At 41.8% G+C, this 217,472-nt stretch overlaps 7 protein-coding genes across 13 annotated transcripts; 4 read left to right on the top strand and 3 right to left on the bottom strand.

Annotated features, from left to right (window-relative positions):
- The first annotated feature begins 2,705 nt into the window (after window positions 1–2,705).
- eef1a1l3 (eukaryotic translation elongation factor 1 alpha 1, like 3) lies at window positions 2,706–4,647 on the top strand. Its single transcript, XM_085418974.1, has 7 exons — window positions 2,706–2,864; window positions 2,940–3,119; window positions 3,193–3,489; window positions 3,571–3,721; window positions 3,884–4,140; window positions 4,212–4,446; window positions 4,532–4,647. Exons 1-7 carry the CDS (start codon window positions 2,721–2,723, stop codon window positions 4,636–4,638), a joined length of 1,371 nt encoding a protein of 456 aa, XP_085275100.1. The 5' UTR covers window positions 2,706–2,720; the 3' UTR covers window positions 4,639–4,647.
- Window positions 4,648–5,658: 1,011 nt separating this feature from the next.
- asap1b (ArfGAP with SH3 domain, ankyrin repeat and PH domain 1b) lies at window positions 5,659–91,739 on the bottom strand. Its single transcript, XM_085418975.1, has 28 exons — window positions 91,000–91,739; window positions 61,652–61,724; window positions 55,427–55,572; window positions 50,981–51,055; window positions 50,482–50,531; window positions 50,148–50,277; window positions 40,243–40,328; window positions 38,896–38,971; window positions 37,630–37,716; window positions 35,954–36,054; window positions 35,763–35,832; window positions 30,197–30,284; window positions 29,867–29,915; window positions 26,687–26,853; window positions 24,256–24,389; window positions 23,968–24,059; window positions 23,701–23,887; window positions 21,455–21,540; window positions 20,643–20,758; window positions 20,488–20,555; window positions 18,049–18,156; window positions 15,033–15,261; window positions 11,797–11,958; window positions 9,959–10,037; window positions 9,795–9,859; window positions 9,154–9,707; window positions 7,693–7,815; window positions 5,659–7,591 (listed from the first exon to the last, which is right to left on the bottom strand). Exons 1-28 carry the CDS (start codon window positions 91,123–91,125, stop codon window positions 7,517–7,519), a joined length of 3,402 nt encoding a protein of 1,133 aa, XP_085275101.1. The 5' UTR covers window positions 91,126–91,739; the 3' UTR covers window positions 5,659–7,516.
- A 1,802-nt stretch (window positions 91,740–93,541) lies between these two features.
- Window positions 93,542–109,490, top strand: nfx1 (nuclear transcription factor, X-box binding 1). The gene is made up of 23 exons (XM_085418976.1): window positions 93,542–93,789; window positions 94,624–95,469; window positions 96,074–96,235; window positions 96,700–96,777; window positions 96,964–97,069; window positions 97,787–97,858; window positions 97,954–98,093; window positions 98,184–98,283; window positions 98,374–98,591; window positions 99,070–99,167; window positions 99,267–99,297; window positions 99,376–99,458; window positions 100,905–101,013; window positions 101,148–101,267; window positions 101,509–101,588; window positions 101,677–101,907; window positions 102,369–102,442; window positions 102,831–102,932; window positions 103,222–103,359; window positions 103,476–103,542; window positions 108,653–108,798; window positions 108,910–109,014; window positions 109,185–109,490. Exons 1-23 carry the CDS (start codon window positions 93,771–93,773, stop codon window positions 109,258–109,260), a joined length of 3,201 nt encoding a protein of 1,066 aa, XP_085275102.1. The 5' UTR covers window positions 93,542–93,770; the 3' UTR covers window positions 109,261–109,490.
- Window positions 109,491–112,288: 2,798 nt separating this feature from the next.
- smarcd3b (SWI/SNF related BAF chromatin remodeling complex subunit D3b) lies at window positions 112,289–178,151 on the top strand. Of its 5 annotated transcripts, none has more exons than XM_085418979.1 (14): window positions 112,289–112,578; window positions 147,720–147,940; window positions 153,654–153,743; window positions 155,848–155,890; window positions 159,936–160,058; window positions 160,184–160,309; window positions 161,000–161,095; window positions 168,348–168,449; window positions 168,741–168,902; window positions 170,416–170,513; window positions 170,994–171,129; window positions 174,815–174,937; window positions 175,363–175,464; window positions 175,558–178,151. In XM_085418979.1, exons 1-14 carry the CDS (start codon window positions 112,567–112,569, stop codon window positions 175,609–175,611), a joined length of 1,488 nt encoding a protein of 495 aa, XP_085275105.1. In that variant the 5' UTR covers window positions 112,289–112,566; the 3' UTR covers window positions 175,612–178,151. The 5 variants fall into 5 exon arrangements, with proteins under 5 accessions (XP_085275105.1, XP_085275107.1, XP_085275104.1 ...); XM_085418978.1 differs by lacking the exon at window positions 112,289–112,578 and adding an exon at window positions 135,755–136,173 and having other exon boundaries at window positions 160,187–160,309; XM_085418977.1 differs by lacking the exon at window positions 112,289–112,578 and adding an exon at window positions 135,756–136,173.
- A 2,299-nt stretch (window positions 178,152–180,450) lies between these two features.
- On the bottom strand, window positions 180,451–187,333 carry chpf2 (chondroitin polymerizing factor 2). Its single transcript, XM_085418984.1, has 4 exons — window positions 185,870–187,333; window positions 183,818–184,382; window positions 183,548–183,730; window positions 180,451–182,047 (listed from the first exon to the last, which is right to left on the bottom strand). Exons 1-4 carry the CDS (start codon window positions 186,139–186,141, stop codon window positions 180,773–180,775), a joined length of 2,295 nt encoding a protein of 764 aa, XP_085275110.1. The 5' UTR covers window positions 186,142–187,333; the 3' UTR covers window positions 180,451–180,772.
- A 112-nt stretch (window positions 187,334–187,445) lies between these two features.
- Window positions 187,446–193,608, top strand: abcf2b (ATP-binding cassette, sub-family F (GCN20), member 2b). 2 transcript variants are annotated; one of them, XM_085418985.1, is made up of 15 exons: window positions 187,446–187,585; window positions 188,383–188,533; window positions 188,639–188,851; window positions 189,407–189,589; window positions 189,697–189,868; window positions 190,787–190,882; window positions 190,964–191,066; window positions 191,261–191,356; window positions 191,500–191,619; window positions 192,030–192,119; window positions 192,202–192,312; window positions 192,392–192,454; window positions 192,572–192,700; window positions 192,780–192,983; window positions 193,062–193,608. In XM_085418985.1, the coding sequence occupies exons 2-15, from the start codon at window positions 188,395–188,397 to the stop codon at window positions 193,179–193,181; spliced, it is 1,839 nt and encodes a 612-aa protein (XP_085275111.1). In that variant the 5' UTR covers window positions 187,446–187,585; window positions 188,383–188,394; the 3' UTR covers window positions 193,182–193,608. The 2 variants fall into 2 exon arrangements, with proteins under 2 accessions (XP_085275111.1, XP_085275112.1); XM_085418986.1 differs by having other exon boundaries at window positions 187,532–187,634.
- An 811-nt stretch (window positions 193,609–194,419) lies between these two features.
- Window positions 194,420–208,868, bottom strand: LOC146662389 (uncharacterized). Of its 2 annotated transcripts, none has more exons than XM_085418982.1 (17): window positions 208,719–208,868; window positions 206,351–206,457; window positions 206,079–206,218; window positions 205,722–205,879; window positions 204,333–204,491; window positions 201,048–201,477; window positions 199,756–199,854; window positions 199,136–199,226; window positions 197,943–198,166; window positions 197,613–197,855; window positions 197,389–197,487; window positions 197,075–197,268; window positions 196,806–196,980; window positions 196,541–196,697; window positions 196,300–196,453; window positions 195,504–195,615; window positions 194,420–195,414 (listed from the first exon to the last, which is right to left on the bottom strand). In XM_085418982.1, the coding sequence occupies exons 1-17, from the start codon at window positions 208,737–208,739 to the stop codon at window positions 195,239–195,241; spliced, it is 2,739 nt and encodes a 912-aa protein (XP_085275108.1). In that variant the 5' UTR covers window positions 208,740–208,868; the 3' UTR covers window positions 194,420–195,238. The 2 variants fall into 2 exon arrangements, with proteins under 2 accessions (XP_085275108.1, XP_085275109.1); XM_085418983.1 differs by having other exon boundaries at window positions 197,943–198,162; window positions 199,132–199,226.
- Between the last annotated feature and the right edge of the window lie 8,604 nt (window positions 208,869–217,472).

Raw genomic sequence — 217,472 nt, forward strand, 5'->3', positions numbered from 1 at the left:
GGTGACGCTGTTCTGTTATTTCGCCCCAGAATCTATCAGCGAGTTTTAATCCTCGATTTCCATGCATGTCATTGAAATTATTCGTGCTAATAATGACGCTGACTACTTTAATTCACAAAATATGGTGAATATTGTCTGTGGTCTTTTCCTTCTGTCTGGCAGTTTCGTCTTCAACATCCTTTTCCCGGTATATCCACCGTCCCTCCTCTGCACGTCTCTCTAACTTTGTCTCCAAGCTCAGCCTGAGCTGTCCCTCTGACAGGGGCGCGTCCAGATTTTGTTTTATAGGGGTGGCCATATGCTGGCCACTAAGAATATTGGGGTGGCACACCAAAAACAGATTTTCCAGTTTTATTATGCTGTTGCCAAATATAGGTTACTTAAAAAAAGTTTATATCACTGAAAATGGGTACATATGAAAACCAAATAAGATTTTCAAATCTATAATAATCTGTTTTAAGTAGGAATAAACAAGTTAATGTTTTAACTCATTGTAGGGTGTCTTCTTCTCTCTTATGGTCCCGTTTATTAGTATTATTACCAACACAGGACAGTCCTGAAGATGCTAAGTGAAAATCATCTTCAGTTCTTCCTTCTGCCACCCTCTCCAAACCATACAGCACAGGAGGTCTGCTATCCTTCTCTCCTAAACCACTCTGATAACTCATCTCCACCCACTGAAGATGCAAATCTTTTAAAAGGCTATACATACACAGATCAGGCGTAACAGTACGACCACAAAAAAACAGCCCTGACCCATCAAGGCGTGAACTCCACTAGACCCTTTAAGGTGTGCTGTGGTATCTGGTGCCAAGATCTTAGCAACAGATCCTTCACGTCTTGTAAATTGTCTTGTAAGCATCCCACAAATGCTTGATTGGATTGAGATATGGGGAAAGTCAAAATCTCAAACCATTCCTGAACCATTTCTTTGCTTTGTGCGTTATCCTGGTGAAAGACCCGACTGGTCTGCAGTAGGTCATCTGTTGGATTGAACCACTTCACTCCCCACATGGATCAGAGAAGGCTCTCTGATCCATGTGGGGAGTGAAGTGGTTGCCCATAAACCTGTTGTTGGTTCACCACTGTTCCTTCCTTGGACCGCTTTTGATCGATACTAACCACTGCAGACCAGTAACACCCCACAAGAGCTGCAGTACAGCTGCAGTAATTTGGTATATACTATTGGTATAGTTTTTTCCATAATCACAGTAATATATATTATTTTGATTTTTATTCTCTGTCATCATTCACCTGCTGAATTCTCACTGGGTTGTGTTGACATTTAAATGGTCCGTTGACCCACTTTCAGGCATTTTTTTTTTCTCATTGTGGAAGGAAAATGGCCTGAAAGTGGGTTGACACGCCTTTATGCAAAAATAGATATCTGAAAGGTATTTAGTATGTGAAGTTAAAATGAACTGAAATCGTTCAATTCTGTACCCTCAAACTTTGGACCATAAAATGTTTTTTATGGAAACTGAATCTGGTTGATTGATGATGAACTCGGGTCTTGAAAATTAAAACAAAATGCACATATTAACAAAAATATTTTCTGATTTATAATTAGAGTACCATCTGTAAATTGACTTTCTGCTGATATTTTTGTTTCTGTGGTACAAATTGTCATATTTGCTCAACCCAGAATGAAAGTTGAATTTTTCTGACTAAGAAATTCTTATTAAAAAGGCTTCCACGTGCTTTATTTTGTAGTGTTGTGAAATTCATCTATATATCATTTAGAAATTGTCACTAATTATCTTTTGTAATTTGAAGGTTTTATTAGTGTGTGTTCAAATATGGGACTTTGCTGGAGTGCTGGAACTTCTTTTTCATATTTTAACTAACCAATACTCAGATAAATCTTAATGTATTTGTCCCAAATTACAGATGCTGATTCATTTGGATGATAATAAAGTCCAGTGAAAAGTTCATGTTTTTATTTCTAGTAGTTTTTAAGATATTCACGTTCAAACACTGGAGCAGATTTCACTGAGCAACAAAACATTAGTTTGATTTGAAATTAAGTGAGCCTCCTGCTAAAATGTTTAATGATTTATAGTTATTAAAACAGCTACAAACATGGCTTATGAATGGTTGGATCAGCATTATCCCTCATTGTGATTAAGCTCAATACATTCAAAACATCAGCTGTGCTTTTCCCACTACACTTCAAACCAGCAGACTCTCAGTATGATGGATTTGATCTGTTTTGTCATTATATTTTTGACACAGATACTAAACGTGCCCGTTATCTGTTCAGTTCACTCTTCAGCAATCAGTAAGTGAGACAAGTGTTGAGCGCGCTCCAGCTCCAGAGAAAGACTCACCTGGCTGTAATTTGAGCTCATCAGAGGAGCCATGATGAGGCCCTAAGAGAGAAGCGAGTGTAACGGTCTGTTTCTGCACACTGATCAAAAGATTGCGCTGAAACATTGGGACTTTAAACAAAAATACAGATTACAGTCACAAAGCAGATCAATATATTCTTTAAACTTCAAGCTTTAAAGCCACTTTGCCTTTAAGCAGCATTTATTTGTCATCAAAGTGTGACTGATCCCAATTAAGCTTGATTAAGCAGCACACCTGTCTTCAGTTATGCATCCTCTGGGGGCTATAAAGGCTCTCCAAAGAGGATGGCCAGATCCATTTGCTAGAAAACAACAGTTTCTGAAGCTCTGCAGCGCTCTTGATTACGTTTTGCAACGCCATCTCCAACCATGGGAAAAGAGAAGACTCATGTTAACGTGGTGATTATCGGCCACGTTGACAGTGGGAAATCCACCACCACCGGACACCTGGTCTACAAGTGTGGAGGAATTGATCAAAGGAGGCTGGAGAAATTTGAGAAGGCTGCGAATGAAGTGAGTAAAAACAAAAACAATTTCTGCAAAACTTCCAACTTTTCAAGTGTTAAACTCATTCTGCTTGACTTCCAGATGGGGAAGAGCTCCTTTAAATTTGCCTGGGTGCTGGACAAGCTGAAAGCTGAGCGGGAGCGAGGAATCACCATCGACATCACGCTGCTGAAGTTCAACACCCAGAAATACATCATGACTGTAATTGATGCTCCGGGCCACCGTGACTTCATCAAAAACATGATAACTGGGACGTCACAGGTAGGAAGTACACGCGTGCTTGAATATCTGTTGCTATGAATGCTGCCTTTTCCTAAAGCTCATATCATTTCAGGCTGACGTTGCCCTCCTGGTGGTCTCTGCAGCCAAAGGAGAGTATGAGGCCGGCGTGTCTCGGAGTGGTCAGACCAGAGAACATGCCTTGCTGGCTTATACTCTAGGTGTGAAGCAAATCATAGTCTGTGTGAACAAGATGGACCTGACCGAGCCACCTTACAGCCAGAGCCGCTTCGAGGAAGTGATGCGAGGGGTGAGCGGCTTCCTCAGGAAGATTGGCTACGACACCACGGCTGTGCCCTTCGTTCCAGTTTCAGGCTGGACTGGGGAGAACATGATCACCGCATCTCAAAGGGTAATGATGTTTTCAGGCTTTTTTTCCCCCTTTAAACCCCAGAAGTTGGCTTGCAATGCTGTAAAAGTGACGTCTGCACAGATGCCGTGGTTTCAAGGCTGGAAGGTGAGACGAAGGGAAGGGAATAAAAGTGGGAAGACGCTGCTTGAAGTCCTGGACTCTATTCAGCCACCTGTGCGCACAGTCAACAAGCCACTACGATTACCTCTGCAGGATGTCTACAAAATTGGAGGTGATGTCAATCGCTGCTTTTGATCCCATTTTCTCGATTTCTTGGTCTGAGCTCAATTACGGCTTCATTTATGAAAAATGCAGTAGAGGAAGTACAGTATTGTTTTTGGAGTAGAAAATGTCTGTAAACATGCTGAAATTGAAGTGTTTCTTACTCCTCCAGGAGTTGGGACGGTGCCAGTGGGTAAAATTGAAACTGGTGTCCTGAAGCCTGGCATGATGCTGACGTTCTCCCCTGCCAAGCTCACTGCAGAGGTCAAGTCTATTGAGATGCACCACCAGGGGCTGGAGACGGCTCTGCCCGGCCACAATGTTGGCTTTAACATCAAGAACGTGTCCGTGAAGAACCTGCGGCGTGGGGACGTGGCTGGGAACGCTCAGCAGGATCCTCCTTCAGATGTTAAAAGCTTTGACGCTCAGGTTGGTTCACTGCAGGAAGAAATTGCCTCACTTTTTTGGTTTGTTTCCACTAAACCTTGCTTTTGTCTTAGGTGATAATCCTGAACCATCCAGGGAAGATCAAAGCAGGCTACTCCCCAGTTCTGGACTGCCACACAGCCCACGTCACCTGCCGTTTCGCTGAGCTGAAGGAGAAGCTCGACCGCCGCACTGGCAAGAAGCTGGAGGACCACCCGCAGATCCTCATGTCTGGAGATGCAGCCACAGTCAAACTGGTCCCCATCAAGCCCATGTGTGTGGAGAGCTTCTTCACATACCCTCCTTTAGGTAAGCACAGATCTCTTCATGCACACAACTCTGCGTGTATGAATCCTCCTGGTTGTGCCCTCGTTTGACTGGCTCTTCTTCACAGGTCGCTTCGCGGCGAGAGACCTGAAGCAGACGGTCGCTGTAGGAGTCATCAAGTCAGTGGAAAAGAACCATGGCTCAAAACTTCACAAAGCTCAAGTTTGTAAATAAGTTTTTGGTTTACCAGAGGTCTGGTAATGCTGCTTCATGGGAAGAGTTTTATTTGATGAAATGTATTTGTGTTGTCTTTAAAGTGTATAGTATTCCTGTGTTGATAAACCCAGAAGTAGAGTTTGGTTGGTTTTTTGGTTTAAAATTGAATGTCTCAAAATAAAATGGTGTGGAGAAGAACTGGTTTAAGTGTCTTTACTGTTGAACCGTCAACTGCATCTTAATGTACATCTGAAAGAACTTAAACTAAACTCTCCTCAGGGATAGTCTTAAATATTAAAGCTGAATAAGACTCCTCAGCATCTCATGGTGCACAACATCTCCAGTTTGTAATAAAGTCATGCTTTAAATTGTAAAGCACCAAATGCAGAGTTTATTGGTTCTAATGAGTATGGTCTGGATTTTCAAGTTCGTTTACAACAGCCGGCATCTGAAATCTAAACTTTTAATGTTTTGAGTGGCACATGGAGTCACTTTAGCGTCCTGTAGTGGTAGTTTGTGCCTTGCTTTGGCAAAAGAATGCTAGTGTGAAACTTCAATGTGCTAAATGGGGGTGTAAAGTTTTCAGTTTCTCTCCCTACAACTTGAGCCTCTACTCTAGATTTAAGGCTACTTGTAATGTTTTTGGTTTGGTGTGCATTTTGAACAGAAAACCTCGTAAGTAGTTTAAGCCTGAATCGAATATACACCACTGTATTGCAATTGTGCTTTATACTGCATGCTGAAATACACTTTGAGAACTCAAATCAGTTCAATGCTAAGCTAGTAAAACACCAGCTTCTAAGCAACAGCATATTTATGTACATTTAACATTAGCAGTGAAAGTTTAATATAGAAACGATAGATGGCGTTTACACAAGTTGCCAATTTTTATCTGAGTAACCCCAAAACTAAAATTCCAGAGAAATCCCAAATTTCTCCAGCTTAACATCAACAGCAACTTTAAAAATAAATGCTTGGCTTAAAGCCGTAAAGACCTCAAAACTACATGGCGACCAAATAAAAAGACCAGGCTTAAGGTTTAAATACAGCACTTTTAATGATACAATGGGTTGATGGGTTTGTTCCTTAACATGGGAAGAACTGCAGGTTGGTGTGGACCAGGTGAAAATACATCGGCTCTCTAAAGTCCACCTCGTCTAAAAAGACATCTCTGGTTCACAGGTAAACCTGGAAATGTACTAAATCCAAGGGGCAACTGCTGGAGCTGAAACTAAGCCAGCAGGGAAACTGCAGTTCCTCTGGTGGCCACTTGAGGCTGGCTCCAGAAGGGAGTAGACTCCCATGTTAAAATAACTTGACAGCATTAAGAAGCATGTTTACAGCCTGGTAGAAAAACAAAAACATTTTTGGTCTCGGGGGTAGTTTCTTTCAAAAACTCATCCATCTAGGTATATAAGTAAGGGGTGTGACCACATAGATTGAAAGGCATCCCAATTGTTGTCTGCTAGGCCTCATCCACTTTGTGCCGTTGGTGCCTTTCAGAGCATTTTTAATAGATCTCAATATCAGTTTGCTGTGTGGTAGAGACCATCCAAGAAGCTTCTCCTTCAATTTTGCCGAGTTAAATTCTAGTATTATTATCGTTAGTGTGTTACTCAGCACACCCATACTGTTTATGAACGCAGTGTGCCATATAAGGTAACTTCTGGCTTTGAGAAGCCAACATGGCACTGACTAAAACAGCACCGAAGCTTGAAAAATACAGTCCAAAACCGGCGGCCATCTTCGTCCGTCTTTTATACTGCCTACGACTGAATCCAGTAACAGAATGATATCACATGACTCAAACTAAAAAGAAAAAAAATTCAAGCTCATGAGGTTTTACAAGACACTGAACTGTGAACACAGGTTGTTGTGAGACTTCTAGCCTGTCAGAAAAATCAAGTTATTGCTAAGATGTCCTCTGGAGTTTCCCGTACTTGTCATTAATAGTGGCTTTTAACAACAGGATACATTTTGCGCAGTCCTGCTTTATATTAATAGTGGCTCTTCAAACCCTGAGGTGAGCGTCGTCGAACGCAGCACTCCACTCATTTCCAGTCATTGTTACACCATGCACAGAAAAAAGGTCAAAGGACTGTGGAGATGGTGTTGAGTTCACACACAGAGCATACATACAGTGAACAGTGTAACAAGGAGTAAATTAGTGACCTACAGTGAACCACAGGCGTTGATATTCCACCACACAGTAGCAGCAGGTAAACTGTAAAACAACCATAATACGAGTACACACAAAGCAAGCAAGAACAAAGAGTACATTAAATGACTTTTTTTTTTCTCTTTCTTCCATCTCGGGAAGAGTCAGTGGGAGACTTCCTGCCTCTTCAGTCAATTGTGGTGGTAAACAGGGATGCAAGACAAACAATGACATGACCTATTTCACATTCCATTTCATATTTGTCCTTTTCCCAGAAATATGAGCAGATAGTTATTTGAGGGCCGGTAAAATCAATACAGATAAAATTCAAACTCTACCACCCTGATGCTTAATCTGACAGGCAGAGAGCAATGGTACATGTTTTGTACAATAAAACATGTATGTACACTCACACACAAATATATATATTTACATACATATATACACAGTAACAGCATAAACATAGACTTTAAGGTAAGTGCTAGGGTTTTGAGAGTGGCTTCGTCACAGCCGTGCTATAGGGTTAAGATAATACTGGTAGAGGAAGAATACACACATTCTTTGTACAGCATGGATGAGGCATCCATGGCTAGATGAGCCTTCGTGGGGTTTCTTCTTGGTGTGTTGTTGTTTTTTTTCTTCTTTAGGACACTTGTCTTGTGACAAGAGGTGTTATGAGAGCTATTTACAGGACCTCCCAATTTAGGGACAGAGGTGTAGTGCAAGTCTTTCTGGCTGTCAGTCACTCAGGATGTGCACAAAAGACATGGGGAATACTCCTTTTCTTTCCGGATCTCCTTCAATGTGCCCGATCTGGAGGCAAAGCAAAGGAATATTGTGTGATTTTGTTTTTTTCTATTAGTTTAAACTGCGAGATGTTCAAAAGGTACAAGATACGCTTAGGCCACACTCACCCACCACTCCTGGTCCTCTTCCCCTGTTACTATAATCACCTCTCCTTCAACAAATGTCAGTTCGTCATCATTGTCAGCCTGGCAGTCGTAGATCGTCTTCACCCGCCGGGCTTTGTTCTTCCCCTGGACAGAAACAAACAGCAAAACCAGTTCAGTCCGACCACTCTGGCTTTGTGCGATTCATAACAGCACCATTACGCATTTAGAGTTTGCCATCTAGGCTTCGACATCATCACTCCCCACAAATATGTTACACCGAAAAAATGGGGAGTGATGATGAAATAAAAAGTCTGTCTGCAAAGTTCGTATCTGGGATGCTATATTTAAATTTACTTTAACTTTAATGGTGTCGGGGACAGCGCTGACCCAAGGTGACCGCTCTCCACATATTGGGATGGCGTCTCTGGAATATGACGAGTAGTAGTGAGGCGTGTTAATTAACTAGCCTGCAGGGTTTACTCCATTTATTAATAATAACGGAGATGTATTTAAATTTAGTATAACACAATGTGTCCAGACACATTTAACACAATAAAACAGATATTTTTTAAGAGTAACCATGTTTTTGTTGTAAGACTGAAATGTCCCCCGAGCATCTGGTGAGATCTGAACAAACCTTTGAAGACAGGAACAGTTTACAAAGACATGTCGCATCGGTGTCAAGTGGTGCTTCTTTTATATCCGATAGTCATGTACTGGCATAGAGCAATCCAGCTGATTTAGTGGAAAACACACCACAGCTGTACATTTTATCTCATGTTCATGCAAACTCTAATAGTTATCTTTGCATATGTAAATGCAGGCGTTGTAAATTAAGTCCATGCCATATCTGGCACATTGTATCAAACGCCTACACGCCTAACCTCAAATATGCTGTTTATCAACAAGTTTCGCACCAAACAAGAGGAAGTGACAGAGCAAATGTATATTCTGGGGTTTTACCAACAGATAAAAAGATGTGTAGGAGTGTTTTCACTGAGTTTATTAAATAAAAGCAGCTTCACTCAGAGGCAGAGTCAATGACAGTCTCCACTGGGAACGAATTCAACCCATTTATACTCTAAAACTACAAATTATCTCAGACACAGAGGACAAAACATCCAGGATCTTAAGGTAGGTTTGTAACTTTTGTACTTTTCAATCTGAAAAAAAGACACAAGGTCCAGTCTGGATTATACGGTGACAAAAACAATGGCAAGTTTACTTGATATACTGTGAAGTGGCAGGCATTTAGGAATGCAGGAGTTTGTAGTGTGTTGATGTTAACAAATTTTGCATTGCGTTAACATTATTTGCATTAAGAAAGTCTATGCTGGAGGGACTTTTGCAATGATTAACATCTATATACGTGATAGCTGAAATATTATATATGAGTAAATATACAAAGACGTAAAAATGTGTATGTTTACACTTATTTCTTTTTTAAAAAGGAACCCTTAGAAATAATATGCGAGTCCATACCGTTGTGATCTTCCTTGGGAGGGGCACAGGTGTCTCTTGGGTGCCTGCAGGGGTCCCGTTGGTGTCTTCAGCAGACTGTTGAAATGGGGTCCCTATATTTGCCTGCTGATTAGGTGACGGCGAGTCTTGAGGCTGTGGGTGCGGTTGAGGATGAGGATGAGTTTGAGGCGGAGGTGGAGGCTGTATTTGGGGCCTTGGCGTTGGCTCTCCGTGGAGCGGCCTGGGAGCAGACTCGACTGACCCAGGTTTTGGGGGGATGTCTGCAAGATGAGGCTTGGGAGGGAGGTCTTTGAGCTGGGGTTTAGGTGGTAGGTCACCCAGCTGAGGTTTGGGAGGGAGGTCGGAGAGCTGCGGCTTCGGAGGAAGGTCTCCAGGTTTAGGGGGGAGTTCCGACACCTGCGGTTTTGGGGGAAGGTCTCCCGGCTGAGGCCTCTCCACCAGAGGAACCTTCTGCGGGGTTTCAGCTGGCGGCGGAGACTTCTGGAAGACCTCTGGAGGAAGGCTAGGCTTATCCACAGACGGATGGTGTATGGTGTCAATCTTACGCAATGCCACTGGAGAGGTAACCGCATAGTGGCTCATTAATACCTTTTTAATTCAACTCCTTGCACTAAAAACACAAAATATCCAAACGTCTGTACCTTTCTGAGGTAGTTTGGGAAGAACCCTTGGACCAAGTGTAGACTTTGTGTTGCTTGAAGTAGAGCTAGAAAAAAAAAGTGAAATAACTATATTTGAAAAAAACAAAAACAAAACTATTTCACAAAGAAGAGGCTTCAACATCCACACAGTTTCTGTCTGATACCTTTGCTGTTGAGGAATGCCTTCAAACTTGTTGGAAACAGGAGACATCTTAGTCACCGGAGGAGGGGTGGAGTCGCTTCCTAAAAATTAACATCGATGATGGCAATACGAGATTATTTAACACCATATTGGAGCGCTGGCCAAGAGATTAATTTAATATAAATATGGAAATAAATCAACATGCTGTGATGGTTAAAAACAACAAAAAAAACAATGAGGGAGGCGTCATCTGGCTGAGCTTTCCATGAGCCCCTCGTTATTTGGAAACAGGGGTTGTTGTGCAACTAAATACCATCTTTTTATTAGTGGTTGGGTTTAGAGTGTGCGTGTGTGAGAGACATGGGAACGTAGCCCCAATAACAGTAAAAATTTCCCTAAAGATATGACCACATGTAAAATGTGATTGTTTTTTAAATCAAATCCACAGTTGTATAAGCATATTTGTCTCAATATGCACTTTAAAGCTATTCTGAATGGTGATTTGAGGATGTTCACAAAGTTGTGAATTAGATGGTTTATAATGCAACCATATGGAAGTTCTCTGTATATATTTAAACATACAGACTGTAGATAAAGGAACAGATTTTTGGTACCATTTGTAGTCAATTTGTAGTCCAAATGCTGTTGGCCAATCAGGATCTAGCGATCTTTGGTTGAACATATTTGCTGGAATACAATTTCAGAATCATCGATTAAACTCCACCAAAATCTGTCTTTTGTTAGCTTTTTAAAATTTAGCTGCTACTGTAAACAACAGCTCGGCCCGGGTAACATCTGGCTAAACCAGAAAACTGAAAAACTTCCCGCCAGAGGCTAACGACACGATTATACTTTGATGTGGACTCGAACAGCTGGAGACATCGAGTCTAAATAGTCTAAGTGGTTGAAGCATCGTTGCTACACTGTAATGCTAAGTTTTTGTGGATTAATGCTTTCAGCGACAAAACATTTGGTTCTCCCATCTCCCCCAGTCTGTTGGGGCAGATGGCCTCTCTGAGGCTGTTTCTGCTGGAGGTTTCTTCCTGTTAAAAGGGAGTTTTTCCTCCCCACTATCGCCAAGTGTTTGCTTAAAGGGGGTCATCGGATTATGGAGTTGTTGGGGTCTTTGCTATAATATTTATACTATAAAGAGCCTTGACGTCACTGCTGTTGTGATTTAGAGCTATAAAATAAAACTTACTTGAATTATTTTATTTCTGTTATTTTCATGTTTTACTGGTTTTTACTTTCCTTTAAAAAACAACAAACAACAAACAAACAAGTGTTTTATATTCTATTGGTGTCTTTTAAATTGAAAGCACTATGTTGTTTTTTTAAAAGTGCTTACTAAATAAAGTTGGATTGGACTGGACATCCAGTAGATATTAACTACAAATTACTCGACAAATGCAGCTGTACAGAAATGTATAGGATGTGTAGAGGGACTGTTTATGGCTCTTCAGACTGCATAAGAGACAAAAATGGAAGAAACAGTTTGTGGAACTTAATAAACAAAAGTCAAAATACTAAAAAAAATCAGCTAAAATAAAAAAAATCTAAACTATGTCCACTTATTAGCTTTAAAAACACATTTTAAGGTGGTAATTATTCAATGGAGTCTACCTCCGGTGGGATACATGACCTATGAATCTCTGGGTAAGAGCGTATGAACTCAAAACGCTCTGGAAAAACCTAGAAGTGGACGCAGAGTTAACATTCGGTTTTTCCTCTCCTAAGTGAAATTAACTTAAAAAATGAACAAAACTTCTCTGGAGAATCGTGATCTTCTATCTTCAGACTGGAACCACACGCCTGAGTGAAACCAGCCCTACTGTTACAGAACGTGTGCTTGCATCTCACCCCCGGTTACGCCCCCTTTACTGTGTGGACTGTGAGAGAGTGGGCTGGGTGGGTCGGACAGGGTGCGTTTGTGTCCAGGAGGGGGGGGCGGCGGTCTCTTCTTGGACAGGGTGGAGCTGCCTCCTGGTGTGAGTGAAGAGGGAGGGCCGGATGGGGGAGGAGCTGGAGGAGCGATACATAAGACACATGAGGTGATGAAGCCCACCAAAAAGATAAACAAATAAAAAAAATGACAGGTAAAGGAGATAAAGGAGAGGATAATGAGGAGGAGACAAGTTAATGCAAGTAAAACAATATTGTTTGAACATATAAATACACACAGGAGTGTCTGGACGGGGACTTTTATTTTTTAAATACGCCTGCCTTTATCTACTGGGACTCCAAAGCAGTCACTGGTCACCAGTACAGAGAAGAGTAGGGTGAAAGCAGCTAATAGAGAGCTCAGCCAGAGAGGAATCAGCTGTGGTTAGGAGTTTACAGCCCATGGATGGTGGGAAAATAGAATTTAAAAAAATCACATAGGCAATAAATAATTAAAAGCTTGCCTATGTGGTGCCGTTATTCACTTAAATAAATGCCACCACCCCGTAAAAGTGAGCTGTAAAAGGAAGAAACAACTGAGGGACAACTGTATGTGGGGCACACAGCCGAGTAAGGAGGGAGAACATAAAACCAGGATATTCACTGATGTATGGTCGAGTGCCAGCCAGTGTGGCGTAGTGCGAATGAGAGCCAAGGAATGCCAAGTGTGGAGCTGAAAGAATAGAGAAACAAAAAAGAGAAAGAAAACAGAGCGAGATGAGGAGTGTGGGAGAGAATCTACAGTATGTCAGTCTTATAAAAGAGCTGCTCCCACACGCTGTAAAATAACAAGATGAAATCTTATCAGTGGCAAGCAAAGCAAAAAAAAGAAGAAAAAAAAAAAAAGAGGAGAAACGGTGTGAAGCCGCCCCCCGGGGAGCCAGCTCTTCAGCACCCACTGAGAGAGAGGGAGAAAGAGAGAGCGCCGCCAATGAAGGGTTAGCGTGATATTCTCAATGCATCTATGATGTTTTCCCTCTTAATCTTATTTTTGTATAAAATGACTTGTTTCCAGTGCCGTTTTGGTTATTTACGGGTAGCTGAACCTGTGAGAAATATTAATGCTCATTCTTCAGGGACATTTAGGAGGACAGGAACTAAAAAGATCAAAGCACAGTTCACATGAGAAGACGTCTCTGACACAGCCGCAGGCGTTGTCCCTTAAGCATCATAAACACTGGACCGACTGACCAATCATATTGTGACGATCAAGGATAAAAACACTACAACGTGGCTGAAGCGATAAAGGCTAATTATAGATAAGGTTATGGTGGACTTTCACCCGTGACACTGGGATTTGTGACCAACAGGAAACCAAAAGTAAATGTGGAATTATTAATCTTCTGTTTGTTAGACATAATGGGCAAAGTTCAGCCGGGTTTAAGCAAAGATTATGGTTTCAAAAACAACATTTCCCCGTGCGCAGGAATTTTTTCTCAGGCGTAAAGCTCTGACATTACAAAAGCACGACCGGTCAGTTCTGATTATGATGTTTTGGGGACAACACTGACAGAAATATCAGATCGCAGAGGGGAAGAGGAAGAGAGGAAGATACTTGGTACCTACGAGCATTTGTCATCGCTTTTCCAAAGATAAAAATGTGAGAAAAAAAATGCTAAAATTAATATGAATGGAAAAATTGTGTTTGTATAGCTTAGTACGCTCATCTGTACTCTTAAGCAAAGGGAGCAAACATACCTAATATAAAGCTGCATTAGCTATTAGCTACTATCCCCAGCTACTAAACCAATAACAAGCACTGCTTGAACTTCTGTGATATGCTCATAGTTATGTATAACAGCCAAAGACTGTGGCTGCTGTACGGGAGAGAGGCGTTACATCACATCCTCTAACTGAGCTGTGTGGGTGAATGACTTTTGAGGACTTCAAAAAGTCATATTGTGAAAATGAGAGAGAACTCTAGTTTCCATCTCTGCTGTCAGAGATCAGACGTCCAAACATTTTAGGGAATTCATCCATCACTCTGTGTTAACGTGAGCTTTTTTTTTTGAGCCACCGTAGAGATATCTAAAAAAAAAATAAAAAAAATAAAATTAAGGTCTTAGTTCAAGTAGTTTTCCAGATGACGGGGTTTTTAAATTGCCCTTTAAAACTGATGCTAGAAGATAAAACTCCCTTTTCCTTTAATTCATTTCATTTTTAAGGAAACTAATGAGTTCAGGGGCCTGAAAATTTGCATAATTCCTGTTAAGATGTGTTGGCTGGAGAAGCAAACACATCTTTGCTGGAGAAGCAAACACAGAAGTAGATTAATACTGTAATCTACTTCTGTGTGAAATTTAGTATCCATAGTATTAAAAAAAATTCATATTTTGATTCAACGTCTCACATTTTTATGTAATAATTTCTCTCCTTTTTACACACTGGGTGCTTGTTGTGCTACTGTGGAAAGCAGGCTTAGCCAAGGGTCACCAGAAAGAGGTTAATTTGAACTGGAAACAAGTGAAATTTCACACCCCTTTGCTTTAGGAAAAATAAGATTTGAATGCTATGCGATGGATTAAATGACTGTTAAGATGGATGCTGGCAGAGTTAAGCTTATGCAGTGTTTTCAGAGAAAGCTAGTACAGGTCCACAGGGGGAGGAGTGTTATTTTTAATTCCAATATTGCAGAGACAGCACGCCCACAGTACACTCTGTGGATACTTTGCCCAGGCTAACGATTAAGTAAGTGTGTATCCTCCTTTGCCACCTTGCCCTCTGCTACAGCCGTGTTTTCCTGAACGTTTACAGTGTAAGCAATCTTAATGACACCCGCTTCCCGCCCTCTGATCTGTGTGCTGACAAATTGCATACCACTGCAGGGTGTGGAAACTGACTGACAGCACAAAGAAGGAACTTTCCATTAAAGTCATTTACAAAGCATTCCCACAAACCTTATCCTGACTGCAAATAATCAAACATTAACAGACATAATAAAGTCATTTCCACAGGCCATCTTTCCTCCACAGTTATCAGCCACAGCAGAGCATGCATACAACCTTTAGACCATTTGCATCACAGGCTGACATTTGCAAAAGGAGATATTAGCAGAATGTGACCTCCTGAATTTATTCGAGCTAGAGCCTGATAAAACTGAATGCGGTCGGAAAACCGATGCAGGCTCAAAGCCGCTCGGAGCAGCTAGGTCTGACCTTTGCCCTGGTTCCTGGGTGGCAGCGGCGGCCCGTCGGCCACTGGGGAGGAGCTGAGGTCGGTGGAGGCGCTGTACATCTGGTTAGTAAAGGCGCTGTAGGAGAGACGCTGCTGCTTGTCCCTCTGGCTGATGAAGCCCGGCAGGGAGAGCTTGTCGTGGGGTGAGAGGCTGGAGGAGTGGCAGAAGCTCTGAGGCCTCGGGGAGCGGTCCTTCTTGATGGGACTGGGCTGCAGAAGGACACATGACAGATGAGACCAAGCTGACATCAGTCACTGTAACCTGAGCATAGACGCGATAAAAGATCGATGCAGCTTTCACCCAATGCAGAAATGCCCCAAACCTGCATTCTTTACAGTGGCCAGCAGGTGGAGACTCCTCTGTTTACAAGCAGACGTCTAGATTTTTGGTAAAAAGCCTCTCAGCTCGTTTCCAAACATTTCCATGATGATTTTATGAGCTCACCTGCTAGTTTCAGGTCATAATTATTAAAATATGTTTTTTGTCAACTGTAAATAATTCTAAGAGTCATAAAGGAGGATTATACAGAATATACTCACTGGCTAACCACTTACCAATCACAAAATTCCTCTGTAATACTACAGAACTGATGCTGCGACAAAAAAATTACACATTTGTGCTTTAAGATGACTAAAATATACATGCCATCAGTAATGCTGAACCTCTAGTATTATTTTTGGTGATGTTCAAGGGAGCTTTTACACTTTATTTTGAAATGCTTTTAAGACAGAGATGACAAATAACTGTTGCTTTGAGAAGGTTTTTAGTCACTATGAACTACTTCAGTCACTTTTCTATGCAGGCTTGCAAACTGAAGTGTTAAAATAATGCCTCAAGTCTACAACATTTGGTATCCTTTGCAGAGCCTGACAGATGATGTTGCTCAGCCAGAACTATGAGCTGATATCAGCTTACCACCGACACAAACGTAGCTTTTATGTAGAGCATAGGGCTGTGCGATATGACCAAAATCTCATATCCCGATATAAGAATTCTATCGTCCCATAACGATATAGATCACAAAAATGTAACATTTTCTGTAAATTATGTGAATCTCGGGCAGCTCGACTTGCGGGAAGTGTTTCCAGCTGCGCGTCATGTAGCTGGAGTCGAGTGTTTTAACCGATGCATGAAACTATACATTTTCAGACATAAGTTGTAACAGCCACCGTTTTCTTTTTGGGTATTTATTACACAGCGTGCTGCGGGGAAAAGCCTGTTCTAACGTTTGAGTCTAAGGTTTATTTTTTAGCACCTGGCGGCTCTTTTTTACTTCTCATCCGTAAATAATCTGCTTTTTCACGTGATTCAGTTTATTTTTAAAAGTCTCAACAGGATCTTGAGCTTTATTGTGAAAGGTTTATGTGGAACATAAACAAGCGGACACGCGATGCTGTTACCGTCGTTGTTGCTAACCACAACGCATAAAAACAGGCGCTTGTCCGTCCGTAGTGTGGTTATATTAAATATAAGAGAAAGAGAGAACTTTAAGAAATGAATATAGCCACTACAGTGACCATCAAAACGATGAAAAAATATTACCGTAAACAGTTTATTTTGCAACACCACGAAACAAACGATAGCGTAAAATGAAACGATAGATGTTTTTATATCGTCATCCGATATATATCGAACAGCCCTAGTAGAGCAGTTTGATGAGTATGGTTCTGGAGTAGTTTGCAGCTTACATCTAACCTGCTGTTGCTTAAAGCGTAAAAGCCTGTCGAAGAAAGCCCGACATCTGCTTGTTCTGACCTACAAATGACACAGCATCACTACACTCCGTCTCATTTCCTTAAGCTCGCCTTATTTCTCCATTTTTATAGTCTTACAAATCTTCAGTTATCTTTTTTTTTTCTACAACATTAAACCGTTTTCCTGACTCATGCCGCATTACGCCACGGTGCATTTAACCTACTCTAAAGGGAAGACGCATCTGCATCCACCGTTAACTTCAGCCTCTACATTAGAGTGTCAAACCAGATTTATTCTAATAGTGTATTTTCTAAGTAGTTTTTATTGCGTGGAAATGATTAGTTTTAGTTTTGTTTGAATGAGTTTCTGTGTTCAGCACAACAAAAACGCAGAACCTTTTCAAATCTTGTTGACATCCAGAGTCTCAAACACGTCTATCAAACCTCGTAAATTATATTACAGTTTTTTAACAAAAATAACAAATAATAAAAATTTTATTTTCCCGGTTTCACAAAGCCATTTCGTTTAGCTTTTATTTTTTTCTAAAATTCTGCTTTTTATTTTTATTAAGTTAGCTAAACTGTTTTTCACATCTATTTGTAGTTTTTTGTTTAGTTTTAGCTAATTATATTAACCTTGTGTCAAACATAGGGCCCGGGGACCAGAACCAGGTCATTAAAGAGTCTGATCTGAACCGGTGAATGCTTTTTTAAACTACACAAAGATAAATACTAGAAACCATCAAAAACACACAAATTTAGGTGGGTTTTCAACATAAATTAATCAGTGGACAATTTCATATTTTATTCAACAGGAAAAATGGAACATTTTCTTCGAATTAACAGAAAATTGCAGTTTTTTTATATTAGGAAAGTTTACAGATTAATTTCTTAGGCTGAACGGTACCCAGCCATGCTGATTTACTAGAATGACATGTCTGTGTAATGACCTTAGGTTGGCCAAATACTGAAATCCAGAAATGTGGACATTTTCAGAACGTACTTAGACTTCTTAACCCCAAAAAAATGTTTTCTTTATAGATTATCATCAGTCTGGCTCATTTAAGGTCAAATTTATCTGCATGTGACCCACGTATGTACTAAAATGAGCTTCACAGCCGTGCTCTACATATATGAATCTATGGGGAAGTTCTTTTTTTGGTGATGTGGAGGCGACAACAACAACAATAAAGCACAAAGCCAGACAGCCAGTGGGCTGCAGAGGAAATCTGAACAGTCATATCTGACCTTCAGCCTCACTCATAACCAGATTCCTTGTTAAATTCGGCATCGTGCTCAGACCTTATCGTCGAGGTCGTCGTCGCTCTCGTCCATCTCCTCCAGTCGGAGGCTCCACTCGTACTCCACGTGGATGTGCGGGTTGAACTTCCCCTCTGCGGCCTGCACGAGCTGACACACACAAACAAATCCGTTAACTCAAACTGCAGCTCTACACAAACAGATCATTACGGCTACGAGACAGAGAAGGTGGATCAAAACTGGCTGCTAATTAAAGCCCCCAAAAAACTATGAATGGGAAGAAGAAGCAGCGCAATAAGAAATAATGAGGCAGCGTAAAGAGACTAATGTCACAGGTTAGACTGAGTCAGAGCCACAGTGAGTGCTGAGCATCAGTCATCATTCTTTTCTAGACGGCAGTAATTATCCAGTTTGTGAACACAAAAAACAACAGCAGTTTTTAAAAAATGTATTATTATTATTATTATTTCTTTTTCTTCTCAAACAGTAAGATTTTAAAGATGTTATTTACTTTTCCCCACACGTGTACCTTCAATAATAATAATAATCCACAGCTTTGCCCACCCAGTCAATAACACCCATTATCCTAACAGTCACTGATTTGGCTTTATTATTTACTTCTTTTCTCTTGTCTGGCACATCGTTAAACTAAAAAAACCCTGAGACTTGGAGATTTAACTGCTCTCTGCAGCCACTGATGATGCACAGGACACAAACATGAACATCTGGAGGTTGTATAGAGATGGAGATTTTACAGATATATGGTATTAACTCAGGGGGAGAAGGTATGTTAAAAAAGGAGGGGGCAGGAAAAATATTGAATTAAATTTATTTGTAAAAGGGGCAAATGTGAGGAATAGATATGAGGGATTTTGAAAATTGTTTAAATATAAAATAAGGCACAGAAATATGAAACTGCAACACAACTGCTAAACAAATTTATCAAACAGAGGAAAAAAACGTAGCTAAAGTAACAGTTCAACATGATTTTTTTTAGATAATAGTTTCTATTTATTTAATTTTTATTTATGTTTCAGTCTTTCATTTATTTTTACAAATAACTGGAATTAAAATTATCTTCTTTATTGAGGCACCAGACCTGAAATTCTACCATAACACAGAAAATTTGTTTGCTTGTAAATTCCTGCTACATGATTGCAACTAAAACTGGCACACAGATATATTTTAGGCCCCTGCAGGTTCTCATGATGTCATCATTTTGCCTAGCAACCACCTAGCAACAGGCAAAAATGACCCATTTGTAATGTTTAAGCACCTGCAACACCTCATAAAAGCATCGCATCAGATTAATTTCACAACAAAACATTTTATTTAGAGAAAAATATTATTTTTCATTACTGCAAACTGTGACATTTACACTATCAATACTCAGCCTATGAAGTGAAGTTCACTGTATTTACAAGTTTAATGTCAAATCAACAGCTGACTATAAATGCGCTGTGAAGGTGTGGAGATGAGATTTCAAATCAGCTTTTTTCCAGGATGTTACAGACTTTTAAAAATGTGCAAGCACATTTGTAAAGAAAGCTAACGTACGAAATCCCTTTCTACTGCATGGGTGCATATTCAGACAAAGTGTTGCATGCCAGTTTGTCATTATATACTTCATATGGCGGTGGGCAGTGTCTGGATGATAAGTGGTCGTGGTCCCTTAATCATACGAAGAGGTAAATACACTTTGTTGTGTATGATCACACAGCGAGTCCAATATTTATCTTTATTCATATAAACAAGATAACTCCATACTTTTTTTTTACTTTTCTCAGTGTGATTAAAAATATCAGCTTACCAAATCCACAAATAGACCAAATAACACTGCAGCATGGGCACGCACTAGTAAAATACACACATGCTGCACACTATCTGGCTCTAAATTAATGATTTGATGTCAGTACAGAGGATGATTTCACCTTTTATACTGTCTACCTGTCGGGAAAGGTGCGGGTGAAATAGACTGAAGTCCCCTCGGCTTACCACTAATTACATCTGAGGACATAAGGACTTATGTGTGACACAAAGATCAATAACTTAGATCGTCTATATGTGCTCGAGCTAATAGCCAATAATCTTAATCACAGATATAATTCAAGTACAAATCTAGTTAATATGTAAATAAAATGTTGTTATAGGCACATTTTCCTGTAACAATAAAAGATTTGTCCAACTGTGTTTATTTTTCAGAGATTCCAAACAGCATTTAAAGTGTTTTTCTGTCTTCTTTGCTCATATGACTGTTAATAACAAACATATATCAACCATTACTTCCACTCTGCTGCTGCTACCGCCCGCAGCTGGAGAGACCTCTGACTGCCATCTAGTGTTCTCACTAAACTGCCCGGTAACTGATGAACACCCTTTATGTGGCTGTGTGTATGTTTGGGGGAGGACGGGGGGTTTGTGTAATGTTTCTGGGCCTTTAATGATCTACTAAGATGTCCAGCTGGTCGGTCCTATACTTACTGCCTCCTCACACTGAGTGTTCCTCAGTCGCCTGGCAACGTCCAGCGCCGTCTCTCCATTCTGATTGGCTGAAAGGGCGAGGACGGACAATCAACAGTTAGGAGTCTGATAGGTGATGGCATTAACTGGAGGACGAAGCTCGGCGTGTGACTCACTGATGTCGGTGGCAGGCTTGCCCCTCAGGAGTAACTTGAGGCACTCTGGCTTTTCGTACATGCAGCAGTAATGCAGGGCGGTGTTCCCCCACTCCGTCTGCTTATCCAGGTTACCGCTGAGTTAGGAAAAAAACAAGACTCGCGCAGTGAGGTCACATGCCTGAGGGTGTTTTCCACAGTCGTGCAGCTTTAGGTTAATATGTTATTGCTCAGGATTTTGAGGTTTAGCATGAAAGAAGAGGATTGGAAACAGCACATTAGACGTCTTGAGTAGAGGTGAGACATTAAATCATTCAAGAAAAACTACAAACTACAGCTAATGGCACAGTAGCAATCTTTAGATCTTCTGCAATTCCCATGAAGGCAACAAAAAAAAATATTAAAAGACAAGTCCTAGACATGGGTTTAATTAATGAGGGGGTCTCAGTTCAGCAGTGGAGACTGTGTGCAGTTGGAGCAGTGGTGGGTAAACAATTGAAAGGAGAGGAATAAATTAAGGCAGAGAACAAGTGCTTGACCCATTTCTGTTTGCCTTGTGGGAATCTGAGCTGAGCTGAGCCGCGTGAAGCTTTTCCTCTGCACTGCTTTATTAGACTAGAGCACAGAAAGTGACTCGCAGCAGACAGACGGATCAAATTTAATACAGAGTGTTTACACCAAGCTGTGCTGTTTTATACACAATTTTACTCCAAAGTACTCGCGCGTGTTTTTATGAAAGTTGAACAGCTCTTTGCACTCCTCCTGAGCCAAGCTGAATGCACGCAGCTGCATTTTCTAAAAGGTTTAGCAGCTCTTTAAAAAACAAAATGTACCTGTTCTGCACGAGGAAGTCCACCAAGTGCAGGGAGGTCTGGTCAGCAGTCCGTACAGAGTAATGCAGTGCAGTCTCTCCAGCTTCCTGCAGGGGGCCATCAAACACAGCAAAGACTCAGTGGGGCGATCTTGGGGAGCATCCATTCTGTATTCTCTCTCTGTCTGCGACTCTTTCAGCATTTAAATAAGCTGCAGTAAACAAAATGGCTCCTAAAAATAATACTTCTGCAGGCCTGATGCCGGCTTTTGTCCATTCCTGGGAGTCTCTTGCTTTTATTTCATCTGCCTTGCAGCACCAAAGCTGGATCTAGGTGGTGGTGTTTTAGATTCAGCATTAAAGATGGAGGTAAAGGCGAAACATATGGAGCTAACGCTTAAATTTAGTGGATCTGTTGGCATCTGAGAGGGGGTCGGATTTAATCACGCACTGCTGTCACGCTGTCTGTGTTTTGAGTTGGGGGTGGGAAGTCACGGTGCAGCCCTTTGGATGCACTGACAGCAGCAGATCAGATATCGGTGAGTCAGACTTCACAGCGCGTTCAGCAGCACCACCCCCCCACTCTCCGTCACCAGACGATATCCTCTTTTATTCCTCTGCAGCATTGTGCACTTAATTTTTCATTAGGGAACGACCGTGTTCGGGTTATAAAACCTTGACCCATTTACGTCAGATTAAGTCTTATCACGCATGTTGTTCACGGTACTGTATCCTCACCAGACACTGCTTGTTATTCAACTTTCATTTTTGCCTAAAAACAGCAAAAAGGCAAGAGAACAAAAGCGAGAGGGGGAAAAAAACCCAAAACAAGCTGAACCACAAAATAAAAAACAGACGCATGAACTGAGCCGCTACAGATGTCGCCATCTAAATATATGTGGACCCAAAACACATGATGCCCTGCAATGTGGTGGAGGTTTGCTGGCTATCACCACCTGCTGGAGAAGTTAACCCGGATGACTCAGAATTTTCCAACTGTTACACCCATTTCTAACTGCCAAATAATTCACCAGCTGGCAAGAACGTGTCAGCAGCGGTGGTGTTGCTGGGAAGAAACCACACATGAGGATGAAACCACTGCAGGAACACGCACAGAGCACTGACCAGGCGGCTTCTGAGCGTCGCAGTCTGCACGTGTTATGATTCCAGGCATGTTTTTGCATAGTCCTGTCAGGAGAAGCGGACAGCTCTGGCTTCAAGTGTTCATGTTTGAATTCATTTGAGCTCCTCAAGCCATTTAATGGTTTAATTACTGCCCATTTCCATACAGGGTTCATTCATGTGCTTTTTTTCTTGATTATTTGTGATTTCTGCTCGCTGTATGACCCTCTACTGGCCTTTTAAACTTTTAACCCTGTGGCTGATTTTGGCTTAGAGTTACCTGACAGTGTGATCTGTAGCTGGCTACAGAGAAGCGAGGTGTCGTCAGAGTTGGATATAATGTTTTGCTTTACTGGCATAAATGGTCCCCATCTGTAAAGATGCACTTTTTAAGGCACAATTTTATGATCTTCAGCAAATTGTTTTAGGCGTGCAATTTTATGTGTAGTGCTATTACAAAGCAGATGTGGTGTTTTACTCTCTTATAATCACAAGATTACGCTTCTCCATTTTCTTTCCGCATTGCATCACTTTGGGGAGATGTCCTAGGCAGCAAGTTGAAGGGAAATATGACTGAAAATTATTCTATTTTGCCTCCAAGAGTATTTCTTTTTTTTTCTTCCATAACATATAGTTAATAAAGCCTGGACTTCATTGTTGATCCATTTTCTGGGCTATGTTCCACTTTTAGAGCCTTTTCTTTAACAGTACGTTGTGTACACCAGAGCTTTTGTTGCCAATAAAAAGTTTCTCTTCTGCCCTGTAGGACCTATAAAAAGTCCTATAATTTAGGTTTCTGCAAACTTTGATAGTCTACAGTTCCTAAACTGTGGACACACAATAAAAGAGAGATTTCCTTCAAGTTAAACAAATAACTAAAAAGTTTCAAAAAACATGACTTATTATAGAATTTCCCAGAGGTACCTACCCAAGGGATTAATAAAGTTCTATCTATCTATAAGACTAAGAAAACTGTTGGACAAATCTAACACCGTCAGTCTTTAAAAGCACTAATGTTTATTTTTCGATTCACCTCTACTGACATTGATTTCGACACCATAAAAAAAAAAAATGTTTGAAACAAAATTATCTTATCGTGTTTTTAACTTTGGATAAATCAGACCTTTAGATGTCTCTTTGACTCACCGGTCCTGCCTCTGGAAGCGGCTCCATAAGCTCCACCCCCTCCGCATAGACCTGAATAAGTGCCAGCAGGTCCCTGGACTGAACCGCCTCAAACAACTCGATCATTTTAGCTGCCGCAGACGTGCACGTCTTCCTCGCGTACTTGTGGTCCACATACTTGGCGTTGATGAACTCCTTCCTCACTGTCCTGTGGACAAAATGTCAAAAAAAAAAAAAAGTTAGAGAGTTGAGTTGAGAGATAAAGATTTGTTTATATATAAAACTTACATGTCACTGGAGGGAGTGGGCTTTGGTGATGGGGAGGGGAGGTTTCCCTCCATGATCTCATTGAAGCTACTGTTCCCTACATTCTTGGCCAGCTGTGGGAGAAAGAAGGGAAACATCAGCAACCAAAGAAAGACACATGATGTATCCCTGCAGCTTTACAGATTAAAATTGGCTCCATCCTGTCTTCACAATACTCTTTCATGATTCCTCATATTTCAGGTGAAAACAGTGAAGGGTGTGCCTCGAAAATAAGATCAGTTCCCTCGACAGGCCTTTTGTCTGACTCACCAAGAGTTCTGAGGTTCCTAACTTGTCGAGCTCCATGGACTGGATGCGGGAAATGTGGACTCCCATCTCTCGGTGGATGCCAGAGCACTCGATGCAGGTGAGGATCCCCAGGTTGGTGGACAGCCACTTTGGGTCTATAGACAACAGTGTAATACAAGTTATTACGGCTACAGGAGGCTGATATATAAACAGGTGGTGATTTGACCTCCTACAGTGGGGATGTCAAACTCATTTTACATTGTGGGCCACATATACAGCCCGCTTTGATCTTAAGTTGACCAAATCAAAGACACTCTCCTTTCTTCCAGTCTAAATTTTAAGTATGTATTTATTTCCTGAGACATTTTAATACAAAAAGTGCAATTTTAACAATAAATCTCAGTTTTTCTAAATGATAAAGAAATGCTGCTTTAAAAACAATGTTTTCACTGTGCACATACTGTGTAAAAAAAAACAAAAAAACAACAACCCCCAAACAAACAGAAACCTTTAGATGACTTTTATTTATTACTTAATTACTTCTGTATAGTATGAATAGCAATGAGGTAGGTCTTCAGCCATCAGTAAAAATTTTGTAAAATGTATGAAAATACAGTTTGAAGTCCAAACTTTATGCGCTCATTCACATTTTCCAGTACCATCTAGTGGTTTGGATTAGAGTCTTTGCCGGGACAATTCTGGGCGCCGGGCCTTATGTTTGACAACCCTATCCGACAGCATCGAGGGCTCAGCTGATAAACCTCCCCACATGTAGCAAATCTTACATGCAGCATGCAGTTTTATTTCCTTTTTAAATTGCTGCTGCCCTGCAATCTGCTTTGCAACCCACCTCCGCTACAGATGCCTCTTTTCAAGCTCTTCCTGACTTCTTATATAACTGATGCCTGTTCTGTATTGCGTTATGCTTGCCGCACTAGTCACTGGCCGCAAGCACTGTGACTTTAAAACCGCCACAAAAGCATTTATAGTGATGCTTGAGGCGTGCTTGACTCTGATGACACAAAAGAAGAAGTTGAAACAGGAAACAAAGCGATTGCTTAGGTTTTTTTCTTCCTCCACAGAATGTCTCATCTTTTCTAACTGATGCAACACTCTCTCCCTCAGTTTTCTGGAAATATCTGTGGTCCTGCATTAACACTGAAATGCATGTAAAGCCAGACCATTCGTAAGGGTAACAGCACTAAGCATAAACTGCCAGTTAGGCTTTGCATGTCCACATGTACCATATCCTCAAATCACTGCAACAGAAAACAACCATCTTGTGAATAAACTAGCCCTGATTGAGCTGCTAAACCACAGCTTATTTTTCCACTATATTCATTGACTTTATTTATTAATGCATCACCACTGCAAAGCACAAAGGCGCACGCGCACAGAGATGTGGCAGATCCTCGAAACCTCCAGAGACTGAGCGACTTTGCTGACTGATGTTCTGATGCAATCCGGGGGAATTAAGGAAGCTTTAAACTGTGACCTCAGTGATGCTGATGCTGTGAGGCGAGGGGTGCTGCTCTGTCTGAAGCTGACAAGTTAACACCAGAGGAGGCTGGTGGAAATGATAGAGACAGCCCAATAACCCGGTGAGTCATGCACACAAACACAGACTGCAGGAAGGCACGTGCACACATTTACACAACACAATTAACAGATGCATTGTGAATTTATGGGTCCTCTATAGCTGATTAATGCTATCTTACAGATGAATTTCCAGTCAGAGCATCGAATGAGCAGCAGAGGGAACAACGAGGTGACCTTTGAAAGTCATAAAAAGGTCCTTCAACCACCAAATTAATTTTATGTGTTGAGGAAAGGGAAGCATGGGCGTCACCTTCTCGGTCAGATAAAGGAAAACAACAGGAATCAGATGCTTAAATCCACATCTGGAACATGTGTTATGCCAAAGCCATGTATATGAACGGATGCAGCAACAAGAGAGCAGACATGACAAATTACCTCCGCTCTCTGAGGACCGCAGGGGTCGACGAAGCGTGTGTGACTTATGTAACATCGTGATGTAATGATGTTGTTTCTCAAAGCCCAGAAATGTTTTTTTTTTCTCCCCCAAGAGATAAAGTCCACCGCCCCAGTACTCTGCAAGCTGCTGTGTGTGTTTATATAGACAGAGTGGAGTGTGTGGATGCAAGCCTGTGTGTGCTGAGAGTCAGAGGGTCTGAGTGTCCACGGCACTCCTGAGTGCTGACTCTTTGCTTTCTAATGTGAGGGGGAGTATCGGGATAGAGCTGCGCCCTGAATGCTAACAACACCAGCATGCGCGCACACACACTGCAGTGTAGCTCGCTCAGCAAACATCTAACTGAAGGACACGGAGTTCAAGGCAGCGGTGACATTGTAAAGCTACCGAGACAGGAGAGCGGCTTTAAATAAAACATGGTCCACATTTAAATGGACTCACGCAGCTCCACAAACACACCTGCAGCTCCACAGTCGCAGCAGACTTCATTGCCCGGCATGCGCAGCACGTCTTCTATGATGGCTTTGGTGAGGTCCTCTAATCCGTCCTCCCCTCCGCTGCTCTGCTCGCCACGAAACGCCATGTTTAATGCCTCCTCCTTGCTGTTGGTCAGCACCGAGATCCAACTGCAAGAGGGAACATTGTTAGAGACATTACAAACAATAAAATAAAGTTTTACTTTATTGAGATAAAAACAGCTAGGGGTAAAGTTAAGGAGAGCAATTCAGCATAGCATCATTTTGTGATAAAATGTCAGGAAAGCGCCCATCACAGGTTCTTAAAGCCTTCGGTGACCTTTTATCTTGTCTAAATGCATCAAAATCACAAAAATACACAGAAAAGCAGCAACAGGGACGCTAAAAGGAGGGATTATGTTGCATTTTTGCTTTACAAAGATGCTAAAATACTTGAATAGACTCAATACTTGAAATGTGCAATTCACTTGTATTTTTATTTTTATTCCTATTTATTCTATTTATCCCCTTCGTATATTTTATTTATATTGTCTCTGTATTTATATATATGTGTGTGTGTATAACTCTGTAACTTCTGTCGGTGCTGTGCTTTTTTGGAAATCGAATTTCCCAGAGGAACCCACCCGGGGGATTAATAAAGTTCTATCTTATCTTATCTTATCTTATCTTATCTTATCTTAAAACACACAAATATTTGCCCATTCTTTGGTTTCTTCGAAAAGGTTAAAGAGGAACCAGTGCACCCACGCAGGCCTGTGGCCGTTACAACGAGGCGGGCGTACAAACACGACCTCCTGCATTTCACTACACAAAGCACAATCTGCACACACGCAGCCGATCACAGCCCTTCCTCTGTCACTGCCACTCAATCCCCTCTCAGAGCAGACAGACAGTGGGCACACAAACCGATGCATTCGATTGTCTGTTTATCTCCATGTGTGGAAAAACAAGATATTTTAATCCACTAATGCGTAGGTGTGCAGATGCCAGGCCAAAAGTGTTTGCGTGTTTGCTTACAATATGCATTATAATATGCTGCCGGCCTAATTGCGGAAGAGCGTGATTACGTGAAGCGAGCGCCCTATGAAACACTAAATATTTGAAGGGAACTACAAAGAAGACGACGCCATCGCCGACACCACTGCAGTTGGAATTGCGTGACGGAAGGAGCAGAGCAGAGCCGCGAGTGGCATCCCAAAGGACTACAAGCAACATGAAGTGTTCAAGCAGGACTGAGCGAAGAGGCAAAGCCACAGCGAGGCTGGAAGAAAGTTTCCACCATCAGAGGAAGAACAGCCACAGCATCACAGAGTGGCAGATCGACAGTATTCAGACTCGGGTTTGTTTTCACTCCTCTGTGTTTATGAGTGATTCGGCTCCGGGGGAATCACATCTTATGTCCAACAACGCCATCACAACACTGCATTCAACTGTTTTTGTTTATCTGTACGCAACTGCTGATCTCATCCCAGCTCCTGTTTGTTGGGCAAGCTATTAAAAAGCCTGTAAAGCATGAAAACAAAAATCACCAAAATATAATTTTTTTTAAATGGAGTTTTAATTGAACCTTGTGACAATTTTTTTTAAAAAAAATAATTAAATATTAAACAAATATCTGGCTTTTAAAAGAATACTTTATTGCTTAAACGTGTATTATATTAACAGGGTTAATAGTTTCATTAAAAATCACATACGTACGTTGACAATCGATTAATCCCAGTTTCTCAGTTCTATTCTTTCATTGTTATTTGTGTTTTATTTTATTATTTTAGTGTTGTGGCCTTTGTTTTAAGTTAAAGTAGGGTTGCTTTGAGCTTCGAGAAGTGAAGGCCTTTAAACACTGGTCGTGTAAAATCTGGGTGAATTTTTCATGCTTTAAAAATATTTTTCTGACTCATTCTTAAGTCCGCCGCTCACACTGACCGCGTACTTTCACTGAATGAATCTGTGATATTTATTCTTTCAGTAGACACTCGGTCTTTCAGATTTTCACATGAGTATAAACAGATCTGACCAATCAGACCAGCGCATTTGGCAACAAGTGCGCTTGTAGTTCAAAACACATACCAGTACTTTTCTAAACATATTTATTTACTTAAATCAAAATCTGATCCATAATCCGTCAAGCAAACAGTAAAACTCGTGCATTCATCATCCTGTGACTTATTCTCACAAACTGACAAAGCTAGTTTCACTTGAAATTTCTGGAAAATTGAGGCGGCCGGTTTCCACAACACGATGACAAATTAGCGACGTTACATGGTTACCGCAGACACCAAAAAACGACTGTTGCACAGTTTAACGTGCCTGCAGCTGCTTTACTCTGACCAACCAGCCTTAATTTACAAATTTAACTTTCTGTTCGTCCTCCCACATGGTAAAAGCAAAGCCGTGTCTTTGTGACATATTAATTATTCAAATTTCACATGAATGCAGACGGCATACTCTGCACTGCAGAACTGCTCCTGTAACTCAAAAAACACAACGTACAGGCTTTTATATAGTTCCCAAAAATTATCTAACGCTTGTTTTTTTAGCCACAATGACGACTAAATTTGTCCTCATGGAGTCTGACTACACAGACAACTCGCCAATTAACAATATGACTTCTTGTGTCATAAATACGATTCGACTTCAACAGAAACGGCAAAAGTGAACAACGCTAAGGCACTTTTTTATATCACACCTCCTTATTTTTCATGTGCAGTCACTATAACACTGCTGTAAAACGAATTTAAACCCGTTAAGTGTGTGAAAGGATCTCTTAAATAGGTAGCACAACCGTGGTTATTCCTGTGTATGTGTGTCTGCTCGTGCGTGAGGGTATGGGGAAGCAACAGTATGAAGTTACAGCGACCTGAATTACTCCAGACCACCAATCCCACTGCCATCCTCGCTGCCACAGAGTCGCAGCCTCACTGCTCTCTACAAAGTGAAAAACACTTCCTGTGCTCAAGAGTGACAATGAAGCGACACACCAGCGACTAACCGGCGTCCAATTAATGAAAAACCTTTAGCTGACAGCTAAAGACACCTTTAGCGAGATCACACATAGAAGAATAAATGGGTGTGTAGACTGAGGCGAAGTGGTGTCAGACTGATTCAAACAGCGATAACAAGCAGAACGAGGATCATGTGTCTGTCGTTACCCTGAAGTACTCACATGACAAACTCCTGCTCATCCTCGGCCTGGAAATGATACGTCCGGTTATCTGCAAACAATAAACGGTGGAGTTAAAAAATGCAAATGTCTACTTTTGCATTTATGATAGCCAGCATGCAGCAAACGATTCTAACGCTTATCTGTGTTCCTAATACACTATTATACAAAGAAAACTGCATGTGGAGTTTCCACAGGTCCTTTTACAAGAGGCAACTCTCATCATATTACAAGTGTTTGTCACAGAGCCATTCAGGCATGCGTTAAAGTGCGTGACCGTGTGTGTGTGTGTGTGTGTGTGTGTGTGTGTGTGTGTGTGTGTGTGTAACTTACGAGAAATGAGATCAAAGCATTTCCGGTCCTCAGTACTTGGTTTCACCTGGCAGGTGAGCAGGTTGAGTTTGACTGGCTGCCTGTTGGACTGTAAGAACAAACACAAAGATCACACACTGGACCACAGTGGAAATATTACACACAAGCACAACACCGTCCTCACATCAGGGACATAAATATTTCGTTGCTTTGGGGATTTAAGTTCAGTCAAACATCTCAAAATGAGAAGCAGTCGACATGTGTATGCATGTAAGCTGGTGTTCCTTGGATGAACTGCAGTGACTGTGTGGATCACTTTTCATCGTTCAGTGACATCATCGTCGTATTACCCACAGAAACAGTAATATCTGTGGGTAATATCATCACCTGGATGAGCTGGCGACCCGTCAGCCTCTCCTACCTCATTGAATAATTCACTGCCATTAATAACTGGATGTCTTCAAATTCCCTTCATCTTAATCCCGGCAAAACTGAGGCTCTAATTTTCAGTTCTTACGATCCCCACCAGGAATTTTGCTATCAATATTATTCCCCTGCATTTGAATTTTGAATCTAAGAATCCTTGCAAAACTCAAACCTCTACTGCCACCCAATAATTTAGAACTTTTAGCAGTCGCCTTAATTTTCTCCCGTCTGATTCCCTCTTTCTCTTCAGCCAGTCTTTAACTGGTCCAGAACGCAGCAGCTAGGCTAAGCCTCCTGGCAGTAGCGTCTTAAGGTGGCACAAATTGCCTGGAAGTGCAAGTTCAAGAACACCCACCTGGCCAGGTCACCACTGAAACGCCTACATCACCAAATTCAGCCTTAATGTATGCATGCTCCCTTAATCACAACGTATTAGTACCGGCATTGTCATGACACGAGCGATTATACATCATAGCCTGTTATTTTTGTCAAAGGTCTATTTGAACACTTGGGTTCACAAGAACTCGTGCAGGATGTTTCATAGATGCATCTATGGTTTCATTCAAACAGTTGGGTGTCCACGCCGCCCACCCGCTCGGCCCTTAAGCCTTCAGTCTGAGTGGTAACTAGCCACAGCTCACATATCACCCCTGTTCTTGCTTCCCTTCACTGGCATCCAGTGAAACTCAGAATCCATTTAAAAAGAAAATTATTGAGAACACATGAAGCCCTACATGGCCAAGCTTCAGCACATGCAGCAGCCCTTAAACTGTTCCACACTTTTTAGGGCTGTAACTCCTAATGTTTGGAACAAACTTCCTCAGCCTATCAGGTCGGCTGAATCTCTGGTTTGTTTTAAACGAAGCTGCTGAAGAGTCATTGCTATAAGTTAGCGTCTCTGGAAGTGTGTATGCAGGAATGAATGCAAGGCCGTATGTTTGTGCGTCTGTGTCCTGGAACATGTAGTCTTATCTTTAATATGATGCTGTCGTCAAACTGTGAACCAAATAAATGGATTATTCTCTGCATCATACGGTCAAATAAAGGTTAAACTTCATCACCCTTAGCTGTAGTGCCGATTAATTACAACAATCGTGAACACAGTTAAGCATCAGCATTTAACACTGTCATTGTGAGCATGTTAGCATTCAGCTAATACAGCAAGCACAGCCTCACAGAGGCCTCAACAAGTGATCAAGGCTCCTCCTCAAGCTGAATTCAAAGTGTGCAAACATTTTCACACACAATCCACCCGATTGTTGACGCTGTACATGCAGAAATATGGCGGGAGAAAGTAAAAGTTTGGTTGAAGGGAAGAAACACTTTTAAAGAAAAATTGATTTCAAGTCTGTTTCCTGTCCACGTAGAGTGACCCAGATGTGTTTTTACAGGTGTAACAGTGATAACAGAAATGCACAGAAACCTCCTTTGATGTTTGGCAGTAGAGCCCATCTTGTTTCCAGATCCGGTGTTCTGACAAACCATCCTACTTTGGCAAAACGTCCTACCTTAAGTAATTTATGCACATTTCTGCCCTCACAGAGTAACTCCAGCACAAATTTAAGTAGGTATGATGGTTTGCCACTTAACTTTGCCCATCAGAGTAAGCTTGTAGCTCATATTCATAAAGCCAGGATGGTTTGCCACTTCATTTTACCCATTAAAGTATGCTTGTCGGTCACATTCACAAAGGTAGGATTGGTTTGGCACTTAATTTCATGTTGTGCGCATGCGCAGAAACAACGGGTAGGATGGTTTGTCAGGTAGGATGGATTCCCAGAACAATTTGCGCTTAAACACAACAAAGTAGGAAATAAAACATGAGTAACATATGCACAATTCGTTTTGCTGACTTGGTGAATGAAAAACATTTCTGGGTTTCCCACAAACTGAGGGGTCTTCATGTTGTTCATTTTGTCAGAAACAACAAAAAGAAATTATATAGAAAAGGAGAGAAAAATGCTCATGTTTGAGTAGCTGGAGCCACCAGATGGTGGGTATATTTTCATTTTAAAAGGATTTGCATAATTCTCGTAGATAATTGTATCAAGTCATGTTTTTATTATTCAACAAAGCTTCTGCGGTCCGAACTACAAGCTGAACTCAAGGTGCCCCCATTAAGACAGTGGACTGAGCTGGCTGTGCTGTGTACTGTAATAATTGGGTCCAGTTGGCACGTACATACTGAGCATTGTCTCCTGCCAGTGCCCGGGCAGAGGGGGGACGAGGGCACGTGCTAATGAAATGCTAACAGGCTGTTATGAGCCTTGGAGTTGGTGTTAGCCTGCTGGCAAGATGCCACATCCAACTAAAGCCACCTAAAGTTCATCTGCACTGAGGCCTGAAGAAAAGGGAAAAACCTGAAGCGGCGGTAAACTGCTCTCGGACAGAGAAAAACGATTACAAGCTCAGTATGATAACCGCTCAGTGGGCTAAATTAGAAACTGAGGTCAAAGATTCAGTTCCTCCATCACAAAACGCAACAAGAGAAAACATTTTCCTCTCATATCACAGGCGACCACTTCCTCAGAGCGTCTTTGCAGCAGCAGCGTGAAAGTTCAAAACAACAAAGCTCACGTTCACGTCAGTCGCGACCATCCTGATCCTCCCCGCTGTGTTACAGCTGGAGCAACTGCTGTGTCTGCTGGGAAATAAGCCGCCAGAGTGCCAACTCCACCAAGCTCATCCCACACGCCCGACTTGCTGCCAATCCTCACCGGTTAGAAGTAAATAAGGCTGAATTCAAACATTTGCATGTATGCTTAAAGCCGTCAGGGATGATTTATCTGATTTAATCCACAGGCTGTTACTACACAGACATGCTTGCGGATTTGTAAGGCTGTGCTAACACCGGCACGCTCACAGAGACAATATGCTAGTGTTTAGCAGATATGGTGTTGACCATTAGCCATCATCTGCTACTTAGCTCTAAACACAAAGTACAGCTGAGGCTGAAGGGAGCGCCATTAGTTTATTTGTTGAGGTATTTCAGTCTGACCGCAGCGATGACTGACCCAGAGTCCCCGGAGTCAAATTGTTAGCATAACGACAAATAAAACACATCTAAAGTTTCCTGGTGATGTAAACACTTTATGAGAGGATAACATCTGCTCTGTTCGGTATTTCAGCTACAAACAACAGAATATATGTATAAACTCTGCTTCTCACCCCCGTGTGTGGTTTGTGGTAAGTGTGTCTTCCTCAAGCTCAATTCTGGAAGTTTGGGGGTTTCTGCAGCATATAAGCAGTCCTACTTTTAATCTGCACGCACAAACCACACAGTTAACTTGCAAATTGGAACCAGTCCCAATCAGTGGGTTGATATAATCTGCCAATACAAAGATGCATTTGTGTTATTGGCTATTTTCTTTCTGCTATGCACAGTTAGGGAAGGTACTGTCTGTCCAGCAAAGAAGCTCTGATTTCCTACCAGCAGACGAGCGTCACAACTAACAGCTTGTCGCCAACTAGTTTGTGAAAACTGGACAATAAAAACAAAAACGTAGGAACCTTATCATGTATACGTTTGACGTTTTATCTCTGCACTACAGCTGTTATAGTATTTGTATTTTTTTTCCATTTTTACTAAAAACCAGTCTAGTTTACATGTGAGTGTTAGTGCAATATTGCTTCCTTGTGTGCTATACTGAGGGGGGTCTGAGTCTAAGAATTTCACTGTCAGCAGTGATGTGCCATTGTTACCTCTCTTACAAAAAAAAATCCCACAAAATCAAAATCTACAGTTCTCAGGGGCTCGCCAAAGCTGGGCAGCAGAAGTCTGGACTGCTGGGAGATGATGGTTCACTGTACTGTACAGTGGAACAAGAGATTCATATCATGGATGCGCAGCCAACAAATCTGCAGCAAGATTGTGAAGCTGCGACGTCAATATGAACCAAACTCTCTGAGGAATGATTCCAGCGCCTTGTTGAATCTATGCCATGAAAAATTAAGGCAGCTCTGAAGGAAAAAACTGAACTAAACTGAACTGAATACAGGTATGGGAATATTGGTAAAGACATATATCCAGTACCTGCTGTGCTCTATAACAAAAGGCAAGGCTGAAAGAATTTAATTAAAAATAATAAGTGCATATATTAAAATAAGCCACAGCTGGTAGCTCTGCAGATTTGATTTGGCAGATTTCTGTGCAGGATGCCCTTCTCGACACCCCAACCTTCCCCCAAAGGATTAATAAAACAACATTTCAATAGTCGTCTCGCGCCGACTTGTCAAAGCTGTCTGAATTAATAAATCACATAGAAATGATACTAATTGCTAAATCGATTCTCCTGGATACATTTAAATAATATTAAAAGTCAAGTTAATGTTGAAGCTCAGTTTATTTGTTGGTTATGTTATCAGGTTGTTTGTTTGTTTGTTTGTTTGTTTTGGAGGGGGGGGGTCACTTTAATCTGAATTGTATTTATAAGCTGTAAGAGGAATTTCAATCAGAAAGTCTTGCTTTTAATATTGACAAGGTTCAAATGTTTTTGATGACCACACTGACGTAAGTAAGATTCAAGAGAAGAAAAAAACCTTTAGGAGCTTTCAGCAAACACTAAAAGCACCAAAACATAATAAATTCCTGAACAATGCATCGTTTCCTGTTAACAGACGGACTGTCCGAGCGTGATGAGACACCTGCCACTGCTCTGCCACAATTAGCTAAGAGCTACTGATTGCGCTAAGCCCCCCCCGACAGTCCAGCTGGTCCCGTGGGAGTTTCGAGGCTCTGTAGGTTACACCTCAGTGGCCGGCGGTTGACAGAATTAACCCAGATATACGAGCCCCGCGTTAGATTCCCGAGGTCCGGAGCGGGAAAGAAAACATCACACTGAAACTTGCCTGCTGCACAAGAGCGGCAGCGGTGGCGGTACCCTCACACTCGCTCTGAGATGAGTCACCGAGGCGCAGCAGGCAGCAAGGGGGGGTAAGAGGGTGAGGCAAGGTTGCCATGACAACCCATTTATGTCAATTCCACTCTGCCAGCCTCCAGATTGTGACGAGAGAGAGAGAAAAAAAAAAAAACAACAACCTCCCCACATGATGTTCTCCTTTTGATCCGCACAGTCAGTGCTGAGGGTCACGGGGTTCATATGAGCAGCTGTGCCTGTGTGTGTGTGCGCGCGTGTGTGTGTGTGTGTGTGTGTGTACTCACTGTGGCATGAGAGATGGTGAGGATGCCCCCCTTCACTGAGCACTGCCTCCTCTGCCACACCTTCCTCAGCCTGTGAGAGGCGAAGGGGCGGGGTCAATCATTAGAGATATTTCCTGCCTGCTTTACATTTTAATGTGTCGTGAACGCACACTACAGCGTTTTTTTATTTATTCGCTGTGTTAGCAGCTTACCCATCACTCTTCTTCAGCAGGTAGCCTTTCTTCTCACTCCCAAACTCCTTGTTTCCCTGCAGCTGGTGCATGCTGTAGCCACCCTGCTTGCTCTGCGAGTCCTGCGCAAACCCACACCATAACACAAAATAAACACTTTGTGTGCACAGAACAGAGAGGCTTAATAAAGACATGCAACACATAGACAACACACACACAAAAAGGATTCTCTGACATCAAAGTGCTTCTGAAAAACAAACCAAGAGTGAAGACTTAAAAATAAAAGGAGGTAAAAGGCATGCTCTGCAACATCTCTACAGGGATAAAGCACTCTACTGTCAAGCTGAAGAACACAGACGCCAGCATGCTCAACATGCACCAACACTTACTCTTCTAGACTTGATTCCAGACAAGCAGAAGGCAGAGAGGAGGGGGAGATAGAGGGGAGAGGCGTGAAAGATCCGGCTCAGGTGCGAGAAAGTGTGCTACCTGCCCGTGTGTTAACCAAACCTACAATCCTCTGTGCTTATTGTCTAAAAGTGGTGCTACAGACAGAATAACTGAAATGTGAAAAACTGTATATATTGTTTCATGCAGACAGGCACACCGAGAGTGTGAACGTGTGAACCGAGAGGGTGTGAGCTAACGCACAGCCGAAGCAGCCTGTGCTGATAAGTAAAACGAGCCGGCAGTGCTGGCATACATGCCAACCCTCCCGATTTTTCCGGGAGAATCCCGAATTTCAGTGCCCCTCCAGAAAATCTCCCGGAGCCACCATTCTCCTGAATTTCTCCCGATTTTCCACCCGGACAACAAAATTGAAAAACCATATCGCAGAATTCATAGCGCGGCCAGCCAATTCCAGTTTCCAACAATGGCAGCAGCTATTTAGTTTTAATATTGCTCTTATTTCCCTTTCTGGGTTGCAAAAAAACTTTTAAAATATTTTCTGGTGAGATTGTAGCTGTGTAAACTTCAAATATCTGAGCCGGCGAGAACACCAAACTCCTGACACATCGTCTTCAAACCCCCGCGGTCTTTCGCTACTCGGGTTAAACGTGAAGTCACTTTGATAACTTAAAAACGTTATTGTTTGGCTTTTTCAGTGTTTTATTTGTTCGTGAGTAAATTGGTTTGGCTGAGATTAAAATTATTCGATTAGATTAGATTAATTTAACTTTATTAATCCCTCGGGAGGGTTCCTCCGGGGTTTTCACACAGCCTCTGAATTTGGACACCCCAGCCAATAATAACGGTGACATTTAACGTATTTTATCCGATAAATAAACACTGTAAAATGTATTTATCACCCCCCCCCCCCAACAGCCCTTTTCAATGTCTCCCTAATTCTGAGGTCTCAAGGTTGGCAAGTATGAGTGCTGGAAAGTGTGTGAGAGTCGGGCAGCGAGTGGCTCTCCACTGAGCAGCCAGTGAGGCACAACGCTGGTCACCAGCAAAGCCTACCACACACTGGCTACCAGCATGGTACAGCACTGGGCACTCGCTCGGTGCTGCTGGAGACAAGCTCCAAAAGTTGGTGGTGGCCAGAGTGAGAGGACGTGAAAAAAAAGGTGGTTTCAGAATGACTGGGATGACTGAGTCAGGCCTGTTTTCAGCCCAGTACAGCTTAGTTTGTGCTGGGCTGGCAAGTTGTGAGTTTAAATTTGGCTTTGTGTGGTAGGGTGTGACCTGCTTACCTCCTTCTGGTCCAACTGGAGGGAGGACTTGATCAGATCTCGCAGGGCAGTCAGCTGCTTCTTCTCCTCATCCTGAGTTTGTTTGATCTGCAGATAGTGAAGTAAAGATATAAGAGGAAAGCTAAGAGGGCTAATAATGCACTTTTACAGAACTTTAGTTTCCCTTCTTTATTATTTATGCAATGTTCATTTAACCAGGAAAGTGTGACTTTTGAGATTAAAAATCTCTTTTACAAGAGTGTCCTGGCCAAGAAAGACAGCAGTATAATTAGCTGATAAAAATAAAAAACAAAAAGTATGTATAAACTTTAAAGGCAATAAATGAAACATCAATAAAAGACAGTGTTTTATACCAGAAACAAGGGCAGTAATATTCAGGCAAAACATCTACAGCCCAAATGATCCAATCACTTAAATCGCAGAGTTTACTTTTGATTTGTGAAGATACACTTAGGCGCAGTGAATGTACCAAACTATTAACTGCACTGCTCTCACGTCAGCACAACCAAACATCGTAATAAGGAGCTGAAAGACTGAATAATGTCTGATCCAAACGTGGCCCAAGTCAGGAAAATTTCAGGGCTTGAAAACAACAGTTTACAGGTGCTGAGAAAAAAGTTATAGTGAATGGACTGGTTCTGTCATAGCTCCACTTTCTTCTTTACTTAGGCACTCAAAGCACTTTATACTACATCTTACATTTACACCATCTTACATTTACACTCCGCTGAACGCATTAGGAGGATCTCGGGGTTCACTGTCTTGCCCGAGGATACTTTGCTTTACAGACTGATGTGATCAGGGATTGGCAGATTGGTAGACTAGCAGATGACCAGCCTATACCTCCCTCGCCCAACAAGTTATGTGAGGTCTAGTATTTTCCTGAATCATGACAGTGGGTGCAGGATTGCCCAACTTTTCTTGCTTTAAAAAGTGCAAGAGCATGATATTCTGAGAAAACTGCTGCTTCAGGAGAAAGCACAGCAGTGCTGTAAATAAGAAGTGGTGGTCAGCATTTGGTGAAGGATTATCCTCGCCTGTGTCAGAATGCTACATTTGCTTTATATATATATATATATATATAGATATGTAATGTGTAATTAAAGTGAAGTGAAAATAATTCGGTTTGCTCATTCTAACTATACTTCTTAGTTTTGTCCAGGAAAGCAGGTGACCGACTCTTGGGATAGCTCAGAAGTTGTTTTCTATGAAAAATGAAACCCTATAATGAGCAGGAGATGAAACCAGAGCGAAGAGGAGTTTTACATTGTAGAGATCAGCTGCCAGCTTCTCGATGTACTGCTTCAGCTTATCTGCTGTCTTCAAGCCATCTTGGAAGAAACTGGGGGGGGGAACAGAGATAACACGTGAACTTCACTGGCATTAAAAGTCATCCAGATGCGTGACATGTGATCAAATCTCATGTGTTACAGTGAGCTTGGTTTGGCCTTTACGAAGGTCACAGAAAGAGAGAGAGAGGGATAGGGCGATGGAGGCAGTTTAATGTATAGCCGGGCTCGTTCTGGCACAGGAGTGCTGGGCAGATTTGCAGAGGTGCTTAGCACATCCTGAAATCCATTACAGATGTGTCAGCGGTACACACCTCGATGCAGCTCCACGGCCGCAAATCACCACTAATGATCTCCATCTCCATCACCATCCCTCTCTCTCTCCGTCGATGCTTTTTTCTTCTCGAAACATACATCTCCCTTCCTCTTTTCATTATTTTCGCTGCCACCACTTTCCCTCTGCTTGTTTTCTTTCAGCCTCTGCACCGACAATCCCACATCTCTCCTCCCACTCCAGCGTGCTCTCCGTGTCAAGTACTGTTGACTTTGCAGAGTGTCAGAATGCACAGTTTAAGTGTTTATACTGCAGTTTTAGAAAAGGATTCACCTCCCTTGACTTGACCTCCCTTGGCACATTTTGCTGTGCTGCATAGTTAGCGATGGATTCATTCTACTTGGCGTTTTTTGGGTAATTTAATAACTGACACCCATTACGACTACAGTTTCTAACAACCTTTTATTTGCCACTTTTAGTGCAGAATTGAGGGAAACATTAATCTAACACTGCGGTAGTGTTAGATTGTAACTTTCTTAATTTTAGAAGTCGAATTAAAGCTGAAGTGAACACAAAATTGCCTCCTGCACTTTCCTCAGCTCGCCATCCGGCGTCCTTATGCCTCTAATCCATCACCACTGCAGTTTTTCTCTCCATCAAGGCCCAGGTTGGACAGATTAAAGGGGAAGTGTATTGTTTTCTCCCGGTATTATGACAGGAACTAGAACGCTGAGAGATGATCTGTCATTCTGTCATGGGCCACAGTTCTGGCGTGGAGAGCACCAACTTTATTTACCCGCCAAACCATGGAGGTGTCAGAACGCATCTTTGTGAGGACCTGTGCATATTTATGAGAGCTATATATGTGTTCCTGTGCACCCTGCAGAGCTGTGATTCATGCAGGAGCAAGAAAATTGACATCAAGAGCTGCACGGCAAGACGGAGAGTGAGGCAGCAACCTACTTCTTTTGAAAGAGTTTCGTTGGTGGGTGTGATGGACATGCCAGGAGAGCGTTACATATGGGTTAGGGGGATTAAGGTGGTACTTACTTGCACTGTGCGTGGTAATACTTAATTAGATTCTGAAGGAGGTCCACTCCTTTCTTGGTCTTGATCTCGTTTACTTTGATCAGGTACTGCAAGAAGGGGAGAAGCAGAGTTCAGCCATGAGTTGAAATGTAGGGTACGTTTAAAGGATTTCTGGGTTTAATGAGGTATAACATGCCAGCACTGTTACACAGACAGTAAAAGCTTCTGCTTTTGCCTTAGATACTTATAACATGAGCACTTTGCATTATGATAATCTCATCTGAGTGCACATATGTTCATGAGACCTTTGATGTGCGAGCCAAGCCTGCCTCAACACTGTGGGAGCGGAGACCAGACAAACACTGTGAAATTCCCTTGTAGAGCAGGAGAATACCATCCGTCTGCCTTGATCTAAATAAAGTTTCAAAGGGTTGATGGGAAATATTTAACATTAGCATTATTTAAAAAAAAAAAAGAAGAAGAAAAAAAAAAGGAACAGCCTCTAGAGAAAGTGCTTTGTAGGCTGTGTGCTCAGTCTGGGTGCCTTCAGACGACGCTCCGACCAAACAAACAAATAAAAGAGGATCTTAATCTGAAACTAATCCTTCAGTGTGCCAATCCAGAGATTTACAAAGAGTCACAGCTAAAGACCACTTTTAGCACTACGGGAAATTTTACTCTATTACACAATACCGCTCTGAAGCCTGTGACGCCAACATACAGTTTCAATTTGCTCCTAGTATTGTGTTCAGATGCTTGGGTGCATTAGCACACGCCTGAGCGCGTGTGGATGCGTGCATATGCGTGTGTGCATGCACGCAACCCCCGCTTTGTCTGCCTCAGACAGCCTGTTGGACGGGAGATTATCCACATTTTGTGCCAGGCTTGTGCAGGTTCAGTGTTTCGCAGCGAGCTGCCGAATGTGCGAGTTTGGACTCTTTTGTGTTAATGAGCAGCGACGTTCGCACTGCTGCCGCGTCTGGGCAGAGCAGAGCACAGCCTGCTGAGCCCGGCCTTTCCGCGCTCGTTCACCGGCAACGTGGGATGAAAAGGGTGAGAGAGTGACAGCGTCCTGTAATCTGGTGATTGAGTAACGGCAAGAGAGCGAGCGCACGAGCGAGTGTGAGAGAAATGAGGTTAAGTGGGATGAACAGATTGTACCACTGACTGCAGCAAACGCCCTGCACACAACAGCAGCACCACTGATATCTCCAGCCTCTGTGGCTGTTGATTAAGAGATTTTTGATCCCAATGATTACTGTAGCTCCTCTTTCTTTTTTTTGGTACAACACCTTGTACACTTACAAAATGCTTCAAAACATAGACAACATTTTTTTAAATTACAGAACAGCATCATCTAATTCCCATCAGTAGAATTTAACTCTAATCTATATATTATTTTAGCTGCAAATCCGAACTTTTATAACACCGATGCATGTTATAACTCAGAGACACCAACCATTGTATACATTAGGTAATAGAGCTGGGCGATATATCGAGTTTTTAAAACATATCGATATATTTTTATACGAGATATAAGATGTGACAATATCCTTTATATCGATATAGTCTATGTTACGTTATAATTATAGTTGTGGAGCCGCAAGTTTGCCTCTCTTTCGTCCACTTTTGTCTCTACGCAACGTTACTCCGCCTCGCCTTCACTGAAGACAACTCCCCCTCCTACCCCATCGCTTCACGTGCAGGCAGCCACAAGACGGACACGGCAAATCTCCGTTAACGAGTTACTGCGCATCGCCCCATGCGTGGGGCTGGACGGCGTCAACGTGCTAACGAGCTAAACATGCTAACGAGCTAACCGCGCTAACGAGCTAACCGCGCTAACCCTAAAATCCTTTCATTCTCTCAAAAGTTGATAGCGCGCCTTATGTATGAATTCTGGTTGTGCTTGGTGGCCGCGAACCGATTTTATGTGGTACACGGCGTTCAGCAATCTGTCAAAAATGTTTGAGTACGACTTTGGTAAGCTACGGAGCTGCACCGCTTGATAGATTGTCGGCGCATTACGGCTACCGAGGAGCTTCGCGGAGTGATACGTACTGTGCATCAACGTAATATTACCGTATTGTGTGTGTATAAGGACCATAAATGGCACCTGTAAGAGACGTGGTTATGAAGCGGATTTCAAACTCCAGGCTATCAGTCACACAGTAAAACTTGGGAACAGAGCAGCTGTAAAATCTGTCTGTCTTTGTTATTAAGCTCAGCGTCTTTTAGTTTACATTTTGACTGCACAATTGTGAGCTCTTTGTTTAGCACAAAAACAACCTTGTTTTATTTATGGAGCATTATTATTTAATGAATGCTCATAATTTAATTTTGAGTAATTTTTCATGTACATCTGTGCTGTATGTTAATAAAAGTGCCTGTGTGACATCTGGGACACAGCTTTGACTAAGAACTCTTTTTGTTCTTACTTTATGGCTTAAAAAAAAATATCGAGATATATATCTTATATCGCCATCCAGCTAAAAAATATCGAGATATGAATCGCCCAGCCCTATTAGGTAACGTCCCTGAACGCAGCTCATCTCATCTTACAGCAAATCTGCACGACCATGTGAAACAATGATAAAAACATAAACATCCATGGCCCTGCCAGCTCATGCTCATACATTATCTGAAGTGGTTTGACATCTCTGAATATAAATATTAATGAGTCCACAGGCACACCAGCGCCTGGTGGGTCATGGAGTTTTTAAAACTCCGTGTTCAGCCTCTACACTGAGCTATATTTGTCCCGAATACACAGAACCAAGCAGTTATGTTCTCATTATAGTGCGTTAACATGTTCTTTTTTAAGATAAATATATTCTTGAAACCACAAAGTCATCAAACTGGCGTTTTCAGTGAGGCCGTTTTAAACAAAACAACAAAAAAAACAAAAACAAAACACAAGTGGTCAAAACCACAAAGATGTTTTTATCCTGCTCAGAGGACTCCTGTCGGTCTGGGAGGACAAAGCAAATCAGCACGGATGTGCAACGCTCTCAAGAATTTTAAAATCAAATCTGGGACTGAGGAAGCCAGCGAAAGAGGAAGTCGGAGCTAATGTAATGTAGGAGCTACAACTCGTCTTTGGCATTCAGCATCAGCTGGAGGCGGACTGCTAAATTGGATAATGTGATGGTCTTCTGGAATCATGCGAAGATAAATCTCCCTCAAGTGCCGGTTCAAACATTTCTGCAGCAGCGTATGAAACACAACGTGAAAGGAGGCGCCGTGTTGAGCCTGCAGATGATCATCATAAACAATATGAAGCTTCTCTGTAGGCTTAAATGAATGAAAGGCTTCTCCTCTTTCTTACGGTGCTTTAGAGTGATTGGCTGTAAAACCACTTTCCTGTTTGTTTTTTTAAATACTTGACATTTTAAAAGGATAAAAAGGGAAAAAGGGGGGAAAAACATCATTTATATATAAAAACAAACATGCCATCTGAATGGGGGGGCAGGGATAGGATAGGAGTACATTATATGTATCCAAATACATCCACATGTTTTTACATGCCGCCTTACAAGAAAGAAAAAGGATGTTTATAATTTCCAGCCATATCTCAATAGCTCAAACGCTTCCTCCTTAATTTTGGGGACATTCTTCCTGTAAACTTAACTTTCTGTATCATATTTTTCTATTTAATTAATTCAGGAGGTTTTAATGTTTTTCCAACCTTTTGCTTCGGTGCCATCCCTCTAATAAATAGATCTCATCTTGATTTTGGGAGATTTGACAGTGCGCAACAAATTTAAATGATCAAAACGGGAAAACACAAATATTTTATAAATATGCCAAAAGTTTATTTATAACTAAAAATTATGTTGTTAAATATTCACATTTTTAAACCCAAATTTGAGCCGGACTTCTCTACAATTAATTAATTAATCAAGCAACAACGTTCAACCACTAAAACCACTTTTACCTTCAGGAGTAACTCGAATCAATAACCAAAGAATTAAAGGCCACATTTCATGTGTTTGGCTGACAATCTGAACTGTAGCTGTAATTATTTATCTTACAAGCTGTTTTATTTCTGCAAAATATTCTTGAACACAATTCGAGCACTAATTATTTTCCATTCATTTCCATTTTGGATTTACTTTTTTCACTCGTCCACATCATTAAAATTTTCTGTTACTAAAAATCTGTAAATCTGATGTTTTAATAATTTGACTTTTTCACATTTTTTACTCATGTTTTTCTTCTTTTACTGTTTCACTTCATTTTTCAGCCCTTTTGTAGCAGCATTTGCAGATCAAGTTGTCTGCAGCTCTTAACAGTGGCTGCTCAGCAGGAAACGGTTGTGACTAGCTGATAAACATAGTGTGAAGTCAGAAGAGACTAAAAGCAGAACAAAAAGAAATAAGTACATAAAGTGACCTTTGTATTTAAGTGGCCATAAACAACTTCAAATTCACGATAATGAAGATCTTTAAATGCTAAACGTGTGAATACTACGCTTGATAAAAACTTAAAGAGTGAGGGAATCTCACATAGACACTTATAGCTAAAGATTAGGAGCTCCATAGTTTCCTCAAAGTCCCAGAATGTATTTATTTTAAAACTTGTGTGCCCAATATAATTTATTATGAATTCAAATGAGTCTCAAACAACTTCAGATGCACAAAGCCGCTGCATAATAATATGGAAGCCCGTTTCCGCCACTAAAAAAAAAAAAAAAAAGGATCGAAATTTCGAGTTATTATCTCGAAATTTCGACATATTAACTCAAAATTTTGAGAAAAGCAACTCGAAATTTCGAGTTAGCGCTGCCAATCAGTAATCTACGTGAATGACGTCATTTCCATGTTACCCGGAAGCTGAAGCCCTCAGCTACAAATGCTACAGCTAAGCTACCGGTATTACATCCAGTCGTGAATGCACAGATTGCTGAGTGTTTTCAGCCTGGCTTCACAAATGATGAAATCCCTGTGTTATTAGCTGAATCACATGGTGTTACTATCAGCAAACATACTTTAATTTGTTGGGATCCGTTTTTGAGTGCGCGGTCCTGCGCCATATGCTTCCGGGTAACAAGAAAGCGACCTCATTCACGTATATTTTTGATTGGCAGAGCTAACTCGAAATTTCGAGAAAATAACTCGAAATTTCGAGTTATGGATACTAGCTTTTTTTTTTTTTTTTTTAGTGGCGGAAACGGGCTTCCATATAATAATGACAGCTCAGCTAATCAAGGTTTATTTTTACCTTGGCTTGTCTTACAGAGGTTCTGTTGCATGCAAACATCATTTGCTTTGCAAAGGCGTAAATGATTCCCGCTGATAACAATCCCATGTCTATCTGTAAGAGCAGCACGATTTTAATTGTAAGACATTCAGAGGCGAAAATAAACTTGATTAGCTGAGCTCACGCCATTAGGCGCCAAGTATGTGCATCAGGGACACAAGATTAAAAAAAATACCATCTTAATAAACCTTAAGGGGACCTATAAAAGCTGAGATTCAAATAAAGTTTCCATGATACCAGAAAAAAAATGCAAGTAAGGGTCATGTGAAAGTGAGCTAAAATGCACACTAGCATCTCCAAACACTGAACAGAGCAGCCAAGCGGATTAGCAGCTGGTATTACCACATTAAAAGCCGTTACTAGGAGAGCTAAAACTATTATGAGATAAGGGCTTTGGTTTTAGAGCCACAATCCTATAACACCGCTAACACACCATATGCTGGCATCCTGACAGAGTTGGTGAGAATACCTGTCAGAAGGTTAGCATATTAGCATCTACAGTAGTGCAAAAAAAGTACACCTTCTTCACTTTTACATAACAGGACATAATGAAATATAATTTGGTACCTTACCAGATTACCGAAATAAAATAAAAAAAACCTCAGGTGATCAACAACATGACAGATTACACTATTTTATTATTTATTCAACAAAAACTCAAAGTCCAGAAGCAGTGAAAAACTAAGTACACCCTGTGACTAAACATTTTGTAGAACCACGTTTAGCAGCAATAACGGGAAGTAATCATTTTCTGTATGGCTTTATCGGTCTCTCACATCGTTTTGAAGGAGTTAATGGCCGACAGCAAGGTGCTCAGGTCTTGTGGATGCAAAATCCCAACCGACACTTCTCCATCACCTTGCTTAACAGTTGGTATGAGGCATTTGTGCAGATATTCTGTGCATTAGAGATTTGAGAGGTAGGTAATACTTTCAAACAAGCTATACTTGTTGTGTCTTTTTCTAAATGTACTCTCATGAACTTTAACTTTTAACATGCTAACTGAGGCCTGTAGAGTCCGAGATGTGGCTAATTCTTCTAAGCATGGCAACACTACAAGAGCTTAAATGATTTCCACTTGTAAATACTCTTTCTCACTGTACAGTGACAGACTTCATATTGTTTGGTAATGATTTTAAAACCCTTCTCAGATTGATGGGCAGCAGCAGTCTTTGCAGATATCGGTCCTCTGCAGGGTGTGAACACATCTTACTGCTTCAGACCATCAAACTGCCAAAATCTCACTTTTATGGAGGTGCTCTACTTGCTGATAATCAGCTAATCAAGTGCATTTGAATTGGAAGCTCCTGGCTGCTACTCATCCTTTTAATTCCTGTAGATGTAATCAGTGTTTTTTTTTTTACACACTACTTCTAGATTTTTTCCTAATTTTTCTAAATTAAAACAGTGAAATATATCAAGTGTTGCTATTCATCTGAAGTTTTATTTATCTAATTTTAAAACCTGCCAAGGACCAGATTGTTTTTATTATGTCCTGATACATAAAACCTTAGAACTGACAGAGGGTGTACTTTCCTTTTCTAATGTGAAGCTGAGCTGTTAGCGATTAGCTCAGAGATTCTTAATATTCTCATGTTGGCTCATGTTTAGCTTTAGAAGTCGTTGGAAAACATCAGTGGTAATCAAGTATGACTTGATCAGCCATTCAGTACGTGCTCTGTAACAGAGTAAGGAGAAGTTGGAAGACAGGTGGAAAATGTGGGCAAGGAAATACTTGAGAACCACAGTGAGAAGGGGGCAGATCAGCATGGCAGGGCACAAAAGAAGTGCAGCGAGTTTTGTAGTGAATAATTCACACAGCCAACAGCAGTGCAGCAGCCATTGGTCCATTATGTAAAAAATCCTACCAGGATAAAACAGTGAACGAGGCGTAGGCGTCACCACCCACCACTAGAGACGTTTTTGGCAGAGCAGAGTGAGCTCTAACAGTTTGTTCTGATTCTCATGGGCGTATAAGGAGCTCGCAATTGTTTTACACTTAATTCTCGCTGTCAGATTTCTTTAAGTTTGCTCTTTGTGCGCTAATATCAAACAGAGTTACAACATGTTTAACAGCAAACACGTTCACGGCACCAGATGAACATCTGAAAGCACTTAAAGACAAACGTTTGATTGTTTAGTAAGAGCTCAAATATCTAACTTATGTCATCGACTCTTTTTCTTCTTATTCTTATCCTCTGACATGCAATCACTGCAACAACCAGTTCAGCTCCAGTGCTGACAAACAAAGACTGAAAATACACGCCTTGCATTACTGTAGCAGAGGTGTATGTTGAAACCCTACACATGGTGCTGCACATTACAGTTTTGACAAATCACTAATTTAACCAAAAGAAATTACTAATTCATATTTTGCTAAACTACAACATTAATTAGAAGAAACTCGTGGATTCTCACTGTCATGTATTCTTGAGCCACCCCTCATTTCTTTATATATTTACAGGAAAATGGGAAATAGGTGGACAAATTTTGCGAATATATACATAGACATATAGTATAAAAGGCAAAAAGAGAGTTTGTCATTATTTGGACGACCACCTTTGTTTTTCAACACAGTCTGAACTCTCTTAGGCCGATCCATGACATAGGCTACGTTCACACTGCAGGCGAAAGCGCATCAAATCCGACTTTTTTGACCCTATGTGACCCATATCCGATCATGGTTTGACAGTGTGAACAGCACAAATCCGATATTTTCAAATCCGACCTCACTTTCGTATGTGGTACTGAATCCGATACATATCTGAAGTTTTAGAAAGCGACTGCTGTTTGAACGGTCATGTCGCATTAAATCCGTCTTTTACGTCACTGACACAAGACAGACGGCAATTATCAGCGCCGGAGAAAACATCGCGAACGCTTCCTGGCCATCCGGTGTAGATGTCAGTGAAACTGTTGGGAAGACAACGTTGGAGAAACGTGAACACTTTATTTGTACTGTATAATCTGCAGATTCTGACAGAAATCTGCAACTATCCTTTGAAGCACCGCTCCTCTCTAAAACAGCAATACGGATAATTATTAGGCCATATGTAAATAACAAAATAACTTTATAACTTAAAGCAAAATTGGGAAACGTAAAGTCCGAAGCAGTCAAACAGTACTGTTTGCTCTGGGTCTAAACAGAGCGCGTTGTGTGTGACGTCTTCTTTTGCGCATGCGGGCCGCTTTGAGCGTTCACACTAGAGCGCGTTTGCTGTCACATTTTATTTGTAGTGTGAACGAGCAGACAAAAAAAATCGGATTTGATCCAAAAAATTGGAATTGAGCATTAAGACCTGCAGTGTGAACGTAGTCTTAGTGTTACATTGCGTTTGGGAGCATTGTCATGCTAAAAGGTGAAACCATTACCGATCAGACACGTTTCAGCTGGTGTTGGATGGAGGATCAAAATCTGATTGCACTTTTCTGTGTTGATACTTTCATCAAATTTGACAACACCAACACCTCTGACTGAAAAACAGCCCAAACCATGACAATTGTACCTCTCTCCTGACCTCCTCTGCACAAGTTGATGATGATAATTTATCCGTAAATTTCAATTAACCAATTCCTCTCACCTGTTGCTACTGGTTTTCAGTTTGGCAGAGCTTAACCTTTGGCCTGCTTTTCATAAATGTTTACTTTTATACAGTCTATTAATAAACTTTGCTCTTCATTTGTGTGTGTGTGTGTGTGTGTGTGTGTGTGTGTGTGTGTGTGTGTGTGTGTAGTGGTGGTTTTGTCTTAATATTTCAAGCTAACAGGAAGCAGGAGACATTAGGTGACAGTATCAGTATCAAAAACATATTTCTATATTTATACCTTCTTGAATTTCCTGCATTTCGTTTCAGTCTTTGCCTGAATCACCTTTTCTTTTTTTGTATGACAAACTTTTGAGCCTCGATATCCTGAAATATATCGGAGTTTTAATAGAAAAGAGTCAAAGGGAAAGGCCATGCAGTGATTAAAATACTTGAAAAATCCTGAAATAAAGATATTTGAGGAAAAAAATGCTACGTCACGAAAGCCAATCAGCTGGGATTCTCCCCACAGGCTGTGGATTCGCCTGATGCCACTGATGTTCAGAAATAGAAAACAAGCTTACCAACTGTGGTTACATTTTGCTTTTACAGAGTCGGAGGAAAAAAATGAAAGGCATCATGGTCAAGTTTTGAAAATCTGTTTCTATAACTTGATTTCAGCTCTCTTGGTCGTGCTCCTCTTGCCTGTTGGGCTGTTGGAGCGACTTCTTGTGGGTTTGATGAAAACACACCAACTGTGGACAGCTACCCTGACAGGATCTTGAGGACCAGGGGAAAAATATGAACTGAATGAAATTAAGCGAGTGATCTTTTTTAATATCAATAAATAATAGTTTGTAGATCCTTTACTGACCCTTATTTCAATCAGCTTAGATCCTTTTCTTTTTTAAAGTAAAAGACAGAAGTGACAGGAGCAGGCTAGTGGGTATGCTGCTGTATGTTTTAACACTTATCCCACTAAGATAAAGTCTTACCTCTGTGATTTATTTATTTATTTTTTACAATTTTGGGCAAAATTGTTGCTTTTGTATCTGTTTTTCTCTAAACTGAATCTTAATCATTGACTCTCAAGCGAGCCTCCTGCAAATATAGAGCTGTTAGACGTAAACAAAGGCCTACCTCGCACATCTGGAGCTGAAAGAGACGCCGTTCCTTCTCCATCTCCTCTGCGATTTCGGCCCCGGTGATCTCGGTGCGGATCATCCCATGCTGCTTGGCGTGCTCTCGCTTCTCCTTCTCTATCTTTGTACTGACAAAAAAAACCACAGGACTAATCATTACAAGGGCTACATTTCTAAATGTGACCTTTATTTGTTTTTCGCATTGGGTTTGTGTGCTGTAAATTCTGTGATACTCTTTAAGGGCCCCTGCAGAACTGCTGTAATGTCATTAAAGCTTGACTCATAATGACAAACAGCGCAGATACAACAGCACACTTAAGTTATCCACTTACAACTTGGCTTCGTAGTCCTTCCACGCTTTGTCAAAGGGCTTCTTTATGTCCTGCAGAAACACAGAAGAACAAGAATCAGCAAACTACAAAGGAGGTCACAGGAGGGACGGAGTTATTTGAAGAGTTGGATCGCTGCTTGAGGCCCAGCAAATGCTTCACTACACTCTCGATTTATGGCCTCAATGCCCAACGAGCACCCACGCCCCTCCTTGTACCTCAAACATCAAGAGTTCATGGCCCAGTTATTCGCCTTAAACAACACAAAAGCAGTGTTTACTTCAGCCAGATTTACAGTGTGATCTTTAGTTTCTTCTCTAAACTCCCCCGTCTATCCTCCAAGTCTCTTAATCACAGGCACACAACTTGAAATTGATAGAGAGATGGGCTGACCGGCCATCTATCCCCCTGCCCCACTGAGATGTACTATTAGGGGCCCCGGAAGAGTCGAGAGAGAGAAAAAAGGAGGAAGAAGAGAAATTGTTTTTAAAGTAAATCTTACCCCTTTCACGCCTTTCAGATCACCCTTCAGCAGCGAGTCCAGGGTGAAGATCACATTGTGGCTGAGGCTTTGGAGCTGAAAGAGACAAGAGGAGGAGGAGGGAGAGGATTTATAATGAGGAGAGAAAACTTAGTTCGTATATCAAACCATAGCATCAGAGGCAGACGTTAAAGGGACTGCCAAGTAAAACCACAAAAAGAACCAACAATGAAATTCTATTACAAACAAGTATTGTCTGTGCAGCCAGAGCTCGATATAACTCACTCCGCTGTGCCACAGATCTGTCCAAAAGTATTAAAACACCGGGTTAAAATGTTCCTTACTCATGAGCATAGCAAGTCTAACCATAAATACACTGTAGGTTACAATCCTGCTACTAAACCTTCAGCCACCAGAGGACCAAATGTTTATTTACTGCAATCCACAGCTGAAAATAGACCTTGCTAAATTCTTGGGTAACACTAAAAACTGCAGCCCCCAGGTACATTTAGGACGACTCATACTATTACACCACAACTCATGCATTGTTTATAGTAGTGCAAATGGGGCTGCACGATTAATCGTTAGAAAATCGCGATCTCAATTCATACTTATGTGCGATCTCATTTCCAAATGACAACGATTTTAAAAAAAAAGAAAAAAAGAAAAAAAAAAGAAAAAGACGACGACGATTGTACCGCATTTTGATCCGGGATGTAATCTGCATGAAAACAAGCGCTCACTCTTCCTGCTCAACAAATGACAAGGGCGGAGCCTTATACCACGTGATACAGAAGCTGTGCCGTGTGATGCTAAAATTAGCAGGGAAAAAACAACGGACAGCACGTCAGGGATGACGAGCAAGTGACAGGAGAAAATCCTTCCGGTCAACCACCCAAACATCAATAACGGGAACCTTATACAGCGCTTCCCTATACACGTCGAACTCCCGCAGGCACAAAGAAATTACGGAGGCTATCACTTATCACCTGACCAAAGATATGGCTCCCATCAACACTGTGCAAAACGAGGGATTTAGGAAAATGATCAACACCCTAGACAAACGCTACACAGTGCCGTCCCGCAACTATTTTTCTATTGTTGCACTACCTGCTCTATACACGCAGTGTCGAGCAACGGTGGAGACGGAATTTCAAGCAGTACAACATTTTGCGCCAAAGACAAAATGTGAGACATTTGTTGTTTTTATGTTTATTTATTGTTTTTATGTTCAGTCTCAACTGTTACTGAACAACAGTTGAGACTGAACAGTTGTTCAGTCTCAACTGTTACGAAGTTGATGTGCAGTTAATAAGTGCAATAAATATTTATACTTGAAAAGAAAATCGTGAGAGAATCGTGATCTCAATTCTAAGCCAAAAAATCGTGATTCTCATTTTATGCAAAATCGTGCAGCCCTAAGTGCAAGGGTAATTTTATCCCATTGCCAGGTTATTGCTAGGCAACGTGATGACGTCATAATATAGTTAAGGACCTTCAGGGTCCTAAGATGTACCTGTGTGCCAAGTTGGGCTGTTGAACACGTGATTGAGTAGGGCGGGTTGCAAACAAAGACAAAGTCACACACATATGATAGAAAAATATTGCAACAGACATGTCGGTTTTAGCTAATATGATGTCCAACAAGTGCCGACAGCATACTCAAAGTTACACACAGGAAGAAACTTGGGGTAAACACTGCTGAATGGTGTCAGCACATTGTTGACAAGCAGAGCAGTTTCATTGTTTCAAATGCTCTCAGCAGAATAGAATCACAGCTGTGCAGATACATTAAAAAAATGGGATCACCATCAGTCGCACTTAAAAAACAACAACGCAGTAATAGTCTGGCTGTACACATCACACAACACCAACAGTAAGGCTTAGACACATTTCAGGCTGCCTGGTGAGTGTTACTGTGTCCACAGGATCTCTCGCTTCTGTGTTTCTCGTTCATTGTCTACTGCCTGTGCAACGCATCCAGAGATGGGACATCTGCATAAACTCTAGATTATTTTATGCAAATGCAATGCATCTGACATGATCCAATGCATCTAGAACAGGAATGTGAAACTCATTTTAAGTCGTGCATAGACGGTCCTGGAACTCCAAATTTAGCATATAAAGTTCTCATTTATTAGAACTAGTTTTCATAAATTGACAGTAAATGTTTAGCATTTGAAAAACTGTCAGTGGGCCGGATCAGAGTCAATTCTGGGCCTTATGTTTGGCACTCCTGTTCTAGGACCTCATGACAAACTCTGAATGTAGTCGTACTCAGGCTCTAAAAAATAACCAACATCTGCGTGACTTCTTCATCACCTCAAACGAACTCAGAAACAAGTTTCACTGAAAGTTTGCAAGCAGTCTCTGATGTTGGTTTCAGTATGGAATCCAGAAGTAGAGATCCTGCAAGAGGTGATCGTCTAATCAGTTTCAGCTCAGTGTTTGCATGAAGCTGCAGACGTGAGAGCACCTGTCCAACATCTATCATGACTGTCTAGTGTAATATTTACTCTTAGCAGTAGGAGTTCATAAAGATGACATGAAATTATTGCAGCCCACCACAACACTGCCAGTTTCTCCTGTTGGGAAAGGAGCTCTCCCATCGAATGTCCAGTGCCGGGAAGTCGAGTCATCTCTTGTGTGCCCCACTTTTTGTTTCCACTATTCCAGTTAGCACTGCGTGGTTTAATTGCTAAAGGCTGTGGCAGCAAATCACCAGCTTTGTCTGCTACTGGGTCATGGAGTGTTGAATACAACTTTTACTGGGGGCTAGACTATAATGGGAATTGGCAACCAGCTCCGATTTGTTCAATAAATCAGGATTAGTAACATCAAACATGTCGGTGGAGTTTTTGCACAGCTGATTCACATACAAGCTTTCAACATTATGTTAAAAAAAAAAAAAAAAGCTAAACACATAAGTAGGACCATTTTTTAACAAACAAATGAAATCAGGGATCAATAAGAAAACTGATAAACAATGAATCCTGAGTCAGATTAAAGTAATGAGCATGAATCAAAACCAAAGCGGGGGATGTGAAACTAAAACAATGAGTTGAAAAATGCTAAAACGGTCCGCAGTTAAGTAATAAGTACAAACCATTCCTTCCACTTTACACACAGGCCTTTGATCCCATTAAAATGAAATGAAAAAGCACAGTTTTAAAGCAGTGCATCTTCAGTGCATCTTTGGATTTGAGAGAAAAACAAAACAGCACCAGCCTTGTTTTTTTAACCTTCACTGCACTTTATCAACACATTCCTGCTGCAGCTGGCTGAAGCAACGAGCAAACGCCACAGGAAAATGGCGCACATGCAAGTGAGTCCGTCAAAGAACGATGTCTGCAGCAGCTCGGGTTGCCGCAGCTAGGCTCAGCAGCTCTAACCATTAGGATCAGCAAGGTCACTCACAACACCACTAAGCATTTAAGTCCCGTTGTTGCTGTTAGCCAAGTCCACAGCGCCTCACTGCAGCGTTCGAGGAAGTAAACAATGCTTAATGGGCGCTAATGTGCTTCTTAAGTGCCTGTCTTGCATATGCTATTGTCAGAATCAATCTTTCATTGGCCGGCTGCCGATGTGCTCTAACAGCCATCCTGGAAACTGTCACTGTCTTCTCAGAAGGAAAACAGAGAAGAAGACACAGAAAAGCTGCTTCTATCTGTTTGCGAAATCCTTAAATTTCAGCTGATGACACATGTAGGACATCTAGGGCAAGCGCCGCTCATCGATACTCATTTGTAGTACACGCACACACCAGCTGCCCTCAGGGCGCCGTTATTGAAGTCTGAAAAATGCACTCGATGAAATACTCAAAATGAAAAAGTCAAGAGATGTTTGCTTCAATATGCAGGCAGCTCAGACAGGTGAGTGATTTAAGGTGGTTTCCACACAGACACGCATGCACACAAACACGCATGCAGTTGTTCCTGGTGCTGCCAAGTTTATTTATGGAGTCTAATCTCCCCGTGAGCCACACAGGATGAGAGAGAGAGCAAAAGAAAGAGAAAGAGAGAGCGCGTGGTCTGGCTCTTCCAACAACAATCATTCAGAGGATTCAAACAGGACACATTATTCAACAGAAACGTCAGGGGAAATCCACACCAGGCAGATAAGAGCCCGTCTGGTAAGGAAAAAGGTGGATAAAGTCAGCTATACTGTCCAGTCGCCATGATGGTTTTGACTGCGTAGGCGAGAGCAGAGATTGATGAACATGTATTATTCAGCTGGAACCTGTACAAACGCATAACTCAGGTGTTAGCTGCTTCATCCAACCTTTCAATCTTCACCTTTAAACTAAAGTAATCCTAATCTATCCCACTGATCCAAGTGAAGACAGCGAACGTAAGCTGTGTATGGAAAGGATTCCTCTTTCTACCCTTGCATAGACCAGGCCAGCAGTAAAGGCTCTCCAAGCCATTTATTTTAATGACACTTTGAGTGCTGACAGGCTGGACTCACCAGGTTCTTCAGGAGTGCCGACAGTTCCTTGGTGAGGGAAGAGAACTTGACGAAGGCTGTTCCCAGGTCGTGGTTGTCCCGGCTGATGAAGTTGCTGCCAAACTTATCCAGAGCCTGGGCGTAATTGTCTTCATTCTGGACGTGGTCTGTTTAAAGAAGGGGATGGGGCAGTGGTCAGTTTAAATGCTATAACTTTTAATGACATCCTGAGGGGAAAAAACATCAGTGTCCTTCTTCAGGTGCACACACAGCGACCAGGTAGTGAATTATATGTTTTTTTGAATCAGTTTTAGGCTTTAAGTTCCTTAAAAGCTCTTTCTGCTTAGACATTTAATATTTAAGAAGTATAAGCTTATTTAAAAAAAAAAAAAAGGAAGTGAAACCTCTTATGTCCTGTTTTGAAACTGTTAAAAAACATCGAGAACAGAAACAAAGCCAGAAACTTTGCTTCTTGGGGCATTTTTCTCCACATCATATCAGAAAATCTTGAGATCCTTTTACATGTTTCTAAGAAAGAAGAATGAGCTTTAATGACCTCTAAAACCCACTCAGAGGAGAGCGCTCGGCTTGCATTATGAGTTCAGAAAAAGAAAAGAAAAGACAACACCTCTGATATACCGTAGTTATTGCTACAGTCGCTGACCCACTCTGTATCTAGCTGCAATCAAAAAGAGGTGTCGCACACACCATGTACCACACATTGGCTGTCAGGTATAGGAAGATGAGCCTAAGTGGATGGCAAACGACTCCGAGTGAAATCATCAACCCAGATTCCCAGTCTACGTCCCAGAGATTTGGGCCAACTCACGCACTTGATCTCAAGTCGCAGCTCTTCACTCGACGAACAGTTCAGAATTCAATTGACAAGACATAAAAAAATAATAACACTTTATTGATAATAATAATAATAATATTATTATTATCTTCCAAATAGCAAGAGCGGAAACTTGCCCTGTCATTTCATTGAGGACATTTAACACCTGGAGGCCCTTCACCCAAACCCTTCACATCCCAGTGGCCAAATCCTTGAGTGGGCAGTACTGCGACATTTTTTTTTTTAAAAAGCGGACCCGTTATGCCTTTACTTATTTTCTGTCCGTTTCTGATACATGCTCCGGCCCACTCATCATCACAGTGGACTGTATGTGGCCCATGATGTAAAATGAGTTTGACATCTCTGCTTTAGACTAAACAAAACGCTTGATCAGTGATTACATCGAGTCTTTTCTTATTTAACGACCAATTGCAAATTGCAACCAAATAGTTCCCAGAAGTTGAGACTGCATCACCCACAATCTTTGATTTGACTTGGACTGACTACAGTCACTCTCAGACAACTGCAAACCTTCACCAGTCTAAGCATCATCTAATTTAAAAGCACAGACAGATTCTCAACACGTTGCAGTAAATATGACTGTCTGCACCGATGATCATCTGCAACTCATCTCATACTCTGTGGCAGCCCTAGCTGGGAACCAGTTGCAAACGATTATTCTGATAGTCGACTAGTCACCGATTATTTTTGCGATTAGTCGACTAATCAGATCATCACCCATTGGACGTAAAACCTACAAGCTGTAGGTTGCACCAGCAGCATCTGCTCTTATATAACTATCATTAGCTTACAGCTTTAAGTGTTTAAGGTCTGTGCTAACTAAAAATAAAGACAAGATGGTAGTTTATTAAATTTTAATTAAACTTGCAGATTGTTTCGGTGAAGTTTAATAAACTCCTTGCTATCTAAAATATAACAGGACACCGGAGTAAATTCTGGAGCATCTCACACTTCTGATGATCAGCTGTCTGTTTGATGTTTATTCAGCTGTGTAAAAACTATAACTTTAATCTCAGCCAAACCGATTTACTCAGGAACAAATAAATACTAAAAAAAAAGCCAAACAATAACATTTTAAAGTTATCTAAGTGAAGGCCGGGAGTCCGGTGTTCTCACGGCTCTAGTTAGCCTTGCCCCCGGTTAGCTATCGAGCTAGCGGGTAACAGACGTCTCCGAAAACGTCGGAGCGCTTTTGAAAATATTTGGTGTCTTGATAAACTGAGCAGATATTTGAGGTTTACACAGCTACATTCTCGCCTGAAAATATGTTAAACGTTTATTTGTAACCCAGAAAGAATAATAAGAGTAACATTAAAACTAACCAGCTGCCGCCATTGTTGGAAACTGAGCTGGGCGCTATGAATTCTGGGACAGAGCTTCTTCTTCTTCGGGGTTTAAGGGCAGCTGGCATCCTTGTACATGCAGTGCTGCCATCTTCTGTTTCAGTCCGTTATTACACTCTTAAATCCTGCTACTTATTCCTGCGTCTTTTGTGATCTTACAAAGCTTCAAACGACGCGTCGACTAGTAAATCGATAGTCGACGTAATCGTGACTAGTCGACTAATCGTGGTAGCCCTATTCCCAGCTGATTGTATTATGGTTATAAGTCTATTCAAAAGAAAGGTTGCAATAAATGCCTATGGGGTTTTGCTGTTAAATAGCCACCTGATGCAACTATGTGACTAATTATGGCGCAATCTCTGAATTAATGCTTCAGATCTGTGAGGTTCTGGCTGGACTCCAAATGTAATTAGTAAATGTGAATTTACCAAAATGTCACAGATTGCATGAAACTGCCAACTTGATCACATTAAACAGCAAACTGATAGCAGACTGACTCGGTCTTATTGCTGTCTTGGCACACCAAATTCACTATGTTGACGGCAGCTGACTACGAGGTGCCGCAGACCCGATCCCAGTCTTTGAAGGAACTGTTTCAAAGGCAGTGACATCACAGGTTCAGTGAACATAATGCAATAATTTGTGGTCATGCAATCAGTCTCAAATGTTTGAGATCATGTGACTGGAGCATGGAGGGAGAGGAGCTGAATAAACTGAGGGGCTGCACCAGAATAAGATAAATAAGCATTATTTTGATCTGAAAAGTATGCAAAGCTACTCTAATAGAGACCAAAAGAAGAATATGCAGCCTCTTGCAAACCCGGTCTCTAACATGGACTAACAAAGTTAATCAAAGCGAAGGAGGTTTGTCAGAGGACCATAAAGTTCACTTTATAGAATCAAGTTCAGCTGCTTTCAGCTTTGCACATATTTATTTCTGATGATCTGGATGTGAGTTGGAGAGCTTTGTAAATTTATAACCAAGAATGTTCTAAAGCCAAGATTTTACAGCTCAAGTTAAAGAAAGTGAGAAACAAAAAGGCTGTGGATAGAGAAAGTATTTCAGTCCAGCTTTTTTTTTTTTGTTCTCAAAGGCAACACAGACACACACCTGAAACAAACAGAAGTGTAAATCTTTCCTAGGGATGTTTCCAATAAGACAAATGTGGCAGAAATACTCAGCAGATTCTGCAGTGGAAAGTTCCTTCAGCAGAGCAGCAACACAAGCAATAAAATAAGACACATGACCTTCACTCCTGAGAAACTTTGTTTTATACATTTTGACAACAGCAAGTCCTCTTTATATACAGTTACTGTCAATGGAACAAGACACGTTGTTCTCAGGGTCTGCGAGACTCCCCGAGAGCCGTCAGTCAAAGAGCAGCATCCATCTGTCACTGTCGTTAAGCTGGAGAGGAGGTGGAGGGGGACGTGTTTAGACTGTTGCCAAATCTAGAGAGGAGACCTGGCAGGGAGGTCAGGTGAGACTAGAAACCCGCAGAGCTTAGTCCCCACAGCAGCCAATTTGGACGCGCGTCACAGTGGAAACTCAAAGTTCAAACAGTCCTGAAGTTACTATTGAGGACGTTTTGTATTTTCTACAGATTTTCTGGGTATTTAAGGGGTTTAGGAGCCCAGCAGGAAAGAAGTGGGTTACAGTGGAGGGGTAGCATGAGAGGTCTTTAGATTCACCAAGCTTAGAAGTTCAAGTTCTTAATATCCTTCCACTTTCATTGTTACATTACATCGTCTGTTGAGTTTCAGGCCAAAGAGGAGTCACACAAAAGGGTCAAATTGGGAGGAGTGCAAGCTCTCTGTTGTTTTCCATACAAATGTGATTTCTACATGAATGAAATTGAAAATTTAAGTACACAGAAACAAGCCACCTGGAAGACGGCCATTATGCAGACTACACTTGGCGTCTCCGTCTGAGGCGACGTGACCTCGTCGTGCCTCGTATAAAACCTGAGCACCTGCTGCTGCTAGCTGTTGGAGTTGTAGAGGAAAAATTACAAAACAGCTCACAGAAAAATTGAAACGACCTCGAGGATTTAAATAAAATCCTAGCAAAACCAAAGATAAGACAGAACACAAAATATTATATGTATCTTCATTAATTTTGGTAATTTTATACTAAGCACTGTTGCTTCTGATTGGTAAAGAGCGTCTTTGGAGGTGTTTTGATGCACGCTCAAAAATCCAGGTTCGTTTGGTCGTTGCATTTTCAGAGGGAGAAATATTTCATCACTCATCTATCTGCCTGCAGGTTCCTCTAACCTCATACTGTTGCTTAATGACCAGAAGTAGCTGTCTAACAATGGGCTACAAACTCAGACTTTTATGACCAAGATTGAAGAAGTTACTTGGATGACGTGACAAAAAGTTTCTACCACGGAAAACACTGAATCCAGATGAGCTACATCAACTTTCTGGGATGTGTCTTTAAAGCCAGCATCATTTAAAAAAAATCTTTTAATACATTAATATATTGTTGCTGTAGCTTCATAGTGTGCACCCATCTTCATGCCTGAACCTCCATTTGCGTGTATGCACCCATTTCACATTCTTATGGCAAAATATTAAGAAATGAGGCGTGGCTCAAGACTTTTGCACAGTCCTGTATAAACAATTTTCATATCAATTTAATCCAGGCCAAGCAAGACTGAAACACAAAGTCAAAATAAGATAAATAGCAAAAAAATAAAACAATCTTAACATTTTTAAATGGATTAGATTAAAGATATAAACAACAGGAAAACATTTATAAGGACGAAGGTATATCGCATTTATTTAAAATAAGATCGGGACAAAGTGAGATGGAGGTTCTCGCTCAGGCTTAGGGGCCCTGACAGTCGACGTTTGGTCATCTTTTGGTTTTGTTTTGATATTTTTTTTAAAATCCTCATATCACAGTAGCAGGACTGTTAGATCTGTAAGATCTATGACACATATTCTAAAATAATACAAGTTTTCGATCATCGTTTTCAATCATTTTTATGCAAAAAAAGAAAGAAAAAAAGGGGAAGGTTAGGATTAGTCTCAAGGCTTCTGCTGTAAATCTTGCTACTCCTACTTTGTTGCCAGGGTTCAATGTCAAACATGACAACACAGTGATAAGATGTAGGAAATCCCAGATGATGTTTAAAACATACATTTCTATATACAACTTTGCATTATTCTCACTACACCAGTGATTCAGCTACTGCAAAAATGATGAAAAGCTTTTGGAGAAGTTGACTTCGGTTAAAGAAAAATCTCAGTTTGTGTGGCCTCGGGGTAAACTGATCAAACAGTTGCCACCACAGCACTGCTGGCACACTGCTGGGACTGATATCACAATTTTTAAATATATTTTAACTGAGCAAACCATCAGAGCGACGTCCAAGTCTCTGTTTTGCAATCACTTTAACCCTTTAAAGCCTCAATTATGAAATTATTGGCATTTCTGTGCATTATCTGATAGTATACATCAGCTTTCTCATGGGAAAATAGATAAATAAATCACACCAATGATGCAGAGGTCTCAAAAACTCGTGTATCACATATGAAACACTAACAGGATTAAGGCCTTTATCTTACTTTAACTCGGAGGAAACTAAAAACTTGCATAACAGCTGGCTTCAAGTTAACCCAGCTGTTTCTCCAAAAGAGCCACAATGAGACAAAGGTAAACAGACTCTTTTCTGAGGAGAAAAAATAAACTTTTTTTGTGGGTCAAGCATCACAAACTGTCATTTTACAGGGAGGAGGCTCTCGCAAGCGTTCAGTGGAAAATTACTGAGGATCCATGTCACAGCAACACACTAAACAAACTCAGGTGTTGGTTTCTGGGACTGCCCGATACATGCAACAAACACCATCTGTCCAACACAAGGCTGCATTCCAGACACGCACACACACAAAAAAGCAGCAACCCTCATTCTTATTAAAGATATTTAACAAATCCTGGGCTCTGGGGATTTGACTTTCAGGAAAGGGCTACAAGGCTGTATCCAAACATTAATCAAAGCACAGCAAAGCCTGACAGATTTAGAAACAGACTCTCACCTTGACCTGAATTGTAGATGGCCTTCACTGACTTCTTCACCTTCTGCAGGGAGGTTCGGTCCTGGTCCAGCGCCTGAGGAAGAAATGATGCTTTTTAACACCTTTGAAGTGGTTTCATGCCTTTAAAGGTGACTGTGAACATTCATATCAGAAAACAGCAAAGACACTTTGCAACCTTTAAATATTTGTTTTAATGGTAGACCAAACCTGAAGAGGTTACGGCATAAGAACAACAAATATTTGCTCAATAATAGAGCTGAAGTGCTCATTCATAATGAATGAGGCATCAATCATCATTTCAAGCAGAACTTTTGTGCAATTACTGGTTGTTTATTATTACAAATTATTCACACGAAAATGAGGCTGACCTGCAGTTACTGCACGCTATACATCTCACTTTCTTGCAGTTTCACAGATTAATGTTTAGCGCTTTGCAAACAAAGCACCAGGGATTTAAAATAATGACCAGTATTAATAATAAAAACACATGCATCTTCCACCGGTGGTTACATGTACAGAAGTACTACAAAAGCCATTCAATGCAAAATCCACAAGCGTGACCCCTGAGCTGATTTACCGTCACCCCCCCCCCCAAAAAAAATATGGCTTCACACAAGGAAAATTCATCATCATAAACATCATCCACATGCAAGAAAATCTCACCATGAGGCCGTATCGCTCAGCTCATTCCCTGCCAGAGAAAACAACAACTACATCTGAAGTCACATCACATTCGAACACACCCCATAACTCACATTTCCCCGTTAGAAATCCCAGCACTGACTGACATAATCCTGTGCACCGCTTAAAGATAAAGACTAAAGTCAATTACATCAGTGAATAAGTGAAATGTTAGATTTTGACGCCCTCTTAGCTCAGAATTTAATTATAAACGTTCACATTTTTATTGCTTTTTTCCCCATCCTATCTTGTTAAATCTTTTCTCAGTTGGTTAAAAAAACAAAACACCCACGAACATCTGGGTTTTGCCTTCAGTGGGAAAGGGTAAAATCAGCATTTATTCACTCACAGGTCAACTGACTCTGCAAAGCTTGGCAACCCAGCCTTCATAATGTGTGGTCACTGTTGTTTGAAGCAGGCGGGGATACAGAAATCCCAGCTTTTCCAAATTCTTATACCAGTACCGTTAGAGATGGCACAATACGACTTTTTTATGTCCGATACCGACACCAATATCATAAATTTGGATATCGGCCGATACCGATATGTAGAGCTGGGCAATATGAGATTTTTTCATATCACGATATGTTTTTTTCATTTCAGGCGATAACGATATCTATCACGATATAAGCCAAATAACTATATTTGTAAGATTTAAATGTGCCGTTGCTCACAAGTAAAATGTGAAATAATCAGCAGCTTGTTTTTAAATATTTATTTCCCATAATAAGTTCAACAGGGTAGGTGTACTTAAGGAACATGAGACTTTTTCAGATAAATAAAGGCAAATATTGCAAACTACACAAAAGGCAGCCGCTAAAGCGTTTAAGTTTCAAAATAGAACAAACGAAACAGACTAAATTGTCAATTCCACTTAGAAATAAAGTATTAATTCTAAAAATAAATCTTAGTTTGTTTTACAGAAGAACAGACAAAACTGACTAACTTTTGTCAATATCAAATAAACTGAGAACTAAAAGGAAATTCTCAATCTCTCCTTGTTGTATAGCTGAGCTTTTCAAACAGTTTTAACAGTTACTTTAGTCTGACAAAAGCCGAATGACGAATTAGCGCTTCCAGTCAGAGACTGAGGCTACGTCCACACGTACACGGGTATTTTTGAAAACGGAGATTTTCCGTTTTCGTTTTAAAAAATAATCCCGTCCACACATAAAGGCAGAAATGAAGGAAAACGCTGCTATGAACATGCCAAAGCAGCAGGTGGCGCTAGATTCCTAACCGTGCAGAAATGTTGGCCAATCAGAAGTCTAGAAGCCTCGGTGGGAAAAAGTAAACAAAGCTGGGGCATAGAAGCAGAACCGAGTCGTATGTGTGGACGGACAGTAACTGTGTGTATATGTAAGCATTTAAACACTGCAGAGAGTAGAATTAACAGTAACAGTATTGTAGAAATTCATTTCACCGAAACAATAACGTGGCGCACAGTGTGACGCATGCACCAGTTTATTGTATTTCCAGACTTGCTTTCGGCACAATTTACAGTGCACGCTACTCTGTTTTTTGTCAGACTTGAAATAGCCGAAATACCTTCACACTACGGAACTTCTATGGCTCTTCCGTTTGACAATCTCTCCGGCATTGGAACCATCATCTGTTTTCTCTTCGGTCACGCTCGGTTGATTTTTCTAGTCGGCACACTCATTTCCTCCATTATGCGCTGGCTCCATTACCCGCTGGCTGCTTCCCAAACAAACACACGTGCGGCTTGGCACTTGTGCTGTACGTAACAAGTCACGCGACGTGACGCTGCGGCTGTGATTGGTTCGGCTCTGCGCTACTTAATTTGGATTGGCTGACCTTTTTTTTTTTTTAAGAGGACAAGAGCGGCGAGGTCTATCGCGATAGCTTAATTTCTCTATCGAGTAAAAGTTATATCGCGATACATATCGTTATCGTTCTATCGCCCAGCTCTACCGATATGAATCCGATATAGTGTGTTTTTAATAAATAAAACTGTTTTTTTAATATCTTGCTGCATTTTGTATAAGTTCAAACTCAAGTTTAAAAAACAAACAAACACTAAAGCTATTCTGTTATACCTGTATGCAAAAAATACACTGCACCCAAAATATTTCATAGTTCAGCAACACTGATCAGTCGGGCAACCGTGGCTCAGGGGGTTGGGAATCGCATCTGTAACCGGAAGGTCGCCGGTTCGATCCCCGGGCTCTCTGTCCTGGTCGTTGTGTCCCTGGGCAAGACACTTTACCCTACTTGCCTACTGGTGTTGGCCAGAGGGGCCGATGGCGCGATATGGCAGCCTCGCTTCTGTCAGTCTGCCCCAGGGCAGCTGTGGCTACAACTGTAGCTTGCCTCCACCAGTGTATGAATGTGAGAGTGAATGAATAGTGGCATTGTAAAGCGCTTTGGGTGCCTTGAAAAGCGCTATATAAATCCAATCCATTATTATTATTATTAATAAACTTAGACCTACTCCATCCTCCCTATTCTGGTATTTTAAAGAGTAAGCAACCTAACTAATAGGGTTGCAAACTTCCAGCAAAAATAAATAAATAAATAAGGAACCCCCCCACCACCTCATGATGCTTAATCGACGTAATCAACTTTAATTTGATGCAGTGTGAAAAAAAATGCACAGAAATAAATTATTTTTCAAGAATAATTAAATAGATTCAACATCTTTCTTCAACAGAACTGCAGACTGCACAGATGGTATCTTCCCAAAGGAAAAAGTAGTATAGCTTACTAGGGTATATCAGACTTAATAGTTACTATATACAGTAATGGACTTCTATGCATTTTACATCAGATTAAAACTTTGGGTGTAAGATTCGGATAATTATTTATTAAAAGCTCGACATTTTAAATTAGAATAAGAAAGAAAAGTATGTCTTTGTGCCCCCTTTTCCATGTTCATGCCCTATCGGCCCCCCTGGCTAAACTTTGCTAGACCCGGCCCTGCACAGTTACCAGCCGATATTACGTATCGATACCGATATGTAATATCTGATCGGTCCATCTCTAGTACCGATCAGATTGTTGCTACTTCGGCTGCTCTGTTATTCACACTGGGTCGCCACAGCAGGTAGCAGGTGTTTGATTTGGCTGATTTTTTTAATGCTAGATCGCCTTCCTGATGTAACCCTGAAGAGGTTTGTCTCTTCTCCCAGGATCGAACCAGGAATCTCTCTTTCCTTTCAGTGTGTTAACCACTACAATGTCCAATACCCACGGGAAGTCATTTCTTTACATTCAGAACAACTTGAACACAACTTAAAGATTGATTTTTCAAGTCTTGTCCAGATGCGCAGTGATCGCCTCACAGTTTTATGTTTTATTTTAGGAGACCGTACTGTTTAAATCAGGCCTCATGTTACACAAGCCTAGAGACTGGCTGGCTACCGCCTGGTAACCATTTGTCGCTAGGAAAAAACATCCCCCCAACCAGTTAGGTTTTGTTTACTGGAGGGTACAGGCTGAGGCTAAGTTTAAAAAAATAAATAAAATAAATAATAATAATAATAATAATAATAACAAATCACCTAGTGCAGCTTTTATTTTGAAGGTGAACAGTTTTTCTCCAGTTTCTTTTGCACTTGGCACTTCATCATGTTTGCAGACAAGTCTGCATTGTTCATGCGAACTGGGGGAGACCACTTGCAATCTGCTAGGAACCAAAGCAATCACAAGTTTTTTTACTGCCTTTGCTAACAATGCGCCAACTGGTCAGGGAATACAGGTTTTACCCTAGCAACCAGTGGTTTCTAAGGGGTTGCCAGCCAATCTCTAGGCCTGAGGTCTTACATGTAAAACAATGCACTCATAGTCTCTCTTTCAGAGTGACCATTACAGCGTATTAATTTAACACTGGTATCAGATTGGTAGTCCGTATCCAAAAAAGTTGGTGCTGTTTACCAACTTTCTTCCCCTGCATGACATTATGACACACCAGAAAAACAATCATAAATCTGCTGTTTGCCTTTATTACATAACTTCAGAATGGCAATGCTGCAGCATGAAGTAGATCAATATAATAACTAAATGCATGAGGAAAACAGCTACGCAAGACCATTTCCAACCTGCCACACCTACTCAAAATGATCTAACCAAGAATAAAAAGGGAGTGAATGAACAATGATGACCTCACACCCAATAAAAACAGTGAATTCTCATTAAAGTGTTTTTTGTTTTGTTTTTTATTTGACAGTAGGGCTGCCACGATTTGTCGACTAGTCACGATTACGTCTACTATCAAAATCGTCGACGACTGATTTAATAGTCGACGTGTCGTTTGAAGCTTTGTAAGATCGCAAAAGACGCAGGAATAATAGCAGGATTTAAGAGTGTAATAACGGACTGAAACAGAAGATGGCAGCACTGCATGTACAAGGATGCCAGCTGCCGTTAAACCCCGAAGAAGAAGAAGCAGCTGTGTCCCAGAATTCATAGCGCGGCCCAGCTCAGTTTCCAACAATGGCGGTAGCTAGTTAGTTTTAATATTACTCTTATTATTCTTTCTGGGTCACAAAATAAACGTTTAACATATTTTCAGGCGAGAATGTAGCTGTGTAAACCTCAAATATCTGCTCAGTTTATCAGGACACCACATATTTTCAAAAGCGCTCCGACGTTTTCGGAGACGTCTGTTACCCACTAGCTCGATAGCTAGCCGGGGGCTAGGTCACTAGCGCCGTGAGAACACCGGACTCCCGGCAAATTGTTTTCAAACCCACCGCCGTCTTTCGCGACTCAGGTTAAATATATATGAGTCACTTAGATAACTTAAAAATGTTATTGTTTGGCTTTTTTTTAGTATTTTATTTGTTCCTGAGTAAATCGGTTTGGCTGAGATTAAAGTTATAGTTTTTACACAGCTGAATAAACGTCAAGCAGACAGCTGATTATCAGAAGTGTGAGATGCTGGAGAATATACTCCGGTGTCCTGTTATATTTTAGATAGCAAGGAGTTTATTAAACTTTACCAAAACAATCTGCAAATTTCATTAAAATTGAATAAACTATCATCTTGTCTTTATTTTTAGTTAGCACCTTAAAAGCTTAAAGCTGTAAGCTAATGATAGTTATAGAAGAGCAGATGCTGCTGGTGCAATAAGCTGTAGTTTTACGTCCAGTGGATGATGATCTGATTAGTCGACTAATCGCATAAATAATCGGTGACTAGTCGACTATCAAAATAATCGTTTGTGGCAGCCCTATTTGACAGCATATCTCATTCTGGACAACGTGTTTAATCGAGTGATAATTCCCTGGAATATTCTAACACAGCACCTTCTCTGTAATTGTTGTTTACCTGTCGTATTTCCCGGGTGACTAATTAGAAGATAGCTTAATAAAAAGGAAAGGTAGATGTTTACTTTTAATACAAGAGATTAGTGCTGCACACGTGGAAAGAGCAGGCACAACAACGCTGAGGTCAAGCATTTATCCCTCTAGTGAGCTAAACAAACTGGATGTGTTGCAAAAACAGCAGCATGAAAATCACCTGTGACACCCTGAAAACCATCTGCCTGTGTGACATCTATTATCGGCTCATTTGCTGCAGGAGAAGCAGAGATAACTGGAAAAACATGCGACGTTCAGGAAAAGTGGACACGCGAGGAACACAAATGCACGTCTGTGCTACCTGCCTCTGCTGAATGATTTAAATTGTAAGCCTGCATTGATCGCTTTTAGAATAATGCATTCTGACGGCACAAGCATTTCCCATCCACCCATTTTAACCACGGGGAATAAAACCATAAATCTGCCACGTTTTCTCAAAATAGACAATAAAACCCAAGCAAAAAGCTCTATTGCATCAAGGTCACTCAGTTAAAAGCAGAAGCACGTGCACATACACGTATAAACACACACACACCAGTTGGCTAATTAAATTTCACAACATAATTAAGCTGTCCTTGGCCTCCCTTGGACAGTTTTACATGGCTTTTCCCCAATTATGGCAGCAGTAGCTTGTTGCCGCAGGGCCCTTTTTGCCAGGGCTGAGCCCTTTGAACCCTCTGCACATGGGAACAGTCTCTGCAGCCACATACCTCCCCACACAGCCTCATTACTTAGCCCCGTGTCTGTTTGGCTAAACAGCGGTCCAAACAGGCCAGTACAAAATTTAATAAAACCTCTAATCTCTCCAACAATGCCTTCGTATATGATATTATCCTGATAATTACTATGATAAAAGTCTTCAAAGAGTATGAAGACATACTTCAATGATGACACAAACATTAGGTTACATATCTTGTAACCCCTGTTCTCTGATAACAACATGTGTGCTGAGTGACTGCCTAGCCTCAAAAAGCACAGTGGGGCTGTCTTATTCAAGTTACAGCTGAGTGATTGCAGAACTGCAGATTGTATCATATTATCATGCAAATCTGTGTGCATGCATGTGTGCAGCTTCATGGTTAAATCTCCCAGAGACCGTAGCAGGAACTACCACAAAAGTGGTTTTGAGGACTTTGTCAAGTGTTTATACATCTACCTATAGAGCGTATTATCAGAGAAAAGGTTGCATTATACAATGTTTGCTGTCAGGGTACTCGCTGCATAAGCTACTTTCACTTGTGCTCATTTCCTTTCTTTCTTCACACCATCAAACACCACCTGTCACCTATTTGTTCTGGTTAAACAACTGAGAGCTTCATCTAAGAAGGTGTTTATTAGTATATAGGCACAGATTTCTGACATTTCATCTTGCAGGAACATACAAGTATAATGGTTTTCGGGACAGTTTTATTAACAGAAAGAAGTAAGCTGTTGATAAACCTGATCGCTGGTCATGGATAAGCGGATAATTTATTACAGAAGTCATTATAAGTGTCTCACAGTCATAACCTCCTCCCCTACTTAGCATTTTTAAATTGTGTCAATAAGTACTCATGGATCCAGCCTTTGATGTTTTAGTTTATCGTGTTCTGTTCACCAAAGTAAACAGAAGAAATACAGCAATCATGCCATACAGTAAAACTCCAGGAATGGGCTCCTGCATGTATCCGAGAGTCATGCAGGCAAACTGCTTGATGCTACAAAGAGTTCTCCATGAAACCACCCTAAGAGGTACTTTCAGCTGCTGGCTTTTGACTCAAACATGTCTCTGCAGTGACCGACACACAACCAGTTAACACCTTTGCACACCATCCTTTACATGTTACTCTGCTGTTAGTCCTTGGCAACCATCCGAGTTGATCAAAGTTATAACACAGAGCTGCAGTGAAACAGTTTCTCATGCTAGTTCTTTATCTTTGATGCTGTTTTACACTGTTACGCCCATCCCTGTTCCGGCGCACTTTTCCGGCGTTTGCATTGGTCACATAGGCTCTGTGCAAGCAAATAGACATAAACGCTGTAACCAAAGAATGAGTATTAGCTTAAGAATCCGTAAGAGTCAGGCTCATCTCCTCTCCTGCTCTCCAACAGCTGATCTTTCACATGTTGGGTGAATGTGCTAACCACTACACCGTGGAGCCCCTTGTCCATGCAGCCACCAACATAGAGTAGTGTGATAGGTTAGCAAAACACTTGTTTTTTGTCTTGACTGGGTTTAAAAATCAAACATCATTACTCCATTTTCTGTTCACTGAGTCTACAGATAGCAGCAAAGCAGTTTAGCATAGCAGAAAAACTCAAAAGACCAGGATATAACCATTTACCTCTCTTCAGATAAGAGAGGTATCAAATATTTTAATCAAACCACAGATAAGAACAAGTGAAGTTTCATTAACCGGAAATGCTATAAGTTTGCAACATCAACCTTTCTTAGAGAATCACTTTGTGTCTTTTTCTCCTCTTTAACAGCCAAAACTTTACATTCACCACATTCAGCTTTCATTATTGTGCATTTACCATTTTTCTGCTGACATCTCCTCCTTTGATTTGTATAAAAGTTTACCTCTATTTCAATAAAATGTAAACAGAATCTAGTCTATTCCACTATGAAAACATATGAATCTGAATTCGAGTTATCAAACAGATCTTTCAAAATTAGAGCAGAACTATTGCTTTGTGTCTTATACATGCTGTAAAGGGGAATTATTCATTTTTTTTCTAACTGTGCCGACTCCATGTAAGCGATTAGACAACAGATTAGGTCCCCGTAACAGCTGACACGTTCGCTAACAAGCCGCGTTTCCTCTCAAATCGCCTCTCTGCAACATGCCAAACCCCACCCTCGTCGCTCGGATTCGGTCAGTAGATCTGTGATTACTCAGAGGCTATGGTGCAGTGTGCGCTGATTAGGATGAAGACACTAAACAGAGGCTGATAAGGCGGATGACCTATGTGGTGCTCATGTTGAGAGCAGCTGGCACCGCCACCTAAAGGGTCACCCATAATCTATTCAGTGTGTTTTCTTAATTAAATGTTCAGTTTAAACATGAGGAAGAAAAAAAAAAACACAACGGTTCTTCAAGTATGACGATGCCAAAACATCTGCAGCTGCTCATCTCTCCACCCATACACAAAGTGATGCATGTTGATGAAGTGTTTAATGAGAAAATGAAGCACAGAAAAGAGATGATCCATCCTGGAGATTCCAGCAGGAGTGTCGGGACGTTTTTATGGGAGGTTTGTGAGATATGGAGTCAAATAAGTCAAGAGTTTACTTAAGAGAGATGAAGAAGGGAGATAACACTTGAAAGGAGATTTTTTTTAACCAGCAGCAACACAGAGTTTAAAAGTTCATAAAATGCCCAATTAAAGAAATTCAGACACTTCAGTGACAATTTCAGTCTTTTACGTTTCAACCCTTTGTTGGCCAGTAAACTCAAACTCCTGCAGCATCTCTATGAAAGAGTCACGTACTTGCTTTATGTATAAAAAGAAAGAATGAGCCAATCTCACTTGCAAAAATTGTGCAATTGTTTTCTTTCTAAGGACAAAAAAAAAACAAAGATATTTAATTTGATATCAATCATCAAGATCATGACTCAGTAAGCAATCGATTTACTGTTTAGTTGATACTCTGTAAAAATGTTCATACTTGAGAGCTGAAGGTTTGTAACCTTTAGGCATTTTTCCTTAAGCAAAAAAACGACCCAACCATTAGTTAGTGGATATAAAGTTAGTTAGTTAGTTACAGATAAATTCCCCAACTGTAAATATAAAAGATAAATGGGGTAAGTGATGTCATGAATCGTTTAGCCACTTTTAATAGTTATAACTCAAGACAGTTATAACTCTAGACAGTTATAGACTCTATCAATCATATGTGAGTAAAAGACTACCTAGACTACCTTCAGTAACCTGCTTGAAGACATTACTTCTTCAACCAAAAATTTTGAAGCCTCACACTAAAAAACAAGAAGGTACGAGCACAAATCCTCCTATACTGATATATACAAGATGTGATGACGATGTCCTGTAGTTTGGTCATTCTTTGAAACCCACACATATAGATGCTTGAAATGGACTCCTTGGTCACACAATTATTTATAGACACACTTTTCAATTCTTTTACCGACACAAAAGGAATCATTTTAGTACATAAAATTAATTAACAAGTGAAAGTGAAACCAAAACTACTCAAAAACAAAAGCAAAACTAAGTCGGAAACACAGTGCCTCCCAAAGGGGCAAGAAACCTATCGGTCACTCGACAATATCCACCACACCTTACAGTGGTGTAGGTTCATATTAAACATGGCCAGAGACCTTGTATATGCAATTCAGCTCCGTTTAGCCTGCTTTACACCTACTTTCGGGCAGTTTCTTCCCCCATTCTTGGCTCTTTTATATCATACAGCTCAGACACACAGCTGCGGTCGTGAATGCAGACGACCCACCCACCTGCTGCCCAAACCTTTTGTTTGCAAGGGGGCAGCCAGTGAGAAGAACACCGAGTTGAAAGGAGCAGGAAGTCCAAAAAAAGGGCTGCCTTCCATTTTGAACTGTGAATCACGCAAAGTTATTCAAGCAGAGTTCAAGAATAAAAGTAGACAGCTGGAACTAATAGGTCCCCTTTAAAGTGGACCATTATCCTGCAGCATCCATTATTGTGCAAGTGCATCAAGGCTCCAACAACAAAGAAAACTGTGTGCACATCTCTGCAAGGAGAGCGGCATCTGACAAAATGGCAGTGTCTGACATACCAACATATAATTTAAGCAAACAGAAATTTTATAACCCAGTGAAAGGCAAAACACAAACTGTGAGGGCATTTTCAACAACTTTTTCCTTTACTGAAAGTATGATATCTAAAATTTTCAAAAATCACATGAAACTTCTTGGTAATTGCAGCCTTTAAATATTACATTAGCAACGTAAGGGTGGGGGGTGGAGAGTGACCACCCAAGTGACCAAAAAGGTTAATGGGACCGACTTCCTGGCTCCCAAACACCACATAAAAAACACACAGTCATGCCCAGGAGGTCAAAGCTTTGAGGGGGAACTGGTGGCTCAAGTGACTGGGCATGACTGACTGGAGGCTGTCTCAGCTTCACGCTTCCTGCCCGAGGCCTTATCCTCCCTCAGCAGCCCTGCCGCTTCCCCTGCAGCCGTCCTTTGACAGGAAGCAGGAAGCATCCAGGCTTGTCAGTGTCCTGTCCTGTGTCCGTCTAATGACACCAACTGCTCTCTGCTGACAGCCGAGGAACAGAAAAAATACCCAACAACACAAAAAAGGCGCTTTCTGGCTGTTCTTCTTCATCCCCTTTTTGAACCGTGCTCCTCTCCTCTGCCATGTTTGGTATCACATTGGCAGCAGGATAGCTATGCGGTTACCATAGAGATGTGATGTGGCCGTCTCGAGCAGCAGCTCTATATTCTCCGCCGTGGAGATTGAGGGACGCTGCTCTGACTAACCTGTTTGTCAGCAGCTGTCTGGGCCTCAGTGTTGCCACTGTGACACGTTTCACTCTCCTCCCAGCAAAGAGCGAACACTAAACCTCTCAGAGCTGCTAAAATGTAAATTATTTCCTAGAAGAAGAAAACAGGAAAAGGGCACAGTTATCAAAGGACTTCCTCAGAGTTCAGACATCTGCAGTGGCATTTCTTTTTTTATAACATTATCCACACCAGCTCTGAGTTTTATTTCTGCTTCCTTCCACAGAAATGCTCTTTCATTTCCCTTCTGGACCCAACTGCACACAAATCACTACAAAAACACACACACAAAAAATGAGCACCTGTTCATCATAATGTATATCAGAGCAACGAATCTCGCCTTGCTTGTTTAGTCATAAAGATAAAGTCATATAAAAGATAAGTCTGTTTGTCTGTCAAGTAATTTTGTCTGCCTGCTGGTTGAGTCTATGTGGCATGACTCAAAAAGCAGGAAGGGCGGGGAGCCGTTTTCATTGGCAGGAAACAAATGCACATCCCTTTCTCTGGCCTGCAGCCGGAGAGCCCATCAGCGCTCCAAGAAGAATGGGGAAAAATGAGAGGATGCAACATTTCCAAAAGCAGCTGAGGTCAGATGGCCTATTTCTCACACAAAGGAAGAAAGAGAATGATCAACTGCCAGTGGTTTTGGTTTTGGTTACGAGGTGCATCGGGACGACCGCATGACTGATTGGGTGTATCTGACACAGCAACTGGATGAAGTTAGATCTCTTCTACAGCTAACAGAGAACATTTTCTCAATGGATTCCATCAAATCAATATGCTAATAGAAACCTATGGAACCACATCTGATCAGTGGAACAAAATCATTTTATTCAAATCAGCCAAATTAGAGAGAAAATCTATACATCCCTAAATAAGAAGCAGCTGCAGTGCAGTCAGTGCCAAAGCTTGGCCTGCACACACACACGGACCCACAGTTTTTAAAACACACAAGCTGATGCATTGCAAGCTACGTTCTGTTTTAACAATATTTCATATATCAGCTTCACTTCAAAACTAAAAGGATTGCAATGTTTTTTCCCTGTTGGAAAGTGAAGCCAATGCATAAAAGGTGCCGTAAACCTGCATTCCTGCTAATGGCCTGCAGGGTCGACTCCTCGAGCTGCAAAAAGAAGTAAAGTAGTGCAGAGGTCTATGAGAAAAATCAACCTTCATATTCCTTCATCGAAGGCCTCAGCTTGCTTTCGCAGATTAGGTTTATGATCTCAGTTGGTAGTTTTAAATTTTAGTCACTTCAATGTGGTTGTCTGTCTCTCTGTTAGCACTGGAATAGACTGGGAACTTATCCCGGATGAACCCCACCTCTTGATGGATGGATGGATACGATGCTGATCTCATAGGGTGGGCCTCCTGTGTGACTCACAAATAGCTACCCTATGAACGTGTCCATGTGTTTCTCAGTCAGAGCTTCCCCTGGCTTCTCATAGCCTATCAATTGAGCCGGCGATACTTGAATTAAATTCTGAGTCAAGAAATATTTATTCAAGAATCACAAACCGCGACCAGAGCGCTCGCCACGGCCGCTTCGCTCCTCCTCAATTTTTAAAGTTGTTTTGCATAACAAGCACATTGACCAAAGAATGATTCCAAAGACAGGATCAGCTGTTCTTGAAATATAATTTTAAAGACAGGGTGTTTAAAAATTAAAGTATTAAAAGCTTCAAAACACTAACATGGAGACGCTCAAAGTCCTCATCTTGGGACTTTGTGTCACGCTACTACAGCTACGTTCATCCATATGGACGGATGGGTGGAGCCATCTGTTGCTTGAAGGGAAGTTGTGAAGCATCAAGCTGACATGACTGAAAAACTTTGGGACACTGCACACACATGTGGTAATGACCTGTCAATCACAAAGTAGGCCCACCCTTATCTGTACCCTAGTTTACCTCCTTTTTTTGAGACCTTAAACTCATCATCATGAGCTGTATAGGCTCTCACTCTCTCTCCCTGGCATTATTAAGATCTCCCCAGTACCCTTAATGATGAGTTTTGACACCTCAGCATCTGTCAATAAAGGTGCGGTTTGAGGACAATTTGACAACAGCTTCTGGGGTTTTCCAAGGGTAGCTGCGTATTCAGAGACCACCCTCACTAACGTCTGATGCACACCCAGTCACTGTGTTTTGTGAGCAGGCGTGAAATATGAGACACACTGCTCAGTTCACAAAAGATCTCCAAAATAGGCTTTGAAGAAGTAAACAGTTAATGCACTTCCACACTGCCTTTCTGGTGGCTACACCCATCTTTTAAACACGGTGAAAGCCTGTAACACTGAGCCTTCTCCGTCTTCCTTTCGATTAGATGTTCCAGCAACAAAGCTCATCGATGCGATGCCTTTCAGCCGCCAACTCTCAAATTCCCATTTGAGAAGCAGCAACGTCCCATTAGCAGTCGAACGACCCGCAAGGAAGCCAAAACCACAGTGAAATCTCAACAGTCGCTGCTGTCGGCTGCAACACTACATGAGAATAATGTTCCCTTTAAAAAATAAAACAGACTGTGTTGAATTAGAAATATTAGGGAAAGGAAAGAATAATTGCTTTAGTCTGTGGTTATATAAACATGAGCTGTATGCTGTTTATGGGCAACAGCATTCAAAACTATCAGTGTCAGTTTTTTTAATGGCTTACAAGCTTGTATCTCTTACACAAATCTCCACCTGCTAATGATTCTGGTCACTAACATAAATAATAAGGCCCTGATATTACTCCATGACGTATTGCTGTTCGCTCTCTCTCAACACTCAGAGAAAGGAGCTGTTCAGCCGTGTGCTTTTCTGCAGATTTGCGAAGGCCACGCGGAGGATTAAGCCAACTTCCTGAGTTGCAAGGACTCTTTGCTGCAGATCTCCAGAGGCTCACGCACACATGCTTGCGGCCGGTGAAAACTCAAGCGGTGCACGCTGCAGTATCACATTCACACATCATTTGGCGGCTTCCCTCCACTCTGCTTGCTCTCACGCAGCCCACTGCTTGTTTCTCGAGCGATGTTTTCACAATCACACCTACGCGCTGCTGCAATCGACTGCACTTACCTAACATCAGACGAGCAGCATACTTTTATTTGTTTATTGTGCTTCTCAGTCAGGAAGTCATTATTCATGTGAAGCAGCTGTTAGATTACTATAGCGGGAGAAACTCACAGCTGATGATTAAAAAATGGCAGCTAGCATCCTTTTTGTGTAGGATTTGATAAAAGAAAGAAAACAAACAGCAGCAGAGCAGAAAGGTTGTTTGCTTCAGGGCAAAACTGAACCTCAACCGTGGCAAAAGCAAGGCTGCAGCAAACTCTTCCAGCTGATGAAATGCCAAATAAAAACAAACAACACTGAAATCAACAACTATTTTCACCACATACCCATCTGTAGTTCATTTCCTTGGCTAAATTACCGTTCATTTAATCTATACGTGTCCGGGGTGATACCTTCTGTTCGACCAATAGCTCAAAGACAAATGAGCTGCATCAAGGAAATAGTTGACATTTTTTGCTTAAAAATAACAACAACTAATCAAACAATTGTTTTTAGCGCTAACAGCAAACAACAGTCACAACAAGGCGTTGTGTCTGCAAAGAAGGGTTTGCAGAATCCAGCAAAGAGCTTCAAGTCTGCTGCACTGCAGTATTCAATTCAATTTTATTTATGTAGCTCCAAATCACAAAAACCGTCTGTCTCAAGGCGCTTTACACTAAGGTAAAGACCCAACAATAATACAGAGAAAACAGAAACCCCAACAATCAGATGACCCCCTATGAGTAAGCGCTTCGGTGACAGTGGGAAGGAAAATCTTCCTTTTAACAGGAAGAAACCTCCAGCAGAACCAGGCTCAGGGAGGGGCGGCTATCTGAGACCGGTTGGGGGTGAGGGGAGGAAGACGGGACAAATGCATGCTGTGGAAGAGAGCCAGCAATTAATAATAATTAATAATTGAACCAATGAAGTAAAATTACTTTTTTTTAAAAACATCTTTGGTAACAGGGGGCTTTGTTAACCATTTTCCCAACTGCTTATAAAAATTGGAGGTCGTCAGTCCTTTCACAAACACACAGAGATTGGCCGTTTGTTTGGATGCGAGTTTGTCTGTTGGCCTATTTAGAATCACTAATTACAGACAACTTTGAGAAAACTGAGACAATGATCATCTTCATCAATCAACATGTAACGTCTGACTGAAGAGTAAGATCGACTGAAGATCACTGCATGAAATCAAGATTTGTATTTGTCACGAAAGACTTCTTTGACCTTGCAAATATTTTAGTCAAGCGACAAAATGCCCTTAAAGATAAGAAAGAGTCCTAGATGGCATAACACCTATCCTCAGGTACGGAAACAAAGCATGGACGATAAACAAGAAAACTGCGGACAGCATCAATGCAGCAGAGATGTGGGTTCATCAGGAGGGTGATTCATCAATGAAAAGACAGGCTAATTAAGAAGTTTTAAAAGAGCAAACACCAAAAGATCTCTATGCAAGAATAAGAGAGAGAGATGAGGAAGATTCATTAGACATGATGAGGAGGGGATGATGGGAATATGATGTCACATCTGGAAAAATCGAAGGGGAGAGAAGCAAAGGCAGAAGGAGAGAAACCATCATTGATGGAATGAGAGAGTGGAGGAAGAAAACACCCATTGAGCTGCTGCACTGTGTGAGAGACAGCCTATCTTGGACGATCATGGCTGCCAACACCATTTGGCACTTAAGGAGGTGAATTAACCCAACAAGCATGACATCGGACTTTGGGAAGAAACCAGAGCTGTTGGAGGCAACTCCACTGTGAACCAAAGTCCAAACCCTGAAACATCTTCCTCCGAGAAAAACAGGGTTTCATCATTTTGTTTGTCATTAAATAATAAAGGAAAAAAGGCTGATTGATCACATTATCTTGTTAAGACCATCTCCTTTAGGCCCTGGATGCCGTCACTCTCACATTAATACGAGCCTTTGTAAGAGGATGATTTTAGGCCCACAAACCTCAGAGTGAGTTGACTCCACCTGAACTAACCGACGTGAGATGATGATGATGATAACGATAACAAACCACCGAGGAACAACGCAGAGGCTGTTTTTAGCACTCTGACTCCAGCAACTAACAATCTCTTTCAGGTAGAGCATGTAGTTCCTCTGCAGATTATAATCCCCGTCTCTTTAATAACATTTGTCTGAACTGTTGCTTTGGTATTAAAGTCAAGATCTGGCTTCCTCGACTGTGGCAGATAAGCAATCGAAAGCTTGTTTTTTTAAAGCTAAAATGTTGGTTCTTGTAAATATTTGATGTTTTTCTTGGTTTTCTTTGACACTAAACTAAAATAATTTTTGTTTGAGGACTGTTTCATAGACAAAACAGGATACTCTAGTTAATAAATATTTACTATAAAGAATGGGGATGACTGCTCACAAGCTTAAACTACTGCTGACGGCTGAGATTCTTAAGGTTTTAGCAACAGTAACAAACACATTTTAAATGCATTATCAAGGAGATAAAATCCAGCGTTTTATCTTAAAATTAAATACTCAGGATGTTGATCACTTATAACATTTATCACTCTCAGAGTAGGCAAGAGTCCAAGGCCCATCTCTTTCATAACAGATCAACAGTGCGTGGGTCAACCAAAGAAACATCTAAAATAAACTACTCTAATCTTTGACTTATCATTGATCAGCCGATGAACCTGCCAGCTCTGCTTCCTACCAACCAGCCACCCCTGTTGTAAATCTTCAGGGCATGCAGCCAAAGAGGGTGATGAAAAACACACTGTATTAGAAGTAACATTATTTTTCCTGCCTCTGAATTCTTGCACAGGTTCTGCAGAGCGCTTCATGGCATTCCTTAATGTTTTTCATACAGTTGAGTCTCGAATTTCACACTTTGCGGGACTCCAATGGGTGAGATGTGAGCTACTCCAAAACCCACAGGTGTATCCACTCCCACGGGCCATTTGGATGCAAAGACATTTGAGCAACTTGATGCACAGATGGACAAAAATAAGCCCCACTACCATGATGTCCAACAAAAAGCCCCAACTCCCATCAATGCTCATTTCCACCTCGATTTCCCCTCACAGACCCGAGCTCTGACAGCTGCTGTCATGGTTTTGAAAAGGAAGTGATGTAAGACTTTCCTATAACATTAAAAGACATCAGGGAAAGAGGTAGGCTTGAATGACCTCAGCGGGGACTCGGCTGTTCTGGGAAAGGTAGCATTCAAATTTGACATTGAAAGTGTGTATCAATTGCTTAGCTGCAATACACACACTCACACACACACACAAAGGAGAGAGAGTCCAGGGCCAAACACCATGAAAGCTCGCAGACAGAGATGCACTGTTTATCCCCGAGGCCACAACAAGACAGCCAGCCGTCACAGGACAACACCGTCTCCTGGTTCTGCAGGCCAGTCTTAGAGGACAACAGTGTTACCACTGAGCTGATGTAATCACTGAAGGAGAAGAAAACCGAAGAGCGAGGAGGAGGAGGAAGAGGGGGAGGATGTTAAGAGGATCTGTGTGAGCTTTGTTACTGTTAAAACACAAGTACAAACCAAAATCAGAGAAAAGAAGGCGAAGGGTCACTACGGAGTACCAGTGTAGCTTATAACTACATGATGGTGTCAGACTGTATTTTTCCCCCTGTGGCTTCAATAAATCAATAAAAGACTAGTTGTATTAATCTAAACCAAAGAGGGTGACCGCACACCACTGAGGCACAGCAGGGCTTTGTGACGAATGCTCAGACTGTCTATTAGGAATGCTCCAGTTAAGAAAGCCGTTAATGTTAAGTTGCTTTTGCTTTTATTCATCTCTCTTTTCACTGAGACATTCTTTAAACATTTAGCAAAAACAGGTTGATGTAACACAACAGATTAAGATTGGCTACTGCCAGACACTGTGATATAAGCCGATACCAATGTGCATCCAATGTACTGATGCCTTTCATATGACAGTGCAATTTAATGTGCTTATGGAAGCTGTCAGACTCAAATACAAGAGATAGACACAACTGCTGCAAACCAGTGTCACCAATAACCAAAGAACAACAAAGTGCAAGTTAAATGCACCTAAAACAAACCAGGTTTGTTTAACAGATCTATGGCACCAACTGCCTCCGTCCTGATTATGATAACTTTGTTCCACCATGAATACGTCATTTATTATATATCACTGAGGGCTGTGGCAAGTAATATATCCAGTATGATTTGCTAAGTTAGCATTGAATACAAAGATTAGCTGAGAGTCCACTCTGGGGTCTATGTGATGTCACTAAGAGCAGCTATCCCCTAATATGGTCGTCCCAAGCACACAGCTTTGGCACAGAAGCCCCACCCACCTCCTCTTTAAACCTTCATTTTGTGAGGGTCAGCCAATCAGAAGAAAGTTGACGTAAAGGAATGGAAGTTTCACTCTCTTGCTTCGCATGTTGGTTGAATCAATTGGCTCCACCAAGGTCTGAGAGTAGCAATGTGTTACAGTAAATAAGCAAAATACGTTACCTTAATATACTTAATTATGAATAAGAATTAACATAGTTAACGTTATTGGAAACAACCACTGCTGAAGCCTAAATTGGGATAATTCCCGAGATAATTCCTGTGTATTTGTCCTGTCTCACAACAGATGGCTGCCCCTCACTTAGCCTAGTTTTTTCCTGCTAAAAGGGAGTTTTTCCTTCCCGCTGTTGCCAAATACTCAAAGTTGATCATCTGATTGTTGGGGTTTTTCTGTTTCACTCTAGGATCTTTACCTTACAATATAAAGAGACTTGAGGCAACTTTTGTTGTGATTTGTTGTGATAGAAATAACGTAGAAGTTAATAATCATGTAAATCATCATTTCATGCACTTGTATTGCAGCTAGCTAGCTCCCTTCATCGCATGCCATTCCTCATCTGAGATTAAAATGGCTGTCGATGGAGGAGAACTTTAACACCATCCATCCGTGTGAGGAAGGCTGCAGACAGATGTGAACACTGACCCACTCTTCTTTGTCTAAATCAGGGAGAAAAGCTGGGGGGGGGGGGGGGGATCAGAGTGACAGAGGAGAGTCTGGTCCACAGCTTATCCGCTGCCAGCTAATAGCCCTTGATGATATACGCGGTGCAGCTGCGGCAGGAAGGTAGGCCAACAGCTGTGGCCCACAGACCGATTATCAGATTTCAGCTACAGACGCAAACAAGCCAACAAACAGGCAACACAACACAGTCTCACCTCCCGCTGTGACAGAGGCAGAACAAATTAAAAAATGGCTTCAAGGTTTACAGAGGGAGATTTAAAGGCACATCCCCCGTCTTTAAATGCTCTTTTTTTCTTTTCTTTTTTTATTCACCATCACCATTCTGTGAATTCCTGGAGCCTAAAACACTACACATCTTCAAAAAATACAAACAGCAGTTCTACAAATGCTAACACTGTAACTCTAGGGTTTGCATGTTCTCCCCATGTCTGTGTGGGTTCTCTCCATGTACTGCAGCTTCCTCTCACATGCAAAAGACATGGATGAGTGCAAACTGCTCATAAGTGTACATGTGAGGGAGATGGGCCATCTTAGCCCTGCCACAGACTAGTGGTCTGTCCATAGTGCTCTAAGACAGCTGGGACTCTTGATTGGATAGGTGGTTAAGAAAATGGATGGTTATAATAGGTCATCAGATTGTGCAGACCTAAGCAGTGGCTCTATAGTGTAGTGCAAGCTCTTTGGGGTTCAAACATTGCAACTTTGGAAAAAAAATGCACTTTATCACTGAAGCCCATCAGCTGGGACTCTCTGCTTGAGGCCAGCTGGAGCTGAATGATCCAACCTCACTTTTAGATGGAGAGGGGAAAAAGTGAGCGAAATCGTAGGACTTCTTGCTAAGCTCTGGTAACACATCACTGTAACTTGATTCCAGCTCTTAAGACTGGCAGAGCCAGATAATCATGGGTTCCCAATGCAACTGCATGCATTCACTCGACGTGAGTGCACCATTACGGTTACCGTTAAGTACCAAGCTGTACTTTTTAGGGTACAAACAGAATTACTTTTGTGCTACCGAGTACTAATTCACACCTACAGTCTATGGTGAATTTTAGGACCACCTCACATCACTACTGCGACATGTTGAAGAATGACAAACATGTAGGGCAATGGTGGTGGCGAGCCAAAAGCAAGCTCAGATGTGGTTACACTTTTCAAAACTCGACGCAGACAAAACTCTCTGCAACGTTTGAAGTGCAGACTACAAAACTGGCCAAGGCAACACATCTAATCTGAGAGAAACAAAGGTCTGTAAGCAAAACTCACAGAAGGGAGCAAACGTTAGAACATCCACCATTAACTGATAAGAAGATGAACACAAGGATGATGATGATGAAGAAACTTTTAGTGAGGCATTTTCTTCAGGTATTAAATCTGATGAGTATTCATTTGACGGACAAACTGTTGTCAGAGAAATGGGTGTTTAAACTTTGGATTTTTACCCTGACTGCACTTGAGTTTTTTAAATCAGCTTGTTATTTACAGTAAACAGACATGTAATGTGAGCTAGTACCTCTAAAACCTTGGTATGCAACCATAACCACTAACAGACTAACACTACAGCTCACTATTCGTTGTCATTAAAGTTTCAACTCAGAAGTAAAGACTTTGCAAGAAAAAAAATAGAATTTATTATTTCAAAATGAGTAAAGTATTAAATAAAGGTACTGTTGGGTGCTGATTTTCAGGTATTGGTACAAATGTTAAAAGGTACCCCTAATTTGAAAACCTCTTGGTGAAAATAGTAATAAAGCTCTCATCAAGTTCAGTTTTACCCAAATAAAATCTACATTTAGCTCATAATCTGACACTGCTGCATTTGGTCCTGGTCTCATCTGTTAGCAAACAAAAATAGCAAAAATAAGCTTAAACAGGGTCCCATTTATTCTGTCGTATATAATCCACCTTCATCTGCTTCACACTCATCAGGAGGGCTGGAGGGTGTTATAGCTGTCATAGAGCGAGAGCCAGCGTACACCCTGGACTGGTCGTCCAATCTGTCACAGGGCTAACACCGATAGAGACAACCATTCATGCTCACATTCACACCTACAGTCAATTGAGGTTCCCAAATTAATCAATTACTCATGCATGTCTTTGACGATTCATGTAATTTTTCTACTTTCACAGAAAAAGCTTCTATTAGCTTGTCAGTTATTACAAAACACCTGGTACAAACACGGCAGCCTTATAAGATACAGGCAGCTCGCAAGCATCTAGTGCTACCCCTCTAAAGGCACCCAGAAATTGACCAATCAGAAGAAAGTAGACTTTAGGGAGGAGTCCTTAATATTTTTTATTTTTTTTAAAAATCATACAAGTGCTCGTTAAATGAACGTAACTCTGCGACCTCTTGCGCTACAAACAAAATTAAAGCAGTTTCGGAAAGAAGAGAAGACGAGCTTCACAGGAATATTGGGTAGCACAAAGCATTAGACAAAGCATAGAATAGAATAGAAAGCTAGAATAGAAAGCTCTAGAATAAATCCAGAGCTTACAGTTTTAAGAGCTGTAATATGACTGTATTTATAACTGTAACTCTGCAATATTTCTACACAAAAACCTGCAAGGTTTGCTTCTTACAGTTTACAGATCTTTCTAAACACTTTTATATTACACTCATCTCTGGGAAATGCAGCTGAGGAATACCAGGGCTTTTACTGCGAACTGAGAATCCTGGAAGCATCCACTTTTAAATAGCGCGGTTTAACTGGAACGAGATGTCATGTGAGAAACGGTGCCAAGAGATGAAAAATGCTGCCATTCTCTCAGACCGTGTGATTCATTGGGTTTGGTGACACAGGGGACAAATGATGAATAAAAAGCCATAACTTCAGTAATAACTGAATGTGACACTGCTGTGCTCACTGGCTGTAAATGTTGCAGAAAGCAGCCTTAAACAGCCGGCACTCCGTTTTGTTATGTAAAGCCAAGTAGTAAAAACTTGTCTCCTCCTTTTGAAATATTGAACGCTGAGTAAAAAAGTAAAAGAAGCTGAAGCACACTGAGACAAATAAGAGGAGCTTTCAGATAAACTGCTGATCAAAGTCTACTGGGTTGTTTCTGAATGTGGGTGGAAGCTGCCAACTCGCTTTCTAAAGCCAAACGACCAAATATATGAGAATAAATCTTTTATTTGTGGTGTTGCTGAGGCAGCTGATCCCATGCTGCTGGACTGGATGTCACATGTGACGGGCTCAAGCCTCACATGACGGCGTCTCACCCGGGCTGTATCCTCGGGTGATGTTAACGTTTCAGACAGACAGCTTGAGGATTTTAATCGTTAAACGCTGCATGTTTTACTTCCTGCTCTGCTCTGAACTCAATGACAACGTGATGATTATGTGATTCATTAAAAAAACAAACAAACAAACAAACAAACAAACAAACAAACACAGTTGAGTTCTTTAAAACATGTTCTTTAAACATCCACAGATGTTTTATTGGGACCAAGTACACTTTTGTTGTTTACTTAGTGACTTTTACTATGTCAATGTGTGAATCGAGGAGGGGTTGAGATGCTAAATCCATTTCCTACCTCATGTAATGTAGCTGTGACTCAAGGGGACTCCGCCTACTGATTCCTCTTTTTATGTTATTCTTATGTCTTATATGTTATTTTGCTAAATTAAATAATTAACTAATTAAAACACTAACATTTGTCAAGTTGTTAAGTTTACATTTATTTATAATTACCAAACAATAAATAAATTAAATTAATACAAATTGATATCTTTTATCTCAAGAGAAAGCCAAACCAAATTTAATTGTACTTTCATGTATAATAACAATAAAGATGATTCATTCATTCGGTATTGTTGCGTTTTCCATTGTCTACTGGACAATCTGAAGGCATTTTTTTAAAACATGAGATTGTTTAATAAGGTCTTTTTTATTACTCCGATTTTTATAATTCATTAAATCCTGACATTTACTTTAGATTTGCCAAAAATTAGACACTTTTGGAGAGCTGTGTCAGGAAGGAAATTCAACATAAAATATGTGCCAAATCAAATACGTGGATCATCAGCAGAGGCTCGGGTTAACAGTGCGACCGCTGGTACTGTTGACCAGCGGGGTGCCGGTGGAAACTGTGGGACTGTGACTAGTAAGGTTCCTGCAGCTTAAGTCAGATTTTATACTTAAGGTTTTAATAATGCCGCATCAAATTTATTACCAACACAAAAATCAAACAGCATTAATTAGTTACACTTGGAGACACCAGCTGTTTGTTTCTTGTGGTTGTGAGAATCTCAACAAACATTTTTTATTTAGGAATTTACTAGAGTATCTCTATAATTTTGAAAACAATCCTTATTTTTCCGCATACAAGGCCTTTTTTAAGCAGCCTTCTAGTTTATCCACCATCAAAACCAGCTGTTTTAGCTCATCTACCGTTAAGTCCGCCAACGCCTTAAAACTGCTTTCTTCTGCTGCTACAATTATGGATATCCACTTTCTATGACATCATACAGAGCCAAGAATAGAAAAACTGTGCGAAACAGTGTTAAGATAGTCACTCATATTACCTGTACCTATGTTGACTTTGCCATTTGAAACTTTAGCCATATTTAATATAAGAATTTAGCACTGTAGATAGTGTGTGTGTATAGTATATATTACCATGGTAAATATATGACTTACAAATTAACAAAGAAAGGCATATCAAGTCTAGTTAGATTAGAATCTGCATTAATCCAATAAACTGGTGAAAGTAGGCTGTCTTATAGGAACATGCAGGCAGTTTCAGCCTGTAACATCGAGGCTCTAATTTGCCTCCATTCCCATCATGGCATCGTGCATAGTTTAAAACACTTCCTGCACAAAACACACCGAGTCTCATGCACTTTTGCATGGTTCCAGTTTCAGGTCAGTTTGCAAGATCCTCACTTTTTCAGATATCGCACCTGCCCTGAGCATTCCGTTTCTCTCTTTTTTTAACTGTATATTGAAAATATAAACGTCAGTGTCAGAAAAACTAAGGTTTTATTTTTAGGCCAATGAATTCGCTGCCTTTTGAGACCATTCAAGGACCTGCACGAACTCTGTCATTATTAGCGTTGATTTATGTCTGAGTAAGTGAATGCAGGAGCTACTGAACAGAAATAGTGACAACTAGGCCTCCTACACTGCGCCAAAAAAATGAAAATAAAAAATGAATACACTCAGTCTGACTGCGCCTGCTTGTAACGCATAAATAATTTAAAAACAGTTTTCAGCTTCAGTTGTCCTTCTCTTCCCTTTTCCCTGGTGTTTTGCAACCTTTTATGACCTCTCACCATCACCCATCGTGGATATTCATAACACACATGTAGCTGAGCATAAAATATATTATTCTGTTGCATCAATAGGTAAAAGAAAAATATATATATACTCCACAGGGAATCGCTGAGAGATCCGAAAACTGAGTCAAGTGTCATATAAAATGTCTTTCTGTAAATAGAGAGAGGAGCTGTAAAGGAATGGCAGGAATGTTAAGTCTGTTTCTAGCAAAAAGAAAACAATATGCGAACCGCACACTGATGAGTGACGACTCCAGGCAATGATTTTCATTCCAATATACATACGCAGTGGTTTGGAATAAAACTCCCCATTCATTTATTTCTTTCTTCTTTCAAACGTTGGATAGCATCAGAACCTGTGTCTTCGAGGTTAAAATGCTGCGCCTGAAAAGGCTGTTATATAAAAGTAAAAGTATAAAAGGCCCCTGCCCATTAGGTCAAGCCCAGCCATGCTTGAATAGAGGGACTGTGAAAAGTCAACATTTTTTCTGGTCAAGCCCATGTGATGTGGTGTGAGAGGCATGCTCAAAGGAATGCCTATGCAGTGAGGGTTTCCCTTGTATCGCTGCTGCGGCTCTCTGTGGTTTTAGGAGAGCAAACCCAGTGACGCAAAGTGCCATCTGTGGGGTAGAGACAATACAAGGCCCCTCAAGGGAATAGCAAGTGCCCGCTGCTAATATTAACTTACATCAGAGAGGGTATGACAAAGCAGGAGCAATAAGCTGCCGCATTTTTATATAAGCAAATGTCAGGTTTGCTGCTCTCTGCTGCTGAACAATCTGTGCCGTGGTATTTTTAGGGAGTCGAGTTATTTGGTTTGTTCTTTCATTTTTTTGCTGTGTATGGAGAAAATTTTTAGACACACCCATCCGCACATTATCACAAGGTTTACACTGATTGTTGAGCCGCACTGATGAACACTTTCATTGCTAGTTATTTTCCCTGTTAAGGAGTGTGATTTTTAGTAATCTTACAATTCACAGTGTGAGACTCGAGTCTTACTAAACTAAACTGCACCAAAAAAAAGACTGCATCGTGATACCTACTGACTGAGGGGATGGATTTTGGAGCTCTATTCTTTGTCTCCATGCTACATTCCCATTGGCTGAGTCACGATAAAAGCCGGGGGAAACCTGTTACAACAAACATTTTATTTTCTGTGCTTCACTTTTATGTATTCTGCTTGGGTTTGTTTTAGTTTTACCCCATCTGGTGCCAGTAGATAGCTGCCCTTCACTGAAACTGGTTCTGCCAAAGGTTTCTTCCTTTTAAAAGTGAGTTCTTCCTCCTCACAGTTACCACAGCTACTCTCGCTAGTAGAGGATTCTGATTGCTGGGGTTTTCTCTTTTATATTGTAGGGTCTATGCCTTGAAATATAAAGCATCTTGAGGCAACGCCTGTTGTGAATTGGTGCTATATAAATAACTGGACTGGCAATCTAAGGTTGCACGAGTGTTACAAAGGCCCAACTCTGAACCCGATTTACACAGAATGAGCGTTGACATTGGTCTTCTTTTTTTTTTTTTTTTTTTTTAATTATGGACATCCTAAAAAAATAAAATAAAATAATAATCACAATCATAAGAAAATTAATAAATACAAATAAGCTTTGCTTTGGAAAAGAAACAACAACAAAAAACCACTCAAGAACTTTTTGCTGAGCTGTACTGAAAGTGTGATGCACATCACAAACAGAAACCTTTTTGAAAAGGTCCAAATTTTAATTTAAAGGTGAACAATCTCCACTTTCAGACCATGGGTGACCAAAGATATCACAAGGAGGTTTTTGTTGCAGCACCATATACCATGTACTGCAAGCAATATCACCTGACAACTGCCAGCAACCAATCAAAATCAGCCAGGGAACATTTTTCCCTTGTGACTGGTTGTGGTTCTCGGCTTGTGTCTGGGCCTGCGCAACTGAGGCTTGACATAGGTTACCTGATCCACAAATTTATGAGCCAACTGTACAAATTCACCTAGGAACCACTCGGCAACCAGTTGGGGAAACTTTTTTCCATACCAACCAGTGGTTGCTAACCTGTCTCTACGTAAATCACGTAAACATTTGAGGACATCCTTCAAAAAAAAAAAAAAAAAAAAAAAAAAAGGAATCTCAATATTTTGGGGGTTTCTCACTGCTGGTCAGACAAAACAGGATACTGGAAAACATCACAGTGGCCATTTTTCACAATTTCCTGATGTTTTTCCAGCCAAATGATTTGCCCCGACAATATTTCAAGTTAATAGGCAGTTGCAGCTGATAAGAAATTGAAATGAGTGATCAAACTTAAACAGCCAAAAAGAAGAAAGAAAAAAAAACTCATCCCCACACTGTTCGACTGCCAAATGCTTTCTGGGAAACACTGCTCAAACAACAAAAACAACACAGCAATAACTGCTTTGCACCAACAATGACCGCAAAATAAAAGCCAGACACATCAGCCTGTTTCCGGTCTGCCACCCACACACCAAATGCACACAATGCCCCCCCATCCTCTGTGTCTCAAGCAGCTGAGACAGCGAGCCAGGAAGGTTATTTTTAAAACTTTATCTCAACATCTGACTTCCCATTGTTTTCCACATTTCTGCACTGATCCAAATGTAAACAGTAAACATCTACGAGTGATCTGCTGCGGCCACAGGGAGAGAAAATTTCTGGGGTGGAGGTCCATGAGTCACGAATACTTGTGTGTCACTACGCACTGATCAATTATTGACATGTGGTGTTGAATTAAGACGATATGATGCTGCAGCAACCCCCCCTTCTTCTTTGCACCTCCAGATGACTCAACGGAAGCACACAGAGAGTGACAACTCTCCTGCGGGGTCAACTCACCCCCTCAGGTTACAATATTAAATATTCACGCCGTACCTTTGCATAATTCACCATGTCAACATACCAAGGAAATGACTTGGAGAAAAAGAGGGCTGAATGCTTTGAATTGAGGACAAAAGCTCCAGAGCATTTTAAACAAACTCCTCTTCAGGCACAGTGAAGCTGAAGGCGGTTTTCTGTGCATGATGCAAGTGAGTCCCTGCAAGACTCTGCAGGGATCAAACAGGGTTGCTAATTCAATAAAACAGACATGAATCTAGAAGTATTCAGGGCTTTAAGCTGGCTGTCTGCTCCCTGTGTCTGCCACAGCCTGATGGGTGTATCCCAATCTGAGTGACCCGCCAGGCTCGTTTTCTCTGCCAGGAATGTTTCAGGCGCATCTCGCCATTGTTTAAAACACTGAAAAGCATGTCGCTCGCTCTTTGGTGCCAGTTTAACGGTTCTTCCTCTGTCACGTGATCTCGATGCAAAAGAAAAGAAAAAAAATTCCAGAGCGGCTACTGAAGCCCAGCGCACATGGCGGCCCTCTCTAACAGATGTTTTTCGTTTGTGCTGCTGCAGTCTCTCAGTTCAGAGGCACAGAGCCAGAGAGGTGATTCATGATGCGAGCCTTCTTGTTACAGTCAGCAGACTGAGAGACGGCTCCAGGTTGAGAATAAACACGAGCCCGGCTCTGTTTTGGTAGATTTCCTATTGTTACGATATGATAAAGCTGTAGAAGAAGACATGACAGATGGCACAGATTGTGTGCTTTTATATGTGATTTTGTATATTGGAGCAAGGGGACTGGGCCTGTGCTTTCTCCTCCACACTCACCAGCCGGCTCATTTTCATCCTAAATGGAAAGCTGGTATCACACCGAACGCTCCTGCAAGCCTGGAGTCATTCACGTCTGCAGCTAAATGTGCTTCAAAGCGGGAAATGAGGTCACATTTTAGCATTAATGGACGGCGGTGAAGGTGTTCGCTCCCCTGGTTTGATGCTCCATTTAATCATGGCAGGAAGAAGGGAGGCAAACACTTCACAGCTCACCTGCCTGACCTGATTACACCTCTTCCTGCATGATCAGAGGTGACACAGCATCACAGCGTGTGACTTTGGGTGTGTTTCCCCTGCAAACGTTTTCTGCTTTTTTTTTTTTTTTTGGAGATACAAATCAGTGTGCTGGGCCTGTGTGACAGCAAGGAATGAGGAATAACACAGAATCCAGATCTGAATACTAGGAAAAGGGTTTTCTCTGCTACAGCCTGGCAGCATGCTCTAAAGCCTTGAGTTATGTAATAGTGAACACAGTGAGCTGCAGGCCTGAATGCACATCTTTATATTCCAGCAAAGCCATCCACCCCGTCTATTCTTACTCTTCATATCAAGCGAGATAACACACTATTTTGCATCAGGTCTTAGGCTGAAATAGGTGCACTTTAGGGGCAACAGGTGCAATTATTTTCCCCTTTCCTCTGCGCATATTAATGCATCTGGAGGTCTGAAGGGATTTTAAAAGCTTTCAAACATTACCAGCGGAATTTAAGGTGGATTGCATGCAGCCTTGGCTCTATAAAAAATGCATCCCCGTTCAGAGATGGTGCATTTCGCCTCATTAGTATCATTCTTTATTAAATAACAACAACAATAATATTACAGTCTGTGTGGCTGTAATTATCCATCCATCCTCAACAGGCTCACACCGTGGCCTTACCTCCTCCAGCACATTCACTGTATTCCTGCAGCTCTGCATTCGGGTGGTGAAGCTGGATGTTGTCGGGGAATTGTAATCCTCTGTTGTCTCCGAGAGAAACTCGGACACCGATATTTGATCCGGCATCCTTTAACTGTGAGGGGGTAAATGCCCACAGGAGGGTTGGCGATGAATGCTCAGAAAGACAAAACCATGTAAGATTTAAAAATAGATAGAAAGCACGATGGGGGGACTGTACGGCCGATGGAAAGGCTAAGCCGATTTTTCCCCCTGCAAAACTGCGTTAAACTATCGAGATGATTAAGACGTCTTCTTCTCCTGTGACTTCTCAAATGACTTCACTGTTCCCCAAGGGCCCACGGCAGGAGGGAATTTACCAAATATTTGCAGGCTGGGTCCCCCTCTCGATGTGTATTTAAAGCGAGAAGATGTCTAAAAGCGACACATTTATAAATAGTGTCACTCTGCGTCTAACTAAACCACGGAGGGAAAAGCGGCGTAAAGAATAGCGGATGCCCTCATTATGCTCTACAGATGTGCAAAAAGCCGCTTGTTGTCAAAACCGCGCGACGTTACCAGGCTCGGTTTAAATTTTATCATAGTCCACGGTCTGCCGAGTTCGTCTGGTACTTTGGTCCCGTTTTCTTCTGTCGTAGTTTAAGGGTTTTTTAAAAGCTAAACGCTGCCGCAGACACATTCACTGCCACTCTCTCCTGCGCTCGGAGCTGCTCAGAAGCGCTGTCAAGCTTGCGCTGAGACAAAGCGCGACTTCCTGGCAGTAATTTCAATATAAAACACCAGCTAACGCTTTTACATTACGTAAATGCATTTTTAATGAATGGAAAAGACTATATATATATATATATATATATATATATATATATATATATATATATATATATATATATATATATATATATATATAAAAGGCGGTAAGCTTAAAACGTCTAAATATGTGTTTAAGAGACAGATAAGCACAAAAATAACATTTATCATCCATTTTTGTTCAGATTGTTGTCAGTAGAGCTGACGATAGCTTGATTTTCCTATCGTGAATTTTCAGTGTACTAATATAAAACGTATCATAGCGGCTAGTAAGCATTTATAAGGGGAAATGTGTTCGTGTCACATGATTTTTATACTTTTATTTTGAAATTATATTCTACAATATCCGTTTTTTCTGTCCATAAACTGAATGTTTTACAAATATCTCTCCCGCCCACCTCGCCTGGTTGACTAGGACGGGGGGCTGCTGTACGCATGCGTGATCTGGACTTAGTAACTGCAGAATGGTCAATCGGTGTAGCTGTAGGCCTGAAAGGGAAAAGAAATATGTCCACAAACACACGAGTAATTTTTATTTTATGGGATGTTTTTATTCTTGGGTAATATTTTGTAGACTAGAAACCCGCTGTAGGTTCACTTAGCTGCCATCAAAGGTGGAAAAATCGCCAGTTGACTTAATGTCCTTTGGGTTTCCAGTACAGTATTTTCCAGTTTAATTTCAGGATTTGCTCAGTAGCAGCTTTTTAAGTTCACTTACGATTTAGTACCAGCAAATATGTCATTGCATTATTTCCCTAATGCTAGTATTGCTCTGTGGTCCTTGTTCTCGGTTTTTCTTGTAGTTTAGCTTGTTAACTGTCACCTGGGGAAAATGACTAGTGTTACAATGGTTTTTTCAGGGAAATGTGTGTCAGTTTGAAGGTCATCTGTTTGAATATAAAGGTAGGATTAATGTAATAGAGCCTGGTAGACATTTTGCTATTATTTTTATCTGCATAATGTTTGAGGCAATGACACTGATTCCCAGCCATCCCAGGATGACTAAATAGGCCCACTAGGTACAGGTCCACGGGGCCATGATCGGGGGGTTCTGGTCCAGAGGACTGCACTGGTTACAAAACACATCTGCAAATTAGTCCTCTATCACTTTTCAGGTCATAATGACAAGGGCAAAGTATAGTCTATTAACTCCATCTAGTTTTTAGTTAGTAATATTGACTTTCACTTCCTTTTTAAAACTGCATAAATCTACTCCATGAAAGTACCTCTGTATGCAGCACAGGGCATATTAAAGCATAAGCAGAAGTACAGATTACATTGATATTGTTTCAATCGGGAAAGCCCTCCTTAGTCTCTGGTATACAAACCCAAACACGAAGCGCCACCTTGTGGGCATGATTTTGAGTTGATATATATATATATATATAGCTTTTGCCCCACTGTTTCTTCATTTTGGCTTTTTGTGTAACTGTGACACGATGTATTGTGTGTAGTATGTCACGTCTTGCTGTTCATCTGAGGTTATACTAAAAAGTGTTATTTTTATATTATGTCATAATGTGTAAAGTCTTAGAAATGAAATACTTCATTCCTTATGTATTTTTATCACGACTGTCTTATTTTTTACTTTGTTGTAATCCCTCCGTTTATTTCTTGGTGTGTGCTCCATGCAGTAGTAATATCAACTTAAACTGAAAGTTTATTGAAAACGTTTTATTTTGGTTTTATTTTTTTAACCGCTGACCGGAAGTTCTGTTTGTGACATCTGCGGAAAACGTTAGCTAACTAGCTAGCTCATAATAATAAGGTGCGAGGCAGGCAAGGGAAGATTACTGTCGCTTTTAAGGGGTTTCGGATCATTTTTAAGAACCAGAAGACAGGAAACAGGGTGGATACGGTCCCGGAGGGCGTGGACACGCGTGTCATTTCTCTTAAAGCTGCCCTTTACGTGCTGCGGAACAAGCAACAAGCTGTGCTCAGACTGAATGGCCGAGGGCTTCTCAGGTAACTAATGTGCAGTTTTAATAACAGTGACTCACAGGAACCTGAAGCAGCCTAAACCGACTCTTAAATCACTCTGAAGTACTGACTTTAGCAGCTTCGCTAACAGTTACACACTCTCTTGCTAGTTGTGTTAGCTGGACAACCTTAAGCAGCCTAAACATAAACTTTTAGCTGACGCAGTTTTCTGTTCACTTGCTCTGGGTTGCTAATGTTAGCTTAGCATCTCCGAGTGATCGTGCAGTTCGTGAATGAGGTAACGACACGTGACAGCCGGGGAACTTTGAAAGGCAATAGCACGCCAGATGATGGTACGCGTTGCTATCCATAAAATCGAGAGCTGTCATGCTAATTTCAAACTCCATAGTTTCATTACTTGTACATATACTGACCTTAAGGTTTTAAATTGCACACAAGAACAGATCGTCCCCATATAGTTAAGGCATAGAGTCTGGGTTTACTCTACTCAACAGAACTCTTGATTTTGGCCATTTGACATACCGAAATGTATTTTAGGGTTTCGTAAACAAAACGGTATTGCAAACCACAAAAAATGGTCATGATAATTTTACACCGGCGGGTGCAAACATTTTTCCACATGCAGGAAAAAAAAATCTGTCTATAACATTATTTGCTCATGGCAAAATGTTATTGCACTCTTTATTTGTCCTATGCAATTTAAAATGTCATCTCATAAGTAAATAGATCACAACGATCCCCGAAATTCTTGCAAAATGACAATAAATGATGTTGTCCTGCCTAGTTTAAAGTTTTAAGTGTTTTTGCTCTAAATATATTTGATGTTGCTCATAACTTGGTTCTGTTTTCTTGTTGCAGACCCACCTGACCTCAATCCAGATCTGACGCAACATCAAACGTCACATCAGCACAAACCCAGAAGAGGCCGACCCAGACACAGCAATGACAGACACCTCAGTAACAACAGTAATGAGACCTGTCATCAGTATGGACCCTTTAATCAGGGCACTAATCCCCCTTTTAGCCATAGATCAAATTATGAAGATCATCATCGTCCTCCTTACCAAGGAGGAGATGAAGGCAGAAGGCGAGGCAGAGGAAGAGGATGGAGAGAAGGGAACAGAGGAGGTTCTGTGCCATGGCGGCAAAGACCTGGAGGTGATCCATACGGTGGCAGCAACAGATACATGAGTGGTGTCCATGCTTTTGCACATCCCATGGGTGGTGCTGATGGACCCAACTGGCGGCGAGGAAGTGCAAACAGGGATACGGAACAAACTAATGAGGACCAGGATGCCCAGGCTAAAAAACCAAGGAAGTTTAGTCAGGAGCAGCGAAAGGGAGAACATAATGGCAGTTGGAAGGAGAACAACACCACAGTGGAGGATCAAAGGAAGAGAGAAGACTCAGAGTCCCAACATGACAATAATCAGAGGAAACACACTGACCCAAAGCGACGGCAAGGACCAATCAAACCACCCAAACAACCATCACAAGAGGAGCCAGGCTCAGAGAAGGGAGCCAGTGGCCAAGATGACTCTGATCAGGGGCGAGCATCTCAGGATTCTGCAGGCAAAGGTGGAAGAGGCTCAGGAGGGAATGCTCCCCTTCAGGCCAGAGGGGGGAGAAGAGCAAACTATCAAAACTACAAACCTGGTCAGAGGAGCTGGAACAAGATGCCAAAGAGCAAAGAGACGCAGACAGGTTTGACTCTTACTTCTGTAAAATGTTGTCTGGCGATCAAATTCCCCAACTTATTTTACATTTCTATCAACGTTTTACATTTTTATATTGTTACAGTTTTGTCAGACACAAAATGTTTAATCAGAATTTATTGATTTTTTTTTTTTTAGGAAACCTGGTTTCCTAACAAACTAACATAAGTTAGTTCAAATTTCCCCGTATTTTGCTGTTAAGTATTTCATATTCACTATATTTGCAGAAAACATTCCTTTTTGGTTGTTTTTGGAGGATTTTTTTTGTCCCTTTTTAGTAACTCTAGTTCAGTTAGTTTTAATATTGGGCCTGAAACCAATGTTTAATGTTATGTTTTATTGATTATTTTGTTTGTAAAAAGGCCAGAAAATAATTAAAAATGCAAATCAAGCTAAAAAAAGCCCAAGCCCATGTTTTATAGTGCTTACTTAGTGTAAAAATCTTAGGATGTTTGGTTGGAAGCAACCTGAATTATTGATGAGTCTGTCAGTGAACTAAAGGACATACGAGCAGAAAGTTTTGGATAAAGCTCTGTGGGTGGAAACGAAGTATTTGTTGCCATCTTCTGAACCTCTGATCTCTTCCTCCGCAGGGTGTCTGATTGAACAGCTGTCGGAGGAGAAATACGAGTGCATGGTGTGCTGTGACGTGATCCGGGTCATGGCGCCGGTGTGGAGCTGTCAGAGCTGCTTCCACGTCTTCCACCTCAACTGCATCAAGAAATGGGCTCGATCGCCAGCCTCACAGGCAGACGGTGCGGCGTGTGAACACAGTGTTTACTCTGTGTGGGAGCATTTTAGTGTAGTCTGTGTACTCAGCATAGCGAGCTCCTAACAGTGGCTGGTACTCGGTGTTCAGGGATGGTCACTGTGACGGTAACTCGTGCAGTGAAATTCCTGCTGCTTCTGCAGTGCATTGTGTTACATTGAAAACGGAGAGGCCAAGTGGATTTCTGTTATTGTTCCCATTATGAATCTGCGCTATACAATACAACACGTCACCTTCTGTCCTTCATCATAGGAAAAAAATATAGAAAAAATGTTTTAAGCTACATTTAAGGCTAAGTGATTTTTACTTTAGTGCCACAGATGAAAACAGGATCTGAAAATGTGTGTACTGGGAAAGCACATCCTTCCCAGAGGGTGACCCTTTCATTCAGCGTTATGCAGAAAGGAAAAATGGATGCATGTATGTTAAAGTTCAGCTTTTTTGTATCAGATTCAGCTGAAGGTTGGCGCTGTCCAGCCTGCCAGAATGTTTCAATGAAACACCCGACCTCCTACACTTGCTTCTGTGGTGAGTATTTGTTTAATTCAAGCATAGATATACACCACTGCTGAGAAATGGTGATGAACTTGCTCTCGGGTTAGACGATTTAATGAAATTGTTATCATATCCCACTGACTCCTTCCCAAAGCTTCGTTACGTTAAGTTTGCCACAGAGAGTGATGGGAAGAGTTGTTCCGTTTGTTTCATTGGCAGGTAAAGTGACAAACCCTGAGTGGCAGCGTACTGAGATTCCCCACAGCTGCGGTGACATGTGTGGGAAGAAGAGAAGTGGAGTGGACTGCAACCACCCCTGCAATATGTGAGCCTTAAAAACACAAGAAAGCTGCTTCTAGCTTCAAATTACGTTATTAAAAGACGGTAGGGCTTCAGAAGTTCATCGATAACTTTTAAGAATGTATTTCTTTGTGAGGTTTGCTGTGAAACTGTTTTTATTTGATGCAATTTTTAGGTCTACTTGATGGTACACTGTGGGAGCATAAGCTGTTATATTTTAAGAGACAGATTGCATGTATGGGAGATATTTTATTTAAAGTTCACCCCAAACACTCCCTTTGTGGTCATATCTCTAAAAATACTCTTACTCGCCCCACAGACTCGTGAAGCCTTTGACAGACTGTAGTTTCTGACTGAGCTTGTTATTTCATTGCCAATAAATGTATTTTATCTGCATTTGGGGTTGGGGTCCTTGGTAGCAGATGTAAAATAAAATGGAATTCAATTGCAGGCAGATTTTATAGATGACTTCAGTGGCTTCATAAACTAGTAACTCTCACTTTGCAGCCATGTTGTTAATGCTTGTGGACATTTATTTTATATATATATATATATATATATATATATCTAAATTAATGGGGACTGAGCCATATTTTAAATATGATTCATTACTTGGACTTATTAATGTATTACAAGGCTGGTAAGAATCCTGTCTTACCAGGTTTGGTTAGAGTAACTCGCACACCTGCTGTTCACATTTATACTTCAAACCCGTACGTTAATATGTTCTTTGTCTTCTCAGCTTATGCCACCCTGGACCTTGTCCTCAGTGTCCTGCCTTTGCAACGAAATCCTGCATCTGCGGGAAGACGAGGTACTCGACCTCTGATCACATGTGAATCTGTCTTTTTATCCTTTTGGATTTTACTTTAAATATTTCTTAATTCTAATTAAATTATGTCTCTCAAGTCAACCAGTGCGCTGCGGTCAGGCCACTGTGCTCCAATGTGACAAAGTGTGTGGTGCTGTACTCAACTGTGCTGAACACACCTGTGTGCAGGTGTGCCACAGCGGGACCTGTCAGCCATGCCAGCTGCAAGTTCAGCAGGGTGAGTCTCACTTTGGTGCAGATGAATAGCTGAATTTAGCTTATGGAACATTTTAAATGTAATGAACTCTTTTGCTGTTTTTATGGGCAGTTTGCTTTTGTGGCGTGACCGCACGGGAAGTCTCGTGTGGCACAGATAAAGCAGGATTTGATGGTTCTGGACATTTCTCCTGTGGAAAAATATGTGGGAAGTAAGTCCAACTCTTCAGCACTAATTCTGCCCATCTAAAGCTTTTATTTTGCTCCTATCACAGCCGCGTGTATTTAACTGCTCTTTTCAGGATGCTAAACTGTGAAGCCCACCGGTGTCAGCAGGCATGCCATCGTGGCCCGTGCAAGTCGTGCCCGCGCTCACCAAGCCTGGTGAATACGTGTCCCTGCGGTCAGACGCCGCTGACAAAACTCCTGGAGCTGGGTTACTCTGAGCGACGGAGCTGCTCCGATCCCATCCCCTCCTGCGGGAAGACCTGCAACAAACCCCTGGCCTGCGGCTCGAGTGGTGAGAAGAAGTGCTGTTCTGTCATGTCGAAATACTCATAGCATCAGTTAGAATTAGGAAATGATTCGAGCCTCATTAAGATTGCAAAAACAGGATCTGAAAATGTGTGACAGGTGACGCTTTTCAACAATATGTGCTGTGGCAGGAGAAAACAGGTTCTTTTCTGTCATCTGTTTTAAAGTAATATTGATAAAATGGCGATGAAGCTTTTAAAATCCAGAAGAAAGCCAGAGGAAGTTCAATGAGAAAACGGCAAACATCATGTCACTAAAGCTGAATGAATTCCTTGATCTTTCCCCTGTAAAACATCCTGTTTTTTCTTTTTATTCTCAATCTTCAACTGGCTTTTGTTTCTAAAAGAAAGCAACTGCTTTCTTCTCTGTGGCCTGTTGTGGTTGTGCAAACAGGATGTACATCATGTTAGGCCTGTTTTTGTTCTTGCAGCCTGACGTGAGATAATGAACTTGTGTTATTTCAGACATCATCCATCTGTGCGAGAAGCTGTGCCACGAGGGCAGCTGTGGGCCCTGCTCTCTGACCTCAACTATCAGGTGCAGATGTGGCTCCAAGACTAAGGTTTGCAGAAATATCAGCAGCTGTGTTTTTTCTCAGTTCCATATTTTTTTTTATTTTGAAGACACTGAAGATTTGAAAGATTTCTCCTTTACTTTCCAGGAGGTCCCATGTGAGAAAATCCAAAAAGAAGGTGAGGTTTTAATAAATATGAGTATAGCCCACCCTGAGCTGCCGTCCTGTGTTTAAATCCTGACTTTTGTCTCTCCAGAGGAGCTCGTCTTCACTTGCGAGAAGCGCTGCAACAAGAAGCGCTCCTGTGGCCGACACAAGTGTGGGGAGCTTTGTTGTGTGGTGAGTGTTCATTGAATCTGGGTCAGTGTTTTCGACTTTATGCTCTCTGTTCTCACACACACATATACATTTATTTTTCTCTTTCCCTGACTGGTTCTGACCCCAATATTTTTGTCTCACCCGAACCAACTAACCATTGTTATTGTCCAGAAGAAAGTGTGTGTTAAACATAATAGCTGTTATCTCAATGAAATGCAACCATGTGACACACATGGCTGGTTTAAGTGAGATGGTCAGTGAATTCCCCATCTCGTCCTAAGTCAGAGCTGCACCCATTCAGCTCTCCTTACACACAGAGGTGTGTATGTGACACAGAATCATTGTAAACCAGCAGGATTATGTGACAGGTGCAGCAGGGATGTTACGGATGTTAGTCTGACTTTGTGCCATCTGTAGAAACAAGGTTTGTCTCAGCGGTGGGCAAACCATACCACCAGAAGAGTTATTTTTAAATAGCTCTAGACCCAAAGAGACCTGCATGGAGCATATTTTGCTTTAAAGTGAGTACTTACTTAACCAACGTATTTGTAATGTTTGGTCTGTTCAACTTAATGGTTTTACCTGCTATAACAACCAGCCCAACCCAACTTTGGGATAAAGAGTATGTCTTCTCTTATCTTCTATATTGTTATTGCTGTGTTGCCTTAATTAAGTATAAATTAGCCAATCAACATTATTAGTAATTGTAATGTTTTTTTGTTTTGTTTTTTTACCACATGTGAACAGCGGTGTGGCCCCACTTATATCTTAAGTGGGCTACACCAGTGAAACCTCCTTTTTGTCAGTGTAAAGAACTTTAACGACAAATTTAATCCCTGAGATATTTTTAATATCAGAAAAAGAAGCCAATTTCAAAACTGCAAATGGTGCCAAGCGGGCCATGTTTTAATCTTAGGCGGGCAGATTCTGACTCCCGGGTCCTAATGTTTGACACTCGTGCCCTAGGGAGTCATTAAATGCATATTAATTTCACACTGACTGCAATCGTCAGCTGATAGCAGCCAGTCTGTATTTGATTTATGCATAATTTAGCTTTTTAGTTAACAATTCTTAATTAGATTGAGGGTCTGGCAAATGCAAAGCCGGCAGGAAACATCTCGACACACTCGCTGCCTTTATACAGTCACGGCAAGCACTACAGGAATGACTTGCTGTGTAATTGTCCAACAACATCCAGCTGACAGACGAGCAGTGAGGAGAAACAGCCAGAATAAACAGTAATAAAGGAAATGGGTGGACATTAGTAAGAAGGAAAGAATAGTGAGGATATGTTACTGGGTTGGGATATGACTGAATTTGAAAGCTGACTTGCTTTGTAGCTCTTAATTACTTTGCATCATGCGGGGGTGACTCTACGTTTAAATTTCAGCTTGCAGCAGCCTTCTGATAAGAGTGTTTTTTGAAGCGCGTGAGGTGATGTTAATGTTTTTGTCCGTGTGTTTTCAGAGCGTGGAGCACAAGTGCTCCATGATCTGCGGCTACAAGCTCAACTGTGGCCTCCACCGCTGCCAGGAGCCTTGTCACCGTGGAAACTGTGAACCCTGCTGGCAGTCCAGTGAGTATCGAGTTCACGAGCCAAGTCTCTGAAGTACCACAGATTTATTCTGTCTCACTAATTTGAAGCTTTAGCTGTATTTTGCTTGGCGTTAAGATGCCACGAGTGTGTCACGAGTCCCACTGGGTTTTTAGGTTTTGATGAGCTGACGTGTCACTGCGGGTCCACGGTGCTGTATCCACCCATCCCCTGTGGAACGAAGCCACCCGAGTGCAAAAACGTGTGCACGAGAAGACACGAGTGTGACCACCCAGGTGGGATTTAGCTGTAGCTCCTTACATCAGGGTTATTGTAGTTTGTGTGCTTCCCAGTTAGATTTGAAAATGTTCAGTTTTAGTTCAGTTTTCTTTAGTTTCAGTGACTCAGTCTCAGTAAACATGGCCATCAAAGACTCATTTGTATGTTTTAGATAGTTTTAGTTTAGATAACCTCGGTTCACACAGCAGCTGTATCGAATAACTGTTAATATGCTCCTGACATTTGCCTCTGATTTAGTGTTTCACAACTGCCACAGTGAGGAGAAATGTCCTCCCTGCACTTACCTCACGCAGAAATGGTGCATGGGAAAGCACGAGGTAATGTTCCCCGAGCCCACTGATGGCACGACTTGTTTCCTGTTTTTGTTCTTGCAACTGAAGCGACACCCTTTTCTCTGACTCACAGCAACGCAGCAACATCCCGTGTCATCTCCAAGACATTTCTTGTGGCCTAATGTGTAATAAAACGTTGCCCTGCGAGACGCACCGCTGCAAACGCATCTGTCACCGGGGAGAGTGCCTGCCAGAAGGCGGCTGCCAGCAGCCCTGCACGCTGCCTCGTCCAGACTGCGGCCACCCGTGCGCTGCTCCCTGTCATAAAGGCAGCAGCTGTCCACGCACCACCTGCACTGCCAAGGTACAGAGCAGTGCCACTGAGAACAGCTGGACTTCCAGTGGCTCAAAAACAGGTTACAGAGTTTGTACAGATGTTCTCTGTCACATCAGGGCTTGGGTTTTTCAGCACATTTTCCCACCATCAAAAGTCCCTCCTCTCTCTAATAACTTATTTCCCTCATGCAAATGTTTAGTGAATAAATTCAGTGTCACATCTGCTCAATAGTCCAGCTGTGAACCCGCTGTTTTTGCATGAAGGCTGAGGACATGTGGCGCGGTGCTGTGTAACTGTCATAAATGGTTAACTTGGAACAAATAATAACACATCAGTGGCAGGCTTCAGACTCCAGAGGGAGGCCATTCACAGCTGCACGAATTCTTCGTGTGAACTGACCTGACCTTTTTTTAATTTGCGTATTTGTGCTCTTACAGAAACACTTCTTCTCCAGGGAGGAGAAATCTAATCCTTTGTGTCGTTCGCAGGTTGCGGTACAGTGTGAGTGCGGTCGTAGAAAGGAAACCGTGGCCTGTGCAGAAGCAGCCAATTCATACCAGAGGTCAGCTCTGCTCCCATGTGTTCAGCTTTTTTTTGTGTTTTATTCTAGACCTCGTTTGGCATTTCTCTTTTTGGCAACATATATATTCTGTTATAGCTGTGAAAAAAACCCTCAGTCTTCAGGCTCCTGTAAAAGCTCAGATTCAAGGAGTTCAGTGTTTTTTGAGGAGCAGCCAATCAGAAGAAAGCTGGCTTAAAGTCAGAGGAGTGTTAAAGAGCTCGTTTCAGACAGTGGATGAGCTGAAGGGCACCACCATGGCCCAGTTTAATAATAAGTAAAGATTATATTAGACTGTGAATGATGCAAAGCTACTAATGTAGCATCTAGGAATAAAATTAGAATTTGAAACGAGCAACATTTATCCGATATTTTTGGTTTTGTTGTGCAGGTATGCTGCCATTGCCATGGCCAGTAAGCTTTCGGACATGCAGCTCGGTGACTCCATGGATATCGGCCCGCTGATCTCTAAGAAAGAGCTGAAACAGACGAGGTAGAGTGGTGCAGGGAATTAATGATTTAAAGCTCGAACCAGAGGTGTCAAACTCAAGATGTGAAACATTTGCTGAACAGGATGTTCGAGCTTAATTATTTCAAGATTATTTGAACAACAGGCGAGTCCTTATGTGTGATGGCCAAGATGCAGCTCTTGTTTGAAAGTAATTATGTAAATAATTTCCTGGAGAGGGCCAGATTTCGTTCTTTAATCCATTCAGTGGATTACTTTGAACTGCAGCTGAGGTGTGAAAAGCAGTCATCCTAGAAATGCGATGCTTTCTCAGGCTCGAGTGCGATCAAGAGTGCGCCACTTTGGAGAGGAACAGGCGCTTGGCGGAGGCGTTGCAGATCGACTCGTCTTCTGACCCCTTCAACGTTCGCTCCACCTCTGCGTACAGCGACAGCCTCAAAGACGACGCCAGGTCTGATATCTGTTTTACTCCACGGTGACGGTTATGTGACGCCATGTTTGGGTTAATATTCAAAGTCAGAGGGAGCGCTGCACTGAAACTGCAACTCTGCTCTGCTTGCGTTTCAGAAAAGACCTGAAGTTTGTCACAGAGGTGGAAGAGGAGATCAACAATCTTGTAGAGCTTGCTAATAAGGTACGATCTGTATTTGAGTCTCCTTTTCCTGTTTAGGGGTGAGGTGTTATTTAAGAGCTCTAATGTGATGTAATGCTCCATCTGGTGGAGAATCTGGGAGACTGCTGTAGTCCCAAGTTTTTAGTGGTGAAGCATTTTACTGAGTCACTCGCATTAGTCAGTATATTTGCATTCAAGTCAGTGCAGCATTTGTACATAATTACCCCATAAAACATTTTGTTTTAAACTGAACTTTAACCCTAAGTTTTTAAATTTTTGAAACTTTAATGATCATTAATATAACATGTATATCATGTTCTTTCTAGTTAATTAATGTCATTTGCTCCGTTTAGCCACGATTTCTTTATATTTTAGTAAAACAGCTGGGCTTTAAGCTTAATGTGAGAAATACCTTATTTATCCCAAACTTTGGTAAAAAGCTGTTAGAGCAGCCAAAACATTAAACACAGACTCTAGCTTAAATAAAGTGGAGTAGACGAATAAAATAAAATGGCATGATGTAACAAAATACCTCAATGTACAAACTACAGAGAAGAGAGGAGATAAATTTAAGAAAAGGGAAAAGATAATATGAAATTTAAAAATAGAAGTTTTAATTTGATAAGGTAAAATGTATAAAATAGAGTAAAACACTGTATAATGCATATGGAGCACTTAATAAGTAAACCTTTAATGAAGGTTAAACATAAAAACATAATAATAATAAAAGAAATCAATAAATGGATTAAGTACAATAAGTCTAAAAATAATATATGATGATTTAAAATAAACATGTAAATAAAATGCAAGAAAAGGTCAAAATTAGGAAGAATCTCAATAAAATTCAGTGACATGCTATATAAAAAGTTTCGTAAAATACAGTAGGGGGCTTAGTATTAAAAAATTAAAAGAAAATGAAGGTTTAAAAAGTAAAACTATTAAAATACAAAAATATGTTATGTTTAAAGTGGCTCTGTTGAGCACACGAGCTCAGTATTGTTGCTTGCCATTTGAAGCGGAAAGTCTGGATTTTTATGGAATGGCTCCTCAAGTCGGATTTCCAACTCAGGAAGTTGGAGAACCCCCACCAACCCCGACTTCACAATCCAAGATGGCAGCAGTGTGTAAATATCAGTAAAAGTGTAAAACCTAGGAGGCAGTAGTAGGTAATGTGTACTATCACAGTGTTTGTGTATTTGTGACTTGCTAAATAAGCTGAGCACTGAGCGCGCTCCATCCAGAGCTGCAGCCGGTGTTTAAACGGCTTTATCACGAGTGATGGATGAATGGCTCTGGTTTGTTAAGGAGCAAAACAAAAAACTTTTCTTTTATTTATTACAAATGATTGATTATTACTTTTATTACTATCATTTCTGATCCGCATGGAGTCATTAAACTTGGTGTCAGCCCGAGGTGGAGACAGTGGCCCTTTACGGCTGTGTCACTAACAGCTTATTTAGCTTCATTATTTTGTGCCCCAGTTGTTGTATTTTCAGCTCTTTTGTCACAGTTTCCAAGCTCAAATAAGCGAGTAGGAGACTTCTCGGGCAGGTGGAAACGTCTCCACGTATTTATTTATTTCTTCCAGTCCTCTGTGATTCACCGAGGCTCTCTGAGAGACCGACATTACTGCTTTGATTTCTTTTCCAAAGGACTTGTTTATTACTTAGCGGAGCCTCTTTTTGGAACGACGGGTCATGAATGAAACCTTTTTCTGCCCGGGAGTCAGCTTAGTGAAATGTTTTATCTTATTTTCTCAAGGCATGTTGTGCTGACTTCACTGATTTCATTTTTTGGGCTCTTTCTTCCCTAAAAAAACGAGTTATTAAATCTACTCCTCTGCTTAAATTTTGCTAAAATCCCCTCCAACAGCCCTCTGGCAAAGAAAGCGATTCAGTTTTGTACCAGCTGTTGTTCTCTTTTACTCTGAAAAGTCAGGTCAAATGTGCCTACTGACCCGTCTATATAAAATAGGCCACGCGTGCACTACAAGCTCAAAAGTACATGGACGCTTCAACTCGTATGTATAGACATTAAGCTGCTGCTGTAACAGCCTCCACTCTTCTCCCTAAACCTTTCACATGATTTTTTTGGGACCTGCCTGCAGGGATTTGCTCCCATTCAGCCACAGAAACATCAGATAGGGCAGCACAGATGTTGACAGACATGAACTGGATCACAGGCCAGTTCATCCCAAAGGTTTTGGATCTAAGCCCCCCACCAAATTTAAAAGAAAACAAACACATTTCTTTATGGACGTGACTTTTGGGCGTGAAACAGTCACGTTGAACCAGGAGGATCCCAAACAGTGAGGACAAGGCTGAAAGTATTTATGAAAGTGATAGATTTGTATCACTTCATACCAGAGGTCAGCTCACAAAACGTGATTTGTACTCACGTTTGTAGTTTGGAGCAAAGTTATTATAGTAAAGTTATATTAAAACAAAATAAAAAGTTTGTTGTCCTCAAATCAGCAAATAAAATAAAAAGTAGTGTTTGCTAAAAAAAATAAAATAACAATGAGATAATACTTGAAAAAGTGATTTTAAAAAAAGCAAAACAAGTATTTTTATTTTGTGATTTTATTTATTTATACAAAAACAGACATTAAAAGTTAGCATTGTTTTTAAGATGCATTATATCAACACAAATATAAAAAACAGAAATAAAACAGAAAACGGCATGTACAGTAAAATGGAAACATTGAAGGATGATGATAGTAATAAGACAGTAATAAGACCCATTCCAATGATCAGTTGTTTTTATTCCCGGTGGCAAAGTGTTTCAAATTTGTGGACCTTTAATTTTAAAAGAGGACCGACCAAATGTTCTTTTACATTTGGTAACATACAATCTCATTAAATGCTCCCCTTGTGGTTGCAGCTTTACCTGCTAGAGTGACTGAATTGGGGCCATTTAAAAGCCAAGAAAACATGAAAAATCCAAGCGCAGGATGTTTCGCAGCTGGACAGATGTGTTAATGATGTGCTACCCTGTTAGCGAAGCTGCTCCACTGCCTGTCCGGTAAGCGGTGCAGAGAGTAGTCGGGGTTATCGATGATAGATGACGGTTTGTTCAGCGACATCCTCGCCACCTCTGATTCAACAGCTTGCAGCCAATCGCAGAGCCAGCCTTCCCGATCAGTTAATTCAGTCTGCTCGTGATATCAGCAGACCACAGCAAAGTACACTGAGCTCCCCACAATCGTTATGAAATGGAGCCTGTTAATCCCCTTCTTGTGTACAGCCTGTGCAGGAAATGTCCTTAACTAAACACAACCAGCCCGAGGAGACTGTGGTGCATGTGAACATCATGTTTGTTGAGACTAGTGTGTCTGTGGGACTGTGAGTCAGCTGCCTTCACTGTGTCTGGACTCTTATACCTGAAGCACTTGCATTTTGCTCCTGAAACACAGACTCCCTGCTTATTAATTCTCAGTTTTGTACATGTAGTACACTGAAACATGCAGGCATCTCTCTGTTCATAAATGCATACTTTCATAGCAGCGTTTGGTTATGCACTATAGATGAAAATATTGGGGGGGAATTTTCCACAGTCGTTAAAAAACAGATTGAGCCGACCGGATGAGCCTGAGAGAGCCTGCTCCAAAAGCACCGTCACCCCTGGATTTCAAAGAAGAGTGTGGAGCATTTAAAAGACCCTGATCACATGATCAGACCAGGCTATTATAGACTGCTATTATAAGGTCACAGCGGGTCCATTATGTAGCTAGTTGTGTAGGGCTTTATATGCAATTAATAAAATCACATGATTAGAGAGGCTGACTGCTGTGGTAAGGTCTCAGCAGGTCATCAGCTGGCACTGAGGTTAGAAGAGGCAGGAAATGGAGGGTGGAGAAAAGCGGTGGAGGTGGTGGAAACGCACTTGAGACAAAAGGCACTGGTGGTCACCGTGGTGATGGGTACACAAGGTCTGGGCTTGTTCCCAAAGAGCCAGGTCTGGTCAGAAAGGTCCAATGCAACAGAGCCATGAAATAAAGTCCAAGCAGGTGTAGAGGTGGAGAACGTGAGCAGTGGTGGAGCTCTGATAGCAAGGAGCATGGACAAGATGGGAGGGGACCCTCCAGCGCAGGGTCACCTGGGCACACTTCCTGTCCAACTTGGCTCTGGACAAGTTTCCGTCTTCTCTGCAGCTGCCCAAAGGCTCTGACAGACAGCCGCTATCTGTGGCATTACGACCAGGTGCTGAAGGCGGTGGCTAAGAGTTTTAGCTTCAGCCATCAGCACCAGCAAACACCATCATGCTTTAAAGAAGACTATATCCTTTGTGAAACCTGCTGTTTTCCTGTTTCTTTACTCTTTGCCGCTTAACTACTCACACTCGCTCTCTCTATTTTCTCGGCCGTCTTCAGCAGACAGTTCAACTTTTTCACCTGTTTTCAACTCATGATTTCCACTACACGGCATTTTCCCAGGAAATGTAACTTTTTCTAGTCTCACAATAAATGTTTGATTTTTGCAGTGAATGAAAGAAGCTTCGAAATGTGAGATTTTAAAAATTCAAATGCTACCAAGGTTCTTAGCAGGAGATATATTTCTTTAATTAACAGGGATAGCGCCTGTTAATGGACATCAGAAACTATAAGATGTGAACGGGCTAGACTGAAGCAAAACTGCTCCCAGCCCAGGTCAGATCAGACTTCAGTGAACAAATATGTACAGGAACACAACAAAAACGTCACACAGAAGTGAGTTATAAGTGGTCGCAGACCTGCTCTTTACTGCTATTGGTAATAATGACGGTGAGGGGGTCGATATAAGGACTAACATATACAGACATACCACTAAAAATAAACCCCAAAACTAAATTAAGCGCCAGATTAGACTTTTCTTTGTTTGCCTCGTTTCTGTCTTGTGACACTTAAAACAAAGCAGTGTTATTTAAGGCCTGAAGAAGAGATAAGAAACCAAAACAACAATCAAAGAAAGTCTGGTAAAATAAAAAAAATCTGTATTTGTGATTCTTCCCTGTCATCTTGTGACTGCAGACTTGAGCTGCGACCTTTTAGAGGTGCCCGACATCACCACGAATGCGGCTTTGTAGCTGAAATGCAACTAAACATGCGAAAAGCGAGCATGACCGTAGCCTTATGAAGCATCCGTTTCTGCAGGGAAAGCAGTCGAAGAGGAGCCACTGTTTCCCGCCGATGAACCGAGAGCATCGGAAGATCATCCACGAGCTGGCCGAGGTCTACGGCGTGGAGAGCGTGAGCTACGATAACGAGCCCAAACGCAACGTGGTCATCACGGCTCACAAGTGAGAGCGCGACTAAATATACGAGCGCCGTTATCATAGATGAGAAATGCGGTAATCGTGGAGTCGAGGATGTGCCTGTGTATCTTGTTTTGTTTTGTTTTTCTCGCCCAGGGGGAAGTCGGCCTGCCCGAACTCAACCCTGACTTCACTGATAGAGCGAGAGACAGCTGCACGGGCTCCTCCTCCCATCGCTCATATCAAACAGCACAGCAGCAAGTAAGTGTTAATCTGTGGTTAGAGAGACTCTTCTATACGACTCCAAAAATGTCCTTAAACAACACTCGGAGACGGACTGTCTTACTTTCATGCTGCTGTTTGTTAGTGTCTTTCGCTGCCTGCTTGTGATTCTTCTTTTTGTGTTTTCTCATCAATTAATCTCCTGCCAGGTCTGCCGGTGGAAGCACCTGGTCGAAGATGGTTAAAGAAGAGCCCGCGATCGATTATTTTGACGTCCAGGACTGAAAGTAAAAACAAATCTTCTGCCAAAAAGTCCAAAACTCGTTTCATTTGCATTCATCTGAGACCAATAATCATAATTTCTCTGGCTTCTTGTTGATAAAAAATAAATGTTTGGAAATATTTCAAAGCTGCAATGGTCTCTGGGGAACTCTCACTCTTGTTATATGTGGGAGGATGAATTGAGCCCTTGAATTTTGACATTAAAGTCCATGAAGACTTTCCCTGTTTGAAAAGCTCCTGCGTGTTTTCTTTGCCTCCCTGGTATGCGTTTTAATAAAAAGCGAATTCTTCCCTATTTAATGGGTGCAGATGTTGATATGAAATTTAATACATCGGCTCCAGAATATCTCCGATGTCCACATTAGGTGCTCTATCGCTTACTCAGGGTTAAGTCTGTATGGCAGGGATGTGTTGTTGTTCTTTCTGCAAGGCTTCAGGAGGGCGGGTGGGTAAGAGTCAGTGGGCTGCATTGCATAAAGAAAGCTTTGCTCCAAACACAACTATGACCCAGATGTGGCGCTGCACTTTGTGAAAACTCTTCCTGGGTAAAACGTGAAGGCACTCGGAGGTCGAGCTGATGCAGCAGGATGTGTGTCGTAGATGAGATGAGAGCGTAGATCCTGTTCTCCAGCTAATGGACTGTTTCACCCACTGCTGCGGCCTGTGAGGTTAGGATGCTGAGTCAGGCAGACTCCAGCACTGAGTGGACACTACAGGATGGACAGCTACTCGCACACTCTGTGTTTGCCGACTTAAAGGTTCTCATTGATTAAGGCCTCTCCTCTCTATAGGTACATGCTAATGGATTTCAGGATACTAACCAGCTTTCTGTACAGATGTTCTCATTTTATTTTATCACCTTTATTTAAGCAGGAAATCCCACTGAGGTCAAATCTCTTCCACAGTGGAGACCTGGCAGCCGCATAAATAAACACAACATGATGGATAACATGACAACTCACATTTTCTCCATAACTATATTTGTTTAAATTCAATAATATCTTTTTTTCTTGTAAGGGCTTTTCAAGATTTTTTTGCATCAATGACATTTGGAAAATACACATTTAGGTGTTTACTTCTACACATGTTGTCAAATTGGTGCATAAACAATGACTTTTAACACATTTAGAAATGAAGGAAGCTCACGAGATGAATAAATGTTCCTTTAATGTTAGTAAGCAAGTGGGAGAAGATTTGTTGCTGTTGTTTATAATTTATACTCTAGTTTTTTTGTAAATTTATGCTTATCCAACAAAATCTTTAAATCAAAATCTCAGATTATTAACTGAAAGTTGTTTTTGTCCTTTTTTTGTTGTTGTCAGTTTCAAGTTATCTTCTCAGCGTTTTAAATTTGTCTCAGACCAACCACGAGTTAGCGTTATTAAATGACCTGAAATTTTGAGTTGCACATGTCAAAATAAATAAATAACCCCAGTGCGTAATATTAATGTACAATGGTATATTTACTGATGAGAGATTTTTAATGAAGTGGTCAGAGCAAGACTGTCCTGGGTTTGAATCCACCGCCTGGCTCTGTGCAGTCCAGCTTCCTCCCACAGTCCAGAAACATCCATGTTTCATTAACTGGACCTAACTGGTTCGAAATTGGCCAATGGGTGATAACGGGTAATTTATGTGTTAACTTTACTACTCTTGAGTCAAATTAGTACTCATTCACTGACAAAATTCAACATTTAGATATTTGAACAAGTGGAGTCTGGTTTCATGATGTTGCTCTTTACATTTTTCACTTGTCCACTTCAGCAGCACCTGCATACACCAAACTATTCAATTATTTTTTCAAGTTTCAAGGTTATTCATTTATATTGCACTTTTAAAAACAACAGTTGTTGACCAAAGTGATTCCTTTCAATCCTGAAGGTTTCTTTTTTTTCTTTTTTTTTCCCCCATCCTGAGTTCCAGAGTAGAAACACAGCAGGAATAGACTTTTTCTGGCAGTTGTCTGTATTTCGTGATTCATGAAGTGATAAAAAGATATTCCTAATATGTCAGCAAATACCCCTTTTCCACATAAGTGCCAGTGTTCAATCTAGAACTGGTTCCATGCATCCTTAGCCTTAAAAGGACCATTACCAGTGCCAGAAACCTGGCACCAGCAGACTGCTGGGCCACATAGTTAAAACCACTGACACCAGTAGCTATGGGAGAGGCTGCGGATTCAGGTCACAGATGATTTTCTTTACCCTGCTCCATAATAACCAGGACTCAGGCAGAACTGCTGCTAAATATAAAACTATATTATTTATGCTGGCTTTATCCACTTTATGCAAACGAGTGCATATTTACACAGACAGTCCCCAATCTGCAGACACAATTCTGATTTTTGCACGCATTTCTAGTTTTGTTTAAATCATTTTTCATGAATATTTTACAGCTCAAATGAAGCTAGTAGAACAAAACGTTTGGTAATAATTACACAGAAAGTCCAATATTATAAAGAATCAAGTTCAAAAGTCAGAGGTAAGAGCCGGACAATGAGCTGCCACAGTATATCCACCACGTGTTATAAATCTGGCTCATTTCATTCATAAATCTTCACTCTGGCACTAAAAAAAATGTGTGAAGTGACAACTTGTAACTGCCGCGTGAAGCATTAGTAAATTATCCATTAAAGCAGCAATTAGCCACAACTTAACAGCCTCTTTATCGACGGCTCCTCATTAGAAAGTGGAACAGATCTCTCGGTTAGGGAGCTGGTGGTGCTGCTGCTCCTTTGTTGCTGTAGTGCACCGGGTTTATCCCCCCCCCCTCATCCCGCCTCCCTCCCTTTTGTTCCTGCACTGCATTTACATGTACAGCATGTGTTTGGAGCAGGATAACCTGAAATCATTTCACTGTGCGCTTTGGGTTAAATAAAAATCTTCCCTTCCTCCCTTAAAATAAAAAATGAAAAAAGAGAGAGAGCGAGAGATGAGGATAATTTGATGACACTCCCTGCCACTGGTAATTTTTCATTATATCGACTCTCCAGCAGAGACCGCGCCTGCGCTCCTGCTCCCTTCCGAACAAGGCTTCACCAATCCTGGCTCTGGCTCCATCCCCGGCTCGGCGTCCCACAGGCCAGCGCTAATAAGTCGCCTAGCTGTCCAGTAATGGGGGAGTGATCGAGGGGGGAGACGCTTGCTGCTGTGTGAAAGCCCGTGAGGAAGTTGAGGGGAGAAAAGCAGCTCCACGCCGCGCCGGACCGGACAGCTCCACAGAAACACATCCTACAGTTGCCGTTGTTGAGTAGCCCTTAAAAAAAGAGAAAAGAAAAGAAAAAAGGGAAGAGAAAAAAAGCGCACAGTGATGGAGAGAAAGGTATGGATGACGCTTATGCTACCTCGCGATACGTTAGCGCGGTTTGTTTTATTCCCACAGTGAGTCTCCGCTGCTCTGCCAGCCGCATCCACCATTAAAACTACTCTTTATGCGTTTAGGCTTCATCCTGTAGGCGCAGTCGGATTAGTGCGCACCGGAGTTTTTTTTACCTCGTCTCGCTTCAATTTATTGTGAGCCTCAAAAAACAGAGAGAAGAGAAAAAAACAGGGGAAACTGCAATTTCCACCTCGTGGTGATTTTAGCCTCGGTGTACAAATGTAGCGTGATGTGGTTGGCAATATTTAAGGGGGGCACTGTAGGCTCTCTCTCAGCCTGTCTGCATCATCACAAGGCACAGTGTGTAGTTGCAGCACCTCACCCTCCTCCACCTCCACCTCCCACCCCCTCCCTTGTTTTTTTTTTTTCGTTTTTTTTGCAGCACACGCAGACACCAGGCAGCTCGGCTTGTTAACCTTGACTGGTGTGAGAAACAGACACTTGAGGAGTAATAGATGGGATGCACGGCGAAGCCCCTGCCATCCTCTCGCCTTCTTCTTCTTTTTTACGCATGCCTTTAATCCATTACCCCTCCCTCCTCCGTCCCCCCCGTCACCCCGTTTTGAAACAACAATATAATGTGCTGTTGCTTCTCTAAGTGTGTCCGGTGCAGGGGGGAGAAAGAAGAAAGTTTCAGTTTCACTGTGTTAATCTGCTGGCAGTCTGCGGTGCACTCAGGAGCAGGGGGGGATTTGGGGGTGTACAGCTGCTGAAGCCAGATCTGCTTCTGCTGATCCCAAGGAAAATCTAATTTTTATATTAAAGCTGCAGTCAGCAACATTTCATCTGGAGGAAAAATAAATTCTCTATTTTTTGAGGAGAGTCTGCCAACATAGTTAAGGCATTCACCTCTATGCAGCTTAGAGTGAAATAATTGATGCTATCTGGCTTAGGACAGTTACCACTCCCATGTTTGTCTCTTAAATGTGATTCAAGTTACCTGAAGGTGGTTTATATTGCAAAGTAAAGATAAAAACCCAAACTGTCAGATGATTCTTTATGAGCAAGCACTTGGCGACTGTGGGGAGGAAAAACTCCCATTTAACAGGAAGCCTGTTGGCCTGTCTTAATATGGATGCTGGAAATGTCCTAAAATATCGAACTGTTCCTGAATCTTCTGACCGCTTTTCTTTGAGAAGTTTGCACATTCTCGCTGTGCCTTTGTTTATCTCAGTGGTTCTCAAACTGTGGGGCGGGCCCCAAGGCACTGCAGGTAGACGTGGATGGCCAGGTGATATATATTGCAGGATGAACCTATATAAAGAAAGAGTTTGTCCTCTGTATCACTAAAATTTATCTGGGATCTTTATTTTAATAATTGATAAAAATGTTGCATGCTCTGTTATTTTTAGCCTCAGTAGCAGCTGGCCTGTCAGAATTAGTTTGAAAATACTGGGGTAATTGGTGATTCTACATTGGCTGTAGGTGTGGTCAGTGTAGCACACGTTACAAAGGTTAATGTGGTGGGTAGTGTAGATTAATTGGAGGGATCAATGAGAGAGCAAAAATGGGTGTAAATGCCACTTTATTCTATTCCAAAAAGATTTTACATACATGTTATTTTTTTCTTTTTAAGCTGTACAGATTTCAAGGTGCATGCTGCTGTTTCCACCTGCCCTCAGGCTTCAAGCTAATCTTAGCCAGAGACATTATATAAGGAGGAGACAGGGTACACAAAGTATAACATCCAAGAGGAAAACGCTTGGAAAAACATATTTTGGGGCCAAAGTTTGCATGTTTTTCTGGCTGCGACTTGCTTCTAAAAGGTCTGTCACTACCTGATTTGTTTTACACATGTGCAAAACTTTATGTACTTCCTGTCATCACAGCAGATTGCAACACATTAGAAAGACTGGTTTTCTTGAAGGTGTTGGGTTAAAATTAGTCTCCTGCTGTTGCCAGATGTCTGTGTTCTCATCTATATCAATGCTGTAACGCTCTATACTTCATATTTTTGCTTTTTTCGCGTATCTTTTTAAGTAGATTTTTCTCTGTTAGTATGTTTTATTTATTTAGTTTTTTTTTTTTACAGTTTGATGAATACTTACACAGATGTAATTAATTTTTCATACTTTGTGTTTTGTTTTTTTTTTAAAGCCAACATTCTTGTTCATGGAGCACAAAACCAGCTTCATAGAAATTCTTTATTTGCTTAATTAGATCCATATATTAACCAAAACCAGAAAACAATGTGCCTTTTTTATACAGAAAAAAGCTCATCTTCTATGTAATAACTAGTTAAATTAAATATATATTTAAATATAAATTTCTTTGAAACACTTCTACAAACCCTTTTATCTGCAGCAGTTATGCAGTGTATTTGTCAAGACTTTTATTGTGAAAGGAAGCAGCGTAGTCCTTTTTGCATGTGCTTAGAGAAAATTGAGTACGTATTAGAGATGGCACGATACCACTTTTTTATGTCCGATACCGATACCGATATCATAAATTTGGATATCTGCCGATACCGATATGAATCCGATATAATGTTTTTTAATCAACAAAACTGTTTTTTTTTAAATATCTTGCTGCATTTTGTATAAGTTCATACTCAAGTTTAAAACAACAACTACACTAAAGCTATTCTGTTATACCTATATGCAAAAAACAAATATTTCATAGTTCAGCAATACTGATCAATCTAATAAACTTAAACCTACACCATCCTCCCTATTCTGGTATTTTAAAGAGTACTTAGCGTAAATATTAAGCAACCTAACTAATAGGGTTCCAACTCCCAGCAACAACAAAAATAAAAAAATAAAAAAATAGGGAACCACCCCTCACACTCCACCTCATGATGCTTAATCGACGTAACCAACCTTAATTTGATGCAGTGTGAAAAAAAAATGCACAGAAATCAATTATTTTTCAAGAAATATTAAATAGATTCAACATCTTTCTTCAACAAAATTGCAGACTGCACAGATGGTACCTTCCCAAAGGAAAAAGTACTATAGCTTACTAGGGTATATATATTAGACTTAATAGTCACTATATACAGTAATGGACTTCTATTCATTTTACATCAAATTAAAACTTTGGGTGTAAGATTCAGATAATTATTTAATAAAAGCTAGACATTTTAAATGAGAATAAGAAAGAAAAGTATGTCTTTGTGCCCCCTTTTCCCTGTTCATGCCCTATCGGCCCCCCTGGCTAAACTTTGCTAGATCCGCCCCTGCACAGTTAGAAAAAGATCCTCGAGTAGAAAGTAATAATAAATAAATTCTAACAACAGCTGATCAAGCTTAAACGTGCTGCTGTTGTTCAGCCGCTGGTTTCCTCTTTCTGGTGCAAAGTGGGCCAAAAACAAACCAGAGAGACGGACTCGCGACAGAAAAGCCGATCAGCTGATCGTTAAGCAGTTTCATGATTGAAGTAGCAGCCAGAAGAAGCAGTCGCTCCATATATGTTTGGTAAGCTTAACGCAGGAATGCTTTACAAACATTCAGAGATGGACTTACACACTTGCTTTACTTCTCTCGGGGATAACTTTGTCAGAGATGAAATGCCGGGTTGCTAGCGAAGCTCCACATGCTATCCAGACCACCGACAGGTCCCGCATGCCACAGCCGCTCTATCACGTGATGCATACTGCTCCGACGTGCTAACGTTCTGAGGTGAGTTACGGCGTGTTGCAAGTTTTGTGAGGTGCTTTCGTGATATTTAATGGATCGGATTACATTTTTTATTTTTCTCCGATATCCGATCCAGTAATTTAGGTCAGTATCGGACCGATACCGATACGTAATATCGGATCGGTCCATCTCTAGTACGTATCGAGCAGCAATGCGGCATCAGTTTTGGCTGAAGTTGTAGTTTTATGGATTAATAGCCAAGCATACAGTCACTGGCAAAATCTTTGGATAAACGTGTTGAGCTGCTTGTTAACGCAGAGATTTAATTAGCCAATCACATGGCAGCCACAGTCAAGAGGAAGTTCACACTGAGCATGAGGGAGAAAGGTGGTTTATGTTTATGGCAGAAGAGCATCTCTGAACCTTGAAGCAGATGGGCTATAGCAGCAGAAGACCGCTCTGAGTGCCCCCCACTGTTAGCTATGAACAGCTGGTCGTGGCACACAGCTGCCCCTCCCTTAACCTGGTTCTGCTGGAGGCTTCGTCCTGTTAAAACGGAGTTTATTCTTCCCAGCTGTCGCCAAAGCGCTTGCTCATAAAGAGTCATGCGATTGCTGGGGTTTCCTCTGTATTATTGTAGTGTCTTTACCTTAACATATAAAGCGCCTTGAGGCAGCTGTTGTTGTGATTTGGTGCTATATAAATACAATAAAATTTAAATTGAGCTCTCCAAAAATAGACAATAGAAAACTGGGAAAATATTGACTGGTCTGATGAGTTTTGATTCCAGCTGTGATATTCGGATGGGAGGGTCTCAATTTGGATTCATTAGCATGGAAGACTGGATCCATCCCGCCTTGAACCACTGGTTCGGGTTGATGGCGGTGGTGTTTTGGAGTTGGGGATATTTTCTTAGCACATTTTGGGCCTTTTAGTACCGACTGAGTGTTTTTGCTGACCACGTCCATCCCTTTATGACCACAGTGTATCAGTCTACTAAATGGATTTATCTTTGGATAGATCCTAGGTAGCCATTTTCTAATGTTTCCCTGTTTATGCTAAGCTAAGCTGTAGCTTTATTTTTACCAGAGAAATGTAGAAGATGAATTGAACTTCTGTCCTTCTGTGAAATGTCTTTTAAAAATGGGCTGACTGTCTAGTCACCACATTTTAATTCCAACCTTATGAATTGCACATGGGCTGTTGACTACGCTGCTCTTTTTGCGTATCATTTCGTTTGAGTTTCTCGAGGTCTCGCAACCCTTAATTGAAAAAGCAAACTAAGCCATTTGATCAGTTTCCCTATCACATCATCGCCCTCGCCATTTTTCCTTCGACTGGATGCTTTGGGAGGCAATAAAGCGAAAAAGCTCAGAAGAGCCTTAAAACTTGGTTTTAAGCGGTTTGCATAATAGCTGTAAATGTGTTGATTTATGCCGCTCCACTCTGATTTCACATACACTCTCTGGAGTTATGAAGGACTTGGTGACTCAGCTGCTTGCTGATATCAGATGCTCTTCATTTTGATGCTCTGTATGAAAAAAACCACACAGACGCAGGCATTTGGGTGCAATTAGACAACAAAGAATATTGCATAACGGCTGTTATTTAGGAAAGCGGCTGCCTGCGTGTTCATTTTCCATAGGTTTAGTCTCTTGGAAGTGATCCCATTCATATTTCCAGCAGACTTTTTCCATATGGCATATACATTAGGTTTCCATGTGGCTGAGGAAGAATGTCCTACCCATTCGTTCTTATTCGAGATGGTATAGGAAGCTTTTGAGCTACTCTCTCTCGAAACGGCTGGTCCTTGTCAGCGCCCGGTATATGAAAAAACGGACTAAAATAGCTCAGTTTCAAACTGCAGTCTTCCCTGACCCAGCTGCTGGCACAGATATTCCCTTCAGTATAAAGAACGGAGAACAGTCCTATTAGTATGCAAGGTGCCGTCACAGCTTCTGAGGTCTGATAGGGGATCAGAGGATCGGCTCCTTTTACAGTCTGCTGAATGCTTCACGTGGCTTTTTAAGGAAAGTTGCACGGGAGGACTCCCCCTCTCCTCCACCCCCACCTCGGACACGCGCACGTTTACACCCCAGTCACTTTGTTCAGCGATGTTTGAAATTTAGTTTGGGACGCTCATCGAGGTCAATCAATGTTTCGCTGAGTGGATTCACCTCCAGAGTTTCTCAATCTTATTTATCACGCTGTTTTTCCACCAGCCGTGAGATTGATTAGGCAGACTGGAAGCCACACACATTTGGCTTTGTTTCCCAAATAGTAGGTCACCCAATTAAATGTTCCCTGGCTTTGTGTTTTGTGTTGTTTGTAGGGATAAATTAACAATAGAGCACTTCCTTTTTTTTCTTTCTGTTTTTTTGGGCTGGAGAGGAATGTGCTGGTTCAATGGGTGTTTGTTGCCCTGGACTCAAGTCCGCTTAAACTAAAACCTAGAAATGTGATTGATTTCATTCAATAGTACTTTTGTAATGATTATTCGATCAGGTTTTCAAAGAAAAATGTAACAAAAAAACAAAGATTCAGATGAAATATGAAGATTTGCTTCTTTTAATGGTTTTATCTGATAACAATTTGAATATCTTTGCTTCTGGAAAACAACTCTTTTGTGTATTCCAGCATTTTAAAGGCGTCGTGTCATCCTCAGCTCCATATTTTTCTTCTCTGACTCTACGATAATAGCTTTGCATGATTTATAGTTCAAAACAACCCTATTAATCCCATACAGGATCTTGGTGTAGCCCCTTAATGCATCCTTTGTCTGAAACAAGCTGTTCACTTCCTCTCATTTCAGTCAGCTTTCCTCTGATTGGCTGCTCCTCGCAGACAGCCATAGCAATGAAGGCTAGATGTGCATGTTAGGCATATCGGCTCTGCTTGAAACACAGCATTTACATCGATTTAAAGGACTTTGGGTTCAGAGTGATTACTTGTGCACATGCTGCGTTCATTATATAAAACACGGCCATTTACTTATGCTTGCTTGGCATTTCATTACGTACCCCTTGCCGATACTCAATTGGACCCCTTTTACATTCAGAACTGCCATAATGCTTCGAGGGACAGATTCAACAACGTGCTGAAAGTTTTCCTCAGAGATTTTGGTTCATATAGATGTAGATTTGTCAGCTGCACATACATAATTAGAATCTTCTGTTCCACTTCATCCCAAAGGTGCAATATTGGATTGAGATCTCTTGACTGTCGAGGTCATTTGCGTACAGTGAACTCGTTGTCATGATCAAAAAAACAGTTTGAGAGTCTTTGAGCTGTGTGACATAGCTGAAGGCAGCAATCGGAAAATGGGTACACTGTCGTCATGACAGGGACTGACATGATCAGCAACAACAGTCGGGCAGGACATGGTGGTTAAATTATGGTCATTTGGTTCTAAGGGGCCCAAAGTGTGCCAGGGAAGTAACCCACACACCGTTACACCACCAGTAGCATGAACTGCTGATACAAAACAGGATGGATCCATGCTTCATGTCAGTGACGCCAACTTCTGTTCCTACCTGGTGTGGTCTTCTGCTGCTGTAGTCCATCTGCTTTAAGGTTCTACATGTTGTTCATTCAGAGATGCTCTTCTGCATACCTCGATTGGAACAAGTGGTTATCTGAGCTACTGTTCCCTTCCTATCAGCTTGAACCAGTATGGTCATTCGCCTTTGATCTCTGATCTCCCAGACAGCTGCTGGATATTTTCCCTTTTTCAGATCATTCTCTGTAAACCCTGGAGATCATCACTTTTCTTTGATCTTCAGCAGGTCATCTTGACTGTGTCTACATGTTTAATGCGTTGATTAGATTTTTGCATTAATGAGCAGTTGAGCGGATGCACCTACCAAAGTGACCGTAACTATATATTAATGATGGAAAATAAGAGCTCAATAGGTCAATTTTAAGTTGAGAAAACAAACTTAAGCATATAAAATCATGTGTGTTAATATTTGCATAGATTTGATAAAAATGTAGCACTTTTTTGCCACTAGTACTGTGATAATATCTGCAGTACTGCACTGTAGCAGACACACAAACACGCCGTATGTCTGCAGCCACAACACTGAACCCATAAACACCATTTTCAAATAATCCTGTAAACCTCCACTGTGTCATTTTCACAGATTATAGATTTTTGCGTTTTAAGTAGAGCGCTTTGTAACCTGATTTCACATTGCACTTCCATACCAACCAACAGATTATAACAGTGTTATTTAATCATAGTCATCTTACCTAAAGCCATAGCTTGGTTTTGTACTGTGTTTTTTCAGTTGTATATTACTTTTTCGGTTGTATATTAAACCCATTTATAATGCAGATAATGAGATTGTGCACTCGGCTGTGAGACAAACTGTCTTGGTCCTAATGGTGCTACAGTTCGCCGAGTGCTTGGTTGACCCATTTAGATGTTAACGCTCAATACTGCAGCACTCTTTGTTGTAGAGTTTGGTTTAAAAGTAGCTGCAATACGTGTGCATCTTCACAATGAAGCTGCAAAAGCTTTTAATTCTTATAAAAGGTGCATGAGCAATTATTTTATAAAAATAAATAAGAAAAACTTGTATTTGTTTTACGCAGACAGACTGAGCTTGTTATTGTCTTTGTAATCATTTAGTCTGTTGATTATTTTCTCAATCAATTGATGCTTTTTCTACTCCCACAGTTAGAAAATAGCAGAACTGCACTTCAGCCTCTAGCAATGTTCCTAACAAAAGGGTGTTATCTGACCAAAGCCAAACATATTCAGTCACTAGCATAATTGAATAATTTTACTTGCATTTGGAAGGCTAAACCTTGGGAATTTTGGCATTTTTACTTAGATAAATGATGATTCGTTTGGTGTCTAGCAGGCATGCAGTGCTTGTGAAAATTTAATAGAAATGTCACTATTAAAAATAATTAGATCAACACAGTTTGGGTTTGCCCCTGATGGTATTTTGTGCCAGGCAAAAGGCAATCTTCATCATAATGTTATAATATTTGCTGATGAGCTGATGTCAGTCAACAATGTTAAGATGACAATAATAATAATACATGTTATTTATTTTTAGGTGTTTTTGGGAACACCACCTTCTCGAGATTCTCAAAAATCTCAATAAAATGAACAAAACAGTTACGATACAATTTACAATTTAAATTACAATATATATTACAGTATATAATAGTTACCTGATGATGGTCAGTTGGGAGGAAACCAGTTAAATAAATGTATTAACCTCCTAGGACCTGGCGTCCGTATATGTGGACATCACATTTTGGGTTATTTAGACCAGCGGTCCCCAACCCCCGGGCCTCGGACCGGTACCGGTCCGTGAGTCGTTTGGTACCGGGATGCGAGAGTTGAGGCTCAGGTGTGAAATGTATGGTTTTCAGGGTTTTTATCGGTTTTCAGCGTTATTTTGTTATCGTTTTTATCGTTAACTCGGTTTTCCTGGGTCTTTTCACGTGTGTTATGAATAAATATTCTTTTTTTCGGTACCGGTACTAGTTTTATTTTGTTGTATTTATCCGCGACACCTTAAAGGCCGGTCCGTGAAAATATTGTTGAGCATAAACCGGTCCGTGGCGCAAAAAAGGTTGGGGACCGCTGATTTAGACTAAAATACTCAATTCTGCTCTACAAGGGCCTGATATCCACTTACGAGGACATTATACTGCTACTATTCTATCAAAATTTTAAACGAATATCCTCATATGTGGCTCTTGTTTTTCTTAAAAACGAAAATAACGTAAAAAAAAAAATCTGGTAATTCTTTGTTTTTACATTCATCGGGCCCCAATATGCCCAAATATCAAAGAGAAATTAAAAATGCATGCCGTGGAAGAGTTTGGGTCTTAGGAGGTTAATGGTAAATGAGACAATGTGCAGGAGAATGTTATGAAATTTAGTGTCAATTTGGATCAAAGAAGAGGAGAATTGTTAAAGGTGTAGTTGTAAAGCTGGTGGAAACCAGACTGGAATTCTTTGTAGCGATTATTGTCAGACAAAAGTGAGCGTGAACTGTTCTCTTGTGCGTCTCATCAGTATCTGGGATCAAATTTCATCGTTTTTCATCGACTGTATATTTTCTCAGTCGAAATCCTTGCTGATGCTCATGTTTTTCATGTTCAAGCTTCAAGTCATCAGCACTAAATTACCGTAATTGTCGGGCTATAAGCCGCTACTTTTTGCACAAGCTTTGAACCCTGCGGCTTTTAGTCAGGTGCGGCTTTTCTATGGATTTTCCATGATTTTTGTGATATCGTAAGACGATTTGTTTTGTGTGTTCCGCTGTTGTACGGCACTACGTTGCCTGGCGGAAGGATCGGGGTTCAAGAGTGGTATGTTAGTCACATGTCCGTCCGCCAGGCAACGTAGTGCCGTACGAAGTAGCGCGAAAAACAAACTTCAAAGTAGCGCTACGCGTTCAGCGGGAGGCGTGGATGATGAGCGGCGATAAACTTGCGAAAAGCAAGTTATGCCCAACTCCACCGGTGGAATCTGACAGCGTGGAAAAGTGTGAAAGCATCCACGATCACCAACGGATTTTGAAGGGCTGGACTGCTGCATGATGGAGAGGAGGACACCGCCACGGCCCTTCAGAGGGTGTTCGACTCTGACACTGACAATGAGGATTTCTTTGGTTTTGAAAGTGACAACGAAGGAGAGAAGCGGAGAGTGGATGACGAAGCCATCCTGAGCCTGTTTGTATCCGACACTGGAGGAGAGGACTTTGGTGGTTTTAGTGCGCAGGAAGAAGAGAAAGATGGTGGTGAATGACTGACTTTTCTTCTTGTTAAAGCCGTGTCACTGCACCTGAGCCTAAAAGGTAGGCCGAATCTATTTTCTGGTGTGCTGTAGGTTATTGTTATCAGAGGTGTGGACTCGAGTCACATGACTTGGACTCGAGTCAGACTCGAGTCATTAATTTTATGACTTTAGACTTGACTTGAAAAAATGTTGTAAGACTTGTGACTTGACTTGGACTTTTACACCAATGACTTGGGACTTGAATTGGACTTGAACCGGTTTACTTGAAAAGACTTGATATTTTACCCCAAATATAAAATTTAACACGCATATTATATAGAGATTGAAAATGTGACGTCATTCACGGGTAGAACCGCAAAGGATTCTGGGAACTCGTGGCAAGCGGTACTAGCACACGCAGGCTTTCAATTGAAATCAGTTATACAGCGATAAAAAGAAACACAAAAATGTCAAGAAGCTGTTGTATTATTAACTGCAATAGCCGGTCGCATGACAGCCACGGGAAGCCGACGGGTAAAGAGATCGGTTGTTATCGGATTACGTCGTTGAAGAGAAATTGTTCAAACCATGTTTCCGAAGTAACAAAGAGGCGACTGGATTGCAGCCATTCAAAGATCAAATATAACGTCCTAGAACACTCCAGCTCACAGGTTAGTCTGCTCCAAGCATTTCCACAAAGGTCAGTCTGCTGTTGTAGTTAATGCGTCATTTTTCTTAACATAATTGGTGATATAGGTTACAAGCAAGTCTGGCGCTGAACAGAAATTGTCGCGCTATGCTCCTTTGTTTGTTGTGCATAAATAGTAAATTGTCCTGACACAATATTGCGTTTCGCTTCTGTTATTATGGTACATTGACAAAAACACATACTTTTATTCACAGGATAAAACAGTTGTTTTGTATCACTAATTGTCCAGTACGATTACAGCATACAGTATTATTGTCACTGCTACATTTCTGTGATGGGTACCAGAAATTATTTCTACTACTAATTAATTACCGTTGAGCTCAAAGGTCCTATTTATAAACGGTTAAGGAATGTGTATTTATGAAGACGATTTGTGAGACTGGTAAACTTATGATACGTACGATGGTCTTTACTTTCTACACGGTGCATTTCAAGGTCCTGCACCCATCCGTCGGTAAACTGTACCTGGGCTTGTTGCAGTGACCTGAAGTTACTAAACTTCATGAGTGTGTGCACTCACTCCAAGAACCGTATGATTATAAATATGCATATAAATATGCTACGATGAGATAGCTGACTTCATCTAACTAGCAAATGTTGTCCAGGCTACGTTGGTGATACAGTTTTTTTTAATGTGTATGATATTTTTGTCATGCGATTTTAAAGCCGGTCCTACAACCGCATCCAAGAATAACATGCAGCTTATCTCAGAACTGTCGGTGAAAATTATTCTTGGAGCTAGGTTTAATTGAGCTGCATTTTAAAGAGGTGCAATTTCACAATTTGTGTATATTTTCTAAGTTCACTATTTTGTCATGTGTTGAGAAAAACACAGATTTAAAAATTACATGGTCTAATATTTACATTTAGCATAACTGCAACATGCTTTTTTTCGGGGTTTTTTTAAAGACTCGAAAGGACTTGAAATTCAAAGTTTCAGACTTGTGACTTGACTCGGACTTTTACACCAGTGACTTGAGACTCGACTCTGACTTGCCTGACATTACTTGAGACTTGACTTGAGACTTGAGGATAAAGACTTGAGACTTACTTGAGACTTGCAAAACAATGACTTGGTCCCACCTCTGATTGTTATGTACTACATTTGCAAGTATGTACCCATAACTTGTTTTTCAAAATATTAATAAAAGGGGTGTGTCTCCAAACAGCCATCTCTTTCCTGACAATTCCCTTTGTGCATATTCTCTTACATATGATAAGTCAACATTGAAACACCTGCGGCTTTTAGTCAGGTGCGGCTAATGTATGTACAAAACAGGATTTTCCCCTGATTTTAGCTTGTGCGGCTAATATTCAGGTGCGCTTTGTAGTCCGGGAAATACGGTATATCATTTCAGGTGCTCAAACTAAAGCAGACACATTTTTCTCAGAGATGCTTTCTTCCATTCTAAGTAGGTCTTATCACACTGATTTGGGTTTAAGGGGTCATCTTTCTGCTGATTTTAATTACTAACGTAAAGCTGTAACAGTGCGGTGTAATGTCGCAATGACAGCTGTGATTGGCAATGCCAGTCGCAGAGAAACTTGTGTATCTCTGTTCGGGAATTGCATTTAAAGTAGGATTGCTGAGAGGAGATCCAGACTGTGACTGACCTTTTATATAGCCATTGGCATGGACCATCGCTTCCTCCCAGTTTGCTGATAGGTTGATGGTGCAAGTTTTGGTATTTTGGAAATTGCAGTGAGGAACATTTGTGATGCTGGTGAAACTAAAGCGATTTTTAAAAATATTTTATAAGTTTATGCTCAAACCAGCCTGAGAGGGGAAAGGCAACTGGATACAAGTTTACCCAGGGTGTCTTTTTTCTTGTCTGGCTTCACTTATCCCGACATCAACATCAATCAGACTAAGGTGGTTATCAGCTGGATGAGTCAACTCAAGGTTTACCGATCTAGCTATGAGCACATGCAAAAACCGGTGATGGATACGCCCGCCTGCAGCAGAGTGGCTGATTTTAAAAACTTAGATCACAAAGTATGAGCTGAGAGCAACATTTTTTTTAGCTGCTGTAATTAATGAAATTAAGCTCATTTAAGTTAACAAGATTTTTTTTCTCCCCCCCTTTCTCACTGTCCCTCTCCCCTTCTGTTTTTCTTTTCCTTCCTCTTTCTTTCTCCCTTTCCTACCCCTCACTCATGTCTGTCCCGTCTGTGACATCTGAAAATAAAATATAATAAATAATAAAAACAAAGGTCGATCAAATGGACCAATACAGCAATGCCACGATGATCCATTTGGCAAAGTAAATCCATTGGGTATCCTTGTTGGTCTTCAGACAACAATTCTGATAGGTAAAGAACCAAATGGGACAGGCAAAAAAAAAAAAAAAAGGTTAACAGATGTATCAGTGTCACAGCTCTGCCACTAAGACATGAGATTCTGATGGATTACAATTGAAATTGCATTTAATTCATGTGTAGACATGCATACGACAGTTTGTTTATTTTTTAAAAGCCTGAGAAAAAGTGAAGAATAAATATAAAAACATGATTCAAACATAGATTTTGTGCAAGGTTCATGTAATGTAAGGTCACAAAGTAAAAATCAAATAAGCTCTCTTTGTTTGTATCATATTTTAATGCTTATGGAGGAAAAACCTAAACCTAAAGAATGCTAAAGAAAGAATATATATAAAAGTACATATTTATATTATTACTGCTTTTTTGTGTTTGTATTGAGGAGAGAACACCTGAGCCAGGCTACCAGTAAGCTCCTAGTTCGGCTTCATAGTCCAGAGAGGTATGCTATAAAGCCAGATTAATGGTTTAGCCAGCTGTGTCGAGCTTAAAGTAAGTTTTTCATGACATGAAAGCGGCTTTCTTTTTACCTGGCAAAATCACCATGGTAACTTATGATGAACACATAACCTCAGGGTACGTTTCAAGTTTCAGGTAAAATCATCTGGAAGCGATTCATTTATTTCCAGCATGTTTGAAGCACAATATAATTTATTTGCTGGGCAAATATGTTTTACATCCGCAAGCCTTTTAACTGCTACAACACAGAACACACACCAAGAATACCTGTTCAGTAGGGCTGCACGATTAATCGTTAGAAAATCGCGATCTCGATTCATACTTATGCGCGATCTCATTTCCAAATGACAACGATTTTTTTTAAAAAAAAAAAAGAAAAAAGACGACGACGACGATTGTACCGCATTTTGATCCGGGACGTACTCTGCATGAAAACAAGCGCTCACTCTTCCTGCTCAACAAATGACAAGGGCGGAGCCTTATACCACGTGATACAGAAGCTGTGCCGTGTGATGCTAATATTAGCAGGGAAAAAACAACGGAGAGCACGTCAGGGATGACGAGAAAGTGACAGGAGGAAATCCGTTCCGGTCAACCACCCAAACACCAATAATGGGAACCTTATACAGCGCTTCCCTATACACGTCGAACTCAAAGAAATTACGGAGGCTATCACTTATCACCTGACCAAAGATATGGCTCCCATCAACACTGTGCAAAACGAGGGATTTAGGAAAATGATCAACACCCTAGACAAACGCTACACAGTGCCGTCCCGCAACTATTTTTCTATTGTTGCACTACCTGCTCTATACACGCAGTGTCGAGCAACGGTGGAGACGGAATTTCAAGCAGTACAACATTTTGCGCCAAAGACAAAATGTGAGACATTTGTTGTTTTTATGTTTATTTATTGTTTTTATGTTCAGTCTCAACTGTTACGAAGTTGATGTGCAGTTAATAAGTGCAATAAATATTTATACTGGAAAAGAAAATCGTGAGAGAATCGTGATCTCAATTCTAAGCCAAAAAAATCGTGATTCTCATTTTATGCAAAATCGTGCAGCCCTACTGTTCAGTCAATAAAATAATTTCCTTTTGATCTGCTGACAAACTAACATATCATATCCCCGTCTTCTCTATCAGGCTATGGAACTGTAAGCTTTAATGTTTAAATGTATCCAGTTTAAAGTTTCAAAGCTTTAACGTGCAGCCATCATGTTAGAAACAAACAGCAGCGTTGGGAGCGCACGCAGCCTTAAAATAATTAACTCAGATTTAAAATATTAATTGTTCTGTAGGCTAAATGGCCAGATAGATTATTTTCTGCAGCATTAATGTCTTATTTGCAACAGTTTTGCTTTTAACTTTTACATGTTTTATGCTGTTATATTCACCATTTTATCGTCATCATCTGATAGGACCTCTAAATGGAAGGGGTGGCACTCACGGGGATCATTTTGTGGGGCAGAAAGATATGGATAATGCCTGAAATGCTCCATTTTTATGCGAGCACCCAAAAAACAGAGAGCCTGGCTTAACAGAGAACGTTGCTAACCACCGTCATACTGTCCTACTGTTAGCCATCTAACACAAAGAAAGCCTGGCTGTGTTGAACTTGTGTTTTTCTTAAGGCGTATTTTGATTATCCTGCATCACCTGGAAACTGTCACAGTGACATGAGCCACAGTAAGCCATGTGGATTTGAAGGCACCAAAACACTGATTTAATCCTCCGAGAGGAACGTGCAAGTTTTTGTAAAATATGACCCAGACTTCATCTTCACTCACACCACAACCTGACCTCCGAGGAGCTGTTTCTATGGATGACAAGGCCCAAAGTAACACAACTGTGTTAGCTGCTTTTTATGTAACCGTACAGCACATCAACTCCAGTGTGCGTCGTCTCGTGTGTCACCACTGCACTCGAGTCACAGAGCTAAACATTGATTTTTTTTCTTCTAAAAATAAAAACCTGTCAATCTTTTAAAACCCAGAAGGTCACTTACCACAAACTCCTAACCGTCCGAGTGAAAATAACTGATTATAATGTATTTCATTTTGATTTCTTATTCTATTATTCTTATTATTCTATTTATTTTCAATATTCTGCTTCAGTTTATACAAGCTGAACCGAAATATTAAATAGATTTATCAGTTTTTTACTTTGGTTATTACTGAGATTGTGATTATTAAAAATATCTACTCACTGTCTGTGGGGAAAAAGAGGATTTCCTTGAACTTTTTTATTATCATTCAACTATGAAAAAAAAAATTACTAAAAGCTTAGGTTATGATTAAAGTTTGAATTATTTTCAGGCCTTGGAAATGACCTAAGAACAGCTTTAAGGTTTAAACAAATGTGTTGGTTTTTCAGAGATACAGTTCTATGAAAAAAGCATTTTCTGCTTCCTGATTTGGTTCAGGACTTGACTTGGTTTTTTGCATATTTGTCACGCTTACATGTTTTAGATCATCAAAGAAATTTTAATATTAGACAAAGATTACCTGAGCACAATGCAGTTTCCTAATGATGATTGAATTTATGAATGGAAAAAAGCTATGCAGCCCTACCTGGACCTATGTGAACAGGTAATTATTAAATCATAGATTAACTGTGAACGATCAAGTTGTTTGGAAGGCTGATTTCAGTTTATCAGGCCTGATTACTGCCAGCACAGCTGAATCAAGAAATCACTTAAATATAACCTGTCTGACAAAGTGAAGCAGCTATTAGTCTGGATGTAAACCATCCAGTGAACCACAGTGAGAACCATTAAACACAAATGGAGTAATTTGGAACAGCAAGAAACCTTTCCAAAAGTGGCCAGCCTATCAAAATTCCTTCAATTACTGGAAGAGCTGTCAATATTAAGGGAACCATGAGTTCGTATCTCTGCCCGAAGTCCTGAAGGAGAATATCTGAACATCAGTTTGTGCCTCGAAGCTCAAGAGCACTCAAAGCACCCCAGTAAGTCCACCTCTGATCGCTCAACAAACTGAAGGTTTTGGAGTGGCCTGGTCAAAGTACAGCCTTAAATCTGACTTAGATGCTTTGGCACGACTTTAAACGGGCTGCTCGTGCTGGAAAAGCTTCTAATGTGGCTGAATTAAAACAGTACTGCAAAGACAAGTGGAACTAAATTCCTCCACAGCGATGTGAAAGACTCATTAACAGTTATCACAAATGCTTGACTGCAGTTCTCACTGCCAAGGGTGGAACAACCGGTTATTAGGGTTTAGCAGGCAATTGCCTTTTCACAAATCATACTTTTTTTTGCACTGTATTCACATTAGATAATACTTTTTATTGAAGCTGGCTTAGAAATTCGAGCTGTATTTCTGCATATTGGAGGTACAAGCTACCACTGAAGGAGTGCGTCCAGTTTTAAAGATGTGGCTCTGCTCTTCATCCATGATTTTTAACTCTGCCCTGCACGTAACGATCCTGCCCTCGTTCTGTCGTCTCCGTGTCCCGTCCGGCACGGGCGGAGTGGTGTTGAAAGATCAGGGCTAACACTTAGCTTGGATGCAGAGAAGGAAAGAAGAGGAAGGGGAGCAGTGAGAGAGGGAGAGTTTGGAGTAGGGGGGGGGAATTATCCTGCCAGCTTTATTTTTCATCCTGTAGAATTTTATATGGGAGCTGGCGAGGTTTATTCATACTGAGCGGCTATTTTTCACTGTATGCTTGTGTCAGAGCTGATCGTGCTGACCTCGCCGCTGACTAACACGAGCCGAAGTCTTCTCTCTCTCTCTAAAACTCAGCTTTCTTTTCAGTTTCACAGCTTAAGATCTGAAATGGTTCCTCTCGCGCTTCACCAGCTGCTGCTCCACTTTTGAAGTCAGCGAAGTCTCTTTCACCGGATTGGCTGTTAGCTCTGAACACAAGGCAGATTATCCCGTTGTCATGGCTACAGCAAACAGGAAATACCCCGAGGCAGGTAACGCCGCAGGCTCGTCCCAGTGTGGAGCTTGTCGCTTGCGGGGAAACTTGGCTCATTACTGTTGCGTCCTCTTCCCATCTGCTCCCACGGCGTCTCTTCAGCAGCCGAAGCATAAACGCTGTCTGGATAAAGATGCTTTGTCCCAAACAACCCCCGAAAGCCAAGGTCGACCCTAAACTTCTTATCTGCGGCTTCTAAGGTTCGGTGCTTAACATGCCTTAGTGGCAAAAAATATCCATGGGAACGCTGCTGCTTTGTGCCGACGTTTTTTACCTCACAGTGTATTGTGCCGATCTACTTTGATCACAAAAATATCAGCAGATGCTCCATTATTTTCAGCCGTCATGGGAGACTTTTCTCTCTTTCTCTGCAGGTTCCTGTTCATTACATATGCCGAGCTGCAAGGACTCGGTACCAAAACGTACTTTCCGTCTCTCTAATCCCCCCTTCAGCGAAGGTGCAGCGCTGCGAGCTTTTGTACAGTCCCTTTGATGGCGGCTGATGACTGTTGAGTGGCTTTCCGAGAGCTCTGGCCTTTAAGCGGCTTGAGCTGGGTTTTGTCTGCAGCTATTAAACTGAAGAAAGAGAGGAGAGGGGCCCAGTGGTGGGAGGGAGTGAGACTTTTCTTCGTGCCCGGTCCATATTCCCCCTAGTGCGCCCCATCTGTCTGTGGCAATAATGTTGACGAGGGCAGGTTCGTGGCTTCTGGTATGTAAACCTTGCCACTGGGAGCTGTGCGTTATACCTCAGTGGCGGTGCCAATTTCACTCTTTGCTTTTTCTGCACATAGCAGCAAAATCGCCCCTTTTCTTTTCTGTATTTCTTTCTCTCTGCCTTTTGCTTCACATCATTGGTTAAAAAGTGCAAAGAAATCAAGTATATGTAGCTTCGGCAAGCTTTTCTTACCCGTTATGAACTTCACGAAAGACAAAGAAAGAAAAATGTGACTACATTCATATCTAATCCACTTGTTCTGCGTTCAAACTTTTGTAGCCTTGATCATAAACACCCACAGCTGCCAGCCTTTTCACACTGAGAGCCTTAAAAGCCCTGACACGGTTTCCTGAATCACTCTGAGCGATGCTGTCCTGTATTTACATAAAACTATAAGCCATGTTAGTTCAGATATAGTTCAGGGAGATCCTTCTCTCTGTGTTTCTTTTCTGTATTCTCTCGTCTCATTGGTTTAAAGTGGGTGAGACTGAGTTGAGAAAAGGTGGCGTCACATGCTACACGTTTTAGCCGTCGGTGTAGCGAGAAAAAGCCAGTGTTTCAGTATTTTATTATTTTTCTCTTACTAAAGGTGACCTGTTGTAGTTTTCATCTACTCTAATGGTGATGGATGCCTATAATAAGCTTATCCTGCATGACATACTGAGGTCAGGGTGTGAGGAAGTGATAGACCGCTCCTTAAGAAAGCTTGTTTCCACCACTGTAAATATACTTGTGAAAATTAAATCGTTCTCAGACGTCAGAATTAGCAAGACAGAATTTTATGTTAATACCTGAATTTTTGACTATAGATAGTTTTAGATTTTTCTTTTGAACGGGTGAAAACATAATAACAAAAACATGGCTCTGAACGCTCCATTTAAGACATTTTTTTCTGCTCTTTGATCTGCGTGATGTCAGCTAGAGTGGATATTCCTAATATGCTGTGACTGTAAGAGAAGAAGCCCCGCCCACTTGCTGTTTGCAAGGGTCAGCTAATCAGAAGGCATTTGGCTTAAAGAGGGGGAGGAGCTAAAGAAGCTTGTTTTTATATAGAGGACAAACTGGGGGCCTTAATCAAGACCCAGTATTCAATTCAGTTCAGTTTTCGTCTATAGCATTTGAATCACAACAAGAGTCGCCTCAAGGCACTTTTTCTGTAAGTTAAAGACAGAGAAACCCCAACAATCAGACGACCCCTTATGAACAAGCACTTTGGCAACAGTGGGAAGGAAAAACTCCCTTTTAACAGGAAGACACCTCTAGCAGAACCAGGCTCAGGGCTATAAGATAACTCTTTTAATTCTGAATCATGGAAACTGCTCTAGTAGAGTCAAAAAATACATTTATAAAGCTGGAAATTCCATCAATACACTAATGACAACCCTTTTTTTTTTTTTTTATCATCACTAAGATGCTGTACAGTCATGTCACAAAGGAAGGTTTCACAGACCTATTAAAGTTTTTCTGGGCCACTCTTCTTTAAAACCCTCATTGTTTATTGAGTTTGGGGACATTCATTTATGTTCCGCTCTCTTCAGGTCCCATCGGCACTTTTCAATCAGGTTGAGGTCTGGGCTTTGACTGGGTCGTTGCAGCACCTTGATTCTTTTCTGACTGTAGATTTGCTGCTGTGCTTGGGATCACTGTCCTGTTGTATGATCAAATTTGGGCTTTAGCTGTGGCAGAGATGGCCTCACATTTGACTCTCTTGGAAGTTTTCTAATTGTGCTGTTTTTGCACTTACTCTGAGTATTGCGCAGTTTGACATATGGGTGAATTTGCTGGGAAGATTGTGTCATTTTATTAACACACCTGAATGCACCAGACTAACAAGCTGCCACAACCTTAGCTTTTAAAGAGGCGCTCACACTTACTGATGAGAGTTTAAAGAGTTTATAAAGAGAAAGATGGGTAAATCGAACAACTTGGAAAGTTTTGTAAAAGCTTGCAGAATCAGAATCAGAATCAGAAAGGGGGTTTATTGCCAAATGTTGAGCAGGTTTACAACATTAGGAAATTGCTGCGGTGCTTCAGTGCAAACATAGTGTCATAAATAGCACTTAAATAGTGTCATAAATAGCACTTAAATAGACATGAAAAAATAAAAGTAGGGATAAGAATTAAAAGTGCTACGTAGAAAGATATGTGCATGAGCTATACATGAGATATATACATGAGAATAAGAATTAAGAGTGCTACGTAGAAAGATATATACAGGGTTAAACGGGTTGCAGGGTTAAACGCATCCTGTTTTATACACCGAGATAATTTTCTAATATTTTTCTTCTCCCAGGCCGTCTTTGAGGAGAACGTACTGCAGCACAGGGGTGCAGTTGGCTTTGCAGGAGCAGAAACAGGCCATTGTTGTTGCTTTCTGTTGCACTGTCTATACGGTGAGCTCTTTGATGCCCTTGTGTGGCCGAATGAGGAAGTGAAGAATGATTAAAACCTCTGAAGAGATGCTTTGGGAATGAAATCCTCTTTTGGAAGCTGGCTCCAGACATTACAGATTATCAGAAAAGTTATTTTGCTCTCCCTAATGTCCCTTGATTGCCATCATTGGGTTTTTATCCTCAGTGCAGCCAGACCCTAAATATGCAGCCCTCCTTCCCATTCAAACAGCCAGCTCCTCCCTGCCTGCTTGTTTGCTCCCCCTGTTGGGCATTAATTGCACTACTGTGGCTCCCTTACCCCCTGTAATCCCCCCCCCCCACCCCCGCTACACACTGGGACATTACCATTTGGTGAGACTGACTGGCTTTGGTGAGGGAGCTGATGGGGGGCCAGCAGGGGGTACTCCTGCGCTCGAGGCTTCCTTTCGCATCGCCCGAGCTGCTAGATCTCTTTGTTATCGTTCAACGCCCACGTGTTGTTGCTGGAGAAACGGGAGATTGGCACAATCCCTGGATCTGCACGGATAAGCGGGTTTGAGCTTTTGACCTTGCAGGAAATTGAGACGTACACCTCGTACGCCAGTGCGATTATTATATTTAAAGTCCACACAGGTGATTAAAGGTTAATCTGACGGGATGCAAGAATGCAAGTCGATTGATGCTTCTTTAAAAGGAAAAAATATATAATTCAAGGAAGGTTTTCGCTCCTCTAAACCTTCCCAGACAGAAATAATGGCTGCGGCAGTACACTCATCTCAGCAGCAGGTGTCACCACCAAGCTGTCAGCGGCCGATGCGAGGGCCAACATTTATCTGTCAATAACCCAGTAATCAGAGACTTGAGAAAGTTCGAGGGGTATGTGTTTGAATTTATTTTTATTTCTTTAATGGATTGCTGCTGCTTAACTAACCCTCAGTAACGGTGGCTTTAAGTCACATAAGAGCTAATGCAGATGACTAAAACAGGCCTGGGTCCTGAGGCATGGCGCATCCTCGAGAAGGTCACGACCTCTGAGCTCCCGCATTAACCAAAGAGTTTTTGCTCCTTTTTTAAAGAACGAGCTCGTCGCTTTACGGTGATGATTAACCGGCACGTTGCGTGCTAATTGGCTGCTTACATGCCGTTCAGCTCTTTTCAGCAGAACAGAGGAAAAGGAGGGTGACAGTTTGCCGTCCTTTGTCACAAAGCCAAGCCGCCTTTTTGAACATGCCCCACTTTGCCCCCTTTGTCAGTCAGATAACCTCATGAATATTTCACTCCTCTGATCTGACGGCCGGGTGAAGGGGAGTGTGAGAATGAGGGGGGGGGAGCTGAAGCTGACTTGAAAGACTCATAATCTTCAGCGTGGCGTGGTTTGCGTCAGAGTAATGACCTGTGTGGCGTTTTAATGTGTGTGTGTGTGTCAGCATGTCATGTTGAAATCAAAGCAGCCGTCTGTGTGTTACTCTTTCTCTCTGTGACCTTCAGTGGACGAATGCGTTGTCGCCTTCCCCTGCATTTTTTTTCTGAGGAAGCTTCAGAAAGCGACCTGGAAGAAATCACAGCACAACCTTATTACACGTGCGGGGAGACACAGTCACCTTGCTGTGCAGGCCGGCCTTGTTTTGTTTGTTACAGCCTAAGCGTAGCCTCTGGCTACACCACTGGGTAAAAGGTAAACGCTAATGAGGCGAGTTGAAGGAAACACTTGTAACCTGTGAATGCACCCTGATGAGGGCCGGCAGAGGGAGGCAGGAAATGAAGGTGATCTTGACGTGGCCTTTTTCCCCTTTTGTGAAGTGGCTCCAGAGCCCGTTGGCTCGCTCAGAAATACTCAAGTGTGTCTTGAGTGGTCTTGCTTTGAGTTCAGGAAATGGCATCGACCTACTCCTATATTCATCACCAGCACGTCATATATGGCAGTGCGCACATGTGGTAATGATATGCAAGCGTGGCCCCTTTAAGAGCCCAATGTCCTTTTTTGAGAATGAGCCCAGAGTCGGAGCTCTGCGTGTGCTGACCGTGGCCTCTCGGTTGGTCACCGGAGGGGAGGACGGGGGGGGTGCTGCAGCAGAGAAATGGCTAACTGAGTTTACCCCCCACCCCCCAAACGGCAGCCTGGCCACGCCGCATGCCCTTATCTACCATTGGAATGCAACAGCTGTGCGGGGGAGCGGCAGAGTGGGCTGGCTGAAACCCCCCTGCCAGACCCCCACACAGCTTCTCTCTCTCTTTCTCTCTCTCTCTCCCCCCTCCCCTCCACCTCCAAGCGACGCTGGGCTCCTGAAAGGCAGCTCAACTAAAAAGTGAGCTAGACACAGTGAGAGGCTGGCAGGGCTGCTGCACATTCAAAATAGAGGGAGAGGGAGGGAAGAGGGAGAGAGAGAGAGAGCTAGCGAGGCAGTGAGAGAGAGAGAGAGAGAGAGAGAGAGAGAGAGAGAGAGAGAGAGAGAGAGAGAGAGAAGGAGAGTCAGGGACAGGCAGTGCTGAAAAGGAGAGCACAAAGAGAAGGAAAGTGGAGCAGGGGAGGGGAACAGGAGGCTGGGTGAAGGGAGAGGGAAAGACAAAAGAAGGAGAGGGGAGACATAGCAGGGTGAACGGAGGGGACTGAGCAAATGGCTATGGAGGAGACGGCGGGGGGAGCCAGGAAAGCCACCAAGAGCAAACTGTTTGAGTTCCTGGTCCATGGAGTGGTGAGTGGCGCTGTCCGTCATTCCCGTGAAGGGAGCTGGGCTCTGGCATGCGTGTGCGTGTGTGTGTGTGTGTGTGTGTGTGTGTGTATATGTGTGTGTCTGTGTGTGTGTATGAGTCGGTGCAGCAGCAGCAGCAGCGGCGGTCTGTGTGTGAGAGATAGCTGGGTAAAGCTGGCCATGTGAAGGTTATTTCCAGCCCCCTGGATCCCAGCCTGTGAGGAGATGGCTTGAGAGAGCGAGAAGTGGAGCAGCGTGGATGGATGGATGGGGCTGTAGCAGGAGGAGGATGTGGAGAAGAGGGTTTCTTACCCCCCTAATAAAAAATAAATAAATAAAAAAAAAGGAGAGAGAGCGAGAGAAAAGAAATAGAAGCTCAGCAGCAGCAGTAGAAGCGAAAAGCAGCCAGCTCCCCCTTTGGCTAACAGAGGCGCTCACTGAGCATGCTTCCCTGGGAGTAACAGACAGAAAAAGGGGGGGAAATGACGAGTCCGCTCAAAACAGCGAAGCCGGAGCAGCCTTCCAGGCGGCGTGAAACAATTTGAACCTGTGAGGTCACGAGACAAACCGATGTAGTATCGTAGACGGAGCCGAGGCAGGCGGCCATGCCGGAAATGATGCGGGGGTACAATCAGCCCATTCATGCAAAAGCTAGCATGAAATGTCAAGTGAAGTGTTGCTCATGGTTTAGAGGTTAAGCAACTATTGCCATTAACCACACGCAGCACACAAAGTCTGCTTCAGTAGTGGTTTGTTTTGGTGAGGAGACGAATGCATTTCGAGGGTTGAGAGCGGTGAAAAAACAAATCTGTAAGCGTCACTTTGTAGTTAGAACTTTGATTCGAGTGTGGATACAGTTTGTGCCAGTGACTCGACCTTTTAAATCTACCTGTCATCAATTCTTGTTCCAGTTAAGCAGCTAACACTGATGTATCTGTTGATATCGGCCTTTTAGGGGAATAAGGTGGCTTTTACAGATAGCATTATCTGACCTTTATCTCGTTGTGCCGCATCCACCCTGCGCTGAAGTGTTCAGAAATAGCGCAGTGAAGCGCTCAAAGACTTCCAAACAAAAGATTTCTGTGGTTTACTGACCCATAAGAGAAAAAATAGCAACAATAAAAATGAATGAACCAAGAAAAAATTTGTATCGGTGCAGAATTTCACAGGAAAACGACCGACCATGACTTCCCAAAGCGCGAGGCATCGTTTTTTTATGAATTCGACTCATGTTGTGGTGATTAAAATCAGTAAATCATCAAACCATGTTACAATTGTGCTGTCCGCCTAATAGTATCAGCTTTTGTCATTTTTTCTCATACGGTCAACAGAAGACGACCGGAAACGAGGCGAAAGATTAGCTACAAACATGCAGCCAAACTGTAGCTGTGACATACACAAAAATAAAAATGACAGCAAAGAGAGAAAAAGAATCATTTTTAATCATCTCGCCATCTCTTACATTCCTCTCAGGACGTCACAACCCATAGTTTGCAGAGTGTCTAACTCTGGAGCTGCGTTGTGGTTTTAACTTCCTGAAAAAGATGAATTAAGCTTCACCTTTACTCAGATTCTGAAACGGGGCACAGCTTTTTAAGAAGGTGACAAGACTTTGTGATAGTTCATGTTCATCTCAAGAGTGTTTTTACATTTTCTAATCATAATCTTTACGCTGTTGAGAAAGTGGAGAACTCGCAGACTTTTCACTAAAGAAATCACCAAAATTAGCCCGACTGTGAGTTGGAGAAACCCCGACAGATGAAATGATGCTTGACTTTTAATAGCTGTACAGTTTAATACTTGATAACTAGAGCATGAGTGAGGACCCAGGATTGCTTGAGGTGCATGCATGTGGAAAAGAGGTGACTGGGTCACTGTGATGCTACTCTGCTGCATGTGCTGCTGCTGGACGAACTCTGCATTTGCGCCACTCCTTCCTTTAAACTCTTCACTGTGGAGCACCCTGTGTGCCCTTCACGTGGGTCTAGTGTTACCTGGAGGCCTCTGGTGATTTGTAGTAAATGGGCCGGTTGTCTGTGATTTAAAAGTATTTAGATATTTGAGTCTTTTACTCGAGAAAAGCTTTAAAATGAATGTTTGGATGACAACGTGAGTGCGCTGAGAAACATTTTGAGGCTTTCCAGACAATATTTGTCTTCATGTTTGGGGATTTGAGTAAATAGGGACTTTTTAAGTGTGTGTTCAGTTAGGGTCTGTTCGTGGACCACAAGCAGACTCGAAACTCGTGTCACACCAATGAGTGCTTGTCCACAGACGCAGGCACGTGTGGTGGGAAGCTGGACTGTTCGTCATGTCTGTAGGCAAAGTTGATCAGAAGTGTTTATATGCTCCTTAAAGACGAGCTGGGGTGCCATCGTCCTAAATATCTGCATCATCATCCAGCTGAACTGACTCTCACCTCTTCCAAAGCCTCAAGTACACCGGGAAGGTCAAAATGACTCGATAAAGCATGTTTGTGAAACCCTTTTAAGTCCTGGGTTTTAGACCTGACTCCATTTTAATCAGGGCCGGTGTCAGGCTTAGCGACATGGCGAGATTTATACACGAAACAAGATGAGGTATTGTCTTTTTGACAGGAGCGGTCATTAGAGGGGCTGCGGAGCCGAAGCCCTGCGCCCGGAGACCGACTTTAGGAAACAATGGACCAGGTGATTGATGAGCCAGATGAGTGTGTCCTCTCAACAGACCAATTAACCTTGATGAGGCTCTGGCTGCTCCAAGCCAAATATTTCCCTCTGCTTTTTCCCCCGCCTCCCATACCTCTCCTCTCCTCTGCTCTTTCTCTTCCCCCACATTATGAGATGGAAAAGTCTTGTTGTAATACTTGTGGCAGGTTCCTCGACGTGTGTACTGCAGAATGGAGAAATATTTACACTACCGGATTGGGGGGGTGGATGAGGAGGGGGAGATGATTCGGCACAGTTTGTGAGCTTGTGGCGAGCGGTGACGTTCCCTTTCCTTTCATGGTCGAATAAAGCAAAGACACACGTGCGCAGATGGATTTACATGCAAAAAACACAGACACACACATAAATACTGTGGATGCAGTCATAGCTGCGGTTCCTGAAGGTCGCAGCAGCAGCAGCAGGCTTTGGCCGAGCTTCGGTTCGAGGACTGATGGGTGGGCTGAAGTCCCTTCCTCCTCTCCTCTCATTGTCTCCCTCACCTCCCTTCTGCTGTGCGACTTCTGTTGCTCGTGAAAGTCGGCGAGGAAGCCTTCGAGCCCTCTCTGTGGGAAAACCCCGATAAACCCAAAACATAATATGACACAGTGTAGGCTCGGGCGTCGGTGGATTCACAGCGTGTTTGTGTAACTGAGAGCGAATGTAAACTTCAGTTTCTCTCACAGCTGGGTTGCCTTCATTGTTCCCTTCATAGAAATTTACACAAATAAAATGTTTAAGCTCAGTTACCTCGAGTGGAAGACGAGTGGGGTTCGGGTTAGGCTGTTTGGGGTGTGAGATATCGGCGTGCCTCCACGCTGTGATGCGGCAGAGGTGAAAGTCATTTCCTCTGTGGTGCCACGGTATTGAAAAGCAAAATAAAAACATTTTAAAAAATCTAATTCAACAACTACTTGACTTTCCAAACACAATGTCCAGGTAACCCAAGAAAAAATCCGCAGACCTTGATTTTCACTGAAATTTCTCTCTATCAGGAAGTTTAATGGTTTTCAGCGCGCAGCCTGAAAAGATCTTTTCAATGGGTGGTTATTAATATCTGCAAAATGTCAGCACATAAAGCCATTTGCATGGTTGGAAAACCTCTAAAAGTGAACGAGAGCGTCTTTCGGTGCAGTTTTTGGTGAGCCGACTCTTTAGGCTACGAGAGGTCGAGCATCCTGTTTCACTGTTAACGGGTGAGAAACCAAATAAAACGTCCCGGTTAGCTTTTCTCCTGACAACTGAAAACTGTTGATGGATAAAATAATCAGCTAGTAGGTCTTAACTGATAGAAGCATGTGTAATTAATATTTATTTATTTTTTACACCGGATGGCCTTCAAACCGAGGCTCTTTGACTTGACCACTACACTCCAGAGTTAGTCTATCTTGGCTAATCCAGCTAATTCAAAATCTGACAAATTAGCCTGCCCCTGAAGTGTAATCCTGCTTTATGTAACCAAAATAATGTCCTGAAGATTGTGTTTCAGGAATCAATCAGAGATGATACAATACAGAAGTATCTGTTAACACATTTGCTCAGATGTCCGCTTTTAAGTCTCTGAGGTCTGAAGCTTGGATTATACTCAGTTGCAGACACGGACAGCTGGAGACCCGACACGGTCCAAAAAACAGGCAGGAATAAAAATCCTGATGCGTGTCTTTTGTCCTGTCTCCCTCCCCTCACCTCCACCCGGCCGTGGTAGACAGTTCCCCCTGCCCGTGGTCGAGTCTGGTTCTGCCTGAGGTTTCTTCCTGTAAAAAAGGAGTTTTTCCTCCCCGCCATCACCAAGTGCTTGCTCATAGGGGCTTGTGTGATTGTTGGGGTTATCTCTATAGGTCCTAACCTTGCAAAATAAAGCACCTGGAGGCGACTGCTGTTGTGATTTGGTGCTGTGTAAATCAAATTGAATCGGTTTACACTTCAGTGAATCTCTGTGGGTGACATGTTGAAGGTGACATGTGAACACAAAAAGGAAAAGAGTTCGGATTTGATGTTAATAATCGTGTGTGCGACGATGTTTGCTCGCCCGGTAAAGAGGAGATGGTGTACGTATAAAAATGCATTTAGTACTGCCGTTATAGTAAGATTAATGTGTGCTTATATGCGGTGCAACAACAAAAACTAGTAAAATGCTGTGACTTTCTTTCCCTCCTGGCTCCTGGCTCTTTGTTGTGGTCAGTATTTTACATGGATATTTAGGGTTTGAGTCATCTTAAATGACCTCAGAGGGTTTACACATCTATATTTGTTGCACCAGGGTTCGAACCCAGACCATGCATGTCGTTCCACACCTGCTCACTACCTGCTTACCTGCCTCCTCTCTGCACCGCTCTGTCAAAGAAAGAGTGAAAAATGGCAAGAATTTAAAAAAATATGTTATAGTTGAGCTATTTTTTGCAGAAACATTCAAAATATATATATTTTTTTTTTTACGTAAAATTGTCAAAATGAAATGCAAAACATTAGAATGCGGTGATTATAAGTGGATAAATTCAATAAATACTCGCCACCCCAACGGGCTAATTTAAAAAGAAAATCATGGTGGGAAACGTTTTTAAAATAGAAAAATGTCACAACAGCACATATAAATGTCTTGCTGCTGTTTGAGTGACGTCTTGAAGGTTAAAAATAATTGCTTAAAAAGCCCAAACGCAATAAATATGCTCCACATAAACACCAAAATCAAAGAACCGCTCAGTGAGAACGATTTAACTTCTTACTCGTCCTGCGCCTGCCCTCCATCTGCCGGGGCCCTCTGAAAGTATTAAAGTACTTACAGTAACTACAGCACAGACCACATGACTGTCCCCGCCACTAACACATGACCCTACGCTGTGTCACTGCATCATTTCATGTCTGGCACTGATCACCACCTGCACTCATGTATATATCTTTCTACGTAGCACTCATAATTCTTATTCTCATGTATATATCTCATGTATATCTCATGCACATATCTTTCTTTCTACATAGCACTTTAATTCTTATTGTCTGCACTGAAGCACCGCAGCAATTTCCTAATGTTGTAAACCTCAACATCTGGCAATAAACCCATTCTGATTCTGATTCTGATTCTGATTCTGATGACTGATAACCCTCCCGCGGGGAGCGAATCAAACACACGACGGAGATGAGGTAGTCGGCGAGGAGGACAAATGTGATCAAGTGTGTCGCTTCGTGTAAACACCAGACTGTAAGCAGAGTTTTAGCAGCTGATCTGAAATCTTCAAACGGGCTAATGACAATCTGAACGACAGCCGCTCTCACTGCCCTCCACGCCGCTAAACTAAATAAAACAGGAACCTGCAAATGCTCTTTAATTCGGCTCGGAAAGGGTTTGATAAATCCAGTCACATACTCGTTTGAGTACATTTGCAAGCAATAACGTAAAAATGGTCATTTTAGGGTTAGACTTGAGGTTTTTCTGTCCATGCTTTTGGGTTTGTTGCAGACGAAACTAAGCTAAGAGAAATTCAGAAAAATATTCATCAGTTGGATAAAAAAAATGTGTCCGCAAGGTGACTAAATGAAAAGTGAAAACATGCTAGATGCTGAAATTAAAGCACAGTTAATAAAAATGACTCAAGCTGTTAATCAGCTATGCCGGAGAATGAATTATCCGCCAATCGATTAATCAGTTCCTGCAGCTTTATTCACCTTTAATCACCTTTTGTAAACACGAACGACATTAAAATAAAAGCACGCTCTGTAAGCGCTTCAAAACATATAGCAGCACATAACATGAAAGATGGGGAATTTGTTCTAAAGCAAGTCTTAAGGAAGCAGCCTCATCCTCAGATTTTAGCAGGTTTCAGAGCTCCAATCGAAGCCTTTCAGGGACCGTGCATGTAACAACCCACAGATTCATATGTTTAGTACGGTGTGGGATAAGTTTGGCCTCTTCAAATCCCTCCAGCCTTCCCAGAGATGCCAACACACTTCTCAGATATCCATCCACATGGCAGATTCGATTGCTGGCTGGCTGGCTGGCAGAGCTCCGGGCAGAGTGCTGGAGTCAGTTCAGCAGGTCAGATTATAGAGCGCAGCTCATTGTGAGTGTGTGTGTGTGTGTGTGTACATTATCCAGCGATGGTTTTGTGTATCTGTTATCTGGATGGCTCACATTCTCCAGACGGAGTTGTAGCAGCAGCAGCAGCAGCTCTGTCTGCCTGTCTGGGTGTTGTTTTCCAGCTTAGCTAGGAAGTGGGAGAAGGACCTCTCTCTTAACAGCTTTTGAGCAGGAGGCCTCCGCCATATGTTGTTTTATCCCCAGACCCTTCTCAGTTGCTCTGACCCCCATCCCCTCCCCCCCTCAGTGGCCGGAGTGACAGCAGCGTCTGCTCGGTCGTTCTTATCACAGGATCTCTGCTCGATCACCATTTCAAAGGGCACACAATACGTCAGGAAATAAAAATCCACAGTCAGCGCGGAGTTATTAAACCTCCCTGCTGCTTACTACCTCCGCTCTCTGCTCTTTGTTTGTGTTTGTGAACGGTCTAAAGATCACCTCAGACCTGCGCAAGTGCGAACGCGCTGTAATCTACATGTAGAGATGACAAACTTAAGAAAAATGCGAGCATGCGTGAGGTCATGAACCCCCCCCTCGAGCTGTATCCTTCAGCTGTCCTCCTCCTCCAACATTTACCCGCTATGTTACCAAATGTAGCTGCAGTTTCTGTGCTCAGACTTCTTCTTTTTTTCTATTCAGATGGAGAAATTTCACTGCTTTGCGAGGTTTAGATGAACATAATTATCGCAGAGAGATTTCTTTTTAAATAACTGAAAAAATAATAATTTAATTAAGGCACAGAAAGAAAAGGAAACGTCTGCTTCTTGCTCTGTAAATGTGTTGGCGTGTTTGCTGTAATTAAATTCACTCAGTAATGAGGCGCGTATGTAACATTGTATATATGCTTTTTTTTGAGTAAAAGGAAGGTGGAGAAGAAAAACACTGAAAATATCCTGTGAGTGTTTTCCAAAATAAAAAGTTTCTGGTTCGATTGATGCTCACATTGCGAGTAGATTCATTCAAGGCAAGGCAGCTTTATTTATAGAGCACATTTCACTGCGTGGAAACGCGCTCTGCTTTCATTTAAAGTCAGCAAATACGTGAAGTGTACATTCACGTGTTATTTTATTAGGTACGCCTGCTTGTTAACGACCACATGGGAGCAACTCGGTGTAGACGTGGTCGAGACGACGTGCTGAGGTTCAACCTGAGCGTCGGAGTGAGGAAAGGGGATTTAGGTGACTTTGAAGGTGGCGTGGTTGTTCGTGCCGGTTGGAGAAACTGCCGATCTGCTGTGGATTTTCCCACACAGCCAGTGTGGAAAAGAGAAAACACCCAGCGAGCCTCGGTTCTCTGGGTGAAAATGCTTTGTTGATGTCAGATGAGAATGGACTGAACTGCTTTGACCTGAGAGGAAGGCGACAGTGACTCAAATATCCACTCGTTCTAATCAAGGTACGCAGAAGAGCAGATGAAGCAGAAGACCACACTGGTTAGCTCTCGTGTCAGCTGGGAGGAGAAAACCGAGGCTACATTTTGCAAAGTCTCACCAAAACTGGACTTTTGGGTCAAAATCTGGTGACAATGTAAAAGCAGGGCTCCATCCTGCCTTGTATCAACAGTTTACACTGCTGCTGCTGGTGTGATCGGCGGGAACTATTTTCTTAGCACACTTTGTCACTACCTGAGTATTGTTGTTAATCGTGTCCATCCATGTATGACCACAGTGTACCCAGCAGGATAGCACACCATGTTACAAAGCTCAAACCAATTCAAACTGGTTTCTTGAGCATGACAATGAGGTCACTGCACTCATGACCTCCACAGACACCAGATCTCAGTCCAATAGATCAGCTGTGTGATGCTGTCATGTCAACATGCACCAAAATCGGAGAAATATTTCCAGCACCTCGTTGAAGAAAAGAAAAGAGAGTCCAACCTCTGCTGCCAAGGTGTACCTAATGAAGTGTCCACATTGAAAGTGTGAAAGAAACATTTTACTTTTACTCAGCTACATTTACCGAGTGAGGCTATGATTTAAAGCTGTGTTTAAACACAATGTGAACACAGGACGAGCGGTTTATTAATAACATTTGAATTTTTCTTGTTGTAGGCTACATGGAGTACTGAATTATTGTTACGAGCACACAGAAGATTATTTTTAGTAAAAAGGTGAAGTGATGTCCTCAGTTTTCAGCCCAATAATATCATGCAATAAGGAACCCTATTAGATGTTCTGGGAAGGGGGGAAAAAAAGCCGAACTGAACCTTTACCGCTCCTCAAAACTGTTATTTATTTTCCCTAAAATAAAATAAAAGTACAGATTTTTGGCCTCACATTGCTAACCATTGCAGCAAGTGTTTCCCTGATAAACACGACGTTTGACGACCTTCCCTGTACCCTTAATCGCTTATTTTGACACCTCAGAATACATCAATAAAACAATCTTTCATTATAGGAACTCAGTTATGCAAAGATTATTTGACAATTCTGAATCACTTCTCACTCTCTGTGAAACTATTAAGCATTTATTATAAAGGAAGCAATGCGAACAAAGTCATGCAGCTTTTTTGGGACACAGATGCTGTGGCTGATTAGGGAAAAACCTATAATCATGTTTATTTTTGTTATTATTATTTCACATGATTACTCAGAGACTGTGGAAAACATAATGGATTCATTTGAACTTTAACTGTAATTCAACCTAAAATAAAGAATGTTTCACTTCGATGTTTTAATATTGTCCAGTAGAAGTGGCCATGACGCTACGGACAAAATTAAAGAAACAAATAAAAATGGTGACTCTACAAAATGTCATCGGGGCCCCATGTGAAGTCTGAACCATGAAAAAATTGTCAGATAATTAAAACTCTTTGAAACTGCAGACCAAAACTGTTTTTGTTCTTGACCTTCGTCTTCTTCCTGCTTCCTTTAGGGGTCACCACAGCAGGCCATCTGCCTCCATCTCCCCCTATCCCTATCAGGAGTACATTGGCTTGTGCCCCCCACCCTGCGAAAATGCTTTTTAATGCTTTAAAGTTGAGCGTTTTAACATCCCCCATTGGACCAAGCCTCATATGGCCATTAGAGCAGCGGTCCCCAACCCCCGGGCCTCGGACCGGTACCGGTCCGTGAGTCGTTTGGTACCGGGCCGCGAGAGTTGAGGCTCAGGTGTGAAATGAGTGGTTTTCAGGGTTTTTATCGGTTTTCAGCGTTATTTTGTTATCATTTTTATCGTTTACTCGGTTTTCCTTGGTCTTTTCACATGTGTTATGAATAAATTTTCTTTTTTTCAGTACCGGTACTAGTTTTATTTTGTTGTATTTATCCGCAACACCTTAAAGGCCGGTCCATGAAAATATTGTCAGGCATAAACCGGTCCGTGGCGCAAAAAAGGTTGGGGACCGCTGCATTACAGGAACTACTGCTTTTATTTCTATGGTGGCTTTAGTACACGCACATAAAGAAAAGCATCTCCCGGCTATTAAAAATGCTGCTGCTGTGATATTTTCCATTCCAGCATCAGTCTTCCTCTTCCGCTCTTCCTCTCTGATGATTTCAATTAATAGAATTTTTAATTAGAGGACTGGTTATTCTCTGTGGATGTGTTCTGGTGGAGCCCTTCACAGACAGTCGGAGGTCTGGATGAAGTCAGGCGTTTTCTTTTCTCGCTCGCTTTCTTTTGCCCTGTTCGGTTTCAGACAATAAACCGAGGCGGGAGGCAGCTGTTGCCATGGGAGTGACAGGCGCAGGTGAGAGGTGCCCAGTTGTTCGCAGGCGTCAGAATGGGAGTGTGGTCTCCGACACTGCTTGCATTGTTTCGGAGACATACGTGTGTGTGTGTGTGTTAGCGCTCCAGTGTGCATGTCACAGAGTTTGACTGCTGTGAAAAAACCTCTGTGCATTCTCATTTCCAGCTGCCAACCCTGATTTTTGTTTAGAGGAGAAAAGATAAGGCGGAAAGAACAAGATATTGGTGATTCTTCCACTGCAGCTGCTCTCGTTTCTGGTATTTTCTGGTAATCAGAGTTGTTTTCTTAAAGCGGACTTGTTCTGTTTTTCGTATATGCTGTCATATACGCTCGTGGCCACTTCGTTAGGTACACCTGTTCAACTGCTCGATACATTTAGGCACTTAGATGGGGTCAAGACGGCCTCCTGTTATTATTAATATGGTAATCTCAAGCACACAGCCCCACCTTCAAACCCTTCTGTTTGCAAGGGGCAGCCAATCAGAAGAAAGTTGGCTCATAGAGGATGAACTGATGGGCTGCACCAATGTGCAGTTTAAGATAAAGAAGGATTAGTTTTAGCTTTGAATCATGCAAAGCTACTCTAGCAACGTCCAAGAATCAACATTTGGAAATGAGCATAACAGGTTCCTTTATAAGGTGACTGATCTGTGGTTATCTGACGTTTTCGCTGTTGTATTTGTTGTTGCCGTCTAACAAATCCAATATTAGACGGCGCTGCAGTTAAAGCTTCACAGCTGGGTTTGATCTTCATGTTCGCTGCCCAGGATGGAGACACACACAAACAGAAATGGTGCAAATTGACGTCAATATAAGAAAGTCAAAATATTTATTTCTGTGAGCGTGCTGTTTGGGTTTTGGGTCAGGTCTGTGGCGTCTGGATTAGAAGCTGATGTGAAGCTCTTTGTTGGAGCTCTAATTCGTGTTTTTGTCAGGCGTGTTCAAAGAAGAGTCCCCCCTTCACTCCACCTGGAATCAAACACTGCTATGTCTTTGTTGTATTTTTAGAAAGACTCATTTTTGCTTAAAATGAATTACAAAACACGTTCAGAATCTTTTCTATATAATACATGCTCTCTGTCTTTCTTCTTTCCTTCCAGCGTCCCGGCATGCCGTCTGGAGCGAGAATGCCCCACCAGGGAGCTCCCATGGGCCCCCCCGGCCCGCCGTACGGAGGGAGCCCGGCGGTGCGGCCCGGCCTGCCCTCCCCAGTGATGGAGCCCAGCCGTAAGAGGCCTGCCCCCTCCCAGCAGGTCCAGCAGCAGCAGCAGCAGCAACAGCAGCAGCAGCAGCAGCAGGCCGTCCAGAACCGTGCCAGAAAGTGAGTTTGAATCCAAGTGACCTACAACGGCCAAAAACACTGCATGGTGTGCAATGAATGACCCTTTGTGTGTCTGCTTTTATGTGATCGAAGAGCTCAACAGTGGTTACACTTTCATCTGGATGAAGATTTGGGAAAAGCTGATTCTCCTGAGATGTTGATGATAATCAAAGTATGCGTTAACAATGGGAAGGAGAGATTTTTCTACAAAAATCTGAAATATAACTGTATATCTTAAATTAAATGTCTTAGTATTATGTAACATTATGTATATTATACTTGTAACCTATTTTAAATTTATTTTATTTATATTTTAGGACTGACAAAAAAGTTATTGCAACAACATGCAATAAATTTTCAATCTTGTTGCTTTTAAAGTGGTTGCTTTGGAGATGGGGACCAGGTCTGAGACCACTCGCAGTCTAGATGCTGCTTTCAAAGCAACTTTGGTGCCGTTAGTACGGCAATAAGAGAGAGTCCGCGTGCTATCAGCTTCCATTTCAATGAGGTCAGGTTAGAAATTACATGGAAAATCACAAACCTGTCACAGTCTGCGTACACAAAAAATCCCATTTAATTTTGCACTGACTTCTTGCATTCAGAGTCCGGTTTGTCCATCTCAGAGATTTGAAAAAGAACTTCAGAAATTCCCACATAAATAGTGACGTAGCTGCTGCAGGACACCAGTGTAACTGTAACGTGAAACTGGCACTCAACAACAGTAGTTTTATAAAGGAATAACCAGAATACAACTGGTTGGCAACCAGTTGAGTCGAGTCCCTTTTTGCAAAACGTATATTGCAGACGAGTTGCAACCAAAGGGTGCAATTAGCAATGATTTGCAAAACTTTGCCAGTCTGTCTGAAAGTAAATGCAGTCAGTCCGAGTCTGACCTGCTTTGAACACAGGTTGCCTCCCACTAGACGACCCTTTCATTCATGTTGTGATTAAAAGTTGTTGCCAACAGGTTGAGGGTGTTGAATGCTCAACCTTTGGGCAAATGTTGGCTACCGTAGCTGCTTAAAGTGATCACGATTCATGACTGCACGAAATTTCATTGCATTCCTTATAAAAACTGTAGAAATGCTCTTGATAAAAAGTGGGGGGACTGAGCCACGCCGCAGACTTGCACTGCTAGTGCAACTAACCAAAAAAACACCACATAACTGCTAGCTCCGCCATCATGAAATGTATCATTTGCTGCTTTTCTCTTTAATTTCATTGTAAATTGAAACTATTTGACTGGAGATCAGACATGAATCATGTGATTTCTTTGTTTAGTTTTTTTTTCTTTACTTTTTTTAACGCCGACATAGTTTAACAGTCGTGAAATCATTTTAAAAAATGTTAGCGAAGTACCTCCAACGTGTACGTCAACATTTGCGCACTGTGATCTCCTAAAATCTTTCAAATCCAGCTTAAAAAATCCCACCGGTGACGAGTGAAACCATGACCTTTGTGCGTGTTTGTCACTTTTCAGCTTCCATTTCATGTCGTTTCCCCTTCTCTTGCTGCTCGCCTCGTTTTGCATCCTTCGCCTCGCTCATTGCTGTATACATCCACTCTCACCATCACAGTCGCTGCCACGACTGAATGTTGGCTCTCGGTTCGACCTCTAGCTGTCTTCAGCGTCTTTGTAGTGTAAATTTTTACCATCGCATAAACGTGGCATCCTCACAGCTGTCTGCAGACGTTCAGACTCTGGTAGTCTCTTTGGCTTATCCTTACGCTATCTACTGTCAAACCGGGATACGTAACATTGCAGGCTTCATTTGACATTCACACATAGGTCACTTTTACATTAATGTTCCTCGAGGCTTCATGCAGACATACCCACAGTGAAGGAGACGGTGATGAGAGAGAGCCACGTGCAGGAGACTAAGCAGGACGTCAAGTGCTTTGGGAGAATTTATTCGCATATTGTTGCTTTTTCTAATTAGTTGTATGAGAAACATGTATTCTGTGTCTTGTCATGCTTTTAACGCATGTATTCATAAAACAAAGTGATTAGAGTAGGAAAATTTAACTAGCATTAACTATTCTATTCGTTTTCTAAGTCCGCCCTCTGCTAGCTAAGTTGTTCTTGCTCTATTTTTTTGTTTGATGTCAGTTTGCAAATAGCTTCCAGGTGCGTTACCAGCACCCTCCGGCAGTAGTTGTGCATTACTTCCTATGACCTTCTGTTTAAAACCTAAGCAGCATTCTCTCTGCTTCAATTTTAATTTTCTCTCTTTCCCAAAATAGTGACGAGTTACGGTAATTTGACGCGCACATGGTTAAATCTAAACGGAGCTGATCTGTCCATGCAAACGCTTTGTGCTACAGCGATACGCTGAATATCCACGTATGGCTCGTTTTCTCTACTTTCCGAAACAGGTCGAATTTCGTGCTTCCCCCTCTTCCACAACTGTAGTGGAAGTTGCCATCAAATGAAATAGAGGACGGGTTCGTTTTCACACTTTGTTTGTCGTTGCCCTTTCGCACATGTAGCAGACAACAGGAAATTGTTCACATTTACTACTTACTTACTACTGGAAATGCTTTGTTTAGCTTAGTCCTGTTAACCACAGGTCGCACCTGCTTTTAATCCACTTTGTTTTGGGTGCAATTGTAGCACTTTGTATTCTATACTGTTTATTTGAAACCATTACTTACTAATTTGCATAGACGTCGTTTTACTATATAGAAATTCTAATAAATAAACCCACTGCTGCAAATTAAAGTGATATACTTTCAATCTAGATATATTTGGATTAGTGCTGTCAGTGTTAATCTCATTAAAATGACGTTAACGCCATAACCGCATTAACGCGGCAAATCTCCGTTAGTGAGTTAGCACGGATCGCCTCTGGTCCGAATGATTCAGACATTTATGATCTCACATACAGATCCTTCCAGGAAATGTCCAGAAAAGTTCAAGGCTACACAAACACACACACAGAGGCTCACAGAGTAGCTTCATGACTACAAGGAGACGAGTGCGTGCCAGGTTTGGTCATTAGAAAGGGGATCAATATGCACACTCTGTGGACCTCTGTTTCATTCTCCTGCTACGTGCAGCACGATTGATCCACTTATAATTTAGCAGGCTTGTCGAACAGGTCAGGGGAAATGTTGCACTGCATCGAGGCCTCAACCCCCACAGCAGCCCAGCCGGCTGTGGAGGCTCTGATCAATGGTGCAGGGTGACCTGTTCAGGTGTCTTTGTCTTTTTCGCTCCCTGTTGCTCTGTTGGAGTGCGCGTCCTCTGGCAAACGCTTTGATGGTCCGGCGCCTCCATCCAGCTCAGACTCCACGCTGCTGCTGCTGCCAGCCGAGGGCGGGCCACCTGTGTTTGCAGTGTCATTGAGACCTTATGGTCCCAGCTACACGTGCTCTGCAGAGCTTACGCTGTCCTGCTACAAATACTTTGCATTAATTGGTACAAATACTCAACCCTTTGTCCTAGAAAGTCTGTATATATTTTCCTAAAAAGTTTGTGAAGAAGCACCACAGGACAGATTATCTTTATATGTAACTCACACGCATGTCTCAATTCAGGTACTTCAATTAGCATGTAGGTGTAAACTTCTCACTTATATGGTGCATGAAGTTCAAAAGCGTAAATCTGTCTTAAATTAAACATGGTGATTGCACACTAGATGCCATATTTTTGGAAATTCCTGGACCCAGAAAGGAACAATTTAACACACACACACACACACACACACACACACACACACACACACACACACACACACACACACACACACACACACACACACACACACACACACCATAAGCTAACGTTGTGACTCTGTTGATGTATTTTTGGTGGGCTCTCCCCCCCAAAATTGGATGTAGGTCTTAAAAAGTCAAGTCAAAGCAGAAGTGCATTAATCCTGGATTTATTCTCCATGCCAGCATTTAAAAAGCCACTTATGTGGTTGCAAAAAGAAATCTTGTTTTATAAAAGTCTATTAGAAAGCTCACTTGAATCTATGACCTAAAAACACACCTTCCTGATGAGTTTATGGACTCATCGCATGTTTAGTGTGGTCTCCAGTCGACTCAAAATGCAGGATGTGGGCGGGCCTACTACGTGATTGACAAGTCACTGCATCATTCACCTACTTGACTCGACTGGTACTTTTTTATAACCTATGCAGCTGGGTTTCTGAGCTGAAAATGTGACGCCAGCAGACTGCATGCCACTGATTGGCCAGGCAGTGACGTCACTTCATGAGTCATGAGTCATAAGACTGACTGCTTCACAAGAGTCAAACCCGCCAATGATGGCGCCACGATGTCCTCCATTGTTGTCTTGTTGTGACCACAGCCACATTGAGGTGGAATCAGTTATAATGGAAAATGATCAAAACCGAGTCCAGTAGAGTGTAGTTGAGCTGAGTGGGTGCTTGTGGAAAAGAAGTCAGCTCTGCCACTCACTCGTAACATCTGGCTTCAAAACACTCATTTGTCCAGGATGATAGCTCTCGAGTAGAAGTGTCATCCAATGGATGGCTACGTCCATCTTTTATATACAGTCTATGGTCTGTATATTAATGATATAGTGTGAAAAACATACAGAATCCCACGTTTGAGTATTGCGAGTGCGTTTCTGCTCCGTTTCTCTCAGAAAGGGGAAACATTTGTTTTGTTGTACCACAACTGAAAAAAACCTTGTTTGCTCACCACAGACACTTCGCATATTGCAACATGACGTAATGTACGATTGGCTGGCCACTACTGCTTTGACCATTGCCTCAAAAATAGGCTCAAACCTCATTCTGGAATAGATTTTCCACTTTAAAGCAGCACAAAGATGAAGAACTGCATCGTCTCTGTACATCCTCTGAATGAATGACAGCTTCCAGTTGATTTCAGAGTGTTGCACCTCAAACTCCGCCCCAGGAGAGTTGAAACCACTGCCGGCAGCCGTAAAATAGAAGATTTAAAGATTACGTGCCGTGTTCCCTCCTCTAGCTTTGCCTCTTTGTTCTTCAGACCCCAGCTTTATCCACACCCTGCTATATTTTGGTTAGGTTTTTTTTTTTGTCTTCAATTTTATCTCTTATTTCCCCTGAGTGCCACATTACTTATAAACCCCCGAACCTTGGTTTTTGCTATTAATGTTGGTCCTTGAAGTAAAACTTTCCTCACTGCTCATAACGCACGGTTACCTTGGACACTTCATGTTGCTTAGGAGGATTGTGAGGTTTTATGCAGCAGTTAAAAAAAAGGCTGAGTTTTGTGGTCAGGAGCTACTTTTCTGGCTGTGGAAATGACAAAAAGCTCTTATTTATCCATAAATCACCAACCATGTATGCACCATAGGGCCATCCTGAGCTGAACCCAAAGAGGTAAAACCACCACACGCTGCTTGTCTGTTCCCATTGTGTTCATTATCAGTGTATTGTCTGTCTTTGTGTGTGAAGCATGATTGTTTTGGTTCACTGAGAAACTGTTGGATGAGCGTGTCCCTCAGACGAGCAGGACGCCTCCCAGGTCCTCCCCTGCTGCACTTTGTGCATGCATGGACACCGTTACCCATCCCCAGTGCCTGCCCTTGTCTGCACCTACTAACAGACCCTTGAACTTCACACACACATCCAACACACACAGACACACACACACAGAACCACCAGGTGTTTACCCTCGTACTTGCTGCCACTGAGTGTGTGTCTTGCCACAACTCTAATCGGACAACCTTCGAATCCTCACCAATTCTTAGGAAGCCAGTCGGATTCCCCGGAGCCAATGAGATGCCGGCGAGGCAGATGGACATGAGAGAGCCCCAATCAGATCCCACGCTCGGATCAAAGTAGGATTTTATTCTGCTGCATGTCCGTTTTCTTTCGTTTGATGACTCTGGCCTATTTTTTTTTTTCCTTCTTGCCTTTTCACCTGAGCCCAGCACTTCCTGAATGAGAAAACAAACGTAGAGGTCGTAGAAGCCGACTCCTGAAATGTAGTGGTGCATGCTTTGGGCTGGAGCATGGCATGATGGGAACGGTTTTGTGCAGCTAGAGCAGAAAAATAAATAGAATAGAAATCCAGTCTCAAACCATTTTAAGAGAGTGTAAAATGGCGGGTTGTTTTGTGTTTCTTTTGTTTTTTCCCCTTTCCAATGCACTCCCGGATCCTTCAATTCTCCTTGCAGCAGGCTTGTTTCAGTAGTTGGCATGCTGATGTAACATACTGCTTCACAGACCGTTGTAGTGCACTGTGACAGAAAAATTCACTACACTGCAAAAAATCTTTTCTAGATACAAAAAGTAATCTAACTAACTAGAGAAATTTCCACCCACAGAGAGAGCTGGGCGAGAACTCAAAACACACTGCAAAGTTCCAGAGATCCTGTAGTGTTTAAACTCTTAAAGTTTCATGTAATTATGGAAAAATCAATCTGTACTTAGATTTGTGTGATCAGTTAATCATTTAATCTGTTAAATTGATTCCTTACTGGACTGTTTCCTTGAAACTCAAATGTCATCACAGTGTAAACTAATCAACCACAACATTAACGCCATGAAACTCAAACCTGACGTGGGCACTCCCCAACGGCAGCGGCCTCCACCCAGTAACTGACAGGACCCGATGGATCCCGGTGCCAAACCCCCACAGGACACCAACTGTCTGTAACCTGGTGGGCCGAACCTGTTTTGGCTGGTGATTTTAATGTTGTGGCTGATCAGTGTAAATAAATTGAATTCATGTCGGCCGCTCCTGCTACCTAATAAAGTATCTAATAAATCTACAATCTAGTAAAATTGATTTAGTTGCTGGTTTTAACTGTTTAAATCCATTTTTCAACATTTCAGGTTGATACCTCCTTTACTTATGAACTTGAGGGGTCATTGAGGGGTCAATAGTGCACTTTAAAGGCCTTTAAATAAACAGAAAACAGCTGATTATGAGAGATAAAACCACAGTGTGGTTAATTAGTGAACCTTTCTTGTTTCTAATCTCAACCAAAGCCCGGCTGTCTATATTTACCACTCCATCTTCTAATGTAACTCTTAGCAAGGAAGCAAATCAAAATATTCAGCTTTAAAAAAGCTCAGTTTAGCTCTCGATATCCTAAAACAAGATTACAAATTAATCAAATCGCCCCAAGGACGTAACACCCTAAAGGCAAGATTATTTATTATCTTTAATGAGAAAAGTGAGTTGAAATGATCCGTCCTCATGAGACGAGTTTATTTCTTTATTTTTCTTTTTATGCTCTTTTTGCAGTGTAGTGCCGTCTTGTTGTTTTTAGGCAGCGTCCTCCTGCAGGCATCAATGACAGAGCACTTTACACGGGGAGATGATTAAATATTTAAGGAAATCTTGGGGGGGTGTAGGAAGGTGTAGTGATGTTTTTGCAATCAGCGTCACCTGGAAAGAAAGTTCTGACAACTTGGCACAGATGTTCTTGTTGCTCTTAGCCCTTTCTTGGTAAGTAAAATATATGAAGTGTGTTCACGCTGCAAGGAATTAATGAATCTAATGAGCTGCACACACACACACACGCATAAATCCTGAAAAGTCATGGGTACACATCCTGTCACCATCCGAGTCCTGCAGCGGCGGCCTCAGCGATTCTGCAGAAGGTGTGTGTGTGTGTGTGTGTGTGTGTGTGTGTGTGTGTGTGTGTGTGTGTGTGTGTGTGTGTGTGTGTGTGTGCAGTGAATACATGTCAGGGAAGAGATGTGACACTTTTTTGGCTGTTAGAGGCTCTCGCTCTCCAGGTGTACCGCTCCATCTCAGGGAACACACAAACACATGATACACACACGCACACACACACACAGCTGGGACGCTGGGGTGCTGGATATGGCCCAGCATTTTAGCAGATGGCCTGGGTGCTACGCTATCAGTCACCATAGTAACATGCTCTCTTTTCCCTCTTTCTCCCTGTCTTTCTCTCCCTCTCTCTCTAGTGCTAAGAGAAGGAAAATGGCAGACAAGATTCTTCCGCAAAGGGTGAGGCTGCATATTTTTACCTTTGTTGCTGTGTGTTTTTCTCTGTGTGTGTTTTTTATCCTTTGTGCGCTGCACAGAAAAAATCCCGGTCGTTTTTTTGATGTTTGGGGTTCTTGGGAGGCGCAGAGGGTCAGGTGATTATTTGTTATTTCCAAATGAGATGAGGGAGGATGAGGGGAACAGATCTGAAGGTTTTGGGGCTTTTTTTTTTTTTTAGGGTTTCATTTTGCTGCTTGGACAGCGGCTCATTGATTTTCTTTTTTGAATCGGCGTAGTCAGCGGGATGTTGAAAAGACGCAACCACAAGTAAAACTGAAGGAGGCAGCAGAAACACCATGCTGTCACAGGTGAGAGTCCGTGCCGGCTGTGGTTTGCATCCCGTGCTCTCGGTTTTCGGCCCCGTGCCACACCACGTCCTGGCCAGCACACAGAGCGCTTTACAGATCTGGAGACTGAGAGGTTAGGTCTTATCCCCTGACATAGCCCAGACGGGGAGATAGCTGCAGGCACAGCTGGGGAGCCACTACACAATAATGAGTCAGGCACGGGGAATGTCTGCCACACTCCTCTGTCAGCTCGGCACCTCGGCCCAGTGAAAGGGAGCGAGATGGAGATAGAGGAGGAATGAGAAGCACAATGAAGGCAGCCTTTTAGAAAGAAACGTGAACGAAGAGGGAGGGAGGAACTGTAGGAGCATGTGTGCCCAGCTTGGTGAGCAGCAGCCCTTGATGCTCCGAGAACTTTCATCAGTATGGTAATGCCTGAGACTCCTGGCTGCTTGGCTGCACGGCCTGCATCTAATTTTGATCCCCTGGTGTCACGAGGCTGGTGTGGACCACCACGATAATGAGAGACTGTGGAGCAGTGGTGGAGTGCATTCAGGATAGTTGTGCTTTGTTTGAATATTTCATTGTCATGCCACTCCTCAATTCAAATTCAGCGGGGATAATGAACTTCAGCTTCAGTTCGTTTGCAAAAGAAACGCTTATAAAACACATTAGGTACTCTAAAAAATGCCAACTTTATGTACAAATACAGTCAGATAATAAAAAATCGTACTTGCTAATTTTCATATAAAAGAGCCCTATAGTGCACAAACCTTTTAAAAATGTAAAATACTTTTTAAATAATTTAGAGGTTCAGACAGTTAGGATGTGTGCTCTGTGTATGTTACATTTGCAAAGCCAAATTTAACATCATCACTCAAGGTGCTGTAAAAGTCAAAGTTCAGACCCCAACTTGCCTAAAATGTCCTGGAGGGATGCTAAGAGAGCTGTGCATAAACAAATGCCCGCAAACCTCATTAAAATGAAGCAACACTGTAAAGAGGAGTGGCCCAAAATTCAACCACAAGGATATGATGGACTGATAACTGTTATATAGAAAACAGTTACTTCAAGTTATCACTGCTAACATTGATTCTACAAGATACTGACTTATGGGATGTACTTAGTTTTTCACACATTGCTTCTCCATTTTGGGTTTTTGTTAAATAAATAATTAAAAGGTATCACAAGTCATGTGTTGGTCATCTAAGGTTGTATTTTTTCAATCTTAAGAACTGATAAAGACCAGATGATTGTCCTGATACTTAAAGCCTTAGAATGACCGTGCATTAGCGTTAGCTGCAAGTGGGCTCACTCGCTTAGCTAACTAGCTTCAGTGCATTATTGCTGTTTTTCATAATCTGGTAACTTTATTTCTTTCCCACCTATTCTTATCTTCATTTGTGTGTGTGTGTGTGTGTGTGTGTGTGTGTGTGTGTGTGTGTGTGTGTGTGTGTGTGTGTGTGTGTGTGTGTGTGTGTGTTTTTTTTATCACCTTATATGATAAGCTGCAGTATTGTTTTACGCTAGCAGTTAGCTGTATTTTCTGGAGGCTTTGTTTAAAGTTCTCATTTTTGTAGTGTTGTTCTATGCTAGCAGTTAGCCATATAGCCATATTTTCTCCATATTTAAAGTTAGAGTGGAATAGGGTTGCCAACTCCCTGAAAAATAAATAAGGGACACCTCGTGGCCAGGGCCGGGCAACCCAGTTGTCTTCACCCTTCCCAGTGTGGTAGCTCTTTTTTTGTGTGTGAAATTATTTTTTAACCATTTGACTTGAACTTGATTTAAGCAGATGCATATTCTTTGTGATATGACCATATGGGAAACAAATGATCATTTAGCCATTTATTTTTAGCTCACAATGACAACATTAACACAGTAAAACAGGTCTCTTTCTTAAACAGAAGCCTGTCATGCTTAACTTTTGAGAATATAAGTAAATCTTTCTTTAAAAGAACTCTGTCCTACTTAACTTAAAATTATATAAATTAATAGAAAGCAATAGAACGAAAAATATTCTTGTAACAGTGCACATTTAGTGCATTTAGTACAGTTGGCTTCAGTTGAGGTATTATTTCAGCTTTTCTAAAGCTAATCAGCTGCTCCTGTTTGTAAACCCACTTGTTCCCATGATTACGCATCTTAACTCATCATCATTATTCATCTATGTATTACTTTTATGTATTAGTGATCTATTTGTTGTAATCATCTATCCTTGCAGTTGTTTATTACACAAAATAAATTATATTATTACACTTCTGGCCACATAGCCCTGATATTCACTGCACATGCCCATATTAACCTTAACCAGAGGGTTTAAAAAAAACAAACCAGTGTTTACATACCATATCTGCTTCTGCCATGGCCTGGCGGACAAAAAATTGGTAAAGGGTTCCCCGAGCTTTCACGCCCCTCATGTTCTTCATGTGCCCACCAATAGAAGCATGCCTATGGAAAAAGTGCGCCAGCACACAGTGCAGTGCGCTTTATAGTGCACTTTTCCAGCCAGGTGTTTTCCTTTTCCCATTCCTCCCTGTACTTTTGCAGCCTTTTTTTTTCTTTCTCTGAGCGAACAAACATTGCTGCTCTAATGCTGGGCTCACACTGTGCGATTTTTGGCCCATTTTGAGCCGATTTTTGAGTCGTGCGACCGATTTGGTGATCAGCCCGATTTTGGCCTTCATCGTGCGTCGTGTAGTATACGTGGGGTAACGAGAAGCGATTAACACCTCACGACCAGCTCCCGATCATCAATCGCTCGTGAGGGTGTCACCGCAGCTGCTCACGCGCAAACACGTAAACGTCGGTGAAAAAGACGTTGCAGCACAGCTGTGCAGCGTGTGATCTGGACACAAGCGATGGAGGCACAACTTGTAGAACTTTGGAAAGCTCATCCGAGCCTTTTCCATGTGGCATCACAAAATTATCACGACCACAACAACCGTGAAAATAGTTGGATTTACATTGCTGCTCAATCACAGCTGCCTGATCATGTTTTTCATTAGCAATTTAGCAAAGTTGATGTGGTGGTGTGTCTGTGTGAGTGAAAGACAGAGAGAGCGAGCGACAGATTTTCTGTTATAACCTTCATTTTATGGACGCACAGTGTGCCGTCCGAGACTTGCACCGCAGTGTCGGCGTTTGTTTCCCTGTTGGTCATGCTTGTTGTTGTGGTCATCGGTTGTCTTCCGGTATTTTCTCCGTAAGCGACCTTTCCTCGACCAATGAGATAATCTGAATTGTCATACTCGAATTGTCATAAGTGTGCTGTCAGCTCATTGGTCACAAAGCAGGAGAGGGGCTGGGAATTATGTTTTCAAACAAAGTGTTAATTCCATTAAAAGTTATAGACTACTTTTGATTCTCACTGTATTACGGGACAAAGTGCGTCCCTTATTAGCTCAATACGGGACGTGTACTTTTGTTTCTAAATACGGGACGATTCCGTTTTTTAAGGGACGGTTGGCAACCCTAGAGTGGAATAATATGGGTTTTTTTCTCTAACCTTAAAGCTTCTTAAAGGTTAAATTACAGGATACTGAATGTAAGGGGCTAAAGTAGACAACAGACCCCCTACCAGCACCCGCACCAGAATAGACAGCTTATCAGCTTAAATTCTTTAGTGCTATTTAGATATGCAAAGAAAATCTTACTTCTTAATCCAGGGTGTGAAACTTTATCTGATTTTAACCTAAGCCTGTCCTCCCTCTGAGCAGATCCGTGAGCTGGTCCCTGAGTCTCAGGCCTACATGGACCTGCTTGCATTTGAGCGCAAACTGGACCAGACCATCATGCGCAAACGCGTGGACATCCAGGAGGCCCTGAAGAGGCCAATGAAGGTATCGAAAAGAAATCAGGACTCGGGACAAACGAGAAAATGCTGTTTAAGGATAGTTTTGCAGTTCAAAGAGAAACAGACAGAGATCTCCCTTTAAACTGTGTTATTGTCATGGCCTTGTCCCAGCAGCAGAAGCGTAAACTGAGGCTTTACATTTCCAACACCTTCAACCCTGCCAGACCTGATGCAGATGACTCTGATGGCAGCATTGCGTCATGGGAACTGCGAGTAGAGGGGAAGTTGCTGGATGATGTGAGTTTGTTTTATTCATAGTCATGCATGGGTTTAGTTTTAATACAGTCCTTTTTTTTTTTTTTTAAGGAAAATAACTGAATACTGAGCTGTCGCGGCTGGGTGTAGATGAATTCAGCATGAGTCAAATAACTGCTTGTCCTCTAAAATAATAACACATCTAAATCATCCCGGTTGGTATTAAAGTGTGCCGCTCTTTGATCTCGTAGTTGCTCTCGGTCGTCTTCGGCTCGGTAATGATGCGCTCAAACGACTACGGACAGAAAAGTATCGTCTGGCTCAGAATATGAAATGAACGACTGATGTTGAGAAGAGCGTCTTGAGGGACCGCGAGTGTCTTAAAAGCAGAAGGTTTTTGCATTTTTCTTGTGCCGTGAGCTTGACTGCAAAAAGCTCTGATGTTCTCAGAGCAGCGGCACAAAGCATTTAGGTTTCACAGACCACAAATATTTCTGGTTGAGCTCGGAGGAAGTGGACTCTGAGAATGTCTTGCGTCTTTCTTTTTCTTTTTCTTTTTTTCTGATCTCACCCCGCCTCTCGTGGGTTTTTGATGAGTAATGTTGCTATAAGCAAAGACATGGCAACAGTAGTTTGCGTTTGTGAATCTGCTTATGAGTGTTTCATGCATGTGTGTGACTGATTATGGGTCTTAACCGACGTCTTTCTGATTGCTATCTGTTTGCTCTGCAGCCGGGGAAGCAGAAGAAGAAATTCTCTTCGTTTTTCAAGAGCCTGGTGATCGAGCTGGATAAAGACCTGTACGGTCCTGACAACCACCTGGTCGAGGTCAGCTCAAAACACAGAGGAGGAACCACACACTCACCTGCGGAATTTGCATTGATCTCAGAAATCATCCATTTTTCAGATCAATAAATGGATGAACAGCAGCTTTAATTTTACACTTTTACCTGCACAAAACACGAAAGTAAAAACACACTTTTTGCTCTACTGCAGTGGATTTTAAATGTAACAGATGTTCACCTTCAAAAGGGTCCCCAGTGTCTTTCAAGTGCAAAATACTCAACCTTGCAAACCTGAAAGCTGATTTTCTAAAAGTGTGTGGTGTCCGCTTTCGTGTAGAAGTTCACCCTGAAATCACATATACGTGTTTTCCTTTGGCTTGTATCGAAATGTATCCACCTGCATGGTTTTGGTGTGAGTTTTGTAGTCATATCGAGCTTCACTTGAATATAATGAAACTAGATGGTACTCACCTTGTGGTCATCAAATCACCTAAAAAGTCTATTAGAAAAACTCAGAGTCAGGGCCGGTTTCCAGAAATCACCTGGCAGCGCTCACGGTAACATCGCTGTACCAGTAACATTGTAAAACATATATTAATAATGATAAAATAAACATGGTTACGCCTTTATTATTATTATTATGATTTTTATGTATTTTTTGTAATCACAGGTAGTATTAGTGTCTATTTCAGTGAACTCGAGATCGAAGTCAGAGGTCAAGTCTGCATGTTGAAGTATCCTTGGCTAGGATACTGAACCCTGAGGCCATGTCCACACTAATACGTTTTCGTTTGAAAACGCATCTTTTTCTCTCCGTTTTGGCCGTCCGTCCACACTGAGACGGCGTTTTCGGTCAAGGAAAACGCTGCGTTTTGAAAACGCTCTCCACAGCGGATACATTTGAAAACGCCGTTTTTGTGTCGCGGTGTGGACAGCAAACCCGGAGCTTTTTCGAAAACTATGACACATTTTAGTCATGTGATGCAGTCATGTGACCAATCAAACTAAGATAGCGAAGGGCATTATAAACGGCAGACAGAAATGAGGCAGGTCGAATCGTCTTGCGCAGGACTGGAACGTAGGCGTTTTCGGCCGTTTAAATGTGGACGACTGAAACGATAGTGTGGACGCAGGCGAAAACCCAGAAGTTGTTATATTAATGTGTTACACAATTTAGAAAGTTATGCAAATGGAATATTTGTTACAAAAAGGAGATAAACGTGTAAAAATGTAACAAAGGCTGTGAAGCAGGTCTTTATGTCTCGGTCCTTGTGACCTCAGGGCTGAAACACATGCTGGAGAAAGTGTCTCTGTGCCTGCCTACGAAAGTGTTGCAGAGTTTGTGTGGGAACATTACTGCTGCTGAGTTTTTAAAATACGTTTTTCTGGCACTTTTAAACCACAAGGTAGCAGGCTTTTAGTTCCATTATATTCAAGACAAGGCAGACTTTTCTGCAGCGTAGTGGCTGAACCAAATAATGGACTGGAAACTGGATTTAAAGGTACACAGGATAAAAGTCCACATCTCAGTTTTGTTGATCAGGGTTGCGGTTGCACAGAGGGTCTGAAAAAAATTCAGCAAAGGAGAAAACAGAGGTCAGCGTGCACAACAGAATCACTGAAACTTTAAAGCTTGAGCTGTAAGGTTATGCATACATTCGCTGAGTAATTAGCTGTTGGGACACAGGAAGGAAGGAGCAGCAATAAAACAAGAAAAGGAATTTCAAAATAAAGCAGGAAATTAAATTGGTATATAGGTACTTTATTACTGCATAAAAATTATGCAGTCTAGAATACTTTTTAAACAACATATTTAAAATAAAAGTGCCAGAAGCTCAGTGTGAGGGCCTTATACCGTGAGAGTGCAAAAATGAAAACAGAAAATACAAATGAAGACAAAGATGAATACGTAATATGTGTGTGGAGGTATCTCCAAAGCTATCGAAGCATATTTCCTCAACGGAAAAACACATTTTTGTGCCATCTGTAAGTGTAAATTTGGGGTTAAGTATCTCAAAATTTCAACGTACTAATTCAAACTTGCAGAGAAAGAAGTTGAAAATTTGACCTATAAAGAAAACGCCCGAACATTTTGACTCATAGATGGGGAAAAAGTGTTTTTCAGTGGAGGAAACAAGCTTCCAGACCAATGCTGAGCACCAGAACGGTAAAGACAAACAAACGGCACAAAAAGGCCAGAAGAAAAATGTGCACATATGATTTTGGACTAAAACGGCTCCTTTAAGAAAAGCCACTGTTCTTGCACCCACATCGGCCAGACACAGTTCAGTTTTTCACATCTATCTCTTTGGAAAGTAATTTTCCTAACTTTTAAATTTTAAAAGTATTTGCCATGCAAAGATCTACAAGTTTTGCATGCTTTGCTTGATGTTAACACTACCTGCAGCATTACACACAACCCCCACACTCACAGTCCTTACACTTCGAAACGGTCTGTCCCTGCCGCCTGATTTATGGAGTGCATGTGTGCAGCTTCTCTTTGTGGCAGACCATTCGGATGTTGAACGAATTCGCTTCCTGTCTTAGCTGTTGTTTCTCGCACCCCTTGGCAGACAGCGTGTCACTTAAAACACACAAAAACGAGCATAAGTGCTTCTCTTCGAATGTGTGTGAAGAGTAATTGCAGTCCTTAAAAACGTATGCACTGTTTCGCCGCTGTTACTCGCTGCGTTCAGGTGACCTGCAGCTCACCAAGTAGCTTGTTACCAAAAAGGGGCTTTAAGAAGCCATTTTAGCTTTTTTACCCCCAAACAGCACAGCAAGCATCTGTTTATAGCCACAAGGACAAAAATAACAGACATATAATGTACTGACACTTTAAATAAATCCTGCAGATTTTAAACTGATTGATTAATTCAATTTGAGCGATGTAATCTGGATAAATGGCAGCAAATCCAAACCAGAAGATATCTGATAACATCTGCTGTGAAAACGTTCTGTTAACTGAACCTCCTCAGTCTGCCCTAATACACTCCTTTCTGCTGGAGGCTGTTTGACATGTCATAGCAGGGTAAGCACAGGTGTATTTAACGTGTTATTCACACACACTTCGAGTTATAAAAGGCTAACTAAAAATGTCGAGCACTGCTATGATGAATCTACGTCAAATGTGGCAGCTACCAAAAATAAACACCTGACCGTGGTGGGTAACACTAGAGACCACAGTGTGTTGTGTGTCTCTACAAAACTTGTAGTAATAACTCAACCCTGTATAGTTATTACAAATCAATCAGTCAGTCGGTCAATCGGTGTTGCCCACCTGACAATAACATCAATTTAATGATGAAATGCAAAATTTTACCTTTTTATGATGAGATTTTCCAAGTTAAAGGCCCTCGGAGTTCATTTAAAAGTCAGTGCTTTTAATTAGCTTCATTGCTTTCAGCATATTTGAGCCCTCATAATTTCACGAGTACAGACGATACAAAACAAACACAAAAGACATTTACTCACAGTGTCACTATCCAAAAACAACAAAATCTTACTTTTGTTCACACAATTTGCACAGTTCTCACAATTTTCCTTCTACAACCAACTTTGTGCATCAGTACGGTGGGATACATCATAATTTCAATGCAAAAACTGCACCGATTTAATGTCTATGATGGAGGAGCAGAATCAAGCATTGGTACCCTTGATGTTTGATCTGTTTTCACTGGAGAAAACTTCAAAATTTGCTTTCTGAGCAAAATTTAAAGGGTCATATGATCATGTGGGATAGGTGTCTGATCAATACGAGTGAAATCAAACTAAAGGATAGCAGGCTTTTCTTATAGCCATGATTCCTTGTGTGTCAAAATAATATTCTAATTCACACTCACAGTGAATTCGCTACACAGTGATTTGTAGCTTGGAGGGTTTTTTATTTTATAGGTTAAAGAGCACCTCTAATAAAAACCTAATGATTTTTTGACTTTCTGTAATATAGTTAAGCTGTTAGTGAACCCAGCTCATTTACGTTCAGTAGCTGAAATGAAAACACACAGAAAAGGATGGTCAGTTTGTACCTATGAGGCAACCAGGAAGTCAAGAAATAGTCCAGTGCACAACCCCTGAAAACCACAGCTCAGAGTTTCTTAGCTGCAGCGCAGTGTGTCGATAAGAAAACAGATTTGTTCAGCGTGCTGTCTGACAAATAAGCGTAAGCTTGGATTATGAACACAAACTTCTTTGGATCCTGTTTTCACGACCGCCTGTAACAATAAATCACTTTTTTTCATGTAAGACTTAATTTTAATTTCCTTATGTGGGAAAAATTCAGGGGTTTTTGTCCCTTAAAATGCAATGAAATGCATTCAAAGGATTCCACTAATTACTCCTTTGAACGTGACGGCATTGGAAAGTCAATAAAATGCAACAAATTAGTTTTTCTTTATTCATTTTTTATTGGTTTTTAAGTTGAAGTTGTCCAAATATGCACGTTCATTAAATTATTCTGGTTTAGTAACAATGCAAATAGATAAATACTCCCTTGTAGCACATTTGTAAATGATGAAACTAGAGCCTGAGGGCACTCTGGTGGGCAAACTATGCAACATCAACACTCAAAACACGGTTGAAGGATGTTTCTCTCGTCTTTTTGGAATTTATGTTATAAATGCTGATACTGATATATCTATCAGCATTTATAACTAATATCGGCCTGCTGATATATCAGTCACAGTGTAGATTCAATTTCCGATGAAACTCCACAAGGACTACAAGAACGCGTTGATTAATAATGATCACACAGTGCTTTTGCTTCGGGCTAAAGATGAAGTTGCCAGCATCATTAAAGCAGCACATTTGATTGGCTGACAGGCCAGGTCACACCCCCAGGCATGTGTGGCTACACTAAGTGGGGGTTTTCTCTTCATAGCCGAGAGGCTTGCTGGACGAGGGTTTACGGTAAAAAGTGAGCAATTGCATCAGACGCTATATTTATAGACAGTGAAGCAAAGATAGCAAACACTGCAAAAATTTGAAATCCAAATTAGAAATGGGCTTGGGTTTTTTGTGGTTGGCATCTTTGACCGACTTTTCATGTGCCGGACCACGTATCATTAGAACGGCTTGTTTTTACCTTTATAAGAGGCTTAATGTGAGAAAAGCATCAGTCTAACTGTTGGCAAGACAGCTAATTCAAAGCTGAGGCAGTTTTCTGAAGTGAACTCTAATGCTGTTTAATCTTCTCAGCCAGTTTGGACAACGTTCACAGCAGAACAAAGGAAGGTCTTTGCTGTCCATTAGTCTTGGAAGCTCCACTGATTTGTGTGAGGCTTTTGTATGCGTAGCAGAAATCATTGAACCTTCCCCGTTCAGCCGTGCAGTCAGGGTCAGTGACGACCTCTTGGTCGTGCAGTCCAGAGATGTTCAGTGAAAATTTTTATCTTGTCACGTCTGGTTAAATCTCGTGGTACAATAAGCCCAGCTGACCTGCTGCTTTTCATATTCCCGTTGGGTGCATTCAAACTAAAACAGAGTGGCAGAGTGGATTGCCCTCTCTCTTCTTCTTTTCTGTAACAGCAGAAAGGAGATGGGTTTTTAAATTTTCCAACACACAAGGTTGTTTAAACATGTGAGAGCCGGAGAAAACAACTGCTTACTTATTAAAAACAACCATTAGCTGCCCTTCACTTTGTGTCCTCACATAACTTAAAAAACGTAAAAAAAAACACTTCAGGACTTTCAAAGTGAAAATTATGACTTCTCAAGGTTCCTCTTTTTAAGAGGGTGTTTTACCCAGGCGCCCAGGTGCTTCTGTTTGAATGACCTTCATCAAAAGAATTTTGTTTCTACCTTGAGGTACAATAAGCACGTAATGTGTTCTGAATCAGCCAGTGGTTGCAGGAAAACATCACTTTGGATTGCTTGCCAGGGTACTGCAAGACTGAGTGTTAAAGTGTTTTTCTTTTCTGAGTGGTTAAAGTAAAACAGAGATGTAAATACCATCAGAGGTTAGATGCGGAAGAGCTTCTGAAATGCAAAAACGACTTAAAGACAGAATAATATTGGGATAGTTGCATGTGACCAGGTGCTTATGGAATTTTTCTGCTAGCGATAGATGTTACTATGTCTCCAGAGGTTGATAATATTCACCCTTTCTGTCTTGTGCGTGGTTAGTTTGCAGATATTTAAGCTAACCTACTAACCTACTAAGTTAGTGCTTCTGTTAAAAAAAAACAACAACTTGCTGTTAGATGACCTAAACGCTGAAAACATCCTTGTTTTCTGCACATTTGCATTTGGGCCCCAATTGCATGCACCCACACAGGGCCGACAGCAGTTTTGCCCTTGGGGGCCCCGAAATGAGTTTTCTATGGGCAAACCCAGTGTGCACTACCCATAGAAAACTTATATGAGGCCCGTGTATGCTAGCCCATGTTTGACCCACGGCATAGCTTTGCCTTTTTGGACCCCCAAGAGGGAAATCTGTGGCCTGGCCAAAGAAAACCCTCCACTCCACTATCAGCATCGATGAGTTGCAAAAAAAAAAAAAAATTCACCTTTACCTTGTTGTGAGGGGGAAACTGTCTGTAGAGGCCAAAACGGTAAACATGGAAACGTGTTTATTTCTTCTTTTGTGGCACAAGAAACTTTTGGAGACACCCTCAAGTGGTCACTAGAGGAACTGCAGTTTATGGCTCTTCAGTTTTCAGTTTTCACTACCCCACAAAATCATGCCTGAGGATGTGGCTTACAAGAGCTGTGGCTTAAGTAGAGTATGTCTGCTAATCTGAGGGTTGGTGGTTCGGTCCTCGGCTCCTCTAGTAAAACCATCCGTGGGCAAGATACTGAACCCCAGGTTGCCCCTGACACATTCATCAGTATGTGCGTGTTACAGTAAAAGTGCTTAGGTGTAATTTTCATAACATTTAATTCATTTAAATAGATTTAAAGGTCATCAGGTGATCTCCAGCCTTACTGCAGCACAGCTCGTGTCCTCTCTTAAACCAAAGCCAACGAGAGATTCTTTCCACCGCTTCTCACAGCCATCCTTTAACGATTTTCATGAAATCTGGACCATTAATTGGCATTGCACATGTTAACTTAATTCTTTTTTTTAAACTACATTATTTTCATTTCTTATGCCTACTAAAATCTGCTATTGTTATTTCAACTTCATGATGGCTCTATAGTAGAAGTCGGGGGAATACTTCAGTCGTCTGGTAGTTTGATTTGTTTTGATATACCTTTATTAGTCCCACAAGGGGAAATTTCATAAGGCTGCCGATGATTAATAAACCAGCTGAGTTTGGTTTGGTCAAACTGTGGCCTTCTCTTTGCTCTTTCAGTGGCACCGCACGCCCACCACCCAGGAGACGGACGGCTTCCAGGTGAAGCGGCCAGGAGACGTGAGCGTGCGCTGCACTCTGCTGCTGATGCTGGAATACCAGGTGAGGGCGGCACGCCGTCTCGCTTCGATGCCCATAAATAGTCCGTTACTACGCCGTGACTAATCCGTGCCTTGAAATCAGCTGTTGTAGTGACAACCTGCAGGCCTCACATTGCCGATAAACACCGGCCTGCACAAACATTACAGTCCATGTAAGACGCCATTTAAACCTGACATCTGTTTCCAAGCCGGAGAAATACGATAAGGGTGAATGATGTGATGGAGCTGATGTAAAGCCCCTGATGTGGGCGGCTGTAGAAAGTGCTGTAATGTGATTATGTTGTCTCCGCAGCCTCCCCAGTTTAAGCTGGACCCTCGCCTGGCTCGCCTGCTCGGTATTCACACTCAGACTCGCTCCTGCATCATCCAGGCCCTCTGGCAGTACGTGAAGACCAACAAGCTGCAGGACTCGCATGACAAGGAGTACATCAACTGTGACAAGTATTTCCAACAGGTGTGGACTCCTGCTGTTGCTGAAAATATGATCGCACCAGGGCAAGATGAGCAGTATGTATATAAACTCCACCAAAGCAGGAGTCTTATCTTACAGTTTTGCGGAAAGGGATTTGGATCAGCACCATAATTGAACTGCTTCCTCCTCTGCGTGCGCTCTCATAGTTTCATAAAATCTGGCTCAGTAGCTTCTGGGTAGTCAAACAGCAGCGATCACATACCTCCACCTCAGCTCTCGCTTTGGCAGAGGAACAAATGAGCGCTCCATATTTTTATTCTTAGATACTACGAAAGTAGCTTTTCCATGTGTTCCCCTTTCTCTGACATTATGTTTAGTGTTAGCTTTCATGTCTCTGTCATAGGTAGGGTTATTCTGGTTTGCTTTTAAAGCTAGTTTTCCTCATGTGTCTTATGTTGCTTTTACTTCCTGTTCCTGTTTTACTTCTGGTTTTCCTTTTTTCCCTTTTGTGGGATCATGTGTTTTCCAACCATGCATTCCTGCGCTTTGTTTTATGGTTTGGGCTTTTTTTCCAGTTGTTCTGGACTAACTCTAGACTTTGGATTTGTTGGTTCTTTTAATAAGGCTCATATTTAGTCTGTTCCATGTTAGCTCTATGTCTGTCGGTGGAGTATCACGAGCTATGACATCATACAGAGCCAAGAGTAGAAAAAAGTAGTAGCTTTGTTGCAAAGTGGAAAAATTTAGGAACCACAGCATTAACATCAGCACAAGAACTGTGTGCCGAGCGCTTCATGGCATAGGTTTTCCTGCCCTCATCATAATATGTTCTACTTTTTTTTCTGGCAGCCTGATTTCAACTTAGTAACTCAACATTTCAAGTTACTTCCTCAATTTCATGTTATTTTCTTATAGGTTTGTAATAGTAACCCCGAATTTTCCCTTCTGGTTGGCATAAAATTTTCAAAACAAGGTTCCAGACCTCCTGGACACAGCTTTCTGTGTCCGCAACTCCATTGCGGACACAGAAAGCTGGAGACCCAGTAGCCGACTAATAAATCAATTAAGCTCCAGTGAAGGGAAATCTTATTGTTTCACCTCACCTACATATTTTGGACAACTCTGTGCTTCCAGCTTTGTGGGAACAGTTTGAGAAAGGTCCCTGTCTGTTCCAGCATCACTGAGACGGTGCACAAAGTCCGTAAAGGTACGGTTGGATGAGTTTGGTGTAGAAATACTTGACTGGCCTGCACAGAGCCCACCTTTGAGATGAATTAGAATGGAGTCTGGAAGCCAGGCTCTCTGGTCCAACACCACTGTCTGACCTCACAAATGCTCTTCTGGATGAAATTTCCACCGGCTTCCTAAAAGAGTGGACACATGTACTGACAGATATAGCTGCAAAGGGAGCACCAATTTAGAGCGAGATGTCATAAAAGTTCCTGTATGTGTAATGTGTAGGTGGTCCAACGCTTCGGTCTGTCTCGTGTATGTCAGAAAATAAGGAAGAAGCATAACCGGTTCACTTTAAAAGGAAAGTTATTTTTATTTTTAGATTTTTGACTGCCCTCGGCTGAAGTTCTCTGAGATCCCTCAGCGCCTCACCAACCTCCTCCTGCCCCCTGACCCCATCGTCATCAACCACGTTATCAGGTAGATTTTCCCCCTGTATGAAATATGCATCACAGAAGATAAATAACACAACCAAGTACTAACTGAGAAGCATCTTTACACCAGGCTTTGCATATTTATCCTTGCATTAGTACAGGAAAGATGCTATTTAAAGAGATATTAAATTCAAATAGCTTTATAGTATGAAAATGTGTTTACCTTGAAACCTTCTACTGGCTTTTTCATTATAAATAAATTAAGCACGGCATCATTTACCATTTTTTAAAAAAGAATATTTTAAGGCCAAACAATGTTGAACCATTACTGGGTGAGTTCACACCAGAGTAATGGGATGTGTGATGCAAGCTTATTATGGGAGGTTATTGTTTTCTACACAAAAGAAAAATAAGAAAATAAACTCTTAATTTGGGAAATGTGTTGAACGGACTTGAGGACTCCCAAGTGGATTTATTGAAAGCTTCCTCTTTTTAAAGATGTGTCTCACTTCACATTTTCTTTCAGCGTGGATCCCAACGACCAGAAGAAGACGGCCTGCTACGACATTGACGTGGAGGTGGACGACCCCCTGAAGAGCCAGATGAGCAGCTTCCTCCTCTCCACCGCCAACCAGCAGGAAATTGCCTCACTCGACAACAAGGTGAGATCACCATCGTCGCAGAATACTCTTTCTCTGTATAGCACACGTCTTCTTTCGTGTTACACACTGTGGTTGAAGTTTGGGAATAATTCACTTTTAAGCTAACAAAGAGAACGGTTTTATTGTTGCAGTAGTTTGTTTGCTGTGGACTTCTCACCCAGCTGTGATAAGCGCGAAGGCTGTTATTTATATTTTTCTGACAGATTTTAACTTTATAGCCGACATTGTTGTTGGAGCTGAGCAGGAAGGAAGGGTGGGACAAATAACCAGAAATACACGTGACAGAAAACACACTGAGAACATGTACTGCTGCTCGAGACCCAGTTTTCTTTGTCTTTTACAATATTTTGTCCAGCTTAAAGCCATTTTATATATTACTGTGCAAAAGCCTTGAGTCACCCCTCGTTTCCTTTATTTTGAAAAATGGAAATTTGTGCAGGGATTTATTGAAACGTGCACACACTTTTTTATTCTTACAGCTTCTTCTTTTGTCCTCCACTTGTCCAGTTTCTTAAATTTTCTTTACATTTTCAGCTAATCCTATTTTATGCCTGTCAAGCTGTGGTATCTCTGGCATTTTTGTAGATGCAGCTCAAGAAATGGAAACAAAATATGTCTTTTTATGACAAGCCGCTCATTTAAAATGGACTTTTTGCTCAGTTGTCTGTTATGGGTAGACACAAAATCAGTAAATTTTGGTGCCTTTTTGTGCTTGAATGGTTCATAAGTCGGTGTTAAGTGGCTGAACAAGGGAAAGAAATTCCTATGAAAAAGCTCAGGTACAAGAACTGGACTGAAACTGGGTGAAATGGCAGTAAATGCCTGAAGAAAAACCTTTGAAAGACTTGAAAGCTGGAGAGCTTTTCCTCGAGACTACTTTAAACATTATAAGAAAGTCTGGCTCCTTAGAAGTAAAGTACCAAGAAATTATAGGTGAGTCAAGTCTTTTGCACAGTTGTTGTATCTTAATAATAGCAGAGAACCTATTTCTGAACTTCTAAGATAAGATAAGATAAGATAAGATAAGATAAGATAAGATAGAACTTTATTAATCCCTCGGGTGAGTTCCTCTGGGAAATTTGACTTCCAAAAAGCACAGCAACGACCGAAGTTACAGTTACAGAATTGTTATATATATATATATATATATATATATATATATATATACACACACACACACACACACACACACACACACACACACACACACACACACACACACACACACACACACACACACATATATATAAATACAGAGACAAATATAAATAAAATATACAAAGGGGATAAATAGAATAAATAGGAATAAAAAATAAAAAATACAAGTGAATTGCACATTTCAAGTATTGAGTCTATTGCACTGTTGACTATTTACAAAAAGTATTGCACAAGGTATTGTACAGTGAGGTGAAGAGGCACTACAGCTTAGTTGTTCCCCCCTCCTTTGTCCTCCTGTTTCCCCTCCCTCTCCCCTCCAGAGAGGAGTTAAACAGTCTGATGGCGTGTGGGACAAAGGAGTTTTTAAGTCTGTTAGTTCTTGTCTTGGGGAGAAGCAACCTGTCACTGAACAGACTCTTCTGATTGTTTATGGCCGTGTGCAGAGGATGCCCAGCATTGTTCATAATGTCCATCAGTTTCTTTAATGTCCTTTTCTCTGCCACTGTCACCAGAGTGTCCAGCTTCATGCCGACCACAGAGCTAGCCTTCCTGATCAGTTTCTCCAGCCTGGATGAGTCCTTCTTCTGAGAATACTCTTGATACTACATGATGCAAGTCTTGCAAACGGCATTTCCATTAACACAGTTGATTTCTTGTGTTCAAGCTTCCTCCTACAGTCCAAACGCATACTTTAGGTAAAATGATTTTTCTAAACTGGCCGTGTGGATTGGTCACCTGTCCACGGTGTATCTAACTTCCTGCTCAGTGACAGCTGTTACGATACTCTCCCGCTCCTCAGCGACCCTGAAACAGACAAGCTATTAATGAGATGGATGGATGGGTGGATGGATGGATCAATTTCCGTGTTCACCTAATTAAATTCGCCATTTTTCTAATACCAAGTAGAGTGTCAGAAGACATACCAGTGAGAGAATGATCAAATACAGGCCCGAGTCAGCACGAGTCGGTATGTTTTTATGTAAAATAATCAATTAAAGTGACCTGTAAAAGCACTGAAGGATGGATAATCATGAATAATGAGTTAACTCCCTGGTGTCACATGTTTCTGTAGCAGGAAGAAAATATAAATATTTATGACCTTGATATTAAAATTCAACACTTTTATCAACATTTAAAACCTGCTTTGTTTTCAGAGTTATGGTTCTCATTTTACCTTACTTAACATTTTGACCTTTAAAGCGTAAAAATACTCTCACGTTTGTCTGTGATGGCTCGAAAGCTAACCATAACTCCAAATATAGGCAACAATAAATTTGGGGAAATGAATAGAAAAACCATCCCCACTGACACACATTAAAAACTACTCACGTTTCCCCAAAAAGTCTGAAAAGATGGATGAAGCTTCTGGGTGTGAAAAGTGAAGGTGCTTAAATCTTCATTCTTCCTAATGAGCAGCAGGGGGCGACTCCTCTGGCTATTGCAGAGAAGTCAGTGTTATTTCCCACTTGATCTGTGGTCTCAGTAAACACCTTCCACACAAGTTTATGGGCTCAATCGCAGGTTGCAGACCAGATTGAACTTTGTGTGGTTTTATTTTGAAAAACTACGGTCCCCGTTAGAGTGAAACGACGACTAACTTGGGACCCTGTGAGTCCAGAGCGTGCAGTGTTCGGAAAGATGGTTAACGCTAGGAACACTCAACTTGAGACTTAACAAATGAACACTACCTCCATCCTTTATATACAGTGTGTATTTTTTCTTACATCACGAGCCACCTTCATACACCAAAGTACCTTTAAACTCACCAGAAATTTGGTTAAAATAGTGAATTTTAAAAAGATAAGAAAATGTGTAAAATCCTTCGCCTTTATCGGGTGTTTAGATTCCCTCGGTTTTATATTTGATCAATAAAATTCAAGAAAACTTGTAATACAAGAGAATACCTGTCAGCATGTCACGAGTCAGTTGAGGCAGATCAGTGAAAATTTACCCTACTCGCTTTTCCAGGTGGGTTAGACTTCGGGATCTTTATATGCAGAGCCTGCCACGACAGAAACAAATGCTGGGATTTTGTTCCCTCCCGCTCTTTGTCATGGTCAGGTTTTTTTTTTCTCAGGCAAACTTATTTGTTCTCAACTTTCCCCCACATTTTATGGTCCTTCACATTTATTCCCAGGACATAGCTGTCATCTGTGAGTTCTTGCAACGAGGAGATGATAAATCACTGAAAAATTCAAAAATTGCGACAAAAAAAGTAGCCAGAAACGCACAGGAGGAATTGACTGAATAAGCCAATCACAGTAGAGTACAGGCTCTATAACATTTCCAGCCTACGGCGTAGATTTGACACAGAAGTTTAAGTCTGCTGTTAGCCTCTGTGCTGCTGAGGTCGGCAGCTTCGGATCAGAAGTCTCCGTCCTCCTCCCACTGTTAGATAAAGTCAGTTTTCCTGAGATATTTTGCTTTTCCTGCTAGATATTGTATCATTTTCACAGGATAATTGCAGCGTCAAATGAACAAACAGCAACAGCGCTGTGACGTGTGTGATGTGTGTGTTTCCGTTCAGATCCATGAGACCATCGAGTCCATCAATCAGCTGAAGATCCAGAGGGATTTCATGCTGAGTTTCTCCAGAGATCCCAAGGGCTACATCCAGGACTGGCTCAAATCCCAGAGCCGAGACTTTAAGGTTGCACACTTCTTTTCATATCTATCAAGCCTGCATGTTAGCCGACAGACGTCCTGTGGATGTTGAATGAAAGTGGAAAATAAAAAGCAGAAGAATTCATTAATGAAAATTAAAGAAACTAAAGGGGGCGGGGGGTCATTTAATAGTGATGATTTGTCTTTGGCTGACATTTTAATTGCACTAATGGGTATTCATTTGCTTTATTCAATTAATAACTATAATTACTGTTTAGCAATAAATGCACAAACTAAAAGCCCAAACCCAGCTGGAGTGCCCTCAAGGCTTCAGTTTGGCAGTTTTTGAGATGAACTATCGGGAGAACAAGCGGCTCGATCGCTGCCCGCTGCAGACTTCATAGATTATTTTGTTAATTAATGCTAAAAATAGACCTGCTTGTAACGGCTTCGTCGTCTCTTCGGCCGCAGTTAATGACAGACGTGGTGGGGAACCCTGAAGAGGAGCGGAGGGCGGCGTTCTACCACGAACCCTGGTCCCAAGAGGCCGTCAGCCGCTATTTCTACTGCAAGGTGACTTGCGGACACCTTTACCTGCAAGCTCTGCTTCCATATGTTCGCATGACAGCAGTCAGATTTACCTCCTTCTGCTCTTCCCCGTGACAGATCCAGCAGAGGAGACAGGAGCTGGAACAGGCCTTAGCGGTCCGCAACACCTAAACAAAAGAGGCCCTCCTGGATTCCTGAGTCTGATTTCAGAGAGAGAGTGTGTGTGTGTGTGTGTGTGTGTGTGTGTGTGTGTGTGTGTGTGTGTGTGTGTGTGTGTGTGTGAGGTCATTGCTGATGTCTGGTGATTCCTTAAACCTCTACAGTCTAAAGGAGGCTTCATCTCAGAGGTGACTAATCAATTTCATAGCTGTGTTTTGAAGTGTAATCAGAGGAGGGGTTCACCAGACAGCAGCAGCGTACTGTGGTCCCCCATCTCCTCCACGTCCCGTGTTAGCGCAGGACTGCGAAGGCATCGCGGTTGAAAGCGTGGATTCATCCCCTCGGAGGACGACGCCAGTTTCCGCTCTGTAAATAAACGTCACTAGAAAAGCTCCTTCTCGACCAGCTGCTCGCACGCCACTGTGTTTTCGGATTCTCGTCTCAAGACTGTGCAGTGACAAACGCTCATGACGTAACCCGCTGACACAGTCAGAGCCCCGCGGCTGCTCTGGATGAGTCTTTATTTTGTTTTCGTATTCTTTTTGGAGAGAGTGCTTTTCCTTTGTCCTCGTTAGGGGGAGAGCGTGCTCCAATTGTCGATTAATTACACCAGCAAAGTCGCGACGACAGCGTGACGCACCGGGTGGTTGCACAGGATGCTGCACGTAAACCAGAGGTGTGGATAGAAAAAAAAAAGAATAGAAAAAAAAAAAGACTTCTTTTTACAGTAAATTAACCAAACTGAAGTATTATGACATTATCAGCTCCATCTGTTTATACTGTAGTAAGAATAAGTGTTTCGATGAAGGGAAAAAAAACAAACAGTATTGATCCTGAACATAATAATCATAGAGAAACAGATACGCCTCTAAATGTTCCGTCACTCACTGCCTCTTTGTCGCGTCGTACTTTTTGCCCGTTAGCGTCCCGAAGGTTTTACCAAAGGTTGCAGCGAGAAGAGAGAGCGATCACTGAAACAGACGTTGGCAAAATCCCAGACCTGGGTTTAACAGAAACGACTGAATAAATCCAAACACGCCAGAGTATTTTAAAAAAAAGTGCTCCCAAAAGCTTTCCTTAACTCTTGAACTCTTGCATCAGTGAACTTTTAAGCTCAGCTCTGTGGATTTTTGTCTATTTCTGCATTTTTTTATGTTACAAACACACGCATTTAAAAAAAAAGAGAGAGAAATGAATTTCTTTTCTACAGATGTGAATGTAAATATGTTTTTTTTTTCTTCCCCTTAAGAGGGCCAGCTGTACAGTATACGACAGACTATCTGTGTGTGCGCGTGTGTGTGCGAGCGTGTGTGTGTGTGTTTGTTTTGGAGGATTTCGGGAGGGGGTGTTGCAGTATGGGAGCTCCATGAGTTTTGAGTTAGTAGGGCAGGAATGTTAGTGTTCTTCTGTGTACTATCTTGGGTTCGGGATGATTTATTTTAGGTCTATCCCGTGTGCATCGTGGGAGCTGGAAGCTGCAACAGAGAGAGAGCCCTCCCTTGCGCTGAGTCTCAGTAGCTGTAACTCGTGATATAATCTGCACCGTTCTCATGTTACACCTGTTTTGTTTTGTTATTGTTTTTTTAAATGACACATGAGTTGTATGTATATGTTGTAATGTCAGGATGGAGGATTTTCTTCTCTGCAGTTTCTAGATTGGGTGGGTTGGGGGGGGGGGACTTCTTTGCACTGTGCTGTAACTCTTTGTCGGGACTCTCTTCGTCACGGTTGAGACCCCTTTTATCATCCCAGCGTACTCAAAAAGGCAATTGGACGATTTCACGATGACCTATGCATGCTCCATGGACGTTCACTATCACTATCACACCTTGCGAGACGGTCTGTGTAAATATGAAAAGCTGGCATACCAGTGTGTGTGTGTGTGAGAGTGTGTGTGACGAGAGCGAGACCCGTCACATTTGTTGAAATGCCTTCTGAAAACCTTTTTTGCCAAAAAAAAAACTACAAAAAAATCCAACATACCCTACCAGCAACTAACTGTAGGTGTGACTTTTCTGAGCGTGTTTTTGTTACTAGGACTAAATTATAACTGCACTCTTTAGAGGAGAAAAAGTAGTCATAGGTAGTATCTCGGTCCTGTGTCTGACCCAGTGATTTTTTTTTTTAAATTTTATTATTATTATGATTTTGTTTTTCTTTGTATGGATGGCCGAGGCCTTCACGTTGCTGTTCACTAGCACCCTCTTGTGGAGGAATCTACGAGCTGCAGCTCCTCGGCTTCAAGCGGCGTCTGATAAAAGTGTTAACAAACTGCTGTGTCTTCTGTCACTAAACCCTGGTGTGCTGTTGACATGTCTGTCTCGATCCGTGCATGTGTTCCCGAAGAGCGGGAGCTGCTCTTTTTCTCTGTTTACACTGTTGTCAGAGGGTCGCCGACAGGAAGGTTATAGTATACATAATGCTGTATATCTGTAAAGAGCAAATCTTGTTTGGTGATTACATACTACAGAAAAAAAAAAGGGAAAACAGCTGTGACACTGCGAGACAGCCTGGATGTAAATAAAGAAGCGCTTGCCAAAGTTTGTAAATGACATGAGATCTAATGTGTCTTTTTTTTAACAACTTCATTCACACTCAGTTGACACTTAACCTAACATGGATGTCTTTGGACTGAAGGAGGAAGACGGAGTACCAGGAGAGCAGGGAAACTCCACACTGAAAGGTGCTGGAAACCTTCCTCAGAGTTTGGTCCATGGTTACATGACAGCATCACACAGGTGCTGCACAGCCATGATCAGAATCTCCTGACCCCACCACATCCTTGATCTGGTGACTAGAGCTCATTTGAGTGCAGTGAAACAAAAGTTACTTAGTGAGATGAGTTTAGCATGTGACTCTGTAAAGCTCTCAGACTTTAGGGTTTTACTTAAACGTTTAATTATAGAAATAGCTTTTTGGAGTTAGAAGAAAAGTCTTCAACTCTGTGGTCCATCTGCAGTTTTTTGGCTCAAAGATAAGTGAAACCGTATCGGTTACACTGCGTAGAAACTCAGACTCATTGGTTTGGAGACAAAGGCTGAGATGTTTTGGGCATGAGGAGAGGGATAGTGGATATATCAGAGAAAGGATGTTGAATATGGAGCTACCAGGTGGGAAGAAAATAGGAAGACCACAGAGAAGGTTCACGGATGTAGTGAAAGGACATGGAGAGAGCTGCGGGCTACAGTGAGATGGAGGCAGAAGATCTGCCGTGGCGACTCCCAGAGGTAAACATCAGGAAGAAGATGATTAGGCAAAGAGTTTGTATAAAAGACAAAACTTGCCTTTTAATCATCTGGACTTTCCTTGAACTTTAATCATTATTATTAACATTTTTAAAAGCTAATGGGTAAATATGAAGCGACGCAAAGCTGCCACAGCCTGGTGAGGAGGGATGTGACTACATGACAAAGATGGGCTGAGAGGCAAAACAAAACATTGCACTGTAGTCATTTTGTTGATGGGTAGAAGACCAAATTTCACCTGAATTCAAAATTTTATTAATTTCCCAGCTTGCAGTTGAAGAAAGTGCCTTCCGCTGGGTTTGTGACTTTTTTTTCCAATGATCAGGTTTAGCTGCTGAGTTATTTAAATGTAATTTTTGGCCCTTTGAGCAACTCAAGCTGAGTGCCATTAAGTTCTATTATATTCAATAGAAGGCTGACATCTCTACAGGTGATACATCCAAAATGGAAAGAACTCTAAACTACAGGGCAGAGGAGAAAGGCATGGATTATATGTTAGGGTTAAGTGTCCTTTTAATACTGGCTTAGTGAACAGCAGAGTGATTCTGTATTGTGTGAACTCCTTTGCTTTTCACCCCTGCAATCAAACACTAGCTAATGCACACGTGATCACAGGGAATCCAGTCTCCGTGAGCTCTGTCATTGTAAAAGCCTTTTGAATTTTTCAGTTTCTTCAATTAGCTGCAGAATAAAGCGGGGTGGGGGGGGAGGAATGCACAGCCCTGCCGTACACTCTGGCTTTGTGCCCTGCCTCATTGGTGGGTTTCGTTTCTTCCATGAGCCAGGCGCTCCTCAGAGGTGGCACACAGGCCTTTTATTGTTCACTGGCCTCACCACGAGGAAGCAGGTGGAGGCGCTTCCAACGGGGAGCTGCAGCAGTGGCTGTAATGCTGACTGCAGCTTTGCTCCCGTCTCAGAAAGAGCTCCTTTAACTCTGCTGCTTCTCTGTTCTCCCGAGCCGACAGGAGAAAGGTGAGTGAAGTAAGCCTTTCAGACCGTTTAACCACCGCCATGTCAAGGTTAACCACCTCAGCCGCTGCAGACCCCAACCCTCCCTCCGGGCACTGAGTTCACCCCCCCCCCCCCAAAAAAAAAAAGATGTGCATGCAGAACGCTTGCCAAACCTCAAGGAGGCCCGGGCAGGGGTGGAGATTCACTGACTTAATGCGACGAGCAGGCAGCTTTGGAACAAACTGTTCACTGCCTCTGGGGCTCTCTGTAACGCAGCTTTTGGGAAAACTGAGAACACTACAAGACGCATTATTGTGAATGTGAACACACCATCTTTACTGACCACAGAATCTTTTCTGGCTTTTCTTCAGCTCTGCCAAGCAGACAACATACCTCCAGGAATAACTGTTCAAGCACGCTGCGTTTTGACTAATGAGACTGAGCCTTTTACACTGTGAGCTTGAATGAATGAAGCAACAACTCTGAGCAGAAGTATCACTCTTTAATACCTCTTAAAGAGCACAAAGTTTAAAGAAAAGGCAGCTTGTTTCAGTATTACTTAAAAAATCCTCACAAAAGGAAGACTTATGGCTCAAGTTTTTTCCCCCTCTTATTCATTTCTAACAATAAAGGCTTGTGTTAATTTATTATAGTCTTTAAAAAAAACAAAAGAAAAAAAAGGGGGGGCTATAAATATTGTTGTTCGACCGGAATACAAGTAACGGCTTCTCAAAGTGACGTTAACATCAGTAATGGTTCAACAGGTCTGGACAAGACAGGTTTAAAGTTACACAGTCATAAGTCAGAGGGTTTATTTGCAGCTGCTGGAGTGTCAAAAACAGTCCTGACTTCTTTCCACCTTGTTCAGGGGTGAGAATTTCAGTGTGTGGATGCAAGAAGTACCACGTTTAAAAAAAGAAAGAAAGAAAGGAAACAAAAATCACATTCAGTGTCCTTCAGTCCAAGCTCTATGTGCTCTATGTGCTGTTGGCCTGCTCTTGCTCAAACAGAGCCATGGCTAGATGCGAGCGTGACCCCAGACCCTCCAGGTTGCTGAGAACACAGCGGTGGTAGATGTCCTCGCTGAAGCGGGGATTGCACGTCCGCCGCACGTATTTCTGAATCAGCGCCGGCTCTACTGCTCTGAACACATGCAGGCCCGAGTAACGGACAAAGATGTCGTACACGTCCATGCTTTCCAGGAGCTCCTCGTTATCCAGGATGTCGGCAGCCATCTTCGTCCGTGCGGTCATGTAGTCGGCGTTGTAAAAGCAGGCCTCGTCGAAGACGTGCCGGTCAAAGTGGCCGTCTCGCAGTGACTCCGAAGCAGCGGAGGAGGAGGCAGCAGAGGGCTGCTGGTCACGGTAGAGGACGGCTGGGTTGTACTCCTGGAAGTGGATGGGGAAGAAGACTTGCCAATTGCTGATGGAATTCATTCTGCAGCGGTTCAGGAAGTCAGCGTTGACCTCTGTCCAAACGCTGGCCAGGAAAAATAGTGTGTCCACCGGGTGCTTCTTGGAGATGATGTCCATTAGCTTGACCTGCGAGGGCACCTCGGTCTTCACACTGATCCAGGGGATCTTCACGTCTCCGTAGCGTTTCTCCACTTCCCCAATCATAGCCTTGACGCCAGCAAACACGTCAGTCTGACTGACTCTCTGCGCATCGAAAGGATCGTAGATGAACAAGAACGTGAGTAAAACATTGTCATGGGTGTCCAGAGTGTTCATCACGTACATGTCCAGGAAGTTCCCAACATAGTCCTGATCCTGGGCGGTGACAGGCAGGATGACCTGCACCCGTGTCGCTTCTGTCACATAAGGCATGGGAATAATCTCAACTGAACTTAGAGGTCGCAGCAGGTTGACTCGTTTGGCAATGACCTGGCTGTGGCCTTTCTGGGTGTAGGCCTCCAGCGCGAGGTCCAGTATATACTCCATACCACGTGTGGGATCAAAGCGACGGTACCCATTAAGCAGACGCCTCTTGCGGAACCGTAGCTGTGGCTGGTAGCGCTCGTTGAGACGCTCGACCGCAATCTCTAGAATTGCATTGACGTCTGCGCGGTTGACACCTCTCAACTCACATTTGGGGGAGCCATCGACGCAGGAGTAAATGTGCTCTTCCGTAAAGTACTCCCAGTTTATGACCTCAAAACGCGTCCTGGGTTTGAAGGGAGGGTTGATTCCTATCGGCCACGTCACTCCAGCCTTGCCCTCTGGTGTCAGGTCACTCAGGTTACTGATCTGCATCTGATGAGTGCACACAAAAATTTGAAATGCATCAGAGGTGTCTAGCAATATGTCACCTACAGCCAAAATGCAGGAGATAAGAGCTTCAAAATTCTCAAAATATAAATGAAACATTCTTCCTTTATTAGCAGAGCATACAGGAAAAGAATTCACAGCAACCCAACTATCACTAAAGATAATCAACATAACTGACAGGTGACACAGATCATGTAAATGTTAATTAAAAGTGTGCTTCATGACATAACCTGATATGTTTAACATCCTCAGTGACAGGCTGTTAAACCCACAGGGGAACGCTGTATTGTTGTGATAAAACCTGCTTCCTATAAAGTTGTCTTGCGTGAGGAATGTAGGGAGTTAGACTGGATCATTTCTCCAGCAAAAGAGAAAACACGAGTTGACAAGATGAGCAACTAACATCTATTTATGTCCTTTGAAAATGCAGCCCCTTTCCCCCGTGGTTCTTTTATATGACCTGCAGAAAAGAAGATGGTAAGAACATGTTGGGCAAAGTATCTAAGATGGGCAGACACTTGTCATCAACATCCATCATGAAATTATTAAATAGCCTTGTCTAAGTCTTTTTACGGCCCTTCCCTCACAGTTTTTTCCATCACAGTCGAGCGAAGTTGATTTGGAAAAGGATGTCACAGGTCATTTTTTTGATTATCCATCTGATTAAGGAAGAGAAACAGGGAGGAAATGCCAAATTACACAATAACCGAACTGAAAACAGTTTATGGAGTGATGAATCCAAATTTGACATTTTTGGTTTAAATCATTGTCAATATATACAGACTGCATTTCAGCCAGTGGTGTTGGAGATCTTGTCAAATCATGAACACAAAAAAGTACCATCAGATTTTGATCCACCATACAGTATCATGTGGAAAATATCTAATTGGCAGCAGTTTGGGTTTTTCAGCATGACCATGATTCCAACCACACTGTAATTGAATTAAAAGCATTAAAAGCCATTAGAATTGTACAAACTCTGTTTTTGCCTTATACTATATTTCCATGTATGTTTGCATGCTGCAGTATTTCCCACTTTTGTAGTAAACTGTAAGTAAATGAATGGTGGCTTAAAACGTTTGCACAGTACTGTACTGTATCAAGTGTTCCTTGCGCTTTAACCAGTATACACAAAAATTAGCTATAACAATAAGTTATGTCTAATAAAGTCATGACTTATTTTATAGCTCTGTGGTGCGGTAAGCTATATTTAACCTTAAGTCAAAACAACTCTAATGAACTGTCATTAGCAGCTACTTTAGTTACATAAGGTTTCTCAGGCAGATCATACTCGGCACAACACCACATCCCTTCTCTTGGTTTTCTGGCATATAAATATTGTTTCAGTCAGGAATTACTGACTCAGGTCCTGAAGAGGGTGTGGTGAAATAAGAACAAACTGTATACTAAATTTTGACTAAGAAGTGATGAGTCAGGCAGAAAAAAATGTTTATAGGAGCGAAAAACAAAACCTGTATTACAAACCTGCAGCTGCTGGATCTGCAGGTAAGTCCATTCTAGCTCAATGTGGCTGAAGCGTTTGTGCAGTCGATACATGAGATTTGGGTCAGACACAGGATGCACTGTGAAGGCATTTTTAAACTCTGGGCTATCTTCACGCTCTGGGTCTGCATTTTTCCCAAGCTCAAAATAACGGTAGGTCATCTCCTGCGAAAAACATGCACATATAAATATTAATATAGCGGACAATCCTCCTACTGATTAAGCTACTTATTTCAAAGTCTGTGTTTTTACCTGGTGCACTTCCACACAACTCATACCCAGGTAGTCGATAATACAGCGGCCCAGCCACTCATCAGGCCTCACGCTGAGGATGTCATTGCGGCAGGTGTCGAGATGGGGCTGCAGACGGGCCAGCAGACTGCGGGACAGCAGGTAGCCATAGCCTCCGTGGCAGTAACGTGCCTTCTCCTCACCACCGATGAACTCCTCTGCCCTGCCCATATACAGGTCCTGACCTGCGCTGAGGTGGCCCACCAGCTCCGACAGCCGATCCGCCTGCATGTACGTGTCATCCTGGGCTAATAGGAACCAGTCGTATTCCGAGCCGTAGTGCTGGTGGAGGTGGCGTACCGTCTCATACATCAGCCACACCGGGCGATCGTCGCCATGGGCAACCACAGTCATCCCGTGAGGCACCTTGGGGCTGCGCAGGCCTGTGAAGAAGAAGGTCCGGTGGAAGTGGTGGGCAACTGTGCGGTTCACCGCTACGGCCAGCGTGTTGAGGGTGGCCCGAGAAGTGAGCACGCCCACCAGGAGTCGCTCTCTGATGCCCAGTTCAGTGTGGATGTATCGTGTTCTGAAGAAAGAGGGCAAAGAGGGAGCAATTACAGCAAACAGCAAGAACACCGATGCATAAAAAGTATCTTCTCATAAGCGTGAACTTGTTTCCATCACAAGATACTAATGTGATGCAGATACTAAGTGGCTGTGAAATAAAAGATAATTGGATAGAAATGTTTGTGTAGGTGGTGTCTTTTTGGATTTAAAGAAGGAATTTGATACCAAGTTATTTTATCTGAATTGGCACTATATATATATATATATATATATATATATATATATAATTTTTCTGCAGAAAATGTTAATCTATGCTATGGATGTTATCAAATCTCCTTTTTTTTGCGTGTTCTACAGGAGTCCCACACTTCTCCGTACCAAGTCCCCTTTTATTATCACTTTATAGCAATAATCTACCTATTGTATCCCAAAATGTTAATATCCAAATGTATGCAGATGATCCCTGGAAAGCATCCTTGACTCCTTCACTTCTAGGAATGGCTTGGTAAATCATACATTTTATTAAGTAGTAAAAATGAGCATGCATGATGTTTTCAAAAGAACCAGTAAATGAGCTGAAATAACACTATATAAAATATATATTTTTGCAATGATGTCAGTGGTATTTTTAAGCCTTTTATGGGCAGTATTTTCTGTGGGGGCATTTACACACAACTATATCTAGAGAACTACTTAAGCTATGTCAGTTAAGTTTTGAGGTCCTGCTACTTTAAGGAGTTTCAAAAGAGTAGCTAAAGTTCCACATAAAATTCTAAAAGTTTGAATTTGCTTGAAATTCATCATCTCTGTAAAAAGAACAAATTCAATGATAGTAGGATTAAATTTGTACACAAAATCCCATCGATGAGGTGTTCTATTATATCTCCCCCCTCCAAAATTGGCAACCCTGCTAAATAATGACAATAATAATTACAGTGCTTCACAACAGAAAAAAGGAAAAAAGCAAATGAAACATCAAATTGAACGTAAATATCAATAATTAAAGAGGATTGATAGAAATAAAAAGTGTAAGCACAGGAGAGGCCTGCTTTTAAAAATATGTCTGTAAGAAGCATTTGTAAGACCACAGTGAGCTGGCCAATCAGATCTCATCTGGGAGATTATTCCAAGGAATGGCTGTACTGACAGAGAAAACCTGATCATCCTTATGGGATGACTATCAGAGCCAGTAGAAATAAATAAAAAAGATAAGAAATAAAATTGAAAAAAGAAAATGGATGCAATCTTTTGCATCAGTGAGTTTTCTGAAGGAATTTGTGGCATAATCTGTAATCTACAGGCCACTTATTCTCTCTACCCCCCTCAGTGCAATGAGAGCATTGCAGGGGGGAATTAAATGTAAGAATGTAAAATGGGGAATTAACTAAATGCAAATCCACACTGTGTGGAAAAAGTCTCCAGCTTCTTTCAATTAAAAGTCGAGCAATGCTTCCTGTGATCCTTCTTTAAGCACCTGGAAACAGGGACCATACCTCCCGCACTTACCTGAGGACCTTCTTGTGCGGCTTGTTTGGGTCCTTGTGATAGGGCACTATGCGTGGCTGAAAGTCTGCGTCTCCAGCTCCATCTCTTGAATCTCTGTGGCCCTCTCCCCCACCCAAAAACCGCCTGCCATTGCCCAGCTCATCTCCACAGGAGTCCTCCGTGTCTCCTTGGGTCCAGGACACCATCAAAAGGCTCAGACTGCATCCAAGAGACAGCCCCAGGATAAGGGGTAAAGCAGGCCTGAACAGGGCCAAAAATGAGGAGAGACGCATCCCTGGCAGTTATGAGCTACACTTATTGTGGCTGTGCTGGGAAAATTTTTTAAAAAAAATCCCAACAACAAAAAACTAGAGCACTGATAGTGCCAACACTCCTGCCATATGTTAACACGTCTTTGATAAATCTGAACCGAAATGAGTAAAGAAAATGACAGAAAACTGGCTTAAAATTAAAGTCTGTTCCCAGTCCCTTTCAGCGAGGTAGTGAAGTTTCTACTCAGCCTATAACGAATGATTAAATCTAAACGTTACATGTTACAGCACTTTTTAAATGTTTTTTTGTTTGACAAATGCAAGAAATGTCGTTTTTAATCCAACGTCACAACGGAAGATGACCAAACTGTAAAGCTACCGGAATGAAGCACTTTGTTCATCTGAAAGATGAAATGCATACAGATATTTTCGCATGATTAACAGTCATTGCGAGTCAAAATTTTAAGATAACAAAAAGGGAAGAAAAACTCAGAAATGTCGTTGTCATAAAAATTGTGTAACGTTACTCTGGTGGTTTTTTAACCGTTACCTTAATTAGCTTAACTAGTTTGGGATGGCGTTAGCTAGAAGCCAAAGTCAGCTAACTAATGCAGCTAGACGATGAACTAGTAAAGTTAACCGTTTATCTGGTTACCAGTAATAAAAGACAACCCGAAGCGAGAATACTCGGAAGTATGAACTCCACAGTATCGTTTTCCACCAGAGGAAAGCATTAGGGAGCCGAGCTAGCGAGCTAGCGTCGAGTCCGTTGTTTCCGTACACAAACGACGATCCATCTCCACGAATGCTGACTCGAAGGAGATCCCATGTAACACAGCTCATACCGGGGGGGAAAGCTACGAAGCACAGCCGTGCACATTGTCGCCCATCTCCGTCAGTTTCCTGACTTCCTCAAAAAATCCGAGTGCCACACAGACAGCGCTGAAACAGCGTCCCTCTTCAACCTCATCACCGACCGCCGAGTGCTGCCGCAGCATCACCCCCCGACTGAGCAGCTACCGGCAGATCTCTTCTTAGTGAAAGCAGTACTTAAAAATAAATTCCTCCTAGAAAATCACATTGAACGCACGAATGTGTTAGATACGTATCAACACAACATCTTAGTGATAAGAGGGCAAAAGAAGCCTTACTAGGATGGCAAAACCTCATAAATACAATATCTACCCATTAGTCAGTGCCAGTTTTCAACTCATAAGCCGTCTCTTTAGTTCTACCTAAAAATATATATAAATTTGGCTTATTTAGTAGTTAATTTAAGGTTCAGTTGATGGGTAAAGGGACATTTTTACTGCAGTCCCACGAGAAGAGGAGGGAACTTACATCTTCACCGCCCTCCTTGACCATATATGGTCCGTCTGGCGGCTTGGCGAGCGGCTACATCCACCCGGCGAAAGTGGACACGAGACTGTCGGTGTGTTCAGGAGAACAGTGGTTCATTATTTAGGTAAGAGAGGGAATAACACTGTATGAGAGCTGCCACGGTTGTATGACATGTAAGCTGTTTTATTTTAAGATAAACACAGATGTGGGGGTGAGCTCTAGTTAGCCGATTTGAGAGTTTTTCGAAGCTACTTGGGGCCCTGCGTCAAGTTAGCTTTAGCTGCTCAGGCCTGGCTACCGTTGTTAGCTTAGCTAAGGGGCTAACGCGCTAAATAGCCGGCTTATAAAAACTATTACGATTTACTTTTTATGTTTGACACTCTGGGCTCCTTAGACCATGATATTTATTATGGTTGGTTAACTGTGAAATGACAAAGTGTGACGTGTAGGCTGCTAACAGCTATGCTATCATGCGTTATACCGCAAAAAGCCCAACGTGCGGGCAGGTGGGACTGAAAGGAAACAAAATGCGGGTTTGGGGAGGGAGCATTATCCCCGCTATTACTGTCATTTAGTTGTCCTTAGACATTTTAGGCCTTTATACTCAAAGTTAGCCTACTTTTTAATGTAATCTGTAAAATGGTGTTATACGGTGAGTTCAATTACCGGCACATTTTTAACATTATGGTAAACAGGCAAGTGTACCGAGGTTGGTCCTGGCGCCTCATTATGTAAGCGATTAGTCATTTTTACCCTTATTTATATTCTGACATTTAACTGGTAGACTAAGACCAATTGGAAAATTGAGAAACCGTTAAACAACCTATGATCACGATTCTCCTGACACACTGCGATTCTATTTTGGTCTTAGTTTCTTCTTCATCCATATCATTTCTGTGTTTTTCTTTTCCTATAATGTAGCACTGCACAACCATGCCGTCTGACCTGGCTAAGAAGAAAGCAGCAAAGAAGAAGGAGGCTGCCAAAGCTCGCCAGCGCACCAAGAAAACTGAAGAAGTAAATGGGGAGAGTGAACAACAAGAGGCCCAGCTTAATGGAGCAGAGAGCAATGGTGAGAAGATGACTGAGGAAAAGCACTGATTGCTCACTGGATTTGTCAGCCTGTGGTAAATTTTCTAACTGAAGCTCTCTTGTTTTCTTTAAATATATTTGATAGGTGTTGAAAATTTGACAAAGGAGCTGGATGAGTTTGAGCTGCGGAAAACGGAGGCCCGGGCAGTGACGGGTGTTCTTGCCTCCCACCCTAACAGCACTGATGTCCATATAAGCAGCCTGTCGCTCACCTTCCATGGTCAAGAGCTGCTTGCAGACACCAGCCTGGAGCTGAACTCAGGCAGACGCTATGGCCTCATTGGTCTTAATGGCACAGGTAACTAATTTATCCTGGAGCAGTATGTTTCTATTAAGACTTTAAACACACAGACATTAGAAACCAAAAGGAAACCCCCCCCCCCCCAGCTGTTTCAAAACCTAGTATTTCATTTGGCCATCTGGCCCTTTAGGCCAAAGGGAAAAACCTGAATAACTGATGATATTAAAGGGTTCATATTACAGGAATTATATAAAGTTGACATTAGGCTTCAACCAATGACAGGGAAATGACAACATGAAATGGTTGGAACCCAAATTAAACCTTCCTGAGTTTTAAGGATTTGAAGCAAGTACCAATGAGAGAAAGATGCTGGTGACTGACACCTCAGATGGAAGGGTGTAAAAGCATTAGAAAGTTGAAGCAGGAATCTTGGCAGCTTTATGGCCCACCTGAGGCCCATGGGAGTGGCCAGTAGGGAATCTCTTATCAACACTGGTTCTGCTACACTTCCTTGTGTAGCTTGCATTTGTCAAATGTTCTTATATCACATCCCACAAAACATTTTTCTCTCTATTAATTAATTAATTTATTTATTTTCCCGTTTTCTGCCAGGAAAATCCATGCTGTTGTCAGCCATCGGACATCGTGAGATTCCCATTCCAGAGCACATAGATATTTACCACTTGACCCGAGAGATGGCCCCCAGCGAAAAGACTGCTCTGCAGTGTGTCATGGAGGTGGATGAACAGAGGATCATGTTGGAGAAGGAGGCAGAAAGACTTGCCCATGAAGACTGTGTGTTCAAATAAACTGCAGGAAGTTGAAAAATCTCTCTAATTATGCTTTAGCTATATTATAAATGCCTTTTTTTTTTTTTTTTTTTTTTTTTTTTTTGTAAACAGCTGAGTGTGAGAAGCTGATGGAGCTGTATGAGCGTCTGGAGGAGCTGGATGCAGACAAGGCGGAGATGCGAGCCTCTCGGATCCTCCACGGTTTGGGTTTCAGCACTGCGATGCAGCAGAAGAAACTGAAGGACTTCAGTGGAGGGTGGAGGATGCGTGTTGCTCTGGCCAGGTAGACACAGCTCGTATAGTACTGTACCACTGAGTTACGGTCATCCTCGTCTCTCCAGCTTTCGACTGATCCTGTGTCCCTTGTCCAAATGACAGAAAAACGCACACGATAAAAGCAAACTGTAGCATTGTGTCCTGACTTCCCACTTTAGTTTCCTGTATGGTAGATACAGGAAACTAAAGTGGGCATAAGTTATAATTTCCTCTGTGTAGTCACGATAACCAATACAGGGAGGGGGATGAGGTGATAATGTATCCATTAAGGTAGCAGTATGAACCCTTTGTGATGTGTAACGTGTTGCCCTAATACAAGAAACGCAACAGTGGTCTCAGTAGATCTGGTGTGAGTGACACAGACTGGGGACTATCATGTTTCTAGCATCTCCGGTTTGACAATGGAATCATTTGGATGACTAATAGGGTATTGGCATGATAGCCAGAGTGGTATTAAGTCCTAACATTTCAGTCTGTTTTGTGTAAAATATCTCTCCTGTCTCTCGATCTTCATTGTGCCCTGCCTATACAATATTGTGTTATAATGTGGAGAGGAGATAAACTAGTGTGAAATTGATATTCAAATTCACTATAATATTGAACCAAAACAAACAATCCTATTGTTTTGCTCATTTCATAATAAAGGTGCTTCAAGAACACATTTCATATTACTTGTGTGTGCACTCAGACACAGTTGCTGGAGTTGGATATATGTCCTGGTGTAAATCTCAAAGTACAGAAAGACCAATTAAAGATCTTTGATCCTGAAGATCTTCATCCATCGCACACAAAGCACAGGGATTTTTGTAATTTTAAAATGTGAAAGCACAAGCATTCAAGACTAGTTCTGAGCTTTAGATTTGAGGAGTTAATCTAAACAAACTATCAGTATTGCTTTAAATTCAGCTGTTTGACATCTTTGTAGGGCTTTGTTCATCAAGCCCTTCATGCTGCTGCTGGATGAGCCCACTAACCACTTGGACCTGGATGCTTGCGTGTGGTTGGAGGAGGAGCTTAAGTCGTAAGTTTTCCCTCTGCTTCCTTCATTTAAGTCTGATATGGATTAAGACTCATTTTTGATCAACTTGATGGTTTTTGTCAGGTTTAAGCGAATCCTCGTGCTCATCTCACACTCTCAAGACTTCCTGAACGGTGTGTGTACCAATATCATCCACCTGCATCAGAAGAAACTGAAGTACTACACGGTAAGGGCATGCAGCTGAAGTGACTGCCAGAAAAGAAAACACCCTGAGCATGCTTTGTAGGCTTCCAAGTATCATGAATAGATTGCTATACATGTAATCACATAATGCTGAATAAGGAAACCAGAGGCAGGCTATTACTAAATATATGTGTGCCACCCTGTTGGATGACAGTGCAAATCTATTTTCATTATAAGGGTAACTATGACCAGTATGTGAAGACCAGACAGGAACTGGAAGAGAACCAGATGAAGCGCTTTAACTGGGAACAGGACCAGATAGCACACATGAAGGTAAAAAAGGGACATCATGTGGCCACGTGTCACTGCCTGATTGGTACAGAGACTTAGGCATCCTTTTATGAAGCAGTTACTGTTGCTATAGCCACACAGTAACATTTGCACTCAATTATCTTTTTTGTATCCCAATTTTCTAGAACTACATAGCCAGGTTTGGTCACGGCTCTGCAAAACTGGCACGACAAGCACAGAGCAAAGAGAAGACTCTGCAGAAGATGGTTGCATCAGGCTTGACTGAAAGAGTCGTGAATGACAAGGTACAGTAACTGTGGCCTATTAAATTTCATCTTTTTTTTTTTCTCTTTTTTTTAACTTAATAGTATCAGTTCACAACAATGGTTGTCACAAGCCAGTTTAAACTGTAAAGAGCCTGAAATATCGGGGAGAGAACCCAGTCAATCAGATTATTCTTGGAGCTCCAATTGGTGACAGTGGGAAGGAAGAAGTTCCCTTTAACAGGAAGAGGGTTTCCTGAATCTAATATGAGAGCTGATTTGACAAGAGGGAATGTTTTGCCTCCTATTCTACAACCTTTGAAACTGTTGCTCATCTTGCAGCCAGGCAGTTGTTTTTCCAACTTCTGGATCAGTAATGTATGTGTTTTTTAGGGACTGTGGTTAGTGGTGAAACCTACCAACTTAGCAGTAACCCTTCCTGTTTCCCACAGACTCTGTCATTTTATTTTCCTCCCTGTGGGAAGATTCCTCCTCCTGTTATCATGGTTCAGAATGTGAGCTTCAAGTACAGTGAGAATACAGTGAGTATAATGCATTTATATTTTCCCCTTCTTTTAAAATATGGATTTATTTGGCACACTTAGTGATTTTTGTTTCCTTTAGCCGTACATATATAAAGACCTGGAGTTTGGTATTGACTTGGACACGCGAGTGGCTCTGGTGGGACCCAATGGAGCTGGGAAATCTACACTTCTGAAGCTGCTTATGGGAGAGGTAAGGCATCTTTATCATCAGCTTAGATCTACTCCCAGTTGATTTCAGAGTGATGAGGTTTATTCTCTTGTCTCTGTAGCTCCTACCTACTGATGGTATGATCCGCAAACATTCTCATGTCAAGATTGGCAGATATCACCAGGTAAAACAAATCTTTTGAACATACTGCACAGGCTCCATCTGATTCATGGCGTTAGACACTGGCGGTGGCTGGTACAGTTAAAGATAAACGTGTGGGTTTTTAAAATTTTCTCTATAGCACCTGACTGAGCAGCTTGAGCTGGACTTGTCTCCTTTGGAGTACATGATGAAGTGTTTCCCTGAGATCAAAGAAAAGGAGGAGATGCGGAAGATCATCGGTCGCTATGGTCTAACTGGGAAACAGCAGGTAGGAAGGGGATACTTTCCCAGAACTACTATTAATTTTGTCTCCTCTCTACCATTCTAACATTTGAAACATCTTCCAGGTCAGTCCGATCAGAAATTTGTCAGATGGTCAGAAGTGCAGAGTGTGTTTTGCTTGGCTGGCCTGGCAGAACCCTCATATGCTGTTCCTTGACGAGCCTACTAATCACCTGGATATCGAGACTATTGATGCATTGGCAGAAGCGATCAACGAGTTCGAGGGTGGTATGATGCTAGTCAGCCACGACTTCAGGCTAATTCAGCAGGTATGGACTGATCACTTAAAGCAATCAATTAGACCTTGATTAGAAGTGTCGCTGTACTAATGGTCTCCCTTCCTGCAGGTGGCTCAAGAGATCTGGGTCTGTGAGAAGCAGACCATCACAAAGTGGAACAGAGACATCCTGGCATACAAAGAGCATCTGAAATCAAAGATCGAAAAACAGCAGGCACATGACATCTAGAGGAGCTTCATGCTGAGCCACTCCTTTATCTCATCACAGATTTGACCTGCGAACTCCTGAAGGGATGAGCAGGAAACGTCCAAGCCAGAACTAAAACGGTCTCTTGTACATGTTGTACTGTATTTCCATCGGTTTGACAGTGCTGCACCGTGCTGAACATGACCCAAACCCCCTCCGCTGTTCTCTGATTGGCTGATTCACCCGAAGCATCTCGGTGCATTTTGGAATGCATTCCATTGTGCTGTCTTCATAGGAAAGTTTTATTTTTCCACGTTCTGTTTATCCCAACATGTATGCAGCAGCTTTTAGGTCATATTTTATATTTAAAAAATTGACTTCTTTCTCCCCCCATGTAAAATTACAGTTCTGCCTTATTTAACAATGTAATGCAATAAGTTTGTCTGAATAAACGGAACATTAAAAAACAGCAACTTCCTTTGAGAAGACTTTATTGTTAATTGTAACGAATACAGTGTTTGTATCCAAAAAAACCAAAAGCTTTTAAGGAAAATAAACTATTTTACATATGTGTAAACAGGGGGGAAAAAAGCTTGGAAGGGATTAAAGAAGTTGCTTTGGGTCCTGAGTGAGCCCCATGGCTGCATAGATATGTTATATTACAGCCATTACACTGCACTGAATGAGGCTCACTGATGTAGCAGAAAATGGCTAAACTTTCCAAAAAACAAACAAACCCTAAAACATTGGCATAATTGATAATAAGAGGGCTACTTATAAAAGAAAGCGGAGGTCAGTGCATTACCAGGATGCAGCTAAAATAACTAGTTTCAGGTGATGAGAGCTAACATCCATGCAGGCTGAGTTATAAAAACCTTGACTTCAGTGTTTTTACCTTTTTAAATGTGGGTTGTTTTTTTTTGTTTGTTTTTAGCTTAAAGCTGCGTTCACATCAAATTTAGCCATCCAATTTTTAGGCTAATTCCAGTATTCTACACTGTATGGTGGCTCATTTTTATTAAACTCTTGCCTAATCACAACTAACAATACAAATACTACTTTCAAACGGTCAAGCTAAAAAAAAAAAACTCAATTACTTCTACTGGTACATCCAGTATGACTTGAATACAGCTTCAAAATTAAAGAAAGTTAATTTCAACGCAGATAATCAGTGGAAGACATTTATCTGCCTTCATGTCCCTCTAAAACATTTGAACCGTGTTTGGTTTAACTGGCTATTTGTTGTTTAGATTCTCATTTAATACCTTAGATAAAGTCTGTTAGTCACCGCATGCTGTTGTACATTCCCAGCATAAAGTATATTTCTGCCACTTGGCTCCAACCTGATGTCTGTAATGCGAAGCTTCAGGGTTACAAAGATGCTTCCTTCTTACTGGGGTGACATGATGCAGGCCTTACCTGACAGAGCTATAATACTAAAAAGTTTAATAACTTACAGCCATTTTTTTCATCCTGGGTTAAGAGGAGCTAAACTACAGTAATATAGTAGTGTTGCTTTGGCTGGAGACGCTGTGTGGTTGTTTTTTTTCCCTTCACATTCTTCTAGCATTACATTTTTACCATCTTCATAAAACATGTCACTCTGCTGCCAGGACACCCATCCATATTTCACAGCCACGTGAACGTGCTTATGTCGAGACAGACACATCCTGGGTGGACTTCTCCAGTTAACAACCACCTTCTTGTGATCATTTAGCCTGACTGCTGGCGCAAAGTGAAGCCAGATAAGGAAAAGATCTCCGGGGGTATGTTGAAGCTGCTTCGTAGTACAGGCCCCTGGAGAAACACAGGTTGCTCCAACCTGTAAAGCTGCGCATAAAGCTATAAAGTTTTTCAGGTGGCATTTGGGGCTGCAGAGTATTAAATAGTGATTAATTCTGTATATGTAAATGTTAGAAAAAACAGCTGTTGAACACAACGCTCCTGTTTAAGGTTTCAACTCAGCGCGCATGATTGACAGATTAGTGGCACTAGCTGCGGTTGAAACAGTGCAAGTAGGAGGAGTGTTTCATCAATTATGCTTTGCCCAGATGATCCTGGAGGCAGCATCTCAGAGCAGCAGCCGAAACTCGTGATGCTCACTGGGCTTCCAACTCCTCGTCTGAGACGTCGTCAGGGGAAAGGATGCGAGTGTTACTGGCCCGAATACTGTTGATGTTGGTGCAGGAGACGAGACTAGCAATTCCCATCAGACTCACCCCGGTCCCGTCCAGGTTCACCTGAGCCAGGTGGATTTGTTTCAGGAACTTTAGACCTGAAAGGAAGAGAAGAACATATACTGGGTCTGTTCATCTGAGCAAACAAAACTATAAAATCAAAGACCACCTTAGAGCTGGACGTTACCGTGATCTGTAATCCGCGTGCGGCTGAGATTAAGTTTAACAAGCTGACTGCAGCGGATCAGACCTTTCCTCACCACGTTGTCCCCCACCTGAGTGCTGGCTAACCCCAACACCTGGAAAAAAAAATAGAAAAATAGCAAAATATTAAAACCTCTGCATCAAATATTTTTTATCATAAACTGGTCTTTACATTTTGATTTCGGCCTACTCTGAATGCCCAATGATCGATTTCATTCTGCAAAAGAGTTTAACTGTGATGCTAAAATAATAAATTGAAGCCCAGCTAGTATAAAATAAGCAGGTTATCTGGTCAGACAGCTTGGGTGAAAAACTGTGAAATGAGAATCACATCGATGATCAGACACACAGACTTTACTAACATGGTTTAATTTAATCAAACATGTATGTACCATAGATCGATGTCACATTCAATCATAGACAGTATAAAGACAGATGTAGCTTCTGTGTTTGAAGAGTGAATCCAGTTCAGAAATGCCTGTTTTTTTAATGCCCACCAGATGATCATAATTGTGGTTACAAAAGGAAACAAAACAGCTCTCTGACTTGACCTCAACAATCACCTACCTGGTAAGTTTATGAGATCAGACACTCATTTTAAGTCACACTAAATAAAATATTAAGTCTATTTTGTAAATCCATTCTCTTTATCTAATTCAGAGTCAGTCTATCCTAGTTGTCACAGGCACAAGTCACCAATCTATCACAGGGCTACTATTTACACTTGCACTCGCACAAGGATAAAGCAACACCTGGATAGTACTTATTGGGATAGTCACCTGAAGGTGCGGCAGACAGGTTATGAGGTCGGCCACTCCTCGGCTGGTGACTGCAGTCCGATCCAAACAGAGCTCCTGCAGCTCCTGCATGCATCGCAGGGAGGGAAGCCCTGCATCTGTCACCTGAGTGTTGCTAAGTGACAGCTTCTTCAATCTACACAAAGTAAACACAAAACTCCTGTCAGCATTTTAATCGCAAGGAAACACCTGATATGATGGTGTCAGTGAGTGTGGAAAGGACCTGGTCAAGGTGGAGAGGTGGCTGACTCCCTGGTCTGTAACCTGTGTGTAGTCTGTCAGGTCCAGCTCTGAGAGCAGAGTCAGTCCGGAGAGGAATGACAGCCCGCTGTCTGTCACAGAGTGGCGTCCAGGGAGGGTGATGCGAGTCAACTTCAGACCTAGAAGTAAAGTAGACACCTCACAGATTCACCACAGACTTTCATACTGCAAGCTCACTCCATGCCTACCCTCATTCTTTTAATTCTTTTGCTTTATGCTCTACAAACCTGAGATGATCTGAAGGGCATGACTGCCATCTGCTACAGGGATTCCCACCAAAGTGAGGGAAGTCAGGGCAGGGTGGGTAGCAAGGTGCTCCAGAGATGCCTCAGTCACACCTGTCCCATCCAAGTTGAGCGTCTGCAGGCTGGACATCGCTGCTAGAGCCGTCAAATCCTTAACCTGAAAGAAAAACGCACAGCAAGTCGAGTAAATATCACTGAAGATCAGAGCAGTGTCACCAGCTGAATAAACCTTGCTAACAGAGATAAAGTACTTTAGTCTGTTTGATGCTGAGAAGTCGCAGCTGTGGCACAGAGGTGGGGAGCACAGCTAGTGTGGTTTCAGTCACTGCTGTCTGGTTCAGGCTTAGCTGAGAGAGGCAGGACGGCACTGACTGGAGGTACAGTACCATCCCAGCATCTGTCACTTTGGTCTGGTCCAGGGACAGGAAACACAAGTTCTTCAAACCTTAAAGGCATCAGCAGAAGGGAAATATGTATGTTGAATAAAACTACTTAAATAAGAACAGCTTATTCTGAGATCCAGTTTTGTAAATGTTGTCAACAGTGATGTTTGTGTGTGTCCAACCTGTGATATGCTGCAGGCAGGAGTCAGTCAGCTTACTACAGGAGGCCAGATTGAGGTACTGGAGTTTGACCAGGGTGGACAGGATACAGAGGCCAGAGTCTGGGAATAAAAATAAATAAATAAATAAATACAAAGACAGGGACAAACTGAAGAGCAGACTTTGCAGAAATTTGACAACTAAATTGATAAAAAGCCTAAAAACTACCAGATATAAAATGTTTTACCAGTGATGAGAGATGAGTTGACTAAACTCAGGTGCTTCAGGGCAGTGAAGGCCCGCAACTGCCGTAGGAGCTCATTGGTGGAGTACGGGTAGCTGTTTAAGACAAACTTCTGGATCGGGCAGCCGAAGAACAGCTCCAGGGTGCGTGGATGTAGCAGCCTCTCATGAGACATGTGGTTGAGCAGAAGCTCTGCTAGCTCTGGGGTCAGACCTGCTAGACTGCTGCTGTACTGCATGCTGGGAGCTGTGAGACACAGAGTCAAGAGTGAGCAAACAGCAGCGAGCAAACAAAGCTGTGAGGCACAGTTCTGTGAAGTTTTGTGACTCTTACCAGTCATGAGGTGGACCGTTGCGCGGATAGCCAAGGCACATAGTGAGGGCACGCTGGGTGCTCTGAAGGGTCTTTTAGGGGGTGATGGCTGTCCTTGGTTGGCGTGGCGGTCTTCTTGCTGTGCGGCTCGTTGAAGACGCTCAACAGCAGCCTGACCTGCAGCTGCGGGCGCCAGCGGCCCTCCTGCATTCTCAGGGTCTGCCGCTTCCTCTTCTGGGCCCTCTCTGAGACACACAAACACAAGTTGTGTCCACGTGTTGTATTTTAATGTACAGATAAAGCAGATCTCCAGAGCACCCCCTGCTGTATTTCTGTGCAATACAATAAACAATAAGTGGAAAGGCTCTGATGAGCTGAAATATCCACATTTACTTTTGTATAAGATGCATACAGTCAAATTGATTTAGCTTAACTTAAATTGTTTTTAAAAACCAAAACTAATATTTGGATGGTTAGCTTATTACTGACCATTGCTGCACAATGAGACATAAGCATCCATTTTTCTTGCTGATTCTCACATATTATTTTCTGTATCCACTTTTCTCTCTGGCTCTTTTCTTCCTGCTGTGCAGCTCATACAAACTTTATCTTTTTAAAATGTTGGTAGAAGCTTTAAAGCATCTTTCCCTATCCCCACAACAGTAAAGAGTTTCTTTCAGACTATACCCAGACACAGATTGAGCTGGAGCTCCAAGATAATATTCATCTTTTTTTTTCCTTTGTTAACAGGGTGTTATTATAAAACGGATCATTCTGGATGCAACAGAAGTTGGAGTGCTGAAGTGTGCATGCACTTTCAAACTAATTAAATGCATCTACTTGCAAAACACTTCAGATTGCATGATTAATGTGTGTAATGTGTGTTAGGGCCACATTAACAAAAACAATATTTTGAAACAGTCATTTGAGAATGGAGTGTAAATTTCAAGAGTAAGGTCATCTCACTCTGTCCACCAAGTAATAGTGAGTTTGTAACTGTATTATTCACACTGGATTTTGGGTCCTAAAAGAAAGATAATGTCTTTCTAGCTTAAAAAGATTCTCAACACAGCATTTCTTTCAAAAAGCAAAATTTAAAAAAAAAAATTTTTCTCTTAATGTGGCCCCTAACACTATTTTGTATTACAAAGCAGTATGATCGTAGTCCTTGGTCCTATAATACCATTCTAGTGCCATTCTTTTTAAACACTTGCCTGAGTCGATTTCCTTGCCCTGGCCAGCGCTGCCAGGGCTCAAATCCTCCTCGCATCCTGTTCTCTGGAAAGAAAGGCAGCCTGGGCATTCCTGTGAAAGTTACACAAACGAAAACTGTAATCCATCCAAAAATACTCTAATGCCACTGAGCTGAAGCTACAGATGCTGAGAAAAAAACTTTATACCACACACCTCTGATTAACATCTCTGATTCTCCTTGATCTAGCTCTTCTCTGTGTCTGGTTCACATTCAGAATACAATACCACAACCACACACTGATTGGCTGACCCCACCTGTAGGTTCTTAGTAAACTCAGCAGTTCTGACTTGTGTGCTGTACGTTTGGCAGAAAGGGGAATTAACCTACATATTTTCTAATACTAATCTCTCTTACAGCGTGACACACATTAGCAGGCCAATCTGTACACTAGGCCACTATATAGTGTAATAGTAAAAAAAAAATCAAGCTCAAAGGAAGAGGCCAGGGTCAGCTGTTTCTGTTCACAGCGGATGAATAATGGAAACATATGGAAACAGTAATAGAGGAACAGGGAGAGGAGGGAAGCAAGAAAAATGTAGATCAAAGGAGGGATGAAGTATCCACACTCTGGAGCAGTACCGTTCGGCATGTGAAGCGGTTCTTCCTCTCCTTCTTGGTCCATATCAACATCTATGGGAGGATCTTCAGCATCACCAGGAACCAATCTCTGGCCTTGACCTGTCGAACCCCCAGAATGTCATCCAATGACTCCATAGCCATTTAAGTAACATTTAACACATTCAGCTGATCAAATAACTGAGCCCAAACAACCATGAAGAGGTGCGATGTTACAGGTGTAAAGAATCCCATTGGCTGATATACAATGTGTCATCTGATCAGGCCACCCAAGTGTATTAAACGTGACCTATTATACTCTTTTTCATACTCCTTACTTTTATTTTTGGACTCTACTTGCACGACGACCTATCCTGGGCCTCGTGCAGCCCCCTCAGTTCACCCACTCTTAAGCAGTTTTAGCTCCTTTAAACCAACTGATTGTCTGCCCCTCCCAGCCAACAGCAGGTGGGTGGGACTTCCGTGTTCACAGTCAAAGCTGTGCATCTGAAGTAATACTAAGTATATGCCCTCTCTCAGACATCATACAGCACAATAGAGGTAGAAAAATCTGTCAAACAGAGTAGTTGTAATACAAGTCAAAGGGAGCAGGTGGATTGGCTTAGAGCACAGATAATGGCCATATAAGGAAATCCCCTCTAGCTGACTCAGACCTGATCCAAGAAAATAAATAAATGAACTTTTACCTCATACTTGTACATTTACTGACTTCATTATTTTAAATGTTCAATATGAGCATGTACCTTCGGAACACTATACATGTGGTGGGAAACGGCTGTCAAAGTATATTTGTCAATTATGTGTAATAATTAAAGCTGTCCATGGGACAAGATAAATGTATGGTGGACAATCCCCTCGTTCGACCATTTCGACGGTCCCAGCCAGCTGCTTCCACAGATGGACTCCACTGACTAAGAGCAGAACAATTACGTCACTCCTCTCTGAACGTCCACTACAAACTTTAGGGTCGTTCTAACCACACACCGAGGTTGCAGAGGCGAACAAAGACTCCACCGATCGTGTAGCTGGATGAGAGACTCACTGCTCTGTTATTTATCTGACAAACTAACCTTTGAAACATGATTTGCCAAGTAAAGCGTAAATGTTACTGCAAGTAATGATTGTGACTGTAGTCCTGTAGGATTCTAACATCATCATGAAGAGTCCCAACATTTAGTAAACCGTTCAATAAAAAAAGTTTGGAAAAAAGCAAATCTCTACTTGTTTTATTCCATTTAGTACATTTATTTTTATTGCTTTTTATATTAGGTTTAAATAAAGTAAATCATACTTACCCCAGTCATGGGATCCACGCCGTAAAGGAGGAACTCCAGGAATCCCTGCATAATTCACTGCCTCTTCCCACAGCTGGTTAGGTAGTGGAGGAGGTATAACAGGGACCTGATCTCCCACCATGTCCTGGCCAGGAGGAGGCTGAGGAGGCGCAACACAAGGAGGCGGCTCAGCACTGTGGCCTGCTGGACTTGTTTCCTGAGGCGTCTCTGGAGGAGTGGTCTGAATACACAGTGCAGCGTTAGGCGTAAGGCCGAGAGAGCGGAGGGAGCAGGCAAGCTCAGCCTCCCCAAAGCGCTTCCGTGGGAAACCCTGAAGGAGAGAAAAGGAGGGTAGGGAGGGGTGACGTCCGGTGATGTGCTCCACAACGCTGCGCAGAGGGGCATCAGCTGGGAAGCGCTCACGCATGGACTCACCAGACGGCAGTCGAATCTGCAGCAAAACACAAATATACATGACAAGGTTATTACAGTCAACTTCATTTCTAAAACTAGAAACGATACTGTGTCCTTAAAAACGGAATCAAAATGAAAATAAAAATTAATTATATTATATATATATATATATATATATATATATATATATATATATATATATATATATATATATATATATATATATAAATAAAAAGAGGAAATATTTTTAGTTTTTGCCAATATAATGTCACGCTTTCAACACATTAATATATTAGTATTAACTCATACAGCAGGTAAAATAAGTACTGAACACATCACCAGTTTTCTAGGTAAATGTATTTAAAAAGGCACTATTGCCATGAAGTTCTCACCAGATATCGGTTACAACCCATCCAATCCACACATGCAAAGAAATTAAACCATAGATGTCCATAAACTAAGTTATGCGTAATAGAGAAATGACACAGGGAAAAAACACATGACGAAAGGGACGTGCAAAAATCATTAAAGTCATGACGCCACCTGAAATCCGTCAGTATTTAGAAAGCAATCCTGACACTCAGTGCAAATTAATATCAGCTGGTTCAGTTCCAACTGATGGCCTAAAAAAGAACATCTCATGATGGGTAAATGAGCTCTCTCAACAACTTAGCAAACCATACTGAAGGCATTAGTTGCAGCAGAATTTCTAAACTACTGAAGGTTCCAGTGAGCACTGTTGGGGCCATAATCTGGAAGTAGAATGTACATCATTTCACCATAAACCACCCTTGACCATGTGCTCCATGCAAGATTTCAGACAGACAACTGAAAAGAGTTATCAGAAGTGTCGCGTATGAGCCAAGGACCACTTGTGGTGAGCCACAGAAAGTGGTAGAAGAGACAGGTACAGTTGTTTCGAAGAAAAGTAATGCGCTCAACCACCATGGCCTGTATGCACACTCAACAAGCAAGACTCCATTGCTGAAGAAAAAACATGTTGCTGAACAACATTTAGACAAGCCTATTAAACAGGATGCCCTAGTGCACACTAGGGCTGCTCGATTATGGCAAAAATGATAATCACGATTATTTTCACTGAAATTGAGATCACGATTATTTGACGATATTTATTTAACCCTTTAAGACCTACCATAGAACCAAGTCCACCAGAGCTTATATTATTTTTTTTTACATGCTGTAGTGCCATTTGTGGGAGCATTTCAAGTTGCTATACATCAATACAACTGTTATAGCCCATATTTTAATAATATGTATGCATTAAGTCCATAGTAATTACATAAGTTGCAAAAAAGTGCAATAAACTACAAAAAAAATTGAAAATCGCTTTTGTTTTGTTTACATATATTTCTACTTGGAGAAATTTAAGAGGTTTATCCCTCAAAACTTTAAATACAATAAAGTTGCAAAAAAATAGTTTCCCACCACAGGAAATTTATTTTGAGTGTCTTCATAGTTTTATTTTGGAGATACACCAATTTTTATATACTGCAGGAAAAACAAAAAACAATCCTATGATGCAAATTTGCAAAGAAAACAGCATGTGCATCATTTCACTGTGGGAAGTGTTACGAACAGCTGATAGGAACGGCAAAGCGTGTTTCTGGAATATTATGTTTTTGTTCATGCAAGCGCTTTTTATGCAATTTTTGCAAAGCTATATGTGGAACGAAACCGTGACCGAGGACAAGCTGATGGCATCAGATGTAAGTACAACTCCTCCGGTTTCATATGCAAAACAAATTATTGCGCTAGCTTACACGGTTCAGGTTCTACAGGGATTTAACAATAGTTACGCAAAACGGAGCGTGCTGCTCTGACCGGCTTTAAAGGGTTAACAATGACTTTAAAAAAATAATATAAAATGGTGTGCAACACCACTGAAGTTTTTTTTTTTTTTTAAACTCTTTTCAACCAACGGCAGTCACTCTCCTCTCCAAATAACTTCTGCTTAGCTTTCCGAGCTTCCCTCGGGTCCTCTTAATCAGCGGTCTCCACCCTTTTTTGCGCCACGGACCGGTTTATGCCCGACAATATTTTCACAGACGGCCTTTAAGGTGTCGCGGATAAATGAGGGAGGGGCTAATAATCGGCTCAGTCATTTTTAATGATCGTTGAAAGCCCAGATCGTAATCGTGATTAAAATTCGATTAATTGAGCAGCCCTAGTGCACACCATGTTTGGAGGTCAAAGGCACTGCATATCACCACAAAAACACCATACCAACAGTGAAGTTTGGAGGTGGGTTCATCATGGTGTGGGGCTTTTTTTCAGTATATGGTACTGGGGGGGCTTCATATAATTGGAGGACATATGAATGGAAAAATGTACTGAGACATTCTTGATAAAACTCTGCTGCCATCTACGAAAATGAAACGAGAGTGGACAGCAAGTCAAAGATCCTGAACACAGCCAAGGAAACTCTCAGTTGGTTTGAGAGAAAGAAAATAAAGCTGCTAGAATGACCCAGCCAATCACCTGACCTAAATCCAGTTGAAAATATATGAAAAGAACTTAAGGTCAGAGTTCATAGAAGAGGCCCACAGAACCTTCAGGATTTGACAACTGTTCATTTGGAAGAACGGGCCAAAATCAAACCTCAGCGATGCATCCAACTAGTTTGTGTCTTGAAGCTGTCATCACCAACAAAGGCCTTTGTGCAAAGAATAACTGTCTTCACAAGTGGTTTGTTTGTATTGTAACACCATCTTTGAACTGACACTGAAACTAATAAGTAGTATACTTCAATTAAACATTTTCAAACAATAAAAAGTAAAATAAAAGAATATAATACACTCTGCAAAATGACTGAGACTAAACTGAAAACTAAAATTCTGAATCTATCATGATTAAGGTTCTTCACAGGCCCACCATGAGAATGCAGTTGTTGTCCACATTTGTCTGAATCTTTCCTCCAAGCTTCTGCCCTTCACTGCTGGGAGGAGACGCGTCTGCAGCAGCATTGGTCTGTTTCTTATCCTGCAGGCTCCTCCGATCCTCAGCGATCCGCTTCAGCACCAACTCACGCTCCTGCGAATGCAGAAGAACACAAAATGTTCTAAGAACAATAAAACAGGAGGTCTATACTCAAATATTAATTTTCAAATGTATTATTCATGTATAAAAAAAACAACAACAACAAACTCAGCTTGAGCACGTGACACCTCTTTTACTCCCCACAGTGACCATCATGCTTCAGTTCAACCACACTGTAGTACACATCTGTTTTTTTTAAATGTGCACCCAGAGAAAAATGTATGGACGCTCCTATTCTAGCTCATAGAGCAGCATACTTCCCCGTGTAGTGTTCAGTCAGCACCAGCAGCACCCAAACAAAGTTTCTGGACCGCATGTAAAGTGAGATGCAATTGGCCTCATTCACTAATATGTGAAAAGCTCCAAAAACATAAGTGCACTGGCAAATTTACCATTTTGTGAAATGTGCCCACAGGCCAGTTTTGTTCTTACCACCACGTGTAACATCAGTGAATGAGACTCATTCTTAATCCACAGGCTTGTATTACTATCTGCTTATTCACATACCTCCACACTCCCTTTTGTCTTTATCTGGAAACACATTAACTTCAAGATGTAAAGGAGGAAGTAGTGATCTTCAAAAAACAGAGGCGGCACATCTAAAGCAAAAGCAGGGGAATTTCCAGCTGAAAAAACTGAAACAACAGTGTTTGAGAAAAGCACCTTTCCAAAGTGTTTCCTCAGGAGTGATGGGAAAAAACAGACGTGCTGCAGTAGGTTAGTAAGGTGGCAAATGCCAACAAGAAATATGGCTCAAGTAAAAAACAGAAAACAACAGAAAAGAGGAAAACAGCAGGAAAAATATCTAAACGTAGACAAGACGAAAAAAAGGAGGCAGAGGTGGACAATAAAAGGTGCAGATGATCAATTACCGATGTTTGTTTAATCGTACACTCGATGCAAATAAGCATCACATTCTATGTTGGCAGAGCTACAATGTGACAGGTTATACAAATTAAGATATGCACAACTGGCCAAAGCGACACCAGCATGGAGGCACACCCCAGCACATGTGACGTCAAATTTGTCACACGCCGCCATGCGATAGGGTAAGCAGTGAGCATAAAAGTGAAATGAGAGCTACAGGGATTGAGCTAAAGCTTAAGCCATTATTATCGAGAGCCTTATAAATCTGCCGAACACTTGACTTTCTTCCTTGTGTGATAATAAGACAACTGCCAGTCAGATAGATTAAGCACCAGAAGTCTTTTCAGCAATGCTCACCTGTTTCTTCTGCCTTCTCTCTGCTCTGACTTCCTGAGCGACGCGTTGTCTCTCTTTCTCCTCAAAGTCACTTTTGTCTGATTTGATCCGCGACTCGACTGGCGGTGGTGGGTCCTGGGAGCATGATTGCGGTGACCTTAGCACCAATGAAGGACCCGCTGTTAAAGACAGAAAAAGAAAATCTCATGATGCACACTACACTATCCAATTCCTTAAGTTATACTTAAATGAATGATTACAATCATCAATTTTAGGATATTATAATAAAAGAAAACTTTACTCGAAGTCCAACCGATGGATTAAGAGCAGTAACAACAGTAAGAAACAGTTTTTATATAGCTTGGAGTGGGGTATTACCTCTGCTGTCAGTGGGAGATGTGCGAGACTCTGAAGCGTGTGCTGCCTCTTTGGGTGGGTTGAATGCAGAAAAAGCTGTCCCAGCTGGCTGTGAAGGCTGCGGGACCAACGTGTGTCGCAGGTATTGACCCTGTACAAGCCTTTCAACATGCAAGAGCGAGACACAGAAGTAAGTGGCTGAAAGAAGTGGTCTATTATACAGAAAGATCATAGCTAGCTAGCTCCACAGATTAAAAAAAAACAAAAAACAAAACAGAGGGCTGATTACTCACCAATCAGCTGCCTCAGGCACAGAAAAATGCCCTGCCTGCATAGCCGCTTGTATCTGCTCTTCTGTGAATCCCATCTCGCTAAGGACGAGGAATAACTCCCCGATAGTCTGCAAGAAAGGATCAAACAAATGCTGACAAAGCAGCTTTTTTTTGGGCTGTTTTCCCTCCTTATCGGTCACTGCTCAAACAATGGCTACTAAGATACTGTTTATCTGACTCATAATGTCGTCATGTGTGAAAGAACGTGTAAAAAGTGATTTAATATGGTCTCTCTCATTTTATTAGTGTTTTATTGGTATATAATGTGCATGCTATTAGCAATTTGTGATGTATGATTAACCATACACAAATATAGCCATATATTGAACCAGCTGATATCAGGTATGGAAAAAAACATGGCGTTTAGCTGGGTCACATCAGGTTTGGGCAGGGTAAGTGTTCAGAGGAGCTACAAATTACGCTCTTATGTTCTATTTGGCATAAACTGAGAGAACAATAAAGCTAGTTGATGCATTAATTACTTCTAGGTTCAACTTTTGTAATTCATTATTAGAAGTTAGCTCTAAAAGCTCCCTGAAAAGCCTTCAGTTGATCCAAAATGCTGACGCGAGAGTACTAACAGGGACTAGAAAGAGGGAGCGCATTTCTTCCATATTAGCTGTTAAACCTAGACGTGAACTGAAAATCCTTCTCTTCTTATCTTATCTTATCTTATCTTAAAGAGCTAACTGTCCTAACAGAGAAGTTCATTCTCAGACTGCTGGTTTACTTGTGGTTCCTAGAGTTTCTAAAAGTCAAATGGGAGGCCGAGCCTTCAGTTTTCAGGCCCCTCTTCTGTGGAGCCAGCTCCTAGTTTTGATTCAGGAGACAGACACCCTCTCTACTTTTAAGATTAGGCTTACGACTTCCCTTTTTGATAAAGGTTAGTGTGTGGGCTGTATCAGGTGACCTTGAATCATCCCTTAGTTATGCTGTAATAGGCTCTAGCTGCTTGGGGATTCCCATGGTGCACTGTGCATTTCTTCTTCACTCATCTCCCTGTATTTTTACACACCACTACTGCATTTAATCATTAGTAATTATTAAACTCTACTCTCTCATATAGTTTTGTCCTGTTTCTTATTCCCCTCACTCCCAACTGGTAATGGCAGAAGGCTGCCCCTCCCTGAGCCTAGTTTCAACTGTTTTTTTCCTATTAAATAGGGATTTTCCTTACCACTATTGCCAAGTGCTTACTCAGAGATGGTCATCTGATTGCTGGGTGTCTTTCTAATATCCCTACACTATAAAGCATCTGTTGCTGTGTACTGGTGCTATATAAATAAAACGGAACTGAAAAAAGACGAACATAAATAAAGGTACAATAGCCAGTATTTTTCTTCTTCAGTGGTTTATTAATACTGATTAAGTTAACCAAAGGCGGCTTTAGTGTTTGCAGATCACTGGTAGTTCCCAAATCGTGTGCATTAATGCATGTCGGCCCAAAAACCCTTGAATGAGCGTTAAATTTATTGTATCACTGTAGAATAAAAAGTCTGATTGACAGCAAGGAGGTAAAGTCCAGTGCAACTAAAAAGAAGAACTGATGACACTGCAGAAGACATCAAGAGAACTTCCTGCGTATACGAATGCATGCGTGCCTTAAGGTTCGCCCTTTCGTGTGCTTTGGACACAAAATGTTTGAGGAAAAAAAACAATTACAGTAAATTTGCAGATGAAATATTAACCATTTACTCCATAACAACATCAGCTATGCGAACTAGTAATTACCTGTTATATTGGCATTCCCATAATGCTAAGAAGTGATCATATTTTATTGCCTAATGCAGCCCTTATAAACTGTTTCAATACTAAAATAGAGCTACTCTTCTCATTCGTCTTTGATAGCATAATAAAACCGTAAAAACTTTACCATATGTCCCAAATAAGGGCCCTAGAAGTGGGTGTTATAGTGTTATTAAATTGTTGTCGGTAAACCTAACACGTACAGACATTATACATCAGTACCATTGTCTGTGTTGCAGTGTGGGCTGCAACTCACAAGGGTAATTTCCATAATTATTTATTATCCGTTTCCCCTTAAAACCCTCCAATTCTGAGTTAAACATTAGTTCGCAAAGTTTACAGTAGGAAATTTTATTCCATGTCCGAGTGAAAGACATCGACTCACAATCGAAACTGCAAATTTAAACTTAAAACAGTAGCTAGCAAGCTTAGCCCAGAGCTAATGCTAAGTATGTTGGTATTTGGAGGTCTGTCAACAACAGCGTTAGCATGAGCTAACCGTTAGCTGAACGGGCTAGCAGGCTGATATTTTGGTGCTACACAGGGTGATGTGTCGGAAGCTAGTAGATAATTTGGAGCTTACCGCAGGGTTAGAGGAACTCATGGCGTTGTTTCAAGGTTCCCGTGCAGAAATCAAAGTGAAACTGATGCTCATTTGCAACTTTATTGACTTCCTCGGGTGTGTTTGGAGAGCCTCTGTGTATGCTAGCTGCAATGACCTCCCCCACTCACAGCAAGAGCCTATCAGCACATAGGATAGTGGAGGGTTTTCCCCTGCGTGTCCACAATAAACTGATCAATGAACTACAGAGACTGAACCCAATCAGCCTTATCAATAACCCTCATCAACTATTGCCACATGTGTGCAGCTTCTCTGGTCTGTGAACATTTAGGTAGTTTGGCAATAATAACAGCATGACAGATAGGTCACACTTACTTTATGACTTATTATCTAAAATCAAATCAAATCACTTTTATTGTCACGTCACATGTGCAGGTACACTGGTACAGTACATGCGAGTGAAATTCTTGTGTGCGAGCTTCACAAGCAACAGAGTTGTGCAAAAATACAATTACATAAAACAAACAAATTATAAGAATGGCTAAATCTGAGAGTAATAAATATATGTACAATATAAGAGTGTATGCATTACTGGATGTGTATACTAAATATGTTTTTCTACGTGTGTGTGTGTGTGTGTGTGTGTGTGTGTGTGTGTGTGTGTGTGTGTGTGTGTGTGTGTATACATATTTTACAAATTAAATAGAGTAAACAATAAAATAAAATATATAGAATATACAGAGGTTGGTAGTTGGACATGTGCAAAACAGTGGCATTTATATACAGTGTGGAGTGCATAATGCTGAAGTTCCAGTAGTGAAGGTGAGGTGTCTATGAAGTGTTCAGCAGTCTGATGGCCTGGTGGAAGAAGCTGTCTCTCAGTCTGCTGGTACGGGACCGGATGCTGCAGAACCTCCTTCCTGATGGAAGTAAGATAAGATAAGATAAGATAGAACTTTATTAATCCCTCGGGTGGGTTCCTCTGGGAAATTCGACTTCCAAAAAAAGCACAGCAACGACCGAAGTTACAGTTACAGAACTGTTATATATATATATATATATATACACACACACACACACACACACACACACACACACACACACACACACACACACACACACACACACACATATATAAATACAGAGACAAATATAAATAAAATATACAAAGGGGATAAATAGAATAAATAGGAATAAAAAATAAAAATACAAGTGAATTGCACATTTCAAGTATTGAGTCTATTGCACTGTTGACTATTTACAAAAAGTATTGCACAAGGTATTGTACAGTGAGGTGAAGAGGCACTACAGCTTAGTTGTTCCCCCCTCCTTTGTCCTCCTGTTTCCCCTCCCTCTCCCCTCCAGAGAGGAGTTAAACAGTCTGATGGCGTGTGGAACAAAGGAGTTTTTAAGTCTGTTAGTTCTTGTCTTGGGGAGAAGCAACCTGTCACTGAACAGACTCTTCTGGTTGTTTATGGCCGTGTGCAGAGGATGCCCAGCATTGTCCATAATGTCCATCAGTTTCTTTAATGTCCTTTTCTCTGCCACTGTCACCAGAGTGTCCAGCTTCATGCCGACCACAGAGCTAGCCCTCCTGATCAGTTTCTCCAGCCTGGATGAGTCCCTCTTTGCTGTGCTGCTCCCCCAGCACACCACAGCATAGAAAAGTACTCCAGCAACCACTGACTGGTAAAACATCCTCAGGAGCTTCCTGCAGATGTTAAAAGACCTCAGCCTCCTGAGGAAGTACAGTCGGCTTTGGGCTTTTTTATACAGGTGCTCTGTGTTGCATGACCAGTCCAGTTTATTGTCCACCCACAGCCCGAGGTACTTGTACTTGTTGACCACCTCCACCTCCTCCCCCTCTATCTGAACTGGCAGTGGACCTTCTCTGGACCTCCCGAAGTCCACAACCAGTTCCTTAGTCTTTGAGGTGTTGAGTTGCAGGTGGTTTGTGTGACTCCATGCGACAAAGTTCCTCACCAGACTTCTGTACTCCTCTTCCTGATCATCCCAGATACACCCCATGATGGCTGTGTTGTCTGCAAACTTCTGAATATGGCATAATTCAGAGTTGTAGCAGAAGTCAGAGGTGTACAGGGTGAAGAGAAGAGGGGACAGCACAGTTCCCTGTGGTGCTCCTGTGCTGCTGACCACTGTGTCAGACGTGATGTCCTTCAGCCTGACGTACTGTGGTCTGTCGGTGAGGTAGTCGGAGATCCAAGCCACCAGGCAGGGGTCCACCTCCATCCTGTTCAGTTTTTCCTGAAGCATACAGGGCCGGATGGTATTAAAGGCACTGGAAAAGTCAAGAAACAGTATCCTGACCGTGCCTTTTCCCCCATCCAGGTGTGAGTGGGCTCTGTGTAGGAGGTACAGGATGGCATCCTCCACTCCGACACCCGCCTTGTATGCAAACTGTAGTGGGTCCTGGGCATGTTGTACCTGTGGTCGGAGGAGGTTGAGGAAGAGCCGCTCTAGAGTCTTCATAAGATGTGACGTCAGTGCCACCGGTCGGAAGTCATTCAGCTCATTGGGCCGGTTCTTTTTGGGGACCGGGACGATGCAGGATGTCTTCCATAGGGCGGGCACTCTCCCCAGTCGCAGACTGAGGTTGAAGACTCGTTGTAGCGGCTCCCCAAGTTCAGCAGCACACGCCTTAAGCATCCTAGGACACACCTTGTCTGGGCCTGCTGCCTTTCTGGGGCGAAGCTTCCTCAGTTGCCTCCTGACCTGATCCACTGTGACACTGGGAGATGTTTGGGAGGAGGGGAGGGGGGGGAGATGTCTTGCTGCTGAGAGAGGGATTGGAGGAGGGGGGTGTCATGGTGTCAGGAAGGGGGGGAAGCGAGGGAGGCAGGAGAGTGGGGAGAGGACTCTGTAGTGAAGGTGAGGGTGAGGGTGGGGGGGTTGTGGGCTGGTCAAACCTGTTGAAGAAGTTGTTAAGTTCGTTTGCCTTCTCCACAGTCCCCCCCACTGTGCTTTTCTTGGTGTTGTGGCCTGTGATGGTTTTCACACCATTCCAGACCTCCCTCATATTGTTCCTCTCCAACTTCTGCTCCACCTTCCTCCTGTAGGTGTCCTTTGCTTCCCTCAGGCAGCGTTTCACCTCCCACTGTGCTGCTTTCATCTCCTCCTTCACTTTGCTCCTGAAAGCCTTCTTCTTCATGTTGAGGACAGCTTTGACTTCCTGTGTTACCCACGGTTTGTTATTAGGATAACACCGTAGTAGTCTGAACAGTTAATGGCTGGGGTGACTGGAGTCCTTGATGATCCTCCCCGCTTTCCTCAGGCACTGCTTCCTGTAGATGTCTTGGAGGGAGGGAAGCTCACCTCCAATTATCCGTTCAGAGCACCGCACTACTCTCTGGAGAGCTTTGCGGTTGTAAGCGGTGCTGTTGCCATACCAGGTGGTGATGCATCCAGTGAGGATGCTCTCAATGGCACAGTGATAGAAGGTCCTGAGGATGCGGGGGCTCATGCCGAATCTTTTCAGTCTCCTGAGAAAGAAGAGGCGCTGCTGCGCCTTCTTCACTGTTTTGTTTGTGTGTACTGACCACGTAAGATCCTCAGCCAGATGTACACCAAGGAACCGGAAGCTGCTCACTCTCTCCACAGCAGCGCCGTTGATGGTGATGGGGGTGTGTACTTCTCTGCACCTCCGGAAGTCCACTATCAACTCCTTTGTCTTTGCGATGTTGAGGGTGAGATGGTTGTCTTGACACCAGTGGGTCAGGGCGCTGACCTCCTCCCTGTAGGCCGTCTCATCACCGTTGGTGATAAGACCCACCACTGTAGTGTCGTCCGCAAACTTCACAATGATGTTGGAGTTGTTAGTGGCCATGCAGTCGTAGGTGTAGAGTGAGTATAGGAGAGGGCTCAGTACACACCCCTGTGGAGCACCAGTGTTCAGTGTGATGGGGGATGAGGTGATGCTGCCCAGTCTGACCACTTGGCGTCTGTCAGGCAGGAAGCTAAGGATCCAGCTGCAGAGGGAGCTGCTCAGTCCTAGATCCTGCAGTTTCCTATCCAGCTTCGAGGGGACGATGGTATTGAATGCTGAGCTGTGATCTACAAACAGCATTCTCACATACGTGTCTCTCTTCTCCAGGTGTGACAGGGCAGTGTGTAGTGTCAGGGCTATGGCATCATCAGTGGACCTGTTGTGGCGGTATGCAAATTGTAGAGGGTCCAGTGAGTCGGGTAGTGAAGAGCAAATGAAGTCCCTGACCAGCTTCTCGAAGCATTTGCTCATGATGGGGGTCAGGGCTACAGGTCGCCAGTCGTTCAATGAGGACATGGTGGAGGATTTGGGTACAGAGACGATGGTGGCCATTTTGAAGCAGGCTGGGACTACAGACAGAGAGAGGAAAGGTTGAAGATGTGTGTAAACACTCCAGCCAGCTGAGCCGCGCATGACTTGAGGATGCGGCCGGGAATCCCGTCCGGACCAGTAGCTTTGCGCGCGTTCACCTTCCTGAAGCAACTAAAATAATATAATAAAAAAAGAAATTGCAATTTATTAGGTACACTTTATGAGCTGCATCCAGCAGATAATTCTACCCTTTGAAAATCTTAGAAATATTGTTTTCATCTACTGTTTATCTACTGATAGAATAAAAATGCTTATTTTAAAGTAGATTGGTATTAACGTCAAAGGGCTATGATGTGTTATATGCTATTGATGGTATTTGATAATGTAGTCTAGCACAATACCTCGAGTATACAGGCCTAGTAACATTAGTTAATATACACTTATAATAAACCGCATTAAACTGAGATTGTAGGTTTACCTAAGATCTGGTATACATCATTTTACAGGTGTACCAGAAACTTCCTTTGCTCAACACTCTGGGATCTCCGTTGTGGTATTTTGTGCTTCACAATGCACCACACATTTTCAATGGGAGAAAGGTCTGGACTACAGGTAGGTCATTCTAGTACCCACACTCTTTTACTACAAAGTCACGCTGTTGTGACACATGCAGAATGTGGCTTAAGCAGGGACGTCCCTGAAAAAGATGTCACTTGGATGGCAGCATATGTTGCTCCAAAACCTCTATGTACTTCTCAGCATTAATGGTGCCTTCACAGATGTGCAAGTTACCAATGTCGTGGGCACTAACACACCCCCATACCATCACAGATTCTGGCTTTTGAACTTTGTGCTGACAACAATCCACATGATCCTTTTCCTTTTTGGCCTAGAGGACACAAAGTTCATGATTTCCAAAAGCAATTTGAAAAAGTGGACTCGTCAGACCACAGCACACTTTTCCACTTGGCGTCAGTCCATCTGAGATGAGCTCAGGCCCAGAGAAGCCGGTGGCATTTCTGGGCTGTATCTGGAGTTGATATATGGCTTTCGTTTTGCATGGTAGAGTTTTAACTTGCACTTGTAGATGTAGGGACAAACTGTGTTAACTAACAATAGTTTTTCTGAAGTATACCTGAGCCCACATGGTAATATCCTTTACATCATTCCTCAACTTTCCCAGTCTTTTGCTGCACCTGTCCCAGCTTTTTTGGAACCTGTTGCAGGCATCAAATTCAAAATGAGTGAAGATTTGCAAAACAACAATAAAGTTTATAATATAATATTTAGTTTATAATGTTTATAATGTAAATATAATAAAGTTTATCATGTAATATTTAGTTTGTATTCACTGGGCTCTTTTATTTATTTTACTTTATTTATTTTTCCTACTTAACTGTCTCCATTTTTGTGCAATCTTGACCTTATTGAACTATTTTGTATTTGTTATGTTCTGTATGTATGTGTTTCATGTTTTGTGTGCTGTGAGATAGTAACAGTGAATCAGGGAGAGGAAGTGGGGCAGCTATGAATAGGATGAAGCGTGGAAAGGCATCTGGTCCAGGTGAGATATCTGTGGAGGTATGGAGATGTCTGGGCGAGAGGGCAGTGCACTTTTTAACCACACTATTTAACACAAACTTCAATCAGGAATCGAGAAAACGTTGTTCTGGTTCTGATTTCAAGAGCACCGGTGCAGAGCTGTAGTAACTACAGAGGGATAAAGCTGATGAGCCATGAAGACGTGGGAAAGAGTTGCTGAAGCTAGATTAAGAAGAGAGATGATGATCAGCAAGCGGCACCGTGGCTTCACGCCACAAAAGAGGCCTACTGATGTGATCTTTGTTTTGTATTAAGCAAGAAGATTTTGTTCAGAGTTTTATTGATGCTGATTTTCATTCTATCATATTTATCTTTTTATTCATTCTTCCTCTTTCTGCTTCTTTTACAGGTCGCCACAGGGTACCATCTGCCTCCATCTCACCCTAACATCCTTCTCTGTCACATCAAACCTCTACAGGTCCTTCTTCATTACATCCATGAACGTTTTCTGAGGTCTTCCTGTTTATCTCTTGCCTGACAGCTCCAACATCTAACATCTTCCGTCTAATATAGCCACTGTCCCTGCTCTGCACACATCCAAACCATCTCAACCTTGCATCTCCAACTTTATCTCCAAATGTGAGCTGTCCCTCTGATATAGTCATTACTAATCTTGTCCGTTCTGGTCTCTCCCAGTGAGAATCTTAACATCATCTGCTCCCCTAGCTCAACCTCCTGTCTTTTTGTCAGTGCCAGATTTTAATTCATTGAGCTCTTTTATTTTATTTCACTTGTTTTCATGTCTTTATTGAACTTAACTGTGTAATAAAAACTACATTTTGGATTTTTTGTTTGAAAAAACCCCCCTTATTTAATTATTTTGTCCATTCCACTTTATTTTGCTTGCTGTGAGACAATAATTTCCACATTCTGGAACAATTAAACTATGTTTAATCTCTTTTTGTCTCAATGAAGTGGGTATTCATTCACTACATATATTATAATGCTTAAACACAACAGGTGTAACTTCAGAGTTCATTAGCAGTAAGCTGTCAGCAGGGGTCACACTTACTCTATGTGATGTGGCCATAGACTTTATACACTGATTTTCAGATGTCATGCATTATTAGTAGACAAATACAAAATTTGATTGGCATAAACAATTTATTAATCATAAATAAGCCCGATGGTCTGATTATCCAATTATCTGATCAACTGAGAAGATACAAACAATAAAATAAAATAACACCATGCGCTTGTATCATTGTGAGTTCTTCTGATTAAAAAGCACTGTAAAAAAGAAAAGAAAAGGTAGGATTTAATTACTCATATTACTCTACACTTGAAATTAATATAAAGACTCTTTCTTTAATGCTTTTGCAGGACTGCTGTGGACAAGTAATACAGCAACAGTGAGTGACACAGGAACAGATAACAATTTGATTAATCGAGATAAGATATTCATAAAGTTGCAGCAGACCGTAATGCGACAGGTAGGGTTAATATGTGTGAAAGAAGAAGGAAGACCTTTAGATAAAGTTCATACAGCTTATACAGCCTTCATAATATATTCTTTCTTACTTACTACTTTATTCACATGCATATGGAGACATTTAGATTATTATACAATTCTTAGATATTGGGTAAAGCTAGACATATATTTAAAGTAGACCTGCATGTACACATATATGTGTATATTTCAATAAAATTGCAGAAATTACACTGTCATCAAACAATGTGACTAATAATTAGTATGCAAGGGCATACAAGTGGCTCAGGTGTGCAGTCAGGTGATGGCAGGGAACAGCAAGGTGGGCTGAGGTAGCCCCTGAGGTTCTGCTGGTATACAAAGGAAAGACAAGGCAGTCCACTTCTGCTGCCAGCAATGAGTAATGCGAAATATGAACCCACTGCAGTGTTGTTCAGATATATTTCTTTATAAACGACATGTGATATGAGAGATTTGTTGAAGGTAACTCAGCTTGACAGACATAAAATCATATATTTGCACAAAGAAACTGATGTCTGAAGAAATATAAGCTGAAAACTTACCATGCTCTTGTGAGGAGATATATAATGAAAACTATCTGCAGCAGATGAACAGCATCTGTAAAACACGATGGAGGTTTTGAGAATTTTGTCAAAACTGATGGAATTATGAATGCAGAAAATGCCAATACCATTTGGAAATAGTTTAACTGGCAGCAGCTTAATTTTTCAGCATGAGAATGAGGCCAAACATGGTGGCCATGCAATACAAGTACACCCATATATTAAAAAAAAAACACACACACACACACAGCAGAAAGCTACCAGTCATGGACTGCTCTCCCCAGAGCCTCAACAACAGCATTACTAAAGTGTCATAACTCAGCTGTGTAACCAGTCAAAGCTGAACCCAAATGCAGGACTCAGGAAAAAGGGTCAAAATCAGCTTTTAATGCTGTAACTCCAAGAAATAAACAATGTCCAGGAAAGATCTACTGAAAGATCTATTGAAATTGAGCCAGGAATTCAAATATTCAAACTCAAAGCTTGCAGCGAGGTAGCACACAGCAATGTGGGACAACACAGCAAAGGATAAGGGGCGAATCAGTACTCAATACACACACACACACACACACACACACACACACACACACACAGAAGATAACGAGGGGAAAGATAACAGGTGGGAACACAGCTGCTGCAGACAGCTAACATAATGAGACAGGAAGAGAAACTCCACACAGACACAGAAGACACAGAAGAGAACAACACTTACTATTATAAAACAGGAAGAGAGTCAACTTAACGGGGAGACAAGAAAGGACAAAAAGACAAGTACGGAGACTAAAGGAACAGAATGGGAACAGAAAAGGGAATTATCTAATAAACGTGAAGTCATTGAAAACTAACACTAAGGGCAAAATGACTAT

Source organism: Rhamphochromis longiceps, linkage group LG9, assembly GCF_057381845.1.
Source record: "Rhamphochromis longiceps isolate RC_006_pf linkage group LG9, R_longiceps_female_GT1.1, whole genome shotgun sequence".
Lineage (NCBI taxonomy): Eukaryota > Metazoa > Chordata > Actinopteri > Cichliformes > Cichlidae > Rhamphochromis > Rhamphochromis longiceps.

Excerpts from the sequence above, each read along its gene's own strand:
- abcf2b (XM_085418985.1), top strand. The coding sequence starts at position 188,395 with ATGCCGTCTGACCTGGCTAAGAAGAAAGCAGCAAAGAAGAAGGAGGCT. Across the intron at positions 189,869-190,786 it reads ATGCGTGTTGCTCTGGCCAG|GGCTTTGTTCATCAAGCCCT; the intron begins GTAGACACAGCT and ends ACATCTTTGTAG. Across the intron at positions 191,067-191,260 it reads AGAAACTGAAGTACTACACG|GGTAACTATGACCAGTATGT; the intron begins GTAAGGGCATGC and ends TTTCATTATAAG.
- chpf2 (XM_085418984.1), bottom strand. The coding sequence starts at position 186,141 with ATGCGTCTCTCCTCATTTTTGGCCCTGTTCAGGCCTGCTTTACCCCTT. Across the intron at positions 184,383-185,869 it reads CCGCACAAGAAGGTCCTCAG|AACACGATACATCCACACTG; the intron begins GTAAGTGCGGGA and ends CTCTTTCTTCAG. Across the intron at positions 183,731-183,817 it reads GTTGTGTGGAAGTGCACCAG|GAGATGACCTACCGTTATTT; the intron begins GTAAAAACACAG and ends TGTTTTTCGCAG.
- eef1a1l3 (XM_085418974.1), top strand. The coding sequence starts at position 2,721 with ATGGGAAAAGAGAAGACTCATGTTAACGTGGTGATTATCGGCCACGTT. Across the intron at positions 3,722-3,883 it reads GGATGTCTACAAAATTGGAG|GAGTTGGGACGGTGCCAGTG; the intron begins GTGATGTCAATC and ends TTACTCCTCCAG. Across the intron at positions 4,141-4,211 it reads TTAAAAGCTTTGACGCTCAG|GTGATAATCCTGAACCATCC; the intron begins GTTGGTTCACTG and ends CTTTTGTCTTAG.
- LOC146662389 (XM_085418982.1), bottom strand. The coding sequence starts at position 208,739 with ATGAGTTCCTCTAACCCTGCG. Across the intron at positions 205,880-206,078 it reads ATCTCCCACTGACAGCAGAG|CGGGTCCTTCATTGGTGCTA; the intron begins GTAATACCCCAC and ends TGTCTTTAACAG. Across the intron at positions 199,855-201,047 it reads GCGTGGATCCCATGACTGGG|GTCAAGGCCAGAGATTGGTT; the intron begins GTAAGTATGATT and ends GGGGTTCGACAG.
- nfx1 (XM_085418976.1), top strand. Across the intron at positions 97,859-97,953 it reads TGCATCTGCGGGAAGACGAG|TCAACCAGTGCGCTGCGGTC; the intron begins GTACTCGACCTC and ends ATGTCTCTCAAG. Across the intron at positions 98,284-98,373 it reads TGTGGAAAAATATGTGGGAA|GATGCTAAACTGTGAAGCCC; the intron begins GTAAGTCCAACT and ends TGCTCTTTTCAG.
- asap1b (XM_085418975.1), bottom strand. The coding sequence starts at position 91,125 with ATGCCGGATCAAATATCGGTGTCCGAGTTTCTCTCGGAGACAACAGAG. Across the intron at positions 11,959-15,032 it reads ACCCAGGAACCAGGGCAAAG|CTCCTCCCCCATCCGGCCCT; the intron begins GTCAGACCTAGC and ends TCGCTCCTCCAG. Across the intron at positions 10,038-11,796 it reads TAAAGGGGGCGTAACCGGGG|GAAGCGACTCCACCCCTCCT; the intron begins GTGAGATGCAAG and ends GTTAATTTTTAG.
- smarcd3b (XM_085418977.1), top strand. The coding sequence starts at position 136,096 with ATGGCTATGGAGGAGACGGCGGGGGGAGCCAGGAAAGCCACCAAGAGC. Across the intron at positions 153,744-155,847 it reads GATCCCACGCTCGGATCAAA|TGCTAAGAGAAGGAAAATGG; the intron begins GTAGGATTTTAT and ends CTCTCTCTCTAG. Across the intron at positions 168,903-170,415 it reads GTGACAAGTATTTCCAACAG|ATTTTTGACTGCCCTCGGCT; the intron begins GTGTGGACTCCT and ends TTTTATTTTTAG.